This window comes from Podarcis cretensis (assembly GCF_951804945.1).
Source record: "Podarcis cretensis genome assembly, chromosome: Z".
Taxonomy (NCBI): Eukaryota; Metazoa; Chordata; class Lepidosauria; order Squamata; family Lacertidae; genus Podarcis; species Podarcis cretensis.
Window position 1 is genome coordinate 12,611,710 of NC_137184.1, and position 239,431 is coordinate 12,851,140.

The following is a 239,431-nucleotide window of genomic DNA, read 5'->3' on the forward strand; positions in this document are numbered from 1 at the left end:
TGAAAAAGGTGGTCATTAAACCGCTTCTTAAAAAAACCCCATGTTTAGACCCAGCCAATATGGCCAACTATCGCCCAGTCTCAAATCTTCCATTCTTGGGCAAGGTGATTGAACAGGTGGTTGCTGAACAACTCCAAGCACACCTGGAGGATGCGGACCATTTGGATCCCTTCCAGTTGGGATTCATACCTCATCATGGGACCGAAAGTGCCTTGGTCGCGCTGGGCAATGATCTCTGGTGGGCTAGGGACAAAGGTGAGAGCTGTTTCCTAGTTCTGTTGGATCTCTCAGCAGCCTTTGATACCATCGACCATAACATCCTTCTGGACCATCTAGAGGAGCTGGGGGCACTGTTATACTGTGGTTCCGTTTCTTCATCCTGGGCCGTGTCCAGAAAGTGGGGGGGGGATGAGTGTTCAGACCCCTGGGCTCTCACTTGTGGGGTGCCTCAGGGTTCCGTCCTCTTCCCCATGCTTTTTAACATCTACATGAAGCCGCTGGGAGAGATCATCAGAGGAGTTGGACTGGGTGTTCACTAATATGCGGATGATGCCCAGCTCTACCTCTCTTTTAAATTGGAACCAGTGAGGGCAGTGAAGGTCCTGTGTGAGTGTCTGGAGGCAGTTGGAGGATGGATGGTGGCTAACAGATTGAGGTTGAATCCTGACAAGACAGAAGTACTGTTTGGGTGCACAGAGAGCAGCCGGGTGTGGGGGACTCCCTGGTCCTGAATGGGGCAACTGTGCCCCTGAAGGAGCAGGTGCACAGTCTGGGAGTCATTTTGGACTCACAGTTGTCCATGGAGGCACAGGTCAATTCTGTGTCCAGGGCAGCTACCAGCTCCATTTGGTGTGCAGGCTGAGACCCTCCCTGCCCGTGGACTGTCTCGCCAGAGTGGTGCATGCTCTGGTTATCTCCCGCTTGGACCACTGCAATGCACTTTATGTAGGGATACCTTTGAAGGTGACCCAGAAACTACAACTAATCCAGAATGCGGTAGCTAGACTGGTGACGGGGAGTGGCTGCCAAGACCTGAAAGACCTACATTGGCTCCTAGTACGTTTCCGAGCACAATTCAAAGTGTTGGTGGTCACCTCGAAAGCCCTAAACAGCCTCGGCCCAGTATACCTGAAGAAGCGTCCCCACCCCCATCGTTCAGCCCGAACACTGGGCTTTCTGGCAGTTCCCTCACTGCGAGAAACGAAGTTACAGGGAACCAGGCAGAGGGTCTTCTTGGTAATGGTGCCCGCCCTGTGGAACGCCCTCCCATCAGATGTCAAAGAAATTAACAAGTATCTGGCATTTAGTAGACATCTGAATGCAGCCCTGTCTAGGGAACTTTTTAATGACTGATGTTTTAATGTATTTTTAATCTTTTGTTGGAATCCGCCCAGTGTGACTGGGGAAACCCAGCCAGATGGGCGCAGTATTAATAATGTATAATTATAATTATACATTATAATTATAATTATAATTATAATTACAATCATAATCATAACCATATTCATAATAATTTAACCTAGAGGAACTGCTGCCAGTCAGTGTCAGGAAGACAGACTTACAGTTGAATCTTAGGCTGCACTCACACGGCAGTTTATTGCATTTCCCCAGTGTTTCTGTAACTCTTAATTTCCATTTTGAATGAATGAATGAATGAATGAAACTTTATTTGCGTCAGCCATCAGCCATAGCAACAAAAGAACATTGCAATATACACAGAACAAAATAAAAAGTCGATTATATAAAACACAGTTTAGAGTCCTAAATCAGCAGTCAAATAGTGGACCTTATTCTGATTGCCCCAGCTAGAAACCTTAAAACCTTTGCAGTGATCTGTTCCTCTTGATCTGCCAGGAGTAAAGACATCGTGGCAGTGGTTGGGCAACCCGGGATGGACAGTAAAAGAGGGGCGATAATCTTGTTCCTCAGGTCTTTGTAAAGAGTGCAAGCTAGGAGGGCATGCGCCACTGATTCGGTGCTGCCATCTCCATAGGGACATAAGCGTTTTTCGTATGGAATCTGTTGGAATCGTCCCTCAAGCACAGCCAAGGGCAGTACATTCAGTCTTGTGAGGGTAAAGGCACGTCTGTATTTTTTAAATTGCTAGATAGGGAGCCAGAGAATCAAAGTGGGAGGATGGAAAATGGTCATATCATGGGCAAAATTTCCTTATTGTGGCCAAGTTGTTCTGACGCTCAATATCATTTAGGCTGTGGGGATAAACCACAAGAGAGAAGTTTTTGATTGACAGTTTTAGAACAGGCACTCTTGTGACAGTCTTGTTGCACTAGGGGTATTAGACCAGAGAGATTTGAGTTTAGGCCAGTTGAGTGCCAGTCCAAATCTGAGCCCCATATAATAGCTGTGCTAGGGGTTTAGTTTGGAACACTTCCAGAACTGAGGTTATATGTTTGCAACCTTTTGTGTGGAAAAAGCGTGTCAGAATTTTGGTGCTTTGGGGTGCTTTTTCTTTTGCACATTTCTGGTGTGCTCCCCATGACCCTGTGGACTGGAAAATAAGGCCAAGATATTTGAAAACTTTGACCTGTTTGATTGGCTGGTTGTCCATATGCCATCTATGGGCTCTAAAGTTTCTTGAGAAGACCATGACTTTGGTTTTCTTGTAATTCACGGCCAGCTGTTCTCTCTCTGGCAATACCCTGAAAATGCTCTGATCAGTCTTTTTAGGCCTACTTTTGTATGAGATAGGAGAATCGCTTCATCTGCATATAGTAGAATTGAGATGGGTTTTCTGGCCAGTGGGGCATGATACCCTGGAGATGTTAGGCACTGGACAATGTCATTTATATATAAGTTGAACAGTGCTAGGATACACCCTTGCTTAACTCCCTTTGTAGCTGGTACACATCCTGTAGGTTGACCATTTGTGGAGCGGCACACTTTCAGCACAGTATCTTTGTATAAGCATTTAATCAGGTACAGTAATCTTTTGCCTATGGTTGAGTTCAGCTTCACCCATAGTCTTACTTGTGAGATTGAGTCAAATGCAGTTTTCAAGTCAATGAAAGCTGCGTAGATCACATCATGTGGTTTCTTAGCATACTTATCTATGAAATGTGCTTGTCGTTGTTGTTGTTTAGTCATTTAGTCGTGTCCGACTCTTCGTGACCCCATGGACCAGAGCATGCCAGGCACTCCTGTCTTCCACTGCCTCCCGCAGTTTGGTCAAACTCATGTTGGTAACTTGAAGAACACTGTCCAACCATCTCATCCTCTGTCGTCCCCTTCTCCTTGTGCCCTCCATCTTTCCCAACATCAGGGTCTTTTCCAATGAGTGCTCTCTTCTCATGAGGTGGCCAAAGTATTGGAGCCTCAGCTTCAGGATCTGTCCTTCCAATGAGCACTCAGGGCTGATTTCCTTAAGAATGGATAGATTTGATCTTCTTGCAGTCCATGGGACTCCCAAGAGTCTCCTCCAGCACCATAATTCAAAAGCATCAATTCTTCGGCGATCAGCCTTCTTTATGGTCCAGCTCTCACTTCCATACATTACTACAGGGAAAAGCATGGCTTTAACTATACGGACCTTTGTTGGCAAGGTGATGTCTCTGCTTTTTAAGATGCTGTCTAGGTTTGCCATTGCTTTTCTCCCAAGAAGCAGGCATCTTTTAATTTCGTGACTGCTGTCATCATCTGCAGTGATCATGGAGCCCAAGAAAGTAAAATATCTCACTGCCTCCATTTCTTCCCCTTCTATTTGCCAGGAAGTAATGGGACCAGTGGCCATGTTTTTTTGATGTTGAGCTTCAGACCATATTTTGTGCTCTCTTTCACCCTCATTCAGAGGAAAATTGGGAAAGGAGTAAGACAAGGCTGTATATTGTCTCCCTGCTTATTATACGCAGAATTCATCATGCAAAAGGCTGGAATGGATGAATCCCAAGCCGGAATTAAGTTTGCCGTAAGAATATCAACAACCTCAGATATGCAGATGACACAACTTTGATGGCAGAAAGTGAGGAGGAATGAAAGAACCCCTTAATGAGATGAGCTAGGACAAAGCAATGATCTAGAGTAGATCTGCCTTGCCTAAATCCTTCTTGTTCTTCGGCGAGAATAGCCTCAGCATCTATCTAGTAGGATAGATTGTACAATATATGAGCTTTCCCATGATGTAAAAATCACTTCTGGAAACATTATTCTTCAACCAGGCCTTTGGCTGACTATCATTGTGTGACCTTTTAAATGGGTTTTTTTGTGTGTGGGGGGGGGGTATTGTTTTGTTTTCGTTCTTGTTTTTATGATGTATTCTGTGTTTTTATTTTTTATTTTTGTGCTGTGAACCACCCTGAGATCTTTATACAAATTTAATAAATTAATAATAAGATAAATAACATGTTAACAGAATACAGTACATGCTTAACACTCCTTTCTGTGCCATTTGATTCCTGGGGGGGGGGGGTCCAGTTGCAATTGCCTCAACCCAGAAAATTGCAGGAATAAAATAACGAAGATTCGGGTGGCATACCAGCATGTAATGTAATTCTTTTCTCCCACTTCAGTGGGAACATCCTGGGGGAATGGAAGCGCCTCTGTGTAGAAAATGTGTGGGGAGTTGCAGCATTCTCCAGTGATGCTCATTGATGTGTCACAAAGGTGTGGATGAAATTTAGCTTAAAATGCCAGCATATCAGTCGAAAAGCCATGGTTCTGTAAGACAAAATGTGCTACAGCGTGAAAGGAATGTTAGAAAATAGGACAGAAGCACCAGCATTATATTCAGGGAAACTAGCCCAATATTTCCCAGATCTGAATGTATCCTCACCACACTTGAAATCAGCAGGTGAGGTTAGAGGGCTCAGGGGGCATTTGGAGGAGGGGCTGCCACCCCAGCATATACCACTCAATCACCACCAGGCTGCTTGAGCCAACTCATCCCTCTATGGCCACTTCTGTATCAGACATTTAAAGCACTCTTACTCTGCTTTGACAGTCATGGCTAGGCATGGATGAGAAATTTGATCCAGTGCTCACTTAAAGCCAAATCTATCACATTCATACTTTCTGAAACACAGCTATCCTTCAAACTTCATAGTTACCTGAGCTTTGCAGTGGAATTCTCCAACCAATGTTCACAGAAATGCATACATTAGTGGTAAGTGTGCATAAAAATGAAGGTGTTAGAGAAATAACATTATTATTATTATTATTATTATTATTATTATTATTATTATTATTTATACCCCACTAATCTGGCTGGGCCCCTAGCCACTCTGGGCAGCTCTCAACAGAATATTAAAAACACAATAGAACCTCAAACATTAAAAACTTCCCTAAACCAGTGCTACTCAAGGATACGCAGTACTGGCACCTCTTTTTGTTGTTGTTAAAAGTGTGTCACTTACTGTAACAACATGGTGTTGGTTTAGTGCTATTTTACTAGAAAAAAAGCACAGAAAATAACATACAAAAATGTACTGTTAGTGAACATTGTGTTGCAAATAATGTGTATATTCATCAAATCTGCATATAAAAATGTGTTTATTGTGAGAAAATCACACTAAAATGTTGTTGAATCCAGAGAACAGAAGAATGGAAAAACGAAAAACAGAGAATTGAAATTGGCAGATATTTCCATGCCGAGTTATGATTTCTTCCAATGAATTCTGGGAGCTGTAATTTGTGATGTGAGCTGAGAGTTGTTAAGAGATATCTTCTATTCCCCTCCCATAGCTACAATTCTCAGAGTTCCCTAATAAAAGGGATTGCTTACTAAGCCACTTCAGACTCTCCTTGTTCATTGAGTGGATTCTTTGTTTTGTGTTTGTGTTTAGAACTTGTTTAGGTATACTCTGGTTCTTGTTGATTGGATCCTCCTGGCCAAGTTGAGCATCCAAGCCCCAGATGCATGACTTCGTTACTTCTGTTCCAATCTTCTTGGCATTACATACACAGAATGAAAAGGAGCATCCCAGGGTTGCTTAGGCAACATGCTGACTTTCGTTGCGCCTTCACTACAATTCCCAAACAAGTGTGTGAAAATGTGCCTGCACAAAAATAGAGAGATGGATGAGGGGGAGAAGGTTTGTGGGTGTTGTGAAGGTATAGACCATTTTCTGTTAGGTTTTTGTTTGTAAAACGTGGCTTATAAAATGGTTCCTTTTTGCTTAAAATATTCTCGGGCATATGACGGTCAAAAATTAACAGGAAGGTTAAGTTTAAGAGGATACCTTGCTCAGGAAGTTTTACACAGGAGGGTCAAAAGTCCATCTTAGCAACCTGACAATCAAGGAGAAACAGAAATTTAACCAGAAGTCTACGTTTGTCCTGTTTGGCTAAAAGGTTAGAGGGGATGAAAATATTTTATATGTGAAGATAAAATATAGAATACAGGGTAGTTAGTATGGGGAAACCCAGCCGGATGGGTGAGGTATAAATAATAAATTATTATTATGCAAGTCATAAAGTCAGAGAGATGAAAACTTGCATAGCTGGAACTGAAGAACTGCAATAAATAAAAAATAGTTCAAACTGTATGAGAGCTGGAACACTGAAAATAGCATAGAACTGATGTAACTGGATGAATTTATCTCTGTTGGGTTTTTTAAAAAATATTTGCTGTTCTGGGTAAAATTATATTATTTCTAATATACATTTCTCAAAAATTGCTAAACATTGCCTTACTAGATTATTAAGAAAAACACAACTTGTTTTAGAGAAATTTTATCTGGGGGCTTTGTTATTCACCCCATACCTAAGTGCCATCTCACTCTACCCAGTATTGGAAGTAGGTTGGGTCAGTTAAGGTCCAGAAACCAGCATGCTATCACCGCTGTATACAAAGATTGTATAATGCAAGCGATTATAGAATTGCCCATCTGTTATATTGACCAACGCAGTAGAAAAAGCCAGCCCCCACAAAGAATGTTTTCTTAAATAGGGAAATCTAGTGCCCATTCATCCATGCCAGCATGTATTTTATGGTCCCGATCTGTCCTTTGGAACAACCTAGTTCTATTGAGGGTTCAAGCCTTTACACTACAGGAATCAGATGAAAGGGAAAATGTGAGCAGTTAGCACAGGTAAAACAACATGTACCCAATCTCTGATGGAGGAAAAGGCTCACACTTTGGAGGACTTCAAGACCGTGTTTTAAATAGGTGAGTTACTAGCAGGAGTGCCCATTCTTGGTCAGACTTGGAGGGGAACTACCAAGGACACCAGGGGTTCTGTTACTCCTGTTCAGACTTAAAGTGCAAAGTAGCATCCTTGAGAAGGCACGCTCCACAGAGCTTCAATAATATGATGGTCTCATGGGAAGGACATCTCATAGGTAATTAAGGTCCAGACTAGTTCAAGGTGTCCTCATTTATCACTCGTTAGCTCATGGAGGCAGAGTTCCTGCCTTTACAGTCACTGAGGCAACATTAATTAACCCCTTAATTAACCATAACACACAGGGGTGTGAGCAAACTATTGCTTGGCACATTTCCTTTTTGGTTAGGGACTGTAGCAACCCTTCTTAGTCTGGCGGATGAAGAAAATAAAATAGTTTAAAAATATATTTTGTCTTAAAACAGAAAAGGTGCTTGGTGTTGTTGTTTTTTAAGCAAAAGGCACCCATGTTCTTCAAGGATATATCAGCAAGCTGGTTTTATTGTCCACCAGCCCCAAGTATGTACTTTCATGTCAATTCAACTGATGTCCTGCAAGCTTTGATGTTTTCCACTGTCAAGTGGCTACCCTGTGTTATATAACAACAACAACAACAACAACAATTATGTAGTTAACAACATTTTTTTGCTATTTGTGACAAAAACTCTAAGCAGTTTACACAAAATATTTAAATTATATTATTATTTTTATTATTATTACTATGACTACATCTATTAAATTCAATAAGATCAATTCTAAGTACAATTTAGCTGGAGACAACCCTAATAATTATAATAATATATTTAATACGGTCAATGACCAGAAAGCAATTTATAAAAGAAATACGACATTATAAGCAGTATTGTGCTACAAATAACAGAGGAAATATGGCCAATTCACAGAACTGGTCTTATATTTATGACCAGGTTTCGTCTGTTAAGGTCTTAAGAATTAAATTCAAATGTCGCTACTGTTTGTTATCGTTCCTTCGATGTTTACAGTTTGAACTCCGTTGCTGACATCATTGCTCGTCTTATTCTTGTTGCAATGTAACAATACTTTGCCACAGGCCTGTTGATTTCAGGCTCTTTATCAGCTAGGAGGTGTCTGATATAGGTGTCGTCTGTACTACAGGGTATTTTCCTCAGAATTGGTTCGATCAGCTCCTTTCTTGAGTCTCGATATAAAGGGCAGTATAAGATGACAGGCCCGATGGTTTCGATTTCGTTGCTGTTACAGGGACATAATCTTTGTTCGATCGGTATTTTGTTGTATCTTCCCTCTAGAAGACCTGAAGGTAGAGTGTTAATTGTAATAATAGGACTAGGTCCATTAAATTAAACAAGTCTGTGGTTCACTCTGAGTAGAATTTAGCTGGAGGCAACTTGGAGGGCTGTATCCAGTGTTAGTATTATTTAGAGTAAACCCACTGGAATTGATGTGACTAACTTGGATGCAGAGCTTTTTTGTGACACTACTCACTGCCACCTCTTTCTATGCAGCCCATGGCAGCCATTTTGTGCTGGCACCCACAGCACTTTTATCAGTAGATGAGTACCAGCGCTTCATTTTGTTTTTACTAAAAGAACAAAAACTGCTGCAATGGGTCAAATTTCAATGGGTCTGCTTTCAGCAAAAATTAGTTTCTGTGTGTGTTGTAACCTGATAAAATATGGCAGCTCTCAGAAGACTCATCCCATGGCCTAGGTCCAAGACTCATCATCTGAGCCACAAGACAACCCTTTTCAAAAGACCAAGATTTGTAGGTACAGTGAGGTGGCATGATAATAAATTCTTAGTTGGGAGTGTCTGGAGTGTGGCCGGACAACAATGCCTCTAAGCAGGCACAAAAGCCTTTTCTGTAAGGCGAGCTTAGCTTGAGACGGTAGCAATGACACGTAGGCCCAGCCAACAGCATTCTGGGATGCCTCTTTTTCAACTTGGCCACCTGGCAATTCAAATCGCTCCACTGGATTTACATAAAGACGCTGAAAGATGTATGATAAGAGGGTAGGGAGCAGAAACCAATGCACTCCCCCTCCCTGATACTTCCTATTCATTCTGTGCATTTTTTTAACCCGTTTCCTCTTCCTGCTTTTGCCTTCAAAAGGTGTCTGTGTTACGCATTTGTTTTTAAGAGTGCATGTAACACTGGCTTGTGGAGGGTGATTAACACATATCCTGCGATTATGAACTGACAATTTAAGAACGGCTTTATACTGAATAAGACCATCTAGCACAGTGTTGTCTTCACTGACCGGCAGCAGCTCTCCAGAGTTTCAGGCAGGGAGTCTCTCCCACCCCTACCAGGAGATGCTGGGGATTCAACACAAGACCTTCTGCAGGCTAGGTGCATATCCTCCACCGCTGGGCTACGACCCTTCCACATTTCACTTGTGCTTGCTAACAATGTAAGAGGACCCAGTGGCCCATCTGGTCCAGCATCTTGTTCTTACTGTGGCCAACCAGATGGCCCATGGGGAAGCACCATTATCCCCTCATGGAGCACCCTCAGAATGAATATGTCTTGTTTGCCACAATTCTGCATCACACACACTGCCATTTTCAAATCCTCATGAAAATTCATCGGCATCTTAATGACCCTATCTCCTAATATATATGCATTTTTCCAAGTGACTTTTCCTGGTATAACACATTTTTGTATGTGATTCTCACCCACCTGTGCATTCATATGCCCTACTGCCCCTAATGTGTGTTACTGTGCACATTTTTGGGCTGGATAGCCACATTGTAGAATCTGGCAAAGTGAGAAATTTCAAGGATAGCTGCCTTTCCAGTCAGCATTTAGTTTCAGGAAGTGCAAATTAGGTCAGTTTGAATTTAACAGAAACCAATTTGTCCTTCCATCCCTAACTCAGAGTATCCTTTCATTCCCCCCCCCCCTGTGTATTTTTTATTTTTATTTAAGCATTTTTGGTTTTTACAGTGGGCCTTACTCATTTTATCTTACACTTTTTTTTTTTCAGACTTCCCAACCTAACCTTCAGTGGCATTCTAATAAAGTCTTGGTTTGTTGCATTTCCATTATTTTCTTCACCTTATTTTAATTCTACCAATTCCTCAGTTTTATCTTACTGTAGTTCAAAAGGTTACTCCTACTTGCAGATCAGGTGTAATATCATTTCTTTTTAAATATTCCCACTCAGCCCTTGTCCTCCCTTCATCACAATCCCTTATTTTAGCGGTCATGTTCACTAATTCTGCGAACTCTGGTCAGTTTATCTAACCATCGCTCTTTTGTTGGTGTCAGGTACCACTTATACACCATCTTTAATATATTCTCCTTCATCTGGTAGCAAGCCAAAAAAATTATCATTCTGTTTCATAGCTTCTGCAAGGCTGAGATTTTGATATTGTGTCCAATATCTACTGCCCATTGAATCCTCTATCAACTCCACCCCCCAAATGAGACAATTTCACATCATCTACCTCCTGTGGGACTCCACCCTGAGCAGTATTTGGGGTGGCGGGGCGGGGAGCACTTCTGTTTTAATTCACAGTATCTGGTGTGGCCACCAACTCTCTACCACTGCATAAACTTGGAGTCTTTATGCTGTAATGCCTCGCTGAAGCAGCTGATGTGTTGAGGCAGACAATGTGGTTATCCACATCCATTATGTAGCTATTGGCAAAAATATTAATCCTCACATATGTACATTAAAAATTATATCCCAGTACTATGGGGATTAAATGGCAGGACAAAACAAGAGGAGTTTGTTAGCCCTTATGGTTGCTAAGAAACTCATACACACTTGTGAGCCTGGAAAAATAAATAACCAGCATCTGCTACAGAATTGTCAGAATTGTCACAGCCCTGGCCACATTTGAACTTATCTCTTATCAACTTGAGTTTCATGTGGACACCTATTTGGACATCTGGGCCATATTTACACTGCTCATACTGAGCACTGTGATACCACGTTAAGCATTCATGGCTTCCCACAAGGCATCCTGGGAGCTGTATTTTGTTAAGGATGCTGAGAGTTGTGAGAAGACTCCAGTTTCCCTTCCAGAGCTACAATTCTCAGAGTGGTTTAACAATCAATCCCTCCTCACAGGGAATTCTGGGAATTTGCAGCTCTATGAGGTGAACAGGGTGTGTGTGTGTGTGTGTGTGTCCTAATAACTCACAGCACACCTAGCAAGCTGCAGCTCCCTGAATTTGTTGGGACTATTTAAAGCGGCATCACGGTATGATTGTGGTATGAATGTGGGCTTATATAAATGTGTTTGTTTCTCTTAAACTGAATGTACTAATGGTTACTGCATCCATAGTGTGAATTGATGGTGTGTGTTTTGATACTACAGTATTAGTATTATTCACTTTTTTTTATTTCTCTATTTTATAATGTTCAATTTTATTTCTTTAATAACCCCCGCTTTCACTTTCTTTGATAAATCTGCAAATTAAAATTGTGTTGTTGTGTTCCAATGGTTCTTTATGCTTCATCCAGAGACACCACTGAAAGACAACATCTGGCAGCTAAGCCTACTGTAGGGTGAAGAGCAGGAGGTCCACTTCAACTCGAAGCCACTTAACATTCCAGATTCAGGTCAGCAAAAGGGATTCCCTTCATCCTCTTCTGCTTGGCCCTCTGAAACCTAGCTCACAGATGGAAGCCACCCACTGGGTCAGTGAAGCCACACCTTTGCTAAGGTCAACCCAGTTTCAGTAAGCCACATGTAAGCTTTTCTGCATTGTCAACAGGCTGGAATCTAGTCTGTATCTAGATCACTAAGGCAAAGCCAACTTTGAATTCTATTTTAGGCACCAAGTATAACAATAAATGAAGTATCAGATTAAGGCATGTTGGCTTAAAGACATGTAAATGTGTCACTTTACAGGAAATGAGAAGTTCTGCCAATTTACAGTCCCTTCCTGATAAGAGAAGCTTGATAAAATAAAGGGGGTGGGGTGGAAGTAAACACAAGCGGTCATGTTTGGAGCCTTGCTAGTTCTAGGGCTGCAGGGTCACTGACTTGAACATTGGAATACAATGGAATATCCGCTAACATTGTGGCTGCACCTGTGTTGCTGTTTTTAGAGATACTCTACAAGTCCTAAGGCAGTGGGGTCTTCCTAGGGTGAGGAGAGAGAAAGCCACAGAAAAAAGGTGCACGTGATGGTGTGTTTAAGACTGATATATAAATGGCTGCCATGTGAATGGGTGCATGTCTACGAGGGCTAAGCTGTAGGCAACTGAGGGATGCTAGAAGGCAGGAACAATGAAGTCAGAAGCAAACAAATACACTAGAGAAGGGGTCGCTAATATGATGGCCTCCTGCTGTTGCTGGATGACTCATCATTCCTCACCATTGGTCAGCTGGGACTGATGGCAGCTGGAGTCCACCAATTTTGGAGGGACCATGTTGGTTACCCTTGCCAGGAAGACTATTGCTGTGCATGCAAAGTCCCAGGCCAAACAGGAAGCCCTCCTGTCTAGAAACACCCAATAGCATGCTCAGGTAGGATCCTGGAAACACATAATGCCCAGAAAGATGCTTCAACATGGATTTGAAGATGCTTTGCTCTCAACAAAACCAAAACATAGGTCCACACTTGCAAAGTATATCATCATACTATCCTCCTGTGAGTTGCTTTAACAGATTGAAAAGTTGACCAACATAGCTTTTTCATTAAAATCTTATTATGCTTATAGCCCACTTTTTCTTCAAAGGGCTCAAGGTGTTACCCAGGGTTCTCCTCCTTCCCATGTTATCCTCACAACAACCCAGTGGGGAATCTGAACCCTGGTCTTCCAGGTCCCAGTCTAACATTCTTACCACTACACTGACTCTGTATGTTCCAAATAAGTAAATTGTGTTCCGTATAATGAAAACACGAGTCTCCTAAATTCCTGTATAATGGGAACAATGCAGAGGGTGGCTGATAAACAAGGCGCATAGCAAACAAGGTATGTGTCGTGAAAAGAACAAAGGACACCAAATGTCAGTCATCCCCAAGGGTTCTTTTTATTAAATCACATCTGAAAACCTAGAAACTTTCATTTATTTCGGAAATGATAATTGAATACAGGTGAGTGAGACAGGAGATGAGAAGCCCAGCTTGAAGAGGCGGGAGGCGAAAGACCACCTGCACGGTGATGAACCAACAAGGCCAGCCTTAAAACTACTTAAGGACAATGAAGGAGGTTTAGGAACTAAGAACCGTGTTGCTGGATCACACCAGGGTCCCAGCCTCTTCTTCCCAACAGTGGTAAATCAGATGGAGCCATGGACTGAAAGCAAAGCTCCAGTTGTATCCAACATTCGCTGCCTGCTAGTGTCAAGGCTGTAGTGGAGAGGTGAACAACCTACTTATGCCTCTTGCACAACTATGGTGCAAAACATTTCAGTAGCAGAGACAAGTATACTGCTAAGTGATTTTAATTCAGCGCTACATTGGATACAACCCATTGGCCTTGGTGGGAACCAACAAGATAATTCTTATGCTCACATACCTCACCCTATACTCCTGAGGTCGGCGGCTGCTACAGAGAGAACTGCACATAATGCTATGGGAGGCAGCTCTCACCATCCTGACCACAGGCCATGATGGGAGGGACTGATGGGTGTTGTGGTCAAACAAGAAAAGGAGGGCACCCTGTTGTCTACCCTTGCACTTCTGTTTTAGCATCTCCCACTGCAGAGGAGGCAAGTTTCTTCTTCAATGGAAGCAGCTGTGTTGAAAATAGCAATTCCTAAATGCAGAGTTCGTTCTCTGTCCTTTAAATGTATCACAGCCTGTGTCTTTTACCAAAAGCATAACAGAAAACTAAAAAGCAGCCCAGTTCCAACACTCAAAAGCTTTCCAGTTTCAGGAGCTTCATCTGTGATGTTCCAAATATCTCTCTCACTGGGGGAATTAGACACAAGAAGCTAGAGTTTGCTTTCCTCTTCTGTATTTATGTTACATTTTTATATGGCCCTTTCTAAAAACAAAACTCAGAGCAGCACCCAAGGTTCTTCTGCCCTTAAACACACAATTTAATCCTCACAACAACCCTGTGAGGTAGGTTACGCTGAGATATAGTGACTGGCCCAAGGTCATTCAATAAGTTTCATAGCCAAGTGAGAATTTGAATGAGGGACTCCCTGGTCATTACCTGCAGTGTTGAGCACTACACCACACTGAATGTCTTCTGTATGCCTCCCCCAGTCAACAAATATCTCCTTCAGATTATGCAGGACAGGTAATACTATCCACTTGTTTGTGAAAAACAAAAACAAAAACAGAATCTATTCACCAACACAGTGTCCTTCGTGATAAGACCATGTCTATCAGTGCCACTAGTTTGCATCAATCCAACTTTCTAGTTACTCTCCAAATTGGGACATTGTGAAGACATTTAGCTAACTGTCATATTGGTGAAATGCCCTTGACATATAGCATCTTTTTTCTATCCCAGGCCTCAGTGTCACTCTACAGCCCACTGTGGAGAGCACTATAGATGCTCAGACCAACCCAACCATCCCTTTTTGCACCAAAAAAATGGCAAGGCTGCAAAACAAGCTAACAGTAACCACAGAATTTGGCACAAGCCCATCCAAAAGTCTAGGAATCTGGCCAAATATAATATTTCCCCTGTCCAAAGCTTGAGGCTCATAGCTACATCAGAGCCAGGATGCTATTTATGCTCAACAGAGAGAATGATCCTGGAGATCAAGATGGTAAGACATGGCATGGGCCTCACAAAATGGACTTCCTTGGAGAAGACCAAGGGCCAGAAAGAATGGGGTTATTGTCACAGGAGACCCACCTGATGTGTTATTGCTGTATACTGGAATAGGTAAGTTCTAATGCAACCCCAGTACAGTCCTGATCTTCAGTGAACAGTACAAATTGCCAATTGTGATGAGTAATGAAGTGAGGATAAAATGCCACCTTGTCAGCTAATCAGTTATTTCATTTGATTTTTTTAAAAAAGGGGTTAGGTTTGGGACAAAATTCAAAGGTTCATGGCTTTAGAATGCAGTGCACTCCTTGCTGTACACGATTTTTCCATGCCAGAAGCTCAAAAACTGAGGTACATGGTGTCCAAACAGAATTGTGTCCACATTGAGGCCACCTTCTGCTTGGGGACTTCCAGAACTGAAGCGCAGAAACACAATGGGGCATTGGGAAGAATGCAGTTGACTGTATTGAATGGTAATTTGTTATAGCTCAGTGAGGAAAACATCTTCCCATGCCGAAGATCCCAAATTCAGTTCCTGGCATTTTCAGAAGTAGAACTAGGAAAGACTTCTCTGCTTGAGAAACTTGGGAAACTGAGGGCATTCAGAATTAGGCAGACCAGTGGTCTGACTTAAGCTGGGGTGTTACTTATGTCACAAAGGCATGTGCCTCGCAAGATGAAATTAATCCGTTCCGTTAAGCTCTTCGTATAGCGGTTTTTTCGTCTTGCGAAGCAAGCCCATTGACAGCTTAGCGGATTAGCGCTATTAGCGGTTTAGCAGCTTTTAGCGATCAGCTGTTAAGCGGCTTATCAGCGGAACAGCTGATAAGTGGCTTAGCGGCTTAGGAAAAGGGGGGGAAACCCGCAGGAACTCGCAAGACATTTTCGTCTTGCGAAGCAAGCCCATAGGGAAATTCGTTTTGCGAAGCGCCTCCAAAACGGAAAACCCTTTCGTCTAGCGGGTTTTCCGTCTTGTGAGGCGTTCATCTTGTGGGGCACCATTGTATATATTTTGCAGGAGCAAAGAAGTGGGAAGCAATGGTTGGACACCAATCTCTTTCCCAGAACATTCTGATTTTGCTTGGTTTGCATTAAGAGGCAGTTGTGCAAGATAATTTTTTGTTCTGCCTTGCTAAGAGGGAATTTCAGAGAAAGCCCAGGAGCACTGCAGTGAATGGGGCTACTGTAGATTTACCAAAGTCCTCCCAGAAGATGACAGGAGGTATCCCCATCAGCCCTATGTCCACATGGTGCTCCAAACTGACCACTGCTGGTACTAAAAACCCACAAGAATTATGGTGGTTGTACCAGATTCATGTCATGTGGGGTGGTGGTGCTGAAACTGCATCACAAGAGAAAGCATGACTTTTAAAATAGGAAAGTACCCTACCTAGTAACAGCATCTCCCTATATGAGCTCCCATATTTCCATAGCATTCCCTGCACAAGGAAGTCCACCAATGCCACTTTATTGTGCAGAGTGGAAGGAGGCAGATAAAAACCTGACTTCTCAGAGACCTTCTGATTTGCCTTGCTTCTCTTTTCACTAAAGGGAATGTCTTTCATGAAATATTCAAATGCATAGTGTGGGGCTCTAAGTATTTATTCTGAAGCAAAACGAATTAGTTCTTTGCATCAATGATTGAAGATTTGCAGGCATTTTACGTTATGTAAAGATTATATTTAAATGAGTAACAAGTACTGAAAGGGATCATAGATCAGGCAGTGGTGCATCTGAAAAAGATGCATGGGCAGGACTATGCTTTTGGGAAAGGGTGGTAGCTCAGTCCTAGAACATCTCCCTTGCAAGCAAAAGGTTCCAAATTCAATCCCCAGCATCTCCAAGACAGGGCTGGGAAAGACTCTGTCTGAAACCCTAGAGAGCCACTGCCAGTCAGTATAGCTTTTCTCAACCTGAGGCCCCCAGAAGTTGTTGGACTACAACTCCCATTACCCCTAGTTAACAGGGCCAGTGATGATGGAAGTTGTAGTCCAACAGCCTCTGGGGACCCAAGGTTGAGAAAGACTGGCATAGACAATACTGAGCTGGATGGATCTATGGTCTGACACAGCATAAGGCCGCTTGCTATTTTCAATTCAGGGTTCATGGCAAATAGTCCTGTAAACATGGGAGTGTTTAAATGGTGCTGTTGTGGCTTCTCACACCATCAATCAATAGACTTGTTTTTGAACTTTACATTCATTAAATAAAAATCAGTCCTGCAAAGAAGTGACATTGTATTCTGCTCAAGGAAAGCTGAATTTTGTAAACCACGTGGATGATGTACTGTTTCTCAGTGTTTGTATTTTACAGCATCCTGTTTTCACTGCACACAAAGGGGAACAAAAGCTATTCAATGAGGCCACATGGCCTGAAAAACCACCTCTACCTCCAGTTCTAGTTATCACTGAGCACTGCCTGAGAAGTTGCAGCCTCATCATCCCATTCTCGAGGGCTAGAACCATGCTCCCATCCTATTTAACAAAACGTTTCCAGTGTGCAGTGGCCAAAAGGAGGGCTAAAAAAAGAGTGCCAGTGGGAAGAATTTTTGGGGTGAGGAATACTGAATTTGACCCCAAATTCATAGACTTCAGGAAGGATATGCTGACCGATAGATTGCAAAGGGATCTTTTGTAGAAGGCAAACTGGATCAAGGAAAGCTTGGGTGAGCACATTTGAAAGGACAAAGTGTTAAAAGTAGGGCTATGTAAGAGACTGGCAGAAATGAGAACGAGTGTCTGTTCACCACATCCTCCAAGAAAATGACGAGCCGATGGCTTTGAACTACAGGGAGGTAGATCTGGTTACAACATAAGGAAACACTTTCTTACCGCAAATAAGAGTAGAGGTTCATGGATAGAACAAGGTACTCAGGGAGGGATATCAATGTATCCCTCTCCTGGGTGGTTCTCAAAGAAAAGCATTGGCTCTGACGAGACCCTTCCAATGGCATAACTCTACAACACACACACACAAAGAGAGGGAGAGAGAGAGAGAGAGAGAGCAGGTATCTCTAAGGACTGTTACATGCTCACAACTCTTCCCTACATTAAGATCTGGGAAATCAGAACATACAACTGTCACATGAAGCTGGAAACAGCTAGAAGGCAGGGCTTAATTTTTATTTTTTTTAAAGGAACTAGACCAGGGCAGGGGCAGAGGAACGGGGCTGCAGTGGGGGTGGGTTGCCCCGGGTGTCACCAAAGGAGGGTGACAAAATGCTGGGCAGCACTCACCGTGGGGCCTGCAGCGTACCTGAGCCATGCATCTCTCCTGGGAGTGACGCAGTGGCTTGGGCGTCCACAGGCTCCACTCTGCCCCAAACGGTCTGCCTGCTGCCTCCCCCCCCCCCCAGCTATAGGGCGGCTGAGTGGGAGGAGGCAGGCAGATTCCTCTGAGGCCTCGTGGAGCATACTGCCCCGGCTCGCCCGCCCCTGGGGCACTGCCCCAGGCACCAGATTGGCTTGCTTCGCTGCTGGACCAGGATGGTCCAATGTGCAGTCTGCCTTTCTGGGTGGCCCATGGCAACATTCAATGCCCCCCTCGCCAGTCCTCTGCTGCCCTCCCAAAGCCCACCCGGCTTTGGGTAGGAAGTATGACTACTCTGACAGGGTACTAGAGTTCTCCCGCCTCCTTCCCAAAGCCTAGTAAGTGCTTCCCCAGCTCTAGGACCCACAGTCAGCCATCTTTGGGAAGGCAGGGTGTGTGTGTGTCAAATTTTGGCCTCCTCACCGCTCTGTATGACAAGGGCATTGTGTGTGGCCTGTGAGTTCTGTGTCAAAGTGCCCTTGTAGCCCACGTGGACCACCCTGACCTAGACAGATTTATGGAGGCCAAGTCTACCAGTGGTTATCAGCCACGAGGACTAAAAACAGAGCCTCCATGTTTGCAAGCAGTCTACCATAGATATTTGGATACTAGAGGTGAATTGGCAGTGGCTGCCACCTCCATTGTACACCCTGCTTACGAGCTTCTCTGCAGGGTCATTGCTGGGAGTGGTAGCTGGGAGATTGACTGCTGGATCTGACAGACTTTTATTCTGTTCCCCTGCGATGCAGTTCTTTAAGTGTGATTTCCTTGTGCCAAAAAAAGTTTATGGACCAGGCAGATGCCGTGCTGGCTGCCTGATCTGCGACATACAGCACAACGCAGGTTCTGCACTCAGCTTTCTCTCACGCTGAGATTTCCTGTGTGTGAAAAGCATCATGTATGAAGCGGTCCCCATCCCACCAAACTGCTGCCACTACCCTCACCTCTACGCAGAGGCTTTGTGCTAGGCAAGAGTGTTTGGTTGCCCCCTAGTGGCACAGCTAAGATGGTAAAACATTCCCACTCCCCACCCCCTCACCCCTTTTAAAGAAAAAATAGTCCTTTGCTTAATTAAGTATTTGCTCGACAGTGTCTGTGAAAAGCAAAAAATTGAATCAAAGCCTTGTCCCCTGCTTTGCATAACAAACAGCAATGAGCCAACTGTGTGGGTTAAACAGTCTTGAGTTAATGTTTTTCCTAAACTGTCTAACTTTTGTTCTTGAAATAGTTATTTCCAACTACTTTTCCGCTTTAGCTTCAGATCTTTTGATGATTAGGTTTGGGGGGGACACGCGCGCACGCGCGCGCACACACACACACAGATCTACAAATTCCCCCACTTGGATCTTTTCCCCCAGCACAATATTGAAATTTATGTTCTCCTGTGTGCGGTTCTCAACGAAGGATTGCCATTGACAGATAAAATGGCAGGTTGTAGAATACAGTTGCTGTACAGATTTACAAAAACAAAAACAAAAAAACCCTTCAGGTTTTGTTTTTTTAAAGAAACATATTAAAAAATTTCTTTATGATTGAAACAGGAAAATTCCAAAATCTAAAACACCCATTGCCATTTGAACAGTGTGGATTTTACAGCAGCACTCTCTTGCTACCTGGGATGCTCTCGTGAACACCGCTTCTCAGAACAGCTTTTGTAGCATTAATATGGGCAGACAATGAGGGTTGAGGTTCCGTCATCTGCCCTGGCAATGGTACAGATAGCAAGGGTGCAAGGAGACCATCACAACAATGGAGAACATGGGGTGGTGGACTTGTTAAAGTGGGGTTTTCATTTTACCACAAGAAAGATTTATAGTGCATATATACTTGTTTTCACTTCACAATCTTCTTAGAAACTAAGAAAAATAGGGGAGGCCAACTGAGTGCTTCCAAAGTACTTCACTTCATGGTAAGAAGAAAGACCAGGAAATTCCACCCAAAATAACCAGGGAGACTACACCTTTGTCACAAAGTGCAGGTTCCTCAGGTATTCATATCACCTGAACAGGTAGGAGGACCACAAAAAACCTAAAACGTGGCTATGTCACAGCACTTCTTCCAAAAGGTAAATAAGCACAGGTCTGGATCATCCAAACTACGATCAATCACAGATAATAGACAAGCCCAGTATGTGGTAAGAGCCAGTTTGCTACCAGCAAATTCCCTTCTCTGTGCAAAAGAAGGGGGGGGGGTGAAAGGGACACCATATCCCTATGTTGAAATTCTGAACCATACACAAGCAGATGACATTCCCTCTGTAACTAAGCTGTTCTAGCAGACATTTCCCCGATTCCTTATACAGCAGCCATCTTTCAGAGAGAAAAAACCCAAACAACTAGGTTAAGTGCAGCAAGAGAGAGTCTTTCGAAAGATGGCTATTCATTTCTAGTTTGCAATATATCTACTTGCGGAAACAGACCAAGATCCTTCTTGGCCATGTTGTTGTATATCTAAAGGGAAAAAAACGGCTGGCAAAAGAACATTTCACCAAGCTGCAAATCAGAAATTTGCTTGAAAGGACACCTTGACCCTCTTAAGAGAGCCGACAGTTGAAAAGTGTCCCTCCACAGCTAACCTGGAAACCAAGTAACAGCAGACATGCAGGTCTGCAGGAAAAAAGCGTGTGAGAAAACCATCCTGCTGGTGATTACATATATATATATATGTCTACAGAAGATATATTCCTATTTCAAATATATTTTCAAGCAGACCAAAAATATCTCATCTATTAGTTACTGATGTGTGTTTACAGCATTAGCTAATTAAATATTCCCTCTATTCATATAAAAAAGTTTGTGTGTGTGTGTGTGTGTGTGTGTGTGAGTGTGTATACATACACAAACACACAAACACATATACATATATATGTATATATATCCTATTAAAATGGACAAGATTTTAAAGCCTGAACTTCCTTTAATCCATTTCGGACCATTTCGGACCTCACATCTCAAAAGCACGTAGAGTTGAGCATGGTGTTCCTTTGCCTGTGAAAGAAGAGGCAACATCCGCACATGAAACCACAAGGCATTGCACACAGGCGATGCTTCCCCCATTCTGGTAGCACGAGAAGAAGGGGGCGGGGGAATAAAAGATGATCAGTTGAGTTTTTGTAGTTAAGAAAACCTGAGCTTGGAATGTCTGTTTAAAAAGGACCTGCAATGGAGTTTGGCCCTTCGTGATCAAAAAATCAGCTCAGTTCCATGAGGATATTTCTACCCTGTCCTGTTCCAACAGCGCTCCCTCCATCAGGCACTGCACTCCAGGTAAGCAGGCTGCACGCTCCAAGTCTCCTGACGTTCCGACAACACTCCTGTTTTGCTCTGCAGCACAAACTACCACCCCAGACGGGGCGCCTAAGGCCTCCCCTGTGCCTGCGAAAAGGTCTCTCTCTTTCCCTCTGCACGACACTTGGGACTCCAATAAAACCAACCCACTCTCAGCCGCCGCTTGCTTGGCTCACAAGATGTCATCGTAATCCAAAAGCTTGGAGTGCTGGCGGGTCTTCCAGAGGCGGTAAAGGCGGAAATCAAAGTAAGTCTCGATCATTTGCTTCCCTGGAAACACAACATAGAGAAGGCTGAGTCAACACCACGTAGCAAGGTTAGGTCAACGTCTATGGAAACTATGTTGGTGTAACCCCTTGGAGTCCACATTTCATGGCCCCATCTGCAAACTAAACATTTGTAGCTCTGCTATGCCACTTTAAACAGTTATGGTTCCCCCAAAGAATCCTGGGAACTGTAGTTTGTTAAAGGTGCTGAGAATTGTTAGGGAGATTCCCCATTTGTCTTCAATGAGCTACAATTCCCAGAATGGTTCAACGATAAGGCCCCCTTCCCAGAGGACTCTGGAATCAGCCCCCACACCAAGCAACAGAGCAACCTACCTTGAGCAGAGAGTTCGAGAGGAGATTCAAAAGTAACCCGACAGGGGTTCATCAGATTCTTCAGATTTTGGAACAGCTGAAAGGCAAGGGGGCTTCACAATCACTGATTTCTGGCCAAGGTCACTGTTTCCAGTTGGCAGCCTTGGGCAGCTGCCAATTGCACAGCATTTTGCCAGGGCCCACGGCTGGTGGAGCACAGGAATCTGCCTTCTACTAAGCCAGGCCACCAGCCCATCTAGCCCAGTATGGTCTACACTGACTGCCAGCAGGGTTTAAGGCGTTTCCTAGCACTACCAAGAGATGCCATTGGAGACTGAACCTAGGACCTTCTGCATGCAAAGCAGATGCTCTGCCACTGAGCCATGGCTCTTCCCCACTACCCAGTATGTTTCACTACTGTGCTATCAGAGACAGTAAGACTTTGAGAAGTTATATCCAGAAAAGAACAGCACAGGCCTGGCCTGCACGCTCCATGGAAACTCTTGCCTATCTGGGATGTAAACTGTTGTAAACTTATCGTCATGCTTCTTGCTTGCTTTGAAGGGAGGATGGAATAGGGGGTGTACATGTGTGTGCACATGTAGTAACTGATTTGCATAGCTGGGATGTGGCTTACTGTGCAGAGGTACAAATCACATCCATTGCCCCACCCACTTTTTCCTTTGGTCCCGCCCACCACTGGCCTGTGGGTTTCTTACAGTGAAACATGGCCCTCAGAGGTCGAAACAAGTTCCCCAAAGCTGTGCTGGAGCTACCTGGAGCCTCTCTGGGGAACAAGGCGCAAGCCTTACCTTCTCTCCATTGTGGTTCCCGAGCACATAGCACCCCATTATGTGAATGACGTTTGGCTCTGGGTTCAGCTTGCTCATCAGGTGCCCCAGCCGCTTCCAGAAACTGGGGGGGGGGGGGGGGGAGAGAGAGAGAGAAGATGGAAGAACCCGTTAGTCACAGAGGGGTCCTGTCAATTGCCACATGACCTTTCCTGGCTGGCTGGTTGCTTAATGCGTAAAGTGCAGGCGAATGGAACTTGCCCCCACCATGCCTGGGCTCAGAGACACCCACCACCAACACAAAACAGACTGAAACCTTCCTTGGGAGGTTGTGGACTTTCCTTCCTTGGAGGTTTTTAAGCTTTAGCTGAGATTCCTGCATTGCAGAAGGTTGGACAGTTCTCTGACCAAAAACATGTGTGGGCAGTCCGTTTTGGGAGCCCTCCTTTTTTTATGGTGTGTTCACGATGATCTGTGCTTATGTTGGTATTGGGACAGTTATATGTGGTCCCACTTTCAATAATGTTCATGCAAACCAGGATTGGTGGGGAGTTCAGTCCCACTTTGTGTGGTATTTCCCCTGCCTCCCCCAGTGGGTCAACTCTATTGACAGGTGCAAAGGACTGCCCACCTGGCACCAGAGTGATGTCAGATGATCAACAGCTGGGTGGTCAAAGCTGGTCTGCTGGGGTGGCAAGATATCAATATCTGGATCAATGGATCAAAAAGGTTTCCCCACCCATACCTTAACCCAGTGATTCACAACCCACTCAGGAAGATAATAACAAAAAAAAATCCCAAACAATTAATTGCACGTTTATTTAAAATCCAATGAAAACTATCTAGTTTAATTAATTCAACAAAATTGATGAACTTGATCCAGTGACACCAGCTTTTCAAAGTTTGATAGTCATTTACACCATCAGCATTCTCCTTCCAAGTCCTTGCCTCTTAGTAATTCCACTGCCCACCCAGTGGAATTTGGGAACCCGTTTTAACCCACTGTTTCACCTCTGAATTCAAACAGTTGTTTCCCTCCCATGGCCACTTCTGCAGATCATTCACTGGTGCCTGGTCTGCTGAAGTCTTTACCCACTAGTTGCACCAGTCGTGCTGTTATGATTTTAGTATTGATGTGTTACTTGGTGTTTTTTTGTTGGCTATGTATTTTTATTGGCAATGAGTTTTATTTTATGGGCAATCAATCTGTAGCTCGCTCTGGGATCATCTTCTACGGAGAAGAGTGGGGTAGAAATATTTTAAATAAATAAATGTGTTTGAAGGGTAGGACAAAAACCATGTAAGACAGTCAGCCAAGGGTGATTGATTCTGGGCCAACACATCCCAGATTCTGCACCAGAGAGATCTGAATGCAGCGATCCATACATAAATCCCACAAACATGAATGTATTTGCTTATTTATTTTATGCTGTTTAATGAGCTGCAGGAGGTTGGACTAGGTGATCCTTGGATTCCCTTCCAGTTCTATGATTCTATTTTGCTACTCAGGAGGGGAGAGTTCTATTGGAGGTCATGAAAGCTTGCTTTCTCCCAATCAACAACAATCTGGAAGCTTCTCCAGATTCCAAATTCTATGCAAAACCCTGCACAATTGCTGTGAACATGTAGAGATTTCGGACAGCCAAAATGGACGGGCAATTTTCTGCAGTCCTAAGAACTGGAATCTATATTGTTGTTATTATTAGAATTTATAAACTGCCCTATGCCAGCTGGTCTCAGTATAGTTCACAGTGAATGCTGAGATGCTGAAACTTTAGTCCAAAGTTCCACACATGCAGGATACACATAGCTGTGGCTCCCAAATGAGAAACAAGCAAAAAGTCCAGGATCCTCTCACTCACTAGATCATGTCTTCCTCCTTCTCCACTTTTGCAAAGGTGGCAACTTTATTCTTCAGAAGGTACAAGTGGCCTGGACCGCCCTGCAGGAAGAAAAGAGGCAGAGTCTGGAGAAACAGCCTGTGCGTGCTACAGAGGAGCTATTGCAGTTACTGCTTTTCCTTTATTATTTGGCCAGCTTCACCTAACAGGAGGCACTTATTATTCATTACATTTATTTGCTGCTTGCAACAAAAACGTCTCAAAGTGACTTACCATTATAAAAACATACGTAATGCTAAACTTAACATGCATCAAACAAATAAATAAAAGAACCATTAATTATTAAAAGTATTCATCTTTCAGTGGATTACAAAGGACAAATCCTACCCCACCCCGCCTACTAAAAGCTGAATAGGAGACCCCCTCTTCTCTTCACAGAGCTGCGATTCCCAGAGTTCTCTGGGAAGCACTGATTGTTAAACCACTCTGGGAATTGTAGCTGTGAGGGAAATTGGAGTTTCCTAAGAACTCCCAGCACCCTGGACAAACTAGAGCTCCCAAAATTCTTGGGGGGGGGGGGAGTGATGACAGTTGAAAGTGGTATCATAGAGCTTTAACGGCATGGTGCAAATGCGGTCTTAGAAGAGGCTTCCCCCTCTCTCACATAAGAGGAAACACCTCTACTAAGCCACTGCTTGCATCCTCAAAAGGCAAAGGAAGTGTGTCTGTTGCTTTAGAACTTTTGTTTGAACATGCAAATTAATCAATTAAAAAAACCATACAATCAGTCAACTATCATTCTTAAAAGCCTTGCTTTCCAGTGATTTAACACTGAAATTCTGCTAATGTTTACGCAGAAACAAGCCCCGCTTGAGTTCAGCAGGGTTCACTTACTTGAAAGCGCACCCCATGTTACAGCCTTCACTGATTACACTTTAACAGATCTCTATATTGCAAAAAAATTCAGTGGAAAAGTTGACATTACCCAGGAAGAGGGGCTGATTGTAAAACTACTTCAGGAACAGTAGCTCTGTGAGGGAAGCAAGAGGTCTCCTAACAACGCTCAGCACACTTAATTAACTCTAGCACCCAGAATCCTTTGTGGAAAGCCATGACTGTTCAAAGTGGCATCCTTGTGAATACGGACCAATAAAACTCCAAATATCCCCAGAGAAGAAGGTATTGCTGAACAAGAGAACGCCCACAGGTATTGGGCGTGTGTCTGATGGGGTGGAAATGTGAAAACTCCAGGCCTTTTGTGTACTCTGCTTTGTTTTGGAAATTTCAACAACGTACAATTGAAAAAGGATAAGAAGGTGGACCAGGCAACACACAAACAAGGGCTTTGACATTTAGAAGATAATAATGAGAATAGCCGGTCCTGATTAAGCCAGAGTGCTTAAGAAACATGACACATTTTCTAGGCCTTTGGAGGTGGCAGCCCAGTGGGGGTTAAGTATAGACTTTCCAACCTCCTTCATGAATCAGCACCAACAAAAGTGGAGGCTCCAGGAAAAAATCTGCTGTTGGTGGTTGCCAAGGGGAGGGAACAGACCTGGAAGATGGTACTGTGCAGTTTAGCATCTCTCAAAAATCAGGAGGGTGAAGCAGAGAGAGGAGTTTATGATGGGATGGGGGACCTCAAGCCCAGGGGGGTGAATGCAGCCCTCCAGCTTCCCCATCTGGCCCTCAGAACTCTCTCCAGGCCACACCCCTCACTGCTCCCTCCCCTGAGTGTGTTTGCCTGGCTGCAATGTGTCCTTGAACCCTGTTCACACCTTTTGCCTGCCCTGATGGAGGACAGAAAGATGTGTGTGTATGTTAATCTCTGTAGAAAACTAGCCTACTGTACAAAGGCAAAATTGTCATTCATTGCTCCGCCCACATTTGCCACTGGCCTAGCCTACCACTGTCATGTGGCCCTCAGAAGGCTGCCCAGAAAGAAATCTGGCCCTCGGGCTGAAAGGACTTATTCAGTCCAGCTTCTTGAGAATAAGCCATTAGGGGGAAGGGCTGGGGGAAAGATGTGAACGAGGCAGTGGTAAGTGAATCCAAGATTTGGGAAGGAAAGGAACGACCAGGGGGCATTTATATACCTGACAAAAAATCAGCATCTTCCAGATTTTGCAGCCCTTCCGGTAGATGTTCAGCTTCTTCTCAATTTCCTCTGTTGGAAGAAAGGGGAGGGGCAGGTGGGGTGGCAGGGAGGGAAGAGAAGGGTATGTAAGACATGTACGGCATGCAGGAAAAGGCTTTGACCAAGGTGCAGATATCACCATCATGGTGGAATCAAAGGGCTGGTCCATAAGAATTTAAGGGCAGTCCTACTGGATCAGGCCAATGGCCCATCTAGTCCAGCATCCTGTTCCCACAGTGGCCAACCAGATTCCCCATTGGGAAGCCCAAAAGCAGGACCTGGGCACAAGAGCAGCATTCTACCCTCCTGTGAGTTCCAGCAACAGGTATTCTGAATAATTGCTGCCTCTGGCAAATGGAGGCAAAGCAAAGCCATCATAGCTAATGGTCACTGATAGCCTTCTTCTCCATGAATCTGTCCAGTTCTCTTTTAAATACATCACTGCTTCCTGTGGCAGTGAGTTCCATAGTTTAACTATGTGCTGTGTGAAGTAAAGCATTTTCTGTGGTGCATTTAAATGTTTTTCCGTCAGCAGGTCTGGAGGGGAGGTTAAAGAAATGTCAGCATAAATACCCCTGCAAATATGTAGAGGTAAAATTGATTACTTGCGTTCTTATGCAGAGTTCTTTTTATCATGATATACCTAAGATTTTTTACCAAACTTTTTTTACAGAAATTGCCAGGATGATCAGATGCATCTTATGCTTCCAGATCAGAACATATCCATTCCCCTCTTCGAGGGTGGCTAATGTTCTCCTGCATGTAAAACTTGCCAGGAATTAATTTTAACAAACTTATAATTTCATATATATTTTTTTTGCACCCAGCATTTTATAACACAATGCATTTACTAGTAATTTGACTGCTATGGTTTTCTAACTTGCTTTGCATTACTTTATATATGCATGTAAAAAGTTTCTTTCTGAATACAGTGGTACCTCTGGTTACAAACTTAATTCATTCCGGAGGTCCGTTCTTAAGCTGAAATCGTTCTTATCCTGAGGTGTGCTTTTGCTAATGGGGCCTCCCGTTGCGCATGCGCCTCTGGCGCGCGATTTCCGTTCACATCCTGGGGCAAAGTTCACAACCAGGAATAGCTGCTTCCGGGTTAGCAGAGCTCGTATCCTGAAGCATTCGTAACCAGAGGTACCACTGTATTGGTCATTGGCCACAACAGAGAAGTTGGTTGACTGTCTACTCCTCTTTTAAAACCCTCTTTGCTGACTGAGGCTGAAGGGGATTGCAGTCCATCAGGCCTAAGAAGATTAGAAGGAGGCCAGTAAAAGGCACCCCTGCCCTTCCCCTTTTCTCTAGAGATGAGCTTCCTTTGGAGCTTGTGGAGTGTGAAGAAACCTTTGTCTTGCATTCAGAACCAACAGTGAAGCAAAGGTTCCAGCCATTTGTCTCAGGGCACAATGTCACCCACCCACCCACCCACCAGTCCCAGTCCTGTTCAATTCAGCTTAATTACCAAACACTCACGTACCCAAAATATCATCAAAGGTGGCATGCTCGTGATCCTGGAAGCAAACAAACAGAGAGGCATTACTTTTTTATTTTAAAAACACACCACATTTCAATCCATCAGAAAGGCACAAAGCTCATTGTGGTAGGCAGAAAAAAAGTGATACTAACTTTTTAAACGAGTTGGAACATTAGAAGGGGCCTGCTGGATCAGGCCAATGGCCCGTCTGGTGCAGCATTCTGATCCCACAGTGGCTAACCAGAAACCCATAAGTAGGACCAGAGCACAGCAGCGCTCTCCCTTCCTCTGATTTCCAGCAACTAGTATTCAGAAGCTCTTGTAGCTAGCAGCCATTGATGGCATTTTCTTCCATGAATTTATCCAATCCTCTTTTAAAACCATCCAAGTGGCTAGTCAGATGAGTGGGATACAAATAATAAAATTACTACTACTACTACTACTACTACTACTACTATTATTATTTAAGCTACCTCTGGTATAGAGCCAAAAAAGAGTTGAATTTTGAGCATGCCCTGCTATTATTATTATTATTATTATTATTATTATTATTATTATTATTTGCTTGTGCTATGCTGTAACATGCCACTGATGGAATATTATTTATTTATTTATTAATAACAGCACAGACCCTTCTTTACAGCTAACATTTCCAACCTCTGTCACATGGGAATAATCCAGGAAGAGAAGGAAAACAACCACTGTACTGGCCAAGTTCTCCCATAAACTATCAGTCAATGCCCACGTTTAATGTGATCTTCCACCAATCTTCTGCCTAAAATTTATTTATGGATTTGAGATACTTCTATCCCACTCTCCACCCAAAATAGAACTCAGAAACAGCCAACAGCATGGAGATTCAAATAACATAGAACAGCGTGATAAAATGTTATAATAATAGAATCAGCATAGGGTGCAGATGATTGGTTTAGCTTTACTGGGAATCTCCCTAAAAGAGATATTATTATTATTATTATTATTATTATTATTATTATTTGATGGATTTATAACCCACCTTTCTCCCAAGTTGGAATTCAACGCAGCTTACAACATTTAAACGCAACATTATAAAATGCAAAGCGACACAACCAAACTAATTGAAAACAATGGTTAAAATACATCAGAACACATTTGGAACCAGCAATTTGTCATGGTTTGCCCTGACAGCAGCCCAGTGATCAGCATTGCCTGCTCCTTAGGTTCCAAAGACCTTTCTGACCAGACTAACCTCCCTTGGGAGGGAATTCCTTAATATACGCTTTCTGGCACTTGGCAAAGTGATGCCCCTTCAGAAACTTACTAAGTTGAAATGGACCATTGAGGTCTTGTGCTATGACTTACATAGAGGATGGGGATAATGGACTGGTCATCCCGGCGGATGATCGTCGGAACATACTCAGCTTTGGGCACCTTAGAGGAAATGAGCTGGAAAAATTGAAGGAGAAAGAAAGAAGGAGAGACAATTAAAATGAGCACAGCAGGGAGGTGGGGAGTGGCAGGGGCAAGTGGACAAGGGCCACATCCCATATATGGAGGCCTGAACTGGTTAATTCTTTATTCTACAGGACAACCCCACAACCACTTGTCTCCTCAGCTCATACCCCTCATTGGCCCTGCTTCACTGTATCCTTGAATAAGGCTTTTGCCTAGCTGAGATCATGCTTCCTGCCTGCCTGCCTGGAGGACAGAGAGGGGTGAGCATGTCTGAGTGTCTAGCAACCAACCTACTGCACAAAAATGAATTTTTTTCCTCCATTGCTCTGCTCACTTTTGTCTCTTGGTCTGCTGGCATGCGGACCCCAGAAGTTTTCCTGTGATGGGATGTGGCCCTTGTACTGATGAGCACTCCCCACTTCTGCCCTTGGCAGCTGCCCGTACTGCTTTTTGGGTATTGCTCACCATAATCTTGGGTGGGATGAAGTCTTCCCCACTGCAGGCTGCAGCCTCAAGCTCTTTCTCTGCCTCCCAGTTCAAGTCAACGCCCTTGTCAAGTGCACAGCAGGAATCCTGGAGCTCATGGCCTGTGAGATACAGAGGGAGAAGCATTGCAGAGGGGTCCTTATGCACACAAACACACACATACAATGTTCTAAAGTGTTCTGGTTAAGAGGGGGCCCACATGCACATTGGCCTCCTTCCTCACATGATCAGACCAGCAATTAAGATGCCCCAACAGATGATCAAAGATGAAGCCCGGAAGATGCCTGCCATCAATTCTGAAAAAAGGGGAGACCAAAACATCAGAAGCTGGTTGCTGCCTTCAGGATGCAGATTCTGAAAGAGTTATGTTGGCTGAGCATTCCCCTTTGAACCCAATTCAAGGATGCTTATCTTCCTGTCTTACTTAGTTTGCTAATACTTGCCTAATACCAAGGACTTCCTAGGGGGCTTACAGCAGGGTTAATCTTTAGAGGGGGCTCCTCAGAAGTATGTGGAATGACGGCATGGGTGAGAGCTTTCTCTGTGGAAGCTCCTTTGTGGTGGAACTCCCTCCCCATACAGAGGTGTCCATCATCTTGGACTTGACCGGTTGACAGCGACACATGAATAGACCTTTTCAGTGGTGGTTTCCCCTTTGTGGAATGTCCTCCCTTAGAAAAGGGCATCTGTCTCCAGCATTCTTAACTTTCAGGAGTGATTTGAAACATTCCTGTCTACACAGGTGTTTGGTGGCTGAAGAATACTGTTCCTGGTATCTTCAAGATCACTGGATGAAAGTATGTTTTTAATTCTATTTGCTTCTAGAATGTTTTAGGTGTAATTGTCTTTAGAATGCTTTAATCAGAATGTGTTTTGTTTTGCTTTGTTTTCATCTTTAAATCTGTTTGCTGCCCTGGGCTTCTGGGCAGGATATAAATTTATTAAGTAATAAAAGTATTATAACCTTTGTCACAGAGCTTTCGCCATTTGCCGAAGATGAACCTCTTTGCTCTGGTCTTTGACAACTAAGATTCCTTTGCTTTAAGGAACCCATAATCTTGAGTTGAATTTATACTGTTCTGTTCCAGTTGGAATGTTTCAAACTTCTTTAAAATCACTATTAACTCTTTTGATCTATTTTTATACCTATGTATTAAAATTACAAGCCACTCTAGGACCATAGGATGAAAGGCAGGTAAGAAATCTTATAAATGAATAAAGTGGTGATACCACAGAGGTTCATTGGTGGAATGGTCTCTCCTTGTCACTCTGACTGGCACTGCTATCATGACAATGAGAGCTAGTGTGATGTAGTGGTTAGAGTGTCAGACTAAGACCTGGGAGACTAGGGTTCAAATCCCACACTCAAGCATGAAGCTCACTAGGTGACCCTGGGCCAGCTCACCTACCTTGTGGGGTAGTTGTGGAAATTAATTGAGGAGTGGAAGAACCATTTGAGCATCTAAAAAGGTTTTACTATGCTGCCGTTGATACTTAGCTGTCTCTATTTACTCTGATGCAGAGTTTTGCGGTATTATAATTTTATTGTGTGGTTTGCTTATATTATGTGTGATACCTCTTGCTATCTCTATATACCAGGGCTGGGGAGCCTTTGGTCCTCCAGAGGTTGTTGGGCTTTGCATGCCATCAGCTCCCGTCATCATGGCCAACACTAAATGGGAGGATGATGGGAGTTGTTGATGAACTACAGCCAATTCCTGGCTTAGGCGCATCTGATTGATGTGTGATTGCACATCATGGCACCAAACCTGGAAGTAGCCCCAAAGCACCATAAAGATGACATGAAAAGGGGTGGAGTGGAGTCAGAATGAGTTGATGTGCGCTCTGTAGCCCCAGCACAAAATGAGGATTGTCTGTACAACTGTACAATCAAAGGTTCCCCAGATGGAGGATGGGTTAATAAATAAAGAACAAAGAACAAGAGGCAAGGCTGCATGTTTTTGGTGTCCTATCTAGCTCCAGCCTCTTTTCAGCTCTCAGGTGGGAAGAAAATGCAAGCAGGCTGTGCAGGTAACCTTGGCCTCATAGAAACAGTCTGTTCCATTGGGCCATCTAGCTCATTATTGTTTACACCGACTGGCAGCTGCTTTCCAGGATTTCCTATCAGGGGACATTACAAGCCCTAATAATAACAATAACAACAACAATTATAATAATTTTATTATTTATACCCTGCCCATCTGGCTGTGTTTCCCCAGCCACTCTGGGCAGTTCCCAACAGAATATTGAAAGCACGACAAAACATCAAATATTTAAAAACTTCCCTAAACAGGGCTGCCTTCAGATGTCTTCTAAAAGTCAGATAGGTGTTTATTTCCTTGACATCTAATGGGAGGGCATTCCACAGGGCGGGCGCCACTACCGAGAAGGCCCTATGCCGGGTTCCCTACCTGGAGATGCCAGAGATTGAACGAGGTACCTCAGCCCCTGAGCTACAGCCCTTACCAAATAAGAGCATAGCTGCCTGCCTTACAACACATCAGACCATTGATCTGCCTACGTAGCTCAATATTCTCTACACTGATTGGCAGTGGCTATCCAGGATTAGAGGAAGAATGTGTGTATCAACCCAACCTAGAGTTGCTGGGGGCCTTCGGACCTTCTGAATGCAAAGTAGACACACTGTCACTGAATCATTATTCTTTAGTTCTCATGATTCTGAATAGGAGGAGCTGGGGCCTGAACCTGGGAGGCTTTACCTGTCCCCAAGCAGAACCCGCTTTCAAGGAAGCTCAGAGAGACAGATACTCTCTCACCTCCATTCTAGCTGTTGTGAGAGGCCGCCCTCTGCAACTCACACACAGACCAACAAATTTAAACACCCTAAGACAGCAGCATCACAGCTTAATCCCCACAGCAAGTCAGACAGAACAGGACTCTGGGGAAACCTAAGGGTTAGTTGGAATTGTTCACACGGATGGCCCAGTGACTAAGCCCATGCCAAACCAGTTTGACTTTGGGTTTTGGAAGGTAGGGAACTGGAGGGGAGGTTCATCGAGGACACAACAAAGGAACGTACTTTCTCGGGAATCATTGAGGTTTTCGGGCTTAATGGGAGTGGGGTCGCTCCAGGACCGGCTGAAGCTCCTCTCTCGGCGCTCGGCAAAGGCTAAAAAAATTAAATAATGGCAATAAGGGACTAAATTATCACAACTTTCTATACGACCAGCCAAAAGAAAAACCACCACACCGCCCTGGCTCACAATCTCATGCTCTTTAGGCACACTCTGTAACAGCTAGAGCAGGTGAACAAGAAAAAAAGGAAGGCTACATTCATGGATCGGTCTGGATGAGAAAGCGAGGCACAGGGAGGGAAAGTGAAGCAAGACAAGAGCAGCTATCTGGGGCAGGGACAGGGAACTTCTATGGCCCTCCAGGTTTTGCTAAGCTAGCAACTCCCAACACCCTTGACCGTTGGGCCCTGCTGTCTTGCAGAGAGTGGTGAGTCCAACAGCATTTGGAAGGCCACAGATTCCCCTCTGCTTCCCCAGTCTAGGAGATCTAGGGCTCCAGGACGTGATTCAACACAGCACACCCTGCACCACCTCCATCCCCTCACTCACTCTGCGCCTTCATGCGGCGGCTCCCCACCATCCGCAGATGCTTCCTGAAGTTTCTGGAAGAAGCAGAACAAAGAGAAGGTGGTCAATACTGAGGAGCCAAGAAGACCGTGATGTGGGCCATTTCCCAGAAGGTATCATGGTGGTAAATACATCAAGCTGTATATAGAAAGAGATTTGGAGGTGTGTGTTTTTTGTGGAGGGGAGATCAGCCACAGAAAAAAAGGAATCTTTGCACCAAACACCTCCCTGAATATCTTATTAACTTCCTATTGATGTAGCTAGATCAACCATAGCTGGAGGCTGGAATACATCTTCTAGTGTTTTAATTGCATATTGGCAGAAGCATGTTTGGCGTTATGTGCTCATGGAAAGATTGATGCATGATAAACGGAATGCAAGAGAGCAAACTACATCCAGGCCATGTTCACACCACACATCTAAAGTACCATGATACCACTTTAAACAGTCATGGTTTCCCTTAAAACAATTCTGGGAGCTGTACTTTGTTAAGGGTGCTGAGAGTTGTTAGAAGATCCCAGTTTCCCTTCCAGAGCTACAATTTCCACAGTGGTTTAACAGTCAATCCCTCTTCCTAGTGAGCTCCATGAGGGGGGAAGAGGGATCTCTTAAGAACTCTCAGCACCCTTAGCAAACTATAAGCCCCAGAATTCATTGGGAGAAGTCATAAGGTAAAGGTAAAGGGACTCCTGACCATTAGGTCCAGTTGTGACCGACTCTGGGGTTGCGGCGCTCATCTCGCTTTATTGGCGAGCAAACCAGAGCAGCGCACGGAAACACCGTTTACCTTCCCGCCGGAGGTATCTACTTGCACTTTGTGCTTTCGAACTGCTAGGTTGGCAGGAGCAGGAACCGAGCAACGGGAGCTCACCCGGTCGCGGGGATTCGAACTGCCGACCTTCAGCAAGTCCTAGGCTCTGTGGTTTAGAGCACAGCGCCAGCCGCGTCCCGGGAGAAGTCGTAGTAGCTTTTAAATGTGTGGTGTGAATGTGGCCCTAATCAATTTGACACAATACCGTTTCCGTTCCTAACTTTTGTAAATACTTCTCTTGAGAATTTATGTTCTCAGTGACCCATGCAGAGTTTCGAAGGGGTGATATCAGATAGCTGTTTTACTCATTGTTTATCTGATTTCAACATTTATCACCTTCTTTCCAAGTATATACCGTAGCAATGACACAGAAGGAATTGGTAGCCGTTTTGTTATTGCTGTTTTTTAGGGGGTCACAATTTGCAAAACAGAACCATTATTTTAAAAATAAAATAAAAGTATGTCTACACCACTTTTGGAGCTGCTTAGGATCCTGAACAAATGCTCATCGAAACACAAACAAATCACATCTGGAGCAGCAACTGTTCATGAGAACATGTGAGCTAACATCTTGGGAGCAAAATGTGCATGTATCTTCCAGGGATGTCAAGTGGTGGTAAGTTGAAAGTACACCTTTTGGCCACAACTTGCCCCAGCATGCTTACATTCACAGTTGCCACTTGGGGGTTGCCATTGCTATATCTGTCTTTAGGAATCAGGTGCCTAAGTAAGGGAAAACCTGCTCTGAATTCCTTTGCTGGCAGAACACTGTTCCACAATTATAATTTTGGGGATGGGTCTTAATGCTTATTCCATGCAGATGCCAAGGATGAAATTTGAAAAGGAATAACAGTAATGCAGGAGAGAAGGGTTTCTGAGCTCTTAACCCGTGTGGGGCTTTTCTACTGAAAATTATCCCCTGTAAGATCACTGGTGGAAGGATTTGGAGCTCTTGTCATTTGGAGCTCTTGTCACTCAGAGGAGAAGATGGTGAAATGCAAACAGGGGACACAGAAAGGGCTGAACTCCTCAATGCCTTCTTTGCCTCAGTCTTCTCCGATAAAGAAAACAATGCCCGACCTGAAGAATTTGGAGCAAATGATTCAGCAGAGGAAACACAGCCCAGAATAACTAAGGAGATAGTACAAGAATACTTGGCTAGTTTAGATGTATTCAAGTCTCCAGGGCCAGATGAACTGCATCCAAGAGTATTAAAAGAACTGGCAGATGTGATCTCAGAACCACTGGCAGTCATCTTTGAGAATTCCTGGAGAACAGGCGAAGTCCCGGCAGACTGGAGGAGGGCAAATGTTGTCCCTATTTTCAAAAAGGGGAAAAGAGAGGACCCAAATAATTACCGCCCAGTCAGTCTGACATCAATACCAGGGAAAATTCTGGAGCAGATCATTAAGCAAACAGTTTGTGAGCACCTAGAAAGGAATACTGTGATCACCAATAGTCAGCATGGATTTCTGAAAAATAAGTCGTGTCAGACTAACCTGATCTCGTTTTTTGACAGAATTACAAGCCGGGTAGATGAAGGGAACGCAGTGGATGTAGCCTACCTTGATTTCAGCAAGGCATTTGACAAGGTGCCCCATGATATTCTTGTAAAGAAACTGGTAAAATGCGGTCTTGACTATGCTACCACTCAGTGGATTTGTAACTGGCTGACTGACCGAACCCAAAGGGTGCTCATCAATGGTTCCTCTTCATCCTGGAGAAGAGTGACTAGTGGGGTGCCACAGGGTTCTGTCTTGGGGCCGGTCTTATTCAATATCTTTATCAACGACTTGGATGATGGACTCAAGGGCATCCTGATCAAATTTGCAGATGACACCAAACTGGGAGGGGTGGCTAACACCCCAGAGGACAGGATCACACTTCAAAACGACCTTAACAGATTAGAGAACTGGGCCAAAACAAACAAGATGAATTTTAATAGGGAGAAATGTAAAGTATTGCACTTGGGCAAAAAAAATGAGAGGCACAAATACAAGATGGGTGACACCTGGCTTGAGAGCAGTACATGTGAAAAGGATCTAGGAGTCTTGGTTGACCACAAACTTGACATGAGCCAACAGTGTGACGCGGCAGCTAAAAAAGCCAATGCAATTCTGGGCTGCATCAATAGGAGTATAGCATCTAGATCAAGGGAAGTAATAGTGCCACTGTATTCTGCTCTTGTCAGACTTCACTTGGAGTACTGTGTCCAGTTCTGGGCACCACAGTTCAAGAAGGACACTGACAAACTGGAACGTGTCCAGAGGAGGGCAACCAAAATGGTCAAAGGCCTGGAAACGATGCCTTATGAAGAACGGCTAAGGGAGCTGGGCATGTTTAGCCTGGAGAAGAGGAGGTTAAGGGGTGATATGATAGCCATTTTCAAATATATAAAAGGATGTCACATAGAGGAGGGAGAAAGGTTGTTTTCTGCTGCTCCAGAGAAGCGGACACGGAGCAATGGTTCCAAACTACAAGAAAAAGATTCCACCTAAACATTAGGAAGAACTTCCTGACAGTAAGAGCTGTTCGACAGTGGAATTTGCTGCCAAGGTGTGTGGTGGAGTCTCCTTCTTTGGAGGTCTTTAAGCAGAGGCTTGACAACCATATGTCAGGAGTGCTCTGATGGTGTTTCCTGCTTGGCAGGGGGTTGGACTCGATGGCCCTTGTGGTCTCTTCCAACTCTATGATTCTATGATTCTATGGAGAAAGTAGAGTGTGTGGCCTTTCATGTGGCTCTGAAATGCCCTCCCAAAACCATCATGGTTACTCTTTGGATCGCTTTCCACAAAACTGAATGCACTTTAACAGTGAAACAGACTCCCTTGGAAAGTGGTGTGGACTCTCCTTCCTTGGAGGTTTCTAAGCAGACGTTGGATGGCCATCTGCCATGAATGCTTTAGCTGAGATTCCTGCAATGCAGTGGGTTGGACGATGACTCTCGGGGTCCCTTCAACTACAATTCTATTATCTATGATTCAATCCCTCTTTTCAGGGAACTCTGGGTATTGTAGTCCTCTCCTAACAAGTCTCAGCAGCTTTTCACAAATGACAGTTCTCAAGGTTATTTGGGGAAGCCATGAGTGTTATAACAATACTACTTTAAATGAGTGTTGTGAATCTGGCTCAGTAATGGCATAAAGAAGAAGCCCAGAGATGTAATTTTAACTTGCAGGGAGAGGATGCTCACCTCCGGCAGGAGATTTGGGAGTACCACTGAAGGGCAGCCAACTGTAAATTATTTGAATGTACAAGTCGGGTCTGCAGCAAAAAGCTTGCAGTTTACCCTTGCAGCCAAACAGAGGTGTGCTCTCGTTTAGGTTCCAGCCAGTCAGACATACCCTTCTCCAATACTATAAACCAGAGTTTCCAAACTGTGATTTATGGACCAAGAGTGGTCCATGAGCTTCATTGAGGTGGTCAGCGGCATGTCTGTAAAAATAAAATTTTAAAAATCATATAGCATACATGCCATGCACTTGAAGCACATGGCTTCTCCCAAAGAATCCTGGGTGCTGTAGTTCAACCCTCACAGAGTAACAAGCCCCCCAGCACCCTTAACAAACTCCAGGTCCCAGAATTCTTTGGGGGATAGGCATATGCTTTAAATGTACAGTGTGTATGAAACCTAATGGATTTGCTGAGACCCTAAGCAATCTTCAAGTGGTCTGTGAGGGGGAAAGTTTGGGAACACAGCTATAAGCAGCTGTAGGTTGTTCTCCCCCGACTCCATCCTCATTTTATGCACACCCACCTCACTCCCAACACACAACTTTCAACGGATGCCAATCATGTGTTTTGTTTGTTAATTAATTTTTTAGATTTATATCTCATCCTTCCTCCCAAAAGAACCCCCTCTTTTTTTACCCTCTTAGGTTTTTAAAAAAAGTTTCTTGTAATTGCGGAGGGGTACATGCATTCCCTTGAGAATGCTGATACGTAACTCCTTGTTTCTCAGTGGTCCCCGTTTCAAATTTCTGCCAGCCCTCACCACAAAGTTCGCTATTACAGGGAGTAATTATTAGGTTGTTACCACCTTGGGAAGAAAGAGAAGAGGATTTGGATTTTCTCTCTCAGGGACTAAAATGCCCATAAGGGATATGACCTAGAAAAAGAAATTTGAAGTCTGTCATGGGAGTACATCTCCTGTGGCATTTACCACAGCTTCAAAAATGCAGGGTCTTCTTCAAAGTCCAGGGAGAGAAGGAAGAATTTTCATAGCCTGCACTGTAATTGAGCCTGAAATGAACACACTATGGATTGTGGGTAGGGGGAGAGAGAATATATTTTTGGCACCCCAATCAGAGTTAGCCCTATTTGTCACACACTGCCAGGCACTTGCCCCCAACAGCACTAAAAACACTAAGGGTAAAGCACTATTTTGAATTTTCTGCTTTGGGCATCAAAGTAGTTTGCATGGGCATAGCCAGGATTTATGTTGAGGCGGGGGTGTGGGGGTGTGCTGAACCTCAGTTAAGTGTTTTTTATTGATTTACTTGATTTGGTGGGGGCAACTTCCCCCAGTTTCCCCTTGGCTATGTCCATGGTGCCTTGGGCCCAATAGCACATTGCTACTGTGGGCATAGCATCCCAGAATCTTCAGACAACAAGACACATAAATATAAATTGTTCGTGAAATAAACAAAATCAAAATAAATCAGGCACAAAAGTTACCTGTTATCAAGCATTAGAAATGTGGAACTCTACCAGACAGAGGAGGCTATTGCCCACTGGGACCAGAAGGGTGGAAGGCAGGAGGTCCAACAGTAGATGGCGCCAGACCAATGGCAAGCAGAGCCATTACTTCTGATGTCCCCCCAATCCTCCCACATTTTACTCCCTGCTTACTTCTACAAGGTCAACACCAGGACTACAGAGGAGGACACTGAGAGGCAGAGCTTATAACCAGGACTGGTTGGAAGTAAGAAGGCAGGCAGGAGGGAGTTGGCTGGGGATAGACTGACGTTTGTGGTGCAGTGTCCCCTTTGCCCAAATGAACCAGCCTCCACTGCTACCAAGTAAATCTGCATAAATGAAGGGCATAAATCTATGCATGGCCAGTTTATTTTCAAAGAGCCTCTGAAAATCCAAAATGGGAAACATCTATGAAGTTATTTTCTACGGAATGCTGAACAGAATTAACAGGCATTTCTCCAAAGGTAGTAGAGGCACATCCATATCTTTGAACCCCAGATCCAGGGGCTCCAACAGGGGGCCAACTGGTGCTTTCTCACCCCGCCATTGCAAACAGGTGGACCTTCTGTTTGATCCAGCAAGGCATGTATAATTAAGAGCTGCTTTTCCTTCTGGAAGGAGAAACAATAATTTTGCCTTTGCCTGTTAGCAAACAGCCACAGATCTGCAAACTCAGAAGGGGCCCAACAGCTTAGAGCTAAAATTAAAGTGGGCAAATATTCTTGGACAAACCACGTTTCAAATTTCTTTCAGTTTCATAGAACTCGGAAGGACATCTTGAAGGCCACGTAATCCAAATACAAATCCATTGCTCAATGCAGAATCTAAAATGCAGGAGGGCAACAATACGGTGCCCATAGCACCCTGGATGTCTTCTCTTGGCACCCACTAAGTCTCTGAGTGTCGTACGCACATATTAATTGGACTCTTGGTGATGTGGTAGTGGGGGTGGTTAGCATTTTCTTCCTTCAAAAGTACATAGAGCTGAATGAGGAAGATGAAAGAGCAACAGTCCAGAAATTGTAGCTAATGTAAATTGCAGCCATGAAAAGCTACATTCATAACATATATTTTATACCAATATGATACCAATTTAAATAGTCATGACTTCTCCCAAAAGAATTCTGGGGATGGAGTAAATATATGAACTATTTGAAAAGTAATTGTGATGAACGGATTACGCTAGTAGAACTACAAGAAGTTTTGTAAGGTGGTTTATTTGAAATATTACAAGAAAGACTACAAAAAGAATTATTAGTTAAGGATAATTAAATGTAATAGGAAATTAAGAAATGTAGAAAAGTGATAAAGAACGGAAAATCATCAGAGGTGTTGACGGAAGTAAAAAATATTGAATAAGATGTGAAGTTATGTTGTATGACTGTTGGAACTAATATGTTAAAAAATCAATAAAAATGTGTGTGTGTGTGTGTGTGTGTGTGTGTGTGTGTGTGTGTGTATAAAATTCTGGGGACTGTAGTTTGTTAATGCAGCTGAATGTCCCTAGAAGTCTGCCCCCCCCCCCATTCCCCTCACAGGGCTAAAATTCTCAGAGTGGCTTAACAACCAATCCTTCTCCCCAGGGAACTCTGGGAACTGTAGCTGTCAGAGTGGAATACAACTCTCACTCCCCTTAACAAACTACAGGTTCCAGGATTCTTCTGGGAAAGCCATGGCAGTTTAAATTGATATCACAGTGCTTTAGATGTATGCTATGAATGTGGCTGTGAATGTTGCTGGGTCTGACATTTAGGGACCATTACAAGACTGGTTTCTTATTAGTCGCCAATTAACTACTGACCCCAATTCAACATTTCAGCCCTGAAGCATGAAGCCCTAATTAGTTTGTGGGATGGCCATCCAAGGTAGAGTCTTTCCCCATGTCATTCAGTCCATAACTTGAGATATACCCAGGAGGCACATCTGGTAGTTCAAACCTTAGGAGAAATTGGGGGGGGGGCAGTGTCTGTGACCTACATGGCCTTCTCAGTAACAGCCACCCCACTGCATAACATCTGATTTATATCAGCTTTGTTTTTAGGCACCAGCTGAAAACCTGCCTTTTCCATCAGGTTTTTCAAAATGGATTGCGGTAGACTTACAGATGGCCCTATTTTGCTGTATTGTTGATTTTAAATATTTTTATTTCTTTTTCCATTCCCCCACAAATTTTATTTTAAAACCAAGAGCGTAAAAAGAAACCTAGTCTAGCACTTCTTTGGCCTTGGCAAATTCTGCTCTTATTTCTTTGATAATCTTTATTATTATTATTTTTAAAAATGTATTTATTGCTGTAACCCTCACCCTGGCCTTTAAGGCAGATGGGTGAGACAGGAGTTTTTAAAACAAATTTAGATTTCAAAAGAGATTGTATTTACAATGCCAAATGGCAAAGCAAATCGTTGAATGGTGCAGTTATGTGAAAAAGCTGCATTTTTTGCTCTAAAACAAACTGAACAGAGGAGTGAGTGAGGAGGGGGGGTAGGGGTGGCATTGAATTCACCCCAGATAGCCAGTCAACCAGCCAGCCAGTCAGCCACAAACACAGCCCAGGCTCCATTCTGCCCTCCCATGAAGTTGGATAAAAGTTCCTCCAGTCAATTAATCACTCTATAATAGTGCAGAAATTCTTTCACTATATACAAGGCGTGAGTGGGTGGGAGTATTTAGCAACCCAAGCACAAAGAACGGATTTCAGTCACAGAAAGGATTCCGTGTGTGTTTGTATGAAAGAGAACAGAACCTCATCTTCCAAGATCACACAAAGCCCAACCACTGACTCCATCCACACTAGGCCTGGTTGCCATGGAGACACTCACAGGCCCATTGCTGGACCCAGCAGGAGGCACGGAACACACACATTAGGCCAGGGGTGGGGCTCTCAGACCAATGGGGAGCTATCAGCTGCCGCCAAAGCCCTCAAGGCAAGGCAATGTCCCGCCACGGACAAAAACAGGGCACGACACAAGGATCAAGAGAACGTGGTGCAGGGGAGGCTTTCTATGTCTCTTTTCCTCTCCACTCATCCACCCTCCATAGAGAGGAAGGTGTTGCACCTTCCCCCTAAAAATCTCCCCTCCCTTGACAGAGCCACAAACATTTAATCTCTCTCCCCACCCCCACCCCCAGTGTTCTTTAACACTGTGGTGTAAGGCAGCCATACTGGAAGCCATTTCTGCCCCGGAGACTACAGAAACTGGGCAAGGGGACATCACTGCAATCAAAGCACTACACTTCGCCTCTCAAAATGCCCCAAAGAATGAAAAAATGAAAGCTACCCCCCCCCTCCACTTCACTAGTAGCTTGTTTCCCTTCCTTTCTCCTGCTGTGACGATGGTGTCTTTTGGCACAGGATCCTGTCCTCTTGTGGACTAGTAGCATGAAGAGCTTTCCTCCCCTGCCCCACAAGTTCTCAAGAGAATAAGCCACAACCACACCCAGTTCCTCAGCCAGCCTCAAGCAACGCCCCCCCCCCAATCTTGCTGCAGCAAAAAGCCACCGTTTGATTACCAAAGAAAGCAGCTTGAAATGAGTCCCTCGCCCTGCCAGACTGGGCACCACATCAAGAGACCAAAATTTGCTGGCACCAAGCTTCTCCTTCTGAGCCAAGGAGAGTGAGCAGGCCAGCCTAGCACCAAAGGGGGTGGGAGAAAAGCATTTATTCCCCTCGAACCGTGCAACAGTTTCTAAGCAAAAGGATCAGGGATGGAGGAGAGGGGGGTTGCTTAGGACTGCAGCGCAGGATCTTGCCAAGACAAGGCAGCAGGAAAGACCAGGCCAGCCTGGGAAACTGGCAGCATCAACCCAAGATGGGAACCACATTCAACCGCCTGCAAGGTCTGCCCTTGCGAAGCTCCAGGAGAGGGTGCCAGACGGCAGGCGAACCTGCTGGAAAAAAGCCCCACGCAGCAACATGCACTCAGCCACCTTCTCCCGCAACCAGAAAAACAAAGCAGGGAGATTCGCATCTCAGGTTGGCTCAAGTCCAGAGTACAACCACTTCGCTGGGAGGCGTCCCAGCTTTTCCAAGATGGAACTGTACAACACAACAGCCTTCTTAACAGGACATCTCTTGCAAAGGTTGATTCCCTCCAACTTTTCCTTCTTCTTCACCATTTCCCCACTTCACCCAGCAAAAGCAAACTTGGCAAAGCCTAGGAGTATATGTGGTTCCCCTCCTTTTAGAGAAGGGCTGGAGATCACAAGTGTGAACTGGAACACCCCCCTCTCCAAATCTTACCTCAGCCACAGTAAGTCTCATGCTCACTCAGCCTCAGTCTTCCAGTCTGCAGGACTGGGGGGGGGGGGGGTTAAAATAACAACTATCTACCTTAGTAGGTTATTGTAACAATTGTGGAGTTAATGTATGCAAAGGACTTTGAACACTACCCTATCACAAAACATTTAGCCCTCTTTGTGTGGGCCTATTTGGGAGGGGTTGCCTTCCCTCTTTCAGTGCGAAGTTCTGATTCTAACCTCAGGAGTGAGAGCCAAACATGGCCTTCCAAGCCTTGGGACTCTCCCTAGACAACACCCCTCACTGACCCTGCTCTGTGCCCTTCCTTGCATGTTTATGTGTGGTTGGAATGTGTCTTTGAATCAGGGCTGGCCCAAGACACTTTGGCACCTGAGGCGGACTACAACATGGTGCCTCCCCTCAGCCAGTGAAGAAGAGGTGGGTGAAGATCTACATCAGGAACAAGAGGGGTGGAAAGATCGACATCAGGAACAAGGGTGGAAGGAGACTAGCAAGGCCTCCGATTTGCCAAGAGGCTGCTATGGGGTGGTGGTGAGGGAGACTGCCAAGGAGGAGGCTGACCTGGCCTCAGAGGAGTGCGCTACAGTTATTATTGCCATCATTGTGGCAACAGGCAGTGATTCTTTGGAGGCCAGCTCTGCTGCTCCTGTGGATCCTGCCACATGAGGCAGTCATCTCATCTTGCCTCATGGGTGGGCTGGCCCTGCCTTGAATTCTGATCTTGCTTCTTGCTTGCCTGGATGGGTGATAGAGAGGTGGTGTGAGTAGAAACTAGGCTCTTGTACAAAGTAAAATTTGCATTTGTTGTCTTGCCTACTTTTGCCTTGGACCTGCTCACCAATGGAATGTGATCCTTAGGAGGTTTTCCCCAAAGGTAATGTGGCCTTTGGGCTGAAAAAGGTCCCCACCCCGTGTTTAGTTATCTCTATTTGCTGGGAGGATGGAAAATCAGTGATGAGTCCTGCATGATGGAACCGAACCACATTAGTAAATATTTGGCCTTCAAGCTCTTGCCAAGTTTGCTTTCAGAGGGACTGTGCCCTGTTAAGAACAAAGAACCTGCCCAATTGACTGCCATCAGCTTCTTCGGTTCTCTGTACCAGCATCTGAAACATCTCGCTGCCAGCATTTATTTTGTTCAAAAGCAATGCCGATGCTCCTTGCAGGTGGCCCATGCAACAAGGCAAGGATTGAACTCGTGCGAGGAGGAGTCGCCCTCGTACCTCTGGATCAGAGCCGCAGAATCATTCTCCCGCTTCCGCCTCTTCCTCTCCGCGTAGCCCCTGAATGCCCTGGGAAACCAGTTTTAAGGCATTAAAACCAAACTAGAACAGCTTCGAAACTGGGAGACGACATTTAGGGGGGACAGCAACACAGGACAAGGGAGAGCGCAGACTCCCAATCAAGAGGCAAACCTCTTGAGGAAGAGGAAGGAGACGCAAGCCACAAAATGAACTACAAACAAGTTGGGAGAGAGGCTGAAGGAGCAAATAGGGATGTTGAGTGTTTCATACACTGTTTTGTGCTTGGAGATAGATTAGGAAGAGATGTTGAGTGTATACCATGCACTGGTGTTTTTTTGGGAGGGGCAAAATAGGTCAGGAGGAATGTTGAGTGTATGTCACACTGAGTTTTTTGGGGGGAGGAGAATAGATCAGGAGGTGGCATATCGTAAGAGCCTGGAGAAAAAGGACTATGTCCAGAACGGATAAACTGGCAGCAGGCTAACATTCTGCACTCCCCTATCATGGGCTAACTCCCTCTAGTTATGTTCCCCCTACCATGGAACCCACAATATCAGTAAAGGAAGGTTTTGCACTGCCTACTGTGAGAACAGCATTCAGAGAAGGAACGAGCAATAATTAAATGGTTACCTCCTAACCCCTAGAGGATAAAAGAGAAGAAAGTTTCAGAAACGACACTGAAAAATTGGACCTCAACAATGAAATGTCCGAGGCAGAGGCCTTTCTTGGGGAGGGGGCCCCACAAGAATTCAGTTTGCTGAGTACTGTATTTTAAGTAAGGCGACTTCTCTCTTGTCATTTGCCGTGCCTCAACATCCTGCGCCCCTGTTGCCCATTCTTCCCATCTGCACTACAAATAACCTAGAACAGGGAAGAGGAACCTGTGACCCTCCAGGTGTGGCTTGAAGGGAGCTGGGCCAAAGGTTCCCCATCTCCCTAACCAAGAGGTTACAAGGATGCATGGTCAGGGATTCTCTCCATCCCCAGTCTCCTAGAACGGATCACAGGCATAAAAACAAAATCATAAAAAGAACAAAGGAGAAAACAGAGAGGAGGGTTGGATGAATACGCAAGCTGCTAGATGCTTGCTGGCTGGGTTTAATCTTTGATGATTGAGTCTTCCACTGCCAAGACCCTGGGAACGACATCATATTCAGAGAAAAATAGGTGGAAGGCTGGAAGGCCCTTGTCACCTTTTTGTGCATCCAAATATGGACAAGATACCGGGAAAATGTGGGGGTTTTACCCAAAGATGCCAACAAACATGGGCCAAAATGGGGCTACAAATTTGTGGGGTGGTAGCAGCTGTACTTACGAGATGCTGATGGTCCCACGAAAAGTAGAGGGGAGGCAGAGAGAAAGAGTGAGAGAAAATATATATTAGTGAAGAAATACAAGCTGAACTTTTCTGCAGTAGCAAGGGGTGGGTGGGTGGGTGGGTGGGTGGGTGTATACATATATTCCTATATACATAAAAATGTAATGTATTGTCATGCTCTGCAGATAGACGGCAGCTCCGTGTGTGTGCGTGTGTTTTTAACCTGACACCAAATGATTATAAATAAAAAAAACCAAAACATTTTCGAAGTGTGACATTCCAAAGCTGTGGCTCCACCACCAATGAGGTAAAGGCTCAGGTCCCTACCATGCCTTCATAACTTAATAAGATGAGGCAGTTTAAAATGTGTGAATTTAACACAAAGTCATGCTCATGGGACTCTACTAAAGCTGTAGCTGTGGCCATTTCCAAAGAGTTGCAAAAATGTATACATATAAACATGTATGTGGAGATGAAGCCACAGAGAGAAAGAAGGGCAATATATTTCATACAAAAGAAGCTGCGTTGAGCAAGCATGAAGGGAAGGCTTCCAGTGTTCCTGTTTAATTCAGCCCTGAATTCAGAAACATGAGGACTAGAACCTTGCTCTCTCTCTTAAATGAATTGCAGCAGCAGAGCATATACTTTGCATGCAGAAGATTCCCAGGTTCAATCCCCTGGTAAGGCTAGGAGAGAGGCTCTGCTTCCGAAAGCCTAGCTAGCCACTGTGGGTTATTGTAGACAATACTGAATGTGATGGATCAGTGGCTTGGCTCAGATAAGGCAGCTTGATGTCTCTGTTATAACAATGCTATGTGAACCCAGAAGAATGGCTGGTTAAGTGAATGAGCATGCAGACATTTCACATGCTCTCCTCCATGCCCAGCCAACCAGTTTTCTAACTTACGCTTGCATAGTTGTTGTAGCTGTTTGAAAAGTGAAGAGGTTCTCTTTGGGAAACCAAGTTCTGATGGGGACATCATCTGCAAGAGAGGTAAACAGTCACAGCAATGAGCATTCAGTCCTGGGAAGAGAGGGGACACGATTGAAGTTCGCTACGCATGGTGTGGACAAAGCATAAAGAGATATGTTTTTCCCTCACCAGAGTTATCATGGGATGAAAGGAAGAGCAGATCATCTGATGAAATTAAGTAGGACAGACAAAAGAAAACACTTCAGACAGCAGGGGAACAGAAAGATGGTGATGGACTTCAGCCTCATTAAGCTTTCAAAGCGGATTAGACAGCTCCATGAAGAAAGACAGATCTATCAATGGTTATCAGCAATGCTGGCTCTATAGCTTGAGCCCAGGATACCTGAAAGATCTCCCCATATGAACCTGATACTAGCCACAATGACTATGTTCTCCTTCCACTAAAGGAGTCAGTATGTCTCTGAATACCAGTTCCTTGGGTTCGCAAGTGGGAGAGTGCTATTGGACTCAGCTCCTGTTTGGGGCTTTCCATAATGTGCATCTGGATACTGTGAGAACAGGATGATAGATACCCCACTAACCTATTCTAGTAGCCAGTCTTTCCTTATGTTCTTATCCTTTGACTACAGAGCTTCAGAATCCAAAATTAATTAAAACTCTGTAACGGGCACTTTGACCTCAAATGACCCCTGGGGAGGAGGAAAAAAACATGCTATTTGTTCCACCAGTACCCTTCCTTTACTAAGTTACCCGCCGCAGAAGTTTCATGACTTGTACATTACTTTATCTTTTAATAAACAAAACCAGAGAGTTGTCTGCCATCCAACCATAATGCAGATCACAACATCTAACTGGGCGTGGAGCTAAATCCTAGATGGCAGGGCCGGGGAACCTTTTTCAGACCGAGGGCCACATTTCCTTTCCTAGCAAACCTTCTGGGGGCCACATGCCTGTGGTGGGTGGAGCAAGAGCCAAAAGTAAGTGGAGCAGCAGTGTAAATAATAAGTGGAACCTCCACTTGCAGAAACTGCCTCACCCTCCAATTGCTAGCTGCAAGGAATAAGAAGAGTTTGGATTTGATATCCTGCTTTATCACTATCCAAAGGAGTCTCAAAGTGGCTAACATTCTCCTTTTCCTTCCTCCCCCACAACAAACATTCTGTGAGGTGAGTGAGGCTGAGAGAAGCCCAAGGTCACCCAGCAGCTGCATGTGGAGCAAACCCGGTTCACCAGATTACAAGTCCACTGCTCTTAACCACTACACCACACTGGCTACAGGAGCTGGGTGTCACCACACCCACATTTTTTCCAGGGAAATCAGACTACCCACTGTTGGAGACAAGAGCACAGGCCTTTCATTTGAGCTATAATGGTTTCTTTTATTCCATTACTAACCTGACACACGGTCAATGCTATACATTCTCTCCAGCTTTTTCCGGCGCCAGCCAGTCTCGCCGGCCTGGTGGTGGTGGTGGTGGTGATGGGGGTGGTGGGGGTGAGGATGCTCTATGTCAAAAGCATGCTGGGAAGGAGCAGCCAGGTGGGTGCAGCCGGGGCACTCCTTGGAGACCTGGCGGCTGCTTGCCCAGCTCCCTTTGCAGTGCCTCCCAATGTTGTGGGAGCTGACCGCATTCTGGAGAGGCTGGCCCTGGGAGCAGTCTTCCGCCTCTTCCTCCTCAGCCTCAGCCCCTTTGATGACCACCAGCTCCATGCTCTCACTCTGGTGCTGGGAGAGCATAGGCCTCTCCCCGGAGATAGTGTAGACCCGTGGTTTGGGCCCCTCGCCTGCCAGCTTCTCGCCACGCTCCTCTGAGAAGCTGCGTTCGAATTTGCCGTCAGAAATGAGGGAAAGGCGGCGCTTGTTCTGGGCTCCCTGGTGCATATCTGGGGAGTCCTCCTGCCCAACATAGGACTCAGCAAGCAGGTGATCTGGAAGGAAAGGAGCATATGAGAACCTGAGTTAAAGATGCCAGCTTTCTTTTTCTCCAGTGTGAAAAGAAATTTGGAGTCCAGGATCTGAAGACGGACAGCTGTTCTGACTTTGAGTTCAGACATTTCCAGCAGGGCATTTCTGATGTTCATAAGATAGTAAAGCCCCATGTCCTGACAATGGAAACATATTCAGCCTTCTGAATCTTCCTTCTGAAATTTCAGGACATATTACCTGCCCACTTTCAAACATATGATCATTATCACCACTATTAATCTAGTTTGGGAATTTTCCTTATGGTTTGGGAATTTTCATTTTCATGAATGCAGTGCAGAAACTCACGAGGACTAAAACCTTTAATAAATGAAATTAAAGCCAAGATTCTCAGGCAGCTGAATTCTTAATCCAACACCACATCAACCTTTTCTACACTCCTGCATAATGGCAGCACACACACCAGCCTTGTATATCACATTGCATTAATTTTAAAAATGCAGGTTTCTTTTTGCATATCCTTCCATAACCGGACACCACAAAGTTTTGCAGCAAGTCATGCAAAAAACAAAAACAAAAACCACTATTTATTTACTGATCATTTTATTGTTTTATCCTTTTTGTAAATTGCTTTGAGGTTTTGTTTTTGTTTACAATCAAGCAGCTTATAAATTGATTGAAATAAATAAATTAAATTAAATATTTTGAACAATACCACACCCACATAAACAACCTCAACAGGGTTCTTTTGGAAAATGTGTTTTTATGCCACGTAAGCTGCCTCAAGTAACTTATAAATAATTTTAAACATGAGTATAACATAAAAATCAACACATCCTCCTACCTGAACCATTCTGGCCTTCCGGATGGTTCTGAGAGAGATAATCTCCAAAAGCCCTCGCCGCTCTTCAAATTGTCAGGTGTGCAGAAGCACAAAATGGTGGAGAGAAAGAGGGAAAATGAGAGAGAGAGAGAGAGAGAGAGAGAGAGAGAGAGAGAGAGTTAGCAAAGCAAACTAGCAAAATCCAGCTCCAAAGTGTTTTGTCACCCTCATAAAAATGAGGGAAATCCCCACCCACAACCCACAAAGAGAAACCACTCACTCTTTGACTCACACACCTCAAAGCTGCCATTATCCTAACAGTGGAGGAATATACCTGAATGTTTTCTGCTGGAGGCGAGAGGGTGGCAAAAAAGCAAATTAGAGGAGGGGGATAGGCAGACTGTGGAAACCACACAGGCAGAAAGGTTAAGTTATTCTCCTCCCAGTACCTCTGTTCCAGTTAGAGACTGCTCTCTCTGTCACAACCCACAGCTGCTTTTAGATAAAAACGAACAAACAGCAATGTCAGGAAATCAGACTCTCCTGCTTTCATTTGGATTCAAATAAGCCTTTCTCAACCTTGGGTCTCTAGATGTTGTTGAACTACAACATCCCATCATCCCTGATTGTGGGAGTTGTAGTCCAACATCAGGGGACTTAACTCTTGCATTCTGCATTAATTGGGGGGGGGGGGGGTAAGTGCAAGATGAGTTTCGTTGATGTGATGGGCAAAGCACCTCTCGCAATTAGCAGCAGATCACCCAAAGTGTGAGAGAGAGGGAGTGGGAAATGACAGAGAAATTGAGAGAGAGACTAGTCCCTAGCTATTCCAAAACTGCAGCCTCTTAGAAAAATGAGTCATCCACTCTGCCACACAATCACAATTGTGTCATCCAGGACAGTACCCCAAAACCTGTACCGAGAAAATCTAAAGCAGGGGACGCCAACAGAGTGCCCTCTGGAAATTGCTGGGCTATGAATACTATCAGCCCCAGCCAGAATGGTCCATGGTCAGGGATGATGCAAGTTGTATTCCGGTGATATACAGAGGTCAAGCATTCTTATATCACTTTAACATACAGAGAGTCCTGGGAACTGTGGTTTGTTAAGTTGGGCTTGCAACTGTAGAGGTCACCAGTACAGTTTTCAGGATTCTCCATGACACTTAGCGTGGTACAAAAATGCTATTTATTATATTTACATCCCACCTCAAGGAGCTGTAGTTGGCTACATAGTTCTCCTCCTCCTGATTTTATCCTCACAACAACCCTGTGAGGCAGTTTAGGTGCAGGGTGTGGATGTGGATCAGAGGGATGTCACTTCCAGGCTTCAAACCAAAACAGATAGATCTGGTAAGGGCAATCCAGAGAACCAACTTGATCCTTCCCTGCCACCATCACTGAACGCATGAAGGAGAAGATGCTGCCTCTTTGCCACAGCACTGCGCTGAACCATCTATGCTCAAGGGCACCTTTTGTTCTGTCCTTTTCAAGCATGCTTGACTGCAGGAGTGTGCTGCGCCATCTCTCGAAGGACTATGTAGAGGCTCTTTCACAGCCCAGGGGAAGAAAAAGAGAGTCGTTTCCCACTGGAAAATTCCACCAGCTAAAAGCTTGCACCTTTTCCAGTCATAACCCAAAGGACGGTGACAGAGATGGAAATCCAGCTGAGGCAGTTGGAGGGCACATCCAGGGTGTCACTATTTTGCAGGTGGGATTCAATCACATACTGGAAAACCCAAGTGCTGCAAATAAAGCGGATTTAGGGCTCTTGCTGAACTAAGATTTAAAGGAGAAATCTGATTCAGTTTGCATTTGAAGGAGAACCTACTTAAAGTACACTTTCCAAAACCATAAGCATACTGAAGCAAAACCATCCTTCGGAATTTTGTCCTTCTCTTCATTTTGCAATGCAGGTCTCCAGGCAAGTAATGTGCACAAAACAATGTGAATGTCAGCACTTAGAATTTCAAAATGCTTCCACAGTCTCTACAGACAACATGTAGATGAATCAGATGGACTGGTCCACTGAGAGACTGTGTACATAGTGCTCCGAACTGGTGATAAAGAATAGGAAACCTGCCTTGTATCAGGTCAGGCCGTTCATTCAGGTAGCCCTGTAGTCTCTCCTCTGACTAGCTGCTGCTTTTTCACACTACCTCCCGCCCACAACATTTTAAACTAGTGACGCATTTTTATCTGGGACCTTCCGCAGTCGCATTAGGAAGCAGCATACAGACAATTCGTCCAACCCGCTCAATACTGCCTACACTGGCTGGCAGCAGCTCCCCAGGAGTCTTTTCCAGTCATGCTGAGGACTTTATGTATGTAAAGCATGTGCTCTACCAGGAAGCTATGAAACAAAGAAAGATTCTAGTCCTCATTGTTCTGAATAATGGGATGGATTAGATAGGACAACAGGAAGCTTCCCTGTACAGAGTCAGACCACTCATCCAATGCACCTGGGCCTTCCACATGTGAGGCAGATGTTCTAACCACTGAGCTACAGATGCTTTTCATGAACACAGGTGGTTTCATGAACCTAGGGGTTCGCCAGGCATGCAAAATTCACCTATCAGGCATTGGCACCCTCCCACAACACCTGGAGCGTCGTCATCCCCCAGCTGCTTTGCCCTTGGAAGGACTCTGCTGAGATCTGCTGCAAGAGTGGGAACAAAGTGGTCCTTAGAGCAGCTTCCAGGCAGAGACCAGTGCAGGCATCCCGACCAGCCATGAGGAGGCATCTTCCTGTACAAGCAACCTCAACTGTGTCAGATTTTTGGGGTGGGGTGAGGTGGGGAGGATGGCAATACAGCACTTTGCCGAAGGCTCAAGGGCCCCTAGGTGGATGGATGCCTTTTACTGTGTAAGACAACTGACCCATATGCCTTGGTAGCAGCTCCCTAGGGTTTCAGGGAGGGAATCTCTCCTAGTCATGAGCATAGCCAAGCGGATTTTTAAATCAATATTTTTTTTAAATCAATCATTTTAAATCATCATTATTTTGAAATCAATTATTTTAATCACTGTTATTTTGAAATCAGTGATCTAAATCATGCTGATTCTAGAATCAGTGTTTTTGAATCATGACTGTCTTGAAATCAATGGTTTTCATCATGATTACAGAGGTACCTCGGGTTAAGAACTTAATTCGTTCTGGAGATCCGTTCTTAACCTGAAACTGTTCTTAACCTGAGGTACCACTTTAGCTAATGGGACCTCCCACTGCCGCCGCCGCCGCCGCGCCCCCGCCCAATTTCTGTTCTCATCCTGAAGCAAAGTTCTTAACCCAAGGTACTATTTCTGGGTTAGCAGAGTCTGTAACCTGAAGCGTCTGTAACCTGAAGCATCTGTAACCCGAGGTACCACTGTATTTTGAAATTGATGGTTTTGATTATGATTTTTTGAAATTGATGATTTGAATGATGGTGTCAGGGACTCAGCGGGAGCGCAGGGAGGAGAGGAGATGGAAAGCGAGGGGGAGCAATCCGAGGGCAGCGTAGGAGAATATGACAGCAGCCCGATAGATTCCATGAGCCTCTCCAGCGAATCGGAAGATTCACAGAAGGGGGCGCCGATGGGCAGGGCAAGGGGCGACCCAAGGGGGACACCCCAGAAGCAAGGGGCCAGCGGGGACTCCCAGAGCAGCAGTTGCAAATCAGGACCAGCTTCCCCACCAGAGCGTAGTGGGGGGGAGGAGTCCCAGGTGTCAGAGCCCACATATGCACCACCAGCGAGAGAAGATGAGTCAGGGTGGACCACACCTCCATCGGAGAGCGAGTTAACGGTTAAGAGGAAAGTTGCAGGCTGGGCGCGCGCGCCAAGTTCAAAGGTACAGGCGAGCGGCACAGAAGGTAGCCCGGATAGGGAACCAGGTCCTAAAGCCCGCCGGAAGGAGGGGCAAGAATCGTCAGGGTCAGCGTCAGAGGAGTCCAGGAAGGATGAGACCCTAGCGGGCAGGAGGGCACAGAGGAGAAAGGAATTTAGGAAGAGGTGGAGCAAAGCGAGAGTCTTAAACTGGTGTGGAGGGGGAGGAGACTCAGACAGGACTTCGCCGGTCTAAGCTCGGGACGTAGAGCTGCACGCTGCGGCTTTGAAATGGAGACTGAATCTCAATAAAGACTTTTGTACATAACTACAGCCTAGCGTTGGTCCTCTGTGAGCTGGGACCTGGAGGCAGCTCTGACAGTAAGTCCTGTCTCAAATTTCAAAGAACCTCGCAACGTGAGAGGACGCAGCGAGGGGCGAAGATTGGTGCTTCGCGAGCTCACAAAAGCAGCACAAGATGACTACAGAAGAACGACTGGCAGCTTTGCAAGAAGCCGTGGTACAACTTAACGCAGAAATACGAGCGGCAAGGAGGAGAGAAGAGGAATCAGATGCTGTCTGCAAGGATCTGCAAAACAGGTTGGAAATGTTGACTAAACAGGGGCCACCGGCAGCCAAATCAGAAGGGATCGGGCTCGGGAAGAGAGGGGGGAGCCTGGTGTCGCATTTCGATGGGAGTCTGCAGCAATATCCTAACTTCAGAGCAGACGTAGTTTTTGCGCTAAAGTTGCTGGAGAAGGACTTTAGAGATGAGCAGGAGAAAGTAGGCTTCATACTAACGCATCTCCATGGAGAAGCTAAAGCGTGGTTGCGCAATCTGTGGAGAGATAATGATCCAGCCCTCCAAAACGCAAAAGCCTTCATTAAGGCGATGGACGATTGTTTTTTATCGGAGATAGATGTCGATGTCGCTAGAAAAGAGATTCACTGTCTGAAACAAGGCAGAGCCACTGTAAGGCAATATCATTCCCGCTTTTTTGCATTGGTCAACGCGCTGGGATGGGAAAAAGACTCAGCGTCCGTCAGGGACCTGTTCTGGGAGGGGCTCAATGGGGCTGTGAAAGACGAAATCGCAAGGGGGGAGAGGCCACGGAGCACTCAAGAAGTGGTCCAGAAGGCGTTGACGATTGGTGTGCGGCTGGAAGAACGTCCCTGGAGCAAAGATGAAGGGCGTTGGGGACGCACGCCAGCAAGGGCACCTCCTTTCTTCCCCAGAGACTCAGCGCGCGCTCAATCCACGCCTCCACTGGGAGGGGGAGAGGAGCCGATGGAGATAGGTGGTGCCAAGGCTCAGTCAGCGACCAGAGCCCTCACACCAGGAGCAGCCAAGGTGAAGCCTCCTAGAGGGAACAGGAAGTGTTACATCTGCGAAAGTGCTCAGCATATGGCAAAAGAGTGCCCCCAGAGGCTCCACAAGCACAATGCAGCCTCAGCAAAAGTAACAGAAGCAGCTCAGCAGAGGGAACTGCAGCAGGGAAACGACGAAGTCTGGCTGGAAGCAGAGCCGCTGGGGCCCAGCCAGACGAATCAGTGAAGCAGTCCCCAGGAATCTTACAGCCCACAGACCCCCTCCCGCCCAAACCAGTGGTGCAGCTCACCGCAACACTCCAGCTTCCCAATGGGCTCACCATGGAAGTGCCTATTACCATTGACTCTGGTAGCAATGCAGACTTTATGGGGGTGGATTTCATCAAGCAACATAGCATAGCGCTCCTGCCTGCCACGATGCCCCTGAAAGTAGTGACAGTCGATGGAAGAGAATTGCTGGGGGGACAGGTGGTACAGCAAACGCCGCCAATGGTGATGCGAATTGGAAATCACCGCGAAGTCATCAGCTTCAATGTCACCCAACTGTCAGACACGCCCATAGTGTTGGGCATGAGCTGGTTGGACAGGCACAGCCCGGCATTGGCATGGTACCAGCGTAAATTGACCTTCTGCTCCTCCTACTGCGCAGAACATTGCATCATGACTGACCAGGAGGACGAGGGGCAAGAGGATGACCCACAGCTACAACTGGGCACGCTGCAAGCTGTACCCGACAAGTACAAGGCGTTTTTGGAGGTCTTCTGCGAGAAGGAAGCGGACAAGCTGCCTCCCCACAGACCCTACGACTGCAAGATTGACCTCCTGCCGGGGGCAACGCTGCCGACCGGAAAACTGTACTCCATGTCTGAAGACGAACTGCAAGAGCTCAGGGAGTTCATAGATCACAATTTGAAGCGGGGATTCATCCGAGAATCCAAAGCAGTGGGGGGCAGTCCTGTTTTCTTTGTGAAGAAAAAAGACACGCCCCAGAAGAGGCTTGTAGTTGATTTCAGAATTTTAAATTCGAAAACCAAGCCCACGGCTTTCCCGATGCCCAAGATCGACGACTTGCTCGCGACGGTGAGAAAGGGACGCATCTTCACCAAGCTGGATCTACGAGGGGCGTACAATCTTATACGCATGCGGGAGGGCGACGAGTGGAAGACGGCCATGTTCACGCCCTTGGGCACCTATGAGTATAGGGTTATGCCTTTCGGTTTACAAAATGGCTCCCACTGCTTCCAAGCCTTCATGCATCACGTGTTAGCGGGGCTCCTATACAAGAAGTGCGTCTGCTTCCTGGACGACATTCTGATCTTCTCGGAATCGCAGGAGGCTCACGAGAGAGATGTCAAGGAAGTCCTGCAAAGACTACGGGAGCACAGGCTTTACGCCAAGCTGGAGAAATGCCAGTTCGACATGACGGAGGTGGATTTCCTGGGCTACAAGCTGTCCGACAAGGGAATCGCCATGGACAGCGCCAAGGTACGATCAGTACTGGACTGGAAGAGCCCGCGCAATCGGAAGGAGGTCCAGAGGTTTGTCGGCTTTGCTAACTTTTATCGCAAGTTCATCAAGGGTTTCGCTATGCAGACGGCGGCCATCACGGACACCCTCAGCTCCAAGAAGAAGAAGTTCATCTGGACGGACCAGGCGGAGCAGTCCTTTCAGAAACTCAAGCGTCTTTTCGCTTCCGAGGAACAACTGCTGCATGTGAACCCCAGCAAGCCCATGAGGGTGGAGACGGATGCCTCCGACAGAGCCGTGGGGGCAGTCCTGTTGCAGCGAGACCCGCAAGGGGATTGGAGGCCGTGTGCTTTCTACTCCAGGAAACTCAGCAAGTCGGAGCAGAACTACACCATCTGGGACAGAGAGTTGCTGGCCATTCATGCAGCATTCAAGGCGTGGCGGCACTTCCTCATCGGAGCCAAACACACGGTGCAAGTTCGCACGGACCATAAGAACCTGGAGTACTGGCGCACGGCGCGGTTCCTGAACCAGAGACACATCCGCTGGGCGGAGTTCTTTGCGGATTTCGACTTCAGGATAGAATATATCCCCGGAGACAACAACGTCATGGCTGATGCGCTATCCAGGAAGCCGCAGTATCTGGAGGAAGCAGCACCGGTAGCGGCCAAACACATTTTCGCACCCAAGGCGTGGGCATGCGCTTCTGCCACAATAGACCTGGAAGCGATACGGCGCGAGCTGCGAACAGATTCCTTCGCGCGCTCCAAGATGGAGGAGGTGCGCAGCGGCACGGCAAAGGACGACGAGTTCCAGATACGCGACGGACTGCTCCTCCGCAAGGGGGCCATCTACGTACCGGGAGATGAACTCCGCGCGACAGTACTGCAACAGCTACACGACGCACCCAGCGCCGGCCATTTCGGCAAGGAAAAGACGGTGGAATTGGTAGCCAGAGACTTTTGGTGGCCCAAGATGCGGGGAGAAGTCGCGGAATACGTCACGAGGTGCGACACCTGCCAAAGGGCCAAGCCAGTACACAGACCGCCGGCGGGACTGTTAGAACCGCTACAGACCCCGTCCGAACCGTGGGAGAGGGTAGCCTTGGACTTTGTCACTGACCTGCCCAGCTCGAGGGGCAAAACAGCAGTACTCGTGGTAGTCGACATGTTCACCAAGATGGCGCACTTCATTCCTTGCGCGAAGGTGGCCACAGTGGAACAGACGGCCAAGCTGTTCATAGACCACGTGTTCAAGGTACACGGCCTGCCACGGTCTATCCTGTCTGACAGGGGGCGCCAGTTCATCTCGAGTTTCTGGCGGAAGCTGATGGGGATCCTGAACGTCAAGGTCAACCTAGCGTCGGCAAGACACCCGCAGACCAACGGACAAGCGGAGAGGGTCAACGCCGTCATGCAGCAGTACCTGAGATGTTACGCCAACCAGCAGCCCTCGACCTGGGTGGACTATCTGCCCCTGGCCGAGTTTGCCTACAACAACACACAACACGTGTCCACGGGGGTGACACCGTTTTTTGCCAACCACGGGCGACATCCCAGGACCTTCCCGGGCTTAGAGAAAGAGGGGGAGGGGGAGCCACAGGGAGCAGAGGCATTGGCAGAGGAGTTACAGGAGGTCCATGAACAGCTCCGTAGACAGTTAGACCTAGCAAAACACGTATACAAGATGCAAGCAGACAAACACAGAAGAGTGGGGGAGGACATACGGGTAGGGGACTGGGTCTGGTTAGCGGCCCAGGCAGTGCCGGCCAGGTCCTTAGCTAAGAAGAAGCTAGGACACAAGCAGTTGGGCCCTTACCTAGTCGAGGCACAGATCAACCCAGTGGCTTTCCGTTTGACACTACCGGAGGGTTCCAGAATGCACCCGGTCTTTCATAGATCGGTGCTAACGCCCTACAAGGCACCTCACAGGTTTCAGGAGCCAGGAACAGCTCCCAGTCCGCTTAGAGATGCACCCATGACAGGGGGGTCGCCGAGGGCGGGGCCACTCAACGAGGTGACGGAGATTTTGGACTCGAGATGGGGGGAAGAGGGAGTCGAATATCTCATCGCAAGGGAAGGTGCCCCGGCCAGCGCCAACAGCTGGGTGCCGTACTATGCGGTGGAGGAGCACTACCTCAAAGACGAGTTCCACGCACTCTTCCCACACAGGCCCATGCCGGAGGATTATTTTGACGAATATCTTTTCACCCCCACACTCTCAGCCAGTACGTTTCAGGGGTTCTCCTCGGTTGAGGAGACGGTTCCAGAGACTACCTCGCCGGAGGGGTCGGTCTCAGACTTGGGTGCGGAGCGCTCTTATTGGTGGGACACTCAACCCGAGGAGGAGTGGCGCAGGAGACTGCTCAGAGGGCCCTGGCACGCAGACTACCCAGAGGAAATGGGGGAACAAGGGGGCATGGACGGGTTGGGGGAGGATCCTGGTTTCGAGCACGCCGGCAACGAGATGGAAGCGGAGGAGAGCGACGTCGATGTACCCGTCACGGACTGGCAGCATGCCAGGGGGGAAGACCGGTATCCGGCATGCACCCCCACAGCATTGGAGCACCCGGAACCCACGCCAGAAGAGGGGGAGGGGGGAAGGGGGGGCTTCGAGGGGGGGATGGATGTCAGGGACTCAGCGGGAGCGCAGGGAGGAGAGGAGATGGAAAGCGAGGGGGAGCAATCCGAGGGCAGCGTAGGAGAATATGACAGCAGCCCGATAGATTCCATGAGCCTCTCCAGCGAATCGGAAGATTCACAGAAGGGGGCGCCGATGGGCAGGGCAAGGGGCGACCCAAGGGGGACACCCCAGAAGCAAGGGGCCAGCGGGGACTCCCAGAGCAGCAGTTGCAAATCAGGACCAGCTTCCCCACCAGAGCGTAGTGGGGGGGAGGAGTCCCAGGTGTCAGAGCCCACATATGCACCACCAGCGAGAGAAGATGAGTCAGGGTGGACCACGCCTCCATCGGAGAGCGAGTTAACGGTTAAGAGGAAAGTTGCAGGCTGGGCGCGCGCGCCAAGTTCAAAGGTACAGGCGAGCGGCACAGAAGGTAGCCCGGATAGGGAACCAGGTCCTAAAGCCCGCCGGAAGGAGGGGCAAGAATCGTCAGGGTCAGCGTCAGAGGAGTCCAGGAAGGATGAGACCCTAGCGGGCAGGAGGGCACAGAGGAGAAAGGAATTTAGGAAGAGGTGGAGCAAAGCGAGAGTCTTAAACTGGTGTGGAGGGGGAGGAGACTCAGACAGGACTTCGCCGGTCTAAGCTCGGGACGTAGAGCTGCACGCTGCGGCTTTGAAATGGAGACTGAATCTCAATAAAGACTTTTGTACATAACTACAGCCTAGCGTTGGTCCTCTGTGAGCTGGGACCTGGAGGCAGCTCTGACAGATGGTTTTTGAAATTGATGATTTGAATAAATAAATATTTTAAAAATCAATGATTAAAATAATAAAATACATAAAAATACATAGCAAACTGAAGTTCTGTCCCCCTAAACAAAAGGCCTACCCCCCTTAACAAAAATCCTGGCTACACCCATGTCCTCAGCCATATCTGGAGATTCCAGGAACTGAACCTGGGACATTTTGCAGCCAAGCGGTTAAGGAGTTGACATTAACTAGACTAGAGAATGGTCAGTTTCAACTGCTATGGAGATGAAAGGAAGGCTCACTTGGTCACTTAACTCCTCCTTCCTATTTGCTTGGTTGCTCTATTTAGCTTTCTGGAGTGTGGTTTTCCTGGCTGGTTGTGTTTTTTTGCAAATAGTGTGAGAACACCCAGTTCTGCTATCCTTGTTTTTCAGAACTGGGCTCGTCAGTTGTTGTTTTTCTTAAACCAAGAAGGTTTGGTTTTGCAACAAAAGTATGGGCTTCCTCCATAATGTTGGTTTTGCAACGAAAGTATGGGCTTCCTCCATAATGTTGCAGCAAAATGGGTTTCTGCCTAAGGTAGCCAGAAGGCAAGGATGGTGAAAGAAAGTTGGTTTGCATTTGCAAACTGTTCTAATACTGTACTGCTCAAAACAATATGCAAACCAACACTTCTCTGAATTTAGGAATACTGTACAGTTCCCCAGCCATATAGGGGCATGTTAGGTGAGAATATGGATAAAAATGGATTCTGTATGCAAAAATAATATACCCCAAAATGCATTGTATTAGTGAAATGCGTGCAAAAATTGGTATATTAGGCAAAACTGCATATAGAAATGGTATATGTCTTCCACAACTTATCAACTGATAAATTAAAAATAATAACCTGGAAGGCCATAATCAGATATCACAAAATAATAAAATAGTGAGAATTTTGACTCCTTATTCTTAGTACATTTTTTTGTAAACTATGGAGGCAGCATCATCAAGGACATCAGTGACCATTACATATTTGATGGTAAGAGTTTTGCATTTGTTGGTCCAGTTTTGTACAGTGGTACCTTGGTTCCCAAACTTAATCCGTTCTGGAAGTCTATTCCAAGACCAAATCGTTCCAAAAGCAAGGCACGCTTTCCCATAGAAAGTAATGCAAAATGGATTAATCAAGTCCAGACTTTAAAAAACCCTAAAAAAGCAATTTAACATGAATGTTACTATCTAACGAGACCACTGATCCATAAAATGAAAGCAATAATCAGTGAAGTGTACTATAAAATAAATAAGACAGCATTGTAGATGATAAAAATTAAAATTATTCTTATTCTTATGTGCACTGATGATAGTCGTTGTTTGTTTTTCAGAGCTGGGCTCCATTTCTGCAGTCACACAATCAATCAGTAGCTGAACTGGGTTCCACACAGTCACAATAACAAAGTCACAATCCACAGTCACAAGTCAGTCCCACAAAACGAAGAATAAGTCACAGTCAAAAAACCGAAAAAGCCACACAAACAAAAATGCAAAAAAATAGCAAAAACTAAAGCTCCAAATATCACCTCTGTGTTGTGTGGGTGCTCGGGACTCAGCAGCCGGCAGACTCAAGAGGAAGCAGTGGGGGACTCAATTTACAAATGGAACACATTCAACAGGAAGCGAAACATGTTCTTATTCCAAGGCAAATTCACAAACCAGAACACCTACTTCTGGGTTTGCAGCATTCTTAATCCAAGTTGTTCATAAACTAAGCTGTTCTAAAACCAAGGTACCACTGTGTTAGAATTTTGCTCCAAATAATGTTGCTGGGGAGAGAAAGAGTCCCATGAGAATTAAAAACAAAAATTAATTGCTAGTTGATACTGAAATGTGATGTTAACAACTAGGAAAGTGAGAAACGGAAAGTGAAATTGATGGTTCGTCCACCCTAACTGATGAGACGGCTTTCTAGTCATATGCCTGTCCTCTTGAGCTCTCACTCAGATTTGTTTGGACTCCCTTGCTAAACGTGCTTGGTCCCTGCAGGTAGGCACACTGGCCAGCAGCTCCATTAACAGACAAAGTAAAGCAAGAGAGGGAGAAAAACAGAGACAGCCTGAGAACTTGGCGTCCAGCCCAACAAAGTCCTTCACCATCACCAACCAGGCTGTGCTCAGAGAGGAGGCTTTTGTCTGGGTGACGTTCTTTGGAAATACAGTGATTTCAAAACATTAACTGGCATTTTGCAAACCCAGAGCTTTGCAGAAATAAAAATAAAAAATGCAAATGGTCCTCCTTTGTCCATGTCACAGGGTTGCATCCTGATCTTTCATACATAAGCGATAATGCCCCTCTCTAGCAACATTAAACAACAACTGGCTCAGCCAGGGCTAAGGGATGGAACCTAGCACACATGAACACACATACTGCAAGTGAGAATAGGATGCTGGACTAAATGGGGCACTGGCCTGATCCTGCAGGCTCTTCTTATGTCCTTCTTCTTACTTATTAGACTTGTTAGTGGTGAGCTCCCCGAAGGTCTACATGTGACTGACAACACAATTGAAAACCAAGGCTGTGTACATTTAAATCACGTTTAAAGCATATTATCCCTTACTCAAAAGAAGAATCTTGGGAACTGTAGTTTATGGGCTCTGGGAATTGTAGCCCTGTAACTGTAGAAAACAGTTCCCGGTATTCTTTTTTTTTGGGGGGGGGGGTAAATGTACGGTCAATGTGTGCTTGTACAGCCACACACAAACCAAAGCAACCTCCTATAACAGCCACAGAAACCTTTGGCAGCACACTAATGACAAAAGCAACATCATTTCAGTCTAATTGAAAGCCAGGGGTGGGGAGGTCAAGTGGTGCTGAAAAGATGTCAGGGAAGACCCCTGGCAGACTGCACTGGGAAGAGCATTAGGTAAAGGTAAAGGGACCCCTGACCATTAGGTCCAGTCGTGACCGACTCTGGGGTTGTGGTGCTCATCTCGCTTTATTGGCCGAGGGAGCCGGGTCATGTGGCCGGCATGACTAAGCTGCTTCTGGCGAACCAGAGCAGCACACTGAAATGCCGTTTACCTTCCTGTCAGAGCAGTACCTATTTATCTACTTGCACTTTGAGGTGCTTTCGAACTGCTAGGTTGGCAGGAGCAGGGACCAAGCAATGGGAGTTCACCCCGTTGCGGGGATTCGAACCACTGACCTTCTGATTGGCAAGTCCCAGACTTAAATGTGTGAAGCTGCTTATGCAGACTCAGTTCACTAGAGCCCATCTAGACCAATGCTGACTGCTCTGATTGGCAAAACAATGTAGAAATAAAGAAATTGTTAGTTACAAGCTAACATGGCCCAAAACACATTAGAAATTTTGCCATAGGAATCAATGAGAATTGTCGACTTGCTTTGTGAATGCTCCCCTAACAAACATTTTTCTGATCATGCATTGTGTTCGGATGGTGAGATCTGTATCTACTGATTGCATTTGTTTAACTGACTTCTGTTCCTAACCATAGATGAACAAGTAGACCTGTAGTGATTCCCACTTCCTTTTCTGTTTTTGTTGGAATTCTCTGGCAACCATGATAGCAATCGTGACCACCACTGAAATGTCACCACGCATGTGACAACACTCCCTTTCCAGCTTGCAAAAATGCACTAATGTGCTTCCACACCCGCAGCAGCTGTGTCATGATAATTGGTTATTTTTGCATATTGGATTTTCTGCAGCAAGGAGAAATCTGGATGAAAACATTTTTAGAAGTGCAGGATGGCAACATCACGTACATGTTGCAAAACCAAAACAAAAACTTGTGACGTAGCCAGCAGTGACTCAACTTCTACCTGGAAGTACTGGCACAAGCTCTCTGCACAAACCCTTTTTATACAGTGATAGCACACAGGGACTAGAACCCAGGAAACCAGGGACTCGGCTAAATTGGCAAAGAAAAAGCAATTTATATGTGTTGTACAGTATATGCTATATAACACTGTGCCACCAGGTGGCGCTGTGGAGTCTCGTTTTTCCCTGTTTAAATTTACAATGCGTAACTGAAACGCTTCGATGATGTGTCTAGACCCAGCCCAGGGTTTCAAATCAATGGATGAACTTGGGACTGTTACTGTCTCTCTCAGCCTAACAGTATTGTGGTGAAGATAAAAAGGATGGGGAGAACCACATGCACTGCCTTCCCTTGGGGGGGGGGAGTGTAATATAAATGCAATTTTTAAAAAAAAAAAAAAGATTAAAAAAATTAAAAGTGCCATCCAGATCATTTTTGATATGTCATCAAAGTTTCTAGGATGTGTAGAGAGTGGCTGTTGCCCGTATGACATTTTAACACAAGAACACACAAATCCAGTGCTGGAACCCATTCCGAGAGAGCAAAATAAATCAAATAAAAACATGAATAAGCTGAAAGTCACATGGCAGGGAGGCTGGGAATTTCCTAACCTACCTCACAGGGTTGTTGTGGGAATTCGGTGGGGGGAAATCATGTACACCACCTTGAACATCTTGGAGGAAAAGGTGGGATGTAAATGCAATAAAAATAATAAATAAACAGCCAGAAACATTAAGAATAGTCAGAAACCTATCAGAGCTTGGTAGATAGATTGAAGTATTCTAAAGCAGGACTTTGATGACATCTGATTTTAATTGATCTCTTAAAGAGCTTATAAAATTGTGTATCAACCCCAAACTCAGAAATTCTTAGGAATGCAAATGAAATAAAGTCCAGATATATCAATACATAAATAAATGCATTTATTAATTGTCAACCACATTATTAGGATGCATTAAATTATTTTTTTTAAAAAAAAAGGAAGCAAAACAGCTCTGCAGCTACACACTTTTTTTAAAGCAAGAAAGCATCAGGATATGAGAACACTGCTGTATTGGACAAGGGATGTGCACTCTGTACATGCTCATGCACTTAGCTTCCTTTCAGCTTTTTTATTTATTTCCCATATGCTGTGTACAGGTAAGCCACTCATCTCCAATGCAGGTAAGTAAGGCAATGATGCAAGAGTGGTAATCCAACTTCTGTTCACAGAAATTAACAATAGTGACAAATGTGGCTAATTCAATTAAATTAATTAGCCTGATTAAATTTTGTGCACTTTTCTCCCGCCCCCAGCCCTTTTTGACACCCGTTCGACCTCTGTGTCCTTTATTCGCCCTCTGCAATTTGTCCCATTGACCTCCGGGGCTGCTGGTGGTGTCAGTACCGACCGCGGTTGCGTCTCTAAAGCAATGTGGGTGGAAATCATGCAGAAGACAGCGCTTCCTTCCCAGCTCTTTATTACGCCAAAGCCGTGACTTGGGCAAAAGTGGCTTCTGCTTTGCGGAGCATCTCTCTATCCAGACTTCCAGAAAGACTACATAGCAGCCCCGTCTCTGCAGCAGAGGGGGGAACACTCAAGCGACGCCCGCCCCTCAGCTCCGAGGTTCCTCCCTGCCGCACTTGAAGGAAGCGGCTAAGGCAGTGAAGTTAAGGAAAGAACCATTTGGATGGAGCAGGTGTGCAAAAGGCGACTAAAGAGGCACCCAAAGCGCCGAGATTCCGATGCAACCGATGCAGTTATAACGCAGCAAGCGGGAGGCAGGTTCGTTACTGAGCGCTGGCGCTGCACGCCTGAAAGCACAGCAGCTCAAAGCAAAGACCAGAAGCCACAGAGGGCATGTAATGACGCGGGTGGGGTGGATTTCAGACATGCGGTTAACCTTCTGCAATCCAGAGTTTGCCTGCATGTGGCATTCCCTGTTACAAGCAAGTAAAAACCCCAAACATATAGGAGCCTAAAAATGGGTGTGAGAGTCCGATGCTGCCCGTAGACCAGCGCATAAGCCATGAGAAGAAATTGTTTGCTACTACCGCGGCAAACAAATAGGAAAACGTAAGCTTCTGCATCTGAGAAATCCTCACACAAGGAACTCACTGCCCAAGGAGAGAATCAGAGTGGAGTTGTTGGGATAGGACTTGGAGGACCAGGATTCAAATCCCCACTTGGTGATGAAAGAGGACCTTTGGGCCAGTTGTGGTATATCTGACCCTAAGCTAGGTAAAGGTAAAGGGACCCCTGACCATTAGGTCCAGTCGTGGCCAACTCTGGGGCTGCGGTGCTCATCTCGCTTTATTGGCTGAGGGAACCGGCGTACAGCTTCCGGGTCATGTGGCCAGCATGACTAAGCCACTTCTGGCGAACCAGAGTAGTGCATGGAAATGCTGTTTACCTTCCCGCCGGAGCGGTACCTATTTATCTACTTGCACTTTGACGTGCTTTTGAACTGCTAGGTTGGCAGGAGCAGGGACCAAGCAACGGAGCAGGGATTCGAACTGCCAACCTTCTGATCTGCAAGTCCTAGGCTCAGTGGTTTAACCCACATCCCAGACCCTAAGCTACTTCACAGTTTTGTTGTGGGGATGGGAGAAGGAGAGGGAGGGCCACAGAAGCCACTCTGGAAGCACCACAAGCAATTTGAAAGCAAGATGGGATATAAAACACACCACAGGCTCATCTCAGAAGCAAGTTCATGGAGAGGAAATCCTTCTCAATGGCTCAAGCAAGTGAGCCATGCCGCATGCTAGAAGAGCAAGGGAAGCAAATGCACAGGGTGGGCATTGCGGGGAATGGGTTACCAGCCAATTCAACCTAACTGGAGGGAAGGGGGAATTCTCCACCATGATCTCTTCCAACACCTTGGCTGGTGACCTTTACTCCTCCAACTCTGCCACCCTCAAAGCTCTCCTAGGAATATAGGAAGAGCCCTGTTGAATCAGGCCGAAGGCCCAGCATCACCCAGCAGCCTGCTCTCACTGTGGCCAACTGGGTTTCTCCAGAAAGTTCTCGAGCAGGTGATGAGTGCAAGAGCCCTCTCCCCTCCTGCAGTTTCCAGCAGCTGGTATTCAGAAGCGTTACTGCCTCCAAGGGAGAGCACGGCCATCAGGGTTGCTAACAACTGATAGCCTTACTCTTCATGAATTTATCAAATCCCCTTTTAAAGTTAGTGCTCATCCCTGCATCTGGATGGATGGATGAAGCACAGAGGAATCAGAATATAAGAAAAAGAATATAAGAAGGGCCTGCTGGACCAGGCAAGAGGCCCACCTAGCCTTTCATCCTGTTCTTACAATGGCCAACCCGATGCCCCAAAGGGAAGTCCACAAGCAACACCTGAGAACAACTGCAACTCTCCCCAAACATAATTCCCAGCAACTGGCAGTCAGCGGCATACTGCCTCTGACAGTGAAGGTGGAACAGCCTTATCCTCCATCTCTTCTCCTGCTTAAACACATCTGTCCTTTCTCCTGCTGCACCCTGAATGCCAAGAACATAGGAGCCTATTTTTCTATAACAGCAGCCTTGCATTTAAGCACTGGCCTGGTAGCCATCCACTGCCAGAAACGTACCGTACATGCAAGTGAGTGAAAACACTGGCAGAGGAAGGATGAGTCACATCACCCCTTCCTTGGTACCCAATATTCAAATGTATCTCTCCAACCATTCCTGCTCCAGCTCACAGCAGGCAAGTGGTAAATAAATACATTGCAGGCAAGTTATTTTTGTGGGCGTATTTACCATTTGTTTAAACACATTTCAGGGAAGGGAAATACTTTCTTGCAATGTTGCAACAATTATAAATTAAACACATTTGTAACAACATACAAATACCACAGTTAAAAACTAAATACAAACTATCACAATTTAAAATAATAAAAATAATTAAGCAGCAGCAGGAATATTAGAACAGACTTTGTCAACCTCTGCCCCATCAATCTCCAGCCTGGGAACTGTAGTTCATAACATCTGAAGAGTGCCAGGTGTGCTGGCTGGGGCTGATGGGAATTGTAGCCCAAAGCATTAGGAGGGCGTCAGGTTGGCAAGTCCTGCATTTTGACATTAAAATCAGTACTCTGCCCAATTACAGCATCTTATACATTCCTTTTCTATTCTTTTGATGTGGAAGTCACGCAAACCTATGCAGGAGCAATTTGAAACTCCAAAGGTATCTGTGGACAAACACACACAAAATCCTTTCTTTTTTTAAATATTTATTTATACAACAAGAAAAAAACCCACAAAAAAAACACAAATACCAAATTACACACAAATTACAAAAATAACCATAGACACATAATTTTCTTGGCAAACAATAAAACATCTATTGGTCTTAACACTAAAGACTCAACTTCCCGTCTATTTCATATTTCAGATTCATATTACTTATTGCCAATACACATTTTTTTCATAACTGAACTTACTCTCAATAAATCTAATTTCTTCTATCTACCTAGCAACTATTACTGAAGTTCCTCGAATGCTGCAACAGAATTTAAACTACTATATTTATTTTTCAGATGTTCTTTGAAAACCTCCCATTTAGAAACAAATTCCTGTTTTGATTTATTCTTTATTTTTTCTGATAAACCATCTAATTCGGCATATTCTGTCAGCTTTTGGATCCAATCTTGTATAGAGGGGATTTCATTACTCTTCCATTTTGCTGCGATCAAAACTCTTGCTGCCGCCGTCGCATATAAAAAGATACCCTTCCTCTTTTGTGGAATATCCAAATCTGTTATTCCCAGGAGGTAGGCCTCTGGTTTTTTATTGAAAGAGATCTTTAGCATTTTTTGCAGTTCTGCATGTATACTCTCCCAGAATACCTGTATTTTCCTACATGTCCACCACATATGGTAGAATGTTCCTGAGTCCCCGCATCTCCAACAATTACTTGACACATTTTTATACATTTTTGAAAGTTTCCATGGTGTTAGATACCATCGATGTTGCATTTTTTTAAAGTTCTCTCTAATCGAACACACACAAAATCCTATTCGACAAAGCCAGAATATATAAGAGCACTGGACCATCTCTTCTCACCCATCCCCCAAATCAGGTGAAATCAAATTACTATGTTAATTAATATGGAATGAAATATGCACTGCACTTAATATAAGGATGACCAAGATTCCACCCACACCGTCTTTGGAAGAGAGCCAGCAAATACCTCCAGAGGGACCCTGGTTCTCAAGGAAGACTTCTAGATGATTCATAAGCTCCACTGGAAATAGGATCCTAGGAACAGCTGTTTACCCCTACCATCCCAACTCCCAGGATTCTTTGGGGGAACTGGTGTGCTTTAGGTGTATAGTATCTCTGCAGCCTTAGCACGCTTTTTTTCCATGCCACACTGATGACATCACTTCTGTGTATGCACGTTTAGAAAGAGAGACTCGGAAGGAAACCCTAAAAATCATCTAGTTCAACCCCACAAACAAAGTAGAGTTCATTGCCTTCAAAGTCTGCTCCACTGTCAACTGGTTCATATAATATTTATCTTTTTATTTTTTTTATACATACATACTACATACATGGGGAAACGGGTGGCACTGTGGGTTAGTTCTATGGGCCTTAGTTCTCCACCTCCAACATAAACAAAGGTCTGAATTGGGAGAGCTGCGTCTGTGTATATTTCTCTGTTGTTATCCCTTGTCTCCTTCCATTTTCTGATCACCACTGAGAAAATTTTAAAACAAAATTTCCAGATCTGGGACCTCAGGACTCATGCACTTACACCAATCACCATAAACACTTAACTAGTTGCCACAGTCTTTGGTGGCTCATAGAAAGGAAACTGAACTTTTTAGAAGACACTTTCAAAATTCCAGTAGCTCCAGATTCGAGTGGGAGCTGAGGAGAGAAGAGATAAATCTGTCTTGGGGCAGAAAGCTGCAAAACATCAATTTTCTTTGTTGTCCTCAATAAAAATCTGAGAACTTTGAAAAGCTGACCAAAGCAGCAACTCCAAATATTTCCACCCTCTGCTCTCTCTGCCACCTTACATGCCTATTCCTTCAATGAGGGGCAGGAGACAATGTCTGAAAATGATCCAAATACTTTCCCCCCTCCCTGATTTGATCCATTTAAATCAGAGCCAAGGTTTACTTACACCTATCGACATGCTTCAGATATGCAGTTTGTAAATCTAGGAAGTGACAGACATTGGAAGCTGCCTCATGCTGAGTCAGACCCTTGGTTCATCCAGCTCTGTATTGTCTACACTGACTGGCAGCTCCAGGGTTTCTTTCATTCAGGGTGCATTTTTCCAGCCCTACCTGAAGATGCTAGGGATTGAACCTGGGACCTTCTGCATGCAAAGCAGGTGCTCTACCAATGAGCTATGGTCTTGCCTCATTGGCCTCTCCTCATTTTAGGTCTGCAGGAAATAAATCGGAGAAGTGTCTCCACCACCACTATGTTCAGTACAGTATTTATTTCATTTGTTGTATTTGTAAGATTTCCTCCCACCATCCTTCACCCATTAAGGTTCCAGGACAGGTCACACAGTTACTGGTATATCGCAGTTCTAAAGACAGATAGAACAGTTGCGAATGTTAAACCGTTCCAGCCAAAACAGAACAGAACAGCAGGAAAGCTATACAAATGGATGGCGTTCAGAGACATCCCTGTTGAAACGGGTGTTGCAGTTGTTTACAAGGATCCAGGCCAAGAATGAAAGTTGCAGAGAGCTTAATTAACCATCTTGGGAAGAGCTGGGTCAGGTGCTCTGGGACTGAAATTAAGAACTTCTCGGAAGAAACCCAGAGACTCTGAGCTGTGGTTTTGAGCATCTCAGATACCAGCAGCCTACAGAGATGTATTTATCTCTGGTAGGGATGGGGGAGATATTAATAAGAGCCTCAGAAGAGCCTGCTGGATCAGGCCAGCGGCCCATCTGGTCCAGAACCCTGAATATCAGATAAGAAAGATTTGATTCAGCTTGCATTCAAAGACAAACCTACCTAATTAACACTTTCTGAAACAGCTTGCAAACTGAAACAGACGCCACCCTTCAGAATTCACCCCTTATCCGAATTTTGCAATGCAATTCTCTGGCCAAGTCATGTGTGCAAAAACACAGATGCCAGCATAATATGCACACGAAAAAGCAAAAAATAGTGAAAATAACATGTACAATACTACATTATATTAGAAGAAATTGCTTTGCAAAAATGCGCATAAGGCAAAATGGGACGCAAACAGGTCTATCAGGAGAAATCGGATGCCGTGTCTTCACAATATTTGTGTGTGTGTGTTTAATTGCAAACTGCTGAGGAAATAGTGGAGAAGTGAAGCTGTGGCCACTCCTGGACAAGGGTAACCTGACCATTGCAGTCCATGAGTTGGTAACCTTGAGGCTGGATTACTGCAAGGGGCTCTATGTGGGGCTGCCCTTGGGCCTGGTTTGGAAGGTCCAGCTGGTGCAGAAGGCGGCAGCCAGACTGCTGGAGGGGGCATATGGCCGAGAACATGGGACACCATCGTGAAAACAGCTGCACTGGCTGCCCATCGACTCCTGAGCCAGGTTCAAGGGCCTTCCGTTAATTTGCAATGCCCTGAACCCCAGGGACCACCCAAACCCTTATGTCTCAGCTCAGTTGCTGAAGGACTGCTGTTGTCCACTGAGTTGGTGGGGCTTATTTGACATCAACATGAAACAGAGTCTTTAGTAAACCCACAACCCTGAGATTAAGAGTCTCGTGCTCTACCAATTGAGCTATTCCAGGAGCCCAAAAGCTTCACACACACACACACCTCTCACAATTTCAGCACCGCCAGCCTCTAAGTGAGAAAATTATTGTCCATTTGTCAGCAGGAAAGCTCTGCTGAGATCTATAGATTAGGCAGTGCTTCATAAAGCCAGCAAATCTCCCACAGAGCTCTGGGACATAGAGCTGGCTGAAAGACTTACGGAATCTAATAAGAGCATGCAGGGGAGCCAAATACAAAGATCCACTTGTTAATACATGCACCCCCTGATCACCTATGGGTCTAGACCACATGGATTTGTGACACCTCCCAAGGCACAGAAAAAAAATCATTTTGGTATGTTTGTTTTACGAAATAGTCTTGTCTTAACTTTATTCCTAATGAACGCTTAATACTGGTAATAACAGCAACTGTACATTCTCTCCCTGAGTTAAACTAAGCCTCCTACAGTTGTTTTTTAAAATTACCTTATTTTAGTGATTCAGTAAAATGCCTTGCAGTTGTGTCTGCAGCTATGCAATCTGGACCAGTGCTTTTTGGAAACACAGTGCAAAGTGTCGATGCTTAAGCAAACAAGCATTCTAGTCCTCATTGTTCTGAGGGCAGGCTTGCAGCACTCCATCTCAGGAGCAGGGTCGGGTCAAATCCGCACTGAGAAAAAGGAGTCATTCAGAAATGGGAGAATCTGTAATATCTAGCACATTTGCTAATTTGGAACCATTTCTTCTGCTTGTTAAAAGAGAAGGGGGGAAACCTCTGAGATCCACACACCCCATCCCTTTGCCTCAGCTCCTGAGATTTCAAGTAAACACTCCTAAGATATTTGAAATGCTGTTGCCAAAATAACAAAGGCTAGGAACTGGGTCTGAATGCAAACAAAGGTTCTATGTAGTTTGAAAATTTTACACCCCTGTACCAAATCCTGTGATCAAAGTAAAATGAATAAAGTATCCCTGCTCTTGGTGGGTTGGAGTCAGGTTATTCCTGTTCATGACTAGCATCATATCTCACAGCTTAAAGTAGAAAGCATAGCCTAGAATTTTGAAGATGGGCAGAAACTCAAGGGTCACCTTGCTCAGCACCCCGGAGTCTGTCGGAAAAAGGCTCCCACAGGATCCAAACCAACCTCAAGACCAGTGGTTCCCAATCTTCTCCCCCCCCCTATGGACAACTTGAAAATCTGAAGACCACTTAATGACTTACTACAATTTCTGTAGTACTTGCTGGTGCTAGATGCTGCATGATTTATTTATTTGTTAAAAAATTATTTCTCCTTTTCTTTCGTGTATTTTGTTTCATTTGTGATCTTCAGTTGAAGGGCAGTATTCATTTTTATTATTACAGTGGTACCTCGGGTTACATACTTACCGGTAATTCATTCCAGAGGTCCGTTCTTAACCTGAAACTGTTCTTAACCTGAAGCACCACTTTAGCTAATGGGGCCTCCTGCTGCTGCCTTGTTGCCGGAGATTGATTTCTGTTCTCATCCTGAAGCAAAGTTCTTAACCCGAGGTACTATTTCTGGGTTAGCAGAGTCTGTAACCTGAAGCGTATGTAACCCAAGGTACCACTGTATTGGCAAAATACAATTCACATTCTACAGAATTCAAATTGTATTCTCCCATCCTAAAATCTAAGAAATAAATGAAGCAATACAAATACATTAAGAAATCAAGGTGAATATTTAACAGGGACACAGTGATTTTAGATCACCAGTGGTCCAAGCACCCCTGTTTGCGAACCCTGCTCATGAACAAGAGTTCTGCCCCGTCTTCTGGAAAGTCTGTCTCACGGGTTCTTCCTTCCCAAAGAGGTCCTTTCCCCACAATCAGAACCTGCTGCTTATCCTTTCCCCGTCACCTCACTCTGTAAAATGACGCCAATCAAAATTAACCACACTAAATGTCTTATGCACAAGTGTGTGGTTTGGGTTTTTTGTTTAAAGGGGAAATAATTTCAATTTTTCAGTAAGGTTAACTTAACAGTAGGGAGTTTGGGCATCTCCAGGGAACCTATTTATTGGGCATTTGTCCCACTTTGCACATGGGATGTCTTCCCACCAATCATTTGTTCACTTCACACTTTTCAATGCACTTCCCATTCACCTTCCAAACAACCAAAGTCTGCGATTTCTTTTAGGTGGATTTGTTGCACTAGGGTAGAAGACTGCTTAATTTCATTTTAAATGCACAAACCTAAACTTCCGGTATACCTGCTGTGATCCCTCCCACAAATACCGGCAGTCTGAAAGCGTCACTACATTTTAAACATCCTCTGTGGTGCTTGCAATTCTCCTTGGTTTTGTGTCGCCAGTAGAAAACAAAAGCCGCATATGCTCCTTCATCTAAGGAACAGGAGCACGTTAGGTGCAAAACACAACACAGTGACGAGGCCCCTCCCCAAAGGCTCGCTTTTCTTGGTCAGCACGCTGCTACCAGAGAGGGATCGTCCAAGACAAGCAGAGAGCATCTTCCAAGGCTAAGAAGTTAAACAGCTGCTGAGGCAAAGTCACCACTGCGCAGGCAGGCAGGCAGCTTGCCGGTCCCCGCCCCCCCCCCCAACATCATTGCTGCATTCCCAGAGCTTGGAAGTTCACCAGGGCAGCCGTGGGCTCTTTGAGCCTTTGCCAAAAGAAAAAGAAAAAGTGGTCCACGGCTGGGCAGCATGCCAAAACACTTCGCACCTCACGTCATTTGCTATTTCAACCCATCGCCAGCCGGACTAAAAATACAGAGTTAGCACTTCTGGCTCACTGGCATGGTGGGAGACTAAAGGCGGGGGTTCAGCAGCAGCAGCAGCAGCAGCAGCGCTGTCCTCTTACCCTCCACGCTCAACAGCAGACACTTCTGGCAGGCTGAGAAGATGCAGCACACCAGGGATAGGCTGTCTGCACTGCCGGAAGGAAAAGTGCTAGAGGTATGTGTGTTTCTCCCTGTGTGAAAACTTGGCACATGGTGATGTTTTTACTTCATCTCAGACCACACAATTTGGTGGTGGTGGGGAGTTTTGTTGGAGAGAACAGCTGAAATGTTCCAGAGCCCTCTCCCCTAGGTGTAGCAGGGCACAGAACACCAGGCCTGCCGCTTTCTGACAAAACCCGTACAGCGATGGGTAGGAGCATCGAAGGAGCGCATCGTTCCGATCCAGCATACTCCAAAGCCCCGATACGATCCAGCAGTCAGAAAGGAAACACACAATCCGGGTTTGTGGCAGACCCCTCCCCACTGTGCACCCTCCCCCTCCCCAGCCTCTGACGTCAATCAGAGGCGGGCGAGCTCCTCCGAGCGCGGAACAAGACACCGACGTGCTCCTCTGGAAACACGCACGTCTCCCTTGCACGCTCGCTCTTCTTTCCCAGCCCTTGCACGATCCCATGCGCGCGCCCCTTCCAACCTGGTCTCTTGGTACTTGCACAGACACGCGCCCGGTGTGTTTCTTTTTGCCCCCTCACCCTAAACCTCCCTTTCCATAAATGTTCATCCATGCACGACGCGGAGACTATATCAAATTCCTCCATGCTCACTCCTTTGCACACTCCTTGCTTTTTGCACCCACGACCCCAACTCCACCCTGTACAGGATTCAATCTCTCGCTGGAGTAACGGGGATCGGAGAGAAAGAGATGACCCCCTCGTCCGTCCCCCCCATCCCTCGACCATCACCATCATTGCGCCCGCAGCTCTCCTTTTACGCGCCGCCTTTTTATGCACGGCCTCAGAGCGCCTCGCTAGGTTTCTTTCTTTAGGGCTAGCTTGCCCCTTCGCTTTGCATCCCGATCTCGCCCCCTCCTTTCCCAAAAAAAGAACCCGAGCTCGGATTCACCTGACTTTGGCCGCCACCGACGCCACGGCCTCGTTGCGGAGCGAGCGGCGTTTGGAGACGGCCGTGCCCATCGTCCTCCTCGAAGCTCATCGCCGCCACCGCCGCGCGGAGCCGCCACTGCCGCTGCCACCACCGCCCATGCCGACCCCCACCCCCAACTCTGGGGACAGGCTGCGATCTCGGCTGCTGCTGCTGCTGCCTCGGCGGGCCGAGCAGAGTCCGCCTCCTCCCAGGCAGACCCCTGCGAGTGTCGCTGGAGGAGGAGGAGCCGGAGGAGGAGCCGCCGCCACGAGTAGCCGCCCCTCGGCGCGCATCGCGGCTGCTCATTGACTGCGGCTCGGGCGCCACAGGAGAGACCTGGCGCGGTGGAGTGCAGGAAGCCCAGGCTGTGCCATGCCCATATTTGGGGTGGCTCTGGAGCGGGGAGGGAAAGCGCGGGCAGTGGGATCGGTGGAGTGCTTCTGAGGTTGTGCAGAGTGCCCTGGCACCACCTTGACAGGAGGCGGCCGAGTGATCTAGGAATCCGAGGACCCTGGCTCAACGCGGAAGCTCCGAGCTGGCTGGGTGCGTTGGCGGCAAGGCAGTCGCGGTGCCCCTGAGGAGATGCATGCTTGAATTAAATAAAGCTAGACCGACTCTGGTCCTCCTGTGCAAAGGACAATGCCGTCTCTTAGATAGGCGCCCTTACTGACTACATCCAAGCACTGAACTAGCATCGTAGCTCAGTGGTGGAACACCTGCTTTGCATGCAGAAGGTCCTAGGCTCATCACCCTAGGCTGCACGAAAAGTATTTATACAGGGAAGAGTACCCCTGTGAACATTCTTTCAGTTCTTTCTTCAGCACTGCCAGCAACAGGAACTGGCTATCTGCTCCGCTTCATTAAACTGTGGGCTACCACAAATCATACACATCCTCTTGCCACCATGAGACTGTTCCCTTATCAGATGATGCAGCGAGGGGCGGCGGGGGTGGGATAAAGCCTTGGTTCTTCACCGCTGCGGGAGAAAAAAGTCACAGGATAGGGGACTACTTCTTCAGCCTGAAAAATCTCAGCTTTTTTCAAAACCAGGGACAAAGTTCCAGTCCTTAAGGCTGCAAATATATATCTGAAAGCAATATGGCTGAATAAGACTCCTGGCTCCTTCTCCCTTCCCAATTATGCTCGCAAAACCAGTCTAAGTTATGCAATTAAGAGAAAGCATTGACATCCTGCAAAGTCATCCAATTTGTGGGATTTATGGGGGGCAAAGAATTCTACTACAATAACATAGTCAAACCCCCCCTCCCAATGGATTGCACATACAAAGACTTGCTTATAATCTTATTGGTTGCATCACCAAGTATGTGGTTTGAATACTCTTAAAACATTATATGAAAATGTGAAGTATGGCTGTTAGTGCAGATTAGCAAGTCTCTTTAACTGCACAGTACTGCATTCTGCTGCTTTTCTATGTGCAGGGAGCATTTGTATCTGGAGAAGTGGATGTATCCCTCATATGAGCCCCCATTCACAGCCTGAAGTGCAGCAGCCCCAGTACAGTTTCATGACCTCCGTAAAAGGATTAAACCACTGGATAGGAAATAGAAGGGTGTGAAGGTCAGGTCTCTCCACTGTATTCTCACGCAAAAATAAATTATTCAGCCTCTGATCAGCTTCTCATGTGCTGTGTTTCCTCACAGAACGAAACAGCCTGCTCTCTTATTCAAACACACACACACTCCTCCTCCAGGGAGTCTTATTTGTCTCAAAGCCATATGCTCACCCATATCCACCACCACACCCCACCCCAGGTAATTTGGCACTGTGGAGCGCTTGTCCTGATTTGCTCAAAGCTGATGAGGTTAGACACGGTGGAGGATGGTCCATTTGGAACCTCAGAATGTTCTCAGCCATCTCCCACCCACCTGCCTTCTTGTGTTAAACTGGTCCAGGTAGATAGCCCAGGCTGTCTCCTTCTTCTTCCTCCTTAGTCTCAGTGTCACCACTTTATCTGCCTTCCACCCAACTAGTCAGTCCCAAGGGGCACAATCTGGAGGGATAAGAGCTCCCTGTTTCACTCATTGTGGGCTGTTTACCTGTAATCTCCCTGGAAAAGGAGATATGTGCCCACTGTGACAGTCTCTTCCTCCATGGTACACTTGACCCCATTAACTTTTGGCTCCTGTCCACTCCTTTCCCCAAACTTGCAACTAGATAAGCTGGAACATTTGCAGAGGAGACCAGCCAAGATGCCCAAGGGTCTGGAAACCACACCTTGAGAAGAAAGGTTGAGGGAGTTCGGTATGTTTAGCCTGGAAAAGAGATGTGATAGCCATCTTCGAATATACCTCAAGGGCTGTCCCATGGAAGACGGAGCAAGCTTGTTTTCTCCTGCTCGGGAGAGTAGGACTCAAACCAATGGCTTTAAGTTACAACAAGTGAGATTTCGACTAAACATCAGAAAGAACTTTCTGGCAGTAAGAGCTGTTTGGCAGTGGAATGGACCTTGGAGGTTTTTAAGCAGAGGTTGGATGGACATCTGTCGTAGATGCTTGAGATTCCTGCACTGCAGGAGGCTGGGCCAGAGGACCCTTGATATCCCTTCCAACTCTACAATTCTGTGATCCCTGTCATAAATAGAAATCAACATATCTCTAAGCAGGCCAATAGGCTGATGAATCAAGGGAGCAGCAGCACATCACCCAATCAATTGTGTGCAGCACACACATCTGTCCCTTCTGCATGCCACATTTTCACAGTCTTCACATTTTCCCAGCTAAAACATCTTGGGTGCACATCAGAGCTAAACAGAAGATCCCATGGGAAGTGTCCAAGACAGTCAGAGGAGATGTGATTTGGAGCCTCCCCTTTGTGCAAAGAGGGGGAGCCCCAAGGAAAACCAAACATACCTGCCTTTGATTTCATACAGAATGATCAGTGCAGGATATTTTAGTTTCCCAACAAACAAACACAAAACAATTGGTGTCTGAGTTGTTGCACAGAAAAAACTAAGAGCTCCATTAATGGATCCAAAAATTATTTTATTTTTAGGTTCTAACAGGAAGGGCACTTGCTAATACTGTATATAGATAGATGCAGAAATAGATAAAGTATTTTTAAAGTTAATTTTTTTTTTACTACTAATCATATTATTTATTTATTTCATACTGCTTGATTGTAAATAACAAACCAACCCTTAAAGCAGTTTATGAAAAGAGAGACTATCTGTAAAAACATTTTTTTTAAAAAGCAGTTTAAAACAGTCAAATAATAATTAAAATCAGTGATAGGCTAAACAAAAATCAAAACATTCTACATATCTGGGTAGGTTTGTCTAAGCAATAATGTTTTATGTGGGCTCCAAAACGAGTAACAGTGAGGCACCTGCCTAATTGTCAATAGGTGCTGCCACCTATCGATTCCTTACAAATGTGGAACAGGTATTATGTGGCGGCACCCGTAATAATGCCAATTCTGCAGGTCAAAGCAGCTGAGTGGGCACATGTGGGGAAAGGCAGCCTCTCCAGTTAACTAGTCCCAGGTTGTTACGGGCTTTATATTCTAATAGTAACACCTTGAACTTGGCCCAGTAGCAAATCAGCAACCAGTGCAGGCCTCTGAGCTGAGGTGTTACATGCTGAGGGGCTCACTCCTGTCAGCAACCCTGATGCAGTATTGTCCTCATATTACAATTTATATCTGGTTCAGCAATTGCACATAAAATGAAAAAATAAGAATATATTTCTATACAAATTTCCCAGTCTGATACCACTTTTTTAATTAATATTTTGACCTACATTCAGACTATATATATATATATATATATATATATATATATATATATACTTTAAATAAATTATTGTTTAAACATGGTGAACTCATAGCTTTGGGGGGGACAACAACCCCAAATTGGTTTTTTGGGGGGTGGAGACCCTAACCAAAGCTAGTATTTTAATAAATAATAATTATTATTATTTTTATTAAGTTTTACATTTTGACTTCAACACAATCATCATTATCACGGGGGGGGGGGACATACACAAGTCCCAATCTCTCTCCCCCCCCACTCCTCCCCTGACTTCCCTCAACTTCCTTTTCTGGTTCTTTAAATATCAGTTTCTCTTGCTTGTTTTGTTCTGCCTTAATTTTGTATTCTTTTAGCTAAATGTTATTGCATTCTTGTCATTTTTATACCATATTTTCCAAAATTACATCTTACGTTTGATTATTTTCCCAGTTATTGCCTCTTAGTTTTTATGCTTGTTTTCTGAATTGTAAGTGCTTAGTCAAACGCTGCTAGTGAGCCCACTTCTTTACACTGTTTCTGTAAGTACATCATAAACGGTTCCCAGTCTTTTTTAAAAGTCTCTGTTGTCCTTGTCTCTAAGTTTTCCAGGGGGCTTCGCCATTTCAGCATATTCCATCAGTTTTACTTGCCATTCTTCTTTCGTTGGTATCTTGTCATCTTTCCATTTTTGGGCTAGTAATATCCTAGCCGCTGTTCTAGCATACATAAATAATTTTTTTCCACTTTTTTTGACCTGCAATGCCTAGCAATAAAGCTTCTGGTCTTGTAACAAACGCCAAAGCTAGCTTTTTTTAAAAAATGTATTTTTATTAAAGATTTTCTTGGTTTACAAAAGTATGTGCAATGTCTCTCTCTCTCTCTCTCTTGAGCTGTTTCCGTATGGCAAACCTAGTCTTGGTGACAGAGTACCGGTCAGAATAGAACATAATAAGGAGAGCCTGCTGGGTGAGGCTAATGGCCCATCTAGCATCCTGTTCTCACAGTGGCCAGCCAGATGCTTCTTACGGGAAGCCAGCAAACAGGACCTGAGCACAAGAGCAGTCTCCTCTCCAGAAGGTCTCCAGCAGCTAGCATTCAGTCGGCTCTCTGCAAATAGCGTAACATTGGGATATGGAGCCCATTTTGCAACATAGGGTATGTGAGAGCACATCTATCTTTCTTGTTTTTTAACAGCATCTGTTTGTTAAAGGATCACATGTCAGGTTTCTAAGCATGTTTGGGTTGTTCTGATTTATAAAGAGGAGGGCTTTTGGTTGTCACATTTCATTGCTGGGTTTGTTTGCTTCCTTCCTTGCTTGCTTAATGAAATCATAGTCTCCAACAAGGGAGTGAAATGTGAATAAATTCTCCTAAACCAGACTATCCTTTTCTGTTTTATTGAGTGCAGAGTATGGTTACCCCCATTTAACTAACCACATAAACTACTGTGGTCTGGAAAGCCTGCATGGTGCAATAGTGTCAGAGTAAGACCTAAGAACATAAGAAGAGCCCTGCTGGATCAGGCAATGGCCTGTCTAGTCCAGCCTCCTGTTATCTCAGTGGCCAACCAGATGCTCATGAGAAACCAGCAAGCAGGACCTGAGCACAAGAACACTCTCCCCTCTGGAAGGTCTCCAGCAACTGGCATTCAGAAGCATTGCTACCCAGGACTGTGGAGGGAGAGCTCTGCCATCATGGCTAGTAGCCACCAACAGCCCTCTTCTTCAAAAACTGCTCTACAGTAATCCTCTTTTAAAGCCATCCACGTTGGTGGTCCATTACCGCTACCAATGCGATTTCACTATGCACTGTGTGAGATCTTGCTGTGTGAGATCCAGCGCTGAGGGCCTTCTGGCGGTTCCCTCTTTGCGAGAAGTGAGGTTACAGGGAACCAGGCAGAGGGCCTTCTCGGTAGTGTTGCCCTCCCACCAAGTGTGAAGGAAATAAGCAGCTATCTTTTCTTTAAAAGACATCTGAAGGCAGCCCTGTTTAGGGAAGTTTTTAATATTTAAATGCTGTATTGTTTTTAACACTTGATTGGAAGCCACCCAGAGTGGCTGGGGAAACTCAGCCACATAGGTGGTAGTTAAACAAACAAACAAACAAACAAACAAACTTCGTTTTATCTGTCCTGAATCTTCCAACAATAAATAAATTAGACTGTGCTAAGCAGACCGCTGGTCTGATCTATGGTGGCAGAGAGGTCAGTGAACGGTGGTGTGGCTAGCCTGGGCTGGTGGTGGTGGGGCTTCCAAGCCCTTGGACTCCCAGCCAGTGTCTGACCTAGCTGACTGCTGGCACCTGGCCTAGCCAGGACCCCACCAACAGAAGAAGGGAGCTGCCTGAGGAAACCTGTGCCAACCTGATAATACGATATGGCATTGCATGGGTCTTTCCAGGCTGCCTTCAGCACTGACTAGGTCAGGGGTGCCTTGAATAAAGGGGGAGGTGAGGTAATTTGAACGGCAACGCTCAACAACTTTGGGGGGTCCCGGCGAGGTGCCGTTGGCCCCTAGGAGTTGGTTCCTACGGACCAGATTCGGCCCACTTAAACTTCAGCAAAGTGGCTGCAAGGGGGACTTGTTTCTTTGAATCGCTTATTCGGGATGACGACAACCACCAGAGCATCCGCATTGCTACCTGCCAGTCACAGCCGAAGTTTTCAGACAAATAGATCCCCGCCCGCTGATCAGGCTTCACGCCCCCTGAGCAGATGTTCCCCCAAGACGACCCGCCCCCCCCCCTCGTTCCCAGCGAGGCGGCACGATCGATCAATCAAGGGCTGAGACGCGGCTGTGCTCCAAACCCGCTCATTAGCAGACACCCAAATATCATAATTGGGAGGGAATTATGCCAATCAGGGAAATGTGCGTCTGTTTACTCTGCATGTTGTGATTTTCTGGATTGTTTCGGCGTTGTGGAAAGAGAACAGCGATAATACAGGGAGATGGGTCAAGGGGAGCGAGTGGTCTCACACGGTCGGGTTGCCGATTTCAAAAATCGGGTGGGTGGGACCAGAGGGCGGGGCCAAGGCCGAACAGGTGGAATGTGACAGCCTCGTGGACAGAACCTCGTGGATTCTGCCACCTGGACATCCCGCTCTCCACTCAAAGCCATTTTGATCTTTTATGCTAGGATAATGAAAGGTAGGTTCTAATTACTGCCACCATTTTCACAAAGGCCCCCATGCCTTTAACCTTATCATGGCATGATCGGCAGAAATTAAAAGGGCAAAGGCTTCTATCTGCAAAAGCTTTCTCTAATTAATTTCTGCCCCTTGCACAAGCTTCGAAGTCTTTGTTTTTAAAAGCCAAAGGAACTTTGCTCACCCAATTTATGGCGCGCGGGAGTCTCTGTTGTTCTCAGCCCACACGGAACAGGACTCCATTATATACCCATTTTGCAGATTGGGGACCAAGGTCTGGCAGACAGCGATGTGCCCACACAAGTCCTACGTGATAGAGCTTGAACCTCAAACCAGATGTTGGAGCTCCACGCTCCGGGCACTTGCTTGTTTGCCCATTGAGCTGGTGTCAAAGGCAGAGCACCTCGAGCCACGTTGTTCCTCTGGTCAGTTGGCAACCCTACTGTCTTATGCCTCTTCTGGACAAGAACATAAACATCTCTCGCCCTCTAAAATTGGCAGGATGGCCTGGAAGAGTACCAGACCCTCCTGTCTGGCGTTCCTTATATTTCTTTTCACTTACCCTCTTTCACGGTTTCCAAGCTCCGCTTCGGCTCTCCAGGGGAGAACGGCCAGCGGAGCAATTAACTTGATCTCAGTCCTTCAGAGGATGAGAGGGAGGCGGGGAGGAGGAAGAGGAGGAGGAGGAAGGAGGGGGAGAGAAACCGCTTGCAAACGGGGGTCGCGATAGATAAGCAAAGTTATGTTTTCGTCAGAATTGTCGCCATATTACAGTGGTTATAAGCCTTGCCATGTACTCTTTGAGTGGTTCCGCATACCTGGAATGTGTCCTTGATCTCTGATAATGCTTCTCGCTGCCTGGATAGAGGACAGAGACATGTGCGTGTCTGTAGAAACTAGCTTACTGTACAAAAGGGAAACCTCGCATTCTTTGTTCCACCTGCTTCTGCCTAACAACAGAACAACAACAAATTGATTTGCAATTAGATGGTATTGCCCCTTTCTTCCCTAACAGAAGCCCCTGCAGAGAAACTGAACAGCTCAGATTTAGCAAATTCTATTTTCTTAAAATTTTAAAGAGGCATTCTGCTGTGGTCTAGCACAGGGATGGAGAACACCTCAGGCCTAGAAGCCGAATGTAGCCCTTAGGGTCTCTCTGTCTGGTTTTCAGGCCACACCTCTCACTAGTCTTGCTTCGCATTTTCCTTTAGAGTTTCCTGCCTGGCTGGGACTTGTCCTTCACTTGCCAGGACAGAGGTGTTTTTTGGGGGTGTGTGAGTGTGTTTTTGTTAAAGCAGTCTATCGTACAAAGGTAAAATCTGTATTTGTTGCTCTGCCCACTTTTGCCTCTAGTCCCACCCACCCCTGGCATGCGGCCCTCAGAAGGGAACGCGGCCCCTCGGGATGGATAAGGTTCCCCACCCCTGCTTTGGCGGCTCATATTGGGTTCAATCAGCTTGAAAGACAAGGAAAGAGGAGGTCACTGAGCCTTGACATAGCTGGCTTTTTATTGCCAGCAACATTAATAAACCTCCCAATGAAATTAAAAGGATAATGGGCACTGGATGCCAACATTGTTTTGATGGATCTCCTCGAGGATATATTAAGACAAGAGGACGTGGGAATCATTTTAAAATGTAATGACTGCAGCAAAATTATTAATTGCAGAGTGTTGGAGGCAACAAAAAGATACCAACAAACTGGAATGTGTTTTTTTTTATTAAAAAAAAAAACCACCAGGAATCTCTCATGTTGACATCTTTGATTATTAGAAATGGTAGAAGAGGAAAGCCAAATATGTTAAAATGAAGAGGTGCCTCCAGATGTTGCTGAACCACAACTTCCATAAGCCCTAGCAAGCATGGCCAATGGCCCACGATGATGGGCACTGTAGTTCAGCAACATCTGGAAGGCCACAGGCTCCCCACACCTGCAGTGAATTTATTAGTTTAGGGGAGGGGTGCCCCCCAGGTGTTGCTGGACTACAGATCTCAACTGCCCCAGCTGGCATGAGCAATGGTGAGAACTACAGTCCAGCAAAATATAGAGGGCACCACCTTGGCCAACCGTGGCTTTAGACTATATAAGGCAATGGTGGATGGAGGAAGAGATCAGTTTTCTGAAATGTGTTTATGTGCATGCGTATTTAAATTTAAACAGGTTTCTGGTCCTCATGAAGATATGCTTACAGGTGCATCATGTTACATGCTCATAGGCAGCATAGCAAGGTTGTGTGGTGTCTTGCGTGGGATGAAACGCTTCTATGGTGCCGCTTGACGAAACCGGAAGTCTTCAAATCCTGAACAGCAGGGGAACATTGTGTATATGAGTATGTGTGTGTTTTCACAAAGAATATGGTACTTCAGAGATTATCAGTGTGTAGGCAATGGGGAGATGGAATTCAAATGTGACATTTCTTCCCACCCTAAAGAAACAGATGGATGAGTTGGGACACTGGCACAGTCTCTGAATATGGATAGATTTCACTCACATCCCGATTAAATGCATCAGAGGGCAGAACAGAACCTTCCCCTAAGTCAAGCTGGCTGGTGCCACGTAGGGGTGGCTGCATTAGTGGCCCTTGAGTCTGGTAGCACAGAAGGCAGGGAGCCTGAAGAGCTGGAATCAAAGCCAATGAGAAGAACATAAGAAGAGCTCTGCTGGATCAGGCCAATGGTCCATCTAGTGCAGCATCCTGTTCTCACAGGGGCCAGCCAGATGCAACAATGCAAAGCCCACAATGGATATGCAAAGAAGAGCAACTCTCTCCTCCTGTGGCTTCCAGCAACTGATCTTCCAAAGTATTATTGCTTCCAAAGAGTCAGAGCATAACCATTATGACTAGTAGCAACTGACAATCTTATTACCCTCCATGGAGGTGTCCCAATTTGTTTTAAAGCGCTCCAAATTGGTGGGCATCACGGCCTCCTGCTGGAACAAGTTCCATAGTTTTAACTATACGTTGCATGAAGAAGTACGGTAGGTGTTTTCAATTATCTGTTCTTAATCTTCCAACATCCAGCTTCATTGGGTACCCACAAGTTCCAGTGCTAAGGGAGAGGAACCAAAACTTTTCTCTCTCCCCTCTTTCTACACCACACATCATTTTATAAACTTATATCATGTTGCCTCAAAACACTGCCACGTTTTCTCATGGGGGGCGGGGAGTTGCTCCATCGCCTTGATCATTTCAGTTGCCTTTTTCTGTGTTGAGGGCAGGGTGTTGCAGTCTTGAAAAGGTGACAGACAGATGACTTTGCAGCCTGGCACAGCTTCTCATGCTGAAGGCCCCCAACAAAGCAGTGTATAGAAATAACATTTTACTAATGTGCTGAGATCAGTGCACCTAAAGGTGGAGGCAGATTGTGCCATCCGTGTAGCAAACTGGAGAGGGGAAAAGAAAAGAAAGGTAGAAGCTGGGATATTATTTCCACCACTACCTAATTTGGTTCTCTCCCCGCCCTCTGGAGCTTCTTTCTCAGGTGAGGCAGGTTGTCAGCTACAAAGAGAGAGCACCCTTTCCCACTGGGCAGCATGACAACTGCATGCTTTGGGAAAAGAGGAATTTTTATTCTCCAGGGTTAATTTGCCTTAAGTTGCTTTTGCAGTTCCACTTTACATGCCCTGGGCATAGCCAGGATTTATTGGGGGCAGGCAGTTTTTATGTTGGGGTGTGTGGAACTCAGTTATCTACAATGCAATTGGTCAGTTAGTTAAGTATTTTTATTTATTTGCTTGATATAGGTAGGGGCAACTGCACCCCCTGGCTACACCCATGTTACATGCTTCTATTTGTATCTTTAATAGTAATAGTAATTTATTATTTGTACCCCGCCCATCTGGCTGGGTTTCCCCAGCCACTCTGGGTGGCTTCCAACAAAGATAAAAAATACATAAAAATGTCACACATTAAAAACTTCCCTGAACAGGGCTGCCTTCAGATGTCTTCTAAATGTCAGGTAGTTATCTCTTCGACATCTGATGGGAGGGTGTTCCACAGGGCTGGTGCCACTACCGAGAAGGCCCTCTGCCTGGTTCCCTGTAGCTTAGCTTCTTGCAGTGAGGGAACCGCCAGAAGGCCCTCGGTGCTGGACCTCAGTGTCCAGGGAGAACGATGGGGGTGGAGACGCTCCTTCAGGTATACTGGGCCGAGGCCGTTTAGGGCTTTCAAGGTGAGCACCAACACTTTGAATTGTGCTCGGAAACGTACTGGGAGCCAATGTACGTCTTTCAATACCGGTGTTATGTGGTCTCGGCGGCCGCCCTCAGTCACCAGTCTAGCTGCCGCATTCTGGATTAGTTGTAGTTTCCAGGTCACCTTCAAAGGTAGCCCCACGTAGAGTGCATTGCAGTAGTCCAAGCGAGAGATAACCAGAGCATGCACCACTCTGGCAAGACAGTCCACGGGCAGGTAGACTCTTATAACCAGCAGGTAGAGCAGCATTCAGTGTCTCTTGGAAGAGCAGGTGACCATAGTTTCTCCCTCTGATGCTCCAGGAGCTCCCCACCCCCACCCCTGCTCCACAGTCTCAAAAAGCAATGAGGGCCAGTGTGACGTAGAAGCATGAATATAGGAATTAAATTGAGGAGATGAGAATTCAAATTTCTGCTTGGCTACAATGCTTGCTGTTTAAGTGTGGGGCTGCTCACCCTTGCTCAGAACTGGCCAACCTCACAGAATAGTGATAGGGATGCGGAGTGAACCGGTGGGGGGGGGGGGCGGGAGTGAATAAATCAGGCAAGCTATATCTACTCACAAAGGGGCTGGCTCAGAGTAAGTTGGTGCCTGAGGCAAGAGGGAATAAGTCCTTCTCTTCGTTTCCTTTAAGAGGGGACACAGCCCTTTGGGAGGTTCTCCTGTGGAAGCCAACGAACAGGAGCTGTGCAAGAGCCCTGTGGCTGAGGAAAGACTGCAACTCAGTAGCTCTAGGTTCAACCCTCGGCATTTTCGGAAGGGCTGAGAAAGACCCCCTGGCCGAAATCCGAGAGAGCCACTGCCAGTCAGTGTCGACAGTACTGGCCTAGATGGACTGAAAGGTATAAAGCAGCTTCCTAATTTCTAAAGCAGCTCTTACACCTCTCAGTGAAGTTTGCCCTAGAGAATGCCCCTGTGGGTCTGATAAATCCCTGAAGCTGCTACTCTTAACAGCAACCCCCATAATATATTATACCACCGTAACCCACAGAGACACGCCCTCTCCACCAACATGTCTTGCCACCCGAGGCTCAGGGCAGAGAGTGAATTTGGCCAACAGCACAAAAGAGGTTCAAGTTGTTGGATTTTTATTTTTTTAAAAAACATCTGAACACACAGAGCGACAAGACAGCCCAACATTGCTAAGATGGAACAAGGTTGTCCAGATGGCCAGAGGCAGGAGTGCCCCCCTCTGTGTGGAAATGCCACAAGTGTCAAGTGAGCCAAGGACTCCCATACGGAGCTTCAGAGAAAGGCAGAAGGGCAAGAAAAGTCCTTCTCCCTGCTCTGCTGTGGAGAGCAGGACCAGCTAAGGCATCTCAATCGGTGGCGTCTTCTTAGCAAGACTGCTTGCCACAACCACTGCTGGGCAACACAGCTCCCAACAGATGGTTTTGTTTTCACACCGTGTCGGAGTCGAGCAAGGAACATCCAGACTCATTCTGCATGCTAACATTCAGGCTTCTTACTAATTGCTGGTAAAACCTTTCACATACGCCCTCCCTCCCATTGCAGATGCTGGTTCAAGAACTAAATGGGGGGGGGGGGTGAACAGTAATTTAAGAGTGCTGAAACCCCCTTCTCCACCCACCCTTTAAAAATACAGACATGCACACTCGCTTTCTCTCTGCTGTCGCCATCTTGTTCACAGGACAAACAGGCATACAAAATGCACTGTTCTCTCCACACGCCCAGCCTGCAGGAATTCAGTGCTGCCCTGGGATCTGTTTGGGCCAAGCTGCTGGTGAAAGGTTTCTGGAGAGCTGCATTTGAGAAGCGGTGGAAGGGGAGAGTTTAGCCATGGTCAGGAGCCCTTTCACTCTTGCTACCCATGCTGGGTTTAGGCAAGAAAGAAAGAATGAAAAAAAGGCACCACTTTCATCTCAGAACAAGGTAGCGTTGTAATGGCAAAGAGAGGAGGCTTTGTAATGAATGGGAAAGGATTTCCTGAGCCACTTGGGAGCCCCCCAAAGCAGCTCAGCTCAGCTCGGTACCACTGCTTCCTTGGCTGTCCTGGCTGATGATGCTGATACGCTTTCTGCGCCGGACTTCTTGGTCCTGCTAGGAGCAAGAAAAGAAGACAAAAGGTTTTCAATCACACTGTTAGGCCCCAGAGGTCACTGACAAAGGGCTCCCCTCTGGGCTCTGCCGCCCAGGGCCAAAAGCTCACATGTAAGGGGGAGGAGCAAGCATGAGCTGTATGCCTCTTGAGCTTCTTGGGAGTGTGCTGTGTGCAATTCGGCATCGTTAAGACTGTAAAAAGCAGAACCCTGCTGGATCACATCCGCCCCCACCAAGAGCGAGGAGCTGCTGAACCTGGCTCATTTGACATTCTCACCTGGGAAGTGGTCTCCCTGCCAAAGCCCTATTGCTTGGTCTTACCCTGCTAGAGCCAAGCAACTTGCCAGAGGAGGAGAAGGGGCAGAGTTTCTTTGCTGAGTGGGGAGGAAGAGAAGCCTCTTTCTCCTAGCACAGCGCAGAGGAGCGGAGCACAGAGAGGAGGGCGGGGAGAGGGGGGGAGAGAGAGAGAGAGCGCAGGGCGGTGGTACAAAGGTGGCCTACTTTTGCCTCTGCCCATGAGCATCCCAGGTATGTTGCCCCTAACAGAATAAATTTCTCAGTGTAAGGCAGCTCCCTGGCCCCAATCTAGGTCAGCATCCTGATTTTTCTAGCTGTTATATCAACCTGTGTTCAGTGGGTGATGCAGGGTAGAATTATTTGGAGAGAGGGAGAAGGGGAAAAAACTTCTGTCTCTCACCACTTACTACACATAACACCTACCATCTCTATCATGTTTCTCTGTCAGATATCTTTTAACAAGTTCAAAAAACTTGCTTCAGCCTCTAGTCACTGGGAAGGTACTTCAAGCAGCCCACAATTGCAGATTTCATTTTTATGAAAAAAGAACACCTCTCATAGGTACACATTAGTTTCTAGTCCTCATAATTGCAAAGGTAAATGCAGCCACATCTGAGATACCCTACTGTTGCCTCTACTCCTTATAGGTTTAGAGTGGTGTGCGTGTGTGTAGTCTTTCACTAGATATAGCTCACACAGTAGCAAGTATGTCTTCACAGCTCTAAAGGTCACAAAGCAGCATAACAGGAACAGAATTCTACCCTTTCCATCTCTGAATCCCACTCCTAGAACATGTTCTAAGATATAAGATATAAAGATTACCCCTGAATGTTTACAGAATATTTTTTCCCTTGCAACTGAGGAGCCAGTGGAAGCCTTCTAGTCACGTAATGATGTCTAAGACCCCTTTTGGCAAGATAAGCTCCACCTCCCTCTTGTATTGGCTCCACTGCATTATGGGAAGACAGTGGCCAAACCAGTAGGGCCCAGGGGAGCTCTTACGGAGTCGGAGTCGTCTTCAGTGTGGTTGCTCAGGAAATTGACATAGTCGTCCTTGTGGCTGCCGAGAACTTCCTCCTCATACTCTGTCTGATAGTCGGACTCATCTGAACAGAAGGCAGGTAAGGGGGAGAGACTCATTCAGTCCAGAGGTGGGGGAAGGCACAGCTGGTTTCCCCATGATGTGGGGTGAAGCACCTGCCTCAGGTGATGGAAGTGCAAGAGGCAGCCCTCTGCCTGCCCAACTGCTTCCACTGCCACCAAGAGGAAGGTGTTCCAGTGTGTGGCATTGCCACTTGTCTTTCCCGCCAAATGAATGGCAACACTTTGTGGAGCACCCTGGCTCCCACTGAGCTTGGCAAGCGCTGGCGGTGGAAGTGGGGTGCAGTTTAGTGGGCCGGGAGGTGGCAATTCCTGTTTCATCTCAGGCGGCAAGATGGCTGGGTCACCTCTGGGGGAGGGGACAGCAGGAAAAGCAGGAACCCAAGGGCTACATGGATGGGCATCGCCCACCTGCATCAACCCCCCCCCAAAAAAAACCATGAATACAACAAAGAAAGGAACTGGAGTTTTGGTTTTTGGTGCAGCCGTGATCCTCACCCACAACTCACCATCCACTATGACAGCCTTGACTGGCTCAATTCGGGAGACAATTTCCGCCAGGTCTGTGAAAGAAGTTGTGGGACAGGTCACCACCTGGAAGAGAAGAGATGGATACTTAAGAAGAGCCTGGCTTCTGGGTCAGGCCAGTGGCCCGTCTCATCAAGCATCCTGTTTTCACAGTGGCCAACCAGATGCCCCAAAGAGGAAGCTCCCAAGGGACACCTGAGTGCAGCCGCCCTCTTCCCGCTGACACTTGTTCATGCTGCCACTACCAAGGGTGTCTTCATCCATTGCGTTCTTTATTGTTATTAATTCAATTTATTAGTTGCTTGACACATGTGAAGAGCCTCCAAGCGGCTTTAAGAATTTTAAAAGCAGAAAGCATGACATAAGATTGCAAAGAAAGAGTACTGCATTACAATAAAATAACAAAAAAAATAACCCCGAAGAAAGCCTGAAGCATGATAAAGCAGCAGCAAAAACAACAGCATCAACAGGCAGCAAAGTATTATGATTTGCCAAGTGCTTGTGAGACAAGAGGTTTCACCTGGAGCCAAAAAGGTGTTTGTGAAAGCGCCACACTGACCTCCCTGGGGAAAGTGTTCTACAGGCAGGGGAGCCACAACTGAAAAGGCCCTTTCCCTTGTTGCAACCCAGTGTGAGAGCCATTGATGGTGCAGCTGGACTAGGACTTGGGAGACCAGGGTTCCCACTCTGTCATGAAGCTCACCGAGTATGACCTTGAGGCAGTCACCACCTCTCAGCTGCACCCACCTCACAGGGTTGTTGTGGGGATTAAATGAGGAGAGCGGAGAACGCTGGATGACACTTTCAGTGCCTTGGAGAAGAAGGTTTGATATAAAGGCAAGAAATGAAAATAAGATGGTCCCTCAGAGGAGGCACCTGGGGGAAGGCCTCATATGAATATATTCCCCACCCCCACCCCCAGCAATTATAATAGCATGCTCAACTTCATACTGGAAAATGAAGCCTAACAGGGAGGGCTGGGGCAGTGCAGGGGCTAGGAGACTGAAAGTGATGCATGAAAAATGTCATCTGCTATGAGCTCACTAGGATGTTTCGGGTGCAATGCACAAGGGACTGGAGTTGAAAGCTGAAACATCTGGAGGGCACCAGGTTGGGTGAAGGCTGTACTCCTGACCAAGCTGCTCCTCTGCCCCTATCTAGGAGACTGGAAGAGGGAGCGCTTGAGCCAAGCCACACAGAGCCACGGCAATGCCAGAGGGCCAGGATCAGATGCCCTGCAGCGGAGGAAGGGAACATCTGGTTGTAGGAGCATTAATTAAAGGCTGCCAGCTCAAGAGTCACTAAATCTTAAAAATAGTTGCAGAGGCCACTCCGCTGGCTGGCTAAGAGCTATTGAACTGAGCCATGAGGCAGTAAGATCAATCCCCTGCTACAAAGGGCAGGTCCTTTAATGAGATATGTTATCTCCGTATTACAGCGGACATTCAAAATGTGGTGACTCAACGCTCCAATCCAGGGCACATTGTTCACTGTCAAGAACTCAGAGGGATGCCGGAGAATGCTGACAGTCAACGGCATTCGCTTGCACATATAAAAAAATTGAAAACAAGCATGAAGGGTGCGGGGGAGGAGGATATATTTTACATATCTAGGTTTGAGTTGCCACTAAATTTATATTGGATTGTCAACATTCATGCACTGCATCCAGGGCTGTGTTATTCAGCAATTGTGAAGAAGTCACGGCATTTTTACTTCTTTGATGTAGAAGGCATGGGAGATTGAAAGCAGATTCTCATCTTCCTGAGAACCCAGCGCAGCAGGTTCTAACATCTCCTTTTTAAAAAAGGAGCAGCTTTCTAGATCTCATGGCTGTGAAGATAAGCTTGGAAACACGTGAGGCATTTCAGAAGCCAAAGGGTAGCTCAAAGAGATTCCTAGTGACTAGGGCTCTACGGCCTTGCCCCTCCCTCCATCAACTATTCAGGATAAATTATGCAAGGTAAGATAAATTTAACAAAGTTGCTCAATGTGAATAATATGTTATAAAATTAAGCATTTCTTGGGATAAAAATCTGATTGGGCATGGAACTTATTTTTAGCATTAATTATGCCATGCCCTACAACACACAGCCAATTGAACCGGCTGTCACTGGATCAGCTCCGGTGCAAGGCAGCCCCCATTTCCCAGCTGGTGTGTGTAGCTAGTTGTATATTGGGTGACTTTCCAGGTCTCCATTTCATTTCCATAGCACTCTGTCTGGGGCCTGCTCTTAACAGTCAAAGGGGTGGCAGGAGGCTGAGCCTGCAGGAGACCCCTGGCAACTGGATGAGTCACAACTGGCAGAGAGGGAAGCACACAGGAGATGCTGCAATCACTTAAATAATTATGTTCCCAAAACCCAGAAGCAGCTATGGAGAGACGGGGTGGAAGAGTGGGGAATCCACAAGACATTCAAGCCTCACTGAGATATGGTGCAAATATGCACCATACATTTAAAGCACATTGCTTTCCCCAAAGAATCCTGCAAACTGTAGCTTAAGGGTGTTGGGAACTGTAGTTCTGTGGGGCGTAAACTACAGATCATGATTCTTTGGGGTGAAGCCATGTGCTTTCAATGTGACCCTAGGCTACTCTAACCCACAGAGAAAATTAGATCACTTGGGGCATCAGCCTCTTTCCCTGTCCACTTTATCCTACCATGACTGAAAGAGATCGAATGAAAGCTCTATCTTCACAGCACCTCCTGTGCACCATGTTCAATTAACGGAGGTGCGTAAAGCCAGATGCTCTCAACAGCAGCCTCTCAAGCGTGTAGCTCCCTATGGAGATTCAGAGCCGTGAATTCTGCAGGGAAGACCTGCAGCTAATCAAGAGAAGGGTGAGGTGTTTATCTTTCATATTTTAAAAACTCAGTTTTAAAATGAGATCTCCACCCCACCCCACCTGTCATTCTAAACACAATCTATTGCTACTTGCTGTAAGCCTCTGGAGATAGTGCAGAATACACAAAGAAGAATTTATTTGTTTGTTTACTCTGAATCTCTGCCTGCTTTTTAAAACAAGACCATGTCAGAAGGTAGCTTGCAATTAGATGACTGTGATAACATTTATTTACTTACTTACTTACTTACTTACTTACTTACTCCTTTTATGTCTCACCTTTTTTCTCCAAGGAGTTCTCCCCTTCCTCATTTAATTCCCACAACAACCCTGGGAGGTGGCTTAGGCTGGGAGGCAATGACAGTTCCAAGGTCACACAGTGACCTTTATGGACAAGTGGGGATTTGAACCCGGGTCTCCCAGGTCCTAGCCTCACACTCTAACACCACTGCACCACACTGGCTTTGTAAGTCGGGGATGTGTTAGTGCGTTGGTTCAGCACAGACTCTTATGGCAATTAGTGACATGGTCCAGCAGTTGAAACTGGTCTATTAAAGCGAATGGGGCATTGCCCCACCAACCACAATCAGCCCTCACCTGCCTGCCTTCTTACTTACAGCCAATCAGTGGCTGGCTCCACCTACTGTTGGTCTCTCTGCCTTCCACACTACCACTCCCAAGGGGTGCCAGTCACCATTGCAATCCAGGATTTCCTCTCCAGAGGACCCAAGAGGCATATTTAAAAACAAACAAACCCCCTGCCGTAAAACCACTATGAGCTTTGCGAAGCAATCATGTTAGGAGAGCAATAATTTGAAAAAGGACGCTAGGAAGAGCCACTGGGATACTCACTCCTGGAAGCTTGGATTTGCAGAGTTCCTGTCTGTCCTTCAGCATCTTGTCCAGGACACCACTCCTGCACCAGACATTAAATACTGTTCTCCCGTGCTGATAGCCCACCTCCTGGAAGGAAGGAAGGAAGGAAACCATCAGCCACTATAGCTTAGCTGGTTTCCTGTGGCAGCCCCAGAGGACAGAAACGGAGCCCATTCGCCTCATGGCTCTGCTGAAATGTGTTGCTGAACTATGTTAAGAAGAAAAAGGTTTCTGTTGCAAAGACTCTTGCTCACAAGCCTGTTGCTATAAGCCCCTTTTGCCTGTGTCTTTTGCATGGGGCTGGGGCATGTTGGGTGGCTCCAATGCTTGCTGATGGCTCTTTGCTGAATTCAAAATAGCTCCATTTGTTATAACTAGTTGCTGACAAGTTTCTCACTGAAATGTTTTTCAGCTATTAAGACTGGTTTTATTGGATTAATCTATTTAAAGAATTTTAATCCTGATCCTTGGGGTTACTTTAAAGATCACTTTAAAATAAAAAGCGGGGGCATTCCCTCTCATCAGGCTAATAATCTAAAAAGGCATGACATACGGGGGGGGGGGGGGAATCTTGTGACAAGCAAGTAATTTGAGGCCGCCAAGCCAAGAAGGCGCCCCTCTCCCCCACTGCCTTAGCTTCCTCTGATCCCAACGCACACAGATTTCATCAAACTTCCCGAAGTCCAAGGTGCCATAGCGATCGATGGGTGGCCGGATGTATTCACAGTATTCACTGCTCTTGACCATCTCCAGCTGCCGGACACAGCACACGTAGGCAAGCCGGGTCTGGATCTCGGCCATGTTCAGCACCTGCCAAAAATGTCAAGTATCATTAAGCTCCCACAAGAGAATGGGCAGCACCACCCATATTGGCTGACCGAAATTCTAACTTCTATAACCTCCCAAGCCCCAAACCCTGGGAATTTGTTTAGTGAGTGTGCTATAAATCAGGCATGGAGAATATCAGCCCTCCAGATGTTGCCAAACAACAACCAGTCATTCATGGCTATACCTAGTGTGGATGATGGGTGTTGCAGTTTATCTACACAGGATTTGTCATGGTAGAGCCTTAATCCCTTTAATGAAAGTAATTCTCAGAGGACTGCAACTCTAGGCATGGAGCCATGACATTTAAAGCAGGTTTGAAACTGGCTTGTGTGGGTGGGTGGTGAAGACATGGCTACTTTGTCAGATATTTAGTGCCATGGCACAACATACACAGGTTACAACCATGTCTGTCTGGCCTCATCATGGCATGATGTGGAGGAAAACAGCATGTACGGACTTATTTTCCATCTGTGCAATCAAAGCTTTGAAGGGTCATTGTGAACTCTAATGCAGCCTTGCAAATATGTTATCACAAATGGTCACTAGCTCAGAAAGAAATAATAACAACCAGCCCAAATCGGTGTTAGGAAAATTAAAAGGCACAGTTCTCTTTCAGGCTATTAAAAACCTTTCCAGGTATAACACTAACCCCCCCCCAACCTTTGCCTGATCCCCTGGAATCAACCACAAATTGCCACAGATGATTGGGCTAGCAGCTATTTAGGGGCAATTCTATCCTAGGCATACCTTCACTTTCTCCACCAAGGGGTTCCACCGCTTCCACAGCAGCCACCAGCCAGAGAGTGCGTCGCCATAATTGGTGAGGTTTGTCTCATCCCTGCTCCCCACATCAATGGCAATGACCACCTTTGCCCCCATAGACCTAGCAACATCCGCTGTCAGGGTGACAAAAACAAAGAATCATCCCCTGCCCCCTTCCTAGAACACCTTCTACTCTGCTTGCTGGGCAGCCTACTGCTTGGCATGAGTTCATTATTTCTGGCAGGGTCTTTGCCACACATCATCCACGCTGGACATTTGTGGGCGCTGCTCCAAGGAGGGCAATTTTACCTTCCAAAATGCTCTCAGAAGATTCTTTCTCTCTCAGCAGAATTAGGGTAATTTATAGGCCTTCTTTGTTCCAGTAATTCACTTCTAAACCCAAACATGAAAAAGCATTTCTCCTCCTGACGGGGGAAAGAAAAGGCCCTTTGCAGAGAACAGTGACTCAGTATCCCTCAGGGAGGCGAGGGTGAGAAGAGAAGAGGAACAGCAAAGTGAAAGAGGCCCACAAAATCGTGACAGGTATGTCATTTTCGATTCCACTTGGTGGAGAAGATGCTCAGCAGGGTTTAAAGGCTACCAGGGTACTTTGTACCTGGAACATCACTGTGAGCGGTCAGGAGACATTTGGATAAGCCTACTTGTACCCTCACTTCCTTCACCTCCCTTTCCCTGCTCCCTTTATTGGAGGGCAGTGGGAATCGAGTTTTATATAAAAAGGAGGAAACACAAAAAAAGTATTAATTTTAGATGCTTCCATACTGGCATGTTTCAAGAGCACTCAGCATTGCTATTTATTCCTCTTAACCACAACAAAGTTGAGGGCTGGTGTGATGAAAGTGTCAGACCGGTAATGCAGAGACCTGGGTTCAAATCTTCACTTGGACACATGAAGCTCATAGCATGCACCCTTGGGACAATCACTCTGCCTAACCCACCACACAAGGTTTGTTTGACGATAAAACAGGGAAAGAGAGGGAGCCCATAGGGAGAGATTGGGAACATCAGTAGCCCTCCATGTTATTGGACTACAACTCCCATCAACCCCTGACCATTGGTTGTACTAGCTGGCACTGATGGGAGTTGTAGTCCAACAATGACTAGTGTGTTGGTGATGGCTGGGTTACAGTGTTGGAATAGGAACAAGGGGACCCTGCATTTGAATCTCCACTCAATCATAAAGTTCACTAAATGAACTAAAGCCAATCTCTCACATAAACACACAGTTTTCCCTCTGGCTAACCTTCTTTCATAGGGTTTGAATACATCAGCAATAGCCGACCTTAGGCTGAGCCTTATAAAGGAGCAGCAGTTCAGTCCCAGCTGCAAACCCTGCCTTCATTGAAAGGTGCCTTTTGAGGGTAAAGGGGGCCTATCCTGCTCCAGTCAGATGGCACGGGGAAGACTCTGAATACAAAAAGAGCCCTCCTGGATCAAGCCAATGGCCCATTCAGTCCAGCATCCTGTTCTCACAGTGGCCAAGCTGGTGCCCGTGGGAAACTCTGGTTGTACTGAGGCTTCTGTGATGGGAGTCCTCAGAGTCAGAGAACTGGGCAAGGAAGCATCCTTGGGCTGGAGGGGCACAGGTACCACACTCAATTTGTGTGTGTGTGTTTTGTGTGCAGCTGCACTCCTTACTCAGAGTCTTCAATCTCATTCAGGAACCTGCTCTCATGCCCCTGGCTGCAAACTTGTTTCTGAAAAGACTGGGAGTGGGTGAAGGTTAATGGGGACACTTATCGCAAATATTTGGGGTGTTGGGGATCAGCAGGGACACACAGCCCACACACTAAACCAGGCAGCTTTAAAAAAGGATGCAATTAGAGCCTCTGTACAGTTTAATCTTCTCTTCCCACCATATGTAAGTCTCAAAATTTGAATTTATATCTCCGCGAGTAGCAACCCTCCCCCCCAATAAATTCAGGAGTTGGGGCTAGAAGTAAGATCTGGCTGCAAATAAGCAGAAAATAGGTTGCAGTTAAATCAGTACCTGGAAGGTTGTTGATGTAGCCTCCGTCCATCAGGAGATGCCCGTCTTTTGGATCGCAGAGGGGGGGCAAGTAGCCGGAAAGTGACATGCTGGCCCGGATGTACCGCCACAGGCAGCCTGGCAGGGGGGAAGTCAGAGAAAGGATCCGTCTTCTCTGAAGGAAAAGCAGCAGCAGCCAAACTGCTCCTCTCTAACCCAACCAGCCCCACTTCTTGAGTGCAACATCAGCTTTCCCCACTTGTGATTCCTGGCAACTGGCATCCAGAGGCGCACTGCCTTTGATAGTGGGGAGAGAACATAGCCAACATAGCCTGAGACCCAGCCCTCAAATGCATCTGTGGGAACTTCAAACCTATGCTGTAAGTACAGTGGGAAAGTGGTCCAAGGGCTTCAGCTGCTTTAAATGAGACAAGCACTGTGGGCTCTTCACAGATATACTTACCATCTGTGTGGACTCTCATTGCTGAGGCAGTGATATCTGTTGTGATGATGAAGTAAGGAATCCAAAGATCCTACAGCACAGAAAGCAACTTGTTAAAAAACGCCAATTCCCAAACTGTGTGTGTGAGTGCGCCATGAAAAATAAATTAGTATTAAAAAATATAAAAAACCCAAAGCGGCAGACAGACCCAACCACACAGGAATCTGTTGGTTATACCTCTGCATGAGTCGCAGGAAGCAGGGCAGGCCAATCAGCTTTTGCCAAAGTCAAACTGTTCTTCCATATTTTTTGGACTAGGTACAACTAACTAAACACTTTCAGTGGGGAGATCCAGCAAATAAACTCATTTCCCCACCCCCCAAGCATCAACATCATTAATGAAAGTGACAAGCATGACACAGTCTCTTCAGAATGCCTGCAATCTGGAGGCACACCTAGGTTAGAGAGTCGTGCAGAAAAATAGCATGCCCTTTGAGTGTTGGTAGTTGCTTCTTCTACACTTGTAAACTATTTCCAAGTATAAAAAGCACACCTCCAGTTTTAATTCTATTGGGGAAATGTGTGTCTACCAAAAAACAGTGTGGAGCATTCTTGCCAAGGGCTCCAGCAGCCAACTATGATCTCCTCTAGGATACTCTATTCCATCCCCCATGTTTTCCACCACCCTTCTGTCAGTCAGCATTCTGTAGCCGCTGAGCACACTTAGGCCTCGTTGGGTTGCTGTTTTTTTGTCCCCAACCCACCCACCAGATTTTGTTGTATCTGTGAATCTTGGGCCCTTGCTGAGCCTTCCCCTCTTGCACATGGGTGGAGCAGTTTCGGCTATGTTCACTTTGGTACTCACACATAAACAATAGAAATAGAAATAGAGGGAGGATTATTAAAGCAATCCTCTTGACATTTCCTGGCATTTCTGAATGGGACTCTGAGAAGCAACATTTATCTTTGCAAGAGATAAACAACTGAGAACTGGAAGCCACAGGAAAGCATCCTTGACAAGAGGAGATGGACTTAAAATGTGATCCTGAAATAAACTTGGATGGAGAAGCAGTGGGAATGCGCATGCTGACTGCTCAAAATCTCCTTAAGCAAGAGCCAGTTGGGGCAGGGGGAGGGGGAGGACATATATAAAGGAACATCAGTACAGAGCTGGATTAGTGCACACACAGAGGCACAATCTGGGTTGGAACAACTTAAATCCATCCCTGCATGATGAACTTTAGCCCCTTTCCAAGACCACACACCAATATATTATAAGGATTCTTCCTTACAGCTATAGAGAGGATCAAGAAATTCAAAGCTGGGCTGATTAAGCACTGGCAGTGGCTACATAATCTGTAGCAGAAAAAAAAAAGTCGGAAATGGAGGATACTATCTGTGGGCATGTTTCAAACACCACAGATGCTCCTGCAGGGCACATCTGCAACAGCAGTCGTAAGGCAGAAGTGGTGTGTCTCCTCCCCATCCCTGCATACACATCTGAGTTGCATGTGCTTACATTGATAACCACACAAAGTGTAGTTTACTTACTACCCAGCTTGCTGCAAAGGCAACAACTCCAACATAAAGTGGATTAAACCCATGAGTTTAACAAGGGCTCAAGTTTCATCTCTTCCCCCCACCCCCCTCCCTCATGGAAACAATTACTGGTCTGCAACAAGCTGATGAGTGTTGCTTGCTTGGTAGGGAAAGCTTCTAAAGGCAGGGGTGAAACAGGGCTTTCTTGGGTAAAAAGTCAAAGAGGGAATGGATGATGATGATGATGATGATGATGGTGATGATGATGATGATCATGATGATGACAAGTGTGGCATATTGGCTAGAGTGCTGGAACAGGGCCTGGGAAACCAGGGTCCAAATTCCCACTCAGCCATGAAGTTCACTGAGTTACCTTGGCCCAGTCACTACCTCTCAGCCTAACCTACTCTTCATGGTTGTTCTGGGGATTAAATGAGGAGGGGAAGAAACATGTGTGCCATCTTGAGCTCTTTGGAGAAGATGGGATATAAATGCAATAACAAACAAACAAATAAATAAATGATAAAATATGGGGGGGGGCAGCTCAGAGAGGGGATCAGCTGCAGTGCCTGAAATATGTGTTGTTATCATATTGTGTTGTTGAAAGAGGCTAAAGCAGCCACTTGGTTCTGTGGTTCTAAAACAAACTTGTCCAACATCAGGTCCATAGATGCTGTTGGGTCTACAACTTCCATCACAGGTGGGACGGTTATTGCCACAGTGGTGGGCTTTTTCACTAGTAAGCATCTGTGTAGAATCAAAGGTGAAAATGTTCCAGAAGCCCTGCAAACACCATATTGGTAGTCAGGATAATCCTGAAAATAATTGGTAGTTGTTCCAAGGATTAGCTCACATTACTTGCTTTGATAAACACTAATTGGCTTGCTTTGATGCCATGCTTATCTGTGGGCTTCGGAAGCTTGGTTCGTGGCCTAGGGAGGGGAGCTAGCTGTGAGACTTGGATACTTGCCACATTTGCCTACATCAGCAGGACTGATGGAAGATTCTGGCTAAACTGACATATTCTGTCTTTTGTATAAGTAATGCTTAACATATTAGCACTTTGCAGACATGTCAAGATAGCATTTCACTGATGCAGTGACCAACCCACGTATGAAACAGCAGTGGGGCTTTGTAAGTTTCCACCCTTCTTTAATAAAGCACCAGAACTGGCCATTTTGGCATCCTTCTTTGGTATCCCTGCATCACACCACCCGCACAGGCTTGCGGTTCAGAACAGCACCCAACTCCCAAGATTGGTTGGAAAGTGAGCTGGATTAATCAGAGGCTGGTTGTCATATGCTAAGTCAGTCTATTTGTTCATCTAGCTCAGTATCATAGCAGCAGCACTCCGAGGTTTCAGAGAGGGAGTCTCTTTCAGTCATACCTGGAGATGCCATTGGGGATTAAACCTGGAATGCAAAGCTGATGCACTACCTGCTGCATGCAAAGCTGATGCACTACTGAGCGATGGCTCCTTCCCTTGTACAATAGCTTACTGGGAGATGCCAACCCAACCTCGCAAGCCTGTTGCAGTCTTCTGTTCGCACTCTGGTTTACTACCACCATTTGCCATGCTTGCAGCACACGTCACTTACTTCGATCTGCTTGTCTTTGAAGATGTTACAGACGCCATTATTGAAGGAGGCTCCGGAGAACATGGAGGTGATTGGGTATGTCAAGTCCAGGATCGTCCGGAACACTGAATTCATGTTCTAAAGAGAAGTCAAGGCTACCTTTTATATTGAGAAAGAACACCAAAAACCCAGCTGAGATAAAATCCCCTCCACCTAAACTAATGAAGTGCAAAGAGTTTGAAACTTTCTACCTTCAGAATCACGAGGCACTGATGAGTCTACAGAGGATTCTGGGACATATTTCAGAGCATCCATGCTGTTAGAGGGGCAGCCTATGACATCTGAATACCCCCGTGTGTGAACCTAGTGCACCCAGAATACACTCAACCACCATCACCCCTTGCATGCCTGGCAAGCTGATACAATCTGGAGAAATTTGCTCTCTGTTACAGATATTTTTCATCGGAGACACTGTGAAAGTTTCCCCAAAGAACCCAAGCTTCTCTGGCAGACTGTTTTAGAACTCCAGGTCTTAAACAATATTAAAAGCAATCTATGAAACAAAACAAATGTAATAGTCAAGGGAGAGAAAGGAACATAGGAAGCTCTATTATACTGAGTTACCCCAATGGTCCATCTAGCTCAGTACTGTCTGCACTGACTGGCAACGGTTTTCCAGGATTTCAAGCAGGCATCTCTGTTAGCCCTGTATCTGGGGATGCCAGCAGGGATTGAACCTGGGACTTTCTGCATGCAAGACAGATGCTCTACCACTGAGCTATGGCCCTTCCCCCAGATATATGAGAAAGAGGAAAGGGGCTTGCTAAGTGGTTCGTCTCAGGTTTGTTACACCAAGGATAGTTTGAGCAGCTGGGAGGTGGAATTGCATCATCTACAGCCACACACCCCTTTGGGGAACACTATTTATCTCCCCACATCAGATAAGGGAAGGGTTATAGTTTGTTTACTTTTTATTATTTGTATTCCGCTCTTCATTTATAGATCTCAAGGTGGTTCGCAGCAAAAAAATACAATATAGAAACACAAAATACATAATAAAAACAAGAACAAACCAATAACCCCTCTCCCCACTCCCAAACACATTTAATATAGAGTTCATAGACAGAGAGCATATGTGATGCATACAGTTAAGAGGATGGGACAGACCCCACTCTGGACAGCCATCAAACATAAGAACATAAGAAGAGCCCTGGTGAATCAGGCCAATGACCCATCTAGTTCAGCATCCTGTTCTCACAGTGGCCAACCATAGATGTCTAGATTAGGGATAGGCAAACTAAGGCCCGGGGACCGGATTTGGCCCAGTCACCTACTAAATCCGGCCCGCGGATGGTCCGGGAATCAGCGTGTTTTTACATGAGTATAATGTGTCCTTTTATTTAAAATGCACCTCGGGGTTATTTGTGGGGCATAGGAATTCGTTCATTCCCCCCCCCCAAATATAGTCCGGCCCACCACATGGTCTGAGGGACGGTGGTCCGGCCCCCTGCTGAAAAAGGTTACTAACCCCTGGTCTAGATGCTTTAATGGGAAGCCCACAAGCAGCACCTGTGCACAACAGCAACATTCCCCACTGATGGGAGGCCAAACATGCCGTCATGCCTAGTAGCCATTGATAGACTTTTCCTCCATGAATTTGTCCAATCCTCTTTTAAAGCCCTCCAAGTAGGTGGCCATCATGGCTTCCTGCTGGAGCAAGTTCTATAGTTTAACTATATGTTGCGTGAAAAAACAGGAATTTTATTTTATCTGTCCTGAATCTTCCAACAAATGATGGCTTGCAGGGTAGATCCTGGCCTTGTTCCCCAGGATCATAGTATCTGGCTCCCAGCTAGCACAGCAGATTTAGGGGCAGAGGAAGGGGGTGCGGTGGGGGTTGGAACTCCCCAGGTGCCACCACTGAGGGGGGTTGACAAAATGCCAGGTGGCACTCACCATGGGGCCTGCAGCGTGCCCGAGCCATGCCTCTCTCCTGGGGGTGACATGATGGTTTGGGCGCCCGCAGGCTCTATGCTGCCCCAAACGGTCCGCCCGCCGCCTCCCCCTCAGCTGTAGGGCAGCTGAGTGGGAGGAGGCAGGCAGACTCCTCGGAAGCCCCGTGGAGCATCCTGCCCTGGCTTGCCCCACCCTGCGGGCAGCTGGCCCCACCCCTGGGTGCAGGGCATGCGTGCCACCGCTGCATAGGAAGCTGCCTTATAGTGAGTCAGACCATTGGGTACATCTAGATCAGTATTTTCTGACCACCACCAGCAGTTCTCCAGGGTTTCAGGGCAGGGGACATTTGCAGCCCTACCTGGAAAACCTGAGGTATTCCTGCATGCAAAGCAGATGCTCAGTCTCTGAATTACAAAACCCTTCCCCATACACTCAGTTTCACTTGTAAGGGGAAAAACAGCAAGGAGACCCTCTGTGCATTTCACGTGTGTGTGTGTGTGTGTGTGTGTGTGTGTGTGTGTGTTCGTTCGCATTGCTGCTTCATGTGAAATTTTGAAAGGAAAAAATCTTATTACTGATGCAACTCTTGAGGGGCATCTTTTGCAAAGAATGCTCCTCCTTCTAAGTGCTTATGTTCCATATCATGCTGACAGGGGGTGTCAGATTTACTATATAATGCTGGGCGATTCACAAGGGGGTGGACTGGATCTTTTCTGGCCCTCTAACTAGTAGCTGGGAAAACACAGCACCCCCTCAAGAAAACTGGAGTTGTCACTCCTGGGAGTGAACCCATTGAGGCAGAAAAGAAGGGTCCTCTTTCCTCTGAACCAGCTGAGTTTTAAGTCCAGTTCTGCAACTGGAACAAATCCACATGTACAGAGCTTCTGTCCCCTGGGGGCTTAGTGAGTGCTTCAGCTCAGCTTATCCAACCACTGTGTTTTTTGTTCCTGAGCCCTGAGCACTCAAGGCTTGACAAATGAAACCCAGATGACAGACGTTGCCTGGAAAAGCGTCAGAAATGGCCCTTCCATTTGTTATTCAGTAATCCCGTCAACCTGGTTTGTGCTGCTCTTTCACAAGTGGGCAGGGGGGAGGGAGGAAGCACTTCTAAAAATATCTAAAAGCCTTTTCGACCTGCAGTCATTTCTCATGGCAGTTTTAGCAATGGGGCAACAGGTGGGAGCTATTTAGCAAAGACAAGAGAGTGTGGAGACCTGAGGGCCAGGCTGTTCTCTGGCTGGCAGCCCCTGTTCTGCAGCCAAACCTCCACAGCAGTCTTAGGAGTGCTAAGTGCCAAAAAATGAGAATCCAGCACCCAAAATAAAGTCGGGAACTGGCTCCCTTTGGGCCCTGCTCCTGTCACGTAGTTTGCATCCCCTGCTCAGGTGGGTACAGAAAAGCTTCTGCAATGCATGACATGCTGGTCAGTTTCCAGTTTTGCGAACAGGGAGAGTTGCTGTTGTTCATTCAGCTACTGGGCCAAAGTGTGCCTAGCAAGCAAATCAATAAGTAGAAGCAGAGAACAATGCCCCTCTAAAGGTCTCTTGGGACCGATTCCCTTGTGTAAGATACATCGGGTTATTTCTTTTAAAATTTAAATTAAATTAAATTAAAGGCAGAAACAAAGAAACCTGCTGGGGTGCCTCAGTCCTCTCTCTAAGGCAGAGACAAAATGAATGGACACATTTCATCAAGATTTTTCACTCCCCTCATTGTGTGGTCAACTGTTTTGGTGTGACGGAAAGGTTTACCCATTCAGCGTACGGGTTAGAAAGCACTGTCGTCACTGAGATTTGGCTGCAAACCTGTTGGCTGATGTCACTGTGCCAACTCTGTGGTTTTTGATATGCTGAATAAAGTAGCCAGCAAGAACCATCTTTTATAAAACAAAACAAAACCACAGCTGCTAGGAAGGGTGAAACAGTGCCAAAAAGATAAGGATTTTTGGGAGGCGGATGTCTTTTGTAGAACTTACCACTTACCGGAAAAAACCCTTTTTGCACTGGAAAAAGTTTTCCTAATGAAAACAAAATCTAGCGACAACTACACCAGGGATGGCCAACCTGGGACCATCCTAGCCTCTCCCGCTTTGTACACCTGAAACTTATTGCTGGGGGAGGGGGAAGAGTTGCTCATTGGAGCTCCTTTATATCAGATGCAGAAAGTTCTAAAGCAAAGCAGAAGTAGGAAGGGCTTGGGTGCCCCCCTCTTCCTCGCCACACCAATATTAGAAGATGGGAAATGGTGAGAAGTGAAGGAGGAAGATCCTGTCACTGGCAATTCACCAGAAACATTTGAGTTCTGTTCCCCTGCCTCTCTCCATCTCTTTGGACAAAAAAATAATAATTAAATGGAAACCAGGAGGTTGTTCTCTGGCTCCCCATTGGTCCCCAAATCATTTAACTTTTGGGCTAGAGATGCTCCAGTCTGATTAATCAAGATACAGAGGTGATGAATGGAATAGAATAGAACTGAATAAAATAGAATAAAATAATACTCTGGAGGAGAGAGTGGTGCAGATCTCTCCCTTTCCCCTCTCATTTAAGGCAGGTCTGACAGTCTCTCTTGGAAATCCCCTAGAAACTAATCCTCTCTCACTAGATAAATCAAAGGGGAAATGCTTCTAAGTGACAGGAAGACATAGCGCAACTGGATGCTCAATGGAGCCAGACACAAAGCATATGCTTGGTGGAAAAGCAACACTCCCAGTTCGGAGCTATCAGACGTAGGTTCCTTGTATGAAACCTCTTAATTTTGGCAGCAGAGACTGGTGGTGCTGAGAAACCAAAAAATCCCCCACACAGAGCGTGTTCTCAGCAACCCCCCCTTTTTTTCTTGGAACTCCTGTTCACCAAGAGTTTTCTTTTAAGAAAAATAAAAACTACTAGATACAAAGAATTACCTCTGTCAATCACTCCTACCCACAAAATGACAGCATGTGGAATGAGAAAGAGAAGATAAAGTTATAAGAAACGTCACAAAAAGAAGAAAACAAACAGATGTGGACAAGACGTAAGCCCAGCCTTCCTTCCCTAATGTGGTGGCCTCCAAATGGGGCTAGACTAAAACTAGAATGGCTCTGCCAGTCCATGGCTCTCTGCCACCACCTATCTTGGGCTCCCTGCCTTCTGCCCTACCAATCCCAAATGGACACCAAGCATCACCACTTGGATATAACAACTTTTTGGTGCCCCATTTAGGTTATTTTCCTTTTGTAATATTTTATTAAGCTTGATCACACTGGTTTTGGATTTTCCCGGTCAGCTTTGCCAATTCTGCATATTCTATCATCTTCATCTGCCACTCTTCTAACACTGGTATTTCTTGTCGTTTCCATTTTGGGGCTAAAAGAGTTCTTGCTGCCGTTGTTGCATGCATAAACAATTTTTGATCTTTTTTTGGAATTTCCTTGCCTACTGTACCCTATAAGAATGCTTCTGATTTTTTAACAAATGTATTTTTTATACATTTTCTTTAACTCTTTATATACATTTCCCAGAAAGCTTTCACCTTACTACATGTCCACCACATATGATAGAAATTCCCTTCCTTTTCTTTACATTTCCAACATTCCTTATTTTTTGTTTTATACATTTTAGAAAGCTTATTTGGTGTCAAATACCATCTATACATCATTTTCAACACATTCTCTTTTAATGCACTACAGGCAGTAAATTTAATTCCTTCATTCCATAACCTTTCCCATCATTCTAATTAAATATTACAGTGGTACCTTGGGTTACACTGAACCTGACGCTTCAGGTTACAGACGCTTCGTGTTACAGACTCCGCTAACCCAGAAATAGTACCTCAGGTTAAGAACTTTGCTTCAGGATGAGAACAAAAATCACGCCGCCGCGGCATGGCGGCGGCACGGTGGCTAAAGTGGTGCTTCAGGTTAAGAACAGTTTCAGGTTAAGAACAGACCTCCAGAACAAATTAAGTTCTTAACCCGAGGTACTACTGTATAACCAAAATCTTTAGCGCATTGTATCATAACCACTTTAACTTCTTCATCTTTAGTATGCCATTCTAATAATAATTTATACATTTTCTTTTTTAAAAAACATAATTTTTATTAGCAGGCCAATCCAATCACATTATTTCCAAATCATAATTCCAAATTATACAGCCAAATTTTTAAATTTATTGGGGGTACCCATACATCAAGCTCTGAACGAGGATCAAAACATCACTTCTGTTCCTGCTTTTATCAAACAGTTCTATCCAGATCTGTCCAGATAGTCTCTTTATTACTTTCTTCGTCTTCTTGTTGTTATCATATATTCCTTTCTTTGCGATCTCTGATAGTCAATAATTTATACATTTTCGACAATCATCCAGCAACTCTGTTTCCAGCTCGGATCTTATAGTTTCAAAGCCCATATTCTTTTTATCCTTATTAAACACATCATTTACCTGGTGACATTGCAACCAATCTGTCATTAGATCTTTTATTTCATCAAATGTTCTTAATTTTAGCTTATTGTCTACTTCTATCAATAAATCACTATATGTGGCCCACTTTCCTTTCATATTTAATCTCTTTACTTTATTGATATTGCTTCTACTGGTGAGAGCCACCAAAGAGTTTTCCGTTCCAACAAGCTTTTATATCTATTCCATACCTCATAAATTGATTTTCTTATCGTGTGGTTCAGGAATCCTCTATGTACTCTATGTAACTTTATCATACCATAAATAAGCATGCCAACCATATCTGTTATCCTATCATTCTAAATCTAACAAATCTATATTCTGTTATAAAATTCAATCTCTCAACCAGCATAGGCAGGACGCTTCATAATATATCTTTAGGTCTGGCAACGAGAATCCGCCTCTTTCCTTTATATAATTTATATTTAATTCTTCGTTTCTTCCCTTGCCAGATAAACTTTGATAATATTTTTTGCCACTCCCTGAATTGTCCTACCCCGCTGATCACTGGGATTGTTTGAAATAAAAACAAAATTTTAGGTAACACATTCATCTTTACAACCGATATTCTTCCCCAAAGGGATAGTTTCATCCTTCCCCACACTTCTAAATCTCTCTTCACTCCATACCAAACAGGTATGTAATTATTCTTATACAAATTAATATTTTTTGCAGTTAACCGTATTCCCAAATATTTCACCTTTTTAACAATCAATATTTCAGTCTTGTGTTGCAACTCTTCTATCCTATCTTTATCTAAATTTTTAACTAACATTTTCATTTTGGCTTTGTTAAGTCTAAAACCAACTAATTGCCCAAATTCTTCCATCCTCTCCAGTGCTTCCGGTACACTGGATAAGGGTTCTAATGTTAATACAAGTTCATCAGTAAAGGCTTTTAATTTATATTCTCTGGAACCAACTCTAATTCCTTTTACACTTTCATTCACTTTTAAGTTCTTTGCCAGGACCTCTAGGACCGTTATATATAATAAGGGTGACAACGGGCATCCCTGTCTTATTCCTTTTGTTATTTCAAATTTTTCACTTAAAACATTATTAACTATTAATCTTGCCTTGTGTTCTGAATATCTAGCTTCTATTCCTCTAAGGAAAGATTGCCCATGTCCATTAATTCCAAATTTATCTTCATAAAATACCAAGAGATATTATCAAACGCTTTTTCAGCATCAATAAACATTAAAGCAGCTTGCTTATCATTCCTGGTCTCCAGATATTCTACTATACCAATTATATTTCTTATGTTATCTTTCATCTGTTGACCAGGAAAAAAGCCTGCTTGATCCTCGTGTATCACCTCCTTCAAAATTTCTTTTAACCTATTTCTTAAGATATTGGCAAATAGCTTATAATAATTGTTTAACAGCGATATTGGTCTATAACTTTTAACTTTAAGTAAATCCGTATCTTGCTTTGGAATCAATGTTATGTATGCATCCTTCCATGTCATCAGAATCTTTCCTTTCATCAAGATATTATTTATTACTTCTCTTAAGGGTAATGTCAGCTGTTCACTCAATTTTTTGTAATATGTTGCCGTAAGTCAATCTGGACTGGTGCTTTCCCACTCTTCACTTGTTTTATAGCTGTTTGTTCTTCAGTATTCATTATTAAAGAATTCAGTTCCTTTTTGTCATTCGGAATCTTCTGTAATTTGTTCTGTTCCAGGTAATCCACTATTTTTTCTTTTATAAGTCTTTATAAAATTTCTGGAAATTCTTCCTAATCTCTCTCGGATTTTCGATTATTTTATCTTCATTTAGTTTATTCTCTCCTTTCTCCATATCTAAGCCAATCCTTTGCTTTTGCACTACTAAAAGCTTGATCGAAACATCCCACCACCCTTCCAATAAAAGGATAGTAGAGGCCTCCGGGTATAGGGCAGTATATAAATTCAATAAATAATAATCATAATAATAATCATAATCATAATCATAATAATAATCATAATTCTGCATGAGGCTTGGCAAAGAGACGCTGCCATAAAAGCTTTCCGATTGATGTGCGGCATGAACAGCAAGGAACAGCTCCCCTGAGGAACTGCCCTGCCAACCCCATCCCCATCGGGTCTGACCAGCATCTCGTTCTCTGCCAGCTTATTTATGGCCTCAGTAGCTTTCCACCACAAAGGGAAAGCTATTTTAACTTTAACAAAGGGAAAGATATTTTTACTATGTCACCTTCTTGCAGCTAAGGATCTAAGTCAGGGGTGAGGGAACTCAGGCCACGCCCTCTTCCCCCAAGGCCATGCCTCTCCCCAGCCCTGCACTGCACCCTCCCTGGGTGCTTTCGCCTAGTTGAAATGGGTCCCTCAGCTTTGATTGTGCCTCTGGCATGCCAGAATGATGACACTGATACGTGAGTGTGGGCATGAGTGCTGATCCCCACTTCATTTAATTCACAGATGCATGCCCATAAATGTATTTTTATGTCTTCCAAAGCATAACGGCACATAGCACATACCGTTAGAACTCGTCAATAAAGGCTCACGTCCGGCAGAGCTTTAAATTTAAAGGGGCAAGCTGTCAAAACCTCTGCTGTCAAAATTGTTGTGCCTTAGCGCCCCTAGAGGTCACTTCAGCATAAGAGCAGGCTGGTTTCTAAGATTAAGATAACTTACTACACCAATGTAACAAGCAGCTCAGCAGGATGGGGATACTTTCTATTTTAACCAGAAACAATTAATCAAGCTTGTTTAACTAAGGAAATTGTGTATACATATACATATATATATATATATATATATATACACACACACACACACACACACACACACACACATATATATATATATATATATATGAATGAATGAATGAAATACTGTTTAAAACAGTTTGTAAATGCTTTATTCTGTATACAGTGGTACCTCAGGTTAATAACTTAATTCGTTCTGGAGGTCCATTCTTAACCTGAAACTGTTCTTAATCTGAAGCACGCCTTTAGCTAATGGGGCCTCCCACTGCCGCCATGCCACTAATGTGTGATTTCTGTTCTCATCCTGAAGCAAAATTCTTAACCCGAGGTACTATTTCTGGGTTAGTGGAGTCTGTAACACAAAGCGTCTGTAACCTGAAGCATCTGTAACCCGAGGTACCACTGTAACTAACTTCCAAAATATCATGCATTCTGGGAAACTGCTGCCATCATAACAGGTAGGCTGCAACCTGTCAGGGGAAGCGTTTGGGCAGGGTTTCTCCAACACAAAGGATATTGATGGAGGTGACTGATAAGATATGTAGCAACGTTTGCCTAGAACAGTGTTGGCGAACCTTTTAGAGATCGAGTGCCGAAACTGCAACCCAAAACCCACTTATTTATCGCAAAGTTCCAACACGGCAATTTAACCTATATATCTCATTTTTTTCTGTGTGTTTCATGTTTCTTCTTTATGACTGCTGTTGTAATAAATACAACATAAAAGTTCTTGCATTACATTCTTCATTACATTATCTTTCCATTGATATATAATTTTATGGTATAACTCAGTGCTTTTTTTCTAAAAAAAAAAAGTGATTGGGGTACTCTCATATTGACTCAAGAAAATCACCACCAGGGGAAAAACAAATACAGTTCAAATTGGGAAAAATAAATACAGTGGTACCTCAGTTTTTGAACAGCTTGGTTCTCAAACTACTTGGAACCTGAACACTTCAAACCCAGAAATGAGTGTTCTGGTTTTGGAACATTTTTCAGAAGCTGAACGTGTTCTGTTCTGAGTATAACTTCCGTTTTGAGTGCCACACTTCCGTTTTCCTAGTGAGGGAAGGTGGGCCGGGTGGCAAGTGAGCAGGCACCTGCCACCCTCCAGCGCTGGGTCCCTCCACCGCTGCCACAACAGTAACCACCCCCTCTTCCAGCTCTGGCGGCCCCGACGCTGAGTGAGAAGGCTGGGCTGGAGGGGCAAGCAAGCAGGCAAGGGATGCCGCCCCCCCCCCCAGCCTGCTTCTGCTTGCAGGCAAGTAGGAGTGGGATCAGGCTGCTCAGCTGGGGAGGCGCAGGCTCCCTCACACTTTCCGTTGAGCGCGACTGCACACCCCTCAAGGGAGAAGTTTAAAGGAGCCCCCACCTGCGCATCAGATCCCCTGCAAGCCTATGAAGGCAGCCAGGCTGAATAGTTGCTGGGGTTGGGGAAGCTGGAGGCAGCCCGAAAGCTGCATCTGAGAGTTCCTGCAGCACCTAAAGTCAGCCAAGTGCTCCTTAGCTGAGCTGCCTGCTCCCACTCCTACTTGCGTGCAAGCAGGAGTGGAGACGGGGATCTCTCAGCGCGAAGCCTCCACTCCACTTCTGAGAGATCCCCACCTCCACTCCTGCTTGCACGCGAGCCCTCCTCTCCTCCCACCCCCCAGCACAGAAGCTACGACCCTGCTGGGGCGATGCCGCGCATACCCACAGAGAGGGCACTGAGTCCCCTCTCTGGCATGAGTGCCATAGGTTCACCACCACTGGCCTAGACGGACCGATGAATAGGATGTACTGATCCTGTTGATTGTTCACAATATCTTCTGAATGCAACTTGCAGAAATTGTTCTGAATGTCAATGCCTCATGTAAATTCTTTCTGGAAAAGTGTAAGACCTGCAGTCCATAATTGTCCTGATTGACACATTATAATTTTGACCTGACTGACCTACTGTAAACTACCCCCCACCCCCAATTGGTGATGTATCTTTGATGTTTTCCTATGTGTCACTGATATATGTGAGGTGGGATTTCTTGTCATTTCACGAGAAATGTAAACCTTTAAAAGGCAGAGCACACTTTGTCTGGGCTTCTCCTTTCTTTACCTTTAGAGAGGTTGTGTCTTTGTTGTGACAAATTAATGACAAAAGGCTTAAGAGCTCACTTTGCTTTGGATATTTTCCTGGTTGTCTTTCTACACTGATTGAGGAATCTGGCTTCTAGCAAAGTACCTCAGGCCAGTTCTAAAGTGAGCACTGATTTCATGTATCAACACAGAGGAGTGTGTGAGCATGTGTAGACATTGGCCTGCTGTACAATAGGGATCATGTCAATTTCTTGGTCTGCTTACTTTTGCCTTTGGCCCTGCCCACTACGAGCGTGTGGCCCCCAAAAGGCTATGAGAAGGAAATGCAACCCTTGGGCTGAAAAAAGTTCCCTTACTACTCTCCTGGGGGTTCAGCAAAACCAAGCATACACACCTCAGGACACACACACTCTCTAGGGTCTCATGCCGCCATTGAGAAACACTTACCATTGCCCACTGCCTGGCTTTGATCCTCATTTGGGTGTAGCTGCGCTCTTCAGCATACAGGGCACCCATGAATGAGCCAATGGAGGTGCCACCAATCATGTCAACTGGGATGCCAGCTTCATTCAGCGCTCGGATGACACCCACTTGTGAACATCCTCTGGAGCAACGCAAGATGGGAGTAGCAGGGGGAGAGATAAAATGTACATTAATAGAGGAACCAGTCAACTGTAGAGAATACCTAAAATGGCAGCTGTCAAAAGAAATGCAAAGCTCCTCTAGCTGGAGAGGACTTCAAACATTAGGCCTGTGGTCAATCCACTTTTAAAAAAGAAATTTGACACCCACTATATGCTATTTCAGCACAACAAAAAGCATTACTCCAGGACCTCAAAAAGTTTATGTGAAACACTCACACATATAAGTTGTGTAAGATGGTGAAGATTTGCATAAAACTATTCTCTGTTCAGGAACCCCACCTGCTAAACTCATACTGACTGGGTTCAATCTAGGGGAGGCTGGATCGGACAGCTGGATCAGTTGCCGCTGATACTGACATTTGCTATGTAGTGATTTGTTATAAATTGTTGTGTTCTTACTTTAAAGATTGTGAGATTCTTTTCCTCCTATAGCTTTTTTTGGTATTTCTTCTCTTTTGTTTGAAAACCACATTGTGAGTTGTGCATAGGTGTATAGTATATAAATAAATCTCAATCTATAAAATTAAAAATAATATTGCATTGACTTATCCTGCTAACCAAAAAAAGAGGGCAAGAAAGCAACAGCCCTGCTCTCATGAACACTAGAACCCTTATTCAGCAACTTCTCTGGCTTATGAGATTTCAGCAGGTGCACAAGCCCTCTGAGCAGAACTTCGAAATTTTGATAAAATAAAATTTGCTGAGATCAACATTCAGAAGCTGAAATCCACACCCAGCACAAGATTCCTAGGCTTTACTTCTCTGCCCCGGTGGCATACAAAAAACCCAGCCCAGGATGCAATTAACTCAGTGGTGCGGAGTGGGGACACTCTGTATATGCTCAGTTTATCCTCTCTAGGTCTTGACATTGAAGACGGACAACAAGGCTAAACTGTGGTGAGCTTTGAGCCATCCTGGGTCCAAGATAAAAAGAGACACCACACCAGGTTTAGCCCAGCTCTTGTGCAATAAGGCCCAAGATAGATACACAACAGGTGCTGGGGTTAAACCTGGGACCTTCTGCATGCAAGGCAGATGCTCTGCCACTACAGCAGTACCTCTTAAGATTCTAATCCTCATAGCTCCGAATTAAACAGGGAGTAAGATACTGTCTTACACAAAGTCAGTTCTGTGGTCCATCTAGATCAGTATTATCTACACTGAATGACAGCAGCTGTGAATCAGGTAGTTGGTCCATCCTAGCCCTACCTAGAGAAGCCTAGGATTGAGCCTGGGACCTCCTCCATGCAAAGCCACAGCTCTACAACTAGCTATGGCCCTTCCGCCTAAGACAGCTGCCTCTTAGAAGGACCAGCCCTGAACATGCCCCTATTCCTCCTCATCCTGTTTTAGAGTAGTCCCAACAGGCCTATTGGCAAGATTGGCCTGGCCCATGCTGACCTCTGGTTTGGCCATGTCAGTGTGCTCCCCTCTGCACCACACACCCTCACAGCTTCACAAACAGTAGAGTTGGATAGACACCAAAATCCAGCTTGCTCCCCCCTTGGATAGTTGTTTTCGCTTAGCAGACATGAAACGTTGCAATTTGAGCACAGTTATGTGTTGGGAACTGTGACAGGGAAAGCAAGGGGGGGGGGAACGAGAGAGAGCGAGAGAGAGTGCACTGCTTCTGTTCTCTATCATGACAAATTGCAAAAAGGGAAAAAAGAGGTAATTACCATGAAGTGGCTGGCTGGAAGGAAGAAGAAGAAAGGAAGAACAGAAGAAAGTATCTCAACGGTAATTGTTACCTGAAACGCCTGGCAAAGTTGCCTGTTTCGGGAACATAAAGCAGCCCCCCCCCCCAATCACCACGGAGAGGCTGTCTTTTGCCTGTCTTATGTGCCGCTGGCCATGGTTCAGCAAGAAAGGAAACCAAACAAAAGGAAAACGCCACAGTTCACTGTGAATGCCAAGTGCCTGTCAGAAACAGGCAGCCTCTCTTTCAGGGTCCAGGAATGGCTTTTAAAACATTTGCCCCCATCTCATCCCCAAAAAATAATAATATGGGGGGTGGGGTTAGTGTTTGCATCTGAGGCCGCATGTGTAGCATGATTCTCCAAGCAGAGCAGAATGTGGTGCTGGGTGTACAGTTCCACTTCACAAGAGTCTGTGCTTTAAATTTTCAGTCTGGGGACTGGGGAACTTTCAGGGGCCAGCATGCCAGGGGTGGGCAGAGCCAGCAAGAAAATAGGCAATGAATGCAGAATTTACCTCTGTACAGTGGGCGGCCTAAACCCACTCTCCCAACCTCAGTCAACCATCAATTCAGATAAGAGGCATTATCTGAGTCTCAAGGATACATCCCAGCCAGGCAAAAAACACATGGAATAGGAAGCAGGGCCAGAAGGATGTGGGACCTAGGAAGAGTCCCAAGGGTCAGGCAGAGAGGCCTGGAGGTTTAATTTGCCTTCACCCTAGTGTCACTAAGCCCAAGAATGTGCAACTGAATTAGCTGCCTCCTGAATTATTCTTCCTCCTGCTTACATGGACTCCATTTTTCTACCCTTCCTCTGTGCTGAATTTCAAATCAGAAACCTCTTCAGGGCAAGGGCTGCAGACCAACCATACATTTAAAGTACACAGTTTCCCCTCAAAGAGTCCTGGGAAGTGTAGTTTAACCCTCACGGAGCTTAGAATTTCCAACCCCCTTAACAAACTAGTGCCTATGATTCTTCCTAGGGAGTAGGGCTTTAAATGTATGGTGCGTACACAACCTAGCACTTTGCAAACCTCTATAGCGTAGCAATTATAAAGTCTCAATAAGTTCCTCATATTTTATTGTTATGAGCGAGAGAGCATGCATATACACCCATTGGCAGACATGAGGCTTTAACAAGCAGTAAAAAGGTAAAGGTAAAGGACCCCTGACAGCTAAGTCCAGTCATGAACGACTCTGGGGTGGCGGCGCTCATCTTGCTTTACTGGCCGAGGGAGCCAACGTTTGTCCACAGACAGTTTTTCCGGGTCATGTGGCCAGGATGACTAAGCCGCTTCTGGCGAACCAGAGCAGCGCACGGAAATGCCGTTTACCTTCCTGCCGGAGCGGTACCTATTTATCTACTTGCACTTTGACGTGCTTTCAAACTGCTACGTTGGCAGGAGCTGGGACCAAACAACGGGAGCTCACCCCATTGCGGGGATTCGAAATGCCGACCTTTTAATCAGCAAGCCCAAGAGGCTCAGTGCTTTAGACCACAGCGCCACCCGCGTCCCTTAACCTAAGCACAGAAAGAAATAACGCTTCCTTCCCTAAGAAGTGCATAATCTGAGCTATAACAGAGGAAAGGGTGGAGAAGAGAGGCCAGGGCTACAAGGTGGTGATGGTGGGAATGGGAAGAAACAGTTACATGTCTTTATTTCAGTTGAAGATGCAGAAGCAGCACTGCTTTCTAAATTAGTTATTTATTTAAATATTTCTATTAACCATTTCCAGTGCGGTAAATCCATTAAAACACTGCTAGCACACCAGCAGTAAATCCTGTTCTACTATGGCATAGAGGAGGGGAATACAGAAAACAGGGGAGAAACAAAGGAATATATATGTATTTTTTAAAGAGAGTGAAGTAGTACAGTAAGCCTGCAAGTTACATGCATTTAACTTGTGTGCATTCAGCTTTACGCATCTGGCAAACAAACAAATAGCAGGTGGGAGTCCAAGGGAAAAGACCTGCCATTGAACAATATATATTTCTATACATGATTTTGGCTTTAGGGGCAATCCCTGGAACGTAACAGCCACATGTCACAGGCTTGCTGTATATTAAACACAATTTGAGAAGGGCTGCATATCAGTGGTGGAGCATATGCTCAGAAAATCCCAGGTTCAATCCCCAGTGGCATCTCCAGGGAAGGCTGGAAGAGACCTGAGTCTCAAACCCTGGAGAGCTGTTGCCGGTCTGTGTAAACCACTAAACTAGATGGACCAGGGGTCCTAATTCAGCTTAACACAGCTTCCTGTGTACCTCAGGGAACATCAGAGAAAAGGAAGCAGCAGAAGGATAGAAGTAACCCTGAGAGCAGGTGACCTACCACACAGGGGTATTCCAAAGACAAATAAGGCGGGAGAGAGAGACTTAAAACAGTTTGTGGAGAGTGCTAGGAAATATGATCAACAAGATATGGGAGGAAAGCCTTCCAGGTCTTTTTGAGATTCTGATGTTCTCCCGGGTTGGTTTCAGGGCCACCCTCGCCCCCAATTTCACAAAGCTACACACGCTGTCTCCCTCTCTCTCCCGCTCCCATCAGCTTGAAGCCAGAAGGGAAGGAAAAGTGGGATATTTAGAACATTTAACAAAAGGAGGGGAGGTATAAATACACATCTGGGCTGGAACAAATGTGTGGGTGATTTTTTACTTATGGCATTTCTCCCAAACCCTGGAACAATCAGTGAGGGACTTGTAGCGAGGTGTCAGGGGACTAATTACCCATGTGAAAGGAGAGGAGACAAGAAAATTCCAAGGTTCATTTCAATTTAAGGCGGGATGCATCAGCAAACACCCCCCACACCACTTCTACAAGTGCCACAACCTCCTCCCCCAAGGACAAAAGGGAATGACATTTACAACCCAGAGCCAGCAGCCCTAAATGATCCTGAATGGTCCACCAAGGATATAACAGGGGCAAACATCACCTCCGTACACAGCATAGTTGCTGAAAGACACGGGGAGGCGAATGGGGTGTGCAAAGAACAAAAGGAAGGCATGCAGTTCCTGGAGTCGCAGGAGCCCAGAATTGCCCTTGCATGTCTCAGTGCCAGAAGAGACTTCTCCAAAAATAACCTGCACACCAGTACAGAACTCTCCGCTTGCACACAGAGGCATTGTTTAGGATCAGCTGTCATAAAGATGTGCTGGGAGGGATTTGCTAGGTTCAAGGTTGAAGTGTTAATCTTCAAAGGGCTATTTTATTTAATTGTAACACGGATATCCCACCTTTTCCTCCAAGGAGCTCATGGTGGCACATATGGTTCCCTTCCTCCTCCTTTTATCCTCACAAGCAGCTTGTGAGGTAGCTTAGGCTGAGAGACTGTGACTGACCCGAGGTTACCCAGTGAGTTTCATGGCTGAGTGGCAATTTGAACCCTGGTCTTCCAAGCCCTAGTCCACAGACTAACCAAAACACCACACTGGCCTGAAAAACCCGGCCCCAAGGCACTTTAAAGGCCTATCTGATTTCTTATTCGGCACCTCAGTCACAGAGAACTTCTGATGGGTATTTTTTGTGGTTCCCAGGGATAGAGTCTTCAGTGTGGCAGGCTCTGCACTGCAGAACTCATTGCCCTAAGAAGTATGGTGGAAGACACCTCTGCTTTCCATTCAACGTCTTTTAAAGAACTGTACTGTTCCAACAGACCTTGGAAACTTTCCCTTTTTTAAATTGACAAGCTTTAATGATATGATAGTGATGCTTCTACAGGCTTTATTATTGCGGGACTGTGTATTCAATGTTGTAGAATCATAGAATTGTAGAGTTGAAAGGACCCTCAGCAGCTATCTAGTCCAACCCCCTGGAATGTACGCTGCCTTGTTATGTTTTCTATGGAAGCACTGTTTGTAAATAGTAAATTAAATTAAAATGTATGAATTAAGTCAATAAATTCGAGCCAGGATATCTGGTAGTTATAAAGGTGGAACCAAAACGGGGGGGGGGGGGGGGACAAAATCTAGCCAGTTGCTGCAGTCAGTCAGTTATCTGGAGGTCCCAGAGAGGCACCCTCCACTAAGCAAAATGGCCCAATGGATCTGGCAGGCTCCCAGTAGCCCAGCCCCAGAAGGATCTCAAACTGCTTTGGCCAGTCTTACCGAGCTCCGCCTCCTCCAAGCACTAAAGCGACCGCATTCCCTGTCAGGACACGGGCCAGCCGGGAGAAGTCTGAATGTCTGTCCGGAAGCTTCTGAAACACCCTCTCGTACAGTTCTTTCTGAAGGTGAGAAAGAGAGAGGTGGTCAAGGCCATCTCAGATCAAGCATATGGAAGAGGGAACTTTGTGTATATTTGAGGAAAGGGAGAGGATAGCTCCCCACTGTTTCAGACTCAGGTTGCAATGTACTGTTGTCTTAAAAAAAATAAACCCACAACTAACTGAGATAATCAATTTACGTCAAAAGAAAGAAAAATGAACCCCCAAATACATGGAGTTGTATTCAGTGTTAAGTCACAATTCCCAGAGTAATTTAACATCAATCCCTCTTCCCAGGGGACCCTGGGAATTGTAGCTCTGTGAGGGGGATAGGGGCTCTCCTACCAAGTCTCAACACCCTTTGCAAACTACAGTTCCCAGGATTCATTGGGGGGAAGCCATGATTATTTAAAGTGGCACCACAGTGCTTTAAATGTATGGTGCTTTTTTGGGCCTCTGACACCACCTTATACAATTCTATGCCAGCCTAAGCAATGAACTGAACTACTTAAACACACACACCACAAAGTGTGTCGTTTTCTGTTAATTTGGGCTGCAATCGAAATGTTTGCTGAATCATTCACAATACCAGTTTTAACATGAACCCACCCCAGGGAAACCAGCTGTGAGACCAGTCCCCCCCCCTCCCGCATCATCATTACACAACTGCATTTGAACATTCCAGCCTTAGTCAGAATGGATCCCTAGATCCCTCTAGGCCAGAATTGGAGAGCCACTGCCAGTCACACACAAACCACAGGGGAAAGGGGAGGATCTTTCTCAACCTAACTGGGCGATAGCACTGGCAACTGAACCTGAGACTCTGCTATGCAAAGCACTTAGCTGTGGTCTCCTGCCTAAAGATAAAGTAAGATTCTAGTCCTCATGGTTCTGAATACAGTGGTACCTCGGGTTACATACGCTTCAGGTTACATACGCTTCAGGTTACAGACTCCGCTAACCCAGAAATAGTGCTTCAGGTTAAGAACTTTGCTTCAGGATAAGAACAAAAATCGTGCTCCGGCGGCGTGGCAGCAGCAGGAGGCCCCATTAGCTAAAGTGGTGCTTCAGGTTAAGAACAGTTTCAGGTTAAGTACGGACCTCCGGAATGGATTAAGTACTTAACCCGAGGTACCACTATAAAGAGGTGGTTTTAAATAGGGATCTAAGAAGCTGCCTTATCTCAAGTCAGAACATTGGTCCATCTAGCCCAGTATTTTCTACATTGACTGGCAGCTGCCCAGGGTCTCACCCAGGGGGTTCTTTCCATGGTCCCACCTGGAGACGCTGAGGATTGAACCTGAAACCTCTGGCATGCAAAGCATTTGCTCCAACACTCAGCAATGGCCACTCCCGTTTATTGACAGCATACAAAGTGTTCCATGTATGTCGCTGCAAGTCATCTTTGCAACAGCTACTGTGATGCAGGCTGGTGTTATTAGCGACATATCCCATAAATGTATTGAGCGGTTCAATTAATGTATCTACTGGGCTTACAGCCAAAATGAGATTTTGCACCTATGCTTCACAGCTCAGTCTTTGCTGCTGTGCACCTTGTCTTGCATCATTCCTAAACTTTCAATCTCTCCTTCCTGTGTCTCCAAACCCAGCAGTGACAATACCACACATGGACTGTCCTGGCTTAACCCCAATGAAGAACTTGAACTCAGAGTGTGGTTTCTACTCAAATGCTTAATGCTCAGGCCGGTGCAATACATGGGTGAAACGCTGTTCAAAGGCACAAGGAAAGACTTTGATCCAACAATGGCATGCTCCCTGAAACCCTGTTATGAGGGAAAGGGGAGGGGCACAACTTAGCGGAGCCAGTGGTTCTGAGTCTTAGACTGAGCAAGCAGCCTAGCACTTTTCCAAGAAGAAGGAACCAGACCCATCCGTTCCATGCCTGTGCTGGCAGTCCCATGACCTGGGTGACAGAGGGGAGGCATTACTGCCTCCTCAGAGCTGGACAGGAAGAGTAAAACGCATGCACACACATGAAGGGTGGGACTAGACATGGTTTCTGCTAACTCCAGAGGTAGAGCTGGTGGGGCAACAGACAAAGAGGATGAGCCCAAACCAGCCTCTGGCAACTCCAGAGATGAAGCCCGTGCCTCACACTGTAGAGGACTGGTGGGGAGATGGGATGAAGCAAGGAAAATTCCCCCCACATACTAAGACCTTACCTAGGATCCTCTTTCTTGGGCTATCCCAGCCTGGGGAGAGGCCTTCCAAGCCTACTAGATCCTTCCGAGAGTCATCCACTGGCCACTGCTCTTTTCTGTCCTGCCCTTGCCAGCCTCTGCCCTGCCCTCTTCCACAAACTCAGGGTCTACGGCACACACATACACACCGTACACACACTTTTCAGTTACATGAGTAATATTGTCCAAATAAGCAATACAATAATGCTGATTTACTGAAAATGAATTACTGTACTCTTTTATTGAATGCGAATATAGCTTGTTAAACTTGGCAGATTCAGCACTTTTCACCTGGATATATAACCCTAATCACTAACATCTGTCATATAAAATCCATGCTAAGCACATCAAAAATCATTTCTCTGTGTTCTTCTCAGTGCTCTCTTTGCACCTGTTAATAAAGGACAGAACCTACATCAGCTTGAAAGCATGGGTTTGGACCTAGTGATCATCCTACTCAACAGCAGAGCCACTGAAATTAATAGGCATGTCTATCTTGGATCAATTCATTTCAGTGGATCTACTCTGAACAAATATTGCATAGTAATCCGATATTTTGCAATTTCTTTATTGGTTTTAAACTCAACACACAGCATAGGAAGATAACACTGTCAACATTTTTTGCCATGAAGACTGATCCCTACATTTCTTCTTTGGCAATCACTTGTAGCCGAGTAAGATTGTCTTCCAAGAACACGGTCTTAACAGTAAGTGACTGTGGAGGCCAATTCTGGATCCACACATCCTTCCACAGTGGGGACATAGGTTTCCGGGCAGCAGTTGATTATGGTGCCTTCCTCTTAGCACGTTTCTCCCTTTGGTCCTGAGTTCGAGCGTCTTCAAAGACCATGACACCTTTGGTAAAGGCCGTTCTCCGATTGGAGCACTCGCAGGCTAGTGTTTCTCTGTTGTCTGTGTTTATACAACATTTTTTTTAGATTTGCCTTGAGATTAGATTAAACCTCTCTTGTTGATCACCAGCATTATGCTTTCCATTTTCAAGTTTGGAGTAGAGAAGTTGCTTTGGAAGACTATAAATAGGCATCCGAACGACATAACAAAGTTGATGTTGAAGAATCATTGCTTCAATACTGGTGATCTTTGCTACTTCCAGTACACTGGCAAGTGATATGTAAATTTTTTCAGAGATACAGTTGATGGAATCTTTCAAGGAGTTGGAGATGGCATTTATAAGTGGTACACACATACACACACAAACACACACACACACACACACACACACACACACACACGATGGCTGCTATAATCAGGCCAGCTAACAAGCATACAAAGGGGAACATACGTTATTCAGGAGAAGAGGGTCAATTGCTTCTGAGTAATTAAGCAGGAAATAAAACAGCTCATCAAGGATGCCAGGGGGAAGCGGGGTGGGAAGAGTGCAAAGCTTGGTCTGATCATCTCACACTGTGCAATTGCCTGACGTGACAGAAGGCCACCCTAGGGTGGGTGTGGAAGGAAGGAAGAATGAAGAAAACAACAACCCCCCACAAGGATACATTTTGTCAGATGTCTGGGGAGAAAGAGGCAAGCACCTAGGTGCACAAACATTATCTCTCACACACGTAATATGGGAAAGCGTCCCCAGGGAGCACTCAGAGCTCAGTGACAGAGCACATGCTTAGCATGCAGAAGGTCCCAGATTCAGTCCCTCCCTTCTCCAGCAAAAAGAAGAGGAAAGAGCTTTTACCTGCTTAAGACTCTGAAGAGCAGCCAGTCAGAGCAGGCAATACTGGCCAAAATGAAGATAGTCTGCGCTGTTACAAGGCAGCTTCTTCTGCACTTATGATGCCCACCCTAAGTAGTAGCTGATGGATCAGGCCAAAGACGGCCCATCTAGTTCAGCATTCTGTTCTCACAGTGGCCAACCAGATGCCCCAATGGGATACCCGCAAGCAGGAAACATGAATGCAACAGCAACTTCCTCAGCTTGTTCTTTCCAGCAACTAGTATTCAGAGTATTCTGAGGCATGCCTCAGACAGTGGGCAAGCCACAATGACTACTAGCCTTGATAGCAATGTTCTCCTTCTACCAGTGGAGGCAGTTGTTGTTGGCATCTGTCTGTCTCGAGAGACAATGGAGTGTGCCCCTGGGGGTGAAGCCAAACTACTGGAGAATCACAGCACCTGCTGCCTGGGCAATGTGTAGAGAGAAAGGTCCTGGGCTGCCCAGACGAACAAGAATGCCCCCTCGGCCTTGCTTGCATGGTCCAAGGGAAAACAGAGCAATAGACTTGGCACCAGCTTGGCTGCAGGAGTTGCTGGAAGGAGGTGGACAAACACCATCCAATCACTCTAGAGTCTCCACTTAGCCTTGTCTTCACCTGAAGATATCCCACAAGGCAATGGAGGTTTGGATCAGAGTCTTCCTTCTCCTAGATGGGCTACCTTCACAGGTTGATGAGTCCCATCAACCCTTCACTTTCCTCTACAGCAGTGTTTCCCAACTTTTTTCCAACTATGGCCCCCTCCTGACTTTATTTCCTTCCTGTGGCTCCCCCCATGGGTGCAGCCGGGGGGGGGGGCAAGGGGCAGCTGCCTCCCAAGTAAGTAAAAATCAACACAAATCAATACAAATCTGAGGTTCTGCCCCCCCTCCACAAAAATCCTGGCTATGCCCACTCCCCTCCCATCCTACCAGTAGAAAGGTAGCTATTTAAATGTTTTGTTTGTAAACAGAAGATGTTTCATTTATAATTTTTAGAATTTATACAAAATACAATTACATAAAATGATAGGAACATGATGCAATATTGTTGAAGAAGAAAAACATAGAATCATGGAGCTAGGAGGGACCCCAAGAGTCATCTTTCTAGTGGAACCGCCTGCAATGTAGGAAACTCAGCTAAAGCATCCATGACAGATGGCCATCCAACCTCTGCTTAAAAACCTCCAAGGAAGGAGAGTCCACAACCTCCTGAAGGAGATCCATCTTCCATGTATTATAAAAAGTAAACGCTTATTTGACCTCAGTTATTTGACACAGAGGGGGAAACACACAGATACAGTTCAAAAGGTGCACAATGATTTCTGTATATATGGGAGGATTTTAAAAAGCAAGTGGTCCTCACTGACCTGATCAAAAAGATATTGTCATCCGGAGGAGCCCTGGCTGCCTAGATAAAACACTATAGCCCCACATACTCTTACCTCGGAGTAAGGCACACTGAAGTCAGTGTGACTTTCTTCTGAGTAGACAGTTATTTACTAGATGCAAGTGAGCAGCACCAAACGACCCTGCTTGGCTAGGCGCTGGGGTGGATTCCACTCCGTGCCTTGCAGAGCTGAGCCAACGCTGCCAACAGGCCCTGCGCCCCTCAGCAACATCCAAAGGCCCTGCTCCGCTAGGCGCTGGGGTGGATTGCACCCTGCGCCTTGAGAAGTCAGGCCCAGGCTGCCACCGGGCCCAGCACTGGTGGCAGCAACAAGCAGCTCCAGCTCGCCCAGCCCTACCCATTGCCACCCCACTACCGCAGTTACCCGACCTTGAAGTTCTGCATCGCAAGCTCTACTGGTCAAAACGGGAGCCTCAGCAATCATCCTCTCCCACTGGAAACAAACCAGGACTGGCCCAAGAAAACGCATGTGGCAAAAAGGAACATTAGGTCCTCGTGGGATGCACCCTTACCCACTTGTGATTGGTCTAGTGGATAGCCAGCCAATCAGGATTATTATTTTTTAAATGTTTTCTTCATTTCTCACTTCCCTCTGTGGCCCCCTAGCCTTGTGTTATGGCTCCCTCATTTACGTGATTTTCACCTGTGGCCCTCTTGGAATATTTTGGGGGGGGGCAGGGGCATATGGCCTCTGGTTGGGAAACACTGCTCTACAGCACATGCAGAAACTCCTTCTTGACCCTTGGACCCACTCTTGTTCTTGTCCACTCAATCCACCGGATCCTGTCTTTGCATGCAGGAAAACTCCCTAATTCACTGAGGGTTTGAGACCCATCAACTACCCTCTCTTGATTTGGCTAGCCAGTCAAAGCCATTTCCTGGGACATGGCCACTGTTGCATGCTGACAGCTTCGAGGAGCCACAGGTGAGAATTGAGTGTGGGGTGGGTGTGTGGACAAACCACCCCAGAAGCAGCACAACATGTCTACCACAAGAGGTACTACAGGTCCCCTAACACCCCAGGCAGTATGCTTTTTAATACCAGTTGCTAGAAACTTCTGGAGGAGAAAGTGCTGCTGTGCTCAGGTCCCGTTTGCAGGCTTTCCACTAAGGCACCTGATTAGTCATTGCAAAAAGAGGATGTTGAACTACATGGGCCATTGGACTATGTTCTTAGCAGAAGTAGCCATCGTGGTTCGTAGCTTGTGGCTGCACTTTCCCACACTGCTTGCCCATATGACAGCCGATCTTAGGAGTCATTGGGAAACAGGATGGAGGCTTTCAGAATTTCCCTCTTGGGCAAAAGTTGTTGTGTATCAGAACAGCTAACCAGAAGTCTTAAAGCATGTTAGATGATGCTTTGGGTTGAACAATTGAGCTAGAATTCTGTATCCGCTAAGAGTGTTGGACTAAGACCTAGTGTTCCATTCCCCATTCAACCACTGGGTTAACCTTGGGTCATTTAGTGTCTGGCTGCCTAACTGATCTCACAGGGTTGTCACGAGGATAAAGTGAGAGGTGGATAACCCAAATACACCACCTTAAGCTTCTTGGTAGGAAAAGGTGGGATATAAATATAATAAAGAAATAAAAATGCAGGTCTCATGGGTCAAGCACACACCAATAGTGACTTGGCAATGGAACAGGGCAGTGCTGACTGGTGACCACTGCAAACAGTAGGGCTGAAGGTAAGGAGATAAACAATAAGTGATGCCAGAGCCAATGATAGGAAGAGCTACAGCCTGATTGGTTGTAAGAAGGGAGTCAGGCAGGAGCTAAACCAGCCTCCAGTTGAACAGGGGATTTCCCCCTTCCCCCCCATGAAGCTACCTACCAGCTTGGGGAGGCTCCGCCGGGAGAAAACCCGCCTGGGGCAGCGAAGATGGAGGTGGGCTGAACACCAGCTACGCATGTTGAGCCATTCCACGGTCCGGGAGGGAAGGGGGCCATCCTCCCTGTGAAGTAGGATCAGCTGCTTCTGGGCTCGGACAGCCGTGTTCTCCAGCATCCGCTCCAGCTAGAACAACAATAGAAAAGGATTGTCCAGGTGAGCACAGCTGCCAGTGGCCCAGTCCTGCAGCAATTATCCCATATCACTCACAGACACACTTCATGTGCTAGCACACTGTTTTAGTTGCCTGCTCCTGCCCCCTGGCCTGCAACAGGCACACTGGGGATAGTTAGTGATTCATTACCTTCGGAAATGCTGTGCTGCTACACAGCAAAGCTACATTTCTCCTAGTGACTATGGTGTGAATTCGGCACTACCATAGAATCAGCTTCTAGATAATACCAGTTTCTATTTTTAAAAAAGAGAAGAAAGCATGTGCTTGAAAATGGATGGGCAGCAACTGGTTAATCTCATGGGCCAAAGGGTGGTTTGAGTACGATTTGGGGTGCCTAGAATAAGGTTTCTTCCCTCCCTCACTTCCCCATGACCAGCAAAAGAATGGGAAAAAAATATGCAAGGATAAAAATATAGGTGTGTATCCAACTGTGTTCTTCTCAGAGTAGACCCCATGTAATTAATGGACCTCGGTGATGTGGTGGTTATATTGTCAGGACTAGAACCTGGGAGACTCAGGTTTAAATCCCTCCTTTGCCACGAAGTTCACTGGGTGATCTTGGGCTAATCATCAACTCTCTGCCTAACCTGCCTCACAGGGTTGTTCCTAGAAGAGACATCTGATTAGCAACTGCGAGAACAGGATGCAGAACTAGATGGGCCACTAGCCCATAGGTAAGCAAACTAAGGCCCAGGGGCAGGATCCGGCCCAATCGCCTTCTAAATCCAGCCTGTGGATGGTCTGGGAATCTGTGTGTTTTTACATGAGTAGAATGTGCCCTTTTATTTAAAATGCACCTCTGGGTTATTTGTGGGGCCTGCCTGGTGTTTTCACATGAGTAGAATGTGTGCTTATATTTAAAATGCATCTCTGGGTTATTTGTGGATGCACTGAATTTGTATGACCATAAAAGATTGGAGGGATACTAGTTAGTCTAGTTTCAGTTTTTTTAAACTGTGTATATATTGTGTAATATTATGTTTTAATATTAATGTTGTATTTTAAATTGTAACCTGCCCCGGGATCTTAGGGTGAAGAGGAAGTAAGAAACTGTAATAATAAGCAATAATCATAATAGTCATAAGAAAGGGAGAGGCAAGAAAATCATCCCAGGGAGCAGATAACATATCTGGGCGTTGATAACTTCTTTATCTCACAGCCTATTTATTATCTTGTCTCTATAAATAAGAAGCTCCAGGGCATTTCAATCATTTTCACCATCCTTCCCAAGCACCGTAGCTATGCTGGATGACTGAGAGACTGGTGTGGGGTTTTTATTTTGTTTTCCTACATTTTGCATAAGAAAGTGTGTGCATCTTGAGTTCAGATGGTCACATCGTGCAACACTGGAAAGGGCAGGGGTGTCACTATGAGGAAGGTGTTTGTGGTGCAGTCCTAAGAACAGTCTTGTGAATGCATTTTGCCAGGCTCTGCCATAATCAGAACAGAAGAAAGGAGAGAGAAAAGCATCAGACCTCAGAATCCAACACAAAAGCAGCTTACATGGCCTGAATCTCATCTCGGTAAATCCGGTGCCTGCAGTTTAATCGGGAGTGCCAACCCTCAGCACAAGAGTTGATAAGCTCCAGCAGGCAGAAAGTTGACTTGCTTGCATAGTGGGGCTAAGTAGGCTGCAGCTGACACAGAAAGCAGCCCACAAGCAGAAAGCTGCTCTCTTAAATCCTCCCTCTCAGACGTCTTTATACTGTACGTGATTTCATTTGCTAAGTGGTATAGAATGCAGGATGGATGACATTTCAGTATGTTGTGCAGCTAGTTTGCAGACAGACTAGAGCATATTCACAGATTTGCAAGATACAATGGTGGTTTGCAAGGTGGGCTAGAAGTTCCAGATATGCAATATACCATGTTGGGTAAGGGCGCAGCAGCTCTGCGGCAGACCAGGGCTCAATCTCCGACATGTGCAGTTAGGGCTGGGGGCGAAACGGTCTGAAAACTTGGTGAGTCACTGCCAAGGATCAACGGTCCAGCTCAATATTAAGGCAGTTACAAAATTGCTCTATTATTCAAAATAATGATGAACAGAATCTTACTTTAAGTTTAGAGGAAGAGCAGTATTTCAGTGGTACTGCATCTGCTTTGCATGCAAGAGGTCCCAGGTACAATTCCTGGCATCTCCAGGAAGGGCTGGTAAGAGCCTCTGCCTGAAGACTAGACAGTAGCTGCAAGTCAGAGTAGAAAATACTAAGCCAAGTGGGATGGCATGGTAGAAGGTAGAGGTTTGGGAAAGCCTCACCTCTCCAACCGTTGGCTCCTGTTCCCCCAGGCCCACAATCAAGATGCAGTCGGCCTGCCGGATGCAACGCTGAGTCCAGGGCGTGAGAGTGCTGTCAGACTGGTAGAGCACGATGCGGTGCATGTCCTCCTGCTGGCCCAGCCAACTGGACAAGCGGTACTCGTGGATGCTGAAGAGGGGAGAGACACAAAGAGGAAGGACCGGTATGAGGGGGCTCTTTGTATCCAAAGGCCTTGGTCTTAAAGCATCAGTCAGAACCCATGACTGCAGGGACAGCAGGGGAGAAGAGCAATGGCAATGGCTACTAGTCAGTAGGCTGTGCTCTACCTCCACAGTTAGAGGTAGTGGTGCTTCGGAATACTGGCTGCTGGAAACAATGGGGGTGGGGTGAGTGCTCTTCTGCTCCTCCATCACTTTTAACTTGTATACCGTCTTTCTATCTTACAATACCCAAGGTGGTTTACAAGCTGAAGAAACAAAGAATGTACACCTTATAACAATCTAATGCAATACAGGGGTACCTCCGGTTGCCGACGGGATCCATTCCAGAGGTCTGGTAGGATCCCAAGGTTTCCGCAACCTGAGGACCGCTTCTGCTCATGCGCGTGTGGCAAAGCCTAGTAAAATACTTCTAGGTTTGCCACGCGTGCATCCCGAAACGGAGGTTCGACTGTACAAAAATGTGATAATAAAACATAACTTTAAAATGAGCAACCTACATCAAATAAAGTAACATTCAACAATCATTAGAATAATATAAAATAATATTAAATATCAGCATATAAAAATTAAACAGAAATCTACTCTTAACAATTACAATAAATAATTTCTAAACTACAATCAATAAAACAACAGCTAGCCACAGTGCATAAAATAATACAATACAAATTGAGAAGCAGAGACTGGAGGTTGGGGCAAGGCAGTTGGAAGGAGGCCTTGCCCCACCCCCTGGGCCTAGGAGTCCTCATAAAGAAGCTGCGCCTGGAGGAAGAACTGTGAGGGGAGAGACTTCACGCTTCTTTGAAGTCTCTTAGCCCCACTCACCTCACAGAGTGTTTGTTGTGGGGGAGGAAGGGAAAGGAGAATGTTAGCCGCTTTGAGACTCCTGAAGGGGAGTGATAAAGCGGGATATCAAATCCAAACTCTTCTTCTTCTTCATCAGGCAAAGCCTTCTTCCACCTGTCTTGCCCCACCCCCTGGCCCTGGGAGTCCTCATAAGGTTTTCCCACAGGCATCTAGTTGACCACTTCGAGAACAGGATGTTGGGCTGGACAGGTCCCTGAATTGACCCAGCAGGCTCTTTGCATGTAGCAGCGGTGGGGAAAGGCAGGATGCTGGGATTCTGGGACAAAGGAATGGGACTAAAGGTCCATCTAGTCCAGCATCCTCCTTCCCGCAGCAGAGGGAAGGATGGGTATGTTCTTGCCCACCTGTCAGAGCTGGTCAATGGGCAGGTGGAGGAATTGGAGATTTGGCTCACCAGTTTTCCTCACCCTGCGAGTGATAAAGCCTGCTGCATTTGATCCCCTCCCTTATCCATTCTGCAGAGAGGGACCCAGGACATCTGCCTCAAAGTCCCATCCTGGGGGCACCTCTATCAGTATCTTCTCCTGTACAATCCCTGCTGAAATAAATGGGGACAGTGCAGGAGGAGCAGTAATGTCAATGCAGCTCCCCTGTTTCATAGCGTATCGCTTGGGATATGTGAGTTGCCACCTCTCCCGTTAAAAGAAGCTCTTTCAGAATAGAGAGGGGTAGTGGTGGAAAAAAATTCTGCATCAGAATGAGCATGGCACTGCACTGTACCATTTGGACATCTGCTCTCTCTGGGTGACTGTATTCTTCATTCTCAACTAAGCCCTCTTAAGAGCAGATCTACTTAAGGGAATGAGCCAAAGTAAGTCATGTCCATTGATTTCAATGAGTTTGCTCTGAATAGGACTAGCAGTGTAATTTGGCTTTATCAGAAAGCTTCCTTCCTACACTCTATATGGCCCAATGCTATTCACCCTCTTAACCTCAGGATCCAAATCTTCCACCTTAGCACAACCCATCCCCTTCAGCAGAGGGTTTCCCCAGCTCACTTCCTATTTGTGTGAGTTCTGCCTTCTTTCCATTCCACCCAGGAACTCTGTGTCAATAGACACAGGATGTGCAGATGCCAGCCATTAATCAGACATTTCATGACAACTTTTCAGAAAAGGAGGCAAAAACATCCAACGCCTTCAAAAGCAGGGCTAATTAACCTGACAGCTGCCTGATATTTCAGGGGCTTGACGAGCGAAAAATGAACCCACAGGAAATTAAGGGTGTTTCCCCCTCCTCTTTTCTTTTCTGTTTAATGGCAGTTTAAAATATTCAAGCTTCCTGCCAATCCCAGACTGGAGAATCCTAAACTTGTGCAGTTAGGGTTTATTTTCATTTTTTAAAATCCCGTTTGCACTTCCACTGTTGTATACTGTGTTGGTGGGGTCCACCTTGTTTTATTCACACAACATCCTTATGAGGCAGGATAATTGAATTCAAATCAATTTTATGTATTGTTTTACATTGTTGGGACAGCAGCATACTAAATATAATGAGGGGAGAAAAACCACATTAAAACAAAATAAATATTTTTTTAAAAATCACCCAAAAATCATGTACAAAAATTACCCAGAACTATAAAATGCCCATCCCACCCACATAAGAATGCCAAAAATAAACCACCAAGACAGACTGCTAGGGCTATCCAAATGCCCAGGTGAATAAAAAAATCTTTGTCTGGTGCTAAAATGCTGAAAAGCTCAAAACATCCGCCACAACGCTAAAGAGACAATGCAGGAGTTACCTGTCCAAAGCTGCAGACCCAAGTTGCTGTTTGATGTTGTCACTGGTGAGGACCAGAGCCGGACCTAGAAGAAGAGAATATATATATATATATATATATATATATATATCACTTTTCATCAAAAATATGTATCAGAGTGGTTTACAACAACTGTACATAAACTCATGCAATAAGAACCATATAAAAAGTTGAAGTCAGAAATCAGCTGTTGTGGAAAAATGTGTTCTTGATTGCTTGCATAAGCCTAACAGAACAGAAAAGTTTTCAGCAGGCATTTAAAAGTTGAAACAGAAAGTGCCTTCTGCATCTCTGTTGGCAAGGTGTTCTGCAGGAATGGGTCAATTATACAAAAGACACTATTTCTTGTTGTTATCATATGAGCCTTGCCAACTTGAAGAATTAGTGACATTCCTGCAGATGATCTCAGTGACTGAGCTGGGATATAAGGATTCAGGCAGTCCCCAGTGTATTGCGGAGCTAAGCTGTTCAGGGCTTTTAAATGTAATACAAGGACCTCAAACCGGGCTTGGTAATAGATGGGCAACCAGTGCATATGATGGTGCCCCAGGTTGTTGGTCAGATGCCCCCGCCAGCAGTTTGGCTGCTGCCTTCTGCAACAGCTGCAATTTCCGAACCTGTCCCAAGGGCAGCCACACACAGAGTGCTTTGCAGTAATCCAGCTTCAAGTTTGCCAACACATGGACTACAGTGGTCAGCACAGCTGTGTGTCTTCTGAGCATCTAAAAACTCCAGAATTGCTGTCCTGCAAATCATGGCTTTTCCTTTAGCAAGCATACAAACCAAGAATGGCTCATCCTCATCGACTACCCCAGAGAAGCTGCGGATCAAATCAGCTGTCATTTCAGTATCCTGGTATAGCATTGAAAAATCTTGAGTGTTCCTTCTTTTAAGTTTGAAAATAAAATGGGCTGTGGTCCAAGAAGCAGGGCAACATGTTTTGCCTGGAGAAGGCTGAAGGTTCTGTCACCCGATTACAGATACTGGGACCTTGAAGGATTTTTGTCTAAGCACATGAAATACTATTATCCTCTTTTGGAGAGCTACACAATAGAGACTGTCACACTGTCTCAGATTTGCTCTGGCTGCTATTCAGTATTGCTCATCAGTTGCCCCCTAAATCAAGAGACTGGTGCACCACTTTGGACTGAAGCGGGTGGTTTTTTAGAAAGTGGTGCTTCCACACAGAGACTCTCAGGACCTTCCTGCAGGGCCTCAGCGGAGAAGATTTTCTAGCTTCTTGGGACCACGCATTCTGAGTCACCCCCTTTACTGACAGTTTCTGGATTCTGCCTACCAGGGCAAATACTAGCAGTACTGAGCCCTCATCCCACTTCTGGTGGGTGGTGTTACTGCTCATCTTCCATGCCCCAGCAGCAGAAAAGGTGAGCAACAAGGCCTTGAGGAATTTGGGGGAGCAGGGGACATTCTGGCAGCAGCGAAAGTGGTGGGGCAGATGGGACACAGCGGGGGGGGGGCAAGGGGCAACAAATTCCTGGTTTGCCTCAGGTGGTAAAACAGGATGGGCCACCCCTGGGACAAGCACACAGCTCCTTTCCAGTTAATATATGCTCCTCTGACTGGCTGCCTGGAGAAGGCTCCTAACTCGCCATGGGTGCGTGCATTTACAAGCATTTACCCTCCTAATTAGTAAACCTGAAAATCAGTCACAAAGAAGCAGAGCTACACACGCAGCTCTTTATCTTGTATCTTTTGTTCAGCTCACTGACTCTGTAGACACAGTCCTCTGGATATATTTTTTTTACCCTTCTGAACACTCTACAGAGGCCCTGAACCCTACTTCTGAAAAAACAACTTCACCTCGTGCCCAAAGCCGCTTTGCTCGCTGCAGCTGCCTTTCGGCCCTATTTTTATTTGCTGCTATAAATGTCAACAAAGAACCAAAGCTCTCCCCCCCAGAGTAACTGCGGCTGTAAGGCACATCAGATGGGAGGGGGGTGAGAAGTGAGGGAGAGAAGGAGAGAGAGAGAGAAAGCAAGGGATTAATGTCATGCCAGAAAGAGAAAGGTCACGGGTGGTATTGACAGAAGTGCTCGCACCGAGCAAAGTATGAAATATAAACCCTGCCAGAATCACAGCACAGAGCAAAATAACTCATTTTCCTATTAACGAAAGGCCGGCCCAGCTGCAAATTAGAGGAACAAGTTGCTCAGCGCCTGAATGAGCACCATGCGTATGGGATGTGGATGGGAGAGGGAAGAGGAGGGCACATGAGGCCATGAGAGTGATGGTCTCCTGGCCATAATGCAGCAGTGTTCTTCTGAAAACTTGTTTCTGATGCTCATGTGTCACCACATCAAAGCAGGAAAGATCTACCACCATTCCCCTGAATACAAGTTGCTGAGGATCACAAGTGGGAAAGGGTGACTTTAATTATTGCACTGATATCCCACCCCTTTTTCTCTAAGGAGCTAGAGGTGGTGTACATGGTTCTCCCCTTCCTCATTTAATCCACATACAACAATCCTATGAGGGAGGTTAGGATGAGAGGCAGCGACTGGCCCCCAAGGACACACCCAGCAGGCTTCATAGCTGAGTAGGGATTTGAAACTCTGGTTTCCCAGGTCCTAGTCTGACACCCTAGCCACAAATGAGTAGATAAATATTTGCATTGGGGTGTATGTGTGATGCAAAATATATCTGTGGGAGAATTTCTCCTGCAAGTTCCAAAGATCTTAGAAGCCAGCAGGGCTTTCATTGTAGCTGCCCCTATTTTCCGTAACAGCATTCCTCTCAAGAAACAACAGGTGCCCACTATCCGCACTTTCTGGAAACAACAGAATATGTTTTTTATTCCAACAGTGCATTCCCAGCTGTATAAATGCGTCTTAGCTACAACTGTCCCACTTGTTAGGTTTTTAGTCTCATCTCAAATGTATTGCTGAATTTGTATTTGTGTTTTTAACTGTTTTTAATTATCTTATGTGTAAATTGTTTCGAGAAAGTAATTTATAAATCAACAACAATCAAAACACCACACTTTTGCTGCCTTCACATTACCAGATGCCTGGTCTGCTCCTCTTCAACACCCTTATTCTCATTCTTTCTCTTTTTCTATGCAATTGCTACTGATTTTCGATTTGGTGGTGCTGCAACTTTTCAGCTCATTTTCACCAATCTGGTGCACTTTCCACAAGACCCATCACAGACAGGAATCTCCTGGGGTAGATTTGCTGCAGAGCAGGCATGGGCAAGCAACAGGATCAACTTTGTTACAGTACTGAATCCCACACTTTAACCGAATGGCATGAAATGATGTCACTTTCCTCTTACACATTTTGTGAACCCAGAATGTCTCTCAGCTGCAGATTAGGAAAGCGATAGCACTCCCAAAAAGATACTAAGCATCAGCATTTTTTGCAGTGAAGCTATATTCTTTTGGGACATGGGTGGCGCTGTGGTCTAAACCACAGAGCCTAGGGCTTGCTGATCAGAAGGTCAGCAGTTCGAATCCCCACAATGGGGTGAGCTCCCGTTGCTTAGTCCCAGCTCCTGCCAACCTAGCAGTTCGAAAGCACGTCAAAGTGCAAGTTGATAAATAGGTACCGCTCCAGCGGGAAGGTAAACGGTGTTTCCGTGTGCTGCTCTGGTTCACCAGAAGCGGCTTAGTCATGCTGGCCACATGACCCAGAAGCTGTCTGTGGACAAACGCCGGCTCCCTCGGCCAGTAAAGCGAGATAAGCAGCGCAACCCCAGAGTCGTCCGCGACTGGACTTAACAGTCAGAGGTCCTTTTACCTATATTATTTTTTTAAAAACCAACCATACACACACAACAGGACAGGCACCTCCTCTACCCATCTCACAGCATGAGATGTGGCTGTTTAAGTCACTAAGCTCTTAATGAGCAAAAAGAGAAAGATGGGGATCTGTCTTGGCCATTGACACCAAGCAGCTTCAACAACACACAGCAGACAACTCTTCCCCTAACAGCATCTAGAGGACACAGAAAATCATCCTTTCCTGGTAAACAACCTTCCCTGCCTCTCTCTATCACACACAAACACACTTCTCTAGCCTGCACTGGGATGAGTCACAGATCCTGATGCTTGAAGCAAAGTGGTGCATGTGCCTCTCGCACACTCAACTGCATCCTCATTACAGTGCAGAGGCGGTTTTGGCTGCTGTTCTGGGACTTTGTTAGAAGGAAACCCAGGTCTGCAACCTGACTCAGAATTTAGGACCCCACACCGATTTCTGAAAAAGGAGATACAGAGTATGTGAAGTTAACCGCTCCAGGGAAGATTATTTCTTAGGTGTTTTGACCATTACCCTCTTTTAAGAACGTAAGAATAGCATAGTCACTGTGGATAGCAGCCATTGAAAGCCTTATCCTCCACGTATTTGTCTAATTTTCTTTTAAAGTTGGTAAGCCATCACTGCCCCCTGTGGAACCAAGTCCCATAATTTAACTATGTGCTGCATTTTAAATTTATATTCCCCTCCACATTCTCATAAGATTTGTTAAAGCAGGTAAACTCTCAAACACCTCTCACCACAAACATGTGGCACCCCACCCCCAACTCTCCATTTTGGGATTTGTGAGAGTCTCTAATAATAATAATAATAATAATAATAATAATAATAATAATAATAGGTCTTCGAGGGGAAATGGGCTGACAGCACATCCAGAAGAGAAAAGGAAGCTATTTCAACCGGCTGGATGGTTACGTGGGAGCCGGTTGAAGTTAAATCCTTCTAAGAAAGAGGTCCTTTGGCTGGGTCGAGATGATATGGGGTTGAGGAGACAACTCCCATTGCTTGTGGGGGTGTAATTAGTGCCAGCGCCTTCCGTCAGGAGTTTGGGTATAATCTTTGATGCCTCCCTTTCTATGGAGGCGCAGGTTACAACTATAATAAAGGTGGCATATTTTCATCTCCGCCAAGCTAAGCAATTGGTCCCCTACCTCTCTCACCCTGACCTCGCCACTGTGATCCACATGACGGTCACCTCCAGGCTTGATTATTGTAACTCACTCCATGTGGGGCTGCCCGTATAACTGACCCAGAAACTCCAACGGGTGCAGAATGCCACGGCGAGACTCCTTACGGGGTCCTTACCGCAGGATCACATTCACCCAGTGCTATACCAGCTGCACTGGCTCTCGGTGGAGTACAGGATCAAGATTAAGGTGCTGGTTTTAACTTTTAAAGTCCTATACGGCCTAGGATCCTCGTACCTACAGGACTGTCTCTCTTGGTAGGCCCCACGGAGGATCTTACGGTCTGCAAATAACAGAGAGATCAGACTGGCCTCGACTAGAGCCAGGGCCTTTTTGGCCGTGGCCCAGGCCTGGTGGAACACTCTCAAGAGACTAGGGCCCTGTGGGATTTGACATCTTTCCTTAGGGCCTGCAAGATGGAACTGTTCTGCCAGGCCTTTGGTCAGGATTCAGTCTGACTCATTTTCTCCTTGTATAAGAACAAGAACGAAGGAGGTTCCCAGCCCACTCACAGGTGCTTATAATATCAGTGGAAACAGTGAACCACCTTTAATTTTAACCTGAAGATTGCCACTTGTCCAGTTTTAATTTTAATTTGTTTGAATTAATTGTGGGATGTATCTTAATTTATTGATCGCTTGCTTTTATGCATTGTCTTACTTCTATGATGTTAGCCACTCAGAGCCCGGCTTTGGCCAGGGAGGGCGGGATATAAATAAAATTTATTATTATTATTATTATTATTATTATTATTATTATTATTTGCACAATTACTCTGTGGAATGCGTTGCCACAAGATGTAGGTGTGGCCACCTCAGGGAAGGGTAGCAGCTCAGTGGCAGGGCATCTGCTTAATCTCCAAGTAGGGAGTGTCACCCTGGAGAACTGCTGCCAGTCAGTGTGGAGGATACAGAGCTAAATGAACCAAGGTTCTGACTCGGTATAAGGCATGCTCCTAAGTTTTTAAAGAGGGATTTGGCAAATGGTGAAAAGGCAGGCCAAGAGGTGAAGTAACAAACTCAACATATTTTGGTCAACAGCTATTAGCACTGATGGTTGAATGGAATCTCCACATTCAAAGGCAGGATGTAACCTGGCATGAGGGGTATCTGGCTTAGGGAGAGTCTCAAGGGCCAGACAGAGAGGTGGAGGGCCACATGCAACCCTGAGGTTCCCCATCCCTGAGCCTGACCATTAGAATCATGGAAACATAGAATCATAGCATTGAAAGGGATCCCAATTGTCATCTAGTCCAACCCCCTGCAATGCAGTAATCTCAGCTAAAGCATCCATGACAGAGGGCCATCCAACCTCTGCTTAAAAACCTCCAAGGAAGGAGAGTCCACAACCTCCAGAGGGAGACTGTCCCACTGTCTCTTTTGATGCTTCTGATCTAGCTTAAGGATCCATGTAGACCAGCACTGTTTCTAACAGTGCATAGAGTGAAGAGGCACAGGAATATCAAGGACTGGAGAGCAAAGAAACCAGCATTGCTGAGGCTCGCTGAGGGCTGTCTCCGCAAACACTGATTTGTGCCCCCCAACCCCCTCACAAAAAAAGACGTCATCCATCCACGCAAACAGCGCTGATGACAAGGCCCTCTCTGCACGAGAATGGCACTGTGCTGCTTGCCAGACAACACTCAAAAGGGGTGGGTGGGTGGAAACCCTGCATGGCTTCACTAAACAAAGCAGCCTTTCAGCCTTTTGAAAAAATTGACAGGTAGAAGGTTTGCAGGACAGGAGCTATGGCTCTTTTGTGGGAAAAGCCGTCAGAAAGTCAGAAATTGGATGAAACAGAGTGGGGCTGCTGTGCTAAGAGGTGGACGAATAAGATAAAGGAGAAAGGCTAGAGTCTTTGAGTTGGGATTTGAATGTGGCTAAATATATCAGCCCAGCCTTTGCCCATCTAGCGTCCCCCTCCTTCAATAATTTATTACCTGCCCTTCACCCTAAGTTCACAGGGTGGGTTACAACAATTAAAATTCTGCAAATTAAAAATAGTTCACAGCAACTTACAATCACAGAAATAAGGCGGGTCCTTTAAAAAGTGTTAAAGGCCAAGCAAGGTAAAGAAGCACAACTTCAGCATTTGCCGGAAGATGTATAATGAAGGTGCCAGATGCAACTCTGTGGGAAGGGAGTTCCACAACTGAGGGGCTGCCACAAAGAAGGCCCTCTTCCAGGCCACCCCACCCCCAGTCTCTGAGGATGGAGGGACTATCAAGATTAAAAGAAATATTAGATTTGCATGTTTGGGTAGGCTTGGCTAAACAAAAACTGTTTTAAGCAGGCAACGAAAGTAGTACAGTCCAAGAAGGTCTGTCAGGAAAGAGGTGGTCTTCCAGTCTGAGTCGCTTAAGGCTTTTAAATACAAACACGAGCAACCTGAATTGGGCCCAGAAATGAATTGGATGATGATTCCCATAAGCCCCAGCCAGTGCCTCCCTGTTTCTTGGTGCTTTCCCATTGTTGCTCAACAGCCAGTCTGCCTTCCTTTACGGACCCATCCTCTTCTGCTTCTTCAACCTGCTGACCTGACTTCCCGGCAGAGAGGATTTCAGGCACTGCTTGGACATTGCCCTTATGAACTGATCATCACTTTGGTCAGTGTTGTCTTCGGCTGTGGCCCAGGCAAGTCTTATTCCTGGTCAATGTCCCAGCAGAGGCTCTGTATTGGGTCTTAGCTGGGGGCCAGCCAGGATTTGCCACTCTGACCTGCAGTGCTTCAGCTGCCCAACACAGATCAAGGGATAGAAAAGGATTGAATATGGAGAGGAAAATGTTGGGAAGAGAGAAAAGTTCAAGTCACACACACACACACACACAGAGAGAGAGAGAGAGAGAGAGAGAGAGAGTATCTTTCTAATTCACCCTTGGGTCTTGGAAGCCAGAATATGAGGTCCCCTGTCAAATATTTTGGGATGTATCCAACTAAGCTCTACTCAGGGTAGACCCAGTGAAATTAATGTTAGTCACACCCATCAGTTTCAAATGGGCCTTCTCAGCGTAGGATGTATACTGGATGCGACATAATGTAACACTGGCTAACACAAAATATTTATTCTGTGCTGGTAAGAAAGAGAACTTTCAGCATGGCAGCACCTACACTCTGGAACTCCCTGCCTATCGATATAACAGGCAAGTGCTTTCACTGTACTACTTTTGTCGCCTGCTTAAAACAGTCTTTGTTTAGCCAATCCTACCCGGACATGCAAATGCCGACATTTCTTTTAATCTGATAATTTAACTTTGGCTTTCATTGATAGTTTTAATGTATATTTTGTGTGTGTGTGTGTGTGTGTTTTGCAAACTGCTTAGAGGTTTTATTTGGAGTTAAGTCATAGACAAACGTTTTTAAATCAAATAAATAAACAAATACAGTCTTTTGATGCCCCCTTGCCCTTTCCTCCCATCCATTTAATGCAGAAAAGAGATCCAAACCATGGGGCCAACAACATCACCTGCTGAGAGCTCTTACCGATAGCGCAGAGGGCGTGCTTGAGCTCCAGGGTGAAGGTGGAGAGAGGCACATCTTCCGACACAGGCATGATGGCGACTGTGGAGAGGTTGCTGGCAGGGTTGCTGGCATCCCATTTGCTCCCAGAGGCATGCAGTCCAAGTGGGTGACCTGCTGTGAAGAACAGCCATTCAGAAAGTTGCACATTATCCACACCACCCCCAAACACACACAAACACATGCACTTGCCAGGGCTGGCTCTACTGTTTGGGCAGGGTGAAGCCTTAGGTGGCTGCTATTTTATTTTTTATTTATTTTATTTAATGGTTTTCACAAGTGTATAAGAAAATACAAACATCAGGCAATTAATTCCTAGTGTCATGAAAGGGACAAACTGTTAGTTGCTGAATTTACCATTATTTATTTATAGGAATACTTCAGAACTGCTATAACATAATTCTATTTTTAAAAATACATACAATCATTCAGGCCTGTTGGCAGAAACCAAGTCTTCAAGAGATGCCAGAGTGTCAAAAGCAAGGGGGCCTGTCACATCTCTGATAGAAGGGTGTTCTACAGTACTGGGCTGGCAACACTAAATGCTTGATTTCTGTTTGTGGGCCAGTCCAGCCTTCCAGCCTCTGTAACAATTGTTGTGCAATGTCAATGCCTGGAAATAAATTCCTGAATGGAAATATTCTTAGCCACATATTTAGGCTCTGTTGTTCAGAAGGTTAGCTCATTTCTGCTCCAAGTTTCCAGTCACAGAAAAAGGAAGAATAGAAACAGCAGAAAAATGGGTTAAGAGTGGAGGAAAATGTAATAAGCATGGATCAGTCAATGCTGGACTGTACAAAGCTCAAACACACACACATACACACACACACAGAGAGAGAGAGAGAGAGAGAGAGAGAGGCAGAACTACAGTGTAAGGACAGTTCCAGCAGTGCAATCATCTCTCCAGCCAATAGCAGCGCTCCAATCACCTTAAAGAAAGAACCAATTGGCTGGTTCTTCCACCCCAAGGAGTGTGTGGAAGTGGAAACAGCCAATCCCTCTCCACCTTTGCCAAACCCCAACGCATGGGAAAGGGAAAAAGGGGAGGCAAGGATGCATCGTCCTACCCCCTTGCTGAAGGCTGCCAAGGATCTTCTCGCCAAGCAAATGGATAAGCCGAGTCACAACCTGGCAAGAGACACACAAACATCAGACCAAACAGTGTTGAGGGATGGCAGAAGTGTCTTTAACAGGCAGCCGCATTGAGATTTTTTGGGGCGGGGGGGACAACACACGACGGATTGTAAATGGACCATAGCCAAGATGCTCAGAGGCTGGAAGCTCCTTGATACAAAAGAAAAGCTTCAAGGGAAACAATGGTTTCTTTGCTAAAGTTTTGCAGTAAGTTGATTTCCCCCAGAAATGCATTCTTCCTGCTTTGAAGGCTCTGTTTTAACCCTTTCAATTTTGTTCAAAGGGCATTTATCCGTGTGTGTGTGTGTGTGTGTGTGTGTGTGTGTATAAAAACAAGAAAGCATTTCTTCACACAGTGCAAACTACGGAACTCTCTCCCACGGGAGGCAGTGATGGCCACCACCTTGAATGGCTTTAAAAGGGGGTTAGAAAAAACTGTGTAGGTTAAGGCTACTCGCCATGATAACTATGCTCTGCCTCCACAGTCGGAGACAGTAATGCTTGAAAGCGAGTTGCTGAAAACTGCAGGAGGGGAGGGAGCTCTGATGCTGTGAGAACAGGAAACTGAATGAGATGGGCCACTGGCTGATCCAACAGGGCTCTTCTTATGTTCTTACAGGATGCATTGCTCATTTTAACCTAACAATTCCATGGTATAAGTTAGGCAGAGAAACTGTTATGAAATATCTGGCCCAGAGTCAGCTCTGTGGCTGTAATTTGAACCTGGCTTTGAACCTGGATCTTAGGCTTGATAGTTCTTCCATTGTACCATAGAGGGAGGAAGGAAGAGAAGGTCAAGGTAAACTTATGGTGGCGAAAGGATGCTCCCTTGTACTAAATCAGACCACTGGTCCACCTAGCTCAGTATATAGTCTCTACACAGACTGGCAGCAGCTCCTCAGGCTTTCTCCCAGGTAGGGATGTCTCTTCCTCCTCTGCCTAGAGATGCTGGAGATTGCAACTGGGACCTTTTGCCTGCAAAGTAGATGCTCCACCACTGTACAGTTGTACCTTGGTTTTTGAACAGCTTAGTTCTCGAACATTTTGGCTCCCGAACGCTGCAAACCTGGAAGTGAGTGTTCCGGTTTGCAAACTATTTTTGGAAGCCAAACGTCCAACGGGGCTTCCGCAGCAATCAGAAGCCGTGTTTTGGTTTCCAAAAGTTTTGGAAGTCGAATGGACTTCTGGAATGGATTCCGTTCGACTTCCAAGGTACTGCTGTACTATGGTCCTTCCCAGGAACACAGGAAGTTGCCTGATACCAAGTCAGGCCACTGCCCCATCTAGGATAGTATTTTCTGCACTGACTGGAAACAGCTCCCCAGGGCTTCAGGCAGTCCCACCTGGAGATGCTGGAGACTGAACCTTCTGCATGTCGTGGAGATGCTTTCCCACTGAGCCACAGCCCATTCTGTACACTCTCAGAGCTGCCCTTGTTCTTTCCCCTGAGGTAGCCGCTTAAATTATGCAGGACAAAACTGGAAATAATATAGGTGCATAGACCTCTACAGGTGTACACACACACACATTGTTGTGCCTATGCTCACTCTACTCACCAACCCACCCACTCCCGCCATTCCCCCATATTAACCCTTCCCCCCATTAACCCACTAGGACTTCTTTCCACCCTGTGCAACTTCTTAGCTCACTTTTCACCTTGACTTAAGATTGTTATGTTGGTAGGGAGGCAAAGAATTAAAAGCGCAGCATATTCACAGCCCTGCCCATTAACCTCCCAAGCATGACCTTGAGGTCATGGAGGAAGGAGTTTGCAGCCCTCTGCCAGAAGCTGCACTCCTTCATGTGACTTGCTATAAAAACAGGCGCGCACACAAACACACACACACATAAATCCCAAATGCAGCTCTGAGTGAGCACACAGCAGGTTGCATACTGCCACTGGTTGAGTCACACTGGCGCTGCCATGGCGACGCACCAGGAACATCAATTTCGGATTTGAACAAGGCGAGCAGCATACAATTTCGTTGGAGTTTTAAAAGCATGCTGAGCACTTCGCTCGTATACACACACACACACACACACACACACGGGTACACAAGGGTTTTTTTCTATATAAAGAGAGAGAATGTAGTTCTACTATATTTCTATGATGTCAGTAACCAAAACAAACCAAATTGCTTGAGCTCTTCTGATACTGGCAAGAAACGCCAATATAGTGGCATGAGAGATTCCCACTGAAGCAAATAATGTCTTCAGACAAAGCTGCGGGGGAACAATCTAAAGCCAATTGGAAAAGAGAGAGTGCCAACCTGATGTCACTTAAATTTCCTATTGCTGTTTTGAACATCATTATTGCAGCTTAGACTTTTTAGTATTTCATTATTTAGGCCTTATGAATGAAACTAGGAATGGAGGCTGAGATATATATATTTAATATTACGTGATGTCTGGATTTGCTATCAGCCTTGAGCTTCCTTTGAAAACTGGTGGTTGGCAATATTAGAAGTTATTAAAACAAACAAATCTTTCCAACTAAGCTACTCACTCGAATTCCGGCACATTTTTGCACAGGAGTATGCAAAAAAGTTTGTGAATTGGGTTCCAAACCAAACAGTGGCCAACCAGATACTCTGGGAAGGTCATAAGCAGGGGACAAAGGAGATTATTTGCCTCTGCTGCTTAAACCCCACCCCACCCCACCAGCCAACAATTCAGTAGTACACTGCTGCTATACGTGTAGGTTGCATTTCACTGCCATGATTAAACAGCTGCGATAAGCCAGCCCTCTGTACATTTATCACCTACGCTTTTTTAAAAGCCAATGCATATCATGGTACTGGATTCTCTAAGTCAGGAGTGGAGAAGCTCTGGTCCTCCCATATGTTGCTGAACTACAACTTCCATCAGCCTTAGCAAGCATGGCCAATGGCAAGGGACAATGGGAGTTACAGTTCAGCAACATCTGGAGGCCCAAAGATTCCCCACACCTACTCTAAGTCAAAATACTTTTTAGACTAATGATCTAGTATTAACACATACATTTGAGGACCTACTTTTGAATGCTATATTTGTACTGTGCTGAGACCCACCTTAGCTCAGGTCACTACTCAACAGTGAGCCTTGACCCACCAGCTGAAGACAAATAGCTTTAAGGGATTGATGCTTCGACAGAAATGGTAGTTCTTTCTGTCTGGCCCTGAGCCAAGTGCTGATCAGCTTCAATCTGGGCAATTCCAAATTCTAGCTTTTATGAAATAGGAGGGGGAAATCCATAATTCCTAGCATCCATAACTTCATAAACATCTCCCTAGTACCTAAAGCTACTTACAAGAATAGATCCACATTCATTCTTTTCATCCACACACGTTCCAGAAATCCTGGGATGGCACCCACATTCTGATTATCTTTACTACCACTTAAAAATCAAAATTAAGTTTCTAGTCCCTTACAATTGTACAGGCTGAGGGTGGGAAAGAAGTGTCAAATCCATTTGCTTCCTTTGTAGTAACAGTGCTCTGACCCCTTCATAGTTTCTACCGCCCTTTTCATTAAGGGTGGATTAAGGGTGGCTTGGAAGCAACGGATCACTCTGAAGCCAAGCTTCACTTTTCCCACACACGTCTGCAGTGCCAAAACTGAGGCTGCAATTGCAACCACAATGCCTATGTTGTAAGACCCAAGCAACCGTGCAGCACTTCAAGGACACAGCCCCTCATCCGGGGGCGGGGAACAGCAGAGGTAATTTATCACAATCCCCAGAGACGCCTCTGGACTTATGCACAGCAGCCACAAAGTACTCAAAGTGTAATTTTTAAAAAGATTAATTATTAAGCAGACCCCTTTACAGATCCAGAGGTGGGTCAAGTCCCCAGCTTCAGAAAAATGCAAATACTGCAGATGAGAAACCATTCATCACTCCAACCGAGAGCCAAAGTCCATCACCCTGTGAAGCAGAAAGTACATGACCTGTCAAGCCCCCAGACCCAATGTCTCTCCTTGCTTTCTTGAGGGTGGACTTGCTCCGCACCAAAAACCCCTCTTGAACTGACCCTGAACGAAACAACCATGAGAAAAAAGCAAGACTTGTTTGAAAAGAAAAAGATATTGCTTTGCAGTAATTGGAAGAAAATCAGGACACCACCCATAAAGGACTAGGCAGTTAAAATCTGGGATGCTGTCTACGTGATAAAGCTTACCAAGGTTGTGAGAACCAGAGAAGGCAGGCAATTTGATAACCTCTTAATAGAAAAATGGAATCCCATAATAAGCAATTTGGTGTAACAAGGTTCAAGACAATGTAAATCCGTTCATATTGCTTGGGACTTCATGATTTCAGTACATCTGATTTCTAAATCCTATTTTTGCTTCCATTCTCTGTTCTGGGTAGTGCTGTCATATTACTGTTTCTTTGCCTTTGTAAGCTTTCAAATGATAAATTTAAGAAAAAATATTGCTTTGGAAAGACCCATTAACATTCAGGGTGCAAGGTAGAACACACTCACTCTGTGAGGAAGGGGATATCAATTGGTAGTAGAAGAGTTTTGTGCTTTATTTCCTTTGATTCCTTCTAGTTTTCCTAGCCCATGATGGGAATTTTGTTGAAACTATTTATCCCATGTGCACTCCTGCAACCTCTTCCTCCACGGAATGGCAGCAAGCGCAACAGCTGTCTCTTATTACTATCCTGAAAACCCTGGGAAGATAGGAATAGGGTGCAACAGATCCAAGGTCACCCAAAGACGTTCCATGTCTGGATTTGAACCCAAATCCAAAGGCCACTCTCTAAACCACTGCCATTTAGGTACATTAAGAGATGTATATAAATTTGACTCAGAGTAGACCCATTGAAATTAATTGACCAAAGTTAGTCACTGCAGGGTGTTGAACTAGATTTCCCCCAGGGTCTCTTCCAAATCTACAATTCTATGATTCTACGTACATCAATTTCAATGGGTCCAATGTTGGATATTGTCCAATGTTTTGGGTCCTGGTTATGTCTGATGTAGTTTTATCTTAACCAGTTAACTGCGTTTTATTTCAAAAATTACACATCCCTTACATGGGAGTAAAAAAAGCTGTGTATTACCAAGCAACACCACTGGTCCATCTAGCTCAGTATTGTCCCCCTATGGGCATCAGCTCTCCAAGGTTTCAGGCAGGAGAAATTCCCAGCCCTTCCCTGAAGCACTGAACCTGGGACCTTCTGCATGGAAGTCAGATACCCAATGCCCCTTTCAGTAACCCTAGGGCTGCCTGTGGCCCTCACATTCCTTTAGGTGCTATGGGGGTAAAAGAGAGATAGAGAAAAGGGGTTAAAAGAGAGGGGGGTTGTCCAACCTATTTTTGGATTTGGTACCGTCCCCCCATCTTTGATTCTAGCCCTGGGCAGCACTGGTATTCAGTCTGCCTGCCCCGACAGAAAAAAGGCTACTCACCCCTGCCCCTAAGCTAATCTCAGATGCTTGTCAGTACACGGGCTGATTGACAGCCTGCTTTTCATAGCGCCTGTAATTCACCTACTTTTAAAAAACCCAAAACAAGACCTGGTTTGGGGCAAAGAATTTCCCCAACCTCCACTGCCTATTAAGCTAAAAAAAAACCAAAAAACTAGTTCCATGGCCCTATTTCCATATGAAGACAATAACAGTGTTGCTGGCAAATAATACACAGATGGAGCTATATTCTAAATATAGAGGAGCAAAAGAGGCTTTAAACACAAACAAAGGCAGGGGGAAGGCAGAGAGGGAGAGGGAAAAGAGAAGGGAAGTCTGCAAGTTAATAGTCAGGACAGCAGCAGGCAGAAACTCTGAAAGCAGAGGGAAAATGCCATCAAGTGGGGTTAGGAAGAGTCAAAAGGTCAGACAAGAGTCAAAAGGTTACTGCCTTCCAGATCCAATATAATCAGTTTTGGTCCTGCATACTGTGATCAATAAGCCTTTCATCAATGAGGGGACCAACAGAGAGCAGCTCTTTAAAACCAACACATAATTATGTACAAGCGACTCCCCACTTATGCAAGGATTACGTAAATGCTTGTAAATAAGGAGCCCCATCAGAGGGGGGAACTAAGGTGATTTCTTCTTCTTTTACAACAAAAATGGTTCAGAGATCTTCGGAACCCTGCCTAACAAAAAGCAACCCATACTGTACCATTGCCTCAAGATCGCCAGAAAGGGCAGGGAACAGCTCGCTTGAGCCCACTGTAATACAGCCTCTCGCCCAACAACTGTTGGATAGGGTAGTGCAGGAAGCAGCAACAGCTTCTGTGTGCCATTTTGGAGCCCATAAGTCCTTTTCTCTTTTTTTAAGCCTTTGTGCTCTGGGGAGGGTATCCTTTCAAGCCACAAGGACTTTCCAGCTCTCTCCAGCCATTTGAATTGATTTGAACTGATTGATTGATTTCCCAGAACCGCACAGTCGCGTATGAGTCAATTGCATGTAACTGGGAAGATGCCTGTGTTGATAGACAAACTGAGCTAATTCCATGGGGGCAGTGGGAGAAGAAGAAGAGAAGAAGAGTTTGGATTTGATATCCCGCTTTATCACTACCCGAAGGAGTCTCAAAGCGGCTAACATTCTCCTTTCCCTTCCTCCCCCACAACAAACACTCTGTGAGGTGAGTGGGGCTGAGAGACTTCAGAGACGTGTGACTAGCCCAAGGTCACCCAGCAGCTGCATGTGGAAGAGCGGAGAAATGAACCCAGTTCCCCAGATTACGAGTCTACCGCTCTTAACCACTACACCACTCTGGCTCTCGAAAAAGTCAAAAGTTTTTTGGCATCAAAGCAGATGATCTCAACAACTCCTCCTGCCCACGACTCAAGTGATGGGCCTGAAGATGTCCACAAAGCCCATCACTGATTGGTTACTGCACCAGCTATGCATGCAAAAGGTCTCCAGATTCAATTCCAAGGATCTCCAGAAAGGACTGAGAAAGAGTCATGCCCAAAATCTTGGAGAGCTCTTGCCAATCAGCACAGACTGAGGGTGGAGGAATCTGTGGCCCTACAGTGGATGTTGGATTCCAGCTCTCATCAGTCCAAGTCAGTGTGGTCAATAGTCATGGATGATGCGAGTAGGGCCACATTTATGCCATACATTTAAAGTAATTGAATAATAATTGTTTCCCTCGAGGAATTACGGGAGCTGCGGTTTGTTCAGGGCTGCTGAGAGTTGTCAGGAGATCCCGCTATTCCACTACCAGAGCTACCATTCTCAGAGTGGCTTCACAATGGATCCCGCTTCACAGGAAAAGTTGAGAACTGTAGCTCTAGGAGGGGAATAAGGTGTCTCCTAACAACTCTTGACCCCCTTAATAAGTTATATGTCTCAGAATTCCTTGGGAGAAGCCATGACTCTTCAAAGTGATACCATAGTGCTTGAAATGTATCATGTGAATGTGGCCCTGGAATCAGACATCATCTGGAGGACCAACTTTGGCACAGACAATACTGAACTAGATACATGTGCACATGTGTTTTTATTCTGTCTGACAATTGTGTAACACACTGTGCCGGGATGCAGAGAAGGAAGAGGAGGAATCTAGAGCCTGACCACCCACCTTGAGCTGGAATGTTTTTTGAATTCCTGGCAAGGTTGGCTGGGCCCACATCATCACATCAAGCAGGTGGTTTTTGATAGCCCAGCTGTTGAATTTCACAGTAAGTTGCGCTTCAATTTAAAAGCACAAGGCACATACTAGACCCAAGGGGAAAATCTTGGATTCCTTTTTTTGAAAAGCACAAGTGTGCCTCTACCGAGTCACCTTTTAGAAATAAAAGGAACAGGTAAGCCAAAGGAATAGACCCTTAATATAAACCGAACATAAAGGTGCATTGCCAGAAGGATGTAGACATTTGACTCCGATATCAAGCATCAAGCCAGGCCCAGGGAGACAATGGTTCAAATTCCTGCTTCTGCAATTTGTTTTGGAAAGTTCTCTATTTGTTACATATTTGGATGCTTCTTAAGATATCATAATCAAATGATGGCCTCTGAGAGCAAGGATGAGGTTTTCATCTACATTTGGATACAACTGGGTGCCATTGTGAATCAACATGGCAGGCTGGACCTCTCAAAAACTTCACTGATTTAAAAACTGAACATTTTTTGGTCTTCTTAGAATTCCCAAGTGACACCAGGTACTGGCCTCCTAAGAAACTTCAATGAATCTTGGGCCAGTCACTATTTCCCAATGTAACCTACCTCACAAGGTTGTCATGAGGGTTAAGGGGGGAGTGAGGGTGAAGAATCATTAGATGGCATGCTGAGTTCCTTGGAAAACAGGTGGGATAGCAGGATTAATAAACTGTGGGTAATGCAAATGTAAAAATAAATAAATTCTACAGCCTAGAAGATACTTCAAATTCTGATTTAGAAAAGCTAGATTCCACAAACTGCATGCATTTAAATACATTAATTAGTAGCCCTGGCCCATCACAGTCCAGCATCCTGTTCTTACAGTGGTCAGTCAGATTCCTCTAGGAAGCCCACAAGAAGGACACAATGGCAGTCTCATTCTCCCACTATGTTCCCCAACAACTGATATCCAGAGTACCAGTGTGGTATAGTGGTTACAGCGCTGGACTAGGACCTGGTGGGAGACCCTGGTTCAAATCCCCACTCAGCCAGGAGGCTCACTGGATGACCTTGAGCCAGTCACTGCCTCTCAGCCTAACCTACCTCACAGGGTTGTTGTGAGGATAAAATGGTGAGGAAGAGAACTATGTATGCCTCATCAAGCTCCTTGGAGGAAAGGTGGGATATAAACCCCCCCCCCCAAAAAAAAAAGGTTGGAAGGCATTAGAGGCAAAATGGGCAATCCAGGCTACTCTAAGCCATGCCCACAAGACAAAATGGTGGTTACCTTGCTGAACAAGAGTGTTTTGTGCTATGACAGAGCCCACTAGCTTACCTGGGGGAATTTGCGTTTGATCGAAGTCAGCGCTCCCTCTGGAAGTTTGGCCAGCTCAGAATCACGAACTGCGTGTACTGTTGTTGCCCTGGGCTGGTGGGTTAAGGCTTCAACCTAAGATAGAGAGAAGAGAAAGTTGCTGCTGAGATGGCAGTGGTAATCGCCGTAGCGCTGCTGTGGTACCAGCAACTGCCATAGCATTGGCAAACCAAAACATAGCACAAAGCAGGCGTAACCTCTGCTTCTAGCTGAACTTGTTCAGTTCTCTGTTTTCTTTTGCCCCATATCTTTGATTGATTTCATAAGAGAGCAGGAAGTGAAGTTTTGTTTGATTTCAGTAATATGCACAGCCCTATCCTACCTCCCAAGCCCAAAGTATTCAAACAGTGTATTGGGGGGGGGGACTTGCTTAAGTAGTTCTTTCTTAATAAACCAACGCTCCTCTTTCCTAAAAGAGTAGTCCTGTCTGCTGTCTTCTGACATAGTTCACTGCTCTGGGCTTGCCTCTTTCCCATCAGCCTCTGCAGGGAAATGGGTAACTGAGCCCAGTCATGACATCAAGTATAAGAATTGCTCCCCATCCTGAGATGCAGCAGAATTGCCTAGACCAGGGTTTCCCAAACTTGGGTCTCTAGCTGTTTTTGAACTACAACTCCCATCATCCCTAGCTAGCAGGACCAGTGGTCAGAGATGAAGGGAACTATAGTCCAAAAACAGCTGGAGACTCAAGTCTGGAAAACCCTGGCCTAGAGGAAACTTCCTATTGAGTCCCTCTGAGTCACTGCTCCTTCAAAAATTGGGAGGCAATTTACAAAAATAAAATAAGTACTGTAAAGAACTTTTAGATTCACACAGAAATGCAAGGATGGCTCCTCTGAGTGCAGAGTTCTTCCTGTTTCATACAAGAAGAGACCTGCTGGATCACACCAAAAAGGTCCATCCAGTAAGTATCCTGATTCCTATAATAGCCACCCAAGCACCCTGGCAATGCACTCCTACTGTCGGCCCCTCCCCCAACACATCTGGTGTTTAGGCGGCCTGCCTCTGGACATGAATACTGCCTACAGCCATTGTGATTAATAGTCACTGATGGACTGCTCCTCCTTTGTCTAATCTCTGCTTCAAAGCCATGGGTCACCCCACATCTGAGGGCAGCAAACTCCATACGTTTATTTTGCACTGTAAGAAGATGTCACTTCTTTTGGCTGTCCTGAATCCTTCTTCTCATCACATTTCATAGGGTAACTCTTTCATGGGGTAGGGCTATAGCTGAGGGGTAAAACACCTGCTTTGCAAGCAAAATGTCCCAGGTTCAATCTCTAGCAGCATCTCCAGGTAGGCCTGAAAGAGATTCTCTGCCCTAAACTCCAGAGAGCTGCTGTCAGTCAGTGCAGACAATATTGAGATAGATGGACCAATTGTTCTGACTCAGTATTGAAGTGGTTTCCTGTGCATTTTATCATTATGGGAGAAATTTCTCTGTACACTTCCTACATACTATGCACAATTTCTACAGGTAAACCATCTCGAATGTAAGAGCAAAGTGTGACTTGGAAGCTGAACTGAGATGCGAGAATCCCCCACATGAATGTGAGTATCCTTCAACTATTAGTTGATAGGGGAAGTGGGCTGGACAGGAGGTGGTTATGACTGAACCAAGTGTGAAGCATTGTCACTTAGAACCTGGCACCACCTTTGCAGATGAGAGCAGACTCATCCACCCTGACAGAGAACACACTTGCAAGAACAACATTCCTGAAAGGTGAGAGTCTCACTATTGAGAACCTCTTCGTCTTTAAAAACTTGGTAGAAAGAGGGATGGAACTTGATGGGACATTTTGTGTCACTTTTGTCCAGTTCTGAACTTCTTGCCCTGCTTCTGAATCGTCACTGTGTCTGCCGCTGAACCTACACCATTACGTTCCTGAATAAAGATCTATTTCTTACTCACAAGTAAGAGCCTCTGTTTGACAGGAGCCAGCAGAACTGCCTAATTCACCTCACATTTGGGGAGGCCTCTCTTCTCCAAGAGGTCTTCAAGAAACCAACATTTAGATCAAATGGATCAATGCTGTTTTTTTAAGGAAATGAAGAGATATGGCCATGCCTTCTTTCGACAAAAAAATGGCGCTCCCACTGCCTGTTTACCACTTTCAAACCTAGGAACAGAGTGAATCATCATTTAATGAAACCTCATGCTAAGTGAAGTGACATTGCTCCCTGCCCTGAGGGAAGCGCTGACATTTTCCAGTGCCGGAACCTGACCTGGCTTTTGGTGGCAGGCTGCCCCATGAGAAGCGGTAGCAGCCCAGAAAGAATGGAGAGAAAGAACACTTGAGCCAGTCCAGTGCTTAGCAACTAATGGATTCTGTTAAGTGAATGGACGTCACTTGCCATTTGGGTCTGTTTACCCTGTTCCAACAGGAGCTGAAGACTAATTTGATTTATTATATACGTACAATATTTCAAAAACCTAATCCAGCCTTCACCCACTTGGTCCCCCCCAGTTGCATACGCATTTCACCCTCAAAAATGACCCCCACAACTTTCCTGCATTAAAAACTTCGGCACAGAACCATATTCTGAGCGGCCACAGCCCACACTGATTCTCTCACTAACACTCTAGTAGTAGTATTTTGCACACCTGTGGAATTGTGACAGGGGCAGCAAGACCAGATGTTGTTGCCCAGCCAGTGCAGCTAATGGTCAGGGATGATGGGAGCTGGCAGTCCATCAACATCTGAAGGAACACAGAAATTCCCCACCTGTCCTTCTCCTTCCTTGGACGTTTTTTAAGCAGAGGTTTGACGGTCATCTGCCATGGATGCTTTAGTTGAGATTCCTGCATTGTCAGGGGTTGGACTAGATGACCTGAAGGATCCCTTCCAACTTTACAATTCTATGATTCTCCATTGAAATCAGGACAACAATGGACAAAGAGGATGAATTTGTAAGCAATTTTTAAAAATATAAAAAGCCCTAAAAACAAATCTGTTCTTTGGATAGCAGGGGCACAACTTTTGCAACTGCCTACAGTATCAACTCTGCTCATTGCTCAGCAATCTTGGGGGCCAAGCCAAAAACAGAAAGATAAATATATATTTTTAAATAGAAGAAGAAGAGTTTGGATTTGATATCCCACCTTTCACTCCCCTTCAGGAGTCTCAAAGCAGCTAACATTCTCCTTTCCCTTCCTCCCCCACAACAAACACTCTGTGAGGCGAGTGGGCTGAGAGACTTCACAGAAGTGTGACTGGCCCAAGGTCACCCAGCAGCTGCATGTGGAGGAGCGGAGACGCGAACCCGGTTCCCCAGATGAGGAGACTACCGCTCTTAACCACTACACCATACTGGCTCACAGAGGGTTGAGCTAATCTCCCCATCCTTTCATGAATAAAATAATTTGACTGTTTGAGCTACTGGTCCTGCTTGGATTTCATCAGAAATTAGAAAAAAATGAATTAATACCACAATTAGTTTATCATGGATTGAATTGGAATCATAGATTATCTCTAAGGCTGTACACCTTAAAAACTTATTTTTAAAAAAAGGTAAGATCAGCAAACTAGTTCGCTAAAGGATCGGCTGATTAACCAGCAGGGGCAACTCTTCATTAGCAAAGTTCTATTGTATACTGATGGCTATATTTGTTCTTGGCCATTACTGTACTGGAAAAAAATGATTAAAAAAAAAAAAAACTCTCTAAAATTAGAAGTAGCTTGTGCTTATCTTAATGTTCTCCCACATTTCTCAAAAGTACCATCTCTACTGAAGTTCTGGCTTTATGCTAGTTTATTTAGACTACAGAAATAAAACCAATCAGTTACAAATTCTTTAAATCAGCTAATAGCCCTCCCTGCTTCTTGAATAGTGAAAAAGATTGTCAAATTTTTGAGATAATTAGCTAACAGATGTAGAAAAGCATATTCACGCCTTCTGCTTTTAGCTTTATCTAGATTTTGTGATGCTTTAACTGACCCTCAGGGTGAGAGCTGCTACTGTGATTGCTGTAATAACCAAAGTATGGTTGATCCAACTTTTGTATCAGTTTATGAGATACAAGCTCATCAAATGTTTTATACATTGTACATTTGCACTTCTGTTAGGATGTCATAGTTCTAAGCTGAAGCTAATTTGATCATCTTGTATCTGCTATACCAGAAGCCAATGAGAGGACAATTCCCAAAGTTGTTTTAACTGTCAATCTCTCTTTCCTGGGAACTCTTGGAATCATAACTCTGTGAGGGGTATAGGAATCTCCTAACACTCTCAGCACCCTGAACAAACAAAAGCGCTTTAAATGTATGGTGTGAATATGGCCCAAGAGAGGTGCATTCAGAAGTGATATAAAAACAGTAATCAGATGAAAGGTGCATGATTTAATTTAACCATTAAAAAAAATGAAAACATTCCACAGCCTGGCTCCAGTGAACTACTTTAGACCCAAACAGTGCTGACTCAAACTTAATTCTTAAATCCCACTTCAGTGGCAGCAGTAGAAAAAAGCTCTGCTGGATGAGCTAAGGAACCTCATCTTCAGGGCATAGACCTAGCAGTGTGGATCTTTGCATCCTGGCCAAAACAAGTTTGAATGGCCTGATCTGCCAGTTCTTGCTCTCTCTGCGCTGTCCCATCATGCTAATATTTATGAGTTGAATTAACCAGAATGTTTAGAGCAGGCTATAATACTCCTCTATCTCTTGAAGCGTAAAATGAAATTCACTGCCTCACAAGCTGGCTCAATGCAGTACTTGCTAATTTAATTTAATCTTTGTGGCAGTTTATCACCAGCTCCTGGGCTGAATACTGCTCTGGAAGTGCCTTTCAAACCTTTTGTTTTCCTTCAGAGTTTGCTGTCAGGGACAGCAGGACTTTGCGCTTTGAAATTATATGAATTTTACACACATACACACCAAAATTCCACAGCAGTATACGATAAATTCCGCAGCCCGCTAAAGCAAAAGAAAAATCGCCATCCCTGCTTCCATGCATAATTAATTCTGCTGCCAGCAGAGTTGAGGCATTTAAAAGATCATGACGCATTATAAAGATTGCACACCTCTTGTTGGAACAGATATTATAGCCAGAATGTCAGGCTTGAGCTTGTTATTTTTGAAAAGGGGTTATTAAGATGTAAGAAGCATGCCTTTTTTAAAAAAACCAAAGTTTAATCGTAGATTCCAGCAGCCAAGCAACATTAATTGGATATATCTCTAGAAGTCTAATGCACATCTGAGAACACAGGCAATAAGAGGTATGATTTTAAAATATAAAATAAGAATGTTTTAAAACCATGCAGAAAGCCACAGGTTCAATCTCCAGCATCTCTAGGTAGTGATGGGAGAGATCCTGCCTGAAACCCTGGAGAGCAATTGCCAAGTCAGCACTACGGGACAAGATGGGCCAACTCAATATAAGGCAGCTTCTATTGTTCCGGAAATGACTGAATGTTCCAATCATACATGATGCAAAACTACGTGCTCAGCCAAGGTCAGTGATCAGGGATGAGCACTGTAGCCCAGCAACATCTGGAGAGCCACAGATTCCCCATCATTGTTGGGGGTTGGTCAGGTGGCCCAACGGGAACCCATAGGATTCCATTTGGCTCTATAAAGCAGCTGGATGGGCTGCTCAGCCTGAACAACTCGTTCCTTAGGGAAAGGCCAAGCTGCTTAGGCTCCTACTGCAACCTGCTGCCTCCAGTGCCATCAACAACTCAGAAAATGGGTTTGGTTCAAACAGGTCTCAATCCCAATCTAATTCACAAGCCAGGAGGAACTTACCACGCCAATCAGGTCACCGCGGCCATATTCCCCCGTCAGCTGCTTTTTCCCATCATCCATCCTGATGACAGAGCGGAGCCGCCCGTTCAGCACAATGTAGGTGCAATCTGAGTTGTCCCCTTGCCTGTGGAAGGACACACCAGTTACAGGAGGGAAAGACCCTAAAAGCACAATCTCCGTTTCTGGCCTGATTTCTGGCAGGCCCAGAGCAGTCTAGGTCTATGGAATATTCAATAGACTGGGCCAGAAAAGCCACAGGAAGCTAACCTGCAGGGACTGTACTGCTTTTGACCACTGCGTGTTTTCTACCTCCTATTTTTGTATAAAAACATACATGGGAGTATTTGAACTCCCTGCACATGGAAAACCTGGATGTCAGAGAAAAGACCCAGGCAGAATCCTACAAACAGACTAGCTTTCCACGCACAAGTTTATTTTAATTTACAATTTTTATTACAATTTCCTTAAATGCACAAAATGCAAAAGGCTTGAAAACAAGAACAGCAGCAAAAATAAGCCAAAACTAATGCACCTTTTGGCATTCAGCATATCCATAGGCAAATTTGCTCAAGAGGTTTTAAAGCAAGAAAGTATTTCAATACATGCTTGTGTTCCTAGCAGTCCCCTCTATAGACTTTCATGTGGAAATGCTCCTATTCTGCACAGCTTTCCCCCACATCTACCCTATTGCCTCCTGCAAGGGACAGAAAAGCTTGACCACTGGGTAGGTTCCCCCATCCTCAATTTTGCAGGGGGAGGGGGCAAAGGGGTACACAAGCTTTCCATTTTGCACGCACCCTACCTATAAACAGCCCGTCCCGCTTCTACTTCCATCCAATCCAGAGCAAAGTCGATTTGCCTCACAAAAGATGACATCCGCTTCACAACTGTATGAGCCACACCCAGCACGACGGTGGGTTGCTCCCGCATTATCCTGAAAGGCAAGGTCTGGCAGTTAGGAAGAGTGTTGGGCCTCAGAGGGCACAGAGATGGCTAACTGCAGCATTTGCCTAGCAAGGAAGGGAGGATGGGAGGGAGAAAGGGAAGAGAAGGAAGGAAGGTCCAAAATCCCAGTCCAAAACTCTTCTGCTAGCTTTGCTGGGTAATTTGATTCCACTATTCACCCACCCCTCAAAAAGTTAAACTCTGGCAGTCACCCTGACTTCTGTTTGCTGGATTGCTTGGGAGGCAAGTGCATTCTGAACCATTTTGGAAAGGGCTACATTTATTTTCCTTTCCTTTCCCTGTTATTACTCTGCTTTTCAAACTGAATGGGGCCCTTAAGGCAGATGCAGTAATAAAATATTTTAAAAAACAAGAAGTGTTTTGTTTTGTTTTTTTAAGGTCAAGCATACAGAGTGGAATGAGAAACCAGCCAACAAACATTTCAAATAATCAGGGGCTTGTTTTATCCTTTTAAGTATGCTTGTCTCAAATTTCACTCTGTTACAACCCATTTATATTAATTGGAAAAGCAAAAAAGGGTTGTGGCCTGTAAGACTGTAAACATACACATACTAGAAAACAAGGCAGCAGCATCCTTTACCACAGGAGATATGGGAAGAGCCACAGCTCAGTGACAGAGGATCCACTTTGAATTCAGAAGTTTCCAGGTTTGATTCCCAGCATCTTCAGACAGGACTGGGAGAGACTTCCCTGGAGAGCTGCTACCACTACTGGTCAGGGTAGATAATACTGAGCTAGAGATGGACTGATGGTCTGACTCCATACAAGTCAGCTTTTTTTCATGGCCACTGGCTACTAAGAGACTTGGGCGTGAGCCACAGTCTCAGTGCTCAAATTACGAGAGGAAAAGGATGCGGGGGGGGGAGATCATGATCCTCAATGCACAAAAAGGAGCAGCAGTCTCCAATGAAGAAGAAAAAATCAGGAGTAAATGAGTTGGGTGCAATTATTAAATTATAAATGAGGTATAAAAATGCAACTTACATTGAAAGAAACAGGAAAAAAGAAAACAAAAATGGCATCAAAAGTTCTTTGTATTTAATTTATTAGTATTATGCTGTTAATGCTTTGTTTGTTTTTCCTGTTCTGCATATAGTCTGTTTTCGTTGTTTAATAGAAATAATTTTAAAAATAAAAAGGCAAAGCTCCCGCCAGTCGGTTTCTGGGGAAGACATGATCCAAGGCTTCCTGATCCTTTTGCTTGCAACTCACCACACATCTCACAACTTCCCGCCTTCCCTGGTGGCTCCCAAGCCCCCTGGTGATGGCTTAATTAGATACTGGGAAGGGGGATTCAAAAGCCCCCTGCCCTATGCTACCCAGCATTTATTTATTGAATCACAGCTGTGAGTTCAGGGAAATGGTGTAATTAGCTGGCATCTGCCTGGTACTTAAATCCCACGGCAGGGGCACACCCAGTGGCAGAGCTCCCTGACAAGAGGGTGAGATGGGCCTTGGTACTGCTAACAGGCTGCTGCCTTAGTTGGTCCCACAGCTGGGCTGGAGACAAGGGCTGGCTTTGAACTGTTTCCTCCCACTACCCCTCACAGCACTTAGCCTTCGTGGCATTGCCTCAACTGGGGGAAGAAGGAAGGGGGAAGGGGAAAGCTTTCTGGGAGAGGAATGGGTCATCATTCAAGCTCTGGAGGCAGAGCATTGGCTGCAGCTAGACAAAAAGGGGAGCCAAGCAAAGCTCTGATCAGATTCATATGAAATGCATTGTCCTTCAGTACACGTATGGAAAACAACACTGCATACCGAATCTGGCATCCTGGCATTTAAATAAATAAAAGGAAGGTGCTAGTCCTTAAGGTTGGAAAGATAGGTTAGAAAGTGCATAAGCAGTACCTGGCAAAAACCTCAATAGTGCTACATGCACAGAAACAACCAGGATTCCTCCAAAGTGCACCTTGCACCGTCACTGAATGGTTTTTGATAACTGGTCAAGACACAACTCTTTACCTGAGCCTTTGGTCACGTAGGTGACTTTCTTCACTCCTGCCCTGCTGTTCTGTGCTGCTGTTAACCTCGACACTGATTCTTCTATGCCTTTAAGATTTTAATGTAGCCATTGTGATACCCTCAAGATGCTACAGGCATCTCAGCTCCCATCATCCCCAACCCTGTTCATGCTGGCTGGGACTGATGGGAGTTGCAGTCTTAAGCATCAGGAGGGCACTGGCCTAGAGGTATGATTCATTCAACCAAGGCTTAGAATTCCTAGCTTCCTCCAGCAATACTTGCAAACACATCAAAGGAGATGGGGGGGGGAGGGCTCACTCATAGAAGTGCGACTTGGAGATGGCCAGGAAGCTGCAATCACGATTGGCCTTGATGGTGAAGATGAGGGGCTCTCCCGTAAGGGCAGCCAGCTGCCCCACCAGCTCCCCAGGGTGGGTGATGAACAGGCAGGTCTCCTCCTCTGAGTCAATCTTCCGCTGATAGACATGAAGCATTCCTGAGATCACAAATCGGATGTTGACATCCTGCAAGGGCAGAAGCAGAGTCTGTTCCTCTGTATCAGGTACCACCTGTTTCTATGTTTGCAAAGTCAAAGCCAGGGGTGGATTATATGGGGGAAGTGGGAGTTGCAGTCCAGCAACACCTAGAGGGCTAAAGGTTACCCGATATCTATTCTAAGAGTTGAAGAGCCATAGCTCCGTGAAGAAGTGCAAGTTTTGCATGCTGAAGGACTCAGGTAGCCCCAACATTTCCACACAGAGCTGGGGAAAGACTCAGTGCCTCAAACTGTAGAGAGCTGCTGCCAGTCAGTATAAACAGAACTGAGCTAGATGGACCAATGCTCTGGCTCGAGATGAGCCAGCCTAAGAGGTTCTTATGTAAAATACAGGACTGTGAGGACTAAATTCTTACTTCAACTTTAGGCCAAGGCCCACAGCTGAAGTAAATTCTTACTTCAACTTTAGGCCAAGGCCCATAGCATCTGCCTTACACACAGATATTCCAAGGTTCAACCCCCAGCATCTCCAGGTCAGTCTGGGAAAAGACTCCCTGCCTCAAACCATGGAGAGCTGCTGCTGGTCAGTGTAAACAACACTGAGCTAGATGGTCTGACCATATACAAGGCAGCTTCTTATGTACTTTGGAAAACAGTCAGAGCATAGTAGTGGAGTATCTGCTTTCCAAGCAAAAGGTCCAGTTCCCACCGTCTCTCCATTAAAAGGACCAGGAGGCAGCAGACGGAAATCCCTTTCTCTTCCCAAGACCCTGGAGAGCGGCCACGTGTCAGAGTAGCAAATACCAAGCAAGACGGGGCAGCGATGTGATCTGGTTGAATGGAGCTTCATGTGGCTGCATAGTGGCAACTCAGAATGAACCCTAGAGATCAGAGAAGGTGAAGCTCCCCACAAGCCCTGTTTTGACTCACATAGGAAAGTGGCATGCAGGGACTCACCTGGTCACCTTGCCTCGACACCACTGTCCCAGCGGTAACCTGATGCAGGGTCACTTTCCCATGCAAAAGGCAGGGGTCCTAAGTGGGTGAGAAAAGAGACACACACAGTCAAATTGAAAGCTGGAAAATCAAACGTGATGTGGAGAGGTAACAACATCCTGGCTAGTAAAGTTCCCAAGATGTCCTGGTTGCTCACTGTGGTGTGTGGACTTGGATTAAAATAATCTATTTGTCATATAGAAGAAGTGGGGGGAAACACCCACATTCAACATTCCTAGGCACTAAATTTTAATCTGGGGTTGTTGCAGACAGTGCCATTAAAAGCCATAGCAAATTGAGTAAGTTCTGGGTGCTGGCTCAGATAGTGACAGGGAGTGATGCAACACTGGGCACAAAGGCCCCGCTCCGTTCTCCTCACTGATGGCAAACACAGCTGTGCTGATATTCCACCATGCATTGCTCTCCTGCTGTGACCCACACATTGGATCAGGCCATGACCCACTAGTGGGTCCCAATCCACCAGTTGAAGACCACTGCAAATTCCCTCTTATGCAGGCAAAAAAACCCCACATCTGTGCAGAGACTGAAGTATCAGCAGGCTTGGAGGAAAACCCCAGAGTTTGTAGGTAATACTTTAAAAAGTCATTGGGTAGGGGAAGAAGAAACGACTCAAAGCATGTCAGTGAGGACTGAGCATGCTCAGTGGCAAAGAATGCTGACTGTGTGTTGCTGGAGGAAGGGAAGGAATGGAGTATATTGGAAAAGGGCATGAAAAAGCTGAAACCCTGAACATTTTATTGCAGGTCATGTTTCTTACAAAGTTTCAAAAAGTGATTGAAGGATGAAGCATGGCAAATCCTACATTTCTTGGAGGTTGAAAAGATCTTCTCCCCGCTTTGTTTAAATCATTACTAAAGCCACTTTTTGACAAAGCTCATTTCCCCATCCAGCAGAGGTTGGATAAACATTTTCTCCATGGCTGCACTCAGGACTGCCTTTCATTACAGTGTGGAATTATGCAAACCCAGTTTGGCCCTCCCCATGACTCACATCCAACTTCATCAAGGTTAAAAGGTCCATCTTGGCAGCTTCTAAGATGGCCTCAGACTGCTTCCTGGCACTGGGCTCCTGGGCTGAGAGGTGGTCCTGTGTATAGTGGAAGATGGCCGAGGGCATTTCTGTCACCGTCACCGTCTTCTTCAAAATGGACTTAAAGAAGCAGAAACACCAGAGGTTAAATTTTCCATGCTGTGCTGAATACCACCTGGCACACTGTGGCCACATAAGCCAAAAACCCTGCATGGGACTTCTTAGCAACTGCTTCATTCCTTAACCTTCACTTCCCCCATTACATGTAAACCCCCAAAAGAATGCTTAATGTAGGGCTGCCATATGTCCGGATTTTCCCAGACATTACCAGGAATTGATATCTGGGGGGAATTTCTGAAGGGTGGCACTTTGTCCTGGGTCTTAGGCAAGTCAACTTTCATGATGGTTTTTACTTTTTGAAATACAGTGGTACCTTGGTTCTCAAATGCCTTGATTCTCAAACACCTTGGTTCTCAAACACCTTGGTTCTCAAACACCGAAAACCCAGAAGTAAGTGTTCCAGTTTTCGAATGTTTTTCAGAAGCCGAACATCTGATGCAGCTGTCAGCTATTGTTTCTGGGGCCCCTGCACCATTCAGAAGCCGTGCCTTGGTTTTCAAACATTTCAGAAGTTGAACTGACTTCCAGAACGGATTAAGATCAAGAACCAAGGTACCACTGTATGGCGACCCTACTTAATGGCAAAAGGATTCAATCTTTCTTTCACTCAATCCAATTCAAGAGGCAATAATAATAATAATAATAATAATAATAATAATAATAATAATAATAATAATTTATTATTTATACCCCGCCCATCTGGCTGGGTTTCCCCAGCCACTCTCGGCGGCTTCCAACTGAATATTAAAAACAGTACAGCATCAAACATGAAAAACTTCCCTAAAGAGGGCTGCCTTCAGTTGTCTTTTAAAAGTAGAATAGTTGTTTATTGCTTCAGCAATTTCTCACCAAACACTGTGAAGGCCACATAGGGACTGGCTCTTTCCAGTCGGAGCAAAAACAGAGGGCAGCTTAATGGGTATACTATTGTTATGGCTGCGTGATTTACTGATATATCATCCAAAACCGGTTTGAATTCCATACTGTGATATCAGTTTCATAATTTTTGACCTGGCAATATATTGTGAATCATGATATGTGTGTGTGCTATGCAAAAATCATGATGCAGGAAAAACTGTAAAGCTAGCTAATGCCTCTACAGGAGGAGGAGGAGGAGGAGGAGGAAGGCTCAGAAAATCTACCTTGCATGTGACATTGCTGGAAAGCACTTCTGAAGAGGAGGAAGAAGAGGCAACTCTGGCTCTCTCGTAGGCCATGTCCAAGTCCAGCTTGCTGCTAGTCAAGCTTCCTGCAGAGGGAAGATAGAGGGAAGACATCACCCTCTACAGCAGTGGTTCCCAAACTTTTTCTGGCCACAACCCCCTAGATTCCATAGACCATCCCCAGTGCCCCATACCCTGTTCAGTGCCCCCCTGCCTCTTAGTGCCCCCTAGGTAAACCCACTACCACCCAGGGGCAGTACTGCCCACTTTGGGAACTCTGGCTCTACAGAATCTTGGCCCACCCTGTTAAAGGCTGTGGCAGTGGTTTTAGGATCAATTTGGTCTCAGAAGAGAGGCCCACATTGGCTCTGCCCACCATGACATTGGGTTCACTTCAGCACATATGGCAGATCAGTGATAAGGTGGTCATGTTCTGGGATGAAGTATTCAAAGAAATTGGAGAGATAACTGGACAGAACGTGGTAAAAGGTCCAGAGTTGGCAGCACTTAATCTTAACCAAGGAGACAATATGAAACTTCATTGACCATCTATTATGAACAGCCAGGCTACTGATAGCCAATTATTGTAAATCCTTAGAGGGTGAAGCATTGGCTGCAAGGTATATATATTTAAAAATCTGGCAATTAACGCTGATAGAAAAATTAACCACTAAACTGAAAATAGCAAGGGATGAAACTAAAAGGCACATTGTTTGTGAACTGGTAGATTTTTATTATGCTCATTGCAAAAAAGGAGAAGGTGGGGCTCCTCCGCACTGCAAAGGTCTTTGGTTGCTGTGATTCTATGTGGGAACTGGAACTGCCATGAACCTAGAAATGTGACAAATTAAGCAATTTGAACTCCTATACAAGCCAACCTCAAATCTACAGAAAATGTGTATATTTTGTTCTATACTGTATCTTGTTGCTTAGCAATGTGACAAAATGTAAAATCTTAATTCTTTAAAAGGAAGTGAACTTAGGGGGCATTCAGTGCCATGGTGAAGCTCCTCACACTCACTGTTTCCCCCTCAATGGTTCACACTCACCTTCAGAATATCCAGAGGATGATGTCAAGGACAAGCTCCTTTTGAGAGGGTTCTCAGATATGGAAGGCCTCCCTGCATCTGCGATACAGAACACAACAACAGACAATATAGTAACAAGTTGCTTTTTGCCCGGCTTCCATGGTCAGCTGTGTGGGCTTGATGCGCAGGTGCACTGAGGAAAGGGAGGGAACTAAGAGTCACATGCGGAGCCCCTGCCAAAGCACAGTTCTCGGAAGGTGCCCAATGATGCCTATCCTTGGCTCCACCCTTCCCTAGTCTACGGTGGAAGCACACTCCCAGGGCCTGCTCCTAAATAGAATGGTTTTAACTGCTACCACTGAGGAATTGGAACATTTTTCAGCCTGAGGGTCATATTACCTTCTGGGGAAAACTTCTGAGGGCCACATGCCAGCAGTGGGTAGGGCCAGAGACAAAGTGGGCAGAACAACAACTGTCAATTTTACCTTTTTATAGTAGGCTAGTTTCTACACACACAATCTGTTCTCTAGCCAGGCAAACAAGAGGCATTATCAGAGCCAGGAGTGCCAGCTTAGCCCTGTGACTGTGGGTACCCGAGGCTGTGGGTGCCACACAGCATGCATGGCCCTGGCACTGAAATTTGTGGGTGTTCAGCCCCGTCATGGGGAAATTTGTGGGTGCTCTGGCAACCAAGTCCCCAGGAAGTTGACACTTTATCATCAGAGCTCAAGGACACATTGCAGCTCAAGGAGGGCATGAAGGAAGGCTGGTGAAGAGGGGTGGCATGAGGGGAGGAGCCTGACCTGAAGAGAGTCCTGAGGGGCAGATAAAGAGGCTTGAATGGCCCCAGGCTCCAAGCCTAAGGTTCCACACCCCCAGTTAAGAAAGGAGTATTTGCTGACACAGAGCTGAAAAACCATGTCCCACAAGGTTGTTCCCAAGAGCAATTCCCACTTAGGTAATCCTTACCCGTCTCTACAGAACCTGTTTTCTCCAGCTTCTCCACCCGGTCCTCCTCCGACAGATTGGACACCTGCCTCTTCACTGCTCTGCCAGCATTTGCACCAGAGGTCACACTCGCAACTGACACCAGTGGGATGGCCTGGCTCTCCTATTAGGGGCAGAATGCAGAGACCCAAGAAGGTACCATTCAGCTCAGGAAGCATCACAGTCCAAGAGCTTAGGGATAGAGCACCTGCTTTGCATGTAGAAGGTTCCAAGCTCAATCCCTGGAGAGAGACTCCTGGTCTGAAACACCATAGAGCTGCTGCTCCTGGTGGTCAGTATAGACATTATTGCACCTAACGGACTCTTGTGCTGTGTTCCTAAACTCAATGCTACTACTGAAAACTATTATGGAAAATGTATCTCCTCATCTCACATCAGTAGGATGTCCCACAGGCGTTGATGGCCTGTGCTCAGAGGAATGGGTGTCTACATCACTCTCTGGGCTAAGCAGCAGATTCAGCCAAAGCTACTGTAACACAAATTGGGGGGTGGGAGTCTCTCGTGGGCCAGGGTCCCTTGGAGGTAATCTGCTTGCTGGTGATGGAGGGGGAACCACAGCCTTCTCTCTCTCTCTCTCTCTCTCTCTCTCTCTCTCTCTCTCTCTCTCTCTTCTCTCTCCCCCTCACCTGCCCTGCCCAATTTGCTGCCAGGGGAAGAGGCAAATCATTCTTGCCAGGGGTCTGAAATGATTGCTTGAAGTGGAGCTTTTCTCCACTTGCATGAAACTAGGCCAAGGAGAGGAGCACATGCAGAAGGTATGCCACCCCTGGATTAAAGGAATATAGGAGTCATCATGGGCTCTGTAGCTCACTAATGGAAGAAAATGGCTCATTAACACTTCCTATGGCACCTTTTTCCTAGCACAAGTCTCTACATTGGTTTGTTGCTTGCATTTGAGTTTCACCCCCAGTGAGTTGGGAAACATAAGGGGGGACATGACCGGCATTTCCTAAAAGCACATGTCATATGAAATGTAAAGTTGCATTCTTCCTTAGGATGCCAGAACCTGGCATCATCAGACAATGAAATTGTTTGGTAGCAGGTTCTGGATGGACAAGACAAAGGACTTATTCACACAAGGAAGAATTAATCTATGGAACTCACAGCCACAAGAATTCAAGATGATCATGGGCTTGAGGACCAAGAAAAATTCATGTAGTATTCAGTTGCCAGGGTGCAAAACTGAGAATGGTTGTTGCTTTCCTGCACTGCTTGTGGACTTCTCAGAGGCTTCCTGCTGACCATTGCAGGAAGTAGAATGCTGGATGAGCTGGAACATTGCTCTGATCCAGCAAGGCTCTTCTTATTTCCTTAACATCCTCTGGGTGGTGGTGATGATACTATTTTATCCCCATAGAAGCTTTGTGAAGTAGACTAGGTAGAGAAATAAGGTCTTCAGGGTCACACAGTGATTAGAACCCAAGTCTCTTCCACCTGAGTCTAACACTAATTCTAAGAACAGGTTCCAAGTTTGCATCTTATCCTCCCCACCCACCCCTAGCCCCGATTTTCTTTTTGCATTGTGTATTTTAAAATGCAAGTTTGTGGGCAGGCACAGTCTTGACTGCACTTATTTTAGGCAAGTTTTTTCAGGAGCTGGTTTGACATAAAAATGCTTTAAACAAACAAATAACAACCTCTGAATCATGCTGGGTCTCAGTACAAAAAATGAGACTAAGCTGGTGTTTGCCTAAGTGGAAGTATATAATTCTCTTTGCTTCTAAATGAGCAGTCTTCACTTACAGAGCTGAAGAGTTCAGTAGTCAGTCCAAGGTAGTTGTGCAACGCCAGGAAGGTCACTCTTTGAAGCCTCACCATGATTATCTAAGAGCAGGAGGATCAGGTACAGACAAATGGTTAGCCACACCTGGACTCAAGGAGAACCCTCACTATAGTTAGGTTCAAAGTCTGTTCCTGGAGAGAGGAATTGAGATGGATGCTCAGAAGAGCACAGGGAAATTTTCATATCTCACCTCCCTGCCCCCAAGAGGAAAAGGGGACAGAACTTCCCAAGGAACTTGCCGTACTTTTCCGTGTATAAGACGATGGTTTTTTACTTTAAAATAATCTTCAAAATTGGGGCTTGTCTTATACACGGATAGTGCAGAGTGGGGATGGGTGAATGGTTGCAGCCACGAGCAGAAGGTTGTCAGCGGCAATTGGGTGGATGATTTGTGGCTGCGGCAAGGGCTGCTTTGGATAGGCTGCTGCTTTGGCAATTGGGTTGGTGATTAGTGGCTGCAGCAAGGGCTGCTGTGGATTGGCTTCTGCTGTGGCAATTGTGCATGTGTTTGCCGGCTGTTGGTGGCGATCGGGCAGACCCTTAGCGTGCAACTCTGTGCAACCCTCCCCCCAAAAGCCTCAACAACTCTGGGCAACCCTCCCCCCCCCCCGCAAAGTTGAACAACCCTGGGCCATCTCCCCCCATTTCCTTAAATTGGAGTCCCCAAAAACAGGGGGTGTCTTATACATGGGGGCATCTTATACACAGAAAAATAGAGTACATCTTTGTGTCGTTGCCTCCAATCGGGACACCTATGGCAGACACCCTGCCTCACTCTCAGGCCATTTCCACACCCATTGTTCTAAAGCAGGTGTGGAAAACCTGTGGCCTTTCAAATGTTAGTAAAGTACAATTCCCATCACCCCTGGCTACTGGCTATGTTTGCTGGGGTTGATGAGAGCAGCAATTAAGCAACAATGATGGGAAGGCCAAAGATTCCCCATACCTGCCCTAAAGCTAAGAGGACTCCCTCCCGTAACAGCACCAGCCTCACCTGTACAACTCTAACAAGGGTCTCAGGATATTTCTGGAAGACGTCCTGGAATGCATTGGCTGGGAGGCGCAAGATCGTCGAAGGCATCGCCGCCCGAGCAGAAACTGTTTTATATGGGGCAGGATGACCCTAACAAGCAAGACATTTCATATAAAAGTTTATGCCTTGCCCTTCCAGGAATTTGAGAGAACTCTAATTAAAATGAAGTATTCCCTTAACGAGTATTCCACTTAACACTTTGGTAAATCTGGGAAACAGGTTCAGTACCATTTAAATCAAATGTTAACAATAAATATTTATGCAGTAATTTTGTATTTTTATTTATTGCAAAAATGTACATGCTGCTTAATTGTAAATAAAACATTTACAAATAACATAAAATATACATTACAATTATTGACAAAAAGGAAATACAGTGGAACCTCTATTTGCGACCATAATCCATTCCGGAGGTCTGTCCAGAGGTCGAAACGGGTCACTGGGCGAGGCGCCGTTGTGCGCAGGTGGCGATTGCCCGCTTCTGTGCATGTGTGAACGGCAATCGCCACTCCTGCGCATACGCGAATAGCAATCAGTCCAGTGCAACTGGACTTAACGGTCAGAGTTCCCTTTGCCTTTAATTGTTGTTATCATAATTATCATTATTGAAGGGGAGGGGTCGTAGCTCAGTGGTACAGGTTCTGCTTTGCATGCAGAAGGTCCCAGGTTCAATCCCCAATGGGATCTCCAGATAGGGCTGGGAAATGCCCTTGCCTGAAACTCTAGAGGGCTGCCACCAGTCCATGTGGAGTTTATGTATTGAGGAATGAATTTTGAAAGCTGGTGTTGTGCAATGGTCAGAGTGTCAGAATAGGACCTGGGATATACAGGGCTGTTGTGGGGATTAAATGAGGAGGGAGAGAACCACGTGTACCACCTTGAGATTCTTGGAGGGAAAAGATGGGATATAAATGCCATAAAGAAACAAACAAACTTTTTAAATAGTTTGTTTTCTTGTGTATGTTAAATTAAGGAAGTTTTAGTGCCCCCAATGGAATTGTTATCATGTATTTTAATTGATACCATAGATTTTTTTTTAAAAAAAAACCTGCTTAGAAGGCATTTTGGTATATAAACAGTATATAAATTAATAAGGAACAGAATAACAATACAAATAATAGCAACATCCCTTCCCCAACCCAAAAACTGTAATCAGCGGGCACTACTTGAAAGCAACTTCCTTTGTACTTATTAGTAAACCCTCTCTCCTTTCTCTCACTATCATCAGACCTTCCTAACATCTAACCCCTGAATCCCCTAGCATCACACCCCACACCAAGAAAAAAACTCTCTTCACAGCACATTCTTCCTACAGCTAGTGGAGGGAAACAAAAAGTAATCCAGCTGAGTAATCCTGCTCAGCTCCCAACTGGCTGATCGATTCTTAATTGCAGAAGGTTTTTGTTGTTGTTGTTTTTAAAGCACAACCCAGGGCAGGAACTTGGGAGGCTTAGTTTTTAAGCCCTGCTGGCAGCTCCAAAGGGAGAAAGAGGCGAAAGACTCTGGCTTGCAGAGGGCTGCTTAGAGTAATGAACTTATCTTAAACACACCAGGCAGACATTTGGGCTATGTGATGTAGTCTGGAAGAGCATCACTTGCCTATGGTGAATACAGGCTTGCTTTGTGGCAAATTTATGAGGGGAAAATGCAAACAATTAAAGAAACTGGGTACATGTTCTCCCTTTCAAGTCGAAAAGGAGCCACAAATGACCCAATGACTACATCTAGGCAAGAAAAATTCAGCTGTCTAACATTTTTTGCAAATTAACACACAAAGTCAAAATAAACCTCCTAAGTGATCTAGGAGGAGGAGGAGGAGGAAGAAAAAAAGGGGGGATTTTACAAGCCTAAAGTTCACTCACAAACACACCCCTCTCTAGTCTCCATGCAAGCAAATGAAAAGCATGATCAGGCAAAGGCACTCAAGGAGAGGGTAACACAAGGCTGGTGAGGGATGTGGCCTGAAACAGTCCCCAGAACCAGAGAGATTTAGAAGGCCATATTCACCTCCTGGGCCTATAGTTCCCCACCTTTGTATCAAAGGATAAAGACATCAAAGAGCCAGAGTCATAGGCTTTGGCTTACCGTGATGACATCCAATATGCTGAGGAGGCTGTGGACACTGTCTCCCGCCAAGACTTCTTTGACCACCACCTCTGTACCATCCTATTGTGGGGGGGGGGGGGGGAGAATAATGAGACCACATTTCAGCTACATAATTACAAGCTAAGTTCAAAGACCTCTGTGTGTGTCTCTGGGAGTGACTGGCCTTGAAAAGCAAGTAATAAAAAAGCAGAAGAAATAAGGCAGACACAAACTCTGTGTCTGAGGCAACTTTCAACACAAAGCTCAGCTTGGCATACGCTTATGGGACTGGCTCCCACCACCCACACGCTGCAGGATCTAGGAGGCATAACCACCACCCCAAGGATGGGAAGACGCCTCATTCTTATTAGTCTTTGCCAAAAGCTATATAATGAAGGTGCCAGGTACATCTCTGTGGGAAGGCTGCCACAGAGAATACCCTCTTGCAGGCCAAAGCTAAGGGAGTAATCTCTGTTGATCTTATCACCCGAGAGGGTCTGTATGGAAGAAAGCGGCCTTTTAGGTATTTGGGGCCTGAGTCATTTAGGGCTTTAAACACTAACCTACATACCTTGAATTGGGCCTGGAAATGAACTAGCAACCAGTGCAGCTGGTTTTAAAGCCCTTTTAAAACAAGGGTTATATGAGATCTAAACCAAGACAGGCAGAACTTTGGTAGCTACCGATTATACAGCCAGCGGGCCTCTCAACAGAAAAATTAGAAGTTTCTTTACACTAGGTCAAAGCATGCCTCCACCTGCCACAGCCCAGTAGTGTCTACTCTGACTCTGCCAAGCAAAGAGGGGACTTTGTTATTATTTGCTCCTTATCTTATATGCTTTACTGCTCGATACTGTGTTAACTGGCAGTTTGGCCATGTATGTTGAGGACCTGTCAGCTATCCTTACACTTTCTTGGATGCAGACTTCCAGCTTTCCATCCTGCACCACGTAGATGCTGTTGTCCAGCTGCCCCGGGCGGAAGATGTACTCCCCTTCGTGCAGCTGGACAAAAACCATATGCTTGCAGAGCTCCAGGAAGAGAGGCTTCTCAAAATGGCCAAGGACCCTGCAGGGAAAAAGATGAGAAGGAGCTTGCGCACCAGACATCCTGCTCCTGGCCTAAAACAGCAATGAGTCCATAGAGGGGGAAACTCACTGCTACAGGAGGTTGCCGCAGCTGCTACTTTGAAAGTACAGGTGGTGACCATTTTGCATATTGGCGAGTGACGGCCAATGTGTGCACTATTTTTAACCCCCAGAAGGGGGCAGGGACAGTACAGGGCAGGGAAGGGTGGGGCAGGCTTGCACATGCTTTACCAACATGTGTGATGACCCAAATCGCAACCCCTGTGCAAACAGAGAGTTGCCTGTAACAGGGGCAACAGCAGAAGGATTCACTGGCAGACTCTATTAGTTTAAGTTAGAGAGCAACCCAAAGCCTATTTTTAAAAGGAGAAAACCAAATGCAAGGGGTTAAGATGCAGACATTGCTGCCACTGTGCCTCACTAATGAACCTCTTAGAGGGGCTGGCCTGCTCATTGCTAGTAAGCATGGCAAGCTGGTTATACGGTCCCGGTGTGTCAATCCTTATTCTCCTCAAACTGAGGACATGTCAAATCCAATCTTTCTGCAAACTCTTTAATGGTAGGGAAGTTGCTTCTCTTCAGCCCCCACCAGCCCAGTTCTCTCATCACGTTTGCCCTTACCTGACATTTTTAAGCATGTAAAGGACTTCGGAGGGCAAGTGGGAATTCTTCACGTCAAACTCCGTTAAATCTGCCTCGAGCAGAGAGGGTGGAGGCTCCTTCGGCTGCAGGGTGGGGGACTCCTTCTTGAACCGCAGGATCCTATAGGGAATAAAGCAGAACTGGTTCACCTCACAACAAGGCCATCGGGGGAAAGAGGTCCCTGTTGAGGTCCCTTCATTTTCTTCCTCCCCATTTAAACTCACACAACCCACAGGTCCCTGCATCCCCCAATACCTCTTGGCCAAGGACAATACTTTGGCCCTCTTCCGCATCCGCTGCCGAGGGACAGTGTTTCCAACCAGAGAGTTTGGTAGAGTTGTAACCTGGAAAGGAAGAAATGTTTCCTGAAGGAAAGAGATCTCAACCCACAGAGGAACATACAGGAAAAAGGCAACCAACCCGTGGGATTTTACCACAGGTTCTATTCAGTGTTAGTTTCAATAAATCTACCCTAAGTAGGTCTAACTAAGATCCATTCATTTTAATGTGTCTACCACAAGTAGAACTTAATTGGAGTCAACCCCAAGGCATTAGAGCCTCTGCTTGTCCCTGGTACAACCAAAGGACTGAAACAATGGTGGTAAGCAAAAAACAGAAAACAGGACATTTCCTTGATCTAAAGTTCCAGACAGAGAAATGCATGCAACTCAATTCTACTCAGAGTAGACTCACTAAAAGGAATGGACCTAACTGAGATATGCAAAACCTGGTCCAAGTTATAACAGAAAGAGGAAAAAGGAGATGGCAGAAAACTGCAGAAAGAAGAGATGGTGGAGCAAACTGGAAGAATGAACATAGGAAGCTGCCAGACTACCGGTAGAGCTTGCTCAGTATTGTGTATACAGTGGTGCCTCGCAAGACGAAATTAATCCGTTCCGTGAGGCTCTTCGTATAGTGGTTTTTTCATCTTGCGAAGCAAGCCCATTGACAGCTTAGTGGATTAGCGCTATTAGCGGTTTAGCGGCTTTTAGCAATCAGCTGTTAAGCGGCTTATCAGCAGATCAGCTGATAAGCGGCTTAGCGCCTTAGGAAAGGGGGGGGAAGGGGGAAAAACCTGCAGGAACTCGCAAGACATTTTCGTCTTGCGAAGCAAGCCCATAGGGAAATTCGTTTTGCGAAGCGCCTCCAAAACGGAAAACCCTTTCGTCTAGCGGGTTTTCCGTCTTGCGAGGCGTTCGTCTTGCGGGGCACCACTGTACTGACTTGGCAACAACTCCCCAGGGTTTCGGGCAGGAAGTCTTATCCAAATCCTAGCTGGAGATGCCGCTAAGGATTGAACTGGGGCCCCATGCATGCAAGGTAGATGCTCTGCCACTGAGGTACAGCCCTTCTTCAAAGAATGAGAAGCCCAGCGACGGAATGGTAAAAGTTTTATAGCTGTGATAATTCAAGAAATAACTCCCTGGTGAATGCTGTGGCTGCTGGGAGTTGTAATCCAAAACCTCTGGAGAGTACCAGGCTGACCAAGGTTGATTAAGGCATTATATTTGCAGTGTGTTTGATTTTGACATGTTCCTCCCAATGCTCTCTATCCATGGCTTTGGAAGCATAACTGAGTTTCCAGTATTACAGGACATTTCTCCTTCATGTGTATTATTGATAGATGATATTTCAGCAGCATGTTGGCAAACCGTTACCTGCGAAGGGGGTCCTTTCACAACCAAGGGCATCTGCTTGGAACTGCAACAATGGCAATATAGTGAGCACCATCTATTGGAGTGCCATGTGTAGTGCAAATGAAAGCAGGCTGCCATGGCAAATCTACTAACCTATTTTCCCAGGCTCATTCTGCCCTAATAAAAAAAGATCTACCAATAGAAACACTGATGTGGATTTCAGAAGCGCTTCATGGTTGACTGCTGAGCTCCCAGATTTAACAACTTGGGGGATTTAGTAGTTGAAGCAGCCGTCATTCCCTCTAGCTGCCAATTTGAGTTCCATCACATTCTGCATTCAGAGGGCCTGGAAACTCATGGGAATCCCAGGGATACATGTCTGTGCACGATCCTCCTGTATTCTCCCCTGTGCCACTGTATGTGTGCAATCAGATTAATAATGTTGCTGGTTACTTAGCAACTACAAACTCCCTCCTTCATAATTCTAAGAGTTCTCTGTGATGCTTTCCCTAGTTAAGTTACAAGGGCTGAACATAAACTCAAAAGACTCTCCCCACCCTCCTTTCAGAGGTGTCCGACAGAAAAGCACTTTACAGGGCTGGGTGCTAGACTGTTTGCAGAAGTATTATAGCAGAGTCAATGGAGAGCAAAGTGCAATTCACCAGGACAGCACACAGACACAAAGCCAATCTTTCAGCATTTTTTTACCTCTAGAAGAGATATGGGGCAGGGACAGAAACATGCATGATGAACCCAGCCAAGGCCAGTCCCATGTCAAGACAAGAGCATCATCAGTCTGAGCTTGCTGTTAGCCTCCAGCTGGTCACCAGCAACCTTACCTTGCGCATGATCTTGCGGCCGTAGAACATGACTTTGTCTCTCTTACGGAACCTGTACTGAGGCACATGTGGCTGAGGTTGCTCTGAAAGAGAGAAGGCTCATCATCCTGTAGTCCCTTTGTGAAGAGTGAGAGCCTAAAACACACAAGCACAGCTTGCCCACTTACCCCTGTACAGCTAAGCCACTGCCCTTGATGGAGAGAAATGTCAGGCCAATACACTCTAACCCCTCCCCCTGGGGCAGAACGTTGGGAGGCCCATTTATGTTTTGAGATGTTTGTAGGCTCCAACATTTGGGGGGGGGGCCTTCTGACAAGATGCCCTCAATAGACATCCTCCTCACCACTGTCATTACCGCCTATTTGCTTGCTTATTTCCTCTGGACCCAATTCATAAAACTGCCAAGATGGAGAGACCAAGGCACATGGAGGGTGCTGTTTCCTCGCTCTTGTCACCACCTACATGCTCAGAAAAGGGCAGGTAAACAGGTGCCATCAGCAAAGCAAAGAGGCAGGAGGACCAGCATGGAGGAGTCATGAGCCAAGCTCCAGGTGCCCAATGAGGCCAGACCCTACCACCACGTTTCCAGAGTTTATGATGAAAGCTCACTTCCAGGGCATGCTCCTAATAGGATGGTTTCTAATGCTACCACCAGAGGTATGAACCCCAAATCCCAGCAGCCCCAGCCAGGATGGCTAAGGGTCAGGGATGATGGGAGTTGTAGTTCAACAACATCTGGAGGGCTACAAATTCCCCACCCCTATTTTTTATCTTAAAGGGAGAGTAGATAAGAAGACAAGAAAGTAAGAAGTAGTATGCTGTTTGCTTTTTTAAGTTACCCCTATAGTAAGAATTCACAGCATGTTTTTGTTAGCTGCACATCTTGAATAGATAAAAAGCACTGGAGGGGAACACTGAAACCTCCTCTGGCCTGAAGAGAAGCTGGACTCAATCCCACACTTACTCAACAAGTGGGTGGTGGAGCTCCGTGCTTTATTGACATGATCTTTTGAGCATTAATATGGGATGACACTGCACACGAACCCCCCAAATTCTATGACAGCACGTCAGCTCTCAACCAAAGTGATCCAACTTACTTGATTGCTTCACCTTCCTGTAAACAAAATACACAACGATCCCAATGAGCAGCAGGGCAACTGTTGCACCAATGATTATTCCAGTTAACTGTGGGAAGAAGAGACAAGGGGAGTCTTAGGCATTGACATTCTTCTCCACCTAAGCCCTTTCTTCAAGCCGTACTAGGAACACAACGTTTCTGGGGAGGAAAACATCTGTTGCAGCTGGCAAAGTCAACCAAACAACTAATTATTATTTGTTCCATTTATTTAAAGTGTGATTTCTAAACCATCCTTCATCAAGAGAGGTGCCAGGGTTATTTACACATCTGTCTTTCTAAAACATGGTGGATAACATTTTTCATCCAGAGGGTTGCATTCCCTATTGGGCAACCTTCTGGAGATCAAATGCCAGTGACATGCAACACTTAGGCCATTATTGGATACAACCCTATATTTATTGTTTTGTCATCTTGAGTTTTGCGGTTCCCCTCTAAATACCATTTCATAACTGACTGTCAGAATTGACTGTGCTGTTGTGCTTTTGTGAGTGTGACAAGTTTCAGCCATCCTCCTCAGCCTTGAAACTGGAGGGCAGGGCAGGGGTGTTGGTTTACTCAGGACAGGAAAAAAGAAGCACTCCTTCACACAGTGTGAAATTATGGCCTTCATAACCACAGGTTGCCAGTTTGAGATAGCTTTAAGAGGGGACAGAGAATTTTTCTCTCCTCTCATAACACTATAACTCGTGGACATCCAATAAAGATGAATGTTAGGACATTCTGGGTAGATACAAGAAAGTACTTCTTTGTGCAATGTATAATTAAACTATGAAGTGTGCTCCTGCTGGAGGCAGCAAAGGCCACAAACTTGGATGGCTTTAAAAAAGGCTTGGACAAATTCATGGAGGATAATTCTATCAATGGCTACTAGCCATAGTAGGTATGTTCTGCCTTCCATGGTAAGAGGCAGTATGCTTCTGAACACTGAACAGCAGAAGGTGAGATTGCTCTTTTCCTCAGGTCCTGCTTGTGGGATTTCCCACAGGCATCTGGCTGGCCACTGGAAGAACAGGATGCTGGACTAGACAGACCAATGGCCTATTCCGGCTGCAGACTCATGTAATGTTCTTAAGATTAGACATATTTAGCCAAGATGGTTGTGTGTCACCACCATGATCAGAAGCAGTATGCCTCTAAATATTTATGATTGGGGTACACTGCAGCAGGAGGGCACTGCTACCCATATGCTGCTTGCAGGCTTCCCACAGGCATCTGAACACCATGAGAATAGAATCCTGACCTAATGGGCCTTTGGTCTGATCCAGCAATTTTCTTAGGTTAGTTCTGAATGTGATTCAGGGGACTGTCCCTGACCCTGTGCTACATTTTGAAAGCCCCAGCTTGAAGGCCGCACACAAGCCTCCTCTTGGTAGAATGTCATGACTTAAATGTTTTGAGTTGGCCACCAAGCCCAGTTACAATGTGGGCCACAAAAAAAAGAGTAAGCTATAACACTCCTCAGCTTTCCCACAAAAGAACTTCTGATTAGGTTACCATAGTAAAGGCTGGTCCATTAGAGCAAATGAGGCACAGCCTCATGAACCTCAGTCTACCCAGACAGCCCTCATGTGTCCTGCCTTCTTACTTACAACCAGTCCAGGGGATGGCACTGCCTGTCAGCTATCTCATCCTCCTAAGTCTCGGTGTTGCCCTTTTAGAACCAATTCAGAACGAGAAGGACAAAACTAGAATTGGCTGGTTCTGTGTCTCATTGGCTCTGGCTCCACCTACTATTGGGCTCCTTTCCTTCTGCTCTTCCAGTTCCAATGGGCACCACCCACCACTACACCACTGAGGAGACACAAAAGCAACATAGCTACCTTAATACGTAAGATGGCATGAAAAATGGGGAGTGCAAGACACTGCATAAAAGAAATCTGAAGCCAGATCAAAACCCAGTTAAGCTCTTTGGTGCCTTTCAGAAGCATCCAAATTAAACAAACACACAGGCTCAAACGTTACCATAGTAGTCTGCATTCGATCTTGTACGAACTGAAGAACTTGTGTTCTTAGGTCTAAACTTGAGGAGTTGACCTAAAGGACAAGAACACCAAGGGTATAACACAGATTGAAGGCAACAGCTCCCCATCCCCCAGAGATGTGTCTAAATGAGAGTTTACAAAGCACATGTTGGCCGAGCTCTCTAGTTAAAGAGAACTAGAGCCATTCCCTGAGATTAAAAGAATCCAAGTAGTTGGAAAATCAGACCCTGTGCTAATGCTTTCATAGTTGCTTTAATGTTGTGTTAGGGAGGGAGAGAAGGGAACCATCTGCCTTAAATGATGTTGTCCCCCTCTCATGCTGGAGCCAGGATGGAGAAAAAAAAAATGATGGCTGGTACTCAGCTGTCTTGGAGTTTAGAACAGTCACTGTGGTATTATTATTATTATGCTATGATCTATACCAAGGATGCCTCATAAAAAATGAAGAAGTGATTGGATTCTGGAACAAGGAGGTCAGCGAGTTTAAGATGTTCTCTCCTTCCCTTCCAGCATGGAGACCTGGGACAAGGTCTACATAGCTATTTTGGACCCACCCAAAGACTTGGTACAAATTAGCATGGTAAATACACACACTAACCCTCAATGTGTATAGTACTAAACACAGAGTGAATAGCTTCAAGTTGTTCATCTAAAAGATGGCAAACAGCAGGTGGGGGGTGGGAGAAAAGCCTCAATATTTTATATATCAGGATGTTTATTTAAAAACCAAATATTCCTCAAACAGTAACTTGGATCTAAAAGATAACACTCAGAAAACACACTCACACCATTAGGTTCATTCATTTGTATGTTTTATTATCATACAATATCACCTCTGTGCATGGCACTTTATTAAATGTGAGATATCAGGTCCCTGCCCTAAAGGGCTTACAAATCTGTAAAGTCACACAAAGAAGACAACAGAGGCAAGGGGGGAGGGGAAAATGGAAGCAGCGTTGAACCAAGGAAGAATAGGCAATTATTCCAGTTACATGTATACGAGGGAAGAATAAGCAAATATTGAAGTTACACGCACTTAGGTTTAGCAAGCATAAGACATAGTATTTACTAGTAGGTAAATACCAAATTATTCACAGAAGAAGTGGGTTTTGAGGAGGAATATGAAAAAGGTAAGAGATTGGCCAGTCAGAGGCATTCTCAAAGACAATTCCAAAGAGCACTAAAGGGGCAAGTACAGTTTTTTGAGTAACATGAGTAAGCAAACCATCAGTAAGCAAAGTTATGAGTTCCACTTTCTTGGATGGCAAGACATTCTGGCCATCACACCAAGACAGTTAGAAAGCAAACTTCAGTTTTAGGTTCATATGTGATACACATCAGAAGCAGGTTCATACAGCATAGTGGGAGCATTTTCAGTGTAAACAAAAGTAGTCCCTAACAGATGAAATATGGGACATTTGACATATTAAAATACAAGACCAAAAAGATTAGGATCATCTGAAAGGTGGGTGGAAGCAAGAGGGGAACAAGAACCAAATTAGGGGTATCAACAGTGGAACTAATAAGCAAGGGATGGCGAAGCTGTGGCCCTCCAATTATGCTGGGCCTATTGCCCACATCATCCCTGACCACTGGCCATACTGATAGGGGCTAGTGGGAGTTAAGAGGTTAACAACATCTGGAGAACCACAGGTTCCCTATCCCTGCTCTAAGACACCTAGACAGCAGAAATGCCTCTGGACAGTATTCAGATGTGAGAATGGAAGACAGGGGTTACTCTCTATGCTCTCACAATGGTGAATGGGCAGCCAAGTGTGGGTGCCTCAGGATAAGTGATATAATTGCAAATGAATTGGTATATTAAGCAGTGTTATAGAAATAAACAACAACTCCCTGGGAAGTGACAACTTTCTGGCTGTATGAGATCCAAATTTCAACTAGAACACCAGCTTTCTTCTAACAGAGACCATACAAATGCCTTCAATGACGTTCACAAGCAAGGATTGAATGCAATATTCTCCCCAGGATCAAGTACTCTGAGTTGAACTACTCCACATTAGACCATCATGAAACATGGACATTTATTTAGCAATCATGGCTAATGGCAGCTGATAGAGCCACCCTTTAAGGCCCTAAGAGAATCATGAATCAGATTTAAAGTCCACAGAGACATGAAAAGCTTCCTTACACCAGGTCAGGCCATCTGTCCACCCAGCTCGGTGGTGCCTACACCAAGTGGCAACAGATCTCTGGGGTTTCAGACCAAAGGCTTTCTCAGCCTAACTAGAAATTCCAATGACTGAACCTAAGACCTTCTGCATACAAACAACAAGGTTGTAACTAGCCACTCAGAGTGAACCCACTGAAATCAATATTAGTCATGCCCATCAATTTCAATGAACCTATTCTGAACAGAAGCAATATTGGATATAACACACATTCTATAGCACTAAGTTAGGGCGCTTGCCTCCAGGAAAATCTTAAAGGAGGACCTGATGGTAACTTCCTTTCCTGCTTCTCTTCAATAACTTGCATTAAGTAGCACACAGCCTCTGAATTTGAAAACTGTATACCATAGTATAGTAAGCCTGCAACTTACATAAGAGTTCGTTCCAGCGATCTCACCTAAAGCCAAAATTGTATACTGTTTTGGGTTCAGTGGCAGGTGGGATTGCCAAAGTCATTTTTCGCGGAACCCCATGCCCTTTTCAAAAAAATTTTTTGCCACATATGTAAAGCTGAGACTGCCTGGTTGGCATTGATCCATAGCAGGGCCTTCTCTGTGGCAGTTCCCCATTTGTGGAATGCCCTCTGTGGTGAGGTGGATCTGTCTCCCTTGTACCTAACTTTCAGGAGGAGTTTAAAATATGTGCAAAAATGCCTATGGCTGAGTGATACTATGCCTGAATGATGTTATTCATAGCAACCCAAACATAACTAGTTCAGAGAGTGTTTTTAACTGTTTTTAGAATGTTTAATTGCTTATATAATAGGCTGATGTGTCTGTCACCATGGACTCCTTGAAAGGAAGGGAATGATATCTGCCTTTTAACATCATGGTTTTCAATTATCTTTTCAATGCTTTTAAACAGTCATTTTAAATGTTTTACTGGTAATAATATTGTTTTACTACAAACAAATATTGTGAAATAAGCAGGATATAAATGGAACAACAACAACGTAACTTCCATGAGTAGTGATCTCCCCTCACCTTTCAGCCAACAAACACATGCACACTTTATCCCCACAACAACCCTGTGAGGTAGGCTAAAAGAGAACGACTGGCCAAAGGAAACCCAATTGAGCGGCTACTGCTGAGTGAGGATTTGAACGCAGATTTTCCCCAGTCCAACGCTCCTACATAACAACCACCAAAACCTCGACGACGGCTGCCCCCCTCCGCTCTCTCAAGGGAGCCCTTTAAAGCCGTGCGGGTGCGGGGGGGGGGGGGAGAAAGCCTGGGAAGGGAAACGAAGCGCGTACAAGGGCGCCGCGCTGAGGGAGGAGGCCACGTACCTGCGGAGGGGAGGAGCAGATGTCATCGCTCTCCATGGCGGGTCTCCACAGGCAGCCAAAGCAGCCTCCGGGGAGGGGAGAATGGAAAGGTGGGGGGTAAAAGGGGAGGAGGCGCTAACGGTTCTTTTCCCTGAGGAGAGAGCCCTGCGGGCGGGGGCGGTGTCAAGGGGCAAAGTTCACAGCGGAGGTCAAGTGGGGTTACTTCCGTTTGGGGGTTTTAACGTCATTTCCGTCCAGAAAGTTTCGTACTACACTAGTTACTTTCCCAAGCTTGTGCGCTCTCTGACATTTTTTGGACTACATTTCCCATCAGCCCAAGTAGAGCAGTCACGTTGGCCAATCAAAATGGCGATCATCCTTAAGGTTGTAATCCTTGTGCGTCCCCTCCTTCCTAGAAACCTCCAGGCCGAGACCCTTTTAAGTAAATGTTGACTCTGATTGGTCCCGAGCCTCCCCTCCAATAATCTGTCAGAGAATTGGACCTCCTCTCCGATCCCCTAATTGGTGAAATGAAAATATGGAAGACAGCGATTGGCTATGCGCTTATTAGCCAATGAGAACGAGCGGCATTGATGTGTGCCTGAGAGAAGGGGGAGTAGTGCTGTGAGGGAAAGTAGGCAAGAGATCAACGAGGCTCAGGTACTTTCATTTCTCCTTTGCAAGCACCTGCCTATCTATCCATGGGGCTGTTGAGCGAAGTGACGCGGGGCCTGGTGCGCGGCGCAGACCGCACGGCCGCCTGGACGAGCAAGCGGGGCCCGCGCACTTTCTACAAGAGCCGCGGCGCGCACCCCTTGGGCTACCGAACATGCAACCGGAAGTTTAAGCTGGTGCCGGAGAAGGTGCCGCGCCTGGTGGTGCCGGACCTGAGCGGCTTCAAGCTGAAGCCTTACGTTTCCTACCGGGCCCCCGCCGGCAGCGAGCAACCCCTCACGGCCCGCGCCCTCTTCCAGCAGACGGTCGCCTCCAAGATCGAGAAGGACGTCAAGGCCGGTACCTTCAGCCTGCAGCAGCTGGAGAAGTACGGCTTCGAGCCGACCCAGGAAGGCAAACTCTTTCAGCTCTTCCCCAAGAACTTCGTGCGCTAGGACGGCGTTGCAAGTGGAAGGAAAGCTGGTGAGAAGGGGGGGGGGACTTCCACACATTTATTAAGCAACAAAATGTTTAAGAAAAGTTTTAAAAAAACACTTGAAGTATTCACTCTTCGCAAAACATTTCAGCTCTTAAAAGGAGCAAGACACCAAAGGACTGGAACTAAGTGGAAACTCTGGTATATCTTCAAGAAGTTCCTGCTTTCTTTTCATTGATGCAACTTGAGTCATCTCAGAGGTCTGGACGAGCAAGCAAGGAATGTAGAAAGCCAGAAGAGCACCGCAGTTTTGCCAGCTGCTGTGTTGGAAAAATATAAGGGATACATCACACACATACCAAATCTTGTGGACACAGTCATGCAAGCAGAGCAGGAATAATTTATGCAAGCCCCAAGTGTTGGTTTCCGTTTTCGTTGTTTTTGGAAATGCTACTCAGCGGAACAATTTTACTGGATTGTTTGGAAGTTGACATGTATAGCTTGTGAATCTAGGCCTCCTATCATGGATAGATATTAAAGAGACTGAGGAAGCAGGCAGCAAACACTGGTCATCTTTTTGTTTAAATAAAGAGTTTATAAAATGTGGAGGCTCATTCTCTTTCTCTGCACAAAATGGCTGTATAGGCTCTAAACATTTGTTTTGCTACATAGCAGACAATAAACTTTCAACTAGGTAAGCTGCCTATTCAGGAAAGCCCTTCAAGGTATGTCTTCCTGACCACTGAATTGATTGAAGTGACACAATCTACTTAACAATGGGATAATCCTGCTCTAGAAGCAGTGTTCCTGAAAATAATTCTTGGGAGTCCATTATTATTGTTATGGGAGGACTTATTTTTAATGTGGAAGCAATGGCCTCACCAAATATAATTTATTATCATTTACAGTTAAAATACCAGAGCTATCTTATAGTAAGTAGACTGTTGAATGTAATTTAGAATTAAGGGGAGAACTGCAAAAAAACTATTCATTTTTAAAATATGTGGTATCACAACTGATGCCCACTACAGTTGCAGTAATGCCAGCTACACCATTGGTTCATTGAGCAACGTACAAGTCTCACACTAATAGCAGAATTAAGCCTGGCTTGCTGTGCATTGCTCCATTAGGGAGGAAAGGGCCAGTCTGCTTCTGCAGCAGCAAGGAACTACCGGTAGTTTGCAGGCTAATGCCTCACATGAGACATTGTCTGAAAGCACACAAGACTTTGGTGAGGGCCTGAAGAAGTGGAACTAAGTATGCCACCTTGGGTTTTATAATGGAATAAAGGCAATATGTAAATGCATAAAATAAAAATTATAGCATTAATTTGACTCTGGTTTGCCAGAAGTGGCTTAGTCATGTTGGCCGCATGACCTGGAAGCTGTACGCCAGCTCCCTCGGCCTGTAAAGCGAGATGAGCGCCACAACCCCAGAGTTGTCCGCAACTGGACCTAATGGTCAGGGGTCCCTTTACCTTTTAAGGCATCATGTGGTGTGGTGGCAAGCAACAATACAAACATATCCCCAACACCCACAGTAACTTAGGTCCTACACCCAAAGACTAAAAAATGAACAATTGGAAGGTTGTAACCAACAAAAGACATCACTCCTTATTTTAAAAAGATCAAAAATATTTTTTTATTTTGTTTACAATACTGATGTGCGTATTTATACACAAACACCCTACATTGTAGCATCTCAAATTACAAGTCTCCTTCAGCATGAATTTATGCAGCATTGAGGAACTTGCAAGGGCCATATCAGGGTTTCAGGCAAGTACCCCACTCTTAGCACTGATTGTTGCTGGTGTTGTTCACTTCTGTGATATGGAAATGCATGAGTAATTTGCATCCCTTTTCCCCTTAGCTTATGTGTTCCCAGTAACATATTCAACCAAACCTGAAGCATAAAGCCAGAGTGATACTTTGCCTTTCCTGTGAGGGGGAGGTAGACAATAGAAGCATGAAACAAGTGCTGCTCTGTATTTTAGCATTTCCCCTCCCTCCTCAAGTTCTTAACTGAGAAGAGTTCTCCATTTAGATGGCTACTGAACAATGAGGCAAGATAAGAGACACACACAGGCTGCCACTTAATTTTCAGCTGGTGTCAAGAGTAAAGTAGCCTGGATGTGTTTACCCCAAGAGGGGCAAAGTAGTATGGAATAGCTTTCCTTGCTGCATAATAGATAGCAGGTCAAGTTTACTTCACTGGAAAAATAGGAGAGAATAGCTGATAGCATAACTTTTATTTGCTTATCCTCAGATCTCCTTGATCACATAGGGAGAGAGACCTTAACTAGGGTTGCGATACATCCAGAATTTCCCGGACATAGACGGTAATTGGCCATCAGAAACAGTGTCCAGGCGGAAATCGCTTAAACGCACGGGAAAATCAGACGTATGGCAACCCAGGTTGGCAGTGTTGTTTTTGGCAATTTCCCTTAAAAGTAGCTCAACAACTGGCCCAAAGAAAGCTCAACAACTTTTCTGTATGGATTCTCACTTTTTAAAATATGGAAACCCTACTTTAACCCCAAACTAAGAGGAACTGCTGTCTGTAGAATATATAGTGGAATAAGAGAACTTCATCAGTGTAATAATCTTATTTCTGCAGCAAGGAATAAAATGGATGGAGAAGGGAGAGAACACATCCCTGAAGTGTCTGAGGAGTCTTCAAAGCTCTCAGAGCGATGAAAGACTCCCAGGAATAAAGCTGGAAATCTGATATAGAAGAGGTGATAGGAACTCCATCAGGGCCTTCCTACCAAAAATCTATATCTGTCTTTCAAACCCTAGTACTAAAAAGGCCTGCTACTGAAAAAGGCAGGCATACCATAACTTTAATTAGCACAATGTTCAGGACAAAGTGGCAGTCTGGCTAGCCTCCCATTTCCAAACATGTAGGACATTATCATAAAAAGAACATGTTGCTAAGAGGCTGGTCTCTTTTTTGACTTTGACCAAATCTGTTTCACTGGGTGCTTTGGTTTCTGAACCTTTTTCATCAGTACGTGGTCCCAGCAGGTCAAAGCTACTTTCTTCTTGGATCGGCAAGCCAGGGGTTTGATCCTCTTCCTCCAACACCACATCAAAAGTGGCCGTAGGGGATTCATAAACTATCTTCAGGTTCTGGGCTTTGAGATCCACTCGCCTTGCTTCTTGCTCCATAGGAACTACAGGCATAACTGCAGATAGCTCCAGGGGGTCGCTCAGAGAAAGCCTTGACCAATCAGCTCCATAAGCCAAGGAATTATGCAAGATATAAGAGGAAAGAACAGTGCATTCCTCTTTGTTCTCCACTGAGGGACAAGAAAGGAAAGGACAGACACATGTTAGATGACAATTAAGTTGCATGAGTAATCACCATTTCCAACAATGGTAGCCATATTCAGTTTTAAATTTTATTATATAAGCTTTTACTCCAGTTTACCACAATGCTCCAAAACAGAGGTTGGCAACCTAAGGCCCATGGGCCAGATACGGCCCATGGCCGGTTCCATGGATCAGTGAGGGGAATCCGTGGGGGTTTTCTCGGGCCCGGGCGCCATTCCCCCCCCCCACCAACATTTCCCCGCTTTTCCCTCACTGCAGCAGAATCTCCTCCCTCCCTCCTCCTCGTATAGCAAATCGCCGGCCAATCGCCTGCTAAGGTTTGAGGCCCTGGCCAATGAGTGAGCAGCGGCTGCACATGGCCAAGAGGAGGAAGGGGGCTGGGTTCATCTGGCCAAGAGCATTTCCAGCAGCCCCTCGTTGGAGCAAGCTGTTTGCCACCGCCGCCTCCACTCTGCCAAGCGCGGCTCCTGTGCCTGCCCTTGTGAGTGGTAGAGGGTGGCGGCGGTAGCGGTGGTGGAACGAGCAGCCCAAAAGCAGTCCTTTTGGGCTGCTTGTTCCTCCTCTGAAGCTGATGCCGCCAGCCTCTGCCTCTCGGCAGCACCCTAGGTAGGCAGGGGGATGGGAGGGGCTAGGGGAGAGAGAAGTCCCTTCTGTCATGTGCGCATGCACACACGCGCACACACACACTCACACACTCCAATGCACCAGGAGGTTTGTGGTGCGGTGAACCAGCCCACCCTCAGAGAAGCTTGCCGACCCCTGCTCTAAGAGCTTACATTCCAAGTCAAGCATTAAGTAAAAGAGGAAATAATTTATCTCTCAACTACTGTTTTTAGCAGGAATTAAACTTTTCATCTCTTCTTGCTGCTGGGCAGGAGGAACAACTTAATGGCTACTCCATATTACCTTCCACTGATTAAGGAAAAAGAAATCATGTTTTTATGAAACTATATTCTGCCCAGTTATCTATTCTCAGGTAGAATGTATAAATGACATCCTCTTTAACCTATTTGCATTTTCCTTTTCAAGCATCTCCAAGCAAACAGCATGGATCAACACCAAACCAGCTCCTTGGGAGTATTATTTAAGCATTTGATCTCATCAGCAAGATGAAGTTAGGAGTGTTGGGAGCCGAATAGAATAAGAATGTGTCATATACTCTGGAAATTGTCTTTTGTCTTTCACTCCAGAAGAAGGAACTAAAAACACAGGTATATGGCTTCAGCCAGCCCCTGAGCCTTTCTCACACATCCCAGGTGCCAGCTACCAAGATCAAAGCACTCACCCATACAGCCTTGGCAATTGAGGATTTTGAAGCCATTGTGCATGCAGGCTGCCAGCAGTAAGTGCTCCTGTGTTGGATGCCACTTTAACCTCCAAACTCCACCCTGCACATGGGTGTCCGCCAGTGGCTGCTTCATATTCCGGGTATCCCACAGCATGACATGTTCATCGTAGCTGGAGAAACAAAAACAGTCCTCAGAAAACCATAAGAGGTGGTTTTTCAAGGGTACAATAGAGGACTTCAGATTCCTAACTAACCCTTACTTAACTGTTGCAGGGCTATCAATAAAGACAAAGGCCAAGCTAGAACTAAACCATGCTCTTTTTCAGGCACCCAGGGTCCCATCCATATGTTGCCACAGTCTCTAGAACAGACATGCACAAACAACCATCAGCTCACTCATCTATCGCTAACCCAGACCAATGTACATAACAAGATATATCTCAGGGAAACTCACCTTCCTGTGGCCAGCAGATCCTCCCGGAGAGGATGGCTCTGAATACTGCACACTCCCATTGAATGCCTGTCACAGAATGCAAGTCAAAGGTTAGGCAGCAAGAACCTTCATCAGATGTACCAGTTTGAATCTGCTTGAGACAACTGCCCAAACAGTGAGGAGAGATGAGCAATGCACCCTCATCTGACAGGCTACTATTTACCTCTCACTAGTGAAGATAGGAGCCCTCGGGCTGCTCCGGATGTCCCATCCCCGTAGCTTACAATCATCTCCACCTGAAACAAAGAGAAAACTGATCAAGCTGCGTGACAGTATAGATAGCTGGAGATGAGACACCTTTTTCCTGTGACACAGAGCCACTCCACAAGGCTAGAAGATAGACCTCCAAAGGCAGGAAATGTTTTGTTTCCCAACTCAAGCCTTGCTGCTAATGCACATGAAGCATAAAAATCACCCAACATTATTGCCAGCAATAGTGGTTTGGTGAGCATTAGAGAAAAAACTAAGCATTTCCCATGTGTCATTTACCGCCATCGGATGCAGACCTGAATATACAATAGATGTGTTCCAGTAGTCAAATGCAGCAATCCAGGCCTCAAAGTCATGTGCCTTCCACTGTTCCAATATGTGCAGGGAGGCAGATTCATCAATGGACAGCAAGTTCAGCCTCCCTTTTGAATCACTGCTGATCAACTGCAGTGGACAGCCACTACAAGGGAAATAGTGCAAAATAGAAAGGACGGGTTAGTCTTTAGCAGGAGGGGGAATTTCCTGTGCACAAGGCCAATCTTTTTTAAATCTTCCACAGAAACTGTCACAACCATCACTAAAAGAAGAGAACTGGATTTTAAAGCATTTCCCAGATCCACCATAAGCGGTCATTAGCAGTCAGAGTACTCAGTTTAAAACCCTGATAATTTTTGCACTGTGAGGCGCTGTGGGGGGAAACAGGGTATCCTAACATCTGCAAGCTGGATAAGATACACACGTGTGTGTGTGTGTGTGTGTGTGTGTGTGTGTGTGTGTGTGTGTGTAACGAGGCAAACAGCTTTGCCTTTCCCAAGGTACCCACAGCCCAAACAGCAATGCAAGCAGCTATAAAGGCTCCTGATTCCTAAGATAAAGGCAATGGGGTAATGCACTCTGAGAAGTGCAAGGCCTTGCTCTGCTCAGCGTGGGCAGAAAATAGGCTGAATGGAGTAGGGGACTAGAAATACATATGCCCTCAGTGACTGCATATAGATCCCTTACAAAGCCCCAAAACAGAGCATGGAAAGGCAAATTCAAGGCACAAACTTATGCAGACTCCCATTAGACACAGCTGTCAGACATTCCTCCCACAGCAGGGATTTTGTTCAACTTTTAAAACACAGCAATGCTAGCACTGGGACAATGTCTAGCTAACTGGCCTCTGCTCACCGCTGCCCTCGTCCTGTGGACCAATCAAGAGATAAGGCAAGGCATTCGGATCCCAGGTCAGCGCTGCACAATGGTTCCAGCTTGCAGCTCTTCTACTGAAGGGAAAAGAAAACTGATCAAGGCCAGACAGGCCCAAGGAGGAACATCAGATACAACACTCAGTTAAGAAAATACAGCTGGACCCCACCCCACTGCAGATTAAGTTTCTTCAGGCAATTCAGAGCATGTGTACAATTTCAGTCACTGTGAGCAAGAGAGACTGTTCTCTCAAGTCCTATTCACATGCCAGCCTTCACATCCAAAGTTTTTGCAGCAGTTTCAACTACCCTTGTATTTTGTTTAAATAAATAATAACCATACATTTCTATTTGTCCCTTGCTTCTCCCTTTTTATTGTCCTCAAGAACCTTGTGCTTAGACAATGCCCAGTTATTCAATGCCTGCAACATAAAGTCAACACCCTCAATTGTATTACCTTTCCTAACATGAAAATACACTCAAGCTGAAGTGGAATGACCACACAGAGCTACATCCTATACCTGCCTATAAAATGAACCGCTTTGCATAGCTATGGCTCACACCCTAACCATGAATCTCAATTCCGGTTCACTTACCTCACTTCCTGTTAAGCGGGAGAGCTCCACTGCTCCCTTAGCATTTGCAGTGCCTAGAACAGGATGTTCTGCAATGGGTACGTGGCACCTTGAAGAGGAATGAATAATAAATACCTCAGAAGAGTAAGTCCCTGGGCCCTCTCTTTAGAAATGAAATATTAACATGTGTTTAAGCACTTCATCTGCATTTCAAATGCAGTATAATAAGAGATCTACCGTATTGGCCCAAATATAAACAGCACACAAATATAACCCGCACTTTTAAAATTCAAGGGGGGGGGTTATGTTTGCTGACTGGGTACAGTTATGGACCACCGGTATGAAATTTACGGCATGCAATGCCTTAAGATAGAATATTATGAAAATGATTTATAGGTGGTACATGACCCCAGTCAAGCTTGCAAAAATTTATCATTTGCCCGATAACAAATGTTGGAAATGTAAAGAGACTGAAGGAACATTCTTTCACCTTTGGTGGACGTGCCCAAGGATCAAGGCTTTCTGGGAAAGGATCTATAATGAAATGAAAAAGGTATTTAAATATACCTTCCTGAAGAAACCAGAGGCCTTCCTCCTGGGCATGGTCAGCCAATTGGTGCCAAAGAAGGACAGAACTTTTTTTATGTATGCCACAACAGCAGCAAGAATACTTATTGCAAAATACTGGAAGACACAAGATCTACCCACTCTGGAAGAATGGCAGATGAAGGTGATGGACTATATGGGACTGGCAGAAATGACGGGCAGAATCCGAGACCAGGGAAAAGAGTCGGCGGAAGAAGACTGGAAGAAATTTAAAGATTACTTACAGAAATATTGTAAAATTAATGAATGTTAGAATGATGTTGGACAGAAATTAAGTGGTTTCCAGCTGTAATGTTTAAGAGATATGAAAAATAAGGTTTAGAAATAAGTAAAAACTAATGGTGAGGATTTGCTGAACTAACAATTTCAATTGGAATACAAGAAAGGGAGGTATGAGGAGGTCTGGAAAATAAGTTAAAAGAAAACAAGTAATGGAAACTTTATGTGTTTTTTCTTTTCTTGGTTGTTTTTATTTTTGTACTTTTGTATTTTTGTTGTTTTTTCTTTCTGGTTTTTCACTGTATTATTTCTGAAAACTTTAATAAATATTCTATTAAAAAAAAAATCAAGGGGGGGGGGGAAGACAAATGTACCCAAATATAAAGCCGCTCCCTTAAAATTCCACAGGCCCTCACACCCGTAAATGGCAAATGTAGAAGAAAATCCTATGCGTACTAGAGAGGACCCGCAAGTGGGTTAAACACCTGTTCGTAGCACCGTAAATGCAAATAAAAAAATCAATACTGCACTGTAAAATACGGGGAAAGCAATGAATGGCATTAGAATTAATTGCACAACAGTCTCAAGCTCGCAAATTGGCAATAAAACATTTTTGTTCCATTTTACCATATGTCTGTTTCAGCAGTGATATAGTAAAAGCCAATTTTTGTAGGGTCACAAATTTAAGCCGCACTTTAATTTTTCACCGTCAAAATTTGGGGGGAAAGTGTGGCTTATTTTCAGGACAATACGGTATATACCATGTATAACACCACCCCCGTGTATAAGATGACTCCTATTTTGGGGGACTCAAAATTGAGGAAATGGGGGGACATTGCCCAGAGTTGTTAAGCTTTTGGGGAGGGATTCCCTCATCTTATACATAGAAAAATACGGTAATACATTTAATTTTTTAATTTTTTTTGTCTAGCTTCTTGTTCCTCCTGTTTTATTACGAACCATACTTATTTTAATTTTTGCAACCTGCCTATATAATATTCACATTGTAATGTAATATTTATGATCAGTTGTATTGGATTGTGGTAATTTTTCATGTCCTGAGCTCAGTAGATATCATACTGAGCAAATAGGCTGAAAAAGACCACCGATCTGCATCACTGTTAAGGTGTAGCAGCAGTGCTTTTTTTCTGAGGGTACTCAAGGGTATGCAGTACTGGCACCTTTCCCCCAAAATGTTAAATGTGTGGCACTTACTGTAACAACTTCATGGTGAATACCGGCACCTTTTTTTTTTTAAAAAAAAAAAAAAAGCACTATATAGTAGTGACATGGGTTCAATAGAAAGGGGTACTTTGATTTAGCCACAGGCTTGCCCTCACAACGATACTACAAGGTTGGACACTGCTCTTCCCATTTTATAGATGGGGAACCAAACCAGGATGACATGACCAAGGCCATAAGCTAGAGTCTATGGGAGAAGCAAGCCTTCAGCCCATATCCAACACTTTCTCCATTGGTGGCATAGGGAGCCACAAATCCAGTGCTGGTGAAAGGGTATAGTGACCTCAGTGGAAAGTTGTCATTTCCCCTCCAAGGGAAAAAAACTCTTTGCATATGCTCAGGGGCGTCTTACCCATAGAGGCTAGTGGCGTGTGGCGCCAGGGCACCAAGTTCTGGAGGGCACCAGGGAAGTGGTGGAGGGTGGATGCAGCGGCCCCCAGCATCGGCTCGCCACCCTCACCCGTCTCCGCCATGCCACGCCAAAGCAGTGCTGTGCCCAGAGCCTCCGTCTGCCATGGCTACTGCGGCACGAAGCAGACAGCTGAGCCGGGAGGCGCCACGTCCAGCCTCCACCTCTTCCCCACCAGAGGAGCCGCCCCCCAGCCACTGCCCGCCTCCTCCAGCCCTGCCAGCAGTGCCGTCCTCCCTTAAAAATTCTGGGAAATGGGGGGTTGCCGGAGGGAGCTTTGCACCACAGTGCTGGATATGCTTAAGACGGCCCTGCATATGCTACCAAACAACATGCGGAAGAACTGCTTAGGTGCTGGTCTGGACCTCTGTCTCCAGCATTACCATTTAATGTCCAGCAGGGCAGCCATTTCCAGCCTTTGGATCTCAGTCAGTGGTGTGAAAATTTGTTCTCCAAAGTAATACAGGTAGAGGCGGCCCAGGCGCACATGGGGCTCATTGTTCCCTTCAGGGCTCTCACCAGCCTGCAATGGGAAGCAAAATCAAAAACTATCACTTTAAGACATTGCCTCACCCCATCTCTTCCTCTCTCCCACATTCAACTACCTGCTGTCCCTGAACTGCCCATCAACTGCACAGCTAGAGAACATAAGAGATTCCTGTGCATCAATCCCCTCAGGAAGTTTGCCCCATTGCTCTTGTCACCTCTGCTAAAGAAGACATAGGCCACTGTCACACCTAGGTGGAAAGGAGAGGTGAACAGCTTACTTACCGTAAACACATTTGGGAGTTATTTGGGACAAGCCAAGATATGGAAAACCAATTGAGATGGAAAACCAATTTTATTCCAGCCTGAATAAAAACTACTAGTGCTTCCTGTCAAAATGATTAAAACTTAGCATATCTACAGTGTTCAAGTCTTTTCTTGTACATTATCTCAATATTATCTCATTAATCCCTGCAACAGAAACTTCAATATCACACATACTCTTATTCAAGAGGGGATGAAAGAAGAATGGTTTGCTTAAGAGCACCTTAAGCTACAATCTTAATGTGTTTTGAGTGGTTGGTTATCTTCGACATTACAGTATTTTATCTAGCTGGATCCTGTTTAAAACAATACAGCAGCAGGTAAGTTAGTTTAATACTGTAGCATCTGATGTTCTTGTTGGACTATTTAGTAGTGTTGGATTATAAATGGGGTTTTGACCCAAGCAAGGTTTTGAATCAGAAGGACAGTATCCCAGGTATAGGAAAGATCTGGCCCACCAAATGTTCCTGAACTGCAGTTCCCATCATCCCTCGCCACACTTGCTAGGGCTGCTGGAATCTGTAGTTCAGCAACATATCGGAGAGCCAAAGATTCCCCAATACTGCTGTATGCAAGCAAAATCAACTTTTCATTCTGCATGGAGTTGAGGTGGATGAGCCAAAAGTGGGAAGAATGAGAAAACAAGTTATAGACAATCCATCCTAAGCCTTAACATCAAAGCACCTTAACAACAACCCCCAAAATATGCTTCAAGGAACTATTAACTTGAAACTGCTGGAGCTCTTTTCACTGCATAGGCAACACCAGAAAGAAGGGCCACTCACACTGCTGTCAGGTTTCTTGAGTTGGTAGGTGCCACATGCCAGGATGCTGTGCCAACCCTCCACAGGGCACCACTCTACGGCATCAGCACTGTATTCTGTGTCAACCACCTGCAAGGTCTGAATCTTACACTGCAGAGCCATGTTAGTGGACACTCATCCTGGTCTGGAAGGAAGCACAAGAAAAGCAGAGTCAGCAACACTGACATTCTGAATTAAGACACACACATCATGCATCAACTTCACACTTAATTCCATATACTGGTAATCTATCTCCAGGTAGTTGGGAGAAGTCCCTCTTTTTAACTCATTCTATCCCCAACAACAACAGGTTAAAAGAGGGAGGCCCCCCACCTATGTATCCTCCACAGAAAATAGATTGAGGGCAACGGTAAAGTTATATGTTTGGAAGAAGAGGCACTCAGAAGGAGGCTCTGTCCCCTTCTGAACACTCCTCCCCGCCCCCAACAAAAGAAAATTAATACTCCCCCACCCCACAAACTACCTCACAGTCACCCTCAAAGCCATCTCCTGGAGGACGTGAGGATTTACAATCTCCCTATTTTAACCTACCTCAACACAGCAGACCCCCATCTGTTGGGCATAAAGAAGCTTGAAATATTGTGGGTGGGAAAGTTGTGTGGAAGGGGGGGTCCCCTAATTAATCCCAACACACTCACACAAAATACTTGACAGTCGCCCTCAAATCCACGAGGACTTGCAAAGTCCCTCTCCTAATCCATCCTAGCACAGCAGAACCCTATGCTATGAATAAATAAAGCCCCATGGATAATGGGTGTGAAGCGGGTGGGGGGGCACACACTCCTTAATCCTTCACACACACACAAACACACACACACACAACTACTTCAGTCACCCTGAAATCCACGAGAAAGAGGCTTTAAAACTCCCCTTCTTTCACGCGGCAGAGCCCCGCACAATTTAAAACCCCCCTCACGCGGCAGAGCCCCGCACTATTTTATTTTTACTTATGACATTTCTAGACTGCCCTTCATCCGAGGAACACAGGGCGCTTTTGCAATATTAAAACACAAAAATACATAACGTGGTAACAAACAAAAACTATAACACACCCCCCCCCCCGCACACACTAGACATCAAGAAAGCCCCACATAAGGTGTGCGGGGGGGCTGGCCCGTCTCTTAATCCTCCACCCCCATCCCGTTTCCCCACAAAAAATCCACGCAGGCTATCCGTGGGTAGAGAGTGAAGAAGCCCCTCTCAGCCTCGCCATCAGCACCACAGCATGTCCCACCTCACCGCCGTCCCGATTCCCGACGGAGGCGAAGCGGAAACGCGGCAGCCAGCCCACAATCTTCTCCCCGCCTCTGAGGGGGAGTGAATGAGGCAAGGCAGCGGCCGGGAAGGGAAGGCGAGGCCGGGTCAGGACGATCGCTCGCTGCCGCCGCCCCCTCGGCCTTTCCCTCCTCCTCTCCAGGCCTGAGACGACCTGAAGCGTCTCCTCCTCCTCTCTCTCGGTCTAGGAAGGTGGCCATTGTGGGGAGGGCTCACTCGCCCGGCTACTGGGGCCGCCTTTCTCTCCACCATCGTCACCACCACCACCGATGTTGTTGTTGTCGTTATTTTCCGTCCTTAACCCTAAGGTCTCTAGGGCGGGTTTCAACATTTAAAACAATTGTTTTTTATTCGTTTTGTTTTGTTTTGTTTTGTTGTTTGTTTGTTTAATAAAATTGAATGCACCACCTGATTGTGTTGTCATTTCCCCCCCACAGAAATAATCCCTCAAAGCGGTTTGCAAAAAGGTGAAACGGCAGAGAATCGAGAAAAAAATCCTAGTTAACGCAGGCAACAGTGCAACACGTTAAAAACTCGCGCCGACTTTTTAAGCGACTGGGGGAGGTATTGCCTCAACAGGGAGAGGCGCTGAAGAAACGCGAAGAGCGAAAGTTGCCTGATCTCAAAAGGCAGGGAGTTCCCCAAGTGATGGCGCTGCCCGCCCGAAGCGATCAAGTACTAAGCAAATGTGGGAAATGGGTATGATGTGGCACCTGGAGCACTGCCAGCCAGTTTGGTCAGAGAGCGGCCGTTTTATTGAGACAACCCTCAAACATGGCACAGTGAAGTGTGGGGAATAACCCTACTGGGGGAAAACCTGACGGTTTAAAGAGTAGCAGGAGGACAAAAGGACACAATTTTTTTGTCATATGGCAGGATGTCAAATTAAGTGTACAGAATGTATAGCAGATGACCCGCACAATTTAGAATCCACATCTAGCATTCAGAAGTCTACTGTTGACTGAATGGAAATACAGATGAAAATCCAACATCTCGCCAGATATCCCTCTCTGTATACACCAATGTCTGAACTCAAAACATGGCATCTACTTCTTGCTAATAAATATATAAATGTGCTTCTAATTTGCTTCTAATTGAACCCTTCCCCCAACCAACCCTGACCATTCTTTTGTTTTACTGCGTATTTCATACCCTCCAACATTTCTCCAATGAAAGTAGGGACATCCTATTCCATAATAATAATTTTACTATATATACTCCACACATCTGACTAGGTTGCCCCAGCCACTCTGGGAGGCTTCCAATATATATATATATATATATATATATTTTTTAAAAAAAGCATTAAAAAAATTCTCTATACAGATGGCTTGAGGGTCAGATAACTCAATATCCTGCAACATTTCTCTGATGAAAATAGGGACATCCTACCATACCCTCCAACATTTGTCCAGTGAAAATAGGGAAGTCCTAAGGAAAAGCGGGACATTCCGAGGTCAAATCAGAAACTGGGACATCTTCTGTAAATTTGGGACTGTCCCTGGAAAATAGGGACATTTGGAGGGTCTGATATTTTTCTACTACAGATTCTTGAACTTTATGAGTGAGCTGCATCTTTAATTGTTAGATTTTTATTTTTAAAATCAATTAAATTTTTTTTTAAATAAAAAGGATAGAAGCAATAAAAGGGCTCCATGTTGGGAAGCTCAAATGGGGCCTGAGAGTCACCCCACTAGAACTTCCCCCCTCCACAGACTTTTTCTGCATGGTGGAAATCAGTGTTCCAATGTGTTTATATATTGTTGTGTGTATGTGTGTATAATTTTATTAATATTTTATTATACTTTGTAGCCAAGACTGTTATACATCTTTCGTCAAGAAAAACTAAAGCAAGTTATATTAAGTAGTGGGTGAACATGGCAGACAACACAGAGATTTCTCCAAGTAGTTCTTTATAAGTAAGCTGGAACTGAACTGAACTGAACAGCTCAGCTGGCCTGCTTTTATAGGCAGCCAGCTGTCAACACTGTAACAACCACCACCCAGGGTTTCTCGCCTAAATTAACTGATGTGGACCTGAGTGAAAACTATATACACAATACCCCTGGTGGCCAGGGTGAGAACTTCAACACATAACACCCCTCCCCACCGAGATAAGGCATTAGTTACAATCATAGTGGTTTCATTACATACAGCAATACCCTTATTGGTTTCAGTAAGGCACATAAGCATATTAATTGACCCTATTCACCATACAGCTTTACATGTGCAGTTTGTCCAGTGAACATAGTCTTTTAAATAAGCTGGGCGCTTGGAAACCCTGCCAGACTGCCGAGGGCCAGTACCAGAGTCCAGGTGGCCGCCCATTTCTGTCTGCGACTGTGGTGCAACCAAACGTGGCGTTGAGCCCGAGTTCCCTGGCTCCACTGCTGTCGAAGGAACTGCCACGAGCGGACTCGGTGGACGGTCAGGCACAGCGGTGGTCCGAATCTCTGGAGAGCCAGGCAGACCCACCAAAACGGCTCAGCTCGGCTCCATGACCTCAGTTTGTGAGGAAGATGTGGAGCCTTGCCTTCCATTAGCAACTGCTCCAGAGCTGGGGCCACAGTTGGGGGTACAGCGGTAATGTCCAAATCCCCAACCCTGTGCCTTAGCTGGTCTATGTGCCGGCGCTACAGGTGTCCATTCTGGAGTGCCACCTGGTACGAACGGGGCCCCCTGACTCCCACTACTGTGGCCGGCACCCAAGGAATGTACCCCACAAAGTTCCAGGCAAAACCTGATTCCCCGGAATAAAGGACCGTGGCATGTTAGTACAGCCTGGGGGCTCAGCCATACCAAAGTCCAGGTGCAGCTGGTCAAGTGGAGACCGGAAGCCCATTAGCAGTTCAGCTGGGCTCCGCCCTGTGGCTACATGAGGGGTGATGTGCTGCACGAGCAAGTTTTCAGTGACCCCCTCGTGCCAGTCCCTCTGTTCTAGGCGCACCAGTGCTTCTTTTGCTGAGCACAACATTCTCTCTGGCTGCCCGTTGCTGGCCGGGTGAAATGCTGCCATTAGGGCATGGTGGATGCCCATGAGGACATCAGGATACCCATGAGTTGCAAACAGGCCCCGCAGCACCCGGATGATGGCTTCGGTAGGGGTGGAGGGCATCAGGGCCACCTCCAGCCATTTGGAATAAGCGTCCACCACTACCATAAAAGTCCGGCCAGGAAAGGGGCCGGCAAGATCGATGTGCACCCTCAACCAGGGTGCCTTGGGAGATCCCAGGTGTTGCCCTTAGTTGCCGGCGGTGCAGGTCTCAACTCTTGACATGCTTGACAGGAGGCAACCCACAAAGTGATAGCATTGTCCATGTTAGGCCACCAGACGTAACACCAAGCCAACGCCTTCATTTTGACGATCCCCGGGTGGCCGATGTGGAAAAGGAGGGAAATAAATGACATTATGTAGGAGAAAAGGACAGCAAAGCAAAAAAATAAACAAACATAACCTGAACTCTAAAGTATGGTGACTAGATTAGAGGATTAGCATTCAAAAAATGTAAAAAACAAAGGCAACCTCTCAATAAATTTGTTTTATTATTATCTATCGTGTTTCTCTCATACTGTAAGTTTTATCATTAAGATGGTTTTCCTTAAGTTATAGTGCAGGGGGCGGGTTTTCATTTTTCCATTTTTGTGGAAATCAATGTGCTGATGTTTTAGAGCCACATGTCCCACCTGTTTCAATGGGTCTTGTTTATTTTGGACAGTTTCGGTGTCTCGGCTTCTTCAGCCCATCTGCGAAATGTTTTAGGAGCCTTCCACTCCCCATTAATTTCAAATAATGTCGCAGACAATTTATCCCCACGCAGCAACCCTGTGAGATAAATTAGGCTGAGAGGCAGTGACTGTGACCCCTGTGTGAGCTTTATGACTGAGTGGGGATTTGAACCCTGGTCCGGGTTTAGTCTGACACTCTAACCACACTGGCACTGTGTAAATATGGTGAATAGGTAAATATTCACATTGTTGTATGTGATGCAAATCAGATCAAAAGTGGATCAGGACAATGCCTGCTTTGCATGAGCAAATGCACATATTTATTTCCACATGGTACTTGCTGTGTTCACCTGAATTGCTCACAGTGGCTTAATTGTGGCTTCTATAATTGTATTGCATTTATATCCCACCTTTTCTCCAAGGAGCGAAGGGTGGCATTACATGGCTTTCCTTTTCTTCCTTTAATCCCCACACAACCACCCTGTGAGGTAGATTAGCTGAGAGGCAGTGACTGTGACATCCACTGTGGGGATTTCAACCCTGGTCTCTCAGGTCCTAGCCCAACCACTCTACCACACTGGCCGCAAATCCTAAAAATTTAGAGCTGTAGGGGCATGGGGAGAGCAATCCTATGAACCAAAGCCATAAAAAACAAAATGTTACAGGGTGGAGCTGCTTTCACACTTAACTAGAACATGCATGCAAAAAAACCTCCTAAATCTAGTGTGAGGAAGCAGTCCCACGGGGACATTTTTTGGATGGGAAGAATTCAGGTAGCAGAACTGTCCAAACTAAACAAGGCAAGTGTGAGTGCTTAGCAGATTTGTAGCGGTGGTGGTTGTAGGTGCTTTAAAATACACATGCAAAAGGAGAAACCCATTCCCTACCGACCCACAATAGGCATGGGGCAGAAAGAAGGTGATGCACATGTTATACAAGGAGCACAGGTAAAGACCAATCAGCCTTTGCAAACCTGGTGCCCTCTTAGTACATTTTGGACTACAACTCCCAGGTTGGCAAAGGTTGCATTAAATACACCAGTTCACAAATGCAGAAATGCCACACCCTTAACACAGGCCTCCTTTCAGTCTCTTTAATACAAAATTCAACGAACAACCATAAGTTGGGCAATCAATAAAGATTGGCTTATGTACATATGAGGTGGAGCAAACTACTGCTGCTTGGAAGTGTAGATATGAAGGCACCTGCGAGGAAGGCACAAAGCCTATGTGGAACAATTTTAAAATGAGATGGAACAAACAATGATGTTTATATACTAAATGCAGTTGTATGGGAGGATGCACTGAAAATAAAAAGGATTGACTTCAGAACTCTCTTGTACGTATTTTGAGTTTTGATAGCTGCAGCTATTCTTTTCTCTGCTTATCCTGCTCTTCTGTTAGCCACTCAAGTATCCCTTTGGTAAAGGGTGGGAGAGAAAAGCGACACATTTCCCTTGTTCAGTATAGCTACAGGCAAAACACAGAAATAAGTGGCCAGATTCAAGTATACCCAAGAAGCAATGAGTTCCTTTGACAAGTCTTGAAAAACAGGCTCAAATTGGGGGTGCTTCAGGGCAGAGAAATATTGGCCACTGTCAGGAGTGCCTAAACTAGCATTCCACAACATTGATTCCGCAGAAGGCAGTGATGGCCACCAATTTAATGTGATTAGAGACAAATTCACAGAGGCGGCTATTAATGGCTACTAGCCACAATGCCTCTATGCTCTGCCTGCTGTCAAAGGCAGGAAGGCTTCTGAATATCAGCTGGTGCAAACCAAAGGTGGGTAGAGTGTTTTTGTATTTGAGTCCTTTGTATCTGGTTGGCCACTGTGAGAACAGGATGCTGGAGTAGATGGGTCACTGACCTGATCCAGCAGTCTCTTCCTATGCTCTTAATCTCGTGCCCTCCAGCTACTTTGGACTACAACACCCATCAGGCCCAGCTGGCAGGGCTCAGTTGATTTAAACTCTAGTCCAAAACGGCTAGAAGATGCATCATCATGGAAAGCTGCCTATAAACCACTGCTAAGGTTGCAGTACAGGCCTGGCCAGCAACTACAGTGGTACCTCGGGTCACATACGCTTCAGGCTACAGTCTCCACTAACCCAGAAATAGTGCCTCAGGTTAAGAACTTTGCTTCAGGATGAAAACAGAAATCGTGCGGTGGTGGCGCAAGGCCCCATTAGCTAAAGTGGTACCTCAGGTTAATAACAGTTTCAGGTTAAGAATGGACCTTCAGAACGAATTAAGTTCTTAACTCAAGGTACCACTGTACTTTTATTGGTGGGTCACACGTCTATGTCACCACCACCCCAGCCCACAGTGAAATGCCAAAAACCCTCCTAGTTGGCTAACATCCAGGTTGCTGCTAGGAGGGACACAAGGTACTGTTCATGGAGACTGAATTGGTTGACAGGCCTTTCAGTTACTGATCCCTACACTATAGATAGATGAAAAGGATAGGTTCCTACTCTGGACTTAGAAACTGGCGTACCTGGACTTACCTGCCTTGGATCCAAATAGCAGACAGCAACACATGGGCTCATTGTGGCTGGGTGGAGGTAGTCTCAACAGGAACCATGCTCCCCCCATGATTTACATGGACGGGGTCTTCTATGTTTGCACACACCAAGGGTCAAATATCAGGTCTGTTTCCACTTACTGCTGATGGTGGTAAACAATTATATTCTTCCACCCATCCCCAATTCTGAGCCATATATTGGTATGGGCATAAATAGAACCTGTCACACAGACACCTGGTTTTAAGTCAAGTGTCTCATGGAGTTCCACACATAGATACGTGCAGGGTCACTTAGTTTTTGCAACTTTAAAATACCTTGCTTTGGGAAATGTAGTGGCATCTCTCCACTGGACCACTGGCCTGTCTCAGAGAATACACAGCTTATTATTCTACCTACTTAAACTACTCAAAGCAAGTTTGCCTTTTAAAAAAAGTATTAACAATACTTTTTAAAGGTTTAGGTCACCAGAGGCAGGAATGAGGAATCTGTTGCCTTCCAAACGTTGTTGAGCTACAACTCCCATCATCCCCAACCATGCTGATTGAATCTGATAAGTCCAACTACACCTGGAAGGGCAGATTCCCTATCCCTAAACTCGGGGTGGGGGGGACAGAGGAGAGATGTGGAGGGGCAGCCACCAAGTAGGTCCGCAAGAGTATGGCAGAGAGTCATGGTTTGGCACACAGATGTTGCAATAAGAAACTATTCCTTGTTCATCTTAAAAGATTACAGCAGGACAAAAGGGCAGGGGAGGACTATCAATGCTGTACCGGCCTAAATTCAACAGTGACATGCCAATATAGACTTTCCCACGACTATACACCTTTCAATGAGAAATGGGGTCATCAGTCACCAATCCCAAACCTCTGCTTATGGAAGCGTGCTTGCACCTTTACCTTACTGTCCATGGTTCCTTATGGAGTGGTGGAAATATCATTAGGAACTATGACAACCAGGATGGTGGGGGGGGGGCATGGTTGCCTCTACTGACAGATGGGGAAGAAAAGTGATGGGAAGCAGCTAAGCAGCTCAGCGGCTTTTGCAATCTTCAGAGGAAAGTGTCACTCATGGGGAGGGGCGGGGAACAGACCAGCAACATGCTGTTGATGGTGGTGGTGGACAATCATTCACAGCTGCTCAAGTTTTTAAATGAGCAAAAAAGGCAGCCAATCCATTCCAATCCTTTACTTGAAAACACAACTTTCCATGCAGAGTTGTTCAGATTTAACTGCTGATGTTCTGAGCTAGCTCCCCAGGCCTTCTCCTAGCCACAGGGGGAGGAAAAACTTTTTTTTGTTTCTCTTTTTGCTACTGGACAGTTATTTCAACCAACAATGTGTTCTCACTTGAACATTACAGTAAATGAGTCCTATGCAAGAGAACTTCTAACAAAAAAACAAAAACAAAAAAAAACCTCTGTACACAACTTTACAAACATATTAACATATAAATAACAGAAAGCTTCCAAGCAGGAGAGCTTCCCCAGTAGTCTTTTTTTTTTTTGCTTCAGACGTTTTCTTTTTTTAACACTGGAAGGGAAGAGTCAGTCCCTTTCCTCAAGCATCACAGGGATTGGTTTGTCTTTTCAAATATATAAAAAAAAAATTTCTCCTCTCTCTCTCTCCTTTTTGTCAGTGCCTCTGGCTTCAAGTGAGCAGTCCGTGCAAAGTGGGCACCTCCTCCTTAACCTTCTGGGAAGGTGCCCTGTGGGGCTAAGGCCTCAGCCAGCTGGTCATCGTTCTGGTCCAAGCTCTTGCTGGAAGACTCGCTTCTTCTCCCGACAGTGCTTCTTGTGGGCCGGCCAGTCTTTCTGCTGGCACTGCGAGCCGCAGTACCGTGCGACCTGGCACCGCCCACAGATGTTAAATTCACGTAACTGGAGAGAGGAGTACGGGACAAAAATCAGTATCCCTTTTCAGGGCCCCTAGAGAAAGAAAACCATCCCCCACAAAATCAAGCCAACCAAAAGGGTCCTAAGGTGGCCAGTCCCAGGGCAATCTTTGTAGGAACTAAAGCAGGCCTGGTCAGGATCTGGGTAGAACAGCCTGGGAACCCTACAAAATGCTGCCTTGGTTTTCATTGTGGATAAAATATTATCTAGCCCCCACTGGTGCATTTCTCTTGTTTATGAACCTGAAGGTCTCATTATGAGTATCATCTTTTTCTCCTCCCCCACCCAATCTTAGACATTCTGAATTCAATGGGAATGAGTAAACATGTACAGGACTGTACTCTCAATTTCTTTCCCTCATGGTCTACAACAAGGATAGGGAGCTGTGCCACCTGCCACCCCCACCTCCTGCACTGGCCATGCTGGCTGGGGCTGAGGGAGCTTCGAGCTGCAGTTCCCCACCCCTGGGTTTATAACTATGGCTTTGGAACATATAACACTACCTGACACCAAATCAGACTAGTATGGCCCAGTTCAGTGTACCGCCTATGTTGCACAGCAGTGCTCCAAAGTTTTGAGCAGGGATCTTTCACAGCTCTAGCAAGAGACTGAACCTAGGACTCAAAACCGATGCTCTCCTGCTGAGTTGGAGACCCTTCTATATTCACAGACCTATTTACATATTTTCCTCCACAAAAGCATCCAAAACTGTCATCAGAGGAACAGATTCCCTTTTGTACAGGTTATCTTTTCGGGTGACTTCTATCCATCCTTCTATACAACAAAGTTACTTCAGTGAGGTTTAAAACCAGAGCTGTTCATTCTGATCTTGTTTCCCCATGACCCTGTCCTAAGAAAAAGTGGGCTAGGAAAAGGGGGGTTTGGCCTATGGGCAACACTGACTTTTCCACACCGAGAGGTAGGGTGAAGAGTTATCCAAATAGAATGGTAGCACAAAGTCAGTTGTACTTCACAGAACACCATTGAGAGAGAGACGTGTCTGAAGCTTGGAAGCCGCTGGCCAGGATAACTATTTAGGCTAAAAACGGTGCAGTGAAATTCCTTGCAGGGGGTACAAAGAACACACTAGCTGTGCCTAAGGACTTTTTGTTTTTTTAAAAAGAAGCAACCACACTGAAGAGGGTGAACTTGCAGCAGCCAGCCTAGAACAAGGACGGTCTTATCCATGACTTGCTTCTGGTTTTGAACGCACCTGTTTCTCAATCACTGTGCAGGGAGGGTAGTGACATTCATAGTATGTGCACGAACTCTCCTCTTCTTCCACAACATCCCCATTAGCGTTATAATAGCGTGTCACATTCAGCACCGGAAACTGTTCCTCTATGGGGTCTGTGGGAAGCTGCTGGATCGCCAGCCAGTATAAGCTTTGTTCCCTTCAAGAAAAAACAGCAAATTAAATATTTCTGCAGCAAGCTTGTGCTGCACCATAGCAACATGTTAAAACTCCAACCCTCTCAAAGCAGAGAGTTGACAGTAGCCACAATCACAACATACCTTTAAAGTACTCTTAAACAGTTATGTCTTCCCCTAAAGAATTATGGAAACTTTAGCTTGTTAAGGGTGCTGAAAGTTGTTATAAGGCCCCTGTTCTTGCTAGCAGACATACAATTACCAGAGTAGTTTAACAACTGATTCCTCATTCAAGGAAACTCTTGAGAATTGTTGCTGTGTGAGTGGAATAAATAACCTAGGGTGGGAGACATATCCTCCCCTCTATGGCCAGGTCAGAGAGAACTTAGCACCACAGTTTCTTCAGATGCAAAGAAACACACATAAAAAATCATCAAGGGGCTATGCAAAAAAAAAAAAACATGTTCTGGGGTTGTTTGACTTCCAGCCCCTTTTGTCCCTCTTGCCTGTGACACTGTTATTGAGAATTTACCTTTGTTTACTAGAGATTTCTTCGGCTTTGGGTCTCCATCCCCATGGAACCAATCGCAGGTTGTCTAGACGATTGTCCACTGTCACTGCATTCAGATGCACGACTTGAAAGCCAGGGGCGATGCCCCCCCTATGCCTCTCCCTGAAAGAGAAGACGAGCCACCTGCAATTCCTGAAAGGAAGCATTCAGATGCTTCTAGTTGCTTGGACTTCTATAATACATCATGGGCTGCCCTTGGAAGGCAGTATGGAAACTCCAACACGCTCAAAGAGCTGCTACCAGGGTTCTAACCAGGTCATTGGAGACAACACATCTCAAAAGAGCTTAACAAGCTTACTTTGACTTCAAGGTGCTGGGTCTGAAAATTTAAAACCTTACACGGCTTAGGACCCAAGGCATAAAGGACACCCACCCCCCTGTCCAGTTCTTAAGATCTTCTGCTGATGACCTTCTGCAGGCATCCCTGCAATTAGAGATACAGTGGTACCTTGGGTTAAGAACTTAATTCGTTCCAGAGGTCCATTCTTAACCTGAAACTGTTCTTAACCTGAAGCACCACTTTAGCTAATGGGGCCTCCTGCTGCCGCTGTGCCGCTGCTGCATGATTTCTGTTCTCATCCTGAAGCAAAGTTCTTAACCCAAGGTACTATTTCTGGGTTAGCGGAGTCTGTAACCTGAAGCGTCTATAACCCAAGGTACCACTGTAAATTGGGTGGTGATCAGGGGAAATGCCTTAGAAATACACCTGGCATCTTCTAGGTAGCAGGCAAATTCTTTTTTCTTTTAAGTCACCCAAGCTGTTAAAGGGAAAAGATCATAGCTCAGCAGTAGAGTCTCTGGATATTGGAACCCTGGCTTCAAGTTGTGGGTAGCCCTGTGGCACTTGGATGGGTTGGAGCATTTTGCATGCAGAAGGTCCCATGTTCAATCTCCAGGATTTCCAAGTAGGACCAGGAATGTCCCCTGCCTGAAACCCAGGAAAGCTGCTGCTGCTGCTGTCAGTCAGCATAGACAGCACAGAGCTAGATGGATCAACCTACATCTAAATACATGGCAGTTTTGTATGTTCAAATTATAGAGAGAAAAAGGGAGGGGGAAAGATACTTTAACACACAACACAGCCCACTTTCCTTTTACATGGTGGCTCAGTTTGTACATCACAGTATAACTTAGCAACAGTTTACTGTGAATGTATTTGTCTCACCTCTGCTCCTACTAGAAGAAAACAAACCATGATCCCTTGGGCTTAGAAGATGTGTCCAAAGTAGGGACTATGGTTTGTTTCACCTCCAACATATCACAATCAGAAAGCTAAAATTACAATCAGATCACGAACAAATCACAATCAGAAAGCTACCATTGCACTGTGGAGAGCGTATTAACTTATGGTCTGTGTGTGTGGTTTGGGAGCTGCACGGCCAGGGAAAAAACAATGCTATCCAGGGTTGTAAAGACTGCAGAGAGAATAACTGGGTGCACTCTTCCCACCTTAGATCAAATCTATGCTGCCAGGTGCCATAAGAAAGCGGCAGAGATAGCGCAGGATAGTACGCACCCTGGAAATGATCTCTTTCAGCTTCTGCCTTCTGGAAGAAGGTATAGGGTTATAAAGGCCAGGACTAGCCGCCTGAGAAACAGTTTCTACGCAAATGCAATTCTGGTTCTAAACGCAGCATAAGGGGTCTCTATCGTATAGTGTATTTTAAAATGGGGTTTCAGAGTTTTTAGGTGTTTTTGAATGTTTTATGTAGTTTTAATGTAGTTTTTCAATTTCATTGTTCTGCATGGGACAATGACAATAAAGATATCGTATCGTATTGTAAAAACAAACATTGGCTACACACTGTGGGTTGTCGGGAGAAAAGCAAACCACAACCCCTGGTTTGGACACAATGCTAAGCCAGGGATTGTGGTTTCTTTCTTCCCACCATGAATGGGGAGAGGTAAGACAGACGCTATCTGCTCATGCACAGCAAACTACGGCTTATGGCTTACCCTGACACGTGAGAGTTGCCATTATAGTGCCCATCTCCAAAGACTATGCATACACATGCCTCAGCAGTCTGAAAACCTGCAGCTATGTTATCCCCTGCATAATGATACCTACCACAGTAACTCATGCAGCAGGCGTCCAAAGCCTCTTCCTCGGTTTTTGTCAAACGCAAAGGCAAATATTCTAGCACCATTTCCATCTGCGTCGACCTCCATTCGAGCCTGGCCAAAAACAGAGAACACATCTATTCATACATTTCGTTTAAAATATTTGTATGCTCATCTAATCATCATAGCAGCTTCAAATACAAAACACAGTGAAATGTAAGTACAACTATTAATGGACAGAAACGTAACCGTCATTAAAACAGAAAACTGCAACCCAAGTAACAGAAATGTTAAAAAACAAATAAATGGCAAAATATTAAACACTTGGGTTAATAAAAGTTTTCTCTTGTCACATAAAAGATATTAAATGATGGTGCTATGCAAATTATGACTAGGGAAAATGTTTCAGAAAAAGGGTGCTACCAGACAAGGGACTCTGTTCCCAGTCAACAAACATCTGAAGGCAGAGGTACTCTGAGTAGAGCCTCTAAAGTTCAAAATCAGTCAGGTCTATATCAGACGAGAGAAAGTGGGTCAATAATGGACATGAGAAATGTCAGATGAGATGCATGCTCTGCCCCAGGAACCCAGTTTCTGTGCTTGAGTCACTCTGTGGTGAGTTAACAGACACTCTATATAAGATCAGAGCCTTCTTGTTCAGCGAGCCTGAGGATATATATAAACCATGTTGAGTCTCTAATTTTTCCCCAGACACCTCAAAAGCTTGTGCAGAACCTGTTGATATCAGGTAAATGAATGGGTGAAAGTGTATTGTCAGTGTATTTCAAATTGGCCCCTTTTCCAAGAGCAATACATTTTCTATTAAGCTCCGCAAAATCCAATCTAAAAATACATGAAGCCTATATAAAAGAAAATTCATTCTAAAGTAAAGCAACTCCTGATTCTGCAAGTGAAGGACAACTTGCCTGGTTATCCTACTTCAGAGAACAGTTTGAGTCTTTGGAGAACTTGGTACTTTTCATACAAGTCCTTACCCAAACCCAGATGTCTGGATCGGGTTGAGTCCTTTTATGATCCACATGCTGTTTCAAGGGAAAATGCCTCCTCTTCTCTCTCTGCCAACTTATTCAGATAGTCATTATATGAGACCACCAGCTTTCATGAGTTAGATTAAAGCAGGTTCATTAGACAGTCAACCTGCCTGTTTTTGATCTACCCTAATTACTGGCCATGTCAGGTCAGGGTTCATATGGAGAGCCACAGGTTCCCCATCCCTGATCAAGAGGAATATTAGCTGACATGTGGTCCTCCCAATGCTCTTCAGCCATTGGATATGCTGACTGGACCTGATAGGAGTTTGAGTTCAACACTTGGAATGTGGAAATAAGGTAGATAACATGGTTCTTACCTCAAAAGAGTAACTCTCCACAAGTGGAATGTCTTGCTCGTCAATCAGCGTGTACTTTGTCTAGAATAAAAAAGGAAGGGTAATTAAATACTTTATATTGCGGAAACTTTTCCAATACCTAGCAAGGCACTCTTCATTCATTTCAGCAAAACAACAATTTAAGCTATTCCAGGGCACATCTTACACTGAAAAGAGAGGTTTAACACCTTAAATAAGCCATTCATCTGACCGGGCAAACTTCACACACTTGTCTAAACCAGGGTAAGGCTGCTCCAGGGTTAGCCTTGAGCATTCTGGGATCTCTACCTACCATTGTGTCCACAAGCCTTCTGGGAAGTCCAAATGCCAGAAAGGGGTGTATTGCCTTTCTCTTGCCTTTGGAAGTAGGATAGGAGAGGAAGAAAGAACTGTAAAATGCAAGTTCTTGCTCAGAGACCAAAATCTGCAACTGAGATGGGCAGCTCTGGCCCAATATAGATTATACCACACAAATCAGTTAGCCTTTAAAGGGCAGTTTTGTGTTTCAGTTTTTGCTATAACAGATTAACATACAAAACTTAACCCAAACAACCTGTAAAGCAAGACATTGCACCAAGTATTGGTACACATCCTTTGTGGTCCATGCTTATTCCAAAAGACAAAAACAGAAAAGCACAACAAAAGAAAATTACAACAAATATGTATCAATAAATATGTATCAAATCAGCACAAGAAAATAGGAAGCTACTTAGGATCAGGTCAGACTATAAATCTGTCAGTATCACCTAGTTTAACCAGTAGGCACGCTCCAAAGAAGAAAGAAACCTCTCAGAACACTTGCTATGTAACCCTTTGAAAATGCAGATGCCACCTCCATGTGCTCTGCCAGTGAGCTATGGGCCCCTTTGTAGCCTGAATACAAAGGATATAAAAAGAAAGAAATCTCCCCATTTGAGGTCCACCAGAGGGAAGTGCTCTACAGAACAGCTCATTAACCCTCTACAGGGAGAGATGCAAAGAGAGAGTAAAAAAAGAGAAAAGGGACCTCTAAACTAAAACCAGCCTCCCGCATCCTTCTATCTTTAATAATAATAATAATGGGCTCATGGAACCCCAATGAACCCAGTGACGTCACAGAGGGGTCCTATGTGACGTAACGGAGCAGGTCAGACGCGCGAGGGGGCGGTGATGTGATAGAGGAAGGGGCGCGGGTCTCCCAACACAGAACACGCGCGGGCACGGAAACACACTCACACCGCATACAGACGCGCAAATCCTACTTCTCCCACCCCGCCCCGCCCAACGGGGCCCCACGCGTACCTTGCCGGCCACCCGGCCGAGCCGCACGATGCCCAGCTTGAAGTCGGTCATGGCCTTGGCCTGGCAGGGAGCGGAGAGGAGGGGGGAAAGGGGAAAGAGGGAGGAGGAGGAGGAGGGGAGGAAGAGGCGCAGGCCGGAGGGAGACCCCGATGCCACGCGCCACCGCCTCGCGCACGCCTCGGGCAGGAGGATGGGGAGCGGGGGGCGGGGCAGCGCGCACCGCCGGCGCCGCCGCTGATGCTGCCGCTCTCTTCTTCTGCCGCCGCCACCAACTCCTCCCCCCTCCCCCACCAATATGAAGCCGCGGCCCGCCAATCAGCGCGCGAGCCGCGGCGCCGCGTCATTTCTACGCGCCCGAGGGCCGCCCGGCGCGACCGAGCGCAGCCGCGGCGCCGCGTCACGTGTCCGGCGGCGGCGTCCGAAGACGCACGTCGCACTCGCGGGAATTCTCTCTCCCGTCCGGCGAATGGGCACGACTGAGCACGCGAGAACTTCCCTCCTCCGCCTTTTAAAGGGCACGTCCCATATATATATATATATATATATATATATATATATATATATATATATATAAAGAGAGAGAGATTATTTGCGAGGTGGGGTATCCATTAGTGCGCGTTTAGTATATATTTTATTATTATTATTATTATTTGGTTGTTTCCCAAGGATCTATTTTTTTAATTCAAAATTATAACAAGACATATTATCCAAAAACATATCCTTGTTTTCCCCCCATTTTTCCTCCCTCCCTCCCCCCCACCCCAAACCCCCACCCCCACCCCACCCTCCGACTTCCCTCAGTTCCAGTCTTTGGTTTCTCTGAGAATGCTATTTTCTGCATGTTACAAAGTTGTATAGATCCTCAAACTATTTAGCTGATTATTATCAATAAAAAGTTTGTGAATGTTTATTCAAAACCTGCCAAGGAGTCCAGTTCGCTTTGTTGCGTCTTCAGATACTTTGTAAAGGGTTCTCATTCATCCTTAAAGTCACAGTTATCCTTGTCCCATAGCTTATATGTCAGTTTTGCCAGTTCTGCATAGTCCATCAATTTTTCTTGCCATGATTCTTTAGTTGGGGTTTCTTCAGTCTTCCATCCTTGTGCTACCAGAACTCTCGCGGCCGTTGTCGCATACATGAAGATGTTTTTCAACTTTTTTGGCAGGTCTTTCCCTACAATCCCCAACAAAAATGCCTCGGGGGTTTTTTTAACAAACGTTAAATGGAACATTTTCTTCAATTCGTTGTATATCATTTCCCAATTTTTTTTAATTACCTTACAATCCCACCACATATGATAAAATGTCCCCTCCTTTTCCTTACAGTTCCAACATATATTTGAACTAGTTTTGTACATTTTCCCTAACTGCACTGGTGTTGTGTACCATCTGTACATCATCTTCATGTAATTCTCCTTCAATAGAAAACAATCTGTAAATTTTAAGTCAGTTTTCCATAATTTAACCCAATCTTCCATCATAATGTTGTGACCTACATCTTGTGCCCATTTAATCATAACTGATTTTACCTCTTCATCTTTCGTCTCCCATTCTAATAGTATCTTCATCTTTCGTCTCCCATTCTAACAGTAGTTTCACTTCAATCACTTCCGTTTGAAACCTAGATCTAGTATAACTAAATGCTTTCTTGCTGTCTTCTTTATGTGTTTCATATAGTTGTCGATAATGCAACCAACTCTGAAAGTGGTCTTTGATCTCATCATAATCTCTTAATTTCCATTTTCCATCATGTTCCTTTAATAAATCAGCATATGTGAGCCATTTTCCTTTCTTTCCAAGTGGTTTGAGCAGTAATGCTTCATGTGGTGAAAGCCACCACAGGGGTCTTTTGTTCCAATAAGTCTTTGTATCTCTCCCATACTCTCATTAGTGATTTCCTGATTATATGGTTGTAAAAACTTCTATGAACCTTCCCTTTCCCGTACCATAAGTATGCGTGCCAGCCAAATCTGTTGTTATGTCCTTCTAGTTCTATTGCCTCTTGCTTGTCCAATCTCATCCAGTCCCTGATCCATACCAAACAAACCAATTCATAATACAATTTAAGGTCTGGGAGGGCAAACCCGCCTCGTATCTTTTACATCTGTAAGTATTTTATGTTATATCCTTGGCCTTTTGGTCCCCCAGATAAATCTTGAAATCTCTTTCTGCCATTTTTTAAAGCATTCATCTTTCAGGATGACTGGTATTGATTGAAAAAGAAATAGCATTTTTGGCAACACATTCATTTTAATCGCCGATATTTTTCCTAACATTGAGATTCATTCTGCTCCATATTTCTAAATTTCTTTTTACCTCAAGCCAAATTTTTTCATAGTTATTTTTAAATAGGTTTATATTTCTTGATGTTAACCAAATCCCTAAATATTTGACCTTTTTATGGACTTCAATCTCAATGTTTTGTTCTAATTCGGTTCTTTCTTCTTCCTTCATGTTTTTAACTAATAATTTAGTTGCGCATTTAGTATATTTTATCTTTCTCTCTGTTTATATAAATCCTGTACGTATTACTGCGTGTCTATAAAAAATAAAATTTACGCCATATATCTTAGTGTGCGCCGAAAAAATAGATTGTGACATTGTTCTAATAATTTTATACACACATTACGGGCCACACTCCAAAGAAAACCAATCCCTGTCTTTCAAAATGAGGAAATGCCCCCCACCAGTTCCCCTCACTACCAAGGAAATGTAATAAGTGAATAGAAAGAGAACCTACCCAGTTGACGCTGACAAAAAAACCCACATGCACACTGTATAAAGGAATATGTTTCACCACCCCTCCCCTCCTTTTCTTTCCCATTTAACTCTAATCAATTTTAAATCTACCACTATGCTGAAGTTATCTTTCAGCCTTTCCTTGTCATCCTCTGGAATACAAATCTCTACACTTCCTGTGTTAAAGAGAATCCTGAAGGAATGCTTTGAGAATAAGGCTGACTTTCATTCACTCTTTCTGCTCTGCTGTGCTAGCACCCAATGATATGTAAATGTAATGCACTAAGGTACCTGTTTAATCTTATTTGTTAGAATAGTTCTCGCATCTAAAGTGGGTCATCTTCGTTTTCTTACAAGTGTGACCTATCCAGCACTTCACTCTGAAGTTTCAGAAACAAAGTTTGTTCTGGTATCTGTGTGGTTTCTCCTTTAGCATCTATTTTGTATTTAGCCTAGCAGTTTGAAAGCACGTCAAAGTGCAAGTAGATAAATAGGTACCGCTCCGGCGGGAAGGTAAACGGCATTTCTGTGCGCTGCTCTGGTTTCACCAGAAGCGGCTTAGTCATGCTGGCCACATGACCCGGAAAAACTGTCTGCGGACAAACATTAGCTCCCTCGGCCAGTAAAGTGAGATGAGGGCTGCAATCCCAGAGTCGTTCGTGACTGAACTTAGCTGTCAGGGGTCCTTTACCTTTACCTTTTTAAAGTTGCAGTCTATGCAAAGTCCAATGAAACAATAGAGCATAAGCAATAAGTAAATGTGAGATATACTCTAAGTAGAAAATATACATCTGCTGCCAAGTGAGAAGCTCCCAGCATTCAGTGCAGGCTTCTTTAGCCCTTTTATCATTGTTGTTAAGCCATGCTTAAGCTGGGCAGCAGAAGCAGAACATGGACTAACCTTCCTTAGATAGAATTGCTCATATCTAGGCCAGGATCAGCTAAACTGTGATCCTTCACATATTGCCGGACTCCCGTCTTCCATCACTGCTGACCATTGGCTATGCTGCCTGTGGCTGATGGGAGTTTGAGTCCAACAAGATCTGGAGGGCCACAAGAAGTTAGCCCCCCCCCCACTATGCCATAGCCTAAAGCCCAACAACCAACTCTCCTTCCTCCACCTTCTTGTCCTGTTGCGCAGCCAAATGAGGATGAGTAAGGGGATAAGGAGATAATTAAAAACAATAAACATTCTACTGCTTCCTCTAAGAATAGAGCACATTTTTGCATTTCTCTGGAAAACTGAAAGATTACTTAGGAGGAAGTTTGCCTTCTAGGTAAATGCATTTGTAATCACCAGGCTGGTTTAAATAATGCTAGGAACTGCTTACTATTTCAGTATTTTTTGGCTAAGCTGACAGTTATGAGCAAGCAATAGTTGGACATCTAACTAACTCATGAATGGGATGCTAACTCATGAAAGAGAGAGAGAGAGAGAGAGAGAGAGAGAGAGAGTGTTAACATCATATGTTAGACTTGGGGTGGGGAGGGAGGTGGTTTTCTTTCTTTGTACAGATCAGCACTTTTTAAAAGTCTTAACTGTGGATTACAAATTCTAAGAAAGCTAATGTTTGGCAGAACTGTAATACTGTTTACATTTACCTTTTATTTAGTTAGTTGTGCTGAATTAATTTTGTAAATAGCAACCCTTATCTGCATAAAATAAAATATATACATTTAAATAACCAAAAAGAAGCCAGAAGTTGAAAACAAATAGTCCTAAAAGAATCAAAACATTAATAAAATCAGCAGTTAAAATATGCATACAGTGGTACCTCAGTTTACAAACTTAATCCGTTGCGGTAGTCCGTTCTTAAACCGAAACCGTTCTTAAACCGAGGCATGCTTTCCCTAAAGAGGCCTCCCGCCACTGGTACCCTTCCACCATTCAGATTCCGTTCTTAGACCGAGATAAAGTTCACAAACTGGGACACTACTTCCGGTTTTGCAGAGTTCGTAAACTGAATCATTCCTAAACAGGACTGTTTTTAAACCAAGGTACCACTGTATTTAAGAAACACATATTGAATACATTGAGGCTTGCATTGCAGGGGGTTGGACAAGATGACACTCTGGGTCTCTTCCAACCAAAATGGAAAACTGCACAGGCTCCGTGTATTTGAAGAAAGAGCAAAGCTTGATGGCAGAACACCTGCTTTACATGCAGAAAGTCCCACGTTTGATCCATGGCACCGTATTGGTCTCCTTTTTGTGCTGCTTTCATGTTTGCCTCAAACACTGCAGAACACTGCAACTTTCTATGCTCCTCCTTGAACTCCAAGGAACCCAGGGGGCCATCTATAGCTTCCTCCTGCCCTGTTATTATTCCAACAAGCCTGTGAAGGAGGTTCATCTGAGAGTGAGTGAATTGCCCAAGATCTCTTAGTGACCACTATGGCTGAGTGGGGATTTGGTTTCTAGTTTCCCTGCTTGCTGCAGAACTGCAGCTCTTGGTGCATTTCAGGGGGTTGGACTAGATGACCCCCAGGGACCCTTCAAACTCTCCGATTCTATGATTCTAAATTTTGTGGGTCTTTAAAAGACTGGCCATTGCATAATCTCTGTTGGGCTGGTGTTGCGAATAAGTGTCTTGAGCTTTTTGATTAACCCCTTTTGAGGTTGCAAATAAATGTGTTAATCTTTGAAAGTGCTAACCCAAGGCTGTGAGCATGAGGATGCTGTAACAGACTCATAAGCGTGTGTGTGTGTTTTTTCCGTCTGAGTTCAGTTGATAGGAATCAGGCATGGCAACTGAGCTGTAGGCGTGTTGCCTGTGTCAATCCCCTTCTAGCATGTGTGTATGTGTGCCATCATGATGTGTATACATGTGCAAAGGTAACCTTGAGCGTATAGACTGGCACCTCTCCCCCTCCACCCCCACCCTGATGCACCGGCAGAGTTAGTATCCCTTTAACTGATGTGTGACAAGCAGAAATTAAGGAGGTCAGAACCAGCATTTTTAGTGTTATTTCTTGGAAGCCTGTGGGTTTTTAAATTCCTACTTTTAACTGTTTAAAAGGGTTGCAGATCCTTTTGTGTTCTCTCACTGACTTGAATGGGACAAGATTTCAGACGTGAGCACGCTTGCATTTGAACTTGGTGGAGCTTACAGCTTGAACAATGCAGTTTGGAGTTCAAGCTTTGAACCAGGCTTTGAACCTTACTTAAAAGTAAGTCCCACTGGTGCAGCTCAGCTAGCCCTGCTCTTTCCCCCATTTTCCACCAGCAGTTTGATGAAACACATAGGGGGCGTGGGCTGGGGGGAGACACCCATGTATAATAGGATGTCCCTGTTTTCATCTGAGAAATGTTGGATGGTATGGAGGGTGGTAGCGTTTGTTGAAACAAGCCGGCTTGTTCCCATACTAGGATGCCGTTAATATAAAGCAGATGCTTTCAATCTTGCGGCTGAATCCAAATGCAGTCAAGTTGGAAGTGATCTTCTCCGTCTAGCGTAGGAAACTATCAAGTATATCTGAAAATATCTGAAGGACTTCTAGCAGGGCAAGATGGCAGGCACCACGGGTGTGTGGAGCTCCTGAAGACAGCCAACACCAACTGCACTGCCTGGCTGGTCCCCAAGCTGTCCAAACCGCTGCCACAGGAGGGGAGCCGGGGACGTCTGGTGCGTCAGCCAGGAAAGTCGCCCAGAGGCCCTCCCCCCCCCCCCCCCCGGTGACCTTGGCTGTGCTGGGACTGAGAGCACCTGACCAACAGCCCAGCGGAGCTCTGGGGCCTGGAGCTGAACAGAAACAAAGCAGAAAGAAAAAAGTAGTCCCCCACCAGCCGAACACCGGCTTACCACTGCTGCTGCCTCCACCGACACCAAAAGGAGATAGGAAAGTACCAGGAGGGCCAGGAAGGCCACAAATAATTGCTTGGCGTAGCCAAGACCTAACCCAGGCCTAACTTTCTGGCAGCTGGCCTGACAAGAGTAGGCCGGGGCTCAGGGGGAAACTGCACACCAGAGGCCACCACAGGGGAATACATACACAGCATGGGCCCTCCCCAGCTATGAAATATATATATATATATATATATATATATATATATATATATATATATATATACATATTATAATATTTATCCTGGTGGTTGTTTTTTTAATCATTTCTTCTCTTTCTTCTTTCTTTTTCTGTGAAGAACTGTAAAAGCACCCTTGCAGGAGGCCTGAACCATAGAAGGGAATACCTCCTTAGCCCTTACCCAGGGGATCTGACAACCAGTGAAATTAAAATGGCCTGTGAGTCAAAATTACTGCCAATATATTCTTTAATCCTATACACAAACCCTTTTTTTCACTCATTAATTTTATTTTTTTATTCAGTTTTACATCTTTTCTATTATTACTCACTTATTTTTTTACTATTCTTCTTGTGGCTATTCTACCTTGCGGCTGAGCCCAAATGCAGGCAAGTTGGAAGTGATCTTCTCTGTCTGGTGTAGGAAACTATCAAGTACAGTGGTACCTCGGGTTGCATACACTTCAGGTTACAGACTCCACTAACCCAGAAATAGTGCTTCAGGTTAAGAACTTTGCTTCAGGTTGAAAACAGAAATCGTGCTCCGGTAGCACAGCGGCAGCAGGAGGCCCCATTAACTAAAGTGGTGCTTCAGGTTATGAACAGTTTCAGGTTAAGTATTTAACCTGAGGTACTACTGTACAAAATCCTGTTGAAGAAATACTGTGCGACTGGTATGGGTAAGCGTTTCACAATTGGTATTTTATGGATCTGTTTATGACATTTACAGTATATCCCTTTTATTCCAAACAGCTCAAGGTGACGTCCGTATTTCTCCTTCTCCCCATCTTCTCCTGACAACAACCGTGCCGAGCCGGTTAGGCTGAGAGGGAGTGGCTAGCCCAAGATCACCCAGTGTGTCTCATGGCTGAGCAGGAAATTGAGCCCTGCTCTCCCAGGTCCAGGCCCAGCACTCTAACCACTAGGCCACATGGACTCTCCTGGAATCTTGGCATGCTGGCCGTGCGTTCCATGGCACCAAGCAACGGAGGCTGTGACTGTTTGAACTGAGGTTCTGGCATCCCCAGCGTGGAGAGGTTGGCAGAGGTTTGCTGTAGTGACCCTTGCTTATTTGGATTAAAATATGGCATCTCAGAGACTCCTGGAGGTAAGTGAAAGTTGGCATTTCCAGGGGACTTCGCTTTAGAACGTAGAATAATGGTATCATCAAGTCTGGCAAATAGCTATCAAAGGTCAAAGGAAACTTTTTGGGCAAATATTTTAGAAGGGAAGAATGAATGCTGTAAAGGAAAATTTAGTAATCTATATTGTAGTTGGTTGAATCTTATTTTAAATAGCATTCTATATGCTGTTTGGCATTAAAGAAATATTATGTGAATCTGGGAAAGGGTTAATTGATATTTCTACATAATGGATACTAACTTTTTATTGTTGTTTGAAAGGGAAAGGGAAAAACATATTTCATATAAGCCTCTCTGAGAGCCTTTTTGGCTGAAAAGAAGAGTACAAATGCTCTGAATGAATGAACGAACGAACGAGTTCTCCCTGTGGACATCTCTGACCTTTATCTCTTGTTTCAGGTCACCTTCCTTCCTGTGGAGCAGCTCTTGGAGGCCAAATGCTTCCTGGCCAGTGCCCTTGCTGCTGAGAGCACTTTCGAGCCCTTGGACATCTCCCACTTGCTGCAAGAGTTCAGCGGCAAAGCTGTGGAGGTAAGGTGCAGCCAGGGTAGGAGAGAAGAATCTCCGCCTTGAAGTAGGGGAGTCCACCTCATGCCATTGGGTGGCCATAACACAAGTTTGTTGGGAGGGGCCTCAAAATGTCAGAACAAGAACCTCAGCCCAAGGTTCCTGAGACAGCCCCACGTCCGGGTACTGAGTGACCCTCTCCTTCATCTCTGACAGGTGGCGGTGCTGCTGGAGGTCTTCCAGAAGATCACTCCAAGGTCTACAATGGAGAGCAGAGAAGTGGCCATCTTAGCTTATCATCACCTGGAGAAAGTGGTTGAACACCTCCTCCAATTTCCTTTCATGTATGGGGCACTCAAGCTTCTACTGGCCTAAGTGAGATGTTGGGAATCTGCAGGGCTTGCTCAGAAAGTAACTCTCTCCCTGAGGGGGGAGGCCAGGCAGCTGGAGAACCCGGTCCTCACAGTGTGAGCAGCCAGTCTCCAAATCTCTTCCTCCCTCTGGATTCCCAGCTGATTTGCTGCCTTATGGCAACAGACAGAGGATTTGGAAGGCTCCCACTATGGTACCATTGCCAGGATTAGGTCCTTTAACAGGAAGAGCAACAGAGCAGAAGCCGAGAAGGCAGGGACAGGCCTCTGTCCTCTAGGCGAGGCAGCAAGGGGTGAGATTGGTGCAGGTTTCCCCTCTCTTTTTGCCATCTGCAGAGATGCAGCAGCACAGAGGGGCTGATCCAGATCACTGAGGGATCCTTCTGGAGTGCAGGAGACCAGGGAAGACGAAGCCATTTCCTCTCTCTGTGGCATGGCAGCAAGCAGTAGAGTTCCTGATGGAGCCGGACCACCTGTGGAGGGGTCAGGTTTAGAGGCAAAGCGCCTTTCTGGCCCCGCACCACTGCCCAGAGAACCAAATGGTCCCCTCTGTGCAATAATGTGCCATCCCTGAGCCAAGAGATCTGACTGTTGCTGTGCCTGCAAGAGAATATGGCAGGAGGTTTTGGCTGACCAACAACAACTACTCCATCTGAAGGCTCAGCAGCTGCATCAGAGCTCCTTGGCAGAGGCTGCTACCACTGTGGTAAGGATGAATCCCCTGCTTTCTGGCTTCTTCTCCCCAGAGTAATATCAAGGGGTTTCTGTATTCTGCAGAAAAGCAGGGAAAGTGACTTGCACTTCTCTCTCTCCAGCAACACCTGACCAACCTGTTGCACACCATCCTCAGGATGGATGAATACAAGGAACCTGTGTGCCATTACTTTCCACAGCTGCTGATAGCTGCCAACTTCCTGCATGCCCAGGAATTCCTCAACTGAGTAGCACATCACAAAGGGACAAATGGAGTCCCTTTTCCTTCAGCTTCTGGGGTTTTCTGGTCCAGCTTGATTTTCCAAGGGAGACTATCCTTCAAGTGGCTACTAGGGAGCAAGGATGCAGAAGGAATTTGATTCTGTTTGCATGTCAAGGCAGATCTGCATAATTCATAATTTCTGGAAATAGCAACTTCTGGGGGAGCCTTGTAAATGTGGTTTTCCAGTTTGGTTCTTGGTGTTCTGGTATGGGGTACTGACACAGGCGAAAATGGCTGGAGCAAGGAGGCCCCTGCTTGGTTTTGACTCTTTTGTTCCCGCCAACAGCAGAGAGTCCCCCAAGGCCCCATTCTTGATCCCCATGCCACAGTCATGCCACCTTTGGCTACATTGAAGAGACTGCAAAGCCAAGCAAGGTCTCTGCCCAATAGAACGTAGCAAAGGCATCTTTATTGATGAGATCTTTGCCAGTGGAGGGGCAATTGTAATCTCCTACAAAAGGCCTTCCAGTAACGTTGTTATGGCTGGCTCCAAGAAGTATTGTTCCCAAGGTTCCACATTTAATGTTTTTCCTCTGGATGCAGATAGCAGACATCCACCCTCCCCAATTTAGACGGCAACCTCAATGGAGGTTTCCCAACATGCCCCCTTCGGAATTTGGACCTCACCCCTACTATGTACTCATTTACCTTAAATATTCTGCAGCTCACGTCAAGGCTACTTTGAGCCTCCAAATTGTCTCCAGTTTTAGACCCATTGGATTTGATGTACATGATGAACTTATGTCCATTCACTTCAGTGGGTTTGCTCAGCGCAAAACAGTTGGATCCAACTCTCCATCTGTAAGACTACAGATGTTGGATAAAATAAGAACCCGTCTAAACCTCCATTGGGAAATGTTTTGTACAAGGAAATGTTTTGTACTATCCCATCACCAAAGAGTTTCTTTCTCTTTGGGTCTCTTGAGCTGCTTAGCTACCAAATGTGAGTCTATCCCTGCAAGCAAGCACTGGACAACCTGCTTACCTGGCTGCAACATGATCACGCCCAAGTCTGCTCAGCCTCAAAGGGATATCCCTGCTTTTGGACTCTGACATGGCAAGTGATGCTCAGAGCGAGAGGGAGAGATTTAGATTTGAATCACAGCCAAGCACTGTTTGCAGGCAGAATGGTGAAGAGTCTGTGCTAAAAGAAAAACTGTTGGACTTTTCAGATCTTTGAAAAGATTCTCTCCTTTGTATAGGACCCTTTGGTTCGGTGGCTGTTACTGCTAAATTTCTTCCCTTATGCAGAATAATAATAATAATAATAATAATAATAATAATAATAATAATAATAATAATACTTATACCCCTTCCATCTGGCCAGGCCTCCCCAGGCACTCTGGGTGGCTTCCAACAGGGTATTAAAAACGCAAGAAAACTAAAACGTTAAAAACTTCCCTAAACAGGGCTGCCTTCAGATGTCTCCTAAAAGTCAGATAGTTGTTTATTTCCTTGGCATCTGGTGACATACTTGAAAAGCTGATGTCCTTGCAGAGCTGATGCACCCGGTAGAGCTAGCCAACCTCTCCAGGGAGCTGGGGGAGGAATGCCTGAAGATGCTGGCTGAAAGCTCCTGTGGTCTGGCTGCCCATGTGCATATTATGGAACAACCGCTTTCTGGATTGCACATTACATAATAGACTGCATCTGGTAAGGTCACTTTGCTTTGTTTCATCTTCCCAACAACCCAGTAGAGGTTAGTTATGATCCTCTACTGAACGTCATAGCCATAGCACAAAACTGCATGGGAGGTTACAGTATACGAAGCAGAAAATACATAATAAAAATAATCAGTGCACAAAATTCATAATAACAAATAATAAAAATAAAACAACCAGACTGATATATAAAGGTAAAGGTAAAGGTACCCCTGCCCATACGGGCCAGTCTTGACAGACTCTGGGGTTGTGCGCCCATCTCACTTAAGAGGCCAGGGGCCAGCGCTGTCCGGAGACACTTCCGGGTCACGTGGCCAGCATGACATCGCTGCTCTGGCGAGCCAGAGCCGCACACAGAAATGCCGTTTACCTTCCCGCTGGTAAGCGGTCCCTATTTATCTACTTGCACCCGGAGTTGCTTTCGAACTGCTAGGTTGGCAGGCGCTGGGACCGAGCAGCGGGAGCGCACCCCGCCGCAGGGATTCGAACCGCCGACCTTTCGATCGGCAAGCCCTAGACGCTGAGGCTTTAACCCACAGCGCCACCTGCGTCCCCAAATTTACAGAAGATGTCCCAGTTTCTGATTTGACCTCAGAATGTCCCGCTTTTCCTTAGGACTTCCCTATTTTCACTGGACAAATGTTGGAGGGTATGGTAGGATGTCCCTATTTTCATCAGAGAAATGTTGCAGGATATTGAGTTATCTGACCCTCAAGCCATCTGTATAGAGAATTTTTTTAATGCTTTCTTAAAAAAATTATATATAGATATATATATATTGGAAGCCTCCCAGAGTGGCTGGGGCAACCTAGTCAGATGTGTGGAGTATATATAGTAAAATTATTATTATGGAATAGGATGTCCCTACTTTCATTGGAGAAATGTTGGAGGGTATGAAATACGCAGTAAAACAAAAGAATGGTCAGGGTTGGTTGGGGGAAGGGTTCAATTAGAAGCAAATTAGAAGCACATTTATATATTTATTAGCAAGAAGTAGATGCCATGTTTTGAGTTCAGACATTGGTGTATACAGAGAGGGATATCTGGCGAGATGTGGGATTTTCATCTGTATTTCCATTCAGTCAACAGTAGACTTCTGAATGCTAGATGTGGATTCTAAATTGTGCGGGTCATCTGCTATACATTCTGTACACTTAATTTGACATCCTGCCATATGACAAAAAAATTGTGTCCTTTTGTCCTCCTGCTACTCTTTAAACCGTCAGGTTTTCCCCCAGTAGGGTTATTCCCCACACTTCACTGTGCCATGTTTGAGGGTTGTCTCAATAAAACGGCCGCTCTCTGACCAAACTGGCTGGCAGTGCTCCAGGTGCCACATCATACCCATTTCCCACATTTGCTTAGTACTTGATCGCTTCGGGCGGGCAGCGCCATCACTTGGGGAACTCCCTGCCTTTTGAGATCAGGCAACTTTCGCTCTTCGCGTTTCTTCAGCGCCTCTCCCTGTTGAGGCAATACCTCCCCCAGTCGCTTAAAAAGTCGGCGCGAGTTTTTAACGTGTTGCACTGTTGCCTGCGTTAACTAGGATTGTGAATTTTTTTCTCGATTCTCTGCCGTTTCACCTTTTTGCAAACCGCTTTGAGGGATTATTTCTGTGGGGGGGAAATGACAACACAATCAGGTGGTGCATTCAATTTTATTAAACAAACAAACAACAAAACAAAACAAAACAAAACTGCATGGGAGGTTACAGTATACGAAGCAGAAAATACATAATAAAAATAATCAGTGCACAAAATTCATAATAACAAATAATAAAAATAAAACAACCAGACTGATATATAAAGGTAAAGGTAAAGGTACCCCTGCCCATACGGGCCAGTCTTGACAGACTCTGGGGTTGTGCGCCCATCTCACTTAAGAGGCCAGGGGCCAGCGCTGTCCGGAGACACTTCCGGGTCACGTGGCCAGCGTGATATCGCTGCTCTGGCAAGCCAGAGTCGCACACGGAAACGCCGTTTACCTTCCCGCTGGTAAGCGGTCCCTATTTATCTACTTGCACCCGGAGGTGCTTTCGAACTGCTAGGTTGGCAGGCGCTGGGACCGAGCAGCGGGAGCGCCCCCCCCCCGCAGGGATTCGAACCGCCGACCTTTCGATCGGCAAGTCCTAGGCGCTGAGGCTTTAACCCACAGCGCCACTGTGGGTTATATACACACTGATAAACCATAAAAAAGCCCCCAAACAATACTCCAGACCACAAATCCAAATTGACATACCACATTTAAAACAATCCCACCCTTTAAATCAAACAGCATCCACCCCCATTAAAACAATAATTTTAACACAAAGGGGCTGACCCATGCCATCATTCCATCCCTGAAGTGCCACCACCAAAGAGACAAACTGCTTTGGTGTTGCCCCCACCAGGCAGGGAGACTTCATGCAGCTGCCCCAGCTGTTGGTGTATGCCTAGCTGGGGCAGCAGGTGTCGCCAATGCTGCCTGCTTGCCCAGGGTCCTGGTCCTTGCAGGACTCTCTGCAATCCTCTTGAGTGGGGGAAGCAGGCAACCCCCCCCCCCAGCAGAAGTTTGGTTCCATTTCTCTGTTATAAAAAGCCTCCTTCACATTTGATAACGTCTCTTGGTACTTTATGAAAAAGAATTTGAAAATGATGGGTCTGGGGGAGAATTTTATGAAAGGAATTGATGCAATATATAAAGAGCAGTACGACAAGCAGTATGATAAAGGAGTACGACAAGGCTGTATATTGTCTCTCTGCTTATTTAACTTATATGCAGAATTTATCATGCGAAAGGCTGGGCTGGATGAATCCCTAGCCGGAATTAAGATTGCCGAAAGAAATATCAACAACCTCAGATATGCAGATGACACAACCTTGATGGCAGAAAGTGAGGAGGAATTAAAGAACCTTTTAATGAGGGTGAAAGAGGAGAGCGCAAAATATGTTTTGAAGCTCAACATAAAAAAAAACGAAGATCATGGCCACTGGTCCCATCACCTCCTGGCAAATAGAAGGGGAAGAAATGCAGGCAGTGAGAGATTTTACCTTCTTGGGCTCCATGATCACAGCAGATGGTGACAGCAGCCACAAAATTAAAAGAAGCCTGCTTTTTGGGAGAAAAGCAATGACAAACCTAGACAGCATCTTAAAAAGCAGAGACATCACCTTGCCAACAAAGGTCCGTATAGTTAAAGCTATGGTTTTCCCAGTAGTGATGTATGGAAGTGAAAGCTGGACCATAAAGAAGGCTGATCGCTGAAGAATTGATGCTTTTGAATTATGGTGCTGGAGGAGACTCTTGAGAGTCCCATGGACTGCAAGAAGATCAAATCTATCCATTCTTAAGGAAATCAGCCCTGAGTGCTCATTGGAAGGACAGATTGTGAAGCTGAGGCTCCAATACTTTGGCCACCTCATGAGAAGAGAAGACTCCCTGGAAAAGACCCTGATGTTGGGAAAGATGGAGGGCACAAGGAGAAGGGGACGACAGAGGACAAGATGGTTGGATAGTGTTCTCGAAGCTACCAGCATGAGTTTGACTAAACTGCGGGAGGCAGTGGAAGACAGAAGTGGCTCGCGTGCTCTGATCCATGGGGTCACGAAGAGTCGGGACACGACTAAACGACTAAACAACAACATAAAGAGCAGAATGCGAAACTCATTGTAAATAATGTATTATCAGAGAGTTTTCAAATATCAAAGGGCACCAGACAAGGGTGCCCATTGTCACCCTTATTGTTCGTATCTGTGTTTGAGGTATTGTTACAAAAATTAAGACATACAAGAGCTGTTACGGGAATAAAATTAGGAATAAAATAATATAAGCTGAAGGCTTTTGCCGACGACCTAGTTTTAACATTACAAAAACCCCAAATGAGCGGGGTAGTAGCGCTGCAAATAATTGAAGATTTTGGATCTCTAGCAGGATTTAAAATTAATAAATCTAAAACAAAAATGATTCTTAAAAATATGAATGAGGAATTAATAGACCAACTACAGAAGAAAATGGAAATCAAGGTGGTAAAGAAAGTTAAAAAATTAGGTATATGGTTATCTCCAAATAATATAAATCTATTTATAGACAATTATGTAATAATATGGAAAGAAATCAAAATAAATTTAGACATATGGAGTAGACTGAAAGTGTCATTCTGGGGAAGAATAGCTGTGGTTAAAATGAAGGTGCTACCCAAACTATTACAGTGGTACCTCTGGTTATGTACTTAATTTGTTCCGGAGGTCCATTCTTAACCTGAAACTGTTCTTAACCTGAAGCACCACTTTAGCTAATGGGGCCTCCTGCTGCTGCTGCACCGCTGCTGCTCTGTTCTCATCCTGAAGCAAAGTTCTTAACCTGAAGCACTGTTTCTGGGTTAGCGGAGACTGTAACCTGAAGCGTATGTAACCTGAAGCATATGTAACCCGAGGTACCACTGTATACTTGTTTCAAACCATCCCAGTAATTACAGGATTAGGATAGTTTAAGGAATGGCAGAAAACAATCTCAAGGTTTGTGTGGCAAGGGAAGAAGCCCAGGATAAAATTTAAGTTGTTAACTGATAGAAAAGAAAGAGGTGGATTCTCCCTACCTGCCCTCAAACTCTGTTATGAAGCTGCCTCTATAACATGGTTGAGGGAATGGATGAAACTTTATAACACCAATGTTCTAGACCTGGAAGGGTTTGCAAACAGGTTTGGGTGGCACGCATATCTTTGGTATGGAAAGGTCAAAGTACATCAGGATTTCTTAAATCATATTATAAAAATACCATTATATGAAGTATAGGTGAGATATAAAGACTTGTTTGAAAGGAAAACACCATGGTGGTTGTCACCACAGGAAGCCTTTTCATTTAAAAAATTTAACATGAAAGGAGATTGGATAACCTATAGAGATTTGTTGAAAGAAGACAATAATATAATCAAAATCAGAACTAAAACCTAGATTGTCAGGGTGCATGGAATATCACAAAATTAATGATGTATTCCTTAAAGATAAAAAAATAATATGGATTTAATCATGATAGATCAATACTGGAGACTGGGGTATTACAAGGTTGTACAAAGATGTTGTCTAAAAGTATATTAATTTTTGTTGGAATGGCATACAAAAGACGAAGAAATTAAGGAGGTCATGACTAAGTGGGCAATGGACCTAGGATATAATATCGAGTATGAGAAATGGACAACTATGGAATTTAGGAATAAAATTTACTGCATCCATGACCTTAAAAGAGAATTTGTTTAAAATGATGTATAGGTGGTACTTAACACCCACCAAACTAGCAAAGATGTACAAAATGTAAAATAAGAACTGTTGGAAATGCACTGTAAAAGAGGAAAATTTTCTCCACATGTGGTTGTGTGACAAGGTGAAGACTTTTTGGGATAGTGTATATAATGAGTTTAAAAAGATATTTAGGTTCACCTTTTATAAAAACCGGAGGCATTTTTGCTAGGAATGGTTGGAGAGGACATTAAAAAGGAAGATCAGAAATTCTTCCTGTATGCCACAACAGGAGGAAGACTACTCCTCGCACAGAGATGGAAACAACAGTATATTCCAACAATTGAAGAATGGCAACAGAAAGCCTGGCCTCCATGGGGCTGTCCCTTAATAAGTCTGGCCCAACCCATAGCCACGGACATGCCTTGGACCTGGTGTTTACCTTTATGGATGTTGGTGATCTGACACTAAGTAAAAGCAAAACGAAAGAAGTGCCATGGTCAGATCACTTCCTGGTGCAACTGGACTTCTCCGTGACCCTTCCCCTCTGCAGGGAGGTGGGACCGATTCGGATGGTCTGCCTCCGCCACTTAATGGATCCAAATGGCTTCCAGAGAGTAGTAGGGGATGCTTTATCCCATGTTGATGGCCTTTCAGCTGATTCCCTGGTGGCCCGCTGGAATGTGGAGTTAACCAGGGCTATTGACTGTTTGGCTCTGAAGCACCCTCTCCGATTGCATGGAGCCCAGACAGCCCCATGGTTTTCCACGGATCTGAGGGCAATGAAACAATCATTGAGACAGCTAGAGCACCGGTGGCAGAAAACTCATTCTGAAGCTGACCGGACACGGGTTAGAGCTCAATGTCGAGCCTACCAAGTGGCGGTAGTGACGGCGAATAAGACTTTCTTCACCGCCTCTATTGCATCTGCAGAAAACAGCAGCAGGAGACTTTTTCAGGTGGTTCACAATTTAGCGGAACCACCTGCTCCATCGGGGCCCAGTATGGGCCACATGATCTCCTGCAATGATTTTGCAAAGTTTTTTGCAGATAAAGTCGCTCAGATTCGGAAAGAGGTAGACTCCACCATGGGAGCAGGGCCGGGGCGGGAGAGTGCTAGAGTCCTGTCTAGTCAAGTTGTGTGGGATCAATTCCAATCCGTTACCTCCGAGGATATGGACAGGCTGCTTGGACGAGTGAAACCAACCACCTGTCTCCTAGATCCTTGCCCATCCTGGCTTGTAAAAGCTAGCTGGGAAGGGCTGGGCGATGGGCTTCATGGGATGGTGAATGCTTCCCTCCGTGAGGGAGCCTTCCCAGACCCGCTGAAAGAGGCAGTTATTAAACCGCTTCTTAAAAAAAGTCTTTAGATGCGGCCACGATGGCCAACTATCGCCCAGTCTCAAATATTCCATTCTTGGGCAAGGTGATTGAGCGAGTGGTTGCTGAACAACTCCAGGCACGCCTGGAAGAAGTGGACCATTTGGATCCCTTCCAGTCGGGATTCAGGCCTCATCATGGGACTGAAACTGCCTTGGTCGCACTAGTTGATGATCTTCGGTGGGCTAGGGACAAAGGTGAGAGCTGTTTCCTAGTTTCCTGCTGGATCTCTCAGCGGTGTTTGATACCATCAACCATAACATCCTTCTGGACCGTCTTGAGGGGCTGGGAGCTGGGGGCACTGTCATACAGTGGTTCCACTCCTTCCTCCTGGGCTGTGTTCAGAAAGTGGTGGTGGGGGATGAGTGTTCAGACCCCTGGGCTCTCACTTGTGGGGTGCCTCAGGGTTCTGTCCTCTCCCCCATGCTTTTTAACATCTACATGCAGCCGCTGGGAGAGATCATCAGGGGGTTTGGGCTGGGTGTTCATCAGTATGTGGATGATACCCAGCTCTACCTCTCTTTTAAATCAGAACCAGTGAAGGCGGTGAAGGTCCTGTGTGAGTGTCTGGACGTGGTTGGAGGATGGATGGCGGCTAACAGATTGAGGTTGAATCCTGACAAGACAGAAGTACTGTTTTGGGGGGACAGGAGGCGGGCAGGTGTGGAGGATTCCCTGGTCCTAAATGGAGTAACTGTGCCCCTGAAAGACCAGGTGCACAGCCTGGGAGTCATTTTGGACTCACAACTGTCCGTGGAGGCACAGGTCTAATCTGTGTCCAGGGCAGCTGTTTACCAGCTCCATCTGGTACGTAGGCTGAGACCCTATCTGCCTGTGGACTGCCTTGCAAGAGTGGTGCATGCACTGGTTATTTCCCGCTTGGACTATTGCAATGCGCTGTACGTGGGGCTACCTTTGAAGGTGACCCGGAAACTACAACTAATCCAGAATGTGGCAGCTACACTGGTGACTAGGAGTGGCCGCCGAGACCATATAACACCAGTCTTGAAAGACCTACATTGGCTCCCAGTACTTTTCCGAGCACAATTCAAAGTGTTGGTGCTGGCCTTTAAAGCCCTAAACGGCCTCGGTCCAGTATATCTGAAGGAGCGTCTCCACCCCCATCATTCTACCCGGACACTGAGGTCCAGCACCGAGGGCCTTCTGGCGGTTCCCTTACTGCGAGAAGCCAAGTTACAGGGAACCAGGCAGAGGGCCTTCTCGGTAGTGGCGCCCTTCCTGTGGAACGCCCTCCCATCAGATGCCAGAGAGAACAACAACTACCAGACTTTTAGAAGACATCTGAAGGCAGCCCTGTTTAGGGAGGCTTTTAATGCTTGATGTATCACAGTATTTTAATATTTCCTGGAAACCGCCCAGAGTAGCTGGGGAAGCCCAGCCAGATGGGTGGAGTATAAATAATAAATTATTATTATTATTATTATTATTATTATTATTATTATTATTATTATTATTATTGAAGTATGTGGAAATAGCAAGGCTAACTGGAAGAATCCGACAGCAGGACGATGAGAAATTAAAAAAAGAATGGTCCAAATTTATGGTATACTTAGGGAAAAGAAACTCACAGTACTGAAATAAAACTCATAAAGATTATTGTAAACATTTGGTTAGACTACAAGATGTAATGCTGTAATATAATAAGGAATGTATGTCTAAAGTATAATACAAAAATTTATTAAGGAATTATAGACATTTATAGAATGTATACATAGTAATCACGCTTAAGTAAGAGCAATGTAGAGAAGCCAGAAAAGGGGTGGAGGGAAGTTAATTCGGATAAGATATAGATTTAAAGGAGAATAATATTGTTAAGCTGTATTGTGTTTAAGATATTTAGGGGGGAAAAATAAAAATTATTGGGTGTGGGGAAAAGCCTCCTTTTTATAATTTATTCACCATCAACAGTGATAATTTCTGGGGCAACAAGAGGGTCTAACGCACGGGTGTCAAACACAAGGCCCGCCAGACCTCGTCATGTGGCCCGTGTAGCTGCCGCCAGCCGCCAGCCTTCACCTTTTATTCTCGCTTTTTTTTTTTTTTGACACAAGAAAGCCGCCTCTTCAGCGCATGCGCGGCAGCCTACAAGCCAGAGAATGTCTGCCCTCTAGCGGCGCCGGCCGTTCTACACAGGAAACCTCCACTTTACATGCATTCAGGAAACCTCCACTTTACATGCATTCAGGAAACCTCCACTTGTTTTTATATTGAGCGCATATTGAGTCCTATAGATACAACCGGCCCTTTGAGGGTAATCAAACTGCTGATGCGGCCCCCGATGAATTTGAGTTTGACACCCCTGGTCTAACGTTACTGATACTCAGTACCTTTCCTACAGAACTTCCTGTCTTTCCGGCATGGAACGATGAATCCACGCTGGAAAATGGCGGCCTATCGACTGGAGCCTGAGAGGAGGCCTCTGGAAGCAAGAAGACCCACACAAGAATGTCATCTGCCGGGAAAGGAGGCTCAGCAGAGACGCCGTCTGCAACCTCGATCCACACCCTTATGGTGACATTGGGGATTAGACACTTTTTACTGAGTATTTACTACAGCGAGGTGAAAACCCAAGAAGGACTTGAAGTATGAGCAGCAGCTTCCTCATCTGCGTTCTACAGAAGAACATATATAGTGTTTGGGCAAGAATGAAAAAGGTCCTGGAGAAAAAGTCACCATGGTGGGTGTCCCCCACTGAAGCAGGGCCAGTCAATAAATTAAATGTGAACAAGAACTGGGGCACATACAACGAACTCCTTGATCTTAGAGAGGGTGCTATCAGGCTTAAAAGAGAGAGGAGATTGAAATGAATGTATTGCATAGTATAGGAGAAATATGCCGCATTCAAGGCTAAATAACTATCAATTTATGTAAGAATGTATGAGAGTATATTATATTGCATTTTTAAATATTTTCTTTTTTATATGCATCGTTCTTTCCCCCCTCACACACCCCTTTTTCCTTTGTATCAATTTATTTCTTTATAATTGGAATTCTTTCGATATAGATATAGATATAGATGGGTAAATATGGAAACCATGTAAGGGGAGGATGGGAAGAAAATACATAAAGTAACTTACAGTTTATGTTAACATTTGTAAAGTTTTTTGTGAAAAATCAATAAATATGTTTTAAAAAATAATAAAGAAAAATAGATGCTTGGTTAAAAACTCTTCATTGAGACTCCTCTCCAGCACATTGTCTCTGACCTAGTCCTGGGATCCCCACCTTCTTCTTCTTTGTAGCTGAGTAAGATTATCTTCCACGAATACAGTCTTAACATTGAGTCTGTAAGTGACTGTGGAGGCCAATTCTGGATCCACACGTCCTTCCACAGTGGGGACATACGTTTCTGGGCGGGAGTTGATCACGGTGTGGATTTGCCAAGTGTGCCTTCTTCTTAGCATGTTTCTCCCTTGCGTCCTGAGTTTGAGTGTCTTCAAAGCCCATGACACCTTTGGTATAGACTGTTCTCCAATTGGAGCACTCACAGGCAAGTATTTCCCAATTGTTGGTGTTTATACTACATTTTTAAAGATTTGCCTTGAGACAGTCTTTAAACCTCATTTGTTGAGCACCAACATTACGCTTTCCATTTTTAAGTTCGGAATAGAGTAGTTGCTTTGGAAGATGATAATCAGGCATCCGCACAACATGACCAGTCCAACGAAGTTGATGTTGAAGAACCATTGCCTCAGCACTGGTGATCTTTGCTTCATCCGGTACACTGCCATTCATTCACCTGTCTTCCCAAGTTATGTTCAAAATTTTTTGGAGACACCGTTGATGGAATCTTTCGAGCAGTTGGAGATGGCATTTATATGTGGTCCATGTTTCACAAGCATACACAAGAGCTTTCTAAACAAGCATTTTGGTTTCCCTGCAAATGTCCCAGTCCTCAAACACTGCACTTCAGTTAGAAGAAAGCTGCACTCACAGAGCTCAGGCGATGCTGGATTTCATCACCAGTCTGCCCTTGTGAAAATTTAACTGCCCAGGTAGGAGAAGTGATAGACACTTTCCAACGTTACGCCATTGATTTGGATTTATTGTGCTGCAGAGGGGTTGTTTTGTCCTTGTTGGTACAGCACTTTGGTTTTTTGGATGTTGAGTGACAGGCCAAGCTTTTCATAAGCTTCTGCAAAGATATTTAGGGTGGTTTGGAGGTCATCTTCTGAGTGTGCACACATTACGTTGTCATCAGCATACTGAAGCTCTGTGACAGAAGTTAAGGTAACCTTACGCTTTGCTTTCAGCCAACTCAAAGAGCTTTCCATCTGTTTGATATATAATTTCTACTCCGCTGGGGAGTTTCCTTTCGACAAAGTGTAAGATCATGGCAATGAAAATAATTAATAGAGTTGGGGCAATAACAGAACCCTGATTAACACCTGATCCCACTGTGAATGGTTCACTTTGAGAGCCATTGTTATCTGCAATTGTTGCTGTCATATTATCATGGAAGAGCCGGATGATGTTCGCAAATTTATCTGGGCAGCCAATTTTCAGAGGGACAGTCTACAGGGCATTACGATTTACAGTGTCAATGGCCTTAGGTCAATAAACACCATATACAGAGGTTGGCTTTGCTCTCTACATTTTTCTTGAAGCTGTCAAGCAGTGAAAATTTTAGACCCCTAGAAGGTCTAAAATAATTTTGGGATTCAGGAAGGGTAGCTTTGGATATTGTTAAGAGATGGTTTGCTAAGATCCTTGCAAGAATTTTGCCGGCTGCAGCTAATAAAGAGATGCCTGGATAGTTCCCGTAATCCGTTCTGTCACCTTTTTAAAATAGATAGATAATTTTGGCATCCCTAAAGTCTGCTAGGATGTCTCTCTCCCATGAGCTTGTGAAGTTGTTGTGTAAGTTCAATTCCGTCCACTTTGAAGACTTCCGCAAGTATTCCTTCAGGTCCGCTGGCTTTGTTGTTTTTCATTCTCTCTAGTCGGGGACAGAGGGTGGCGCTTGGGGGGGAATTGTCATCCCACCACTCCTTGGTGTGTGGAGTGCCCCAGGGTACGATACTCTCCCCGATGCTTTTTAACATCTTTATGCGCCCCCTCGCCCAGCTTGTCCGGAGTTTTGGGCTGGGCTGCCATCAGTATGCTGATGACACCCAACTCTATCTGTTGATGGATGGCCATCCTGACTCTGCCCCAGACACACTGATCAGATGCTTGGAAGCTGTGGCTGGATGGCTACGTGGGAGCCGGTTGAAGTTAAATCCTTCGAAGACAGAGGTCCTCTGGCTGGGACAGGACGATATGGGATTGAGGGGGCAACTCCCATCTCTTGCGGGGGTGCAATTAGTGCCAGCACCATCCGTTAAGAGTTTGGGTGTAATCTTCGATACCTCCTTCTCCATGGAGGCGCAGATTGCAGCTATAACAAAGGCGGCATTTTTTCATCTCCGCCAAGCTAAGCAGTTGGCTCCTTACCTCTCTCGCCCTGACCTAGCCACTGTGATCCACGCGACGGTCACCTCCAGACTGGATTATTGTAACTCGCTCTATGTGGGGCTGCCCTTGAGACTGACCCAGAAACTCCAGCGGGTGCAGAATGCCGCAGCGAGACTCCTTACGGGGTCTTCGCTGCAAGATCACATTCATCCGGTGCTATACCAGCTGCACTGGCTCCCGGTGGAGTACAGGATCAGGTTTAAGGTGCTGGTTTTAACCTTCAAAGCCCTATACGGCCTAGGACCCTCGTACCTACAGGACTGCCTCTCCTTGTATACCCCACAGAGGAACTTACGGTCTTCAAATAAAAACATCTTGAAGGTCCCAGGCCACAGAGAGGTTAGGCTGGCCTCAACTAGAGCCAGGGCTTTTTCGGCTGCAGCTCCAACCTGGTGGAACGCTCTGTCACAAGAGACAAGGGCCCTGCAGGACTTGACATCTTTCCGCAGGGCCTGCAAGACAGAGCTGTTCCACCAGGCCTTTGGTCAGGGCGTAGCCTGACTCCCTCCTTGGCAATCTTTACAAAACTTTAGTTTATGGTTGCCATCAATTTTGATTTTAATTAATTTTTATAATGTTCCACTGTTTTAGTGTTGTTAGCCGCCCTGAGCCCGGCTTTGGCCGGGGAGGGTGGGATATAAATAAAACTTATTATTATTATTATTATTTATTTGGTTAATAGCTGTACACAGCTCTCCCAGATTTGGAGATACTGCAAGCTTATCTCTAATTTGTTTTTGCAGAATTTGTGAGAGGACATCAGCAGCTATGGGGGAGTTACGGCTTAGGAGATGCTGGTAATGTTCTTTCCAGTGCTGTCCAATAGCTTCTTTATCTTTTAGAAGTGTGGTACCATCTGTTGAGCATAGAGAGCATATTCCATGATTTATTGACCCATAGATGGTCTTTGTGGCTTTAAAGAAATTCTATGCATCATGAGAGTCGGCTAAGTGCTGGATTTCTTGAGCTTTTTTAATCCACCAGGTGTTCTTTAGTTCTCAGGTTCTTCTTTGAACCTCAGCCTTAGCATTTTTTTCTTAGTGGCACAGTTTCTATCTCTTTGCCAGCTCTGCAAGGCCTTCCTTTTCTTGTCAATCATGCATTCAATCTCACTGCCATTCTCATCAAACCAGTACTGGTGTTTCTTAATTTGGTATCCAATAGTTTGTTCACAGGCTGCAGTAATGGATGTTTTTAGCTTGGTTCAGTGTTCCTCAATGTTATCAGGGAACTCCAAAAGCAGATGGTCCTTACGAATCATTTGGAAGCAATCCCGATTAATAGGATCTTGAAGGGTCTGAGTGTTCATTTTGTACCTTGGTTCCCTTCCTTGAAGCCTGTGTTGAGGTACAAGGTTGATAGCCATTGTGGAGCATATTAATCGGTGATCTGTCCAGCATTCGTTGGCACTCGTCATAGCTCTGGTAAGGAGCACATCACGGCAATCTTATGCTAGGACAATTACATAGTCTAAGTCAGAGGTACTAGTGGTTTTAAATTTATTTTTTTGATGAAAGAGTGTGTTGATAATAACAAAGTTGTGTGCTGCACATATAATCAAAAGTAAGATTCTGTTCTGGTTGCTGTTGCCAATTCCTTCTTTCCCAATAGTCCCAGGCCACAGATCAAAATCTCACCCAGATAGGATGGTATCCAGCTGAAAGTAAAAATTTTCTTTAATGTTTTCATCAGCATCCAGTGTTGGTGTGTAAGTGCTTAGACTAGTAGCCTGTTGGTTTTTTAGTGAGTTTTATTCGAAGTGTTGAAAGTCACTCATTAATGCGGATAGACTTCTGACAAGAGCTTCACAAGATTGTTTTTTCATAGCAAAGCCTACTCCATGTATTCAACATTCTTGTTCAGGTAGACCTTTCCAAAAGAAAGTGTAGCCTCCTTTTTCTTCCTTCAGTTGTCCCTTACCTGCTCTTCGAGTTCCTTGAAGTGCTGCGATATCAATATTAAAATGTCACAGCTCTCTTGCAATGATGGCAGCTCTTCATTCGGGACACTCATTATCTGTGTTATCTGACAAAGTCTGTATATTCTATCTTTCAAAGTTCAATTGTCATTTATGACCTCTGGGTGGTGACAGCACTGGGCGGGCAATCCTGTCAGGGAAAAAGGGAGGCAGACTACATTTTGTGTATAAATAGGGGAGGTCTGTGACAATGGTTTCAAGAACTAGAGTATTTACCATTTCAAAAGAGTGCCTCAAGACTGGCCAGGATAAGGCAATCAGCAAGCATTATCAGGTATGTTGAGAGAAAGGAGACAAATCATACACTCATTGTATGATGCTTTTGGGTGGCCTTTGGCTAAGGGGTTGGGCAATTTATAAAGCCTTTAAAAGCTGTTACACATCTTTCTCTGGCTCTTCACCTGCATATAAGGAGTGGGGGTGTTGATGGGATGGGATACTGTTGTAACAGAAAAATAAAGATCTTGCTTTTCTTCTACTGGTTCCTGCTTCCACTCATTTCTCTCTGACCAATAATGGATGACATTGAATCCCTTGATGAGGAATTGCGCACTAAAAGCCAACTGCCAACCCCAATTTCTCTCTCATTCTCTCTCATATATCACTTGATTAAACAACTCAGTGATAGCTGCAATCACATATCCTCCTGAGAGGTAAGATACATATTTGATCAGAAATAGGTCCCACTGCTTACTCCCAGGGAAGTGTGTATAGGTGTTTCAGAAGGCACCATGTCTGAAAAGGCATCGCCTCCCAAGCAATAGAGAGAAGCAGCAAGGCCTCTTCCTTTTTAAAAATAAAATTTTTAATTAAAAGTTTTCAGCATAAAATACCAGAAAATCAAACTAATCTAAAGAGAAGGAAAACAATAAGAAAGAGAAGAAGTAAGAAAGAGAAAAGAAGAGAAGAGAAGAGAAAAGAAAAGAAAAGAAAAGGGGAAACCCATAAAACAGAACATAATTTGTTGATATATCTTATATTGTTGATATGCAATATATCAACAATATACAGTGGTGCCTTGCAAGACAAAAAGTGTTTTGTAGTGAAGTTTCACCCTGGGCCAGCAGGGGGATACTGTATATAGTTTTCACTCAGGTCTGTAGATAGTTTTCACTCAGGTCCACATCAGTTATTTTAGGCAGGAAACGCTGGGCTGTTGTTGCTACAATGTTGACAGCCGGCTGCCTATAAAAGCAGGCCAGCTGAGCTGTTTGCAGTCAGTTCTATTCCAGCTTACAAAATAAAGAGCTACTTGGAGAAATCGCTGTGTTGTCTGCTGTGTCAACCCACAACTTAACACTGGCGACAAGGATGGGATCGATGGACATCAGAGCACAGCCAGATGCGGCCAGCCTCTGAACTGAGCTGAATCACTGAGCTGAATCACAGAGCGAAATCACTGAGCGAAATCACTGGACAGAACCAATTCAGAGCTGACTGTTCTGGCTAAGAGCACTGTGTTCCACCCATCGCCCTTCACGCCGGCATCGGAATCATGGCTTCACTTGTGCCTCTACCGCCGTTTGCGCCAGCCTCTGAATCATGGGACTCCTACCTCGCTCAGTTCGACTGCTACCTCCAAGCTAACGAGCTGACAGCAGTATCAAAGGATCGGAAGCGGGGCCTATTCCTCAGCCTCTGTGGGCCTGAGGTGTTTGAGATGGCCCGAGCATTGGTTGCGCCTGAAGCAGTCCAGGCAACACCATGGGACACGATCCAAGAGAAGCTCCGCAACCACTACGCACCAAAGCCGTCCAAGATTGCTGCCCGCCATGCGTTCTACCACCGGAACCAGGCAGAGGGGGAGTCAATCAACAACTACACCACCGCCCTGCGACAGGCTGCAATGCACTGTGAGTTCCGAGACTTAGACGATGCCCTGATGGATCGAATCGTCTGCGGGGTCCGGGACATCCATTTGCAACGGCGTCTCCTCGCCAAGCCAGACCTCACGCTACAGAAAGCCATTGAGGAGGCTGTGGCCTCAGAAGCTGCTGAACGCTCCGCCCAGGAGGAGATCCGCAAGTCCAGCAGCCCGCGTATTGCTAGGGAGCCAGTTCCGGTGCATCATGAAGAGGCCAGCAGTAATGAGGCATCCTCCAGTGAAGACGATGACGTGCACCAGACAAAGCGGGAGCGCAGGAAGTTCCAACAGAAGTCCAAGGGCCAACCGGAATGTGCCGGCTGCGGAGGCAACCATTCCCGTGCCAAGTGTCGATTCAGAGACGCCATCTGTAGGAAGTGTTCCAGAAGGGGCCACATCGCTAAGGTCTGCCGATCGGCTCCGTCTGACACCCCCCCTTCATCGACTCGCAAGTCCAAGTCTTCACTCCAGTCTGCCAAGGAAAGTTGTTTCGCTCTCACCAACTGCCGCTGCCCATCTGGAACCACGATTGGCCAAACCGACTCGCCTACGCGACGCAAGCTGAACGTCACGGTGCTCATTGAAGGAGCTCCATGTGACATGGAGATCGACACCGGGTCTGCCCTGTCCATCGTGTCATGGAGCACCATCAAAAGACTGGTACCCAGAGTGTCCAAAAGGCAACTCGACTCTCACCGCGTACACCTGAGAGACTACCAGGGAAACGACATTCCCGTGGTAGGCGTTGGCCGGTTCCGGATCGCCTTCAAGGATTTTTCGGGCCTGCTCCGGTTGGTGGTGGTCGAAGGTCAGCGGCCAAGCCTCCTAGGGCTAGACTGGTTTGATGCCCTCGGCCTGGAAGTCACCGGCATCAACTGCATCTCTAACGCAGAGACTGAGGGTCTGGTTAAAGACTTTGCCGAGGTTTTCGACGGCACCTTGGGGCAATATACAGGTACGCCCATCTCCTTTAGCCTTGATCCACAAGTCGCCCCCATCAAGCTAAAGCCACGCCGGGTTCCCTTTGCTCTCAAGGCTAAGGTGGACAAACAACTGGACAAACTGATCGCCCAAGGAGTTTTGGAGCCGGTTGACCACGCCAAGTGGGAAACCCCCATCGTCACGCCTGTCAAGCCAGATGGGTCAGTGAGAATCTGCGCTGACTACAAGTGCACGATCAACAAGGCACTTCAGCAGCACGCTTATCCGGTTCCTGTTGTCCAACACCTGCTGCATTCCCTGGGTGAGGGTAAGGTTTTCGCTAAGCTGGACCTTGCCCAAGCCTATCAACAACTGCCCGTCGATGATGCCACTGCTGAAGCCCAGACGATCGTCACCCACCGGGGGGCATTCCGTTGCCGCCGGTTGCAGTTCGGGGTGAGTGTGGCTCCTGGCCACACTCTTCCAAAGCCTTATGGAGCGTCTCCTGCAAGGGCTTCCGGGCGTGGTACCATATTTTGATGACGTCTTGGTGTCTGCAGACTCACACCAGCAGCTGTTCGAGCGCCTCCGTGCCGTGCTGACCAGGTTCCAAGAGGGTGGGCTCAAGGTAAAGAGGGAAAAGTGCCAGATCGCCGTTCCACAGGTAGAGTTCCTGGGCTATCTTATCGATGCCTCCGGCCTTCACCCGACCACATCCAAGATCCGCGCTATCCAGCAGGCCCCCACCCCAAAGAACAAGACGGAGTTGCAGGCGTTCCTGAGGCTGCTGAACTTTTATAACATGTTCCTGCCCCACAAAGCCACAGTGGCTGAGCCTCTTCACCGACTCCTTAGCACAAAGACGCCTTGGATTCCCCAGGGACTCCGTCAGCGCGTCCTGGAGGCTCTGCACATTGGCCACCCGGGAATTGTCAAAATGAAGGCGTAGGCTCGGTGTTACGTCTGGTGGCCTAATATGGACGATGCCATCACTGCCTGGGTGTCCGCCTGTCAAGCGTGCCAAGAGTCGAGGCCTGCACCACCGGCAGCTAAGGGACACACCTGGGAGATGCCAAAGACACCCTGGTCGAGGGTGCACATCGATCTGGCTGGCCCCTTTCACGGCCGGACCTTTATGGTAGTGGTGGACGCCTATTCCAAATGGCTGGAGGTTGCCCTGATGCCCTCCACCACTACCGAAGCTGTCATCCGGGTGCTGCGAGGCCTGTTTGCAACGCATGGGTGTCCTGATGTCCTTGTCTCTGACAACGGACCGCAGTTCACGTCAGGCACGTTTGAGCGGTATCTTTTGGGACTGGGCATCCGCCATGCCCTAACGGCACCCTTTCATCCATCCAGCAACGGGCAAGCGGAAAGAATGGTGCGCTCGGCAAAAGAGGCACTGGCGCGCCTGGACCGGGGAGACTGGCATGAGCGGGTCGCCGAATACTTGTTCGTGCAACACATCACCCCTCATGCGGCCACAGGGCGGAGTCCTGCTGAACTGCTTATGGGCCGCCGCCTCAGGTCACCGCTCGACCGGCTACACCCGGACTTTGCCGTGGCTGAACCCCCAGGCTGTGCCAACGCGCCACGGTCATTTGTCCCAGGAAACCAGGTCTTTGCCCGGAACTATGTGGGGGACATTCCTTGGGTGCCAGCCACAGTAGTGGGAGTCACTGGACCTCACTCGTACCAGGTGGCACTCGAAGACGGACGCTTGTGGCGACGGCACATAGACCAGCTTAGGCGCAGGGTTGGGGACTTGGACACTACCGAGGTGCCCCCAACTACGCTTGCGGCTCCAGAAGAGACACGTACAGATGGCGAGGCCCCACCTACATCTCCCTCGCAAACTGCCAGCGTGGAGCCGAACCAAGCCGCTTCAGAGGGTCTGCCAGACTTACCACAGACTCAGACCACTCCACTTGCGGAGGCTCCACCCACAGCAGCGGATCCAGGGGAGTTGGTTCCAACGCCACCTAGGGTCGCACCACAGCCTCAGCAAGAACTGTGTGGCCCTCCGGACTTGGCTACCAGTCCCCGGACTTGGCTACCAGTTTCCAAGCGCCCAACTTATTTAAAGGACTATGTTGTTGGACATGTATCACTGTTGGTCTAAGTATGGGAAATGTAACCGATATGCTTTTGTGCCTAATTGAACCATTACGCGTAGTGCTGTATATAAGGAAACCATTACGATTGTAACTAACGCCTTATCTCGATGGGGAGGGGTGTTATGTAGTGAAGTTTCACCCTGGGCCAGCAGGGGGATACTGTATATAGTTTTCACTCAGGTCTGTAGATAGTTTTCCCTCAGGTCCACGTCAGTTATTTTAGGCGGGAACTCTGGGCTGTTGTTGTTACAATGTTGACAGCCGGCTGCCTATAAAAGCAGGCCGACTGAGCTGTTTGCAGGCAGTTCTATTCCAGCTTACAAAAATAAAGAGCTACTTGGAGAAATCGCTGTGTCGTCTGCTATGTCAACCCACAACTTAACACCTAGCAATTATTAATTTCTAGGGATTAGGTGCTTAAACCCACCCCCCTTAAATAATTAACACCATGCAACAAAATGTTTTGTGGCTGACTTTGTATATTTTGAATTAATAGAAAACCAATAAAGAGTGAATTAAAAAGCAATTTCTCAGAATGGTTCTCAGAGGGGGGTCTTCAATAAACTCTCAGCATCCTTATAAAACTACAGTCCCCTGAATTCCTTGAGGGAAACATTTAATATGGTACCACAGTGTAAGATGTGAATGAGGCCTAAATTATAGTTT

General features: G+C 45.5%; 5 protein-coding genes and 2 long non-coding RNA genes across 14 annotated transcripts; 3 read left to right on the plus strand and 4 right to left on the minus strand.

Annotated features, from left to right (window-relative positions):
- Window positions 1-4,227: 4,227 nt before the first annotated feature.
- Window positions 4,228-7,709, minus strand: LOC307207606. The gene is made up of 2 exons (XR_013834756.1): window positions 6,192-7,709; window positions 4,228-6,008 (listed from the first exon to the last, which is right to left on the minus strand). It is a non-coding gene; the product is annotated as an uncharacterized lncRNA (long non-coding RNA).
- A 5,376-nt stretch (window positions 7,710-13,085) lies between these two features.
- Window positions 13,086-75,342, minus strand: NSMF (NMDA receptor synaptonuclear signaling and neuronal migration factor). Of its 2 annotated transcripts, XM_079961564.1 has the most exons (14): window positions 75,098-75,341; window positions 49,796-49,857; window positions 48,423-48,956; window positions 47,001-47,076; window positions 33,747-33,799; window positions 33,203-33,292; window positions 30,142-30,263; window positions 29,584-29,667; window positions 28,246-28,279; window positions 26,719-26,789; window positions 24,644-24,723; window positions 22,803-22,905; window positions 22,012-22,087; window positions 13,086-21,679 (listed from the first exon to the last, which is right to left on the minus strand). In XM_079961564.1, exons 1-14 carry the CDS (start codon window positions 75,166-75,168, stop codon window positions 21,582-21,584), a joined length of 1,554 nt encoding a protein of 517 aa, XP_079817690.1. In that variant the 5' UTR covers window positions 75,169-75,341; the 3' UTR covers window positions 13,086-21,581. The 2 variants fall into 2 exon arrangements, with proteins under 2 accessions (XP_079817690.1, XP_079817691.1); XM_079961565.1 differs by lacking the exon at window positions 33,203-33,292 and having other exon boundaries at window positions 75,098-75,342.
- LOC307207605 lies at window positions 73,904-86,901 on the plus strand. The gene is made up of 3 exons (XR_013834755.1): window positions 73,904-74,192; window positions 84,172-84,340; window positions 86,448-86,901. It is a non-coding gene; the product is annotated as an uncharacterized lncRNA (long non-coding RNA).
- A 376-nt stretch (window positions 86,902-87,277) lies between these two features.
- PNPLA7 (patatin like domain 7, lysophospholipase) lies at window positions 87,278-193,853 on the minus strand. 6 transcript variants are annotated; one of them, XM_079961557.1, is made up of 43 exons: window positions 193,544-193,853; window positions 192,271-192,433; window positions 191,059-191,198; window positions 188,221-188,308; window positions 187,608-187,699; window positions 186,734-186,897; window positions 186,391-186,463; window positions 186,189-186,254; window positions 185,694-185,904; window positions 176,546-176,617; window positions 174,543-174,630; window positions 173,446-173,528; window positions 171,225-171,313; window positions 170,949-171,089; window positions 170,148-170,307; window positions 169,240-169,320; window positions 167,116-167,244; window positions 166,082-166,162; window positions 164,300-164,441; window positions 163,352-163,429; window positions 162,282-162,388; window positions 160,981-161,139; window positions 159,931-160,008; window positions 158,796-159,001; window positions 156,352-156,483; window positions 155,550-155,673; window positions 149,767-149,880; window positions 140,825-140,885; window positions 139,722-139,871; window positions 131,261-131,324; window positions 128,431-128,599; window positions 125,942-126,124; window positions 118,675-118,793; window positions 112,674-112,830; window positions 101,071-101,187; window positions 97,955-98,024; window positions 97,513-97,629; window positions 95,487-95,635; window positions 94,569-94,721; window positions 93,888-93,998; window positions 90,175-90,259; window positions 89,567-89,670; window positions 87,278-88,267 (listed from the first exon to the last, which is right to left on the minus strand). In XM_079961557.1, the coding sequence occupies exons 2-43, from the start codon at window positions 192,409-192,411 to the stop codon at window positions 88,184-88,186; spliced, it is 4,932 nt and encodes a 1,643-aa protein (XP_079817683.1). In that variant the 5' UTR covers window positions 192,412-192,433; window positions 193,544-193,853; the 3' UTR covers window positions 87,278-88,183. The 6 variants fall into 6 exon arrangements, with proteins under 6 accessions (XP_079817683.1, XP_079817681.1, XP_079817680.1 ...); XM_079961555.1 differs by lacking the exons at window positions 185,694-185,904; window positions 186,189-186,254; window positions 186,391-186,463; ... (4 more) ...; window positions 192,271-192,433; window positions 193,544-193,853 and adding an exon at window positions 180,043-180,204 and having other exon boundaries at window positions 87,278-88,264; XM_079961554.1 differs by lacking the exons at window positions 185,694-185,904; window positions 186,189-186,254; window positions 186,391-186,463; ... (4 more) ...; window positions 192,271-192,433; window positions 193,544-193,853 and adding an exon at window positions 180,043-180,204.
- Window positions 180,633-181,717, plus strand: MRPL41 (mitochondrial ribosomal protein L41). The gene has a single exon (XM_079961570.1). The coding sequence runs from the start codon at window positions 180,723-180,725 to the stop codon at window positions 181,128-181,130; it is 408 nt and encodes a 135-aa protein (XP_079817696.1). The 5' UTR covers window positions 180,633-180,722; the 3' UTR covers window positions 181,131-181,717.
- Window positions 193,854-201,007: 7,154 nt separating the features above from the next.
- Window positions 201,008-208,676, minus strand: ZMYND19 (zinc finger MYND-type containing 19). The gene is made up of 6 exons (XM_079962292.1): window positions 208,400-208,676; window positions 207,101-207,160; window positions 205,739-205,845; window positions 203,632-203,772; window positions 202,942-203,122; window positions 201,008-201,713 (listed from the first exon to the last, which is right to left on the minus strand). Exons 1-6 carry the CDS (start codon window positions 208,448-208,450, stop codon window positions 201,570-201,572), a joined length of 684 nt encoding a protein of 227 aa, XP_079818418.1. The 5' UTR covers window positions 208,451-208,676; the 3' UTR covers window positions 201,008-201,569.
- A 6,551-nt stretch (window positions 208,677-215,227) lies between these two features.
- On the plus strand, window positions 215,228-219,992 carry LOC307207594 (uncharacterized protein). Of its 2 annotated transcripts, XR_013834754.1 has the most exons (5): window positions 215,228-215,380; window positions 215,913-216,267; window positions 216,701-216,832; window positions 217,025-217,885; window positions 217,995-219,992. XR_013834754.1 is itself a non-coding variant. In XM_079961551.1 (4 exons), exons 2-4 carry the CDS (start codon window positions 216,244-216,246, stop codon window positions 217,181-217,183), a joined length of 315 nt encoding a protein of 104 aa, XP_079817677.1. In that variant the 5' UTR covers window positions 215,228-215,380; window positions 215,913-216,243; the 3' UTR covers window positions 217,184-219,992. The 2 variants fall into 2 exon arrangements, 1 of the variants encoding a protein (XP_079817677.1); XM_079961551.1 differs by having other exon boundaries at window positions 217,025-219,992.
- Window positions 219,993-239,431: the final 19,439 nt, after the last annotated feature.

Coding starts and splice junctions, on each gene's coding strand:
- NSMF (XM_079961564.1), bottom strand. CDS start 75,168: ATGGGCACGGCCGTCTCCAAACGCCGCTCGCTCCGCAACGAGGCCGTG. Junction 48,957..49,795: donor GGAAGGCCAGAATGGTTCAG/GTAGGAGGATGT, acceptor CTTTCCTTCCAG/ATCACCTGCTTGCTGAGTCC. Junction 28,280..29,583: donor CCATTATCCCCATCCTCTAT/GTAAGTCATAGC, acceptor GTTTGCTTCCAG/GATCACGAGCATGCCACCTT.
- ZMYND19 (XM_079962292.1), bottom strand. CDS start 208,450: ATGACCGACTTCAAGCTGGGCATCGTGCGGCTCGGCCGGGTGGCCGGC. Junction 207,161..208,399: donor TCGGCCGGGTGGCCGGCAAG/GTACGCGTGGGG, acceptor TTTTTATTCTAG/ACAAAGTACACGCTGATTGA. Junction 203,773..205,738: donor CTGCTGCATGAGTTACTGTG/GTAGGTATCATT, acceptor CTTCTCTTTCAG/GGAGAGGCATAGGGGGGGCA.
- PNPLA7 (XM_079961557.1), bottom strand. CDS start 192,411: ATGGCTCTGCAGTGTAAGATTCAGACCTTGCAGGTGGTTGACACAGAA. Junction 173,529..174,542: donor CAGGAAGGTGAAGCAATCAA/GTAAGTTGGATC, acceptor TCTCTCTTTCAG/AGCAACCTCAGCCACATGTG. Junction 160,009..160,980: donor TAACCTTGATGAAGTTGGAT/GTGAGTCATGGG, acceptor TCACCCACTTAG/GACCCCTGCCTTTTGCATGG.
- LOC307207594 (XM_079961551.1), top strand. CDS start 216,244: ATGGCATCTCAGAGACTCCTGGAG. Junction 216,268..216,700: donor CATCTCAGAGACTCCTGGAG/GTAAGTGAAAGT, acceptor CTCTTGTTTCAG/GTCACCTTCCTTCCTGTGGA. Junction 216,833..217,024: donor TCAGCGGCAAAGCTGTGGAG/GTAAGGTGCAGC, acceptor CATCTCTGACAG/GTGGCGGTGCTGCTGGAGGT.
- MRPL41 (XM_079961570.1), top strand. CDS start 180,723: ATGGGGCTGTTGAGCGAAGTGACGCGGGGCCTGGTGCGCGGCGCAGAC.